Source organism: Thamnophis sirtalis, unplaced genomic scaffold (genome assembly GCF_051295495.1).
Source record: "Thamnophis sirtalis isolate CommonGarterSnake01/CBP01778 unplaced genomic scaffold, rThaSir2_p1.2 scaffold_2, whole genome shotgun sequence".
Taxonomy (NCBI): domain Eukaryota; kingdom Metazoa; phylum Chordata; class Lepidosauria; order Squamata; family Natricidae; genus Thamnophis; species Thamnophis sirtalis.
This window is the reverse complement of record NW_028261382.1, coordinates 82,576,823-82,865,180: the sequence shown is the minus strand read 5'-3', so window position 1 is coordinate 82,865,180 and position 288,358 is coordinate 82,576,823. Positions and strand designations below refer to the sequence as shown.

Below are 288,358 nucleotides of genomic sequence, written 5' to 3'. Positions count from 1 at the left end.
AGAATAAGTGACAGGCTTTCGAAACTGCTGGCAAAAGAAGGACATAATTGTGAGGTTTTCAAGTGTTATTATTGTTTGAGACCCATTACTTATTTAATGGATCTACAGTATAAGAGTAACACTTAAGCAGAGACTAGATTCAATGCATTCTTCCCGGATGGGATTTTCCCTATAAACGTTTGTCATTCCCTTGTAAGACCAATAACATTTTTCTTTAAAGCTGCAAGCTGGCAAAAGCTCTTTTGTGTAAATTCAAATGGTTTTTACAAGTTGAACGTCTGCACTCAGAAATATGCAGCCCAATAAACTTGTTTGACAGATTTTTTTTTTCCCCTCCCTGCTTTGGTAATTATTTGGAATGCTTCTGTGTTATAATGGCATTATTTCACTATTGCATTGAAAACATAAAGAATAGAGAAACAGGAGATGGCAAATATCTATCTGTCCATCTATTTAGCTATTCTTCATTAATTGTGGAGATGACTTTGTTGTTAATGAAGGCTAGTTTGCGATAACAACTCTCAACTTCATCTGTATTTTTTTAAAAGTATTTCCAAAATCTCCAAGAGATTTTGAATGTCATTATTGCAAAAGCAGAATAGTAGTCTAAACTTTTTCAATTGTTTTCCTTCCTTCCTTCCTGATCAAAAATTAGGAATAACCAGGCAGAGGAGAGCTGAAAATGATGGACAAAAGAGCCAGAGGTAATATATTCTGAATTCTTAATAACAATAAAATAAGTTCTAAAAATGATCTGAAGGCATTGAATTCAAAATCATCATGAAAATGAGTTGAACAAATAGAAATGTATTTCATGGGAGGAAAAAAAAGAATCAACTCTGGGAAATTGGAAGGCAGATTTCTGCACAATAATAGCATATTTCTATTTCAAAGTATTACTAATACTTACCATTTTGCAAACAGCCAATACCACAATACCTTCCAAGCCCTTATATAAACATGATCCATTTATTGTATCTGATTTTCCCATGATGGAGCATTTTTCCTCTTGAGAAACTGTTTTTGTGTATATGTACTTCTCTTTGTATGGGGACAACATGTTCTGTTCTTGTCCAGGCTCATTCTAAAGCCTCTGAATTCCATACTCAGCAGTGCTATGGAAGTAAAGATATTTTAAAAACCCAAAAGTCTGCTTTGATTTTGTGATCCTCTTCATGGAAATCACCCTTATGGAGTTCAATGGGAGTTACTTGCAAGTTAAGAGGGAAACATAGAATGGTGGCCTTGGTGATAGTCAAAAACTCTGAAATGTCTCTGTTTATCATTGTGAATAAACTGGGAATGCTGTACATATTTTCCCATACTGTCTGTGAACAGAGTCAGCTGACAAAAGGAAGACGCCTTGCTTAAGCATCAAAGGGGGGGGAAAAGGAGAAATGAAATACTGTAAGGATATTTTTTGGAAAATACATAATGGTATTTGTGCAGCAAACAGATACCTATTTAATCAAATGCATGATGATTATGTTATCCATTCAGATGCATCTGATATTTGGTGATTCTATGGGCCAGGTTTCTGCACATCTTCCCATCTTGCACTACTTCTTTGAGTTGTTTTATCATCTGACCGGTGTCATTCCTTGATGGTGATTAAATATATAACTAGATGTAATCGTATGATTCAAGCAGGGGATGGACCCCTGCAAGGCCATATGGAACCAGGAACCCCGTGCCTCTTTTTTCCAACAGTTCTTTGGACAATTGTGGGAAACGGGTGTTGAATCATCTCTCTTCTTCAGTCTATGTCCTCAGAAATATATTCCCTGCTTCTGTTGCCTTTCTCCTTTAGTTCCCAGAAATCTGAAAATGATGAAGTGTTTCCATCCATACCTGTATCCTCAAAACAGGGATTGGCAATAACAATAGCAATAGCAGTTAGACTTATATACCGCTTCATAGGGCTTTCAGCCCTCTCTAAGCGGTTTACAGAGTCAGCATATCGCCCCCACAGTCTGGGTCCTCATTTCACCCACCTCGGAAGGATGGAAGGCTTAGTCAACCTTGAGCCGGTGAGATTAGAACTGCTGAACTGCAGATAACAGTCAGCTGAAGTAGCCTGCAGTACTGCACCCTAACCACTGCGCCACCTCGGCTCCTTCAAATAGTTGAAGTGTTTCCATCCAGACCTGCATAATTTAGCAAATATTTTGACTTACAAAGAGAACCTGTTGGTTCCTGATTCAAGATGTGGACCTTAAATTTTTTTTCCTGTGACCAAAGAATTCACGTTGTACTATGGAAACCAAATGGGACAGAATGAGGGTTCTAAAATGGCTTTCCCCTAGGAAAAAAAGTGCTTTTACTAACATCCAAAGAGCAATTGCACTTCATCACTCTATTTGCAAGGTATTTACTGAGAATAAATACAGATTAATGGTGGGCTGCTTGGGCTGCTCTTCACTGGATTTCAATCTGAAAGAGAGGCGGGAGGGAAGCAGTGGTGGGATTCAGCCAGTTCGCACCTATTCGGGAGAACTGGTTGGTAACTTTCTAAGTAGTTCGGAGAACCGATTGTTGGAAGAAATCTTCTTTTGTTTTTTTCCACTTTACAGGGCTAATCCTGTAAGGAAGGCAGGAAGGAAACATTCTAGTGTTGCTTCTAGCTTCATCTTTATTGCCCTGCTTACAGAAACTGCCTCTCCAGTTAACCCTTATTACATTGTAACAGCTAAAACGAAGAGCCCATCAATGTGAGTGATGTTGAGTTGGCCATGCCTACCCAGTCACATGACCACTGAGCCACGCCTACCCAGATGGTGATTAGGACAGAGAACCGGTTGTTAAATTATTTGAATCCCACCACTGGAGGGAAGGTTAGAGAAGTTAAATATAGGGGAGATAGGCAGGACAAGGAAGGAAGGAAGGACTGAGAAGAAAGAAGAAGAAAAAAGAAAGGAAGGCAGTAAGGCTGCATAAAGAAAACAGATCTGTAGAATACATAGCAATATACCATTCTCCATGGCTCTTCTCACTCTTAGGGCGGAAGGCAGAGATGACTGGCTGCACCCTGTGAATTGGACTTGTTTGCTTTAGATGGGGTCCTGCCAAGCACAATTTCTCACTTCTTTGATTGCTCTGTTGGTTAATACACGTGTGACACCAGGAGAGCGCAAAACAAAAACAAGACAATGGAGTAGCATTCCTGCTCTGCATATTTCTGTGGCCTACTTCTTCCAAAACAGACCTTTTTAATTTTGCTGGCGCCTCTTGGAGCTTTTTTCTGTATGGTGTCTAATCTCTAGAGCAGTCAATAGTCAGTCTTCCAGGTCCATTACTCTTAGCTTGCACAATTTTCAGCTAGAATGGAATGTCAAGTCAAGTCAAGTCAAGTCAAGTCAAGTCTGCAGGTCAATGTATCCGGAGGATATCATGGGGAAACCAGTTCCACCACAAAACCGCGTTCGACTAAAGGGCGCTCGACGAAATCGCGTAGCTGACGTCATCACAGCGCGACAGCAGCGCGGAGAAAAAAGCACGCTGTAAACACTAAACCTAAAATTAACCCCTAAACCTAAACCTAACCCCCCTAAACCTAAACCTAAACCTAAACCTAACCCTTAACCTAACGCTAAACCTAATCCTAACCCTTAACCTAACCCTAACCCTTAACCTAACCCTAACCCTAACCCTAACCCTAACCCTAACCCTAACCCTAACCCTAACCCTAACCCTAACCCTAACCCTAACCCTAACCCTAACCCTAACCCTTAACCTAACCCTAACCCTAAACCTAACCCTAACCCTAACCCTAACCCTAACCCTAACCCTAACCCTAACCCTAACCCTAACCCTAACCCTAACCCTAACCCTAACCCTAACCCTAACCCTAACCCTTAACCTAACCCTAACCCTAAACCTAACCCTAAACCTAACCCTAACCCTTACCTTAACTTGAATTGACTTGCTTTCAAAGCGCTATTTAAAGCACCCTTCTTTCTCCGCGCTCGCTGTTGTCGCCCTGCTGATGACGTCAGCGACACGGTTTAATTGGGCGCGCTTTAGTCGAGCGCGGTTTTGTCATGCCACGGGGGAAACCATAGCTCCTATTTAGAGCATGAATGTAGTACAGATAGTCACCGACTTATGGCCACAATTGAACCCAAAATTTCTGTTGCTGAGAGATTTGTTAAGTGAATTGTTAAAATCATTTCACGACATTTCTGGCCACAACTGTTCATTGCAGTTGTTAGGTTAGTAACACTGTTGTTGACTGAATCAGGCTTCCCCTTTGGCTTTGCTTGTCAGAAGGTCACCCAATGTGATTGCATGATCCTTTTGACTGCAACTGTCAAAAGTACAAGTCAGTTGCCATGCATCTGAATTTTGATCACATAACCATAGGGATGATGCAACGGTTGTGTATGTAAAAAACAGTCGTAAGTCAGGTTTTTTCAGTGGCATTGTAGCTTCAGATAGTCACTAAACAAACTATTATAAGTCAAGTACTACCTGTACATAAATTTCTTGTTATGCCAAATGCCATAAATAACAAACAAGGAGAAAATATTAAATATTTCAGATACTTTTTGCTTATTGATTTATTTGACTAAGTAGCTAATAGGTAATTCCAAATCCCTCTGCAGTCTGTTTTTACAATTCTGTATTTCTAAATCGCATTTGGGTTAAACAGCTTTTTCAGCCAATTACCTGCTACAAAATAGGACACACAGCTAATGAAATGCTGGTAAATGTTCTGTTATTACATGACATTCAGAGAGTGACAAACAGAGATTTCCATTCCTTTTCAAAACCAGAGGATTCAAAAAGTTGAGAAAATGATTCTGATTTGGGTAATTTTATTTTTTCTGGTGCTGAAGCTAAAAGGTTATTTTTAATGTTTGCATTAAAACCAAATAGAATTTCTAATTGTACACATTCCTTCCAGGTGCAAATCATTTTCTTTTCCAATTTGGAAAGAAAAATGGGAGAAATCCATGATTATTATTAATTTTGGTAAATTGAAAAACCCTTTCCTTTTCACAGCAAGACCTGAAAGTCCTTTAAGATATAATGGTACATATAGAAATGCTGTGAAGAATACTGCAAGTCACTTCTTAGTATCTCTTTCTCCCCTCCACTGCAGTTTAAACTTACTTTTCTATTTCTCCCGCCCCCTCTTACTTGATATTAGTTTGTACTCATTTTTCTCTTTCTCTTTAAATGTTTTAATAAAATAGAAGGTTTTCATTTTCCAAGCTTCTACTTATTACTTTAGCCAAGGTTTCTATCACTGAAAATACTTCAAGAATGCTAACAGGTTATAATTTTTAAAAGAATAAACTGGGGAAAACCAAATTTGGCACAAGAAGACCATCCTGGAGTTTTATTGCCAGGATTGCATCAGCCAATGCTTAGCGTGTTTTGAATTTTTTAGAATTTCTTTTGGTGGAGTTTTTTTTCATGAGTTGATGATCATTTCACTATTTTGGGTGGCTGTTTTTCTGTTCCACATTTCTCCATCACTCTGCACCTTCCCTGGCTGCCCTCACTTCCTGACCTAGAAAAACCCCATGGGAAGAGTTCCTTCAAAAGGTCTTGAGATATTACTGAAGCGTGGGAAACTTCGATAATGCAAACTGGGAAGAGATGACCTTATTGAGAAAACATTATGGGGGTAAGGGGAAAGGCAGGAGACATTTACAGCACAATCCTCGTTTGCATTAAAACGAAAGAAAAGTCTTGTCAAAGTTTGTGAAAATATTCAGATAAAAAGAAAACTTCTGTAAAGATTGAACCACCTCTGAGTGGCCTCGTCACACATTGGACTAAGCAATGATTTGTCCAGACACAATAGCCTGGATTGGACAAGAGTTGAATTTGTATAACAGTCCAAGCCAAAAATCACATTCTAGCTTAAGCACAGGGGCTTGAACCCATCAGTATATGAAGTAAAGGATGAAAGAAGAGAGATGGATTCATGATTTTTCAAAATGATCAAGCATCAATACAGTACTGAAATGGCTTTTTATAGATTAGTATCTTCTTGATGTCCATTTCAACATTTCAATTAATATTGTATAATGCTTGGAACAATCTCCAACATTCCACTTAGGGAAGTTACCCTGAAAAAAGCCTAGGTCACTTACATCTCCTGTTGTGCTTACACAACATGACAATTGAGTGGGTTAAGTACTCCTGCTATATCGAGGATAGAAGAATTCCAAAATTGGATTGCCCGGAGTTTAAAGATCATCTGACCAGGAACTGGATATTTTTAGTTATGGATGCATATAAGCTTACTCCATTCAGATTGGAGTAACTTTTGTGATGAGCTCATTTTGGCCCACTACAAGTCCTGCTTGCAACTTTTCCATTGTTTTAATACGATTAAAGTAAATTGTAAAAAGATAAGTACAAATAGTTGCTGAGTGTTAGATTCAGCATGCAGTCCATCAAGGATGAAAGGCAGCCTGAACAATTAGACGTTTGCAGATTCAGATCTAATTTCTGACTGACATTCATTTAGTCCACATTTGTTTCCTGCAAATGTATCTATTCCAAGGGCATGTAATACACCACCATGGATGGCAAAGGTAGCACAAATTAACTCGTTTTCTCCCCTACTCAAGGCAAGTCAAGGCCACAGAAGTCCAATAGCTTTGAAGCTCTCAATCTCTAACATCATTCCACTGAAATTCATTAGCCAATTTCTGAACTTTAGCAAAATGTTCTTAACATGATTATTTTTTAAGTAAACCATATCAAAGCTGGGTTAATCCTCTTATAGACTTAACAAGCTTATTTATTTTATTTTAGATAAAACAAAATTAGATCTCCATGCCATTCCAAGAGACAGATAGACAGACTTGGGGAGAGGGAGGGAGGGGAGAGTGGGCGGGGAGGGAGAGAGGGAGATATTTTCAATATATCTCCACTAGCTTCAAAAATATTATCTGCTTTTGGCTTACAATCAAATGAAACATTAAGTCTTTGCTTGTTTAAAAATGCAAGTTAACTGAAACAAAAATAATCAAACCAACCAGAGAGAGGGAACATAACCACTTTTTTTCTCTATTATGGTCCTAAAGTCTCCTGAAGTTAATATTTGCTAATAGACAATGTTCTCCTACAGCAAAGTTTAAATTCGAAATAGATTTTCTGTGTCCCCTGAATTGATATAATATCAAAGTAAAACCCCAAAACTGCATCTTTGATGCAAAGATGTATTAAGTGCACAAAAATGTTTCATAGCAGATAATTTGGATCAGAAATATCCTGGGTTCACTGATCTCAAATTCAGAAGAATCGTAGAATTTGTAAAACAAATTACTTTATCAGAGATAGCAATCTGTAGACAAGAGTTTTCTATTTCTCCTCTTATAATGGACATTTATTGACAACTGGCATTATTGCTACCACTACCTTTACTGTATATATTGTATACATACATATTGTACACATACACATTATATACATTATATTTCACTGTAAGCCGCCCGGAGTCCTCCGGGATTGGGCGGCCTATAAATTTAATAAATGATAATGATAAATGATATACATATGAAGAACAGTTGCAGGAATTAGGTATGTCCAATTTAATGAAAAGAAGGATTAGGGGGTGACATGATAGCAGTGTTCCAATGTTTGAGGAGTTGCCACAAAGAAGAAGAGAGGGTCAACCTATTCTCCAAAGAACCCGAAGGACAAGTACTGGGTGGAAACTAATCAAGGAGAGAACCAACCTAAAAGTGGAAATTTTCAATAATTAATCAGTGAAATGACTTGCCTCCAGAAGTTATGAATGCTCTAACACTGGAAGTTTTTAATAAGAGATTAGACAACCATTTGTCTGAAATGGTATAGGGTTTCCTGTTTGAGCAAGGGGTTGGACTAGAAGACATCCAAGGTCCTTGTTATTCTGCATACCATTCCCCCTTCCAAGGGAGCCTACAATGTTTTCCCTTCCTTAAATATAAAGCATTCTTGTGCTATGGTTTAGTTTCTAAAGATTGATTGATTGATCCAATTTCTTAAGACCAACAACTCTGTGAAATGGGTTGCATTGAAAGAGAAGGTAAGACTAGAATTTACAATCTCCTGATTTCTCGCCTGGTGCCTTAATCATTGGATCAAACTGGATCTTTTCTGAAAATTTTAGCTTTTGTCCCACAGTCATGTTTATATCCTCCATTACTTTTACCCCCAAACTTTATTAAGTATAGGTTATTGTAAAATCATGTCTTTTAATGAAGCATTTTTTTAATTTTTAAGCGCTTTTTATGCATGGTTTTTGTTGTATTTGTAATACAGATATTTATAAAACAAACAAATATTTGTATTATAACTATCTTTATGTTTTGTCTTTTGTCTTTTTATGTTTTCTAAAGGAACCAAACCAAACGGCATACTACTCTGTAGTAACATTGTAGACTCTCTGGCTATTAATGTTTGTACACTAAATAAAAAGTAATAAATTAAATCAAAAATAAATAAAAATAATAAGCAAATGCATAAATAAATAAGGGTTAGGGTTAGGGTTAGGGTTAGGGTTAGGGTTAGGGTTAGGGTTAGGGTTAGGGTTAGGGTTAGGGTTAGGGTTAGGGTTAGGGTTAGGGTTAGGGTTAGGGTTAAGTGTGGCTGCCCAGAATCTTACAGTGCAGTGAACTATAGATTTAGGTAAATAAATACATACATATATAGATGTTGGAAACCTAAATATTCTATCACAGCAGTCTCTCTACCACATAATTTATGATCTCTTATTGCTTATATGGTGCCATTAAACTCTTGTCCAAATTTCAATTAAGGTTCAGTATTGCTGTGATGTGAGAGATGATTTAAAAGAAACTTTCTTTGGACTTCCAGTAATAAACTGCTCACATCTGCTTATAAGCCAGAACAAGCAATGGAAAATATTCCTGCTGGGCATCAAAGGTAAGTTCAACACCAACGGAGTGACAAGTGAGTGACAAGTGAGAAGTGATCCTGTGCTATTATGAGTCAGAATGTAAGCAGCCCATTCTGGACTATTGCTCCATATCTCTCATTCTTGCCCAAGATCAGTTTTAGATTCGGTCCTTAAATATCTGTCTCAATCATGCAGTCAGACAAAAGGTTGGCTTCATCAGGCACAGTGAACTACGTCAGATCCCAAATATTGCAGGATTTCCATTTTATATGTACTGCTTAGCTTAGCTAGTTCACTCTGAGGTTGAGGTTGGAGGCTAAATTAGGTGTGATCTAGCTGGGGCATAGAATAAAGCCTATTATGCCAGTCTCTGATCTTGTTTCACTTTGAATGGACTCCTGGGAGATAATAAACGATACCATATAATTATATCTGGAAGAACCACAAAACTGCATCCCACTTATTTTTCCCAAGTCATGCAGGGGAATTCATTGGAGAAAGCCATTATATTTAGAAGAGTTAGCAGTAAAGGGAAGCCAGGTCATCAGAGAACACAATGGCTGGATGCCATCAAAGCTGACACCAGCCAGAGCATAGAACCACTCAAAGAAATAGTGAAAGATCAGAATACATGAAAGCACCCATAGAATCACAAGAAGTCAGATACAAGTGAATGGATAACATAATCATCATCACATCAGGGAAGCATCCCAAACAGAAGACACTACCAAATAAGGTCCATCTCCCTCCAGCTGAAGATATTGGCATGATAGTAAGATAGTAAGATTCTTACTTGCTTTCTAGATTGGTATTCAGCTGGCTTGCACCAGTTTGCATGAAACGCTAGGGGAAATTTGGCCTGGGTCGCTGAACCGGTAGCGACCACTGGCTGGCCCTGCCCACCATCCAGTCGCCACTCGCTTGCCCCGCCCGCCCGCCTGCCCACTCAACAATCACTCGCCCCGCCTGACTGCTCGACACTTGTTCGACACTCGCTTGCCATGCTTGCCCGCTCAATGCTCACCTCACCCATCCCAGTCTTCACTTTGCCACATGGCCCAGCTACGCACCTCGCCAGTTGCCTCTGTGCCTTGCCCACTCTATTCAGCTCACCAAAGGTAAGTAAGCATGCCACCTACTCGCCCTTCATCTTGCGTTGGGGGCTGGGGCCCCTGGGATGCGCCATTCCCCGAGGCTCCAGAGCTGCCACCCACCTCGGCCGGCTCAGGGAATGCACATACACCACATTGCCTGCCGGTGCCACTCGTGGCCAGCCGCTGGACCCAGCCAGGAGAACGGCCTGCTGCACTGGAGGAACAGCATTGCAGTGGAGCTGCTCGGAAGGCAGCTGCCAGCCACAATCTTTAAGGTACTTCAACACAGGGAGGAGAGGAGACCATAAAGGGACAGGCAGCAGCAGGAGCTGCCTTCCAAACAGCTCCGCTGCGAAGGGAGGCAGAAAAGTTTATCTCTGCCGCAGCGTTCAACATGGCTGCTTCTCTCCTCCTTCTCGGGCTCATACACCCAGTGCAAACATGAGAAGGAGGCGAGAAGCAGCCAGGTTGAGTGCTAGAAGACTTGGCCGAACTTTTGTGGGGGTTCTGTAGGTGTGGTTTGGGTGGGCGTGGCTTGGTGGTGGGATGGTGGTGGGATTGTGCTGGCCCACCTTACCATGAGTGACTTCGAGTTGGCCATGCCCACTTCGTCACATGATCCCCCACTCCCACTAAGAACCGGTAGGGGGAACAATTACATCCCACCACTGGACTGGTTTATCTAGTGCTTATAGGAAGGGGAGTAGGAAAATTGTTTAATACACAGTATAGCACTACTGCAAATGGTAAGTAGAGATTAATTCAATGTCGGCCACAACAGGCCAACACAGAAGCTTCTGTAGCTTCTTTAACTCAAGGCCTTCTGCATGTACTGGACTTCGGAAAATACAACCATTTGTGAGTCCTTGTTTCAAAACACTCATTTCCAAATTTAGCTGCAAATCCTCTTGGGCTGTTTGATAAATTATATGGGTGATGAGAGATTAGGTATGCCATGTGGTCTGATGTCAACAGGCTTTAGGCCAACCAAAATCTAGAATTTTGGCACAGATGTTGAGCTTCCACTTTAATGTTTCTGGAGCGAGGGCTGATGATAATTATTCTGGCTTTATGTGTTGGGCCTTAGGAATAGTTTCCATGTTGGCCTCTCTGTATCTCCCTTTGAAGTTGTTTGGAATGATCTGTCAAATTTCCCCATCAGCACATTAAAATTGAAATAACGATTAAAAAAATGAGTGCATAGTTTTAACCCACTGGATACTGAATGTCCCTGGAATGCTGCTACAAGGTGACCTCTTTCAACTGTTGTTTAAAGTACTAAGCTCAGAACTGGGGGCTCATAGACAGTCTCAGCAATGAGACGGACTTAATTCCAGAAGGAAAACCTTGAATAATACTGCATCTGATGAACTGATGAGGCAAGAGCCAGAAACAGCAGCACTTGTCTGTGCTTGCTGGATTTTAACAAAGGCTGGTCCTGGAGATCTGAAAGAACAGGTCAGGGATGGATTATCATGGAGAAAATCTATCGATGTAGTCCCTAGGACCGCAAGGGTGATGGTGAACCTAGGTGCCACAGGTGGCATGCAGCGTCTTCTCTGACGGAACGTGAGCCATTGTCCCAGTTCAGTTGTGCCACGCATGTGTGGCTCCGGCTGGCCAGCTGGTCTTCGGGTCTCTGCTGCACATGTGCATGGGGGGTGCGTTAGGGCCGCATACACATGCAGGAGGGGTGAGGCATGTGCGAAGGGGGTCAGGGGCCATGCATGCATGGGGGTGGGATGCATGCACAGGGGCGTACACACACGCATTTGCACACGGGTGCACAAATGCTTTGGGTACTCGGGAAAAGGTTAGCCATCACTTCCCTAGGAGTTGAAAGCAATTTGATGCCGCATAATCAATCAATCCATTGACAAAATACAAGAAAGAAGAAAGAAAGAAAGAAAGAAAGAAAGAAAAAAGAAAGAAAGAAAGAAAGAAAGAAAAAGAGAGAGAGAGAGAGAGAAAGAAAGGCTGAGTTTTAACTAGATTCTTCCTCTCTGGTAAGTTTCCAATGGAAGAAATTATAAGAATTGAATTCCAAGATGCCTTGGAGCACCAGGTTGAAGAAGATTGTCCCCGCTGTCTCTTGAAGAATGCCTGCTTGTTCCAGCCAGGAGCCAAGAACAGAAGAAACCGGGCAAAGCTATTGTTCCTTCTGGTTACATTCCTTTGTCCCAGCACATTCTCGATGCCAGAAAAAGAATACAATTGCTCCCATACTATAGAACTGGCAGAGAAGGGCGGGGGAAGTTCTTTCTTTGATTTTAAAGCCCCAAAGTGAAGGAAAGGAGAATAACAGGACTTCAGTTGTTTACTTTTTGCTGAAATAATTGTTTATGCAATAGTGGTAGTGGCGGTAGGAGACTTTCCTTGTCCATTGGCTTTCCCATGCCAGGATTATTTTTAACTGTCCACTCCCTATTTGGGATTCTTAGACATAGCAAGTAGAGACATTCATGTCATGAACTGACGTCTATGGATGTACACTGGATGTCACTCTGTTCAACTCTGAAACTCCCTGGATGATTTTATGCCAATTACATTCCCGTAGCAGCTTAACCCACTTCACACAAGTGCTGTGAGATAGAAAAAACATACTCTGTGTTGGAGAACAAGACTTGACCGTCTGTTTGAACTAGCTAACAGAAAAGTGAGGTGTCATGAAATAGAACAATCAACCTTTCATCCACACAGTTTTCGAATGTCTAAGGTACTTGGGTCTCAAATAGACTAATGGGCAGAAATTCAACACAGGAAGTTTTTCGTGTGTTTGAGATATAGCAGTTAGTATTTTGCTATTGTCCTCTATTTCCTCTGGCACTCTATCTATAAAACAAGCTGGATTTCTGCATTCTATTTCTAGGTGGAATGTATCTAGTGAGGCAAGGAATTTCTGCCAAGTGTAAGTCCTGGTGCCATCTGCTGGAACATCCAATCTCCAGTAAGGATGTCTGGCTTCCTTAGATTTTTTGGCAGCTCAGGTGGAGGCTGACTGCATGGGTGGGGGCTTCCCAAGAGCAGGTTCCTATTGTTTATTAGGGCATTTGTTAATCTGTATGCCAAGCACTGGCTGGCTAGCGGAATGGGCCAGCTTGAATGTTATCATGGCTGGCAAGCAGGGAGGAATGTAAACATGGCAGAGGTTTTAAAGTGCCTCATCATGCTGACATCATAAAGAGAAGGCCATTCTATTCTTTGAAAGGCTAGGATAGAGGCTGCCAGGACCTCCAGGATACTTGGATATCATCCACGTCAACTTGTCACCAACAAATGTTTGAATGAAGACGATGCATTTGGAAGTTGGCCAAGAATAGACTTTCCTTCCCCTCCTTTCTCTCTCCCTGTGCAGAAAAAAAGGGACACAACAGCTTTGTTCTCTTCCTCTCCACAACCCGTTTCATGGGTATGAAACGGGTTATGGCACAGTGAACACATCTGAGATGCATTTTTCCCTTCATGTAGCCCAATCTCTCCCAGATTAAAAGAAAACCTGATTCAGACGTAGGCTAGAAGACCTGCCAGTTACTGCAGATTTTTGATGGGTATCAGTTCGCTTTCTTATGGTTAGAGCTAAGGTGCAATAGCCAAGATTTAAAGTATTGTATTGTATTGTATTTGGTTTATTTGTATGCCGCCCTTCTCCAGGAGGGACTCAGGGCGGCGAACAACTCAAGGGGGAAAGGGAACATAAACAACAGTACACATAATTAAAATACACGAAAGTCACACAGCCATACCAGTCAAGAGGGGAGGGGAGCTCATCAACCCCAGGCCTGCCGGCACAGCCAGGTTTTGACGGCTTTCCGGAAGGCCTGGAGAGAGGTGAGGGTCCAGATCTCCACGGGGAGTTCATTCCAAAGGGCCGGAGCTGCTACAGGGAAGGCCCTCCCCCGGGTAGTAGCCAGATGGCATTGGCTGGTGGACGGAACCCGGAGGAGGCCGACCCTGTGAGATCTGACAGGTCTTTGGGAGGTAATTGGCAGCAGGCGGTCTCTCAAGTACCCAGGTCCAATACCATGAAGGGCTTTATAAGTTACGACTAGCACTTTGAAGCGTATCCGGAGACCGATCGGTAGCCAGTGCAGCTCGCGGAGGATAGGTGTAACGTGGGTGTACCGAGGTGCACCCACAATCACTCGCGCGGCTGCATTCTGGATGAGTTGAAGTCTCCGAATACTCTTCAAAGGCTGCCCCATGTAGAGCGCAGGGTAATCCCATTGTGACAAAGGAGCACATCTGTATTCCCTCTCTGAAACATCTAAAGCAACTCTGTGCCAAGTCACAAAGGAGCATCTTGGTACCATCTGATGTTCCTTGGATTAGCAGAAGACTTTGTCACAGGCCAGTGTCAAGAATCAATCAGGGCTGTGGGCACATCAAAAGTTATCGAGAAACAGTGGTCTGGACATTGTACAAGTACAGTACAAGGAGCCCTTGGCTTACAACTTTTCATTTAACGACGGTTCAAAGTCACAATGGCTTCAGGAAAAGAGATTAACAATGTGTCCTCAAAGTTACGACCCTCACATAACACCCATGGCCATATGACTGCCATTTGGGCACTTGACAACCACTTAGCAACTAGCTAGTATTTACATCTTGCAACCACATAATTGCAACTTGTAACCTCACCAGCCAGTTTTTGACAATTGAAAAGCAAAGTCAATTGTGGAAACTGGATTCACTTAACAATCATGGAGATTCACTTAATGACCATGGTGAAATGGTCATAAATTTGGGTCTGGTCACAGGATAATTTATTTAATGACCACTTGGCTCAATGACCTAAATTTAAATCCCAATTGTGGTCATTGGTTCAGGACTACCTGTATTTCTCTAGTGTTAGAGCATGACTTTTTCTAAGCTTCTGTGCCTACTTACAAAGGAATCTACTCAATACAGTGGAAGTGATTCTTAACAACCAAATTAGTATCATTGTTCAAGAAGATTAGTATCAAGCCAAACTATTCAAGTAATGCATAAAGGCAAGAGTGCCTCTTGGACTTTTTATGTTTACACATCTGGAGAGGATAGGCGGGTGGGAACTGAATGTGCTGTAAGTCTACTTTTGATTGGTCTGAGCTTTTCACACAATATAATAGCCGTCCCTGAACCTTAATAAGCACATAGGTCAAATGCAGCTATGTAGTGCCTAATTTTGCTTCAATCGTGCACGCGATGCGTCCCTGAGCGAACCAGAAGTAGTGGCTGCCAGAACCCCCCACTGCTCTACATCATAAATACTTATCTCCAGATGTTTGAGATTTGAGTTCCCATTATCTCCATTTATAAAGCCAGTCCAAAGAACTGTGAGAATTATAGTAGTACCCCAAACTATCAGGTTGGATTTTTATGCTCCACATTGTGCTTTACTGATATAGTTACTGTGCTTAGTGGATTTAATTTATTTATTTTTATTTATTATTTATTTTATTAATAAGATTTATAGGCCGCCCAATCCCGAGGGACTCCGGACGGCTTACAACAAGGAGGAAACAAAAGAAATAATAAAAGAAATAAAAAGATAGATTTAAAATCACCACACATACATTCGTTCTGATCGGGGCTGGACCTCAACAATGAGGTCAACAGCCCCAGGCCTGCCGGAATAGCCAGGTTTTAACAGCTTTTCTGAAGCCCATGAGAGTGGGTAAGGTCCAGATTTCTGGGGGTAGCTCATTCCAAAGGGTCGGAGCAGCCACAGAGAAGGCTCTCCTCCGGGGAGCCGCCAGCCGACATTGTCTGGCTGATGGCATCTGAAGGAGGCCCACCCTGTGGGATCTCACCAGCTGTTGGGAGGTATGTGGATGAGATGGAAGGTGAATCAGATCAAACACAAACGCACCAGCATCCGCACACCCAGAGGAGAAGAACTGTCCCTTGAAACTCAATTGACATCAAATAAACTTTAACTTGTACAATAGCTTAAATTGTTTTATATAAACCAAAGAATTCTACAGCAATAAGCACAGCCAAATGGAATATGGTGATTAAGATAAATGATAACGGTCAAAGTAATGTGTCAAGGAGACTCATGTTCAGGTCCTCACTGGATCATGGAATTTATGGAATGAATTTGGGTCAGTCCTCTTTAGGAAATACCCATTCAAAGGACTGTTGTTATGATGACAATGTCCAGAATGGCTCTTTTTATTTTCTGCACTCTGCTACTAGCCCTTGCACAAGGCTTTCCTTGCACAGTCAAGGAACACAGACAGGGGGACCCGAATGAGTGCAGGGCAGTGGAGGCCATTCGTTGTCTTTGAAGAGATGGCAACAGTTTCATTCCCAAAGGAGCACATTCCAACCACATCACAGATAGAATATATAATCCCTTCCCTCCCTGTCACTATCTCTGCTTGCTGTTTATGGAAGCAAGGATGTTTATCTTTTCCTTACTTTATTTTTTTCCTGTCTCTAGAAAGCTGGCATTTCATTAACAGCCCAGTTAGTATTGGTGGAAGTTCTGAAGATAACTTCATATTGGCAAGCAGGAACTTTCCCCCCTGTTGCCTGTCACTGTCCACCCTGAGTCTCTTTGCACAGAAGAGGACAATCCCGCCCTGAGACTGAAAGGGGTTTGGAGGGGAAGCATCTTCTCACGCCAAGAGGTCCCTCCCCAGCAGTGCCATCAGCCGCCCCTGGCAAACATCAAGGGGATATGTAGCAAAACAGCAGGAAATACCTTGGCAAGGAAACAGATTGGGTATTAGCGAGCTGATCTCCGGTTTGAGATATGAAGGAACAATGCAACTCTGGAGAATGAAGGTTGCCAGGTCTTCCTGCTGGAGAAGGAGGGATAGGGCAAGGCAGATTAGGGGATGGGACCTATAGGGGCAGGGCACGGGGCTAGACTGTTAAGGAGATGGCAGTTCCTGGGCTACACCTTGGTCTCAGCCTAATTACAATGTCCTCTGTAACTGATTCTGATTTCTAAACCAACTATCTTTTCCAGGACTGGTGCCTAGGAAACAGTGCTAGATCCAATGAAAAATTGTTCCACTGTTCTCTATATGATGCCAGATAAATTATCTGTAACGTATAAAGACATTCCAGATGTATGTTGGAAATAGAAACATCAGGAAGGGACATTTTATCATGCTTGCTGAACATGCAAAAAAGCTTTAAAAATGGATTCAAATGCACACATTGATACAGAGGTGTTTAAGGATTATTATTTCACGAAAACAGAGGTTTTCTTTTAGGACTGATGGATTATAGTTAGGAAATAGTCGTGAAAGATTATTCCAATATCTGATTAATGCCGTGAGATTACTATATGTACAAAGATGAAAGATTAAGGATGATCGTTATAATGGACTGTGAGAATGAACCCTGGAAACAGAAGGAGGAGCTGCATTCTAGACAACAGTCTGATAAGATAAAATCAAGTCCAAAACAGGAATGAGATGGAGAAACATTGACGCTCCTTTGTTCTTTGAAAGGGAAAAGAAGAGATGGGGAAAGTTGCATTCTTTGCTGATTCTATTTAGAATAGAATGAGCTGGAAGGAACCTTGGCGGTCTTCTAGTCCAGCCCACTCCTGAAGCACAAGAACCTATACAATTTCAGATGACTATTTAGTCTCTTCTTAAAAACCTCCAGTGATGGAGTGCCCACGATTTCTTCAGGCAAGCTGTTCCACTGGTTAATTGTCCTCACTGTTAGGAAGTTTCTCTCTTCGATGAACTTCCAACCATTGTTTCTTCTCCTACCCTCTGGTGCTTTGGAGAATAATTTGAACCCCTCTTCTTTTTGGCAGACCCTCAAATCCTGTAATACTGCTATCATGTAACCCCTAATTCTTCTTTTCTTTAGACTAAGGTAAAAGTAAAGGTTCCCCTCGCACATATGCGCTTGTCTTTCCCAATTCTAGGGGGTGATGCGCATCTCTGTTTCAAGTTTAAGGCACTGGTTGGATTATTTTCTATTGCTTGTATTTGCATTATATTGAATTCCAGTATGACATAGTCACTTTCACCCAACGTTCCAGCAATTTCAACTCCATCTATCACTTCTCTATTAGTAAGAATTAGGTCCAGTATAGCTTCTAATTCCCTCCTTTACCTTTTGGATGACAATGTTGTAACCTAGGTTGATAAGGAATCTATTTGATATCCCACTCACTGCAGAGTTAGTCTCCCAGTTGGTATCTGGATAATCAAAGCCTCCTATTACTACTGTGGTATGCTTCCTACATACATTTGTTAACTGGTTGGCAAAGACTTCATCTATTTCTTCTGATTGGTTGCCTGGCCTGTAATATACACCTATGGCGATATCCCTTTTTTCCCTTTTATATTGACCCATATACATTCTGGAGGGGTTTTATCTTTGATCCTGTGCATTTCCTATTTTGTTGCTCTGTGTCTTTTGAACAATTTGTATCCATCCATCAGTACATTTCAGTCATGTGTTTTGTCCCACCAGATTTCTGTAATGGCAACTGTCATACCTCTCCTCATGTACTATTGCTTCTCGTTTCTTTTTGCTGGTTCTTTCAAGGATAAAAAAATGTGTTTCTTTCTCTTTTTTTCTATCCTTTTTTCTGTCTTTTGTGCTCATTTTTCTACCTTGTTATTTAACTTACTGTTATGTTAGTTTTAGTGATCCTTTTCTTCCCTATATTTTTAAAAACTTTTTGAGCTTCAACTCCTCTTTACCTTATTATTTAAGACTTGCCTTGTTTATTAGACTGATCTTGTTCTTCCTTGATTTCTAATGTTCCACTCTTGTCCTTATTATTTGCCTCTTTATTTATCTTTTATTTTCTGTCCCCTATTTATTTTTATTTTCTACCAGGGTCTTCCCTCCTTGCCTATTGGGACCTTAGGCTTAAATTGTTTCCTTCACTTTTGTCGTTCACTGTTCTGGCCTCTTGTCCTTTTCTCTGCCAGCTCCATTGCTTCTTTTGGTACTTGGGTCTTTTCAGCCTCGTCTCTGTTCTGGTCAGCTCTCTCAGCCTGCCGTTCAGCTTTCTGGTCATCTCAGCTCCGCTGTCTGGTCTGCTCCATCACTCAGCTCCACCGTCGCTTTCCCCATTGCTCTTTGTACTGCTCTCAGACTCTAGGTCACTGCGCTGCCCCTTGCTGCCGGCTCTCCTTCCCTGCTGCGCTGCCACTGCTTTTTGCTCTGCAGCCATGGGCTCCCATTTGAATGTTTTCAAACTTGCAACATTCTGTTATCTTACAATAAATGTAGCATTAACGTCACCGTTCTGTTTTCCTGTCTATCTGGAAGGGCTGGCAAAAGTGGCCTGTTATTCACAAACAATTTTTTTAAAATAATAATTATATAAGTATGTAAGATTTCACAGGACTTCTGGTTGCATATGTTTCCTCTTCCTTGGAAATAATAATTTAAAATGGTTTCTTCTGAACAGAATGGAAAATTAATCATAGTAATGCCTTCAAATGTTCACTTATGAGTTGGCATTAGCTTATTGAAATGATATACGGATTTGTGACTCTTCCTGCACCTTTGATTGAATCTTTGCATTCTCCAGCAGTGCCCTGCACATCCATTGGCAATGCACAGTTGTAGAGTCTTAGCAAGCAATAGTAGCAATAGTTAGGCTTATATACCGCTTCATAGGGCTTTCAGTCCTCTCTAAGCAGTTTACAGAGTCAGCATATTGCCCCCAACAACAATCCGGGTCCTCATTTTACCCACCTCGGAAGGATGGAAGGCTGAGTCAACCTTGAACCTGGTGGGATTTGAACAGCCAAACTGCTGAACTGCAGTGCTGCATTTAACCACTGCGCCACCTCGGCTCATAAGGTTTTAAGCAATGTTCTTTAAGCTAGGAGAGACGAACCATTAAGCTTCTCCTAGTAGGATCTTCTACCTCAGCACAAGAGGCAATGGATGCAATGCAATCCCAGAATCCCACAGGCTTTAGAAAGCCACAAGTCTTGCATAAGTTTCCACATTTGTATTTGCACCTCTTAGTGTTATCAAGAGTTGTCATTATTTGGCCAAGCAAGTGCTTCATTCCCGGAATCCTAGGCCTAGGCAAGGCTTTTTTCACAAAAAACAAAGCAGCTATGCGGTAACCCCCTCAGATCTTATGCTTTTCTTCTCTGTTCTTCTCAGTAAAAGCAGTTATCTTAAGATGTCAAGAATCCCTGAATTTCCTCGAGAATGTACTTCCACCATAGAGTACTTTCCTGTGGCTGATGCCATGGCAGCAGGCTGTTTTCACACTTGCCAAGAAGTTATTAGTCACTTACTGCTGTTGCCAAGAGGGAAGACTACATAAGGTACTGGAATCATATGGCTATTAATGAGCATTGTAGGTCTGTCTCTGTCTCCCACCCTACCCCACACTTGGGGAAAACTCTTTACTTCCAAGCAGAGTTTTGTGTGCCTAAGATTGCTGTACCAGTATTTCATATATTTTCCCCTTTCTTGCCATTCCCAATTTTATTATGCAGTATTGAAGGAAAGGAAGAGGATATGAAAGTGTTGTGGCCCAGCAGGAGCTGTTGGAGCTGCCGATGGACTCCGATAGCAAGGACCCCTATGAGTCTGCTATGTTGAAGTTGTTTTAACGCAAACCAAAGATGCCTTTTAAAAAACAAGTTTACATCATATTCTTCTGCATGCCAGTGCTGTGTGTGAGGTAATTTAAGGTGGTTCTGACAAGTGTCGTCGGCATCTTCATATCCGGTCACATGGGCGGCAAGCCACTCCCGTCCGGTCACATGGGCGGCAAGCCACTCCCACAAAGGAGGCCACACCCACAGAGTAGGTTCGAACAATTTTTGAAACCCACCACTGGTCTTTTTTATCCCACCTTTTTCCTTTGTGTGCCCTGTGTGATCTAGAATTTACCTCATGATGTTCCTACTGTGTTGATTTACCTGATGATGCTTCTGTTGTAAAATATACTTATTTATTCAAAGGTACAAGTTTGTGTCAACGTCTCTGACTCCATTTGGACACCGGCTGTGCAATTCCCTGATGGTTTTTGACGCCTATACTGATACTGAAGGCTAAGTTCTAAGAAATGTTGGGCCCCTTGACCTCTGACACTTGTTTTCAAGATGCCTGAATTTAATGCATCAGGTGTGAGCAAAGCACTTGACCATGAACATATTGGAAATGTTGAGAGCATGTTGCAGATGTAGAACATAACCATACTGATAAGGCTATTTGCCTCCCATTATTTCAGTTGTTTTTTTACTATCAGACCTTCCCTCCCCTTGTGGATGCACATTGAATGGCATCCATTCACCAGTTTGGGTGCTTTTTGGCCCATTAAGGGACTGACCTCTTATAAGCAAGAAGATAGTTTTAGACCTTACAATCTTTGTTTACTCATATGTAAAACATAGCTTCCCAAAAATGGAATCTTTTAAAAAATTATTAAGAGTGGGACGGCAAAAAGAAGATGCCTATAATGAAATGGAGATTCATATCTCCATTCTCTTGTCCTTCCATCCTTAAAGCCTTGTTTTTTTGCACTTAAGTCCCCAAACGGATCTGAGGATATCTCTAGGCAACAGCCAACTGAAAAGGCTCTTTTTCATAATGGCATATTTGGTGGAGTGGTTAAAAGACCAGGCTCGGAACTTAACTGCCCCAACTGTCTTTATTTAACAATTTCCTCCTATTTCACTGGACATTTTCATGGGAATTGAAGGAGAAGATCATTTAGTTCACATCAAGCAACCAAAGAACCTGGAGTTTCCCTCAGAATTGGGGGAAAAATAGAAAGCATCACTAATTGAAATAGAAAAGTCCCACTTGACTATCTGTAGAATTCATGTGCAGGTTTCTTTTCTCTGTGAGAAATTAAACCTGAGGCTTGCAGATGTTTGTTCTCCTTGCATCTACTTCTGTTTTCCTCTCTGGACACCTAGTTTAGCTCACAGCACAGCCAGGCAGGTACGGGAATGGTACACATCCAACAGTTTGGTTCAGTTCCATCTCTAATTCCCCCCCCCCCCGCGCACTTCTTGGTTCAGGAGACACAGGCTGGGGCATGAACTCATGTGACAGTGGAAATAAGTCACTGCACACAGGGCCTTGGGTAATGCAGAGATGGGGCAAAGTATTCCAAATATTCTCCATTCTGTATATATACAGACAAGTACCGCTTGTCAAAAACATCCTGAAAGAAATTATGCAGAGAAAAATAACTGTAGCCAACAACAACTGAATGTGTTCACAACATTCCAGTTCATAGATTCTTCATTATGGTTTGTCAAACCATGAATGGCAGAGTTCACAGAACGTACTGAATGCCATGCTCCATACCCATGAGGGCTTCATCATTCTTTATGGTCCTTTTTATTAGATTTTTACATGAAATTATCAAAAAGCCAAATACCAGTCAGAAGCATAATTATGAAGGTCCAAGGCTACTTCTGAACCACACATGTACAGCAGAGGTGGGTTCCTATCAGTTCGCACCTATTCGGTAGAACCGGTTCGTCAAATCTACTGAACCGGTTAGAAGAGGTTCCACCAGAGGACCCGGAAAGCAGGCCACACCTACAGAAGAGGTTCCAAATTTTTTTGAAACCCACCACTGGTCCTTGGATATGATTATTTTACACTATCATGCTCATATTTATAAAACTCAGTGCCTCTGTGAAAGGTAAGGATGACTACTGCGTTTGTGGTGCAATCAGAACATTGCGTGTGTTGAAGTTGTTTTAACGCAAACCAAAGATGCCTTTTAAAAACAAGTTTACATCATATTCTTATGCATGCCAGTGCTGTGTGTGAGGTAATTTAAGGTGGTTCTGACAAGTGTCGTCGGCATCTTCATATCCGGTCACATGGGCGGCAAGCCACTCCCATAAAGGAGGCCACACCCACAGAGTAGATTCGAACAATTTTTGAAACCCACCACTGATGTACAAGTAGTCCTTGATTTACAACCATTTGTTTAGGAACCATTTGAAGTTAAAACGGCACTGAAAAAAGTGAGTTATGATTATTTTTTCATATTTACAACCGTTGCAGCATCTCCATGCTCACATGATCAAAATTCAGGCAGTTGGAATCTGGCATGTATTTATGAGAGTTGCACTGTCCCAGGGCCATCTGAGCACCCTTTGTAACCTTCGTAGATGGCTTCCAACAAGTCAATAGGGGAACGGGGAAAACTGGATTTGCTTAATGACCACATGATTCACTTAGTAATTATGGTGATTTGCTTAGAAACTGTGGCGAAAAGGTAATAAAATGGGGCAAAACTCACAGAATAACAACCTTGCTTAGCAACAGAAATTTTGGGCTCAATTGCGTGTCGTAAGTCAAAGATTACCTGTATCCTGGACAAAATGAAAATGAGAGAGAGTAAAACTCATGGCTCTGTTAGGAAGTACTCACTCTTCCAGAAACCTCAGAGGAAGTAGGACTATCCTCTGGTTGAAGGTGGGAAGCTTCCTCTTTAGTCAGTCTTCTGATTAATAGGTCTTACAATCATCATGTTTTGTGTATTTCTTGGGAAAAGTCCATTGTTTCTAAAGTACAAATTTAGACTAAAGGCTATCATGAATGCCATCATACAAAAAAAGGAGTTTTTAAGGAAAGCTGAACCCTTCCAGAATGGCTGGGTTATTCCCCAGAAAACATAAAATAATTGTCTCCATGCCCTTTTACTATGCCCTCTTTTGTAGAACGATCCCAAAGTATATCCCAAATACAAATGTAAACGCAAACCAAATCAACCACGTCAGCTTAGAACAAAAAAAAAATGCAACGATTAAGTTGGATTCAAGTTTGCATATTTGAAGTTTGGAAATCTTGATTTCAAGAGTATTGAGAATTCAATGGGTTTCAAGAGTGCTGAGCAGATCTTTGAAACATTTTGAAACCAGTGGGGCAAACTGATTCAACTGATCCTTGTCTGTCTTCCTGTGGTGTCCTTTGATCCAGTCCTTCCTCTTGCCAGGCTTTGAATTTCGTCCTTTCAAAGAAACTCCTTGACTCCTTTCAATTCTGTAGAAGGAAGTGCCGATAATCCCTGCCTATAACATTCAGGCTCCTCAAAGTGAAGAGATCCATACTAAAGTTATTCTTTGTTGCAGGATGTGTGCATTTCCTCTGCCAGGTCCTCCCTGATAATTGGATCCCCATCTGGGAGCTTGGACAAATGAGTCCCTGTGGCACAGCAACTCTCATTGAGTGGTAGGGGTCGTATCCTCTTGGAAGCTCTCCAAAGCTCTTATCCTTGGAGATAAGAGTCTAAAAACAGATGGATGGTGGCAATTTCTAAGATACCTTGGGCAGGATCTGCCTGCACTGTGGAAGAGGAGTGGGGGATTACAGAGAAGTGTTATCAGTTTATAATATTTATTTGTGCATTCTCGTTTCATGTGCTCAATAACAAGAAGACTTTATGTAAAAACAGCTCAAAAGGAATGAAGGGACAGAAGGAGAAAGGGATAACAAGTAGAATTTGAAGGTGTCTCTTCAGGCCTTTTCACTCCCCAGACCAGGGGTCAGCAACCTTAAACACTGGAAGAGCCAAAGGTCCCAACCAGAAGCCCCCCATTCAATTCTGGAGCCAACTGGAAGTCCAGTTTCCCCACCATAGAATCTCCTCCTAGTGTGCCGTCCTTTTTCCTCTACCTGCCTTAACCAAAAGCCCTATCAATTGTGGAGCTGACCGGAAAACCCATCCCTTGCCATAGAGTCTCTTCCTGGTGCGCCCTGCATCCCCCCTCAACCGGAAGCTCCTACCAAAATTGTGGTCCTGGCTGGTGACAGGCAGAAGAATGATGAAAGAGCCACAAGCAGCTCCAGAGCTGCGGTTTGCTGACTCCTGCCCCAGACCAAAATCCTTAAGGTACAACAGAAAAGTAGAGTATTTTCCATTTCTTCCATTACTGTTATTTATTCAAGATTCTTTATTACATGCCTTCCTTGCTAGGGGTGCAGAGGTGGGTTCCTATTGGTTCAGCCGAACCGGTAATGGAATTCAAGCCTGGGTTGCCGGAACCGGCAGTGACCCAGCCTCACCACACCCCTGAGATGGTTCCATCACTGCCGCTTGGGCACCGCCATTTTGGATTTTAGTGACTGCGCATGCACACTTCACGGGAAATTGTTCTGCGCATGCGCACAGAACAATTTATATTAGACAGAGCATGTGGACGCTGCAGGCGTCTGGCGTGTGCATGCGTGCGCATGTTGCGTGTGGGTTGCGAACCGGCGGAAACACCGGCAGCAATCCACCCCTGTAGTGGTGCATTTTGGATTAACAATATTCTCATGATAAGCGATAGAAATTAGAATTGCTGGGCCATCTTCTTGAGGCTTCAGTGTTGCAGATCCTCTTTATATCTAGCAGGGCAAGGTTGCATATGTTTTGCCACCAAGGTTTATGTGATATCTCAAGGTCTGCACTGTAAAAGAGGTTGAAGTCATGGCCCATTTGGAAAGGCAAGTTTGAAAGGATGAAACTGTGCCTCAACTACCCACCAAACCTCAAACCATCAATTGCTTGGGCACCGTTCTCTCTGGGAAACTTGGGGTTTGTGTGTGTGTTATATAAAGAATGTTGGCAGGCTGTTAGCTACCCTTGGGATTGATTTAAAGGATACACCTAATCAGCCTCTTTCTCCAAGTTTTTTGTAATACATTCCAGCAGAAAGTTATGAGGATTATCTCCTGTTTCTTTAATGGTGTGCTATCTTATCTTTTGCACTTAACTCATTCATCTCTTATCGCAACATTTTTGGTGAGTTTTAGACAAATGCCATCTCTTCCCCTTTGGTTATGTCCATGCATCTTTTTATTCATTTTTATCTTGGTCGTTTTTATTTGCTCTTCTAAGGCCAATTTGATAGTCTCTTGATTTTTACAAACAGCACTTTTGAGATTATTGTATGATTTTTAAACATTTTATTCATAGTTCCTTATGAAACAGTTGCTTTTGATGATTCGTTTCTTTTCTTCATCCCTGTAAATACCTGTAAACAGCTTCACAACAAAATAGTCCATGAAGAAATAAAGCCATACCAATGTGGAATTGTTAGTGTAGCATATGCAAGCTTTTTCTCTTGAGATAAACAGCCAAGCACCACCACCTATTGGCCAAAATGAAAATTTGGAAATGCTGTTTAGTTCTAAAATCGGCTTATAAAATCAGGCAGGACAGAGTAGTAAGCTTTTAAGTGTTTCTATTTGTTTTCTTTTAGTGCTGCTTAATTAAAACAATTTCGTATGCTTCAGCCCTCATTACTGACTTCATCATATTGTCCTTAAGACTAGAATTAGATTTTAAAAGATATGGAGTCGTATCAAATAGCATTGTGGTTGTCTTGTCCACATGCACATAAACAGACATTCACTTTTGTTCTATTGTCATCTCTGCTCAAACAACCTTGAACATTTTAGAAGCACAGTCTGTAAACTCACAGACATAACTAACTACCAGAAAATGAATGAATTTGCATATCTTAGTACAATGAAATTCATCGACAATACTGTATTATTATTATAGGAAAGCAGGGGAATTTTGCCCTGTCATCTCTAATAAAGAGTAATAGAGTTGGAAAGGACCTTGGGGGTCTTTGAATTCAAGACCCTTCCCAAGCAGGAGGCCCTATACTATTTCAGACAAATGTTGTCCAATTTCTTCCTTAAAACCTCCAGTGATTGAGTTCCCACAACCTCTGAAAGCAAACTGTTCTACTGATTAATTTTTCTCACTGTCAGGAAATTTTTCCTTAATACTAGGTTGGATCTCTCTTTAATAACTTTCCACCCATTATTAATTGTTTTGCCCTGACGTTGACTCCCTTTTCTTTGTGACAGCTTTCCAAATATTGGAAGACTACTATCCTGTCACCCCCACCCCCCGTCCAGTCCTTCTTTTTACTAGCCTAGATATCCCAGTTCCTGCAACAGTTCATTATATGTTTTAGTCTCTAGATTACTAGCCATCTATAATAATAATAATCTGCAGACTGAAGAAACTCTTGGAGTAGAGTTTTTACACTCCATACAATGTTCACTGAACAGCCCATGAGACAATATAGAGGTGGGTCTGATTGGAATCTAAAATCTGAAGTTTCTGGCCCCTATTATCCAATTGCTAAGGCGTACTGGACTGAATTCTGATGCAGATTAAGAGATACAGATTAACAGAGTTGGAAGGGACCTTGTAGGTCATCTAGTCCAATTCCTTGCCCAACCAGATCCTATGCCATTTTTGACAGATGGCAGTCCAGTTTCTTCTTGAAAGCTTCCAGTGATGAAGCTCCCACAACTTCCGAAAGCAAGCTGTTTCATTGATTGGTTGTTCTCACTGTCAGAAATATTCTCCTTATTTCCAGATTGAATCTCTCCTTGTTCAGTTTCTGTCCATTATTCCTTGTCTGGCCTTCAGGTGCTTTGAAAACTAGCTTGACCCCCTCCTCTTTGTGGCAGCCCCTCAAATATTGGAACACTGCTATCATGTTTCCCCTGGACTTTCTCTTGACTACACTAGCCATGACCAGTTCCTGCAACCGTTTGTTTGTTTTAGCCTCCAGTCCCCTAATCAACTTGGTTACTCTTCTCTGCACTCTTTCTAGAGTCTCAACATCTTTTTTATAGTGTGGTGACCAAAACTGGATACAGTACTCTACCGTAGATGTGGTCTTACTAAGGCTTTATAGAGTGGTATTAGTACATCACTTGATCTTGATTGTATTCCTCTGTTAATGCAACTTAGTATTGTGTTAGCTTTTTTGGCTGCCTCTGCACACTGTTGGCTCATGTTTAATTAGTTGTCCACTAAGACTCCAAGATCCCTCTGACAGTTACTGCTGTTGAGCCTGTTTTTACCCAGTCTATATGTGTACTTTTGGTTTTTCTTGCCTAAGTGTAAGACTTTACTTTTCTCCACATTGAATTTCATTTTGTTAGATAGGGCCCAATGTTCAAGTCTGTCAAGATCCATCTGGATCTTGAGCCTATCATCAAGGGTGTTGGCTAGTCCTGCCAGTTTAGTATCTGAAAGTTGAAAGCCACAGTTCTTCAGGCTGCTAAGGTTGAGAAATATTGCTCTAGAGACAGTTAACTGTGGAATGATTGGAATGCAGTGGGAACACTGGATGATGGTGATTCCAGTTATGGAGAGGAAAGTTGTAACCACTACAAGCTTCTAATGATTTTTCTTTCAAAGTAAGCTCAATTTAGGAGATGATTTCTCCTGGAATTCCTGGCTACTCAAGAAGTAGAAAATAGTTTATTTTTATAAATGTAAAGACAGTCTGGGATGACCATACAGGTAGCCTTTATAACCAGAGAACCGAGGTGGCGCAGTGGTTAGAGTGCAGTACTGCAGCCACTTCAGCTGACTGTTAGCTGCAGTTCGGCGGTTCAAATCTCACCACCGGCTCAAGGTTGACTCAGCCTTCCATCCTTCCGAGGTGGGTAAAATGAGGACCCAGACTGTGGGGGCAATATGCTGACTCTGTAAACCGCTTAAAGAGGGCTGAAAGCCCTATGAAGCGGTATATAAGTCTAATGGCTATTGCTATTTGTTTAATGACAATTTGAAGTTACAATGATGCTGCTGTTGTATAATTTACAACCAGTTCTCGGACTTTTGATAGTCATAGCATCCCCACAGACACATGATCAAAATCTGGGCACTTGGTAACCAGCATATATTTACAATGTTTGCATCATCCTGAAGTTAGTTAATCGCCATTTGTGACCTTCCCAAGGATTTTCAACAACCAAAATCAATAAGGGAAGCTGGAATCGCTTAATGACTATGTGATTCATTGAATGAACCACAGCAAAAAGGTCATACAATTGTTCACAAGTCACTTAATAGCCACTACAAGGAGAGGAAGATTAGAAGTGAGAGCAGTGTTTTAATTTTATGTCTATATCTTGTTCTTTACTTAATAAAATTAGAATCCTCAACAGCATGCCAAAAATATATTGCTTGATTTGCTTAAAACAACTAAATAATTGCTTGAAGGAAACAGGGAAATTCACCCAGGAGTCTAGAAAGAATGGAACTATATAACCAACCTTCTATTAGTACTCTGTCTACTGGGCTTAAGATAAGTAACTGATGAAAACAAAGGGCCTAGTATTCTTTCCAGATTGAAGAGTTGAAGGAGGAAGTTTTGTAATAATACTGCTGTTTCATAACTTAGGATCATGTGATTTGTTTTTTTAAAAAAGGTTTCCTTCCTGAATTACTAATTGGGAAAAAATTATGCATCTTTACGAAGGAGGTAATCTATCTCAGCCATTGCAACCCTTCACAATAGTTCAAAGAAAATCAGCCTTCCTATGGGAAAGAAAGGCAGCTGTTGCAAAGTATTTTCTCTTCCTTCAAAGAAACTTGAACAAGGTGGTTGAGTGGAAGTGGAATAAAGGTATTGCAGGCAAAAACCTGGACCAGGGAAGGATGCAGGGTTTCTGCAGGCTGCGAGGGAAATGGAACTGCTAGAATAGCATGCGTTGATGAGACAGTGGTGTCAATGGAATGTCTTTAACTTTATATTTCAAATTCTGCATCTTGCAAAGTGAACTCCCTGCAAAATAAACCTATCACTGAGGTCAGTGAAGAAACCAAAAAGGCATGAATATATCTGGCTGTTTAAAAGATTTTATCAGTTTTATTCAAGGACGTCTCAGAATACAATCACACCACTTTTTAACCACATCATCCGGCACAGGGAGCTGGATAGCTCCTAAATCTCACCTAAATCTCATCAGAAGTGCAAGGGTTGTGAGTTCAAGTCCTGATAAATTTGAACTCTATTGAGTAAGACGTGGCTAAGTATCTGAGAGGAGTCCTAGTAAGGATGAAGTGAGTCAAATACTGCCCCAATACTAAATGTAAGTGAAAACAGGTAGACTTCAACTTACAACCATTCATTTAATGATCATTCTAGTTTACAACAGCACTGGGGGGAAAAAGATTCATAACCAGTTTTCACATTTATGACCGTGGCAGCAACCCCATGGTTGATAATCAATCATGGTTACTTGATTAAAATTCAGGTGCTTGGCAACTGGCATATCTTTATGATGATTGCACTGTCCCAGGGCCATCTGATCACCATTTGTAACTGTTAGGAATATAATTCTAATGGTTGGGTTGGCAATATATAAATCATGTAACAATGCTATACCTGTTTCTTTAAATCATACTGTAAAATGTGATTGGTTGCTGTTTCCCTCAATCGGCCATAAGAGGGAGCCAGAACGACTGTTAGCTCTCTATTTGTTAGATGCTGGGCTGATCTGTTTTGGAAGCTGGAAGTGCCGTGAGCTATTGTAAGTTTTGTAACTGTTAGCAAACTTGGAGTTCTGAACTGATTACATGATCCTGGAATCATTTGAATTATCCCTTAACTGAAAGACATTGATGACTGACTGGCTTATCCGTGTATGACTTGGACTGTTTGATGGACTCTGATACTTCTATTTCCACAAAAGTAAAAGCCTGTTTAAACTGCAGTGTCTCTGTATGCTGGTTTGTGTGTTCTCCAACACAACTCTCACAACGCTTCTCTGAATGGGGAGCTTTCCTAACAGTAACCTTCCCAGATCGCTTCCAACAAGCAAAGTCAATGGGGGAAGCTGGATCCATTTAACAACTGCTTAATAGCTAGGGCAAAAAAGATGGTAAAATGAGACAGAACTTTCTCAACAACTGCCTCACTTAGCAACGGAAATTTTGGGCTCAATTGTGGCCATAAGTCAAAGACTACCTTTAACTGGGTAAAGGCTGGAATATGCTCTTTTAAAACCAAACGGATAATTTTAAAACAAATCCGTTCTTTTAAAGTGGAGTTGAATTATTGATTGTCTAGGAAACATCAGGGGAAGAAAAAAAGTTTCCGATTTTTAACTGAAGCCACAACAACCTATCTGGGGGTCTTCTTCCCATAATAAAGCACACAGCTGGTCTCATCTAGGCTGATTTTCAGTGGGCCTTAAAAAGCCATTTATTTCACTTTAATTAGACTTTTTGATGATTGAGTAGTTCAACTACTGTTGTCTTGAAAATGGATTTTAGCAATTAAAAGCATAGCTAAAATTGGTCTTATGTAAGGGTGATTGGCAGCTCATCACCTGTATTTCTTTAAGTCAGCCACTGGAATTTGGCAAAAGAATAATGAATGCTTAGATCTATCTTCAAAGATGTCATATAGATCAATGACATACTCCATGGTAAAAGCTTTCCTACTTGCTCTTGATGCAAACCTTATTTCTGCAACTTGTTGCCTCCTCCCTCCCCGCCTCCTCCTCTTCCTTCTTCTTCTTCCTCATACTCCTCCTTTTCCTGCTTCCTACTTCTTCTCTGTCTTTCTCCTTATTTGTAGAACACTGAGCTAGACTGACTCAAGGACTTCCTGATTGTACTGTATTGCCAAACCTCATTTTCCTCTACCTTTTGAAACAAAGGTAAAACTGTGGCTGAATCCTGATTGTTCTCTTTTTTCAAAATGTATTATTGAACTTTGTCCATCTGAAAAGATACTCAATCTTCAGTCCATCTATGCTGGAGCTTAACTTGTTAGCAAACATATTCAGGAATCCAGGAAAGGAGATTTCCTTAGAGGAGGAGATGAAATGGAAGCATTAAAGTTATTGCAATGTCTCATGGATTGTTGATGGATGAAGCAATACAAAACCTAGAAAACATATTTTCTCTGTCTTGCTTCCTTCTAGACACACACACACACACACACAAATACCAGTTTCAGAGAGATGAAAAACTTCAGATCTCTTTCCATAAATCTCTTCATCTGGTAGGTAGACCAGTAAGTAAGTTCCCTACTTATATTCCCTGTCCCCTTTCTTATAGATTGCAAGAGAACATAAGTTCATTGCAGAACACAGAAGTTGCTACAGGAGGTTAAAAACTCGAAGAAAATGGCTGAAGGTTCCTAGAAATGCACCCATTTATGTGCAGGTGGGACTCATATTCTATTTCCTCATTTTATTTCCCATTTCCATATATTTTAATACATTATATCCACTATTGGCTTTTGCATAGCTATTTCTCTTTTCTTTTCTTTTACCCTTAAGACCCACCAATTTATCAACTGTCAGCAGACCTCAAATATTATCTCCCATATTCTCTCTTCAACAAACACCCAGCAATGTTATCAAATAAATAACGCATCTCTATATTTTTGTTTCCCTTCTCTATTTTGGGGAACTAGGGTATGTGTCAGTGCCATGAGATGAATAATTTTTCTTTTTATCACAATGCTTTTATTTTTGAACTGTTAATATTGCAATTTTTAATGCAATTTTTGCACAATATAAATAATTGCAGACCTCTTCATTACTTCCTTGGTTAGAAAATGGGAATCATTGTGATTTACCCTGGGAAATTTAGGTTTTGGTTTAGGTTTATTAGATTTATATGCCGCCCTTCTCCCAAGGACTCAGGGCGGCATATAACATTAAAAGAAGCACATAATACAAAAGTTTAAAAAAATTAAATAGAATATCCCAAACCCCATTAAAATTGACAATGACATTTTTTAAAAAAAAATCAAATTAAAATTAACAGTGATCAATAATTTATTTTGTTTTGTTCAGGCCAGGCTGGCTTGCTGGAAAAGCCAACTTTTTAGGGCGCGTCGGAAGGACCAGAGGTCGGGGATTATACAAAGCTCCGGGGGCAGCTCATTCCAGAAGGAAGGCGCTCCCACAGAGAAGGCTCTCCCCCTGAGGGTCACTAGCCAACACTGTCTGGCCAACAGCACCCTGAGGAGGCCAACTCTGTGGGATCGCACTGGACGATGGGAGGCTACCGGTGGCAGTAGGTGGTCTCGCAGGTACCCTGGGCCTAAGCCATGGAGCGCTTTAAAGGTCATAATTAGTCCCTTGAATCTCACCCGGAAGACAACTGGCAACCAGTGCAGGCCGCCTAAAAGGAGTGTAACATGGGAGCACCTAGGTGCCCCCATGATAACCCGCGCAGCCGCATTCTGGACCAGTTGAAGCTTCCGGGTGCTCTTCAGGGGCAGCCCCATGTAGAGAGCGTTACAGTAGTCCATATATTCAATGACACAGATATAGACAGGTATATTAAGAGTGTTAATCAAGAGGATTCTCTAGCTAGGTTTGTCTAGTGGTTAAGGCACTAGACAAACCGGGAGTCTGGGACTTCTAGTCCCACCTCAGACATGAAAGCTGTCTGGGTGCCTTTGGGCCAATCACTGTCTCTCAGCCCAATTCACCTTGCAGGGCTGTTGTGGGGGAAACAGAAGGAGGGAGACGCATTGGCTGTGTTCATCACCTTGGGTTATTTATAAAAAATAACAAAGGCAGGATAAAAATAAATAAATAAAATTACTTGAGCAGCAAAATAGATTCAGCAATAACGGTAGGATTGCATATTTCTGCATCTGTCAAATATAATATTGTGAACTAATATGGACAGTGCCCCAATCCAGCAGGTCTATTCTTACATGGTTATGAAATCTTATATAGAAATAAAATGTAAAGTGTATTTGTTCAATTACCTTGCCATCTTCTCTTTGCTTTAACCTTCCACCACATCTGTTCCTAATAGAAATCTTTCACGTTCCCTAGTTTATATTTCTAAGAAACCATCTGTTTGGAACGCCTCCAAACTTTACACAAATACTGCATCAAATTCGAAGCCTCTCAGTATGTATGCCATTGGGAGATATAATATCATTCTAAAATGGAGAATCAAGAATTGGGGGATTTACAAATTGAACTGTTTCAGAGCTCTCCACACCAGGACAGGAGATACTTTCAACTTGGGCTAAATGAAAAGGTGTTAGTACAAGCAGGTTCAAATCAATTACTGCTGCCCCTTTAATTCTTGGCCTCTCTCCAGGGTCCTGAAATGTACAGACGTTCAGAAATCCTGATGTTAATTGACTTGCTTATCATCCTCTCTCTGCTCCAATCCTTGATTTACCAGTTACAGGCACTGCTATACTATGAAAATATGCACTTCTAACCTTAACCTAGAAGATTAAAGCTATTGACGAACTCCACCCTAGATAACCTAATATAAGTTTCCCCAATTTGCCACCCTCTTTTTCTGTTTATCTGGAATATAGTTGGGCCGTCAGAGATGTAATTTACAAACTAGGATTAAATCATGGCATTGACTGGCCAGAAAGACTCACAAAGACTACTATGATTTAGATTTCACTATCCTTGTAAGATTGTTACAATGACAGAATTATTCTTAACAGAGAAAGAGAAAGAGGAGACCTTTCTGGCATATTTTTTAATAGAAAAAACTTTATGGATAAACCACCTTCGGCAATTTGATGGCTTGCCACATGGGGGAGCAGTTGCAGTTTCTAAAGGATACCAGTCCTGAGTCTTGGTATAAAATATTAAACTATTATAACTATAAGCAAAATGAAATCTGATCCACAATCTTTATGAAAAAGGGGGATAGAAATGATAACTTAATCTGACTTATTTACAATTCCAAGTGAGCACAGGTATTACATCAGATACTACTAGTAGTAGTTTAATGCTGGGCTATAGTAGTGCTACAACTTGACTTTAGAAACCCTAATATCTGAAGGTCTGAAAATATTTTGTTTTCTGGTGCTCTTTTCCATCTCTCATCATAGAGATAACTGCATAGTAGAGAGGCAGTTGGGTGAGCAGAGTTAAAATGATTTCCTTGTCCCGTCTGGGTTTATTTTCTCTTCTGTCTCTCTTTTGTTTTGGTGTTTTTGCATTATTCCTTGAGTTTAATGTTTCTAACAATTGTAAGCCATCCCAGTCATTGGGAAGAATTGGAGAGATATGGATTCTTGCTATGCAAAAAAGCCAACCCTACAATTGTTTACAATTACAAGTGAGTACAGATATTACATCTGATCCTGCTACTACTAGTTTAACATTGGACTGTAGCAGCGTTACAACTTGAATATTTTATTTGTGCTTTGAAATGTGCTATTGGCAGAACTCATCCTTCCCAAGTTCAACCCAATATAGGTCATCAAGCAGGACAAGATTCTGAAGTATCACTATAGATCAGAAGGGCCCTGGACCTATCAGGTATATGAGTGTGACAGCAGCTCCTGGAACTCATATTCACCAGGCTGCTGAAATGCATGGCCTATTAGAACAGGGGTCCCCACCTCCCAGTCCGTGGACCAGCATCGGTTGGGAACATGCCAGAAATTGGTCCGTGCAAACAAGCAAAGCCCCATTCATGGAGTAAAGGCAACACATAAACCATACTCCCTACTGTTCACAGAAAAACCTCTCTCCACAAGAAACAGGTTTCAATCTCAGTTTTGCAAACACGAATGAGATCCTATCCACTTGAAGCAACCTTGCCAGCCCCTGAGATTTTCAGACTCCCCTCTCCACTGAAAAGGACGGCTCCAGCCTCAGTTTACATACTGCTAATTTTGCCCCTATAAATCTTGATATACCAATGCTATAAATTATTGGTTGTGTTTGCACATCACATCCAGTCACTCAGTCATCGTCCAAGGAGAATTACTTACCCCTATATGCCAAGATTATATGATTACAAACAACTTAGACAAGGAAAAGCTATTTTTGACATATTTTCCAATATAGATTCTGAACTGGGGGATGCAAAAAAAATTAAAACAGATACATACAAATCAATCAATCAACTGGAGTACAGTCAAAAGTACTGGCACTTCCATTTCCAATAAATTCAGTTTCAAACAAATTCCCAAACTTCCATCATGAAGAGTATAAGAACAAGAATCATCAATATAACCTGTGCACTTTGTTTTTCTAGCCTAAATGTAGAACCTTACTTTTTTCACCAAAATGAAATTCAATGATGAAAAAATAAGATTCTACATTTAGGCAAGAAAAACAAAATGCAGTATAGGTGGTACTTCACTCAGTAGTAGCAACTGTGAGAGGGATCTTTGAGTCCTAGTGGATAATCATTTAAATATGAGCCAGCAGTGTGCTGAAGCTGCTGAAAAAGTCAACACAGTTCTAGGCTTCCTTAACAGAGGGATAGAATCAAGATCACATGAAGTGTTAATACCATTTTATAATGCCATGGTAAGGCCACACATGGAATACTGCATTCAGTTTTGGTCACCACAATATAAAAAAGATGTTGAGAAAGAGTGCAGAGAAAAGCAATAAATATGACTGGGGGATTGGAGGCTAAAACATATAAAAATGGTTGCTGGAATTGAGTATGTCTAGTTTGAAGAAAAGAAGGACTAGGGGTGACATGTTATCTGTATTCCAATATCTCAGGGGCTGCCACAAAGAAGAGGGAGTCAGGTTATTCTCCAAAGCACCTGAAGGCAGGACAAGAAGCAATTGATGGAAATTAATCAAGGAACCAACCTAGAACTAAGAAGAAATTTTCTGATAGTTACCATTAATCAGTAGAACAATTGCCTCCAGTAGTTGTGAATGCTCCAACACTGGAAGTTTTTGAGAAGGGATTGGACAATCCCTTATCTGAAATAGAATAGAGTTTCCTGCCTGAGCAGGAGGTTGGACTAGAAGACCTCCAAAGTACCTTCCAACTCTGTTATTCTGTTATTCTGTTATTCATTTTCCTATTGCAGCTAAGAGTGGTGTTGATTACTTTCTTTTGAATTTATATACCACTTGTTCATCTTCTTCTTCACTTCATATAAAAGGAATTCACCCCAATGGTGTTTCCATCAGGACTCAGCAGGAAAGAAAAGGACAGAATCTAAGGCCAGCTGAGTCACACTAATATAACAGTTCTCTTCAGCTACAACTTGTGGCCATTCTTTTTTTTTTCAGCCACAAAAATGCCAAGGACACAGTGGGGCACACACAAATGGTACAGACCACACCAGATTCAAAGCTGAAAGGAAGAACTTTTGACCATTTGCACATTCAATTCATCTGTTGAGAATTTTTCTTCTCTCCTCCTCCTAAAGATCCTGTAGTTTTTAAACCATAGTTGATGGAATAAAATACCAATTGTAGATTATTCAGTAAAACATAATTTAAAAGTGGTTTAGCATGAGATTCAAGCATGGGAGAACCCTTAGCTTCAATAAGTCTCCTTCATCAGCCCATACTAGAGCTTGAAGCACTAGGTTTATGATGGCGATCTCCCAAATCAACACACTAGGGGGGCATCCTAAGCTCCTCACCTGTCACATCTTGCAAACATTGGTCCTGCTCCTCTTTTACTTTTACTTTACTTTTACCTTTACCTTTATTGACACCCGTAAACTCCTTGACCCATAGTTAAGTTGGAGAAAAAAGATGGGATTGGGTTTAAAAGCTGTTTGGAAGTTCCATTGGTTCATTCTATGAGTCCACCAAGCTATATGGTGGCTTGATTCTGACTCAATAGGTTATGCCCTCTCTTCCAGTGTGATTTGAAAACATTCATTTATGGTTTAAGATAATGTGTGAACTCAACCGTGATTTATCCAATATATGACAGTTAAAGAAACCATGGTTTAGCATGAAGCCCATCGCTTCTCACCAGAACTGTGTGTCCCAAACTGTTCAGTATCTAATTAGCAGTTTAACCTTACATTGTATTTTCTTCTCCTTGATGTTGTCTAAATGAAATACATGGGAAAGACCATCTGGCAGGAGTGATTCTTCCATGCCTTTCTCTGTCACCTCAACAGGTGAACAGTTCACACCAATGCAAGGTCACACCACACTAAAGGCTTCTGTTTCATACCTCCATGGAGGAGAGGAGGAAAAAAGATGCAGCTGTAAAATCTCACACCATATAATTTCACAATTGTTTCTAAAAGCCACCCAAGAAGGCAACCTCTGGGTTAATAATATTACCCATGACCAAGGCTATGCCATAATAAAAATCAGAGAGTAAATTCATTTTTCATGTCAATGAACAGCAATAAGTGAAGAAAAGAAACTATTGACTTTACAAACTACTTCATAAGTCTCTTTGGGAGATTAAATTGGATTTACAGAAACTGGGAAAAGAAGATCATGGTGAAACATGATTCATCCCTTTGGCACATTCTTCAACAGTACTAAGGCAGAACCTGCAGATCTCATTCCAGTTTTGTATCAAATTTAATTTTCTACAATAACTCTTCTGAATGCATATTATTCTATTCCTATTTTTCCAGGACATAAAAGACTGTTTGCCATATCTATTTTCTTACCTAACAGCCTCCTAAAAAAGACCTTAGCTCAAGATTTCCTAAAACGTGGATTTATTTTGAAAGTTGAAGGCACAGTTCCTCTACATCACACATTTTAATTGACAGCCGGGCTATTTTTTAACCTCAATAAATACTCAGGTTATTAATTTCTGTATTATTGCATTATTCTGTGCCTTTTCTTTCTATATCACACCTGATGTTGTGTATTTAAGAATATCAGAATAACCCTGTGCTATCAAGACCAACAGAAGCCAACTAGATGCTCTTATCTTTTCATGTACAAAGGAGTGTAAATAACGTTCTCAGCCAGGAACAGTTTGGCTTACAGTTCCTACAGTTAATTGCAGGATCCGATAACATAGAACAGAACAACGGATCATTTGTTTTAGAAATAAGGAGAGCAAAGGAGAGAAGTGACTTCATCATCTCACTGATATGCTGTGACTGACAATGCAGCTTGCAAGCATGTGACTTTGGCATTGCATTTTTGATTATTGATTGACAATACTGATTTGGATTTTTAGGCAAATTTTCTTCTCTCCCTTCCCCCCTTTCTCAGTGTGCATTTTTATTTTATTTTGTTTGGAGCAATTCAGGAGTAAATATAGTCGACTTATGACTACATTTGACCCCAAAAGTCCTGTGCCTAAGTGAAACATTTATTAAGTGAGTTTTGCCCTATATTATGACCTTTCTTTCCACAGTTGTTAAGTCAATCATTGCAGTTGTTAAGTTAGTAACATGATTGTTAAGTAAATGTTGCTTCCCTGTTGACTTTGCTTGTAAGAAGATCGCAAAAGGTGATCACATGACCCCGGGACACTGCAAGTATCTTAAATAGGGAAATTAAATATTAAATATTGCCAAGCATTTGAATTTTGATCACATGACCACATGGATGCTGCAACGGTCAAAAGTGTGAAAAAAGGTGTCGTACGTTGTAACTCTGAACAGTCATTAAATGAACTGTTATGAGTTAAGGACTACTTGTAAATAAGTTAAGATTGTTTATGAACAAGCTCTAAAGCAGTGTTTCTCAACCTTGGCCACTTGAAGATGTCTGGACTTCAACTCCCAGAATTCCCCAGCCAGCGAATGCGAATGCTGGCTGGGGAATTCTGGGAGTTGAAGTCCAGACATCTTCAAGTGGCCAAGGTTGAGAAACACTGCTCTAAAGCCTTGAGAAGTTCCCCTTCTTACCCCATTAAAAAAAAAAACCTTGCTGATTGATTTTTACTGTTTGCTTCCTCTTTTTCACCAACTACCAACATCCCCTTATATTCCATGAGAGTTAATTTTCTCCAAATATTCGATGAGGCACTTTCTGAAAATCCGACTATGCAACGACAGCATTGACAGGACAATCTCTGGCCACATGTCTGGCTGTCCAATCCTTATCATCTAAAAATGAACATGATCATAACAACCACGATCATTCGATTTATGCCTCAAAGAAGCCCTTGTGTGCGCGTCCCAGAAAGGGATTAAAGGAACAAAGCCGCAGGACAGGAAATAAACGGTACATTAACTTTTGCAGGCGAGAACAATAAAGTCTATTATGATGAAATAAAATTAAAAGGATTAAGAGAGCAGCATCAACAGACAAGTGACCAATCAAGTGTAGCCGACATGACTTAAGTGAAAACAACACAGAAAACCCATGAGTTTACTTTAAAAAAAAATACTTTGCTTCTAGTTTCTTTCAAGGGATGAAATATTATGAGAAATTAGGATTTATATAGAAGTGCATTGACTGATTAACCTATGCCCTGTCGTCGCTCCAGAAGCTCAAGGGCATCAGGTTGTCCTCAACTTATGGGTACAATTGACATCAGAATTTCCATGGATAAGCAAGTGGTTGTTAAGTGAATCACATCCAATTTTAGCACCCCTTTGTTGCCACGGAATTGCATTTAAGCAAATCATGCAATCCTTAAGCAAATTCGGCTTCTCCCATTGACTCTGCTTGTCAAAGGCCAGCTGGGAAGGTTGATTCTGCTTCTCCCATAGACTCTGCTTGTCAAAAGCCAGCTGGAAAGGTTGCAAATGCGGAATCATGTGACATTTTACGTGTTCTAAAGGTAGGCTGGTTGCCAAGTAGCTGCATTTTAATCACGTAACTCTGGTATGCTGCAAAGGTTGTTAAGTGTGAGGACTGGCTAAAAGCCACTTTGTCAGTTGCCCTGGGAATTAAAAGGCTCTCTGGTTTCACCCATCAGCCCCCAAAACCAAGAGTGATGCACCTGCCATTCAAACAAGGAGACCTTTAACCTCCCCCAGGATAGGTATACTGCAAATCAGGTTGTCCAACCTTGGCAACTTGTGGATTTCAACTCCCAGAATTCTAGGAATTGAGGTCCATAAGTTTTGTTGACACCAGTTGGGCACTTTTCTTGATAACCAGTTTATAATTTCCTTCCTGTTCCCCCCCCCCCACTCATTTCCTAATCTTATTCATAGCCTTAGAATCTTGTGTCTCCCATCCAATCCATTTTGAAATCTACCTTGCTTAGTTTTTCCAGATCAGCTGAGTGTTGCCACCTAACTTTGTAAGGGCTAAAAATACATATCAGCATGCTTTCAAGAATTAGTCTTTATTTCTCTCTCTCGTGTTCTGCCTTTTTTGTCTGAGAGCAGGGATGAGTTTCCCCCCCCAGACTGAACTGTTCTGGATTACAGAGGCTGGCCTCTCTCCTGGTTTCTTCAACCACACTTCCTTCCATAGACCACAAAAGCTGAGTTCACACAAATGTGCTAAAGAAACCAAAATGATCACATTGGGCCCTGCGGGAAGAAGGTAGTTATTGTAAAAGAAGCTAAAAGCACAAGCAACTCTCTGAATAAATAGCTAATCTCAGCTGGAGCTGGTTTTATTCAAATTTCAAGACGGTTTTAGAACAATTATTCATGGCTTCTAGGTTTTGTTCCTTCTTGAGGCCAGTCCTTCGGAGTACTGCATCCAAATGGCACAGGCGCTCTTTAATTAGTGGCTTTTTTTTTATCCTGTTGTCGGGCTTCCCACCTTGCGCCAAGCCAAACGGTTGAATACTTTTATCAAGGAGTTGCAAGCTTGCAAAAACTCTGCGCCTGGCTTCGTACCAGCCACGGGGCGGTTTGCTTGTTCAGGGCCGAACTCTGACTGTGGCTTACCATCTTAAAGAAAAAGGGGGGGACGGCTTATTTAGCAAGAGGGGCTGTTAATCATCCAGGGAGGGGGAGGAGACCGCGTCCCGCAACGCAACCCCGTCTCCTTTCCGCAGCTCTAGCTGGTTCGCAGCGAGAGGCGTGCCCGGGGCGGGCTCGAAGACTACACCTCCCAGGGAGCTTTGCGCGGCCCAAACAAGGGGGCGGGGCGGCGGGGGTTCGGCGGAGCTTTGCAGCGCTAGAGGAGTCGGTTGTGGCTCGTAAGGCGATCGCGGCTGCGAGCGGCGTCTCTTCCCGACCATGTCCGCCGCCTGTTGTCGCCCCCACCCGGCTCCGGAGCCCACGCTGGGCAGGGACATCCCCGGCCCTAACAAGCTGCTCGATTTGGTCGAGGGAGTCTCCTTGCCTCCGGGCGACTACGGCACCACGCCTGGCGGCACCCTCTTCGGAACCACGCCTGGCGGTGAGCGGAGCCGCTGGAGGGAGGAGAGACTGGCGTGCCTCTGAGCATGCAAAGAGTGCCCGGAGGGGGATAGGTTTAAGAGACAGGGAGGCAGAGCCACAGGAAGGAGAAGAAGCGGTGTCAAGAGCCCCTCTGAGCATGGAAGGAAGGTCACAGGAGGAGAGGTGGCGTTAAGGCTGCCTCTGAGCATGGAGGGAGCGCACGGAGGGGAGGTGGTGTTAGGAGTGCCTGCCTTCGAGTGGGCAAAGAACAGGCAGAGGTGTTAAGAGTGCCTCTGAGCATGCAGCGAAGGGGGCAGAAAAAGAGACTGGAGTAGGTGGCAAAAGGGGTGCTTCTTCCCTGGAAAGAAGGGCAGCGGGGACGGGGTGAGAAGATTGCAAGAGGGGGGGGGGGCAAGAAAGTGTGCCACTGAGCAGGGAGAAACCGCTGAAGCAGGGTAAACAGTCTTATACAACAATGCTTCTGGGCACGGGTTCAGTCCTGCAGGCTAGAATCAAAGGTAGGGTTATTGTTCTTCTGAGAAGTGAGCGATTTGGGGCTTGGCCTGAAATGGTGCCCAACATTTTAGCTCCTTTGAAGTCGCGCCAAAGTCTTTCCAAGAAGGTCAGGAGGCTCTGTCCTGCTGCCCGGGGCCACCAGTCAGGCTAAACTCATGCTTGCCAGCTTTTCTCCCCTTATCCAGAGTTTTCATTTTATCAATAAACCCTTGAATCCTGTGTGGGTAAGAGAAAGGGGGATTCACCCCAAGAGGGAATACCAGAATGGGGCTAAATCTGAGGCTGACTTCAGACTTCTTCCCCTATTCTTAATGGGAAAGGCTGGAATTCTTCACGCACACACAAATGCACAGTGGAATTAGGGCCCTTAAGAGATAGGCCCTTAAGAGACGGGTCCTAGGCCTGCTTTGTCATGAAATCTCTCCATTTCTTTAGAAAGAGAATGCATAAATGAGTTCAGAGGCCACAATCTTCTTATCTTCTTATTTGTCTGAAAGGAAACAGGGTGGACATGGATCAAGCATGGAGCAGGGATTTTCCAGCTAGGAGCAGCCTTTCCTGGGGAAATGCTCAAAATGGCTAGGGGGATAATATCCCGTCTGAAACATGCTTATGGATATGAGGATCCTGGCTCAGAGAATGTTTATCGCCAACTTGGTGCCTTTCCAAGTTCAGATTAATTAATACTTAGATTCTCAGTGACTCCCTTGAGTGCCTTAACAGTACAAACATTGGCCAGGGATGAAAATATTGTGCTTCGAAGGGAATCGGGAATAGTGGTTGAATCCTAGAAACATTTACAGGAGATTAGCAATGAATCCTGGGTCATTAAGGACCTTTTTTTAAAAAAATCCAACAGAAAACCCACTTTCTCATAAAGTGTGCTGTAAGTTGTGAGTGTGCTGTAAAAACAAGCATTGCACAGAAAGGGGTTTTTTTTGTCCCAGACTTTGGTGTAGGAAACCTGACACAAACCTCTGAATGACAAATTCTGCAGAATAGGCTTGCCTATCTGTAATTTTTAAATGCATTTGGACCGGATGTGTTGTGCAAAAGAGGGCTGAGAGCATAAAGAGTAGGTAAATGTAAGATTGCAACTTTTTGGTGGTGGGCAGACTGGGAACAAGGTATATTTTCTGCCTGAGGTTTATGAAGGATTGCACAAGTAGGAACTCTTTCAAGACATCAATACAGGTAGTCCTCACCTTACAACCACAACTGAGCCCAGAATTTCTGTGGTTAAGTGAAATATTTGCTAAGTGAGTTTTGCACTGTTTTACGACTTTTCTTGCCACGGTTGTTAAGTGAATCACTGCTGTTGGTAAATCAGTAACAGAGTGAAGTGAAATTGGTTTCCCCATTGACTTTGCTTGTCACAAAAGGGGATCCTGGAACACTGCAACCGTCATAAGTATGAATCTGTTACCAATCATCTGAATGTTGATCATGTGACCGTGGAGATGCTGCAATGGTCTTAAGAGTGAAAAACAGTCATCGGTGGCATTGTAACTTTGAACGGTCATTAAATGAACTGTTGTAAGTTGAGGACTGCCTGTATCCAATGTAATAAAATACAGTAGCTTATTAGCTGTCTTAAAAACAACCAAAGCCTGAATTAAAATGTATTTGTTAAAACTGAGGCTCCTTGAAGCCATAGTTTTGCTTCTTTATAAATATTTTATTTATAAACCACCCATGTGTCAGTTGTACATTCAGTGATACATGAGTAAACTTTTGCTGCTTCTATTTATCATGATGCTTGCTCTAAAAGGCAGGCTGATGCATGCAATTTCAAAGTTTAACTCCTAATTACTGATGCAAAGTAGTGAGTGCCTTTTAAGTCTGGGTGCATTTAAGGGAACTTTAGCAGGCAGTCCATACTGGAATGTATTTTGGGAACTGGAGAAGAGACACATGGCAGGTCATAGGAACTGAGGGTCAGTAAATGCAACTTAAATCACAAGGGTGGACTTCCAAACTTGCATATTTTTGTCCAATAAAATATGCAACTTTTTTTAGCTGAGGTCTAGTGTGTTAACAATATGTTCACTAAAAAGAGAATAACTTAAAATTATTCATGACTGCATAACTTAAGACATCATGGCAGGTACCGTGTCGAGACTTTAGCATGAGTTTGAAGAGAAGAATTCTGGTTTGCTTCAGAAAAGAGGAATGCTGGTAATATTTTGTTAAATTTGTATGCTTACCCGACTCTCAGTGGCTCGGTGGCCCATCAGAGAAATTATAATAAAAGGTAAAAATAAAAGACGGCAGGTGTGACAAAGGCGGTCTCAGTCTCTCTGGCCAAAGTCCTGGGTGAAGAGTGAGGACGATGCAGATCTGCAATTGGGGTGGACTATAGTCTTATAGAAAACCTGTGGTGGTTTCTTCTGTGCTTCAACATATTGTATATTGCATCATCTGCCATTCTGAGAAGTTATTTTTGCACGTGGTTTGGATTGCAGTAAGTACAAATCAGAGAAGAATTCAAGCAAGCAGTGCTACAGAGAAGATGCACTTCCAGTTTCCCAATAGACAACATTTTTAAATTGTTGTCCACTTTTCCAGTTTCTCCACTTGCACAGAATAACTTTCCTATCCTCCCCGCTGGCATCGCCCAATGTGATCGAAGCCATCGGTTTTCTCTGTCACTAAGCAAAAGGCTCATAGACACAACTTTAGGATTATTGAATTTGAAAATACAATTTCCATAGTACAGGTGACTTTTGAGTTTCAATCTCTGGTCTCTTCCCTTTGAGTTGTTATTTAATCATCCAGGAGTTTTTATGGCATTGTCAACAACAAGCAAAAAAGAGAAGGAAGGCGGGGAAAAAACATAAGGAATTTATTTTATTTGACAGATAAGCATCAGTGGTTGAATTTTCCTGTTTTCTCAATCAGTTGAAAAGCCTGTTTGCTGTTGCAATCTGAAATGATGGCATTAAAAACTATTGTTGTTGTGTGGAGGAGGGTGAGTTTACAGCTGCTTTTCACCAAATCAAGAAACAAAATCTATGACTAACCTGGAAAAGCCATATGAACAACTTACAGCTGTTTGATTTTCTATGTCCTAATAAGTAGGGGGAATTTGATAGAGCAAACTAACATATCTACAGATAGTCCTCAACTTACAACAGTTCATTTAGTGACTGTTCAAAGTTACAACAGCATTGAGAAAAGTGATTGACTTTTTTTTCACACTTACGACCCTTGCAACATCCCCATGGTCATGTGATCAAAATTCAAATGCTTGGCAACCGACTCGTATTTAGCAATAGCATTTATGTACCACTTGACAGTGCTTTCCACCCCTTCACTAAGCAGTTTACAGAGTCAGCCTATTGCCCCAACAATCTGGCTCCTCATTTTACTGGACCCAGAAGGATGGAAGGCTGAATCAACTTTGAGACTGTGAGATTTGAACTGCCTGACTGCTGACAGATGGCAGCATTAGCCTGCAATACTGCATTCTAACCACTGTGCCACCACTGCTCTTAATTTATGATGGTTGCAATGTCCTGGGGTTGTGTGATCCCCTTTTGTGACCTTTTGCCAAGCAAAGTCAATGGGAAAACCAGACTCACTTAACAACCATGTTACTTGCTTAACAACAGCACTTAACAACTGTGGCAAGGAAGGTTGTAAAATAAGGCAAAATCCATTTAAACGGCAACAGAAATTTTGAGTCCAATTGTGTTCGTAAGTCGAGGACTTATAAGGGAAGGTTGCAAAATTCCTTTGGTTCTTTGAAGTCAATCTTAGGTGGGCTTAAAGGAGTGCATAATGTGGTTTAGAAACACCATCCTCTGAGCATTTTGGCTTGTATACATTTGTGCACACAGCCCGAGGATCAGTGTGAAATTTGCACAGTTACAGCAGAAATCCTCGCGCTGCAGAATTCTGGAGCTGGAAGGAAGCATGTTCAGCTCTGCTTGTTTTCTATTGTGTAATAGTTTTGGGCTGCCGTCCAGGCTGCTCACAAGGTAATGTTATCATTTCTGGTGTCACCTTGATAAACTCTAGCAGGTTGCGAATCATGAGTTATGAACAGGTTCCAAGATGTACAAAGCAATTATTTACTAACGCAAACACTTTCCTGTTGGAGGAGCCTTATGGAAAACCTGTGGGCGCTTCTTCTGGGCTTCAACGTATTGTGCATTGCATCATCTGCCATTCTGAGAAATTATTTGGGCTCGTGGTTTGGATTTCAGAAAATAGACAACAGACTGTTCTGGCAATAGTGTGTTTATTCTGTGATTTGAATGCATAGCCTGAACATTTTCTTTCATAATGATTTTTTTTTTAAAAAAAGTTTGGCCTTGAAGTAGAGACAGGTCTAGGTGAATCCAAATCCTCTAATGATTGCTACAACATCTAACACAGCTTTCCTTCTGTAAATAATACAACTAGGTTATCCCACTTCTGGTCTTTAAAGTGTAGGGAGAGTGAGTGGGTGTTGGATTCTTTTTGTCTCTGACTCTAGAGCAGAAGAATGTCCATAAAAGTTGAAAAATGACTGCCTGCAGACAGTTTTGAATGGTTGCTCATGGTCCCCTCCACTCTTTTGAGAGGTGAAAAAAAGAAAACAATCTGACTGTAATTATGAAAGAATTGATGTTTGCTTCTTTCAAATGTGCTCAGAACCAGCACAGAAGACAAATGATCCTGGGTGTAAACCATACATTTAAAACTCACTTGGCCAAACAGATAAAGTATTATTATTGCAGTCTGTTGCAGAGTTTTTCAACCTTGGCAGCTTGAAGATGTGTGGGCTTCAACTCCCAGAATTCCCTAGCCCAGTGTTTCCCAACCTTGGCAACTTGAAGATGTCCGGACTTCAGCTCCCAGAATTCCCCAGCCAGCGAATGCTGGCTGGGGAATTCTGGGAGTTGAAGTCCAGACATCTTCAAGTTGCCAAGGTTGGGAAACACTGCCCTAGCCAACCACACATCTTCAAGCTGTCACGGTTGAGGAACATTGGTCTATGGACAGAGCAAGTGCATTCCCACATGGAGAGAATCAGGGATAGACAAAAGAGCAAAACAGCTGTGGGGGGGGGGGGGCAAATAAAGCTTAGGGTTAACAAATAAAGCTGAGCTAGAACCCAACGAGGAAAAAGGTGAAGACTGACATACTGCTCTATAGAAAAGTTACAGCAGATAACCAAGAAGAGATGAGGTCATTTTGTGAGCTGAGAAGTAGGAAAGATGACCAATTGCCATAAATCTAATGCCAGCAGTGTTGTGTTGCACATCGGTTGTTGTTTTTTTTCCTAGCCAAATGCAGAAAGCCAATTTGCTGCGCATGTCTCTTGTTCTCCTAAAAATTCAATAAAGATAGTGATTTGTTTACATTTTCCCATACCTTTCCCTTTCAGGAGGCAAACTGCTAACTGGACTAAAACGTATTGTTTTCCTTCTGCTCTAAAGCTGAGCCTGGGAAAAGGGAGGACAAATGTCTGGTTGAAAACCCCTGGTATTTCTGATGGGGAAGTGTGGCTTCGAATAAGATGGTTAAAGTCTCGTGAGACACAACTTTTTCAGTTCCAGCCTTAATTCATTGTAATTGTCTCTCCTTGACCCCCAGGAGGATCCTTCAGTTCTCAGAAGAAGAAACACTTTTTTTTTTGCTGCTGTGCAATAAGATGGATGGCTGGTAGTCCTATTTGTAGTTTGTTTTGAACAGTCTCGGATTGCCCCTGGGAACGTGGCCAGTATGACCAGTGTCACAACATTTATGCTAATGGCATGGATGCATGGACCTGGCTCACAACAAACATTCAGCCTTTGGTAACCTCGGAAAGGTTCATGGGCCTGGTTTTTCTGAAGCCCATTGCAACCACAGCTGAAAAAATTTACAGCCATGCATGATGGTGTTTGGAACAATTGGCTGCTTGGGGGCAATTGAGAGATAAGTTAAAGAAAATAAGATTGACTGTTGGCCTTTCAGACTAGTCCAGACAAGAAGCCAAATTAGGAGTACTAAACTTTGTCCTTATTGTAAAGACACATTAACAGAATCTTGCAAAACTCTTTCCTTTTGCTCTCCAATGAAGTAGAGATGGTCACTTCTCAAATGCCCTCCATATCCCTTTCCTTTCTATGGGTTGAGATCTCTCTTGGATGAAGGTTGCTTAGTCTGCAGTTCTTCCTCCTGTCCCCCAAGGTCTTTTCCACATACCATTACACTGTTCCCTTTCTGTCGGAGGACTGACAGAGCCTGGGGACAGAGTGAAAAGAGGAATCAGCCTAGAATCACTACATAGCCACAAACTGACCAAATCCAACCCCTCTTGAATTTCATTATCTGGCACCAAAATAGTACTACTCATTAGTTGGCTAGATTCCTGTGCATAGGCCTGAGCAATAAATCAGTTTGATCGGAATTTAACATTTAGTCTTGGTTTTTCGTGCTTGACCTTTTCTGACTTACTAATAAGGGGCTGTTGTCCAGGGAGACCTCCCTTCCATGAAGACTTAGGTCAGTCTTTTCCAAGATAGGTTGCGCTCCACCTGCCAGAATATCTACCCAGCATGGTGTTCTTTCGAAAAGATGTGGACATTGCAAGCCAATACACCTGGGAATTTCAGGTTGTTATTAGCAATAGCATTTAAACTTATATACTGCTTCATAGTGCTTTACAGCCATTTCTAAATGGTTTACAGAGAATCATATTTGCCCCAACAATCTGGGTCCTCGTTTTACTGACCTTGGAAGGATGGAAGGCTGAGTCAACCTTGAGCCTGTCAGAATCGAACTCCTGGCTATGAGCAGTGAGTTAGCCTGCGATACTGTGTTCTAACCACTTTGCCACCACGGCTCTCACCATTATTTCTCCTTCCAGATAAGAATGTGTTGAGGTTGTAAAATAAATTGGGAATCTCTTTTGGAATGCCAAGCAAGAAACTTCCATTTGTTTTCAGAAGAGCTTTCTCAAATGCTATTTCCTGTCCTGGAATAAAAAGGAATGGTCCATTGGGAGAACCAGGCTGGCCAACATACCATCCCAATGCAAATCGATGGCCTCATTCATGTATGAGACCAACTGATTTTTGTGGTGCCTATTCAATGCAGGTTAACAAAGAAGACGACAAGAAAAAAAAATAGTCTAAACTGAACAAAATCATACCATTCAAGGGAGAAGTAGCTACTATGCCTTCAGAAGATCTTCGATCCAATATATAGCCTCTTGGCCTCTATGTTACCCTCAAGGAAAAACAGAGGCTGACTAATCCCTTTCAAAAGCTGCATTAGAAACCTAGGACGCTACCCAGGAGTGAAAAACTCTCCTTCTGTAGCTTGCAGAAGACCTTCCGTAAACTGCCTTGTAAGCAAGGAACATCCTTAGAACCTAGAAAGTGTAAATATTGAGAGCGGTGTTAACAAAACAGTGCACCTAGTTTCATAGGTTTAATCCACACTTAGACCTCCTCTGAGTATGTTTCATAAAAGTGAGAACTGCTCTTCCGGGGGGGGGGGAGCAAGGAACCCCTTATGAAAGAATGGTTGGTGATGTTGACAGATTTTGCTGAAATGAACAAATTGTCTTCTTTGATGAGAGAAAATATTTTATTGACTTATTTGTTTGTTGAATTTATATACTGTCCATCCCAACCAGCAAAGTAACTTAGCAATAGCAGTAGCAATAGCAGTTAGACTTATATACCGCTTCATAGGGCTTTCAGCCCTCTCTAAGCGGTTTACAGAGTCAGCATATCGCCCCCACAGTCTGGGTCCTCATTTTATCTACCTCGGAAGGATGGAAGGCTGAGTCAACCTTGAGCCGGTGAGATTTGAACCGCCGAACTGCAGCTAACAGTCAGCTGAAGTAGCTGCAGTACTGCACTCTAACCACTGCACCACCTCGGCTCTCTTGAGTGGCTTACGTTGAAAATCATAAATATAAAAATATTAAGAACATTAGATGCAGAAATAAAAATGAGGGAAAGCCTCTTACTGACAAATGAATTTGTGATTTATGGTTTTGATAACTAGACACAATGATAGAAAGAAGAAAATCATGATATAACTTTAGAGAGACAGAGAGAGGTTAAAATATGCTTGTACTTATAACTGCTGCAAAGTCACTTCTTTATATCTTTTCGGAAGTCACTTCTTTATATCTTTTTCTATTTTTTTCAGCTTTTTTTTCTCTTGCACTTTGCTTCAATTTCTATTTTTCCCCTTCATCACCTTATACTAGCTTGTGTTTGGTTTTATTGTCTTGTTTCAAAGACAGATAGATATACATCAATAAAGGAGAATATTTGTAGCTTAGGGGTTGAAATGAGGGGTCCTTGGTGCTCTCCGAGGTTGCTTGTTTTCTTGCAGATGTTTCGTTACCCTAGTTTGGGTAACGAAACATTGCAACCCAGCACCAAGGACACCCCCCCCCCTCATATGTATGTATCAAATCCCATCCATAGACCCAATTGTTTCCTATTCTTAGGAAACAAGAGAGTAAAGGCCTGAACTACTCAGTGAAGCGGTTGACGTGATGTGCCAGTGCCTTGAGGCTGTTAGGGTCTGGATGGGAGATAACAAGCTTGCACTCAATCCGGATAAGACCGAGTGGCTGGTGTGTTTCCCTCCCACTAAATGGCCAAGTTTTCCATCTCTCAGGCTGGGGGGGTCAAACAGTACGCCCCTCAGACAGGGTTCGCAATTTGGGAGTCCTCCTGGACCGACAGCTGACTCTCGAACACCACTTGTCGGCTGTGACCAGGGGGGCATTTGCCCAGGTTCGCCTGGTGCACCAGTTGCGTCCCTACCTGAACCGGGAGGCCCTCACAACAGTCACTCGTGCCCCTGTGACCTCTAGACTGGACTACTGCAACGTGCTCTACATGGGGCAGCCCTTGAAGAGCATTCAGAGACTTCAGCTTGTCCAGAATGCAGCCGCGCGAGCGATCGTGGGTGCACCTCGGTTCACCCACGTGACACCTATCCTCCGCAAGCTGCACTGGCTGCCTAGTGGTCTTCAGATACGCTTCAAGGCGCTAGTCGTCACTTATAAAGCCCTTCATGGTATTGGACCTGGGTACTTGAGAGACCGCCTGCTGCCAATTACCTCCAATAGACCGATCAGATCCCACAGATTAGGCCTCCTCCGAATTCCATCCGCCAGCCAATGCCGACTGGCGACTACCCGGAGGAGAGCCTTCTCTGTGGCTGCTCCGACCCTCTGGAACGAGCTCCCCGTGGAGATTCGAACCCTCACCACCCTCCAGGCCTTCCGCAAAGCCCTTAAAACCTGGGTGTTCCGACAGGCCTGGGGCTAAAGAGCTTGTGCCCCCCTTCTCGAATGGTATGGTTGTTGTGTGTTTTTAAATTTTGTATTGTTATGTTCGTCTTTTTATCACCCTGTCTGTACTCCCTTCCCTGACTAAATTGTGAGCCGCCCTTAGTCTCCTTCGGGGAAAAGGGCGGCATATAAATGTAATAAATCCAATCCAATCCAACGCCTCCATCTCCCCTCCAGCAACTGAAAATATTTCAAAGCCTCTGTCTTCACCCTGCCTGGCTATGGCATTAAGCAAACAGGAGCCCTGAGCATGTGTCTGAATATAAACTCAGGGATACAGACCTCCAATGAACCCCTTATGAAATGTTCTTGAAATAACTGGTACAGTGACAACATTTCTAGGAAAACGGACTTTGTTCTGCGGGCGTTCCAGCAGCTGGCAGGCATCAGAAGCAGTGAAAACCCGCTTGTCTACAGATCTTGATTCATTGCTGTTTAGTGTCGGGTGGAGCCCTGCGCTGTGGATTCCCAACCGTTGAATCCCTCCCTGCTCCACCCACCTTGTCCCTGGAAACGCACCAAACCTCAGAGGGCTGGAAAACAATTTAGTTCTAATCGCTCCAAACGGGGAAACTAGTTTTTCGTCATGCATTTTTTCACTTAAGCCTTTTTAAAAACAACGTGTTTGAAAGCTTTGATCGAAATATCACCAGGGGAAATAGGGCTTCTTGGCAGCAGAGTTTAGGTACTGAAAAAAAAAAAGCTGACGTGTTCCTTGATGTACATGTAAAAGTGTGGCTCTCCTGAGGAGGAGAAGTGAGGACTCTGAGCTGTATTGCTCATTATTGGATGCTGCTAGACTACAGCTCCCATAATCCTAAACCTGGCCAGTGGGCATGGCAAGAGAAGAGCCACAGGTTCTCATGCAGTGTGCTTTCCTAATTTTTGCAGCCAGCTTTTGAGAAACAGATCCCACAAGCTTTATGCTCTCAATGGAAGTGTGCTCTGGCCAAAAGCTAAATATCATTGCTTTGTATGTAAATATACATACAAAGTTTGAATTAAATTCAAACTGAGTTAATTTGATACCAGTTGTTATAATTATCCCCATATTTTTAATAATATCTAGATACCTTAAAATCCCAATTCAGTAGCAAAAATATTTGCATACTAAAATCTTGGAAGGACCACAATTTCACCTGCCTTTTTTTAATTGCTGGAATTTAATTAAATCTAAGGCCTGCTGAAATTTAAACCCATGCTTTGGCATTGTTCTTGTTACCAGATGTCCAGTTGCTCTCCACATAACGCTCCATCTCATCAAATTTCCTTCTAGATTAAACAGTGTGGCTTGATTCCTCTAAAGGTGGCTATGTTTTGTTTTCTCTTTGTGAAACATGCTTCATTTTTACCTTCTCACTGCTAGAATTAAGTCTTCCTACTGTCTTTACCTGCTATCTCAGAATTTGTGTTGTGTGTGTGTGTGTTTGAACTGGTGAATGACCACAATAAAGTTTACAAATAAGGCAAGTACCCACATTGTGGTTTTGAGGTTGAAATTTGGGGTTGTCGAGTTTAACGTTAAACCCTTAAAAAAACTTTGTATTTTCTTGGCTTGGGTTTTAAAAGATTTGTACTTAAAGCTATATTTGGAAGCTGCTTGGCCAGCTCAATGTTGAATACAAATTCTGAAAAATTTTCCTCCTAATTCTCTGTCATTGCAATCTTGCTGGAGAAAAGTTGCAAAGGCAGAAAGAATCTTGTTTAGAACTCAGTAGGAGCAATAATATTACTGGATATTTATCTGAAAAAGTCTATCATAATGACAAATAATCTTAGTCTTGTTGTTAGTAGGCAGAGAGAGAGACGTAGTATTTCAGGTGCAGTGAAGCTTAACCAAGCATACAAAAATATCAAAACCGAAAAGACTACATAGCCAAAATTAGCTGTAAGGATTACTCTGCTCTTAATGCACAGTCTTTTTTTTTTAAGGAAGACTTGTACATTTTTCTTTTTTCTTGGTTCTATTAAAGTGGCAAAAGGCTCAGTTACAGCTGAAAAATGTAAAAAGTGTGTAGCTTGCTTAATGCATGGATGAAGATCTAGGATTGGTGGCTGTTCAGGACTTGATTGCCTAATGTAGAATATATATTTCAAAACTAGAAGGAGTCAGTTTCTCAGCCCAGCCAGAGGACTTACAAATGTCTTACATAGTGTGTCTGTTCAGAAGCAGAGTAAAAGTACAAGGCTCCTTCTAGTGGTCACCCATAAACCTATCTGTTGCAATAAAGGGACTTTGTTTCCCTCCTGTTCTAATAGCCTCCCATGAGACCTTTCTTGTGGGGGAGAATATCTGGGAAAGGTGACAACACAAGAAAGGCAATTGAGACTCTAATGTTGTGGGACCATCTCTGCCTTCCTTTCTTCTTGGAGGCTGGATAGCAAGTTGCTCTAGAATGGGTTGTGCAGCCATGACAACTTTAAGACCTTCTGGCTGCAGAAGTCTGGAAATTGAAGGGCACAAGTCTTAAAGTTGCCAAGTTTGGGCACTCCTCTAGCCAAAGAAGAACCAGCAATTTTTTTAAAGTTTTTTTTTTTACAAACATACCAATGCTTGAACAGTGTGATACCTGGGTGTGATACATTCTAATACAACTAAAACTAATAGCATTAGTCATAGTTATTACTTTCAACCAATTTATATATTTCTAATAGTAATACATATTTATATTAATTAGCAGTCATTATTCAATTATTCCATGTTTTATCCTATTATTGCTCTTATTTTATTATATAAAAATGTATGCACTAATATTCCCCTTTTTTCTTATTTCTATCTCTTATTCTAACTTTTAATCATGTCACCTTTTATTAAAAAACATTTTCTTTTTATCCTACCTAACTTCTAGTTATGTCACCTACCTACAAAAAAAAAAGAAAGGAGAGAGGAAAATCAAATTAAATAAAAGCAACAACAAAAAAGAGAAATCATCTATCCGTCATCTCTTGCCCACTTCAGTACTTTAATTGCTGTGCTTTTTTTTCTTTTTGACTTGACTCCCATATTCCTGTCTAGGTTCTTTATCTCTTTCTACATCTACTTCTTGGCTGTTCAATGTAGGATTCTTTGGTTACCCAAAGAACCAGCAATTTTTAGTGATAGAATAGACATTGAAATAAGCGGGAGAATCAGATCTGTTCACAGGTTTTATGCAGCCTCAAATGTTGCAAACTTACAAAGATTGCCTATCATCCCTTGTTCTGCTTCTGTTCTTGCCAAAAAAGGGAAAGCAAGGCTAATATGCACTTCTCCTTGTAAAAGTGTCCAGAAAATCAGATATGCCTGCACAAAAGCAATTATGTTATGCTGCTTGCTTCTCAGTTACTATTAATCATCAGTGCTTCAGACCATGTCATGGAGACAGATTTACTGGCCAGCTTTCATTGTTGTAGAAAACCATGGTTTTATGACCATGGGTTATGATGAACCTCAATCTATTTTTCAGGTGTATTGGCTTCTGTGCATTACCCTTCACTTTCCTCAGGAATTTCTGCTTTTTTATGTAAAGCAGCCTGGTTCTATTTTTAAGCAGCAAAGAAGAAAACAAGCCAAAATCCAACCCTGATTGGGGAAGGAAAGAAGTTGTCGGATATTAAAAGTACAGTCTACTTGGATATGGAAAGATTTGACACTACCCACAATGTGGGAATGGTTGGTGAAGTTGAAAATTTTTCCTGAAATTAATAAATTTACTTCTTTGGTTAGAGAAAAAAAACATAATCTACAATAATTGGTGACTGGAATTTTCTTATGGACTTTTCATATATATAAAAAGGGGGGTGAACTTGTTATTTATGGTTTTGATGATTGGATAAGATAGATTATATTAAAAAAAGAGAGCAATATGATATAACTTTGGAAAGAGGTTAAATATATATTTTATTTAAAACTGCTGTGAAGAATATCACAACACACACAAGCACACACACACATATACCTTTTTCCTTCCTTTTCTATTTTTATACAACTTTCCTTGCAACTTTTATTGATTATTTTTTTCTTCTTTACATTAATTTCCATTTGTTTTAACTTCTTGTTTAAAAGTTGAATAGAAATTATATACAAAAGTACAGTATTGATAACACGGTAGGTTAACTGGAATTTCTTTCTGGGCAATATTTGGTTCTTTAACCCTCTGAGAACAGCAGTGAATTGTAGCTATCTCTCTTTTATAGGTACCCGCATTATTTATGACCGCAAATTCTTAATGGCGTGCCGAAATTCTCCAGTTGCCAAAACACCACCTTGCAATCTTCCGGACATTCCAGGTGTGACAAATCCAAGTATGGATGAGCTCCAGACGGAGATGAACTTCATGTCTGCTGACGATGAGAAACCAGGCTTAGGTGTGTGGTCACCTGTACAAATCACAATGCATGGTTGCTGAGTTGGGTTTCAGACATTGCTTTTCTCTGTGCCAACCAAGATAGTCTGGTCAGGTTTGATCTGTCATAAAAGCCATAGATGCTTCACCATGAGTGCTGGGTCTACTCACCGCATGAGATTTCATGGGTATTGTGAATGGGGCAAAATTCACTTAAAACCAGAGCTGCAGTGCCACAATGGTTAGATGCAGTACTGCAGGCTAAGTCACTGCTCACTCCAGGAGTTCAAATCTCACCAGGCTCAAGGTTGACTCAGCCTTCCGTCCTTCTGAGGTGGGTAAAATGAGGACCCAGATTGTTGGGGACAATAGGCTGACTCTGTAAACCACTTAGAGAGGGCTGCAAAGTGGCAAAGAGAAGTGGTATATAAGTTAAGTGCTATTGCTGATGATACTAACAAGCAATAGAAATTTTGGGCTCCTTTGAGGTTGTAAGACGAGGACTTAACCTGTAGTGCAGAAAAAAAGTTTTGAACTGCTTAACTCTCACAGCTTGTTTTCAGAATACAGTAGGATAGCTTTCCGGTCAGAATTGTGACTTAGTCCCAACAATGTTGAGTGTACCTATGACTTTTGTTTTTGTTTGTTAAGAGTCTGTGGTGTGTTTTTTTTGTCAGAACAAAATAAGTCCTGTGATTGTAGATTGTGGTTGCAAATGAACCAACTTGAGATGGGTGAAGTTTCTTGGAATTCCCCAGTTCTTAGCATCTTCGGTGACTGCTTTACCGCAGCAAAACTACTATTGAAACTAGTAACCATGAAGTTTTTTTTTAAGGGCATATTTTGTTCTCTGCTGAGAACATTGAAGTAAATTTTGCAAAGATTATAGGCTTATACTGCCTCTGAATCACCAGCTTTCAAAGCAATAATTCTATTGTCCTTTGCCAGACTGGACTGCTGTCAATTACTATGTATATGTTCCTTTTCCTAAAGTCGCACGCACGCACACATACATACATACATACACACACACACACATACATACATACACACATATACACATACATACATATACATATATACATACATAAATATACATACATACATATGAAATAGTAATGAATTTCCACAGTTAAAACTGGAATGAATTGACTCATCCCTCTTTATGTTAAGGAAAACGTTGAGAAGTAATGCTTTCAAGCATATGTGGCATCCAATGAATACCCATGAAATTGAGATTTTTGTCAATTCCAAAGGTTCTTTTTCAAAAGGCAGCTGGACTTTGTTTTTCCTTGAAGACATTTCGCTTCTCATCCAAGAAACTTCTTCAGTTCTTCTTCAGAACTGAAGAAGCTTTTAGAACAGTGTTTCTCAACCTTGGCAACTTGAAGATGTCCGGACTTCAACTCCCTGAATTCCCCAGCCAGCATTCGCTGGCTGGGGAATTCTGGGAGCTGACGTCCAGACATCTTCAAGTTGCCAAGGTTGAGAAACACTGTTTTAGAAGCTTCTTTGGGACAACCATGACCTGGATGACTGAGAGTTTCCGTAGACATTTTGGTTAATCATTTCTCTCTTTCACAGGTGAAGAAGCCCAGTTCGACCTAGATATCTGAAATTTCTCCTCTGAGGACAGAGGAGTCGTTTTATTCCTGATGAAGATGAGATATCAGTAACGCTTCCCGAAACGAGAGAGGCTTATAGAATAGCCCACGCTATGCAAAGCTTTTCAGGAGAAATGGTTCATCGTATTAAAAGAATAATAATAATAATAATAAAGCTGGGAAAAATAGGACGTTTCTTACTATCTAAAGACTGAAAACATTGGTGGGTATTTTTTGTGTTTAGCTTCCAGGGAGGAAGAATGCTAAAAAGAGAAGGAAGGTTGTTTTTTTTGTTTCTGTGCCTGAAAATCTTAGTGCCTTTGTTTCATAAATGTTGAGTTGAAGCCAGAGGCTGACGCAGGGACATTTAAGTAATCATGTTGGATGTAGACAATTCATGCAGTATCAGTTGTCTTTCATTCATTTAATACAGAAGCGGCTGTCTTCTTATCCCCGTCAATTGTATAGCCTGTAAATCTCCCCCTTCTTGAGAGGGATTGTTTGTGGCCAAATTTTTATTATAGCATCAGCATCCCAGTTGGAGAAATGTAGCAGGAGCACGAGGAACCTGGTGACAAAAAAAGAAAAAAAGTCAGATGCTTGCTCAACTGCTTTGCACTGCAGTTTCTGTAAGAATTTAATGGTCTGATGAAATCAACTCATCCATATCAGCAGATTGTTTGATATCACACCGCTGAAAGAAAACTTCCATTTTCTTTTCAATTGTGATTGTGCTAGGGGAAGCAAATTCTTCTCTCGCTCTCTTTTAAAAAAACAAAATCTAAGAAAAAAATGTCTTTTAAGGTGGGAAAATGTTGTGGACTAGCAGGCAGCCTTGCAAGTCCTTGTTTTTCTTCTTTCTTTCTTTACAGGGCTATGTGTAGATCTGTACACATTCTTCACTGTACCGAAAATTAAATAAACTCTTAAAATTGGCGTATGAGTTTTGGATGAAGCCGATCTGTGTCCTTTCTTTCCACAAGCCTTCCTGTTGTCTATGCCAGTTGTATGTTGCTAGTGATGAGCTCGTGATGATCTGCATTCTATTTAATCTGCAGAAGTGTGGACTTTAATTCCCAGAATTCCCCAGCCAGCACAACCATTTCTGAGAATTCTGGGAGTTAAATTCTAGAAAGAGCTTAGGTTGGAGAATCTAAGAGGTTGGTTGGATGGTTTATTTATTTATTCATTTATATATCTCCTTTATTATTTTTTATAAAAAACTCAAAAAAGTGTTGAACATACATAATAACTCATGAATGAAGGCAAATACACATGTCCCAAGATAACAGCAATAGCGCTTAGACTTATATACTGCTTTACAGTGGTTTAGAGCCATCTCTAAGCGGTTTACAGAGTCAACATATTGCCCCCAACAACTGGCTCCTCATTTTACTGACCTCGGAAGGATAGAAGGCTGAGTCAACCTTGAGCCTAGTGAGATTTGAACTGCAAATTGCAGGCAGCCGGCAGTCAGCAGAAGTAGCTTGCAGTTCTCCACTTTAACCACTGCGCCACCACAGCTCAGACTCATGCTGGAGCCCATCTTTAGGAAATTCCAGAGTATGATAGCTCGGAAGGGCAAATATTTGGTCCCTGTGACTGACCCAAATTCAATCTTGCGTACAAAATACTTTTTCCTACTACTACTACAACAACAACTCTGTGAGCTGTGTTGGGATGAGAGAGAGTGACTGGCCCAAATTCACCCAGTTGGCTTTCCTGTCTAAAGCAGAATGGGAACTCACAGTCACCTGATGATTGGCCCAGAGTCATCCAGGTGTCTTTCATGCGTAAGGCAGGGCTAGAACTCACAGTCCGCTGTTTCTAGCCTGGCGCCTTAACCACTAGGTCAAATAGTTATACTGCAAATGCTCCTGTGGAGAGGAGGTGCTGCCATTATGTGAAAAGAAAATAGGGACATTTTTGTGCAGTGGGCTACCCTCACCTGATCTAATGAATCACAACCACATCAGTCCCTTTGTAAACTAGCATATTGTGTGATTCATGCCCTGTGCTTAGCCTACAGTACTGTGAATCATGTGAACCCAGAAAAAGATTGAACTATGTGATTAGTAATTTTTAACACTGGCTATATCTTGCTACCGTTGCCATCAGAAGCTCAACTTGAGGGTTGGTCCCTTAATTGTCTATATAATTTTTGAAAGATGACTGTTAACAACATGGGCTCCCTTCCAATCCATCACTATGTTTTCTTGGGATAATTTTTTTTTGGTGTGTCTGTTTCTTAGCTATAGTGGTGCTGGATTTCTAGGTTCAGTAAGGAAAATACCATAGTCACATCCATATCAAATTTGTCATATCAAAACCATGTACAAATATACCCGAGAGGCAACGGCCTGGTTGATCCAGCATATTAAGCCACAATGCAACAGTTTGGTTTTGTGAGAGCATCATGTGTTAGGCAGTCCAAGGGAAAATGGTTTGTTAGGTTACTTGTAATTACACGACTTAACACAAGCTGTGACCCCAGTTTCTGATTAGTTTTCCAGCATGTTTCAGCTCTACCCAATCCATGTTTGATCTCACTGTGCAATAAGTTTAAATAGGGGGTTTAGTGCATTCTATGTAGCCTATTCAAGTAAATGTTAGTAGAAATCCCATTTTGCAAACTTGTGCTAAGGATTTGAAGGTAGGGTTTCACTCTGTGGCAATAGACCTGTGTCCCTGGAATCTTGCCACTTGTTTTTCCACCAGTCTTGCCATACATAGCCAGCTCTGCTATTGGACAAGATGACACAGCTGCCTCCAAATGCTTGGTGGGAACCGCAGCAAGATGTCAGAAAACAGAATTCACTAGTTTTCATGGGTTACTTCTTCTCCCTTCCAAGCTAGCTTGCTGCTTTTAGCTGCCATGGAGTTTCCTTCATTAGTGTAAAACTGCCAGTCAACTTCCTATTGGTTCCCGTATGTAGATGCACCATTTTATGTATTCTTTATCTGCTTAGCCACCTAAATACATTGAACCAATTCCATGCCATTTGGGCAAAAACCCAACAGTTCCTGGGATTTAGCGATTACAAAATCACAAAACTGTGTCTCACTCACTTTGGCCAAGTCATGTGGGGGAATTCACTGGAGAAAGCAGTTATGGTCCAAAGAGTTAGCGGTAAAAGGAAACCAGGCCATCAAAGGACACAATGACTGGACACCATCAAAACTGACATCATCCAGAGCCTAAAACAACTCAAAGTAGCAGTGCAAGGTCAGAGGTTGTGCAGAGGCCTGGCCTATAGCATCACCAAGAGTTGGAGACGACTGAATGAGTAACATCATCATCATCATCCTTCACCTGGTCTTATGGAACCATCTTGTTACGTCATAATTACCAGAGATGCAGATGGAAGAGGACACTGCTGTTGTTTTGTACTATCATGCTTTCAATGTTAAACCACCTGAATCCCTCAAACATTTTTTTTCTTCCCATCCATTTGGGATGGAAGAGCCTGGAATTTGTCATGGTTTTGGCCATACAAAAACTAAAGGAGAGAATGGGCCTTATAAATTGTCCATTGACATCAGAGGTGCATCAACTTTTTTGTTGGAAAAAAAAGAGAGATCATAATATTATTTCCTTTTTTTGGTACCTTGTCAGAAATTGAAATTGTACAGGATATTTTGAATGTAGGGAGCTGCCTACATTTCAAAGCTAGAGTTTTTCTTTAAATTTTATAAATGTGTCTATAAGCATTAACACACTTTGCTTTTTGTGTTCTATTTTCTTCTTACCTCACTGCTTATATAATTGCCTTCTGCCCATATTCCCATACTTGTGAAAACAAACATGAACGTACACATAATGTCCATCTATCTATCTCTGTGTCCCACCTTTTAATTGACTCCTAATTATAAATTAATGTAGCTCTTTTTTCTGAGAAGAGTGATGAAGCTTAGAGGGTTGCTGAGAGGTGCAGTCTGGGTAATCTAATAAATGATCTTTGGCAAAAATCCTGCAGTGTAAAATTCTTGGCTAAACTCCCTTTCTTTGTGTATTCCCTTGTTAAAACAATCCATGATGCCTTGAATTTCAAATGCCTGAGGGGTCAGATGAACAACTTCTGGCATGTTAACACTTAAATATCTGCCAGACTGAAGGCAGCGCTCAAGAAATCATTTACAAATGAGTGCCCTCTTGAGGTTAAATCTGCGCCTATGCAAAATGCAAATTTTTGTTAAGGCAGGATGCTAAAAGATACATCCACCAGCACTTAACCTTTCTATTCATGGTTGGGAGGCAAAATCTCTACTGATTGAAATTGGAGGTTTTTTTCCTGCCTTCCTTTATATATTTCTGTCTATTTAGGAAATACACAAGCTACCTATGTTATAAAGAGGTAAATGTTTTAAATAAATAAATGTTAATGTTTTAATTTAATTGGCTGAGTTTTATAGTTTTAATATGGTTTTGTATGTCTTTTAATTTTTGATTTGAAGGCTGACTAATATACTGTTGAAAAATGAGCAGTCGTCTAAATATTTAAATAAATAAACTCAGTTTCCAATCCTGGAACCTGTTAATGGGTGCAACAAATTGAAAAATTGAAACAGAGATGGTACAAGCCCTATAAGTCCCTATAGAGGACTTAGAGGCACTGTTCAATTTCAATTTCTGTTTGCTGAGTGGAGTGAAAAGTAAAGGAATAAACTCAAACTGATGATTAAGAACAACAGAAACTGATGAACTAAAAATAAACTGGGGTTTGTTAGAAAGATCCGATATTTTGTGACAGATTTCAGTTGCCCTATTTTGATTTAAATCTGAATATTCTGGCCTATTCTGAACAATTAAACAGTGGGAAGACTTGCTTCAGAAGTTGTGGATGTTCTAACACTGCAGGTTTTTAAGAAGAGATTGGACAACTGTTTGTCTGAAATGGTAAAGGGTCTCCTCCTTGAGCGGGAGGTTGGACTAGAAGACCTCCAAAATCCTTTCCATCCCTGTTATTGTGTTGTCTGATATTCTATTAATCTTCTGATACAGATTCTTGGTCCATCTAAAATCTGCCATTTTATCCATAGGAAATATCATCTCATCCATAGGGAATAGCTATGATTGAACCAGGTAGAGTTGTTGGGATATGAAATAGACTGTGCTGCTAAATATGGTTTCTTCTGAGTAAGGACTCCAAACCTCTATTTTAGTTGGGTTAGAAGATAAGAATCTTCCTCTCCACCCACTTACCAGTAAATGTGTAACTTCTGACTTGTTCCTGCTGGTTGTAGGAGTGAAAACAAAATTAGAAGGTCATTTCTTCTTACAATAGCCATCTGGCAAAAGATCAGGCAAATTATTTATAGATATCGCTGCAGATAACGCTTAATATTTATGGTTTGCCTGCCCTTAGCCAATATAACTTATTTTAACCATCTCTATTTTGCAATCTCCTCTACACTTGCTGTGTTGGAAATATATTTTTGCTGGTGGCAACCAAATAAAATCCCCAGTGTTTTCCACTCTAGCAGTAATTGTTGATGCATTTTGGGTATCTAAGCCTGACTTGGAGAACCCACAGCTTCGTATGCCTACCAGAATGCTTCCAAACATCATATTATTATCATGTCATATATCACTCAATCAATCAAAAGAATTTTATTATAGTCATAGACTGGAGACCATAACAAATTAAAAAAACCTCAATAAATGTACAATTTAAAATTCTAGAATAAAATAATAAATAACAGATAAAATCTATGATAAAACCCAGTCTGTCAATTTTACATGGTTCAACTATATACTAAAGTCACATATCTCACGCCTTCTTTTACTTTCTTACGACATTTGCATGTCAAATTTGACCATGCTAAATAAGTGTCAGCAAACACCAGTATCTACTACAAGGAAGAGCACAATGGAAGAATTTCCTGGTCTTAACAGTTGTACTTCCACCAGCAAGGTCCAATCATCTGAAGGAGTGGTCATCAGAAGGTCCTTCTTGGCTACTGAAAATGTGAGATATGAGACTGAGATTATTCCATACTTTGGATAATTTTTATCCTATAAGGAATGTGTAAATTGTTATCCCTCTTTTTTTCAGTGGAAACCTGGGTACTAGGCATGGAATATATTAAATACAGTATATTATACCAGATTTTACAATACACACAACTGTATTTCTTTGGAATGATCATCAGCATTCATTTTGTCTATTGGTTAGCAATATTTCATAATTTCATTTCATAAAATTATCAAGAAAATTTTCTGACTTTTTATGGCTGAACCAGCAGACTCATTTTAGATGCTGCTCTTGTTTCCTGTTCTGTCTCCTACATTTATAGTATCTCATCTGAAACCTCAAAAGCTTGCAGACACAATTCTTCTAATCAAGACATTACTCATAATTTTTAGATTCTTTTTAAAAAAATAATCATTTTAAAAAATTGCAATAACAAGAACAGATAGATAGATAGATGATAGATAGATAGATAGATAGATAGATAGATAGATAGATAGATAGATAGATAGATAGATAGATGATAGATGATAGATGATAGATGATAGATGATAGATGATAGATGATAGATGATAGATAGATGATAGATAGATAGATAGATAGATAGATAGATAGATAGATAGATGATAGATGATAGATGATAGATAGATAGATAGATAGATAGATAGATAGATAGATAGATAGATAGATAGATAGATGATAGATAGATAGATAGATAGATAGATAGATAGATAGATAGATAGATAGATAAAATGAAGAATGTTTAATGTAAAGAAAAGAGTTTAGTTCAGATTAGGTCTGCTAGTTTAAAGAAAAAATATCTCATATGTGTACTTATATGAGTGTGTATTTTATGGTTGTGTTAAAAATCTTAGGAGATCTGGGATACTTCACTATTTGTAACATACTTTTTTGCTGTATTGAACTACTAATATTTAAAGATGACAGACAGATGATGATGATGATGATGATGATAGATAGATAGATAGATAGATAGATAGATAGATAGATAGATAGATAGATAGGGATGGAGAGACAGACAGACAGATGATAATATGGGTGCAGAAAGTAAAAAGAAAAAAACCCATTTTCCCTGAATTCCTCACCAATCTTATTTCATTCATTCTATCACCCTATCACCATATGTATATTTATCCAAGCATTGAAAGGAACTGGATTCTTTAGATGCTTCACAATTTTTCAGAAGAGTGAGGCTACACTATTTGAAAGAAACAACAGAGTTGAAAATGCCTCAAGGGAGAAAAGATGCTAACTAGCATTTAATGGTTGGCTGAGCCTTACAGACATTCCTTTCTCTGTTGTTTGATGCAAATTTCTTCCCCTGCTGCATGTGAAAGCAGAGGGGTCCTCTGGCCCTGTAGAGTTAGCAGCCTCTCCTTAGCACAGCCTTCTTTTGAGCCACAAGGAGTGTCCTCATCTCTATTCAGATGCAAAGATCAAACCAGCATTTCAAACGTTTGCTGCGTATTCCATGCAGCAGGGAACACTTTGCACCAAATCTAGCCTTTTGCCCACGGCATAAATTTAGCTCCCTTTTTATTGTTTTGAAAGATTTTCTGCCATTAGTTCATTAGAGATCAAGGTGATAGAAAGATCCACTGTCTGGATTCCTGCTTTTTGTTAAGCATAACAATGGGATGACTTGCCTTGGGTTTGTGGTCAATGTTGGCATAATGACAATAGAGCTCTGCTAGTCTTGATTCAAACACAGAACAAGTTTAAGCTATCCCAATGGGATGTGTGGACCCAGTCAACCAAGCAGGCTAATATTTTATCTCCATGCAAAACATGTTAGTTTCAAAGGTACAAAGGAGCCATGTGTCCTAATAGTTAAATCTATAGAAAACTTTCTTCAAGGGTCCTCAGTATCATTTTTTGTCCTCAATACCATTTTTTTTTCTTTTGGTGAACAACTCTATCACTTATTTTATGTTCAACTGGTTCACAAAGGCAATGTCTGGCAAATGATAAATGCTTATTCCCCTAAAAATAAAATAAAAAAACAGAGCCAGCTTTGAGTAGAGCTTTACTCCTGCTAACATCATGATATGTCCATGTAGTTTTCTTGGTAATCATAAAGATGTGACTTGCTATTTCCTTCTTCCAGAAAGTTTTAGATTTCCATTTTACTTGACAGTCCTGGGATTATCCATCTCTAAGAACTAACCAGCTCTGACTCCTATTAGCTATATAGAGGACTAAGTTCAGTGATTCAGTCATCAAGAAAGGTGTCAAGTCTTCTTGAAAAGTAAAGCTCTGGACTCCAGCTCTTCAGAACACAATTGGTGGAATGTTCCACCATATAATAGTTTTCTCCATTCTGGGAGAGTTAAGAAGTGTGGTAGACATATAGGCTCTGTTCCCATCTTCCAATAAATATATTTAAGGAGGATTACTTCATGAATCACAAGATTAAGATCAGTGAGAATAATTCAGTATTGTCTTATAGGTATTGGTGGTTTAAGTATGTAGGGCATTACTTAGACTCTAGATCAAGTCAAACTATTGATCAGTTTAGTTTGTTATAGTCTATGCTGTTTTCCACAATTTATTTCCTTCCAAACATGTTGCTCTATATTTCCATCACTTTCCCCCATCAGTAAGTAACATCTCAACATTCTAGAGAAGATTCTATCCTGGACTGAGTTGGAGGTGCTATGGATTAAAGCCAGGACTTTCACCTTGCAAAGAATCAGCTTGAACCTCTGAATTATGGTCCTTCAAATCATATGATTGAACCTCCCCACTTGCTCAGAAACACATGTTTGCACCCAATGGAAACCAACTGGAATTGGCCCATGTCAACACCACCACCTTGGAGATAAAAGGGAACATATGGGTTCCTCCAATCACTGTGATCTACTGGTGTGGGTTAGCCTTTTTCCTGAGCTGGCATGGTGGGTGGCATCACAGCCTTCCTTCTTCTTTAAATCACTGTATCACATATATCTTTGCCCTTGGTAGATGACACTTAACATGAGGTGGGAGGAGAAACATTAGGTTCACTCCTCTCTGAGAATCATTTGGGGCAACAGCTTCTGCAAATGAGTCTCTAGTCACACCTTAATTACTTTGGGTCACAGCAGTGTGAAACTTCATCTGCATATGACGACAATGCTATTCCTCCAGGCTTGGAGACTAGCCTCAGGGATGAGACCCAGACACACTTTGTTTATCTACACGGGCAAATGTGGATTGGAAGGCAATGATCTCCACACCACTAGAAAATAAATACCACACACACACAAAATCACATACATATCCTTATGCTCAAAAGATTGCCCTTCCTGCCAAGTATTAATCTCCAGAAACCACGTCAAGATGTTCAGAAGGAACATGCTTCAAGGATGCACCATACAATATTAATTATGTATTACGAGGGGTTGATGAATTAATACATATCGTTAATACATCACAGATGTATTTGTTTGTACATTACCCACTGGTTACATTCATACAACACATTTACTCTGGTTACTGATTCAACCCTAACCCAAGTTTATATAATACATTGAACTATAATAAAATCGGGAGGGTCTGTACAATGTATAAAACCTTAGTGGACATTAAAACTAATCAAACTTTACTTTTAAGTTGAGATTTGATGTTATTATTTTATTCTACTGCACTAAAGGAAGTTGGAAGTCAACACCTTTTTTCTTTTTCCTTCTTTTCCCAGACTTTTCTCTTCCTTTTTCCTTCCCCTACCTTTCCTACTATTTCTTTTGTATTTCTGTATCTTATAGAATTAATACATACATACATGAAAACTTTGGCTAATAAAAACATAGTACATGATTCCTGTTGAGAGGCTTTTACTTGACTTAGTTAAGTGTGACCCAGATTTCCCTCAAACATAGCCAAATAACATTAAGAGATAAAATTGGTCTACATTAGAGAATAAACCACACTGATCTTGTAAGTTCCATCTGATCTATAGCTAGGAAATTCCATGTTGGGTCAAAGCAACTCACCATTAGCTCTCAACTGGCTTTCCCTCTAGCCACAAAAAGGGGATGTATTTGGGCTTACACTACTCCATCCTAATTGATTAATGGTCCAGTTGCCCAGAAGATTCAAAGACAGTCCCTTTCTTCCAATCCTCTGAACATGTCTACATTAGGATATTAGGAATAGAATGAACCAGCTACCTTAAAACTCCAACATGCCTTGAGGGAGCTGTTAGAGTATCCTGTTTGTCACAGGGTATGGTTCTACTTCCTGCTTCCATGTGGCCAAATTAGTAATAGCCCTTTAGCCAAATCAAAACCATTCTGGTAAACAAACATTGCAGATTAGGCAAAATCTTGGCTTAAAAGCCCTTGCAAGTGCTGAAGCAATATTCAACATTTCCTGTCCAAATTGCCTCACCTTTATTTAGAAAAGAGGATGACCAAAGAATCAAGGACTACAGTATTGATTAGCACTCATCTTTCTTTTGAATAAGTGATCTTCAACAAGCAGTTCAATATGTTCCTCCCAGAAGGGGTGTGGAATGTGAGAACACAAGATTAGCATTCTGTGAGTGTCAGAGAAATGTCGTTCCCATGGATTTATAATATTTGCCACATAATATTCTTACAAACATTAAATTAATGTAGTCTGTTCTCCAGCAAAGAAGAGGATGAAAGCTGGTCTAATCAATACTTTTTGATTCTAATGCATGGAAAAGAATGTAAACTCTTCCCACCCATAATTGTTTCCACCTTTTGCACCTGTATTTTAATCAACATGTTTCTGAATATGGCTCCAAACTCAATTTATGGGCCTTATCCACCCCTTTCCATCTATATGTGCCATCCCTATAAACTTGGCTAAATACATTGATCTACAAATTTGGGGAAATTATCAAATTCTGAGATAAAATGTGTTAATTTTACATATTTTGATTAGACGAATTAAAAAACAGATAATAAAGGTGCTGGTTGGCTAAAGTTTTCGAGATGTTTCACAATAAAGATTTATATACAGGCAGGTATATCTGCCTACAAGGGAGTCTAATAATCATGGTGCCTCGTAACTTCTCGACAAAGTAGGGTAGAACAATGAAAATTGTACCACATGGAAGTGTATTAATCTATTTTCACTTTGAGAACAGCAAGGCAGGTGACTATGAAAAACCTATGGAAAATTTGCTTAGGTCCTATAAAGCACAAGTCACAGAAAATTTACTTCTTACACTCACATTTAGACTATTTTCCTTTGAACTGTGGGGCAATGAATGATGAGCATGGAAGAGATTCTTCCAGGATATGGCAGGCATGGAGAAAAGATACCAAGGGAATTGGGGTCCATAGATGCTTGCTGATTTCTACTGGAATCTCCCCAGGGATGATCTTACTGCAGTTCACAAGAGAAAAGCCAAAAAGCGCAGTTTAGATGCCGAATAAAGATGGGAACTTTTCATTTAATCTGATGTTAGGGCTTGTCAGTTTTCATGCAAAAAGCATGAAAATGTTACAAAAATGTTAGGAAAAGCCAGTAAATGAATGGAAAGTTGTGTTGTTGGTATCAATAAAAAGATAAACTTTAATGATTGGTGTGGCACTATTCTCATCATTATATCACATTTTGCAGAAAAGTTATGGAGCATAATTGCACATTCCCCTTGAAAATTCGAATTATTTTGATGAAATGTTGACCTGATGCTGTATCTTGGAAACTGGAGCCAATTAATACCCAAGACTTAATTTTCCTTTATTAGTGACCCAATTCTGATACAATTCAGCTACCTTAATTTCTGAGGCTTTCTTCTTGTAGACCAGTGATGTCAACCAAACCAATGCAAAACAAAAGGTAGAGATGCTAAAGGCATATTTGTATACATGTATATACATATAACCTGTGTGTGTGTGTGTGTGTGTGTGTGTGTGTGTGTGTGTGTGTGTGTGTGTTATGTATATACATATAATGAGGCACAGAAAGAAAATGAGAGAAAGAGAGAGAAAAAGCGAGAGAGGCAACCAGGGATAGATACTGTATATAAATTTTAAAAAATCCCTAGTTAGAGAAAGAAGTTAGAGATTTCATCCTCTTTTGTAATGGAAAAATTTAGGATAGGGGCTTCTAGTACAGCCTTCTCCAGCCTGGTTGGGCCACAATTTCCTGCCTGCCTTCCCCACACCAGCCAATATGGCCAGTGAGAATGGTTTTGCAATGTATTAGGAGGTCTCAAATTGAGGAGGCAAACATGACAGATTCATATGTAAAGATTTAGTGAGACTGTTTCTATTGGTTCATCCCTCTGTATTGCCACAACTCTATGCGGTCTTACTTCTTCTCTCATCCTTTCTTCAGTATTTCTCATGGTTGACAAACATACATTAATGTATGTCTTGGTGAACATTTGTGTATGCTATTTAGAGTGAGTTGACAGTTGCCAATCACCTGGACGTGCAAAGCGCTTCTTTTTGAGGACTGCTAAAGAAGCTGGATCCTGGTTGTTCTCCAAATCTATGCCTATGTTTTGTATCCTCTTGCTCCACAAACTCTGGGCTTGATATTTCCATCCACAAATGGGCATTTTTGTAATGCAAAGCTTTCCTTTTCTTGTTTTTCCCCCAGACAGGAACCAAATTCTAGATGTTGTATGACAAAAATGCAGAGGAGACCCGTAGTTTTGATGCAGGGAACATATTTAGGGGAGCTGCTGCTCAGTTTTTTTGCTCAACCATAGGAATGTGAAGTGACCTTTAATTTACCTTATTTCTTTCCAGGACAATTAGCAGTTTAGAAGCATGAATGATCGTTTTCCTCCTCATAATGCAGATTTGATCCCAGTGTCTGAATCGCCACCTCATATGATGATAAGAAGACTCCCCCAGGATTGGGGGGGGTGTCTTTTTTGGTTAAACAAACATCCATTACACAAAAGAGCCCAGACGTGTGATCAAAGGCCATGTCCCCGAGGGAAGAGAAATATATTTTCTATCTTTCAAAGGAAGACTTGGAGTAGATAGCTGTTTACCATGCTGTTGATAAAAAAGAATAAGATCCAGAGGTCCTGTTGTCTAGAATGGATTTCTGTCGTTTGTTATAAGTTATCCATTAAACAAAAATCCCAAGGATTTTTTTCTAATTTGGAAGGCAGGAAATAGATTTTAAAATTGATTAAGATGTTCCTACTGTTGTCATTGTAGAAAGTTCTGCTGTAGTTTTGGAGAGATTCAATCTCTAAACAGGGCAGTGGGACACGAGGCACCAGGCAGCTCAAGTTCTACCAGAACTGGATCTTGTATATAGGTCTGTTCTGAAGAGTGAGAGGATGTTGCTAGTCTATGGTTTGATTGTTAATTCTTATCCTACCTTTGCAGCAGAAGTTAATGGGGGGAATACGCAATACCCTCCCTTCTAGTTGTAACCCTACAACAATAACTGCATGGTTTGTTGGGCTGAAAGCGATCGCTGATATACTTCTGGGGCTACAAACTGTCCATCCATCCCTTTACCTTTCTGTGAAAATTCAAGTGGAAATTGATTTCTAAAATCCACAAGTGGGTAAGATCTTCAGTAAGATCAAGAAAAATAGCACTAAAGAATCTGCAAGCTTCTGAGTTCTCTAGATTTATTGTACACTGCCCATAGTCCATTTGTGAGGGAGACAGGCAGTTCATAAATGTGATAAATAAGCAAATAAATACAATTCCTTTTCCCAACAAAATGTTACAGAAGACGGTCAAGGGTTGATTGAGCTTTACTTCTTTGTTAGAGAACATAATGCAGCAGAACACTATCATTTTGTCCTTTTTCAAAGACCAGGGATGGAGAGGTTGAAAATCAGCATGTCCCAGTCCTAACCCCAAACAATGCAGGAGTGAAAAATTGTCTTACTCTCAATAGATATCTAATGTGGCTGCAATACTACCATTGCTGGCTGGAGCTCCTAGAAACATTGGAAAAGGAAAATGACAGGCGGCGATAGATGATAGATAGATAGATAGATAGATAGATAGATAGATAGATAGATAGATAGATAGATAGAAAGATATTTAGATATAGATATAGATAGATATAGATATATAGATGATAGATAGATTTATTTATTTATTTATTTATTAGACTTATAGGGCTTTCAGCCCTCTCTAAGCGGTTTACAGATTTTTTAGCAAATTGAGTCAGCAACTTGCCCCCACAGTCTGGGTCCTCATTTCACCCACCTCAGAAGGATGGAAGGCTGAGTTGACCTTGAGCCGGTGAGATTTGAACCGCTTAACTGCAGATAGATAGATAGATGATAGATAGATAGATAGATAGATAGATAGATAGATAGATAGATAGATAGATAGATAGATGGATGATACAGATACAGATACAGATACAGATACAGATACAGATACAGATACAGATACAGATACAGATACAGATACAGATACAGATATAGATAGCAATAGCAATAGCAATAGCAATAGCAGTTAGACTTCATAGGGCTTTCAGCCCTCTCTAAGCGGTTTACAGAGTCAGCATATTGCCCCCAACAACAATCCGGGTCCTCATTTTACCCACCTCGGAAGGATGGAAGGCTGAGTCAACCCTGAGCCAGTGAGATTTGAACAGCTGAACTGCAGAACTGCAGTCGGCTGAAGTAGCCTGCAGTACTGCATTTAACCACTGCGCCACCTCCCCATTTCTCTAATTATAGATAGATGATGATAGATAGATGATAGATAGATAGATAGATAGATAGATAGATAGATAGATAGATAGATAGATGATAGATAGATGGATGATAGATACATTAAATAAAATAAATAAAATAAATAAAATAAATAAAATAAATAAAATAAATAAAATAAATAAAATAAATAAAATAAATAAAATAAATAAAATAAATAAAATAAATAAAATAAATAAAATAAATAAAATAAGATAAACAAAATAAACAAAATAAACAAAATAAACAAAATAAACAAAATAAACAAAATAAACAAAATAAACAAATAAAATAATAAAATAATAAAATAAATAAAATAAATAAAATAAATAAAATAAATAAAATAAATAAAATAAAATATAAAATAAATTAAATAAATTAAATAAAATAAATAAATTAAATAAAATAAATAAAATAAATAAAATAAATAAAATAAATAAAATAAATAAAATAAATAAAATAAATAAAATAAATAAAATAAATAAAATAAATAAAATAAAATAAATAAAATAAATAAAATAAATAAAATAAATAAAATAAATAAAATAAATAAAATAAATAAAATAAATAAAATAAATAAAATAAATAAAATAAAATAAATAAAATAAATAAAATAAAATAAATAAAATAAATAAAATAAATAAAATAAATAAAATAAATAAAATAAATAAAATAAATAAAATAAATAAAATAAATAAAATAAAATAAATAAAATAAAATAAAATAAAATAAAATAAAATAAAATAAAATAAAATAAAATAAATAAAATAAAATAAAATAAAATAAAATAAATAAATAAAATAAATAAAATAAATAAAATAAATAAAATAAATAAAATAAATAAAATAAATAAAATAAATAAAATAAATAAAATAAATAAAATAAATAAAATAAATAAAATAAATAAAATAATAAATAAAACAAATAAAATAATAAATAAAATAAAATAATTAACAGCCTCCCCACTTCTCTAATTATAAGTGTAATCAGCAAAGGGTAGCTAATTGCAGCATAGTTTGAGAGCTCAAGGGTGGCCTGCTTTCAGAATTCTCCATTCACTGAGTATTCTTTTTTTTAACCGAAAGTCAATTTTCTATCATTATTGAACACTTTTACACCGTGTTGAGATGTTTTTGGGAGAAGGAGGAGTGTGTGTGTGTTGTGCTACTCTTAAAAAACTAACCAAAGGAATGTGAAATAATTGTTGGGCAGAGGCAGGGAAATCACCATTTGGAGAAAGGAATGGCATATCCCACAGGAGGGCGCTGAAGACTGGCTGGTGGACAGGAACAGGCAATCTTCAAAATGCAACATTTGGTGTCAAGTTTCTCTTGTTCAGTCCATATACCATTTGTCCCTCTTTCCTCTCACTTGTACTGCCAAAATATATGTACTTTGTTTTAAAATCTTTTTTCTTCAAAATATTTATAAACCCTAGTTTTTATGATCAGATTGGATGCTCTACTACTCTCAATAATAATAATAATAATAATAATAATAATAATAATAATAATAATAATAGTAATAATAATAATAATAGAGGTGTAAAATCTCTCAATGTTTCCTTTAGAGTCTATGGCAATGTATGTGTATTGCCAAATTATCCTTTGCTCACCATTTTCTGGTGGTTGTTGTTTACATTTTATAATTTTTGAACTCATCTATTTATTTGTTTAAAACTAGCTGATAACCCGGCGTGGTTTGGATATTTATTTATAGGGAGGAAATGTCCGGACCAAACGTAATTTCTAATGTTGGATATTCCCCCTTACCAGAGGGAGCCCCCTTGTGGCGTACTGTGAAGCCGTTACCATGGCAACCACTGCGCTGTACAGTAGAAGTCAGTACAGCAGTACAGCACAACAGGCTGTATCTAACAGAACAAACACCCCGAGGGGTGTTAGGGGTGTCTTACCCCCCACAATATTTTTCTCCAGAGGGTAACTTGATATGCTGGAACACACACGCACACACAACACACACACACACACACACACACAAACATGTTTTAATATATATAGATGTTGAGGTCCATTGCTTTGCCAGTTTCTTAAAATACATTGTGATGTCTATATCCCCATTTGTGATGATGACTATTACGTTCTTATGAAAACAAAACAGCCAGCTTTTATTTTTCGACCTTGCATTTATTTTAGAGCAATGATGTCAACAATACAATCAATGATGTTTCATTAATACAAATTCTGTTAACAGCACCAACTATACCCTTGGTTATTCAAAATTATTTAAATATAGCTCATTCAACAATCCTGCCCAAGTACATATGATTGATCTATGACATCCTTAACTGTTTCTTAACTGTTTCTTCAGGAAACTCCCTCTCAAAGCAAGTAAAGTTTTTAATGTGTCCCTTGAAGTGTAAAAAGTTAAAATAAATATATAAACTCATATGAATGCTGTACCAATATCTGCCTCTCATTTCTCTAAATACCTTTTCAGTCGCTTGAAATAGTGATTGCATTGTTAGTATCCTTGTTCCTTGTGACATGCAGCTTCCTTAATTTATAATCTCTCTGGCCACACTTGCTTCCCAAATTTAAAAAGTCCCATATGAATGCTGAGGGCTTTCCTTGCAGTTTAATTAAAGCACATAAAGCTAAAGATTTCTGAAGAGATTATAATTTTTAAAAAAAAACACATTCCCCCAATTCACCCAAAGCAACCTTATAACTAATCAAGTGCAAAAACACCTTATTATATCTCCAAAAGTTATGGAAATTTCCTTTAAGGGAAATTTCAAAAGCACATATTCTCTCTCCTCAGTTGAGGTAAAATAGGCAAAATTTGGGGACATTTCCCTCCCATTCCTTAATTAATGCCAACTTTCTAAAAGGATCACTTACCTAAACTTAAAGTTATATGACTTCTGCTAGATCAAATTGGTTGTTCATGAGGCATACAAAGTTATCCCATTAGATGTTTTTAAAAGCCTCCAAGCAGAACATAAAGCAATAACCTTCTTCCACACTTATTCCCCAGCAAGTGATGTTCAGAACAATATCAGTATGAAGACATCACAATCATTAAAGCTTAGGAATCTTTCACTAAAACAACCCCCCTATTTAGGGACCAACATGGTGGGATGTAGAACAAATGCTATGTTTTGGGGTGGGTTGAGGAGTCACAGTTCCATTCTTTGGCAGAAGTTCCAGGTAATAAGAAGATCCACTAAAATGGACTCTCACTGTACTAATAAAGTCTTACATATTTTCACTGACTATCCTTATTTAATTTGAACAGGCTTTGAATCTAGTTTATCTTGTAAAAATAGAAATTGTTGGTGGAGCTCTCCTGCAGGATGAGTGTTGCATTTATCTTACTTATGAAATGCCTGAGGCAAGCTATCCAGTCCACGTGCCTACTTCACCCCCTGGTCTTCTAAGAATGATATGGCCAAGACTTTAGAAAAACAAACTTGATCTCTGTGTGTTGAGGAATATGCTTCTTGCCTTTCTCCAGCAAAAATTCTTTGGTCCTCTACCATAAAATGTGCAATAATGGGAAGTTACTTGCAGAAGACTCCCATTTTTCAGCCAGCAATAGTCCATAACCATTAGTTGCAGCCACATTCTTCAATTACCATGTCTTCATGATGACGGACTCTTATTCTTCCCTTCTCGTGATACAGCATGGACAATGGACTTAACCTGATTGGTGCACAGGATGGGCAGGGCACTCGGTTAGGCTGGTATACCTTCAGCAAGCTCTATGAAACAGAATAGGAAACCATGAGCATCACCCATAAGAATGGATCTAGAGACAGCAAGAGGATTTACTATAATGAACTGGCAGATCCTGATTTTAATAAAGGAGAATATTTATAGCTCAAGTTTTACAGACATCTCATTACCCAAACTAGGTAACATCATCAGTGCTAGTCTGTGATGATACTTAGTTTGGGTAATGAAAGAAATGGGTAATGTAAGAAAACAACCAAGCTCAGAGAGAACCAAGAATGCTCCGGATCCTGGCTGGACTCTGATTCACATGAGGAATCACCAACACATTTAACAAATTTAACAGATAAACTCTACCAAGTCCAACCCACACTCCCTCATACCTGAACATAAGCATGATTTGTTGGTTTGAAGGTCTCATCGACAGGTGATGGACATTCTCCTTCACATCGATAGGCATTATATTTCTTGGGATGCACTATCCAGCTTCCAAAGCCAGTCTTATCAAAATCTACCATCATATCGACTCTTTTGCATGGAGATTTGCCTTCTTCTGCCCACTTGGAGGATTGGAGAGCATTCGATTTAATTCTTTGTTTTTGTTTTCTGTTCCTACGATGGCGACGTCCTCCAGCTTCTTTGGTTGCATTATCAAACAGAACATGCTTGGACATCTCTACAGTTTTAATGAGACTTGGACCCTGTGAAGGCTCCGAGGGTTCCTTATCTTTGGAGAAGATCACCAAGAGTGCTCTATCAGGCCCATTGTGGACAAAATGCTTCTCATCCTCTCTAGAATTATTATGGGTATCCTTATCCTGGAACGCACCTGCTGTTGGGTTACTATTGTCCTCAAATATATTCCCCTCTTCCCAGTCTTGCTGTGGGACTTCTGGAATCTCAATGCCTGATGGCATCCCTTGGTGGAGCCAAAGATGTAATAAGCTAGTGATGTTGAAGACTTTCCAGGGTGAATGGTTGAGGGAGAGGCTAGTCATAAAGGAACCAAGAAACATCTTATCTGTGCAAGTCTGATTCCCATAACATGTGTAGTTGTGGCTGTGATAAATATGCACAGTGATATTTCTGGATTGAGAGAAAGCCAGTAGATGAACCCGGAGCTGTGCCAGCTTGATATCGTAGCTGGGTGAGATGGAAGTCATGTCAAAGGAGAAGTCCCAGTGGTCCCCAAATTGGAATGAATCTGGAAGACAGCAGAAGGATAGCAATTACACAATAAATTCATGCTTGAAATGTTTCCATAAATTCTAAAACTATTCTAAAAATATCATGTAGTAGGAAGACATTTCAATGAGAAATAAAATTATTGAAGCAAAATGTGTTGTTGGAAGAGTGTTCAGCTATGTTCAAATTTGTAATTGGGACATTATTATAATTGCTCAATATAATTGATCTCCTCTCCTAGATCAAACTTGGGGAATTAATTTTTCTGATTGTTTGCATTCAAAGTACCTCAACCACTGGATCAAACTCATTCGCAAAGCTTCATATCCTTCCAATATTCTCATCACTTAATCTTCATCACTATAGCTCAAGATTTTCAGGGGGAATATGTTAAACTAAATACCTTTTGATTGTTTGCACATTTACACAAAACCATAGTTCCAACCTCTGTTTATTTTGTGATCCTAGAAAGCCATTTTAGCCTAGTGGTTAAAACATCAGGTTAGAAATCTAGAGACCATAAATTCTAGTTCTGCTTCAGGCACAAAGCCAACTTGGGGCAGTCACTTTCACTCAGTCTTAAGAAGGAGGCAATGGCAAATCACTTCTGAAAAACCTTGCCAAGAAAACCACAGGGACTTCTCCAGGCAATCCCCGAAAAGACACACATGATTGAACAGAGGGGGGAGAAAGCTAATTGTAGTTCATTTATAAATCATGCTTAAGCAAGGACCCAGAATCTTCCTTATCTAAACTGAGGCACTGAGATCAAATAGGTTACTGAAGGAACCAAGGGGAATATCTCTCTGCCACCTCCTGCTTCTTAGCTAAACTACAGTCAGGTTAGAAAGTTCAGAGCACGTTAATCCATGCTTTTGCCTCACCAAAGAAGAATGAGACTTAAATACTAAGGTAAGCATATGAATTCCATGGTCATCAATAGCAATCAAGACATTGGTGTGCATTCTCACTTATGTAGGAATTTAAGGACCATTGTACAAAACAATGCATTCTTAATTTGCTAATTAGCTCTTTTGGTTGGCATTTAAGAGAATGGGCTGCAAATTATGCCTCCAGCCTCTGTCTGATACTGGAAAGGTTGCCCTAGTAGCCAAGCCATTAACTTTCAACTCAAGTCTTTGCTGACAGTCAGGTTAAGGTTAAGGCATCAGGCAAGAAATCAGAAGGTTGTGAGTTCTAGTTTTACCTTAGACATAAAACCAGCTGGGTGACCTTGAGACAGTCACCCTCTCTCAGCCCTAGGAAGGAAACAATGGCAAACCATTGTTGAAAATCCTTGCAAGGACTTGTCCAGAGAATTACCAGGAATCACTCTGACTCAAAGACACACACACACACATACACACACACAGAGAGCAGTCTCTGCTCCCCCAAACTGGCGATATGGGGAGAACAGCAACAGCCTATTTATGATGTAACATTTATGAAATACATAAAAGGCAAAATAATGTGTTTAAACTGCTTTGTGAATTACTCTCCTTGTGTTTCACAACTAAAGAAGAAGAGAAATAACAGCGCCTAAAAGAAGCCAGCATGGTGCATCAAGAACTCTCTGACAAATTGAAAGACAAAAAGGACAAGTATAAAAGTGGAAAGAGGAGCAAATAACGAAGGCAGAATATCAGCAAATAGCCTGAGCCTGTAAAGATGAAGTGAGGAAAGCTAAGGCTGACTATGAAGAAAGGCTTGCCACAAAAGTAAAAAATAACAAACAAACAAAAAAGCTTCTTCCAACATGTTAAAAACAAGAAGTCAATGAAACAATTGGTCCAGTGCTGGGAGAAAGTGGCAAGAAGGTGACAAGCAACAGGGAGAAAGCAGAACTACTTAACTCATTTTTTGCATCTGTCTTTACACAAAGGGAAAAAACAGTTCAATCTATCAAAAACAGCACCACAAAAACAGATTAGGAATACAAGTTAAAATAGGGAAGAAAATGGTAAGTGAGCACCTGTCTACCCTAGACAAGTTCAGATCACTAGGACTGGATGGATTACACCCCAAGATTCAGAAAGAACTGGCAGACGAGATCTCAGAACCACTGAACTATCTCTTTCAAAAATCCTGGAGCACCAGGGAACTGACAGAGAACTGGAAAAGAGCTGATGTGGTTCCCATCTTCAGAAAAAAAAAGGGGGGGGGAATAGATCCAGGAAACTATAGACCTATCAGCCTGACCTCAATATCAGGGAAGAGTCTCGAAAAGATAATCAAGCCATGTAAAAAAGATGTGGAGACTCTAGAAAGAGTGCAGAGAAGAGCAACAAAGATGATTAGGGGACTGGAGGCTAAAAGATATGAAGAACGGTTGCAGGAACTGGGTATGTCTAGTTTAATGAAAAGAAGGACTGGGGGAAACATGATAGCAGTCTTCTAATATCTCAGGGGTTGCCACAAAGAAGAGGGAGTCAAGTTATTCTCCAAAGCACCTGAGGGTAGGACAAGAAGCAATGGGTGGAAACTAATCAAGGAGAGAAGCAACCTAGAACTGAGGAGAAATTTCCTGACAGAGCAATCAATCAGTGGAACAACTTGCCTCCAGAAGTTGTGACTGCCCCAACACTGGAAGTTTTAAAGAAAATGTTGGATAACCATTTGTCTGAAGTGGTGGAGGGTTTCCTGGCTAGGCATGGAGTTGGACTAGAAGACCTCCAAGGTGACTTCCAACTCTGTTATTCTACATTCTAAAGACATTGGCAGTCTATACCTAAGACTTACTAGAAGGAAAAGCTTCTGGGGGAAAACTTTTATAAGCAACTAATATTAACCTGGGCTTGTCAATAGCACTCCATATACAGGTATCTCTGCAAATCACCTCAGTGTCTTCCAGCTAATTCTTAATATCTAGTATTGGTTAGCTAATTAATTAATTGGGTTGTGGATGTTCAAAGACCAGAACTTATTAAATACCAATGAAATCTGGATTCCACATCCTGGATTGCTTTGATCGTCCCTTCCCACGCTTTGTAATATTCTTGAAAGGCTGTAATAATTTATTAGGAGTTATTTTAAAAACTTTAAAGTGTAAAAGGGATGGAGGGAAAATTCAATGTTTTATAGCATTATAATGGACTTTGCAGAGCTGAACAGAACAAATAAGAAAGACCAGGAGAAAGTTGTTAGTTTACACATCTGAGAGTTAGAGGCCTGTGTCTGTGTGTGTGTGTTAAGAAATCCCAGGATTAGTGGAGTTACATCTGATCAAAAGGATCAGGTATCTAGGGAGCTGGTCATTACATCTTGAGACTCCCCAACTGGAGAACATTACTACAATAATAATCAGCCCGCATCAATACTCTCTTGTTCATTGAGATTGATGAAGTCACAGTTATTACAATGAATAGATAGAGAAGATAACTTTTATTGTCATTTTTTGTTTACTGTTGGCACACTGGCACACATTAAAAATGAAATTCTGTTGGCTGCTCTCAAAAGAAAGTATGTATCTACCCATACCATACACAGCACACATGTTCACATGCTTTATACATACATATGTGTATGTGCGGGTATAGGTTGATATATACTTTGGAATATATAAGAACCCTGCTCAAGCATGGCTTACATGCTATGCCCTGAATAGAAGGAAGTGAACTACCAATAATCTTTTCTGTCATCCTCACCACTCTCTGCACCGCCTTCCTTTTCTCAAGCAGTAATGCCTCTAAATCAGACAATAATGCAATATGACAGGATGCCCAAGCCTCTAACTCTCAGATGTGTGAACATCTGTAAAGTTTTTAAAATAACTCCTAATACATTATTGCAGTTTTTCAAGGATGTTACAAAGAGTGGGAAGGGATAATCAAAGCAACCCATGACTGTTCCATTAATGGCCATGAAACCCAAATAACACTGATTTATATTTTGTGTTTCTAGACCACTCTTTTTTTAAAAATCAAATTACAAGCCACAGAATCCTCTTTGATCTTGTGAGCAATGAATTCCACCAACTCATACCGCCACATTCTGAGTGGTTCAGGGCTGTGAATATGTGTGTGTGTGTGTGAGAGAGAGAGAGAGAGAGGGGGGGGGAGGGAGGGAGGGAGGGAGGGAGGGAGGGAGGGAGGGAGGGAGAGAGAGAGAGAGAGAGAGAGAGAGAGAGAGAGAGAGAGAGAGAGAGAGAGAGAGAGAGAGAGAGAGAGAGAGAGAGAGAGAGAGTTTCCATATGAGGGTGATGCACATGGAACCTGTTTATGCTATTCTTCTGGGCTTCTATAATACCTTAGGCTAACATGGATTCAGTTGTCAGTGGCCTAGAAACACCCTACTAGTACTACTGTAGCATGAACCAACTTATCAGGGGAAGGAGTTACTTCAAGACAGCCATTCTGCTTTCTGCACCCAAGGTTAGTCTTGAGCATATGTGTTTTGAAGAATAAGTGTAGAGACACATGAGAAGGACCGTCTCTGTGGAATGTGGAAACCCAGTCATGTTTCAGAAGTGGACTTGCCCATGCTAAGAAATGGGTGCTTTTGCAAGCCCATGTTCCCTTCCTTTGAAAGCAGTGAAAGGACCTGCGGATCTGCTCCTTTCACTTTTAGCTGCCAGCAGGTTAGTGTCTCCCACTCCATGCCCACCTTGGCCTCGGGGGGGGGGGGGGGACGGACTTTTACCTGCAACCTTCCAGGGAATCCTTCATGAATCACCTGTATCTATTGGCTCTCCCCAATACACAAAGGTGCAGAGTTTGTCACTTTGGTACCCCATTCCCACCCAGAAATATCTGCAGGATGTCAAAAGAGTGAAGGATGTGGATTGGTCCTCCGCTGCAGACGACTGTGGGGAGGGGGGGGGAAAGCCGGGGTGGGGGGCCGCAATCCACAATGAGGAATAGGGGACGGGGGTCTGGAACCTCACAGTCACTGCTATCACCCCTTTCTAAATACAAGCCCAGCCCAATCCCGTTATCCCTCTTAGATTATTATTACTATTATTTATTATATCAAGAGAACGGCGGAACTTACTTCGAGCCACCAGGCTGAGGATAGAGTCGGATTCTTTCAAAGCCGAGGCTTCGGCAGTGGACTGACCCAGGTGATGGCCGGCAAGCAGGGAACGGTAGAGGTGCAGCATATACACCGCCGGGTACGCGGCTCTGTGGTGCCGGAGGCGGACAGGGGTTGCGGCGGAGGGCTCTTCAGCTCGCTGCGGGGAGAAGCCGGTAACGGCAGGCTGGCAGCTGACCAACAGGTTGAGGAACGCCAGGGTCCAATAAGCCCGCTTCTGGATCGAAGTGAATCTGGTAGGCATCTCCGGAGCGGTCTTGGAAGGAGCGGAAGAATTTCCTTTTCCTTTCCTATCTTCTCTTCGGCAAAGTTTCTCTCTCTCTTTCCGTCTCTCCGGAGCGACTCCGAGCAGCGTCTTCTCCTTCTCTCTCCAGCTTTCGTTCCTTCAATAGCCCGCCGAGAAACTGGGCAGTTTTTATACCTGGACTGCCTAATCTCGCCAACCTTTGATGTCAACAAACTGTCCCAATCTCGACGTCCTCCACACGTTCCCTATTCTCATGCAATTCTCCACGCTGCGCCGCGCCCCCCTCACCACCACGAAGATGGAGTGACGAGAACCAGCAATTAATTATCCCATACATCATCCCAAGCGGGATGCGAGTGATGTGATTCTTTCACAGATGCTTGAAAAGAGCCAGATCTCTGATGGGGGGGCTCTTCAGCCGCCCCGCCTCCTCCACTTCTTTCTGATGATCGGGTGGGTCCTTTCGGTTTTTTTTTTTTTGATCTTTTGTTGCGAGAATCGGAAAACCCAGATCCCAATGGGAACTGAGCCGCGTTCTGATCCTTTTAATCTTAGGGAAGATGAGAGCTGATGCGATGGAAATCCTGCCCAGGGGAAGAGGCCTTTGTTCATTTCATTTTTATCAATTTTGTATTCCAAATGTATGCAGTTATCTAGTTCTGTATGGACTCTTGGTATGGACATTTGTGTGTGTCTCCATTCATTCATTTCGGGAAGGTAACAAACTTAAAAGTTAGGCTTTGAAGCCTTTGTGTTACACTTTTGTAGTAAAAACAACAAAGTGTTTTCTGGTAGTTTAGGAATTAAACGATTTATTATCTCAGATGCCTCCCTTTTATCTGACAAAAGTGACGATTAGCCTTTAAGAATAATCAAGACATTTTCATTCTCTCACCTTCGAGAAGGTGTGGCAACACACTTCTGCTTCCAGAGGCTCCTTCTAATTTATTGCAACATCGAAGAATTCTTTTAAAGCACAAAAAATTATATTTGCTTATCTTGTCATTTATGCCTATGCTTTTGAGACTGAGGAGCTGTAGATAGCAGACTGTTATGCCATTGAATGTTTCTGATTAAATTGCTGGTCTTTGACGTAATGGAAGAATCATTTTGCTCTATTAAACCTGGAAAGTACTACCATTAAACACACACACACAAACACACAAACTTTTTTTTCCTAAATGTTAATATTGTGGAATATTGTCACAAAATATTGTGTCAGGACTCAGACCAAATTGAGTGAATCCGAAACATTTATTTGAGTTCTTTCTCTGAATGCATGTCTGAGACTGTATTTGTTGATTTATTTACCTGCATTTATTCCATTACTTTATATGTTGCTTTCAGTCTGGACATTCCCACATTTTTCCCTGCAAAAGTATCTGGATCTGTGCTAAAATGATCCTGTAAGTTTCTATAGCTCTAAGTGGACTTGAACTTGGGGTTTCCTTCCTTCCTTCCTTCCTTCCTTCCTTCCTTCCTTCCTTCCTTCTTTCCTTCCTCCCTCCCTCCCTCCCTCCCTCCCTTCTTCTCACCTACCTTTTTCCTGGTCCAAATCACATCAGCTCTTTTTTTAAACTGAATGCTGAATAAAGCAATGAAAAAAGATTTTATGATAAAAGTTCATGATACTAATCCAATGCCTTATAACTGAGCATCTGTGCTCTGTGCACATATTAATCTATTTTATTTTTCCTCAAAGTGTAAGCCTGCATTTTCCAAAAAATCTGGCTTTTCAGTTTTGCTTTAAACTAGATTCATTCTAAGGTTTCCTATTTTCTTAGATTTTATTTTTAAACTATTCTTTCAGGTCTCATGATTTGGATAGATTCCATTAATTTCTTATTATCTTGTTAACTTGTAAAAGGGGAAAGTTTATAGATATCCTAATAAAATAAACAAAATGTGACTGCATGGTAAGGGAAAGTTTCTTTTTTTTAATGCAGCTGTAGATAGAGGTAGGCTGTTTTGCTTTTTTTTTCTTGACTGCTTCAATAACTCAAATGTTATAAACTTGACATTTCCATGATTTTATTTACTCATTTATTTAAGAGTGATATTATTTTATTAGTTATTGCTATGGAGAAGACTCTTCAAATAGCTTGATCGTATGCCCATGAAATGTGGACACTGTGGCTTGCTTGCTTCCTTCCTTCCTTCCTTCCTTCCTTCCTTCCTTCCTTCCTTCCTTCCTTCCTTCCTTCCTTCTTTCTTTCTTTCTTTCTTTCTTCCTTTCCTTTCTTCCTTTCTTCCTCCTTTCCTCCTTTTCTTCCTTCCTCTCACTCACCTTTTTTTCTTCTTTCTCTTAATAGAACTATTATTTGTGCATGTGCCCTTTTATTTCACCAAATAGGATGAACCAATAGCGTGACCCGTCAAAAGCGCGGACCACAAAAGCATGATCGACGAAAGCGCGCATTTGACGTCATCACAGCGCGATGAAAAAAATTAAAAATTGAAATAAAATTAAAATTAAAGCAAGACGATTCACGGAAAGGTAAGCGTTAGGTTTAGGGTTAGGGTTAGGGTTAGGTTAAGGGTTAGGGTTAGGTTTAGAGCGTTAGGGTTACGTTTAGCGTTAGGTTAAGGGTTAGCGTTAGGTTTAGCGTTAGGTTAAGGGTTAGTTTAGGTTAGATTTAGGGTTAGGTTAAGGGTTAGGTTTAGGGTTAGGGTTAGGGTTAAGTTTGGGGGGGTTAGGGTAAGGTTTTCGCTTTATTTTTACATTTTTCGATCACAGCGCGATGTTTTCGTCGCGCTGTGATGACGTCATGTACGCGCTTTTGTCGAACGCGATTTTGTCCTCAGCGGTTTTGTGGTGGAACCAAAAATAGCGATTGGGGAATCTCAACCATATTTGTCCTAATGTTCCTCCCCAGATTTTTTTATTTCAACTTTTCTATAATAGGTTTTTACTGCCACCAAGTGGTTTTACAATTTTTCTTCCTTTTCCAACTAAAAATCATTTTCCTGCATATTACTAAATCAACACTTGTAATTAAGATCACATGAAGTGTTCATGCCACTTTATAATGCCTTGGTAAGGCCACATTTGGAATACTGCATCCAGTTTTGGTCACCACAATATAAAAAAGATGTGGAGACTCTAGAAAGAGTTCAGAGAAGAGCAACAAAAATGATTAGGGGACTGCAGGCTAAAACATAAGAAGAACGGTTGCAGGAACTGGGTGTGTCTAGTTTAATGAAAAGAAGGACTAGGGGAGACATGTTATCTGTATTCCAATATCTCAGGGGTTGCCACAAAGAAGAGGGAGCCAAGTTATTCTCCAAAGGACCTGGGGGTAGGACAAGAAGCAATGGGTGGAAACTAATCAAGGAGAGAAGCAACCTAGAACTAAGGAGAAATTTCCTGACAGTTGGAGCAATCAATCAGTGGAACAACTTGCCTCCAGAAGTTGTGAACGCTCCAACACTGGAAGTTTTAAAGATTTTGGATAACCTTTTGTCTGAAGTGGTAGAGGTTATCATGTTTAAGCAGAGGGTTGGACTGGAAGACCTCCAAGGTCCCTTCCAACTCTGTTATTCTGTTAATTAATCTGAGTTGATTCATAACATATTTCTTTACAAATGTTTTGGATTCTATTCTTCCTTAAATTACCATGATCATACAACCTCAAGGTACTGAAGTTTTGTTACATGGTGTTAGACCACAATTGTTACCAATCACACATTGAAGCACTGTTTTATATATATAGGGTTGAGGCCAAGTAAACTATGAACATCTAATGCTAATTAACATAAATATTTCTCATAAATATATTTATTTATTTATTTATTTATTTAAGATTTGTTTATACATTTATTCAATTTATATAGCCATCTATCACATACTGGTAGCTATAATCCTGAGCAGCTAATGAAAAATAAAATTGGATTTTAATATGTTCAGTTCAAGAAACAGACAGAAGGTAAACTGGTGCCTAATGGCAAAACCAGACATTTTACACACATATACAGACATATTTTTAAACAAGAAGATAAAAACTAACACAAACTAATATAAAGAAGAAAAAAGGAGAAATAAATAAAACAAAAAAAACAAAACACAAAGTGAATAACTGAAATTATTTTTTCAGTGATCTGAGCCTATTAACATTTGCACTATTGCTCCAATTTTTATTTGCTCCATAATAGGTTTTCCAATAACAGACCAAGGAAAGTCTGACTAGCCCAGTACCCCGTTACTGTAAGGCAGACGTTTTTCTTTTCTCCAAAATACAAAACAAGCACTTGGGATTTAGTTCAAAACACTTGAGTTGCTTTGCAAGGAAGAAGAGACTGCTGTCCTAAGTGCTGAAAAAGAGAAAATCCAAGTTTGATTTTAACCAATTAGGAAAATTGGAAAATCTGATGAACTCAAGGTCATTTTAATCCACATGAGGGCAGATTGCCATTTTAGCTTTTTACATGACAATTTTTACAGATGTCATCCAACAGCATTCTTTACCAAGAGCTGTATGATCTATGAACCTATGATAGCAGATACTCCGAAGTGCTAAACCTTAGCTACTTCATTTGAGCTGTATATATTTATAAATTATTTTTAAAAAATAGGCAAAAGTTCTTAATTTCTTTGTTTTAGAACTAGCTGTTACATTTTCATGTTTGCTATTACTCAAGTTTTCTTTTGAAGTCTTCCGAAAAAGGTTCTTTGCTTTGAACACAATGTATATACAACTTCAAAGTGAAAAGATCAAATTAAATTAATCCGTACAGATAAAATATAAGACTATTCAGTCTCTTCAAGTTACATAATCTGTTTGAAGGTTTTGCTTCATAAGCATTTCATGTTTCATTCTGAGCACTTCAAGCCTAAAGAACATGTTTTACAATCAATCAACATATCTTGATCATTTGGGTTGTAAAGCAAGCTTGTACTTCAAAAAGTCTTACTATCAAGATTCAAAAGCTGCTGAAAATAATGGGAATTATTTATCAGTAACTTCAAAGAGAAACTTAACACATGAATAATTGGTTTAATTTTCTTAAAAAAGAAATACCTAGAATATTGGGAGGCATTTTTAGAAGCCAGGTTGAATAACTAAGGGGAAAATTAATTTCATGAAATGATGCTTAAGGAAAATGCATTTGTAAAATGTATTTTTTTAGACAGAGAATTTGCCAACAGTATGTTATATCCTGACAGAGTGCACCAGTGGATAATATATAGTTCTAAAACTCTAGAATTGATATAGTTTTTGTAAAAAATAGAACACATGTTCTTAGTAATGTAATACTTTTAAGAATTTGAGCAAATATATAATCTATTTCCATAAGTTCTGGTACAATGTTTGGATTCTCTTGAGGGGCAAGATTTTTAGGAAGGCTGCATTACAAAATAATTCCACAAAATATGTTCCTGTAGCTTGAATTAACACATCTCCCTTTTTCTTTTCCTCATATAATTATATTCTGATTTATAGGCATTTATTTAGACCCCAGTTCCTCTCTATGCACACTTTTCTACCTTCCTTTCTATCATGATTAATCAAATTTTATCTGAATTTTTAAATGTAAGGTTCTTATTTATTGTTTTTAATGTTTTAACATATTGTTTTATATGGTATTTTAATCACATGACTGTAAGCCACCTACAGTCACCTTGGCAAGATGGGCAGCATAGAAGTTTAATAATAAAATAAACAAATAAAATGTATACCTTTGCATTTCTGTAACTATATGTGAGAGTGAAGTTCTCTGAGAGTGGGGATTTTCTGGCCAAATAGAAATAGAATTGTTCTGTACTTTTTAATAAATACACTAAATGGTACACTGTATATGCAAAGAGTTATAAATACGTTTTGAAATCAAAATGGTCACAAGAACGGTGAGCAAAAATTCCAGAACCACACGGGGGGACCTAGTGAATGACCTGCAGAGAGCTGAGACCAACATAACAAAGGCTACCATCAGTAACACACTACGCCGCCAGGGACTCAGATCCTGCAGTGCCAGATGTGTCCCCATGCTTAAGCCAGTACATGTCCAGGCCCATCTGAAGTTTGCTAGGGAGCATTTGGATGATCCAGAAGAGGATTGGGAGAATGTCATATGGTCAGATGAAACCAAAGTAGAACTGTTTGGTAGAAACACAACTCATTGTGTTTGGAGGAGAGGGAATGCTGAGTTGCATCCGAAGAACACTATACCTACTGTGAAGCATGGGGGTGGCAACATCATGCTTTGGGGCTGTTTCTCTGTAAAGGGACCAGGATGACTGATCTGTGTACAGGAAAGAATGAATGGGGCCATGTATCGTGAGATTTTGAGTGCAAACCTCCTTCCATCAGCAAGGGCATTGAAGATGAAACATGGTTGGGTCTTTCAGCATGACAATGATCCCAAACACACCGCCCGGGCAACGAAGGAGTGGCTTCGTAAGAAGCATTTCAAGGTCCTGGAGTGGCCTAGCCAGTCTCCAGGTCTCAACCCCATAGAAAACCTTTGGAGGGAGTTGAAAGTCCATGTTGCCCAGTGACAGCCCCAAAACATCACTGCTCTAGAGGAGATCTGCATGGAGGAATTGGCCAACATACCAGCAACAGTGTGTGCCAACCTTGTGAAGACTTACAGAAAACGTTTGACCTCTGTCATTGCCAACAAAGGATATATAACAAAGTATTGAGATGAGCTTTTGATATTGACCAAATACTTATTTTCCATCATAATTTGCAAAAAAAGCCTTTCCAAATCAGACAATGTGATTGTCTGGATTTGTTTTCTCATTTTGTCTCTCATAGTTGAGGTCTACCTATGATGTCAATTATAGGCCTCTCTCATCTTTTTAAGTAGGAGAACTTGCACAATTGGTGGCTGACTAAATACTTTTTTGCCCCACTGTACGTATACACACACACAAACACACACACACACACACACACACAAACACATTATACATTTGTATTGTGTATGAATGGAGTTGGTTCCAGTATCATTCATATTAATCCAATTCACAATAACAATATTAGTAATCTCTATAACATTACTCAGATTTAAGTAATTATTATATTGTTCAAACATATACGTATATTCAAAAAATGCCTAACTCATTTTTATCTCTACCTTCATTTATGTCTTTCTTATTCTATCTAAACATTTCTCTATTATATATGAAAAAATTTAACTAAGTTTCATTTATATTGATCAAGTTTATGTTAACATTGTTAATCTCTATCACATTTGTCAAGTTTATATAATCCTTATATTATTTATACATCTCCTCTTTAGTACTTCAACTCTTATCCATTTTTCCTTTTAATCCAATTCACAATAACAGTATTGATTATCAAATTATATAGTCTCGTTACATTGTTAAAATATACTGTACATTGAAAGAAAAATACCTAACATCTGTAAATTTCTAATCTATTATTTTTATTCATTCTATAAGGAGTTTATGTTTTGATATTTCCCCTATCTACTTTTTATTTCTGCCTCTCTAATTAATATTTAAAGGGCATTTTTATCCATCATTTCTTCTCTTTTTTAGTGCTTCAATTGTTATCCATTTTTTAATTCTGCTTCCACACTCCTCCTTTTTATTTCTATTTTCAACTATCTCTTTTTTGTTCACTCTTAACATTTCTCACAGTAGAATCTTGTACTACCAATTCTCCCAATTGTCCTAATCTCCTTATCGAAAGTACATTAATACATTTTTTATTTATAGTGTGTTTCTCTCCACCATATCATTCCACACATCAGTGCAACAGATAACTCATAAACAATCCCACCACATACAGAGAATGACAAATAAAAACATTGAGAGACTGAAATGTAGTGAATGGATTCAGCAATAATACATTATAGCATCATAATGGTAAAGCAACAGATCAAAACTATTTTGGATCAAGCCAGAAATAAAACAATGAAATAAAAATAAAGCATTATTATATAAGATACCAATAAAGGAGAATATTTGTAGCTCAGGGTTGACATGAGGTCCTTGCTGCTCTCTGAGTTTGCTTGTTTTCTTGCAGATATTTCATTACCCAAACTAGGTAACATCATTAATGCTAGTCATATAGTCATTAATGTCATTCTATATATGCTAGTCATATATAGAATAGAATAGAATAGAATAGAATTCTTTATTGGGCAAGTGTGATTGGACACACAAGTAATTTGTCTTTGGTGCATATGCTCTCAATGTACATAAAAGAAAAGATATATTTCTCACAATTCATAAGGTACAACACTTAATCATAGTCATAGGGTACAAATAAGCAATCAAATCATACTAGGAAACAATCAATATAAATCATAAGGATACAAACAACAAAGTTACAGTCATACAGTCATAAGTGGGAGGCAAAGGTGGGTTTTTCCCAGTTCGGCCTGCATCGGGCAAACCTGTGGTAGTGGCAGTGGGAGGCTCCGCCCACCCACCCAGGCACTTCTGTGAATGCGCAGAAGTGGCGCATGCACACGGGAATGTGCCTGAACTAGTAGTAAAAAAAAATTGGCAACCCACCTGGTGGGAAGAGATGGGTGATAGGAACAATGAGAAGATTAATAGTAATAGTAATGCAGACTTAGTAAATAGTTTGACAATGTTGAGGGAATTATTTGTTTAGCAGAGTGATGGCATTGGGGAAAAAACTGTTCTTGGGCCTAGTTGTTCTGGTGGGCAATGCTCTATAGCATTGTTATGAGGATAGGAGTTGAATCAATTTATGTCCAAGATATGAGGGGTCTGTAAATATTTTCACAGCCCTTTTTTTGACTCGTGCAGTATGCAGGTCCTCAATGGAAGGCAGCTTGGTATTGTTTTTTCTGCAGTTCTAATTATCCTCCGAAGTCTGTGTCTGTCTTGTTGGGTTGCAGAACCAAACCAGACACTTATAGAGGTGCAGATGACAGACCCAATACTTCCTTTGTAGAACTGTATCAGCAGCTCCTTGGGCAATTTGAGCTTTCTGAGTTGGCGCCGAAAGAACATTCTTTGCTGTGCTTTTTTGATGACATTATTTATGTTAGGTGTCCATTTTAGGTCTTGAGATAGGATAGAACCTAGAAATTTGAAGGTCTCTACAGTTGATACTGTGTTGTCTAGTATTGTAAGAGGTGGTAGTATGGGAGGGTTTCTCCTAAAGTCTACCACCATTTCTATGGTTTTGAGTGTGTTCAGTTCCACATTGTTTTGGTTGCACCATGAGGCTAGTTGTCCAACCTCTCATCTGTATGCAGATTCATCGTTGTCTTGAATGAGACCAATCACTGCTGTATCATCTGCAAACTTCAGTAGTTTAATAGATGGATAATTTGAGATGCAGTCATTGGTATATAGAGAGAGCAGTGGAGAAAGCACACAGCCTTGGGGGGGTGGTGTGCTAATTGTACAGGTATCCGATGTGATTCTGCTTATCTTCACCTGCTGCTTTCTGTCTGTTAGGAACTTATAATCCACTTACAAGTGTGCTCCGGTACCACTAGCTGGTTTAGTTTAGTTAGAAGAATGTCTGGAATGCTGGTATTGAATGCTGAACTAAAGTCTACAAAGAGGACTCTTGTGTAGGTCTTTGGAGATTCAATATGTGTGTGTGTGTGTGTGTGTGTGAGAGAGAGAGAGAGATATCTTGCTTGTGTATTATATGAAAAATAGATAATATATTACAATACAATAAATTTAACAATGTAATAATGCTACAATGCAGTAATATACTATACCAATGTTATGAATATGCTGCTATATTATGATAGGATAGTTAAGGAAATTAAAAGTGATACATTTAAGGTGAACCCAAGTCCTCCCATTAGGTTTAAACTAAGAATAGAAGACATTAAGGGAGCTAAAAGTTTCTGCAATTCTATATAACATTTCCAATGCTATTTTTCCAGTTGCTAATTTCAAGTCAGCAACAAAGTAGCATTGCCCTTTTAAGGAAAAAAAAGAGATAGTGACGTTGCCCCTTTTAAAAAAGGAGTAGGAGAATCGGCGTAACCTCGCGATGAATAGCTATCGCGAGATTACGCACGAATAATCCCACGAGAGGTGTTTTCTAGTGCAAGATGGCGTCCGCTGGAGTTGGGGCCTCAGTGCCTGAGGATGGAGGCGAAGGGGAGGCCACCCCACCGGCTGTTCCGGAGCCGATGGCTGCGGAAGCTGCGGGGCCAACTGAGCAGGGAACAGGGGACTCGGAGACCGGGTGAGACCTGGCGATATGGCGGTGAAAGAGATCGAAATTGGAATCTTCATTTTTATTGGCTAGGAGTCTAAAATCCAGCGGGACACTCCTATTGGCCGGAGGTCTCGGATCCGCTTCTCATTGGTCAGAGCTTTGACTTTCCACCCAATTAACTCCCCCCGGGTTCTTTCTCCCCGCCTGTCGAATCCCGGCTTTGCAGGAAAGCTTTCAATGGCGGGATATAATGAGCCTGTCCCCCTTCCAGATGTTGAGATTACAGTTACCAGAATTCCCAGCCAGTTGCAATTAGTCATGCCACTGTCTCTCTAATTTAATCTTCACAACCTCCATTTGCCCGGTTCCCTGTAGGTTTTTAGCTGGTGGAGATTCCAGATTCCTTTGGGAACATAGAGACCCAAGTTCTCCGTAGGGCAGGCGTTGGCTATAGTCATACAGCTGCATTCGCCTTTTGCTGCCGCCTGAACTCTCATCTCTATTGATTCCAATAATTAGATATGTTAGCTTGTTTGCCTCTTGGCTCAGCTGGCATGCAGCATATACCTCAATTTCTGGCTTAATGCGTTGCATGAGCAGGCATGCAGCATATGAAATATTTAAAGCATGGATAAACAGATTATGGTGTACCTTGTTAAATGTCATCAGCTATTTTCTACTCTGGAATCAGGGTAGATATTTCTCCAGCACTATTACTTCTCTGCTGCTTCTGTTTCTCAATATGTGGCTGGTGTTGATTAGACCGTAACTTAGTTCCCATCTCATGCTGTGCTTCCTCTTCTTATTTAATGGCTACTTTGGTTAGTAACAGTTCACAAACACAGTGAAAATAGAAATTTAATTTCCAACCAATGTGCAAATTTAGGACCAAAATCCATGCACCTGACTACAAGAGTGGGAGAACTTAGTCTGAATGAGACTGCAGCTTGTTTTTGTCAGTCACATACTTGACACTAAACGAGTGATTGTAAAACAGCCCCTGGGTTTGATTCCTGCTCTGACCATGACCAAATCAGGTTCCAACCAAAAAATTCACGCTGATTTCCCCTTCTGTGCCATTTTTTTTTGTAAGTGCCAAATTTCCAAAATTAGGTTCAAGTCATGATCAAATTGGTTTGCAACCAAAGTTATGGAACAAATTATGGTTGTGACCCAGAGGTTCTACTGAGGTGGTTAGTGATAGTGGGAGAGACATTTTTTTCTGCTTAAAACCATTGAGTATTGATTCTGAGAAATTAACTGAGTTAAAAGGAAAAATAGTCTAGGATAAAGACATTCACTCTGCTTCTTTATTGGGAAATATCAGTTCAGGTCTGTTATAGTTACCTGACTGAGAAGTCTTTTTACTGTGGCTTTTGATAGCTGTTTTGGGTTATAGCTTTCCACTGAGTTTAGACATAATGTGGTGCTTGGAGAACAGTTGAGCATAGATCAATTGGAGTATATTGTTCTGAGAACCAAACTTAAAACAGTCCCTCCAAAGCTAATCTGTATGACAAAATTATGATGGGGATAAAATTATAGGAATGGTTACTATATATGCTGTAGTGAGACAAAAAGTGAGTTACACATTTAATGTCACTAAAACATGCATATTTGGCAACAAATTGAAATGTCTGTCACAGTGAGCCCGCCTTAACTGCTTACCTTAAAGGGAAATCTAATGAATAGAAATGCTTGAGATGACTCAAGCCTTCCCTTTTAAGAACCATTGAAAAAAATTATTGCAATTAAGCTGTGGTTTGTACACCTAGATCTACATTTTCCCAAGTCAATGAAATGTTTGTCAAAGCAAATACTTCTGATCAAAAGAATAAGATGATGGCTAAATATGTTAAAAATAGCATCCTATAGTTTTGATTTGCTTTCAAGAAAAAGAAAAGATAGCTTGCTTTGAATCAGCTTCTCTCTCTCTCTTGAATCAGCTTCCTTCTCTCTCTCTCTCTCTCTCTCTCTCTCTCTCTCTCTCTCTCTCTCTCTCTCTCTCTCTCTCTCTCTCTCCTCTCTCTCTCAGCTTTTTAACAATAGCATTTTATTAAACTATGTTATTCCTGCCTGTTAGTAATGGAGGGAGTTGTTTGCTGTAAATATAAAAGTAAACAGCTTTTTGGGATATTGGAGTAAAACAAAAGCACATAAATCTCCAAGTTCTGTTTAATTTTAAAATGCTAAATGCTAGAATCATTTTGTTAAACATTTAAAATTAATAAAACAAGTTATAAACATATAGTAATGACTTTTAATGTCTTTCAGAGGTGATGCCTCTCTAGCTGATGTCACTGCTACCATGGAAACAGAATCATCCAGTGGAAAGGATGCCTTGGTGTGTAAACAAAACCTGCACTGTAGATATAAAGCATGTTTCATGATTGATATGTGTATGTTAAAATCTTCCTAATAAATGTATGTAGATTGGAAGTGATAGCATTTTTATTTCCAGTTTGAAAACCAAATGGCAGTGTTAATTTGCAGTTGAAGCAGATTGGATTTAAAGATTCTGTTGGGAAAAAGTATATAGACATTTATGCAATTCCTTCAACCCTTTAAATTAATTTGAAGGTACTTGATTTGATAAATTTTCTTAGGAACTCAGTTTGAAGAGATATTTCAATCAAATTGAATATTCAGATCAAGGCTCATATAACCAAATAAGACTGATTTGACAAAAAGGTAAAAATCCAAGATACTGAAATCAGAATCAGGAGTTGGCTTGGCAGTTGTGTTTAGTCCCACGATATATGTACTAGATTGTAATAAAAAATGTGAAACGAGATAGTGTAAAGAAATTTAATCCATGAAGTTGAGTAGGGGGGATACAGTCGTTACATAGGGAGACAAACCATTCATGCTTATTGTAAAGAGAATATTTTAACTAATCTTGGTGGCTTTTTGTTACCTTTATGCAAATGTTGTTACAGGAAGGTGTGGGCGATGGTTCAGAAGTCATGGATAATCAAGCTAGTTCTGTGGATGAGGATAATGGAAGACAACTTGGAGAGATTGAACTGCAGTGCGGAATTTGCACCAAGTGGTTCACTGCAGAAACATTTGGCATTGATACCACGTATGTAGTACCAGCATATTAATAGAATCTCTCTCTTGATCAGGGACACATGTTCAGTAGAAGTAATCAAAACATTCTCTCCAGTCTTTCCAAAAGAGGGCAGCAAATGCTTATATCTGAGGTTGGTTTCATATAATTGGTGGGTATCAGTTGAATTCGAAACTTTCCTTGTTACATAAACATGGCTTAGTTTCATTAACACTTTATTTACATAGTTATTTACAAACAAACAAAAACTGAGATTGTTCACTTTATTTGGTGCTTAGCAATAGACTATTTGCAATTACTGTATATATAAAAAAACATATTTTATAGGAATAAAATAATGGCTTCCTATTACATTGCAAGAGACATTTAATAGAAGAAAAATGATAATACCAGAGTTTTTCAGGTAGCATACTTTAATTGTATGAACCAGCATCAAATGGCTATGTACCAGGCTTTCAAAACTTTTTCCAGTTCTTAACATCTGCCACAAGATGTTAGAAGGCCATTTTAAAGTATCAGTTCTGTGATTCAGTTGAATATCTCTAGAATTCATTGTGGCTCTTTTGTGATTCCCATGTGCCTGAATTTAGATATCACCCTAAACCATAATCCAATTTGTAAGGCTTTGGCTTGTTGCATTGTGTGAACCTGGACAGATGGATTATTTGTGGTTATGCAGAGCATGATGTAACACAATATTATAGATGTTTTTAAATACACATATTTTCCTACTAAGCTGTTAGGGGCTGAGGACCTTCTTTTCTTGTCTCTGCTGTATTAAGAACACTAAGACCTGTATATATTAATTAAGGCAGTAGTGCTGTGTAAATTGTAATGCTTAATTCAGGGGACCCCAAAGCCAGGCCATGGCTCATTATTGAGCCTTAAGTCATTCAGAACTGAGCCAAGGAAGTGGTAGGGTTGCTGCCGCTCATACAGAACCATCCCCTCTCTCTTCCCTCCCCTCCACCAGTCAAAGAGATTGGAAAACTCTAGCTTAATTCATTTGTGTTTGAGTATGCCCAGCCATTTTAGTAGAACACGCACATATTTCCAGGCGAAGATTTATATCTTTTACATATTGAGTCTCTCGGGATAGGGCAGCATACAAATGGAATAAACATTTCATTATATATTTCTCCTTACAGTTCCATGAAAATTTGAGGCTGCTTGTTTGCAGCTATTTCTCTGAAATGTTTGACAGCCTTGGCTAAAGCTGAGAGGGGAAATGCTGTTTTGCTGGCTCATTGTGAACAAATAATCCTAAAGCTGTAAACATCTGTGCAGTTAATCAGCAGAGTGATAGGACATTTATCTTAAAAAAGCAACCCCGAGGGTTTTTGTGAGCTGTCATCTACAGGCCGATTCTTAGTCCAGTGCACATAAACTAAACAGACTGATACCATGGTTTATTCTCTACCTACTTCATGATTTGAAACCATTCTAATCCATCTGTATAGAGCACCTCAGACAAAACCGGAGCGAAGCAAGCATTGACTTCAGATTGCAGGCTCTGCTGAAAATCTGAAAATAGTCTGTGCCTTGGTAATCGGATTTATGAGAGTGTTTCTCGCTGCTCCAAATTTGGTAGTTGGCCAGAAGACTTTATGTTCAGAGATCTTGACTTTGGACTCTTGTAATCTGAACATCAAACAAACTTAACTGTTTTGTGTTTATTATCTCTATCTATGTCTATTGATGAGGGAGAGGAGCTGCAGGGTGCTAAATTGCTAAAGTTGAAAGGAGTCAGGTTGTGTGTCTACAATTTTCCTCTAATATTTGAGAGGAGCTTGAGATGTCTTTAAGCATTTAGTAGGCGAGTTAGCTTTTAATGTATCTCTTCAGAATTTTTATTAATATTGCCTCTAGATTTATGCTTGAGGTATGGGTGAGTGGGCAAGAGTCTTGCAAAAATTGTTTTTGGTAACCTGCCCAAGTTTATAAAGTTATTGTACATTTTTCTTCCATCTGACTTATTGAGGACAATCACTGAATTATTGTTTCAGATCCTGCCTTCCTTTTATGACAAACTACAGTTTTCATTGCAACATCTGCCATCACAGTGGGAACACATACTTCTTAAGAAAACAAGCAAGTAAGCTGGTAGAAAAAAAGTTTCTATTCTTGACTTTTCCTCATTCTCTTTCATATTTCCTCATTCTCTTTCATATAAAGGATTAAGAGTACTGGAGATAATGGGATTATCTCCAGTACTCTTAATCCTTTATCTTAGAAGTTATTAAGCCATGAACACTGTATGAGATACCTATGAAACGGGCTGAAAACTGACTGGCAATATTACACCTGTTTTCAGAGGCTTTATAGATGCAGAGGAAGCTGGGTTTTTAAAACCCAAAATCCAGCTTTGTTGGGCGGCAGTGATTATAACATTAGCCCATTTAGATTAGATGGTCTACATGCAAACATATGGTGTCTTACTTGCCTATTCCCTTTCCTGGCTTTATTGGTTGCTCACTTTTGAAAATATTGGCCTTAACAGTCCTTGCTTAACAACAGTAATTGGGACTAGAATTTCCATCACTCAGTGATGTAATGGTAAAATGCACATGATTGCACAGCTTAGCCACAGCAGTTCTGCAGTCCCCCATTACCATTAAATGAATCACCATGAGTCATTAAGCCAGGACCACACATGACTATATCTTTTGATTTCCTTCCAGCATCCAATTTTACTTTGTTTGTTGGAAGCTGGCAGGGAAGGTCACAAATTCTGGTCTTGTTTCTGCAGGATACTGCATTGGTTCAGAAATCCAGGCTGGTTGCAGAACATGCTGATTGCTGAGCACATGGATGGTGATCATTTGACTGTAGGGGCACTGTGATGGCCAGAACTTTGAGGACCAGTCTAAGTAGTCAGTTGTTATCTGGGGATCACCAAAACCAAAAGGAACATAAAATTATTGAATTTATCTGATTTAACATTGTAGCTCTCATGTTAGCTCTATACACAGTCAAGACTCCCAAGATATACAGTATAATCTCTTTCTCTTTTCTTTGCCCATTATTAAACCAATGTTGAAATTCCTTCTATAACGTTTTTTTCACTCACATCTCTCTTAACTCCTGATGTTTATTTCAGACTATAGAATGTTATTGAAGAGGCTGGTCTCCTCTCTGTGTCTCTTTTCTTAAAGATTTGAAAGAAATGTGTCTTAGTGCCTTGGCGAACCTGACTTGGCAATCAAGGACGCAAGACGAACACCCCAAAACCATGTTCTCAAAAGACAAGGTATGGATCAGTTGTTCCTGCTCTTGTTTTGGGTCTCTAGAATGGCTAAATCATGTAGTACATGATTTTGCTAGTGAGTGGTGAAAGAAATCTATTTATCAGAAGAGTAAGATTAAATATTGATTTAATATTAAAAAATATTTATCAGCACTTACCATGGCTAGGCAGCATTCACAGCCATTTAATAGAATAACTAGTGCAATTTAAAAATTTCCATGGAGCCAATGCAGTAAATAGTAAGCCATTTCTGAGATGAGTAAAAGTATTTTCCAAAAGTTTGCAAGAGCTAAAATTCTCAGAACCAGCTTCAAGAACAGTTTCCTGGTATCAAGTATGAAGGGAAGCCTGATTTGATAGCAAGGATTCTTAGGAAGGTTTAAACTTTTTGTCCCCCTGTGAAGTGAGTGTTGTGATTTCAGATTAATGAGAATAAGCTTTGTACATTCTGTTGAATGTTGAGAATCATTTCATACTCCTGATAAGAGGCCATTAGATCAGCCATGCTCTCATGCTACACATCTCCTCATATAGAAAACTTACATTTTCTTGGCAGAAATGTAGGTTAGAAGAGCATTCAGTCATATGCCATGCTGTGTGTATGAATGAATGTGTGATGTAATGGTTAGGAATAAGGAATAATCTCAAAATAACTTTATTCAAAGGGTTCTTATGAAGAAAGAAGAATGGGAGTCACCTTATAGGGGAGACGGGAGGTATAAAAATGTAATAAATATATTAATTGAATTCTACTCTGTGAGGAAAGACAGATTATACATCTATTAAAACCTGGTGAAATTTGTTCCTTCTATGTATTTGTCACCCATTCAGAATTCCAGGCTATCTCAATGAATTACAGAAACTGCCTTTAGCTCTGTTTAATCTGTACCATCCCTTTTGTGTGGGAAAGCAAAATGGTCTTTTAGAGCAAACTAATATCAATTTATCAGAATAACACAGTTGGAAGGGACCTTAGAGGTGTTGTGATGATAAAACCTCCAGGGTTGTATCACCCACAACTTCTGGAAATTTATCCTTTGGTCTAGGTTGGTTCTCTCCTTGAGAGGTTTCCATCCGTTGCTTCTTGTCCTGTCTTCACATACTTTGGAGAATAGGTTGACTCTCTCTTCTTTGTGGCAGCCGTTTAAATATTGGAACACCACTATCAGTCAACTCTACTCATTTTTATTAAACTAGACATACCCAATTCCTGCAACCATTCTTCATATGTTTTAGCTTTCAGCTTGCTTCAGTACATTTAGCTTAACCCTGTTTATATTTATAAATCTCTCTCTTATAATGAAAAGACATATAATAGGCAGTTAGTTAAACTTGGTAAATTGCCTTGGCTGTGAACTTCCCTGTCGTTATTATATTTGATTTTTTTCCCCCAAACAGGATATTATACCATTTATTGATAAGTACTGGGAATGTATGACAACACGACAAAGACCAGGAAAAATGACTTGGCCAAACAATATTGTAAAGACAATGGTAAGTCAAGATGTACAAAACTGCCATTTTTCTTATTGATCAAGTTTGATTACGAATTGGGAGAAAACGCATTAGTGAGTAGATGAGTTAATACATTTTGTTTTGTAATTCAATTTCTCTCTCACTGGTGCAGAAGTTTATATCATTCAATTTTGGACTGTATGAATTGCATCTGATCTCTGCAGGAGGTGTTTGAATCAATCTTGTTTGAATGCTTTATTCTAGTGTAAAGAAAGAGATGTGTTTTTGGTAAAAGAGCATCCAGATCCAGGTAGCAAAGATCCAGAAGAAGATTACCCCAAATTTGGACTCTTAGACCAGGTAATTTCAGTGATATAGAACCTATTCCAGTATGCTGGCAAAATTTCATCACGGGTATTATCTAAATATAGATAATACCGAGTAAGACTTTACATTTGGACTTTTTCTGAGCAATGAAAGGTTCTAGGAAGGTAGAAAAGTTCCAGTTGGGCAAATATAACCCAGAAGATTACAGTTTTGGGGAGAAAGAGAAAACAACCATTTGAGCGGAAGCAACACCTTTCACTGGTAGGTAGTAGGACACAATGTCCTTCCTTGAAACCTGGGGGTAGACATCCGCACATAGACTATTTCTTTCTCGCAGGCCAAAGATGCACATTTCAAAATGTTGCTGGAAAATTATTTTAAAAAGTTTTCCATTTGGTTGTTGTTCAATGATTGACTCACTAGTAGGATGCTAGTTTTTTTTTTTTTTTTGAATGACTGAAATTGCTTGCACTAATTTGTAAAATTTACCTCGGGAAAAAATCCACCACATAGTGGGATTCCTTTCTGAGAGAACAGGAATTGTAAATTATAGGGTGTGTTGACAGCTTTCAAATCTTAACCAATTGAAACAGTTGCGAATTAGAAAAGTGTCTGAAAGTTTTCTTTGCTTGTTTAAAGAAACACACTTTGCTTTCTTTTTAGGACCTTGCTAATATTGGTCCTGCATATGATAACCAAAAACAGAGTACTACTGTATCTACTAGTGGAAATCTAAATGGTGAGTTTGTTTAATTTTTTTCTGAAATGAGGAAACAAGACTTTGAAATTTTCAATCCTCAGATTCTGTAGTTGAACATATTTTCTTTATAAATCCAAATATAATTAAGTTTACATCCATTATTATTTTTTGTTTCTTGTTTAGGTTTTTATTTATTTATTTTTTTTGTATGTTACAGCAGTAAACAAATAAATAGTTAAATTAGATTGCAGTCCTATGCCTGATAGCTTGAAAGTTCCACTGTATTAAATGGGATAAATTCCCAGTTAAAATGTTCATAGGAATACATCTTTATTGAATTGATTTTGAATTATGTAAGATTAGAAGCTATGTTGAAGAATTCTTTCTGGGTTATGTTTACATGAAGAGGCATACCATATGTGTATGTAATAATTGTTGCGTCAACTAGAAAAACAGTCTGGCAAATTTAAAAATGTAATCTTAAATTGGAAAAAAAGTTCATTCAAGCTTGTTACTTTTTACAGCATGAATCTGTGATTGTGCATCTTTCTTACTCTCTAACGTAATCTATAGAGGTTCTCATTCATCCAGATGATGGTTTTCAAAAAAATTCTTTTATTTTAAAGGCTACTGGACTTTCTGGTTTGTTTTTTAAAAAAAAGACATTTCCTTTCTCATCCAAGAACTGAAAAAGCTTCTTCAATGAGAAACAAAATGTCTTAAAGAAAAATCAGAAAGTGCTGTTGCCATTAAAACAAAAGCCCTTTTGCGAACACCCATCTTTCCCAAACTCATCTGGAAGTATGTTTGTACTCCTAAAGATCCCCTTATTGATTTCAGTGGGACTTGTACAAGAACTTTCTCTAAGGATTAAATCTCACCTAATCCTATTCTAAGGGTAATGCAAATTAAAGAGGCTCAATAAAAATTGATTTCTCTTTAATTATTGGATTCAGTTACCATTGTAGATAAGTCCCATGCAGGGAAGAATGAAAAGGTTGGCTGAGAAGTAAAGTCCTTTCCTGCCAATCCATTCGGATTTCATGGTAACCTTGGAAGTTTCATGCTTCCACAGCAGCAAGAATAAAGGCCCAAGCCCCCTGGTTGTTCTGTCCCTCCTTTGCTTAGCCTGTTTTCATGCTGGCAGTAAAAGCCCCTTCCTCCATTTCTGAGAGGAAACCCAAGGAGGAAAGGAACAGAGACATTCTCAGCCTTTTAAGGAGTTATTAAATGAATTTCCAGTGACTTTGATTTCTGAACAGACACACAAGGGTGGGTATTATTGTTTAATCTCCATTTCATGTTATGGTGTTTTGTTTTCATGTTATAACTCGACAACAACATGGTGCAACTTCTGTTCTTACAGGTGGAGCCTCTTTGGGAGGTGAATATTTGCTTTTCAGCTTCCTAAAACTTAAGTATTGTGTGAAAAGCCTCCCCACCCCCACCCCTTTGTTTTGTTTGGCCAAATTGTCGTAGAAACTAAGTTAATTAATTAATCCCAAGCCTACCACATAAATTTGTAAGTGGAATGTTTAAAAATTTAATATGAAGTACTTGCAATGCTTAAAAGCCATATTCTCCATTTCATTGATTATATAAAAAATTGAATTTTAATCCAATTTAATTGATTGATTTGGTTTCTGTGGAAGAGGTTTGGATGCAAGTATGTAGATATATAACCTCGGTTCTTCCTGTGTAAAATAGGAAGAATCTTTGTTGGGGTTTTTGTATAGTGTAAGGTTGTATGAGGTTGTGTAGCTTTATTGTATGCAGGTAATCCTCCACTTATGACTAGTCACTTAGCAACCATTTGAAATTACAACCGCCCTCCCCCCAAGAAACATACGACCAGAGTTTGAAGTTCCAATGGTGGCTTCCTAACCCTAACCCATGATGATCTGCTTACCAACTGCTTGCAGGCCCAGTTATGGTCGTAAATTGAGGACTACCTATAAACTTAAAAATATTGGTGGAAAATGTACTTTAGAAAAAACAAGTTTTGGCTCTTTATCGGAATAGGCTGCTAAAAACTGAAATAAAATCATTCATACAACGCTGCCTTCTGAATGTAGACAATCAGTTTTTACCCCACTTAATTAGTATGTTCTTACTACACAGTCCTAAGAGAAGGCTGGTTCATGGAGTTTGATCTTGGACAAGAGAAAAACTCTATTCAGACACAAAGTTTACTGGTTAGTAAAACACTGGCAAGGTTCAGAGATATGCTGTGTCAAAATGTGATTTGTTTCATTTGATCTAAACCATTGTATTTTACACGTGGTTGGGAGCAAATGACAAAAAGTGTGTCACAACCTTGAAATGTCAGAATGCCAACTCCTGTATCTGTGTCATAACATCACAGACAAATCAGTGGCAGAGCCTGCAATGTGATGTCACAATACATATTTGATTATTTTGAGGACACTGTCTGAGTTGCCCTTAATAAAATAAATCATGTCTGGACAACGTTTGCTTATCTGCCTCAGCTTAGTCTAAGACTGTCTCCAGTCGTAATACTGTTTGGATGATAAAATTCAGTATCCTCGTATTTCCCAGATGTCAGTAGCAAACAGTTCAAGTGTTTATAGTCTACTGAAGCCCTAAATCACTTCTTCCTGATTTTGAAAAACATGCTTAAGCCAGCCTGGAAATAGTCCAACTCCATGTGATAAAGACTCTCTTGCCTGAATTCAGGTAGGAAGTTGACACTCCACTGATGCAAAGAGAAGAAGCCGTTATTTTTTTTTATAAGCAAACCTACCTTGCAATAAAGGTAGGTTTATATGTGCAAATAGTTTTCCACTTAAAACAGCTCATTTGGTGACTGTTCAAAATTACAACGGCACTGAGAAAAGTGACATGAACATTTTTTTTTTGCTGTCACGTGATGGCCATGTAATCAAAATTCAGACGCTTGGCAACTGACTCATATTTATGACGATTGCAGTGTCCCTGGGTCATGTGATCCCCTTTGGGGACCTTCTGACAAACAGAGTCAATGGGAGAACCAGAGTCACTTAACCCATCGGGTTACTAACCAAGCAACCACAGCGATTCATTTAACAACGATGACAAGAAAGGTTGTAAAATGGGTAGAATTCACTTAACACCTGCCTCACTTAGCAGCAGAAATGTCGGGTTCAGGTCGCCAAAATTTGAGTTGTGGTTGTAAGTCGAGGACTTACCTGTATTTCAAATTAATTGGTGGTAGTAGAGAAGATAATATTCCCTTTAAGGGCTGTGTTTCCTTAAACAGGAACTGATTTCATATTTACTGCTTTTGATTTCATATAGGTGGTCCTTGACTTAACCACCACAATTGAGCCCCGGTGACATACATGATGGGGTTGCTTGTGTCTCGCACAAAATACCATTTTTGGTTCCCAAGTTAGAATAGGCCAGGAAGTGAACAAAACATACTGGGTTTCTTTAGAGCAGTGAAATTCTGCTTCCCATTTGGCCTTGTTGTAGTTCAAAGGTACCCAAAGGGAATTAGGGCTGATTCCCCAATCATATCAACAGATGACATACGATTGTGGTGTTTCTCTTTCCAAGGGAGTCTTGTGCCGGGAACTAGTGGGAAAGGAAGAGGGGCCAAACGCAAGCAGCAAGAAGGAGGAACTACAGGAACAGCCAAGAAAACTAGGAGGTAAGTCTCGAGAATTTGTCTTGATACAGAAAACATGGGGAAAAGAGAATAATTAATATCATTCTGTGGGCAGGTAGTCCTGACTTACAACCATTAAACATCGCTGGGGAAAAAAGTGACGTAAGACCATTATTCACACAACCATTGCATCCCCATGGTCATGTGATCAGAATTTGGATGCCTGGCAATTGGTTCATATTTCTGATAGCTGCAGTGTCCTGGGGGCATGTGATCACCCTTTAGGATCTTCTGGCTAGCAAGGTCAATGAGGAAACCACTTAAAACACTGTGTTACTAACAACTGCAGTGGTTCATGTAACAATTATCGCAAGAAAGGTTGCAAAATGGGGCGAAACTCACTTAACAACTGTCTCGCTTAACCACAGAAATGTTGGGCTCAATTGTGGCTGCAAGTCAAAGAGTACCTGTATTGTTATTTATTCATTTATTGCCTTTCTGCACAGTGTTCCTACCAAGAGGGAATCACTTATGTCAGGTTTTTCAAACTTGGCAACTTTCAGATGTGTAGACTTAGCATCTTAAAATTGCCCAGTTCAAAAAACACCGAGTTAGCTCATAGTCTAGAATATCAGTGCAGAAAATCTTGAATCATTTGTACACTATGTTGATGTGGAAAGAACATGACAGTAAAAACATCTGAGGGACTTTCACATGTATATCTGGGCATAAAGACCTTTTATAGCTGCTATCAGAGACTGTTGTTTAAGTTGTCTTTGTGTAGTTTCATGGGTTGGCAGCAAACTATGGAAAGCAATGATTTGTGAGTCACAACCAGCCCTTCTGCTTTTATAAAAAGTATTGATACACTCTTCCTCTTGATCTGTACTACTTTGTTGCTGTTGTATCACATTTACATTACTTATATTTTTCTTTAGGTAATTTGTGGCCACTTTCTGGTATGCCTAGATGGGAAATTAAAATTATGATGGTGATCAACACTGATGAAGCAAAAGGATCTGTTCCTCTCTCTTTCCTTGCTTGGAAGGCTGAGAAAGATTTGCCTTTTACTGGTTCATTTTGTTTCCGCAGTGATCCTTTGTTCTCCGCTCAGCGTCTTCCACCCCATGGCTATCCTTTGGAGCACCCTTTTAATAAGGACGGGTATCGTTACATTTTGGCAGAGCCAGATCCCCATGCTCCTGACCCAGAGAAGTTGGAGCTAGACTGCTGGGCAGGAAAGCCTATCCCTGGAGATCTCTACAGAGCCTGCCTCTACGAACGGGTCCTTCTAGCTCTGCATGACCGAGGTACCAAGCTGCTCGATCTCATTGGATGTTTCCCGCATCTGGTGGCCAGGGATGGTTAAAAAGCAGGGATTGTGCAAAACTGAATTTTTTTTCCCCTTGTGTTTCTTAAGAGTGAGGCTGTTTTGTAAAAAGAAAACCAGCCTTCAAAGTTGTGTGTCACAGATCTTGGCAATGTGATCTTGGGATTTTACCTAAGTCGATCATAGAGCTATCTCAAGGGAGCATAAGAGAAGATGATCTTATTTGTGGAATTGTATGGAAGAGTCATGTGGCGGGGTGGGGAGGAAAAACAGCAAGGATCATCATAGGAATTCAGGAAGCCTGTTTGGCTTTTTTTTAAATTGCAAAGCAACGCATAATTAAAAACATCTTTGCGTGATGGTTGTAATTAATGAGCTTGTTTGTACTTTAAAAATCCATAGTTCAATTCCCGGCATTTTCAGGGAAAGACCTTTTAATATCTTCAATATCTTGAAGAGCCACAGAGTTCTAGAGAGCCGTTGCAATGGCACGAACATTAGTTTGGAAATTTCCTCCAAATCCAGTACATTTCATTTGCATTGCACAAAATAGTTTGCAAAAATACACCTTTCTTCCTTATATCAGAACATTTTCTGACTGACCATACGCTTTCTAAGAATAATTCCTTGGAAAAAATAAATTTTGGAACTGTCAGACTAGCCTAATACATTGTATTTGGAGTCAGGATTTGTCAATAATTGCTAATCAACTTGACAAACTGAAAACATCAGTGCGATAAAAATAAGGATTAGAAGTTCACATCGTATGTTGTTGGCTGCCAATCAAAATACACAGATTGTATTAAACAAACTGTACCAGGAAAGTGTGACACAGCAGAGAGGAGAGTAGTGATACTTCAGAGACTTTCTGTTCCTGGGGTTTGTTTCATTTCTTCATGATTAGCACTTACACATATGTTTATTGTTCTTTGCCTCTCTCCCACCCATCCTGCAGCTCCTCAGCTGAAGATCTCAGATGACAGGCTGACAGTCATTGGAGAAAAAGGGTACTCGATGGTACGAGCTTCCCATGGGGTGCGAAAGGGGGCCTGGTATTTTGAAATATCCGTGGATGAGATGCCACCCGATACAGCTGCCAGACTTGGGTGGTCTCAGCCTTTAGGTAAGCTGCTTCTCCTTCTTTCATTTGTTTGCGACCTGTCACTTTCTTCCATTGAGGACATCGGGGTATGTTGCAGGCATTGGGAAAAGGGGTTTGTCACAGATCTTTTCTCCTTTTCATCTTCCTTATCCATAGAACATAGAATCACAGCACGGTGGCCTAGAAGTGGAGCTCTTGCCTCGCAATCAGGAGGCTGTGAGTTCGATCTCAGGTAGCAGCAGTTATTTCTCTTTCTGAGCACAATGAGTAATTGTCTCCTGCGAACACTGCATAGGTGCCAGGAAGGGCATCTGGCCAGCAAATGCTCGGCTCCATTCAGTCGCCCCGACTCTGTCCCAATGCAAGGGATTACAGGGTCATTAAAAGAAAATAAAAATCCATAGAACATAGAATCATAGGGCTAAAGGGACCTCAGAAGTCTTCTAGTCCAACGCCCTGCTTAAGGCAGGAGACTTTATACCATCCCAGTCAAATAGTTGTCCGGTCTGTTGTTGAAAACCTCCAGGGATGGAGCACCCACAGCTCTGGGAGGCAATCTATTCCAATGAACACTTGTTCCCACTGTCAGAAAATTTCCCCTCCTTCTAGATTGGATTCTCTCTTCAACAGGCTACTCTTCATTGCTTCTTGTCCTTCCCTCTAGCGCTTTGGGAAACAAACCAGTCCCCTCAAGTAATAGCAATAGCAGTTAGACTTATATACCGCTTCATAGGGCTTTCAGCCCTCTCTAAGCGGTTTACAGAGTCAGCATATCGCCCCCACAGTCTGGGTCCTCATTTCACCCACCTCGGAAGGATGAAAGGCTGAGTCAACCTTGAGCCGGTGAGATTTGAACCGCTGAACTGCAGATAACAGTCAGCTGAAGTGGCCTGCAGTACTGCACTCTAACCACTGCGCCACCTCGGCTCTGGAAGACAGTTGTCATGTTTCCCCTTGTCCTTCTCTTTGATGGGCTAGGCTAAACGATTGGTCCACAAATGGGAGCGGATGGCAAGAAGGGGATAGACAATAGGAAGAAAGCAGAATTGCTTAATTCCTTCTTTGCCTCTGTTTCAGGATATGCCCTTCAATTTCTTTTAACATGGCCTGTTTCCTTGGACTAGCAGGTCCTGAGCTTTCCAAACCAGTGCAAATATAACATTTATGACCTGACTCCTTCCCTAATTGTTTTGCTAAACAAGGCTTGTAATCCATACACGCTTGTTGCCTAGGCAAGGATACACATAGAAGCAGCTGTACCATTCAAGGTACCAGGATCGGCTAGCCAGGAACCAAATTCATCATCTTCTACTAAAATAACCACCCCCATAACATTTTGAAGCATTCTGTAGACAAATGCAATCAAGGACTTGACAAATGTAACGTTTTGTTTTCTACAGGAAACCTTCAAGCTCCTCTAGGTTACGACAAATTCAGTTACTCCTGGCGTAGCAAGAAAGGGACAAAGTTCCACCAGTCCATCGGTAAACACTATTCATCAGGTTACGGCCAGGGAGACGTGCTTGGGTTTTTTGTCAGCCTTCCTGAAGACACAGAAACAGCTAAATCCCTGCCAGATACCTATAAAGACAAGGTGGGTCTTCTAATTAAGCCTCATTTTAAGGTTCCACCACAAAAGCGCGTAGGACAAAAGCGCGCTCGACAAAAGCGCGCTGTGACGTCATCACAGCGCGACGAAAAAGTTCGAAAAATGTAAAAATAAAGCGAAAACCTTTCCCTAAGCCCCCCAAACCTAACCCTAAACCTAACCCTAAACCTAACTCTTAACCTAACCCTAAACCTAACCCTAAACCTAACCGTTAAAGTAACGAAAAACCTAACGCTAACCCTTAACCTAACGCTAACGCTCTAAAGCTAACCCTAACCCTTAACCTAACCCTAACCCTAACCCTAAACCTAACCCTTACCTTTATGTGAATCGGCTTGGTTTAATTTAATTTTTATTAATTTTTATTTGAATTTTTCGATCTTTTTCGTCGCGCTGTGATGACGTCAAAGGCGCGATTTTGTCGATCGCGCTTTTGCCGTCCGCGCTTTTGACGGGTCACGCATTTTAATAGAGCTGGCAGGGCATTTCCATAGGATGCCATAAGAGCTCTTGGGTTTGTCACTGAAATTCTAGAATAAACTTGGAGACTAATGGGGCAGCATATCTTAGGATCATATGTGTTATTTATATTTAAAAAACTGGCATAGGTACTTTAAATATGTAAAACTTACTTTGTGCATACATAGACAGCCAAGTATTTGCTTGTTTCTTTAATTCATATCGCACCTTTATTATTTTTATAAATAATTGAAGGTGGTGAACATATCTAAACTCCTTCCTCCTAGTGTCCCCACAACAACTCTGTGAGGTGAGTTGGGCTGAGAGTGACCGGCCTAAAGTGACCCAGCTTGGTTTCATGGATAAGGCCGGTCTTGAACTCACAATCTCCCGTTTTCTAACCTGGTGTCTAGATCAAACTGGTTCTCAAGTAGATGGGTTTCTTCCTGCCTGGTGCAGGAATCAAAACTAAACCATCCCTAACAAATGCCTTCTTGAATACTGAGCTCTCCATTCACACTGCAACAGAAATAATTGAGGGTGTTCTATACTTTTATTAAGCTAGGAAGGAGCTTATCTGTCTTGATCAGAATAATGCATTGCAAGCAAATAACAAGCAGGAATGAAAACGGGCTGCTAATTTTCTTGTTTTATTGAAATAGATTTCTATCTTGACTTTTCAGGATGCAGATCTTTGCAATGTATCTTAAAGTTCAGTTCATATTTGCAGTCCTTGATATTTGATAGTTGCCCATGTGCTCACTACAATCCATGAATGTTTCTACTCTTGCTGAAGGTGGCGAGTTCTGTTGCATAATTGTTGAATTAATCACTTGAAGTCACATTTGTGTCAATAACCAGCAGTTGCATTTCTGTCTCATTGTTTTCCAAATGAATTTCTGGCTTTGATGTCTTCTCCCACATGTCCTCCTTAGGCTTTGATCAAGTTCAAAAGCTATTTGTACTTTGAAGAGAAGGACTTTGTGGATAAAGCTGAGAAAAGTTTAAAGCAAGCTCTGGGAAGCCAAGTAAGTTGGTCTTTAGAAGCAGACTGGGCTGCTGAAAAGAATTGCACGTCGTAGAATTGGAAGAGGCCTTTTACGTCTAATGCACTGCCTCAGTGCAGAAATTCAAAGCAACCCCACACCCCCACCAAAAATAAAAGAACAAAGGTGCTAGCTAGCCTCTGCTCTGGGTTATTCAGTGAGATCTGGTTTGGAGAAGGCAAATGCTAAAATGGGAGAGAGACCTGGACCTCTTCAGAAATGACTGAGTTGCAAATCTTGAGTTTCAGCTAGTGCAGAGGAATGTGGGAAGGACGATGATAATCAGGAGGGCTGCATATTCCTCTCTCTGCCTTAAATCACAGTATAAATTTATGATAGGCCTTGGTAACTAACTCTGAATCAGAATCAATTGTTTGTTGGAGTCGTCCTATAAGATTTTTGCTTTGTCTCTGCGCTCAGCACAATTGTGAAGAGTTTGTATATTTTCAGTCAGGTATCTTCTACAAGAAGAGTAGAAATTTGTGGTTTCTGTGGACGGCTGTCAAAAGCTCTTCCCCTCAGAAATACTATTTGAAAATATACTACTCAACACTTTGCTTGGGTATTTTATATGATATGTAATTCAGTTTTGGAAAGCTGGTGGGTTTTTTTTTCCTCCTAGCCCTCCCTCCCATTTCCCTCCCTTGTGCCTGTTATAAGACTTTAAACGATTCTCTGATTATTGTAAATGAACTTGGGGAGAACTGAGGCTCTTGAATAGTATCCCAACCGCAGAAAGAGCTTCGTCAGCTGCATTTCGAAGATCGCATAAAACTGTACATTGTCCATCTCTAATCTCAGCCAATTCTTAAGAACATTTTCTTAAGAATTCTGTAACACCAAAAATAGTTTTCTATTTTTATAAAATAGGAGAGTCAGATCTTTTGATGTATTTATCTCTTGGATGCTGTACAGAAGCCCTTTCTGCATTTTTAGGAGAACGGAGGGTGCAACCTGAAGGGTCTATGTGCCATGTGCTATTAAGCCACAAATGCAAAAAAGGGCACGTTGCAGGTCAGAGTGAAAATCTCCAAAGATTATAGTTGCACTCTGCTACTTGTGGTGACACATGTTTGTCTCTTTTAGATAATCTTCTATAAGAATGGTGCCAGTCAAGGAGTTGCATACAGAGATATTTTTGAAGGTGTTTATTTCCCTGCAGTATCTCTGTACAAAGGCTGCACGGTATGTAGAAGCTGAGGGGCTCAGTTCTTTCAGATCTGGTTGCTTTGGGGCTTGATACAATGTGGGAAGGCCTGACCCCTGAAAGCAGGCTCATCCAAGCACAAGGGATCAATGACACATCTGTTGATGAGAGATTGGGCCTGCCCCCACTCTCCCCAGTCACCTCTTCCGAGTAACAGCTCCACAGCATCCATCCTTATCTGCTTGCAAAAGGTTAGTGGACGGGAGGCTCATCTCCTCTGCCTTTAGAAAGTCCCGTGGCTGCTCATCATGGGACTGAAAATGCCACAATAGCTGATTTGAACTAAGCAGGGGAGTCAACGCTGAGTGCATTGGGAGAAATATTTGCCTAAGTCAGCCTTGTATTTATCAACATTGGTCTAGGAGCTGTCTGAGGCTAAGAGAGTTTACAATGGCATATAGACTAATGCAGAGGTCTCCAAGCCTCAGTCCGTGAACCGACACCGGACTGTGGCATGCTGGAAACTGGGCATGGTTCACGGACTGAGGCTTGGAGACCTCTGCATTAGTCTATATGCCATTGTAAACTCTCTTAGCCTCAGACAGCTCCTAGACCAATGTTGATAAATACAAGGCTGACTTAGGCAAATATTTCTCCTAATGCACTCAGCGTTGACTCCCCTGCTTAGTTCAAATCAGCTATTGTGGCATTTTCAGTCCCATGATGAGCAGCCACGGGACTTTCTAAAGGCAGAGGAGATGAGCCTCCCGTCCACTAACCTTTTGCAAGCAGATAAGGATGGATGCTGTGGAGCTGTTACTCGGAAGAGGTCTCCAAGCCTCAGTCCGTGAACCGACACCGGACTGTGGCATGCTGGAAACCGGGTCACACAAACAAGCCAAGCCACACCCGGTGGATGCAGGCAGCACGCGAAAGCACGTCCCCTCGGGTCTGCGGAAAAACCTGCCTCCACGAAATGAGTACTGATGCCCAAAAGATTGGGGGCCACTGGACCAGGGAGAGAAAAATAGATAACATTTTAACAACCTGGCTAGTAGGAAAGAGAGAGAGAAAGAGAGAGAGAAATAAATAAGTAAATAAATAAATATATTTTTGGCATGTGCAGAAATGCAGATTTCTGAAGGAAGGCTGTTATCTGGTTTCTCAGCAGAAGCCTTTTCACAGGTCGTCCTCGACTTACAACAGTTCATTTAGTGGCCGCTTGAAGTTACCACGCCACTGAAAAAAGTGACTTATGACCATTTTTCACACTTGTGACCATTGCACCATCCCCATGCTTATGTAACTGGTTCATATTTATGACAGTGGCAGGGTCCCGGGGGGGGGTCATGTGATCCCCTTTTTACGACCTTCTGATGAGCAAAGTCAATGGGGGAGATTCACTTAACAACCACGTTACTAAGTTAACAACTGCAGTGATTCACTTAACAAACGTGGCAATAAAAGTTGTAAAATGGAGCAAAACTCACTCAACAAAGTTCTCATTTAGCAACATAAATTTTAGACATAATTGTGGTTGTAAGTCGAGGACTCCCTGTACTAGTTAAGAAAAAAAGCTTATATTTTATAGGCTGATAACTGAAAAGGGGGTTTGCTGTGCCACAAACATAGAAATAGGAGTGTCTGACTTTTTTTATAGTAGTAGAAAAATTTGCAGCATAGTAACTTCTTTCCTGTAATTATTTACATAAAAACTCCTGTAAATCTATATGAGAAAGTAGGTCTCCCCCCTTTTTTAACTTAACACTTTTTAAAAGAAATTGCTTTATTTGGGATAAAATTGTCGAGCCGAGGTGGCGCAGTGGTTAAATGCAGCACTGCAGGCTACTTCAGCTGACTGCAGTTCTGCAGTTCGGCTGTTCAAATCTCACCGGCTCAGGGTTGACTCAGCCTTCCATCCTTCCGAGGTGGGTAAAATGAGGACCCGGATTGTTGTTGGGGGCAATATGCTGACTCTGTAAACCGCTTAGAGAGGGCTGAAAGCCCTATGAAGCGGTATATAAGTCTAACTGCTATTGCTAACTGCTATTGCTATTTTCCATTATAGTTCTCCAGATGTATCCTTTTTCCCCAATAATACCTGTTGAAATATTGCAGGAACAGGAGGCAGTACTGAGCAATGCAATAAATGAAAATAAACCAAACTAAATTTCCTCTTTCATAGGTTTCTATCAACTTCGGGCCTTACTTCAAATACCCACCAAGAGATATTAGTTATCGCCCGGTAAGTTGATGATCAGAATGATGTGTGCCTTTAAGTCGGGATCCAAGGCTTTTTGTGCAAGTAATCTGTAACATTTTCCATGTAAATGAAAAGCTCAGTTTCATTGCCAAATTAATTTTGTTTCTAGTAGGAATAACGCACGCGCATTATACAGATAAAGAAAGAAATAACTTTGCCAGTCTAGTTATGCACTGACCATGTGTAGCTCCTGAAGGTTGTATTCCGTTGGCTGTGCATTTATCCTGACAGCAAGATTTTCTTCTTTAAAAAAAATCTAAGAATTCACACCAATTGGTGGACTATTTGGCTATGGTCACATTCACAGTACACTGTTTTATCCTTTGACAAAAATATATGTGGATGCGGTTTGATTTCCAAGTTAAAGGAAATCTATTCCACAATCTGACTGTTTTTTTCCCAGAGCTGTAACTGAAGGTAGAAAGACATTCTTCCTCTTCAAGTACTCTGGGTTTCAGTGACTCCTAGCACTTTATATTTATCTATTCATTTGTTTAAAACATTTATTGGGCTGCCTATCTTGGGAGACACAGCTGCGGGTGGCTAACATCAGTAATGAAAACACAAGCATAAAATCATCCAACAAACAGACAAGAAAAAATCCAAGCACATTCATCCAGAGTTGCCTTATAAAGGACATGGCTGGCATAAAAAAATAATAAATTTATACAGGCCATCAAGCTCCAGCTTTGCTACCCCAATGCCTGGGGGAAAGGCCAACTGTCAATGGCTTTCTAGAAAGCTAAGGAGGCAGGATCCTGCCAGATCTCAAGGTGGGCACGAGTATTCCATAGGGCACGAGCCAGTATGCAAAAGGCTCGGCAACATATTACCGGTGTGTTATCACTACTGAGTGCAGAACTCTTTCAAAATGCCTTTGTCCCTCCACCAGGAAATGAGTAATAAAGGAGCTGTTGTGGTGCAGTGGTTAGAATGCAGTATTGCAGGCTAATTCTGCTGACTGCCAACAGTTCAGTTCTCTCTGACTGAAGATTGACTCAGCCTTCCATCCTTCCGAGGTCAGTCAAATGAGAACCCAGATTGTTGGGGGCAATATGTTGACTTAGAGAAGGCTGTAAAGCACTATGAAGTGGTATATAAGTCTAAGTGCTATTGCTGATAACAGGGTCTCTCATCCCTTCGAAATCATGTCAAGAATTGCACTGTTTGATTGACTAATATTCTGTTGCAGACTCTTATTATTCTGTTTTTCAAAGTATGTAGATACAGACTCAAGTCTTAGTGGCTTTTATGTGGACACTAAACCAAAGCAACTCGCTCTTTTCTCTCTCCCTTCTTGTAGGTCAGCGACATGGGCTGGGTCGCTGTAGTAGAGCACACGCTGGCAGATGTCCTGTATCACGTAGAAACAGAAGTTGACGGGAGACGCAGTCCACCTTGGGAACCTTAAAAGATGCGATGTATTTATTTTTTTATTTTTTACAAAATGAAAAAAATGATGGTGGTAGAGGCGGAAAAAGTAATAAATGTCTCTTTTTTTAAGTTTCTAGATTTGTGCAGCTCTTCAGTCTTCCTTTTCCATTTTTTTTTTAAATCTTCCTCCTACAAGCAGAGCAAGCAGTAAGCCAGAGAGTGGCCTCTTTGGGAAGATAGGAAAGAAAGAGATTCTATAGGTCTACTGCAAGATAAGCAGAAGTATTCTTCTTTCCAAAATGTCTCCTTAAAAATTGAGCTTTCTTTTTTTTTAAAAAAGGATAAAATTGACCTTTTTCCAGGTGAAGGTGTAGGGATATCACTGAGGTTGAGAACTGAAAGATGCAAACACTGCTGTTATCTTTCATTCCATCTCTGTCTTTGAAATGCATTAAGGGGAAAAAGTAGACAAGAATACTAAATAACAGAAGTTAAGGAATGATCAATTTAGCCTGTTTCCCATCAAGATAAAAGAAGGACTAGAGACGACATTATACCAGTGTTCTAATATTTGAGGGGCTGGCCCAGAGAAGAGGGAGTCATCTTATTTTCCAAAGCACCAAAGGCAAGATAAGAAATAATCGATGGAAACTAGTCAAGGAGACAAGCAACCTAGAGCCAAGGAGAAATTTCCTAACAATGAGAAGAATTTACCAGTGGAACAGAAGTTGCCTTCAGAAGCTGTAGGTGCTCCATCACTGGAGGCTTTTAAGAAGAGACTGGACAGTCACTTGTCTGGAATGGTATAGGGTTTCCTCCTTGAGCAAGAGGTTGAACTAGAAGACCTCCAAGGGTCCCTTCCAGCTCTTCCATACATATGTATGTAAGAAACAATGTCTTGATGGGACAAATCCTGATTTGTTTATTACTGCACGTTTTTTATCGCAGTACATTTGGTGAGTGCCAGTTTGTAATTTTTAGTTTCAATTTTAGTAAAGAAACAACCCCCTCCCCGCAAATAGATTTTTTAAAAAGAATAAAAGTATGGGATTGTTCATTCACCCATAGACAAAAGTAATTTGGGGGAAGGGGAAAATATTGCTAATTTAGTTAATAAATTGTGTGCAGTTTTGATTATTTTTCTTCGTAGGGTTTTTAAAGTTCTTTAATTGGGCTAATTTTTCAACCAAAGCAATTTCCTATACTTGAAACATGGAGCATATTTAAAAATATGTATTTTAGTTTTCCTACGATTTGCAGGAACAAACCTGGCTGCTAACAACAGGAGTTGAATTAATCTTTTAATTGACACTATTTATGGTTTGGAAATGACAATATTGCCCATTAAAAACCCATTGGGATAGATTGTGAACTGATTTTTTTTTCTAATTTCAAAAACAGCAGAGATAATTAATTGAACACACCAAAAATAGTAATATCAATTTGTTTCCCTACAGACAATCTAGAAAATTTGCAAAATACAATACTGTATGTTGCAGTTTTCAGAGCATGTGCTATCACTTATGGATTGAGTATGGAAATAAGTTTAAAGGGCAACAAGCTTTAAAGCCATTTTATGCCATAAAACATTTCATTGAGATTCAAGTTTAAATCACAAACAGTTATCTCACCAGCTATAAACACTAGTAAATGACCTTTAGGAATGACATTCAGATACTGTAGTACAGTGTTTTTCAACCTTTTTTGTGCAAAGGCACACTTTTTTCATGAAAAAAATCACGAGGCACACCACCATTAGAAAATGTTAAAGAAAAATAACTCTGTGCCTATATTGACTATATATAAAGTGTTTTTCCCACGGCACACCTTACACTATGTCACGGAACACTAGTGTGCCACGGCACAGTGGTTGAAAAACACTGCTGTAGTATACAAAAATGTTTGAATTAACTTATTTGAACCAAGGCGGGCCAATTTGTTTCTCATGGCATTTCAATACACAATTGGAGAAAACAGTTATAGTAACAAAACCAAATTTTATGAAAAAGGAATTGAATAAAAACAGAGGATATTGATCTTGAAGATCATATTGGAATGATGGCAGAAGAAGCATATGTTAAATGGGGAATTGGGGGGGTGGATGGATGGATGGAGAGATCGATACGGCAGGCAGGTATAATTTTATTAAACTTTTAAAATATAAAATACAAATGAAAATAATGAACAGAGAAATGGGTAAAGGGAAAAAGGAAAAAAAGATGTAGAGGAAAAGAAAAAAGTGATTTCCACCTTTTTTGATGGTTGTGTGTGTGTGTGTGTGTGCACGTGCGCGCGTGCATGCCACCATACACTTCAAGCAATTTCAACCAGACTTGGTACATAGATGACTTACCCTCAGCAGAAAAATATTGTAGTTGTAAGACACCCCTAAACCCCTCAGGGTGTGCGTTCTGTTAAGATACAGCCTGTTGTGCCTTAAAATGACTTCTATTGTACTGCCGTAAAATGGCTTCTACTGTGCAGCACAGTGGAGTTGCCATGGTAACAGCTTCACAGTACTCCACAAGGGGGCTCCCTCTGGTAAGGGGGAAAATCCAACATTAGAAAATATGTTTGGCCCAGACATTTCCCCCCCTATAAATAAATACCCGGGCAACACTGGGTTATTGGCTACTAAGTTATATAGTAGAATTATAATCACTACTTTTACATCTGTATAGTTAGTGAGTATTAGCTATTTCTGTAACAGTAACCTATTTGAATCATTGAAATCCAAAGTCAAAGTTTCATTTTCTTCTCTTTTGAACAGGAGGTCTAGAAGCAGTTTCCAAGTGAAAACAAAGCTAGATATATTCTTCTTAATTAAAATAGTTAACTTCGCTATCTCTGTCAGTTCTATCACTTTTTTCTATTTCCTTTGGTTTTTATAGTGAAATGTAATTAGATACAGAGCACGAGATGCTCCTTTGAACAAAGCTCACACAGCATACTTTATTTTATTCATTTTTCTTTTTATTCACACAGTGTAGATTCACAAAATTATAACCACAGAACTGCTAAAGCACTACTTTTAATTTGTAGCTACCCCTTTGCATTGCTCATATCATAGAAGTTACTTTTTCATCTACGTTAAAATGCATGCAGGTAGTCCTTGACTTAGAACAGTCCATTTAGTGACCATTTGAAGTTACAACGGCGCTGAAAAAAGGTGACTTATGACCATTTTCCATACTTACGATCGCTGCAGCATCCTCATGGTCACCCGATCAAAACTTGGATGCTTGACAACTGCTTCATATTTATGACAATTGCAGGGTCCTGGGTTATGTGATTCCCCTTTTGCGCCCTTCTCACAAGCGAAGCCAATGGGGAAACTAGATTCACTTAATACCCGTTACTAACTTAACAATTGCAACTGTGTGAACAACTGTGGCAAGAAAGGTCTTAAAATGGGGCAAAACCCCTGTAACAAATGTCTTGGTTAGAACAGAAATTATGGGGTCAATTGTTGTAGGACTACCTGTACTATGGTGTTAGTACACCAGATTCTCCATACATCTCAAGATAGGTTGGTTGGTTGAAGTCATGAAGACTATGAATCTGAAACACTTCACAAATCTTAATTAGAATAAATAATTAAATAAAATGCCTTTGCAAACAAGGGGGAAGGAAAATAAATAGTGACAGACTGGATTTTATAGATGAAAGTCTTCCTGGTTTGCTTTAACCTTGCGAGTGACTCCTGGGGGTTAAAGGCCAAATGAAGTGGCATTAGATCAGGGCTGTTCAAACTAGCCTCACAGGCAGGCCACCTCACCCCTGCTCTGCAAATGGGGGGAATGTTGCAAAACTTCACGTGACAGCAATGCCACAAGGCAAGTTTGATACCCGTGCATTAGATGCTTTTTAGCACTTAAAACACAGATTTTTGACATTTTGACTAGCATTCATCTTTTTCTTCCCTCCACCAAGCTGAGTAAAGACCAATCTCTGCTGTAGATATTTGTTGTGGGTTCAGATTTCCCACCCATGATAATTTAGTGGGGAGAAGGGCAACATATGGAGGGAATTAGAATAAAGTTACAATTTTGTCTGCTACAGATGCTGAATTAGACACTTGAATTGTTGGTAATAAACAATAGCACAATTATGGTTTTCTAGTAACACCCCAAAAAAACTTTTTTTGCTATTAAAATAGTGCAGAACAGACTTTGCCAGATTCGTTGCAAGCAGAGGCAAAGTTTCTGCAATATACAATAAGGACAGAATAAGCAGAATTACTTAGCAAGTAAACAGCTGTGTTGCAAATCCTTGAAACTGACCGCTTTTTATTGTGAACTTTTGGAGGGCATAATTGTTATGTGGCTTTTAAAACTTAAGCTACCATCAGCTCTCATGTTTAGTGATGTTATCATACAAGGACTATCTACCAGTTTTGGTTGATCTGGAGAAAAAACAAGTAACTTTTCACCCTTCCTTTTAGACTAAAGTTCAGACAGAATCGGGTAGCATGTTTGAAAAACCTAGGACAGAGTTGACATCAAGAGTTAGCAACAATGTCTATCTATCCCAGTATTTTTCAAACTGTATACTGGCTGACAGATTCTAGGAGTTGAAGTCCACATAGCTTGCCAAGTTTAAAAAATACTGATCTATCTTACTTGCCAAGGATGGGTGGATTGTCTTCATTGCTAATCTTTGGAGCTTCCCATTTTATCCATCTTCAAAGAAGAAAATAGGTACAGGTGGAAAACTATTAACTGATTGGTTTTTGGGGCCTTCAAAGGGCAGCAAACAAATCAGGCAGAAGATGGATGTGATGGCACAGGTCTACATTCCAACAATAATTAGGCATTGACCATAACTTGATATTCTGCATAGTCTCCGTTCCCATTTCACACTTAAATTGAATCCATGAAGGCTTAGTGTTCCATGAAAACATCAAAAGAATATTAATTGATCAGATCAACAAATGGAGTTAGGTTTAAACCTAGCTTTTAATAAAGACAATATTGCAGAGTTCAGTTAACTCCACTTACTGTAAGTGTATCATGGGAACTAGTGACCCTTGAATTATTCCTTAACATTTCCCAAGATTTAGGAGCCACATCATAGAAAGGAAAAAAAGAGGCAGGTGGGAGGGACTCCATTGGTAGTGTCATCCTGGCTTGGAAAAAGGAGGTTGTAAATGATGGGGAAGGACATGACAGCTATCTTTGTAACCCCTACGGGTGTGTGTGTATGTAAAAATAGCTGTTGTGATACAACCCCAGCTGATTATCTGCTGCCTAACTGGGATGAGTTGTGACTAAGAGAAGGTGATGGACAGCATCTTTTAATTAAGGTACGACTCTGGACATGACACTTATTTCTGTAAAAGTATTTTGGAGCACCTAACACCACTTATTGGCATAATTTTCCAAATACTTTTGCAAAGCTCCTTCTCATCTCTTGGGTCTTGTCAGTTGCTTTGAAATAAAGAGGTTAGAGATCAAACCTGGCACATTATCAAGAAGTAGCCAAGATAGGTTAACCAATTCCAAGCACACTGAATACTAATAAGACCAGGTATAGAGAGTCAGTGCAGTATTGTCCAGGTGAAACTATCTGTTCATCAAAGATGCTGGTTCTTTCCTCTCTTAGCCTTGAACTCTAGTTGTGTCCTACTGTCACCTAGGCTCAGGCTGCCTTCTCGATACAGTTTATCTTGCCTTTTGCATTTCAGAATTTAGACATTGGTAAGAAATAAGATGCAATGCATTGCCCATCAAGCAATTGTTAGCCTTTTGAGTCCCAACAAACTGCATGGTTGATGCCACCATTGATATCACTTAGTATCACCTTCAATGCCTGCTATACCTAAGCCAGATAACTTATTCTTCCAGAGTCCTGAACACAAGCTTTGTGCGCCTCTCTCTAAAGGGAGGCTCTTAAACATAAGGATGCAACATAAGGGAAAGAAGCCTGCCTCTTAACAGGAGAGATTGTAAGCATCAATACTCTGGGACGGAATCTTCAGTCAGTGATTCATGAGCGGCTGGAGTCAGAGCATCATCCAGGAAAAATGGCCAGGAGGGAACATTTCTTTTTAGCATCTGAGGGCTTGTGCAGATGTAGATTTGGTCAAACGATTCCGGAGGTGGTTAGCAAAATCCATTTGGGTTTGAGAAAGAACTTGGTTGATCAATGTCTTTGGAAGCCATCCCTGGAATTAAAAAAAAAAATAGTGGGGGATGTTAAACCAGGTTGCTATGCAGTTAGAAGTAGACTTTAAGTTCCATGTCAAGAAAAAGAAACTTAGTAGTTCAGCAGTTATTTTGGAGAACTACAATTTGGGGACTTTAATTTCGTAAATTTATTAAGCCTGCATTAAGGAGTTTTATGTTTCTGGTTTCAAATTTGCTACTGATACGTTTCAACTATGAAAACAGAAGGGGAGTGGGTTTCCAATTCTCCATGAACACATTTAACATGAAAGTGTTTTTGTAAAAGTAACATTCACCATAATTTAACCTAGTTTGCCATATATCTTTACCTTTAAATCAATGCTGAGAAGCCAGGTTAACTTGGTTTGTGAGGGATTTCCTAGAACTGGATGAAGAATCATGCATGTGGGACCATTTTCCGCTCTGTAGGAAAGAAAGAAAACAGTTAAGCAGAGGCCCAGGAACAACATGGAACAACTCAGCTAAAGTTAAGTTCTTTATATGTAGGTCTTTTTATGTAAGATACATAAGATATCTCTTTATGTAAGATTCAACAGACAGAACCTTACAGCCTAACAGATGTATCCTGGGAGAGTCTAGAGGGAATGGCTATCCTTTCTCTCTCTCTTTGATCCAGCTCTGGGCTGTGTTGCCTATTGTTTTGCCCCTCCCTCCTTCAATGAGCTTCCTTCCTGGGAAATTACCATGTTATTGTCCATCGCACCATCTCCCTCTACATTGACACCACCCCTCACATCAACATGTCATAGCTTATTTCAACCCATTGGCTAAGAGAAGATGTCAGATATCTCACTAGTAAGTACCATATATTGAGTCTTAGGCAGTGGTGGGATTCAGCCAGTTCACACATATTCGGGAGAACCGGTTGTTAAATTTTTAAGCATTTCAGAGAACCGGTTGTTGGAAAAAATCTCCCTTTGTTTCTTTCCACTTTACAGGGCTAATCCTGAAAGGAAGGCAGGAAGGAAACATTCTGGTTTCATTTCTAGCCTAATCTTTATTTCCCTGCTTACAGAAACTGCCTCTCCCGTTAACCCTTATTACATTGTAACTGCTAAGGCAAAGCCCCCATTGACGTGAGTGACGTTGAGTTGGCCACGGCCACTCAGTCACATGACCACTGAGCCACTCCCACCCAGCTGTTCTTAGGGTAGAGAAGCGGTTGTTAAATTATTTGAATCCCACCACTGGTCTTAGGATAGCGTTTCTCACCTTGGTGCTCTACACATGTGTTGGATTATAACTAATTTTCCAGGATTGCTGAGGAGAGTTTTGCTACAACTTAGCTGGAAGGACCTAGATTTGGGCATCTGTTCCGTAATTGAACTATGTAATTTAAGTAAAGGGAAGAGATACCTGATAACTCCTTTTTGTTCTGGCATGGGGGCATAGGTGGTTGACATGCCAGCTAAGAGGCATGTAGAGCCACGCCGTTTGGAACACCGGACGCTGACAAAGTCTCGTGGGCCAATTACGTTGCCAGGAGTTGCTGCTGAGGTTTCATGAGTGATCACGGTATCTTTGCCAATCTTCTGGAGAATCTAGGAAAAGATTACCATAAATAATAATCTATCCCAGGTTGTTGGGAAGGACTGAATCGGGTGGGTTCCTGCCAGTTCTAACCTCTATAGAAGAGGTTCCACAAATCTACCGTGCCGTTTAGAACTGGTTCCAGGTCCCTCCCCCGGCCCGTCTGCACATCATCAAGATGAAGAGCGAGAGGAGGAATTCTGGGAGTTGAAGTCCACAAGTCTGAAAGCTGTCAAGTCTGAACATCTCTGGGTTTTTTTTTCTAAAGGGTTAGGGGTGCAAGGGTCTTGTAACTTGACAGCTTTAAGACTTGCGTGCTTCAAATGCCAGAGTTTCTGAGCCAACATTTTGGTTGCTAAGCAAGAGCGTTGTTAAGTGAGTTTCACCACATTTTACAAGTTTACATGCCCACCCAGTCACATGGCTGGCAAGCCACTCCCACCCGATCACATGGCATTTTACATGCCCACCCAGTCACATGGCTGGCAAGCCACTCCCACCCGATCACATGGCTGGCAAGCCACTCCCACAAAGCAGGCCACACCTACAGAAGAGGTTCTAAAAAAATTTGAAACCCACCACTGGACTGAATAGATTGGATAAAAATGCTGAATCCAATCTGAACATGTGGCTGATTGTGCAACAGATCATTAAAAAGACAAAGCAATTTTTTTATGGAGAAAGAAAGTTGGAGCATTTCAAAACGGTAGAATGAATTCAACTTTGGATCACATGTTAAAGAGTCAACACTATGAAAGATGCAATAAATGTATTCCCTCACCTGTAGGGAAGGAGACACTAGAAGTGAGTGTCTGGTCTACATTTGGGAGTTGTTAGCTTGTAATTGCCCCAACACTAACTCAGAAGCTGGGGCATCTCTGACTATACACAGCCAATATATTGGATGAACCTTCCCCCAAAATAGTGAGAAGCAGAACATATTGAAAGAGTGAGCAGCTGGTGGAGAAACTAATGCTCAGCTCAACCCTTAGCCCTCCAAATTTTATTTTTTGCACTTTCACTTGCTCAGTTTATTGTACATCAGGGTTTTGTACTTGAGATTCTCCAAATGTTGCTGAACTATAGACTCCTGCAATCCAAGCCACTAAAGAATGAAGGATGCCTAGAATTATGATTCAACATCTGGGGAACAAATTCCATTGAATATTCTCCACCAATTTAACTTTAGGTATCACTTTATTACTATTCTTACTGAACAATAGTTTTGCTTCTAAAAGTTTTGAAAGGCCAACTAGCAAAGCAGGTGTAACCTTGCATTTTTTTTTCATTTCCAAAAAGGGCCTCTACCTGCAAGAGGCTTACCTTGATCTCTTTAATATTTGGATTCCAGTCTCCCATCTGCTCCATCTTTACCACCAGCTCATCATAGACACAATCCAGGGGTTGATCAACCACTACCTCAAGCTGGAAAACCTTACCCACATCAGGCAACACTTTGCTCAAGACTTTGTCACCATTACCCTGTAGAAATAAACAAGAGACATTGATTTAACTGGTAGATATTAATGGGATACATAGGGATTTCGAGACAGCCCCAGCTGCACAACTGTCATGTATTGTACACAGGACTATCCTTGAAGCTCCAGGTTCCTCTGCCTGAGCTTAGAGACCTGATTAAATTCTACTTAAATGAGTGGATTTCTGCTGTGGCTTATAGTGTTACTGTTAGCTCCTCTCCATTAGTTAATTAGGAAAGAAAGACCATGAGACTCCATGCGTAGAAATCAAATGTACTTTTACTAATTAAAAATGGTTAAAGGCAATGCATAGCGAAGTCTGATTAATTAGGCGCGAAAGCAGTTGATATATAGAATAGCCCATTCCCCACCCCTTGGCATCACAGTCCCAGCCCAATCATAAGTCTTCCAAATGTCAGGTGCAAGATAACTTCAAAAGGCATCATGAAGATGGAATGTCAGTGCCGTTAGACCTGGCGGGAAACACCCACGCATGCGCAGTCCGATCAGTCGGTGAACTCCAGAACCTTCCACCAGCACAATGAGTAACCCCTCCCAAATATCATGCCCTCCCTCCCCGTTTCATGGCAGCTGAAGCGATAGCAAAGCAGAAGCTGACAGCTACAACCAACCATTTCTTACTGCTTTTTAACCATTTCTACTCCACAGCAGCCTGAATTTTGTCACTGTCATTATAATAGATATAGACCAGTGGTTCCCAAACTTGTAAGACTTGTGGAATTCAACTCCTAGAATTCTCCAGCCAGCAGAGCTGGCTGGAGAATTCTAGGAGTTGAATTCCACAAGTCTTAAAGTTGCCAAGTTTGGGAACCACTGATATAGACTCCTCTTGGAAAACTGTTAAGCGTACCATCACTGCCTCTGTTTTCCAGCCGCTTTTTTCTCCAAGAATATTCAGAGACTTCTGGATAGCCTCCTCTCCTTGCTTGATGTAGGACATCTCCATATCACTGAAAGGGTTCTCTTCCAGCCTCGAACCTGCACAGTTGAATTAGATTTAAGAAATAGAAATCAAACAACCCCCAATATTCTGTCATTACCACCAGCACACTCAAACAGGGAGGTTCTTTCTGGGAAGAAAAGGAGAATCCCATCCTACTTGCCTAGAAGAGAACTCCTTCTGTGTACGTTGTTGATCCATTGGGTAGGGCCAGGCCTGGAAAATGCAACTTTCTTCAGTTCCTGTACAATGGCTACAGCTGCTTGTCTCTTCAAACCTAAGAGGAAGAAGTCCCAACATTATCGAGGAGGAAAGAAAAGGAATTCTGCACTGGTTGTATCTTCACTCTCTTCTAGAACACCATTTGTCAGCTGTGACCAGGGGGGCATTTGCCCAGGTTCGCCTGGTGCACCAGTTGCGCCCCTACCTGAATCGGGAGGCTCTCACAACAGTCACTCGTGCCCTTGTGACCTCTAGGCTGGAGTACTGCAATGTGCTCTACATGGGGCTGCCCTTGAGGAGTATTCGGCGACTTCAGCTAGTCCAGAATGCGGCCGCGCGAGCGATTGTGGGTGCACCAAGCTTCACCCACGTAACACCTATCCTCCGCGAGCTGCACTGGCTACCTGTCGATCTCCGGATACGCTTCAAGGTGCTACTTGCCACCCATAAAGCCCTCCATGGTAGTGGATCTGGGTACTTGAGAGACCGCCTACTGCCAATCACCTCCATTCGACCAATTAGATCTCACCGATTAGGCCTCCTCCGAGTTCCATCCGCCGGTCAATGTCAACTGGCGACCACGCGGAGGAGAGCCTTCTCGGTGGCAGCTCCGACCCTATGGAACGATCTCCCCATGGAGATCCGTACCCTCACCACCCTCCAGACCTTCCGCACAGCCCTTAAAAACTGGCTTTCCTGTCAGGCCTGGGGCTAAAGATTGCAACCCGCCCGAATGGTATGAATGTTGTGTTTTAATGATGTTTGTTCTATATGTTAAAAGTTTGTGTCCCCCCCCTTTTTTTTAAGTTGTAAGCCGCCCTGAGTCCCCCCAGGGAAAAGGGCGGCATATAAATAAACTTAAATACCCACACACACAAAAAAAATACACAAAAGAACAATGTCTTGGTGTCCTGTAAATATGTTGAGACTACAATACCTACATCCCCAGCCTACCATCAGTTTCTTCCTGCTTCAAAGAACATCTGCACTTTAATCGTTCCCACATTTATTTGGATAAAAGTTCATCAACAATTTGATATTATACTCCCTATTTAATTTTTAAATAATTCAGTGTAAGGAGACGTCCATACAGTTTTTCTGTCTTCTGTGTTTGCACAATTGTCTTAAATTGATTATTAAATTAATCTTTAGCCTGGTGGGATTGTTGTTCAATACACAACTAAACAAGCTAAATTCCAAAATTAGGCCCTAACAGACCATCCCTCACCCCTGATTTTGATTATATATACAGTATATATATATACTTGAGTTACTGAAAAAGGTATGGCAGAACATGATTCAGATAAAACAATCTCTTTGCTTACATTTACCAAATCTGAGTCTGGTCAGTGCCCAGATGGGAGTCTGCTTGCAAACCCCATTTTTGCTGTCTTGAGATCCAGGATGAATGAAAAGTAGAATATAAACATTCCGGATGAATATATCAACTAACACAATTCGACTAATATAATTGCCTTAAGTACAGTATTTATCACTCCTGCTTTTGAGTCATTCTTTGGCTCCTGATAGTTCTTACTTGCCATATTTGTCCAATTGTAGGGAAAGAAGGAAGACATTTTTCTAAAATGCAAATCAATGGTAATTGCAAAGGAGAGAGAGTTGGTTTATCACTGTCCTCAATGGTCGTACAATATTTTCCCTTCCAAGCTGCTGATAACCTCAGAAGGAGATACTACCTCTGACACTACAATCAATATAAGAACTGGTACCCATCAACACATGACTTTGGAAAAGCCTTAAGATGCTAACCACTAAATCTGCTGATAGTGAAAGCAGAGCTGGTCTAATAGGGGTTATTGTAAGGGTGGAGGAAGAAGAAAGAGAAATAAACTGTCAATGCATAAATCTTAGGCTATCAATAGGCAGGAAGAATTTGCCCTCAACAACATTCATGCAAGGCAGATTCCCTATCACCTTCATTCTCTCTTATTCTCTCTCCTTGCACTCCAGTTCTCCTCCAACTGGATCCTAACAAACTCCCAAACTAATTTGAAAAAAGAAATAGCATGCATGCTTCTGCCTTCATTGTACCTATGCTGCTTGATAAAACAATGTAACACAAAGTTAATCCCAAAATTTAACAGATTAGCATTTCAATTCCGTCAGGAAATCTTTGCTGGCTGCAATAACGGGGGGAAAATCTATCCTGCCGATCTGGAAGAAAATTAACCTTCCATCAATCTTCCACCTTCAGATTTTATCTGTTAACTGCTCGTAAACACCCATAGATTTGGCTTGATCCGTATTGATTTCCAAAGGGGAAAAAAAAAAAGAACGTAGGTGCTTCATTATGGCTGAGGAAGAAAGCATTACTTTTGGTTGCAGAAAGGATCAGGGTCAATCTTCTCAGCCTAACCCGTCTTTCAAAGAGCTAAACATGAACAGCCATTCTGAACCATTCAAAAGATTTGTCCTGAATTCGGCTACTCTGACTCAACCAACCCTGAAATATTGTCTCCAGTTTTCTCTTGCTGTTCGAGAGTTACGTTATTCATCTTTACCTGTCATGTTGGGCAAGTGTCTGTAGGAAATTCCGGCACAAAGCTTGAATGTTGCTGGCAGCATCGCAAGAGTCTTTTTCAAAGGATTCCCGACTTGCGTTGATACACCTCTTTTGCCTTTGAGCTGCAGGAGCTATAGTTGTCACTGGAGGCTCTGCTGGTCTCTGCCTTTAAATACAGCTGATGAAGGATGCTGTTTTGTCAGCTGGGAGATAAGGAAAGACATCACTTACAGCAAGCTGGCTGACACCAAGGCCAATCTCGTCTCTCTGGAGTTGGGGGGGGGGGTGAGGGAGGAGATTGGGACAAGTGGGAAACATTGAAATTGCAAGGGAAGCTCCACCCAAGGGCAGGCTGCACAATCCCCAAAGGGTTTCAGCCAGTTTATCTCTTCTTGAGCTTGCCAGATGTTCTCCGGGCAGAGTCACTGTGCTTTGGAATCAGTCCTACTAACCAAAGCTTTTCTCTCTTTCTTTATCAGCAAAAATCCACTTTGGATGCTTCTATTAAGGCATAACTGGTTGAGAAAGGGAGTACAGTAATTGGTAACTAATTCAGGACCAGAATAAACAGAGGCAATGAATTGAATCCCTGAGCTAAATGCAGTTCACCATCTAGAGGTCTGAGTCCAGTTATAGTTCAGATTTGGTAAATTGCAAGTTTCTATCCATAGGAATAATACGATTCTGTTATTCCATGCATCAATATGCTTCCATGGTTTAAAAACAGTGTACCCCAAGTTTATAAAGTGACCCAGGAAAAATAAAGCATAGTCAGAAAAACAAGTATGACCGTGATGGGGGAAAAAAAATGTAATAATGATGCAGAGACACATCAAAGAGTTGGCTGGACCTTGTAGATCGTTACGTTCCATTCCTTGCTTGGTGCAAGATTTGCAGAAAAAAAAATTAAAAGGAACCAAACACGGATCATTAATGATTAAAAATCAGGAATGAAAACTCTGAGAACACGCTGATATTGAACAGCAATTATTCCTAAGTATTTAGAGGCCTTTGTCTGAGAGCAATGTATAAACGTCTCAAATCCTTATCATTATTTACAAAACAGAAACGCAACCAGAATACAATCCTGATGCAACAGAGAGTGATTCCCTCAAACATTAGGAATGTTTTTAATTAGTTTCCCTTAGTCACTAGATGTGGCTTTCAGGAGAAAGTCAGTGTCGTCCAAAACCCTTTCCGTGATGTAATTTGAAAAGGCAGCCTTCTTAAAAAATAAATAATATAACACCCTTAGTGGGACAAAACTTTTTCTTGTGTTTACAATGCACTTCCTGATTTACTCTGTGTCATCTGCTATAAAGATCATATGCTCATTTAATAAGAGAAACAGGAACGATTAAGCCAAGATCCTTCACTTTTCTATGACTGTTCTATGAGTTACTCTGCCACAGAAGGGGACAGTTCCTGTTAGGCCTTAGAAGATATAAAATGCTAAGGAGACTCAGACCTGGTTACAGTCTCAGACCAAAAGAAAACGAAAAAAGATATTGCAGAAGAAGTCAGTTACGGAAATTGCACCCAGTTTTATGACATCATCAGGAATTGAACTCAATTTAAGGGAGCCTTTATTTTATTCTATTTAAAATCATCAAATAAACTTGTGGTTTCATCAACTTTCAGTCTTAGGAAGAAGACAAAAACATTTCTGCAAATGGAGATTCTCAGTCATCCAAGTCATGGTTGTCCCAAAGGTACTTTTTTCGAAAGGCAAATGGACTTTGGTTTTCCTTGAAGACATTTTGCTTCTCATCCAAGAACAAATCATCTTGAAGGAAAAAAATAATTCCAATTGCCTTTCAGAAAAGCACCTTTGAGACATTTCTGCAAATGTTGTCAAGAAAACTGCATGAAGGTTGTCCATGTCAAGACTGAGTCAAATCTTCAAGGAGTCAAGATGGACTCAAAGGCACAAATATTTTCTGTAATCCTGTAATCTTCAGATTCAAAAGAATATTGTATGAAATTTTGTTTGTCAGTGGAGATTGGGATGTCAGTCATTGTTCCTTTAGCAATTTAAGTTGTGATTTGATTCACTTTTTATCCTTGCAACAGCCAGGACTCCAAGTAATCCTCAATTTACAACCACAATCAGTCCAAACTTTCTGTTGCTAAGCAAGACAGTTGTTAAGTGAGTTTTGCCCATTTACAACCTTTCTAGGACACAGTTGTTAAGTGAATCACTGCAGTTGTTAAGTCAGGAACACAGTTGTTAAATAAATCTGACTTCTCCATTGATTTCTTTGGCAGAAGATCATAAAAAGTGATCGCATGACACCCGGACACTGCAACCATCACAGATACTGAGTCAGTTGCTAAGCGACTGAATTTTGATCACATGACCATGGAGGTACTGCAGTAGTCGTAAGTGTGCAAAAGGATCATACATCAAATAGTCAATGAACTGTTGTAAGTCAAGGGCCACCTGTATTGTTTTGAAGTCAACTTCCACATCAGCTTCAGAGTGGAATTGAAATGTGAACCCCGGTCCACAAAGCCAGCCTTTAATATTATAACCATCATCCCAACTGGCAGTTGAGCTGATTCTTTAAAAATACATACAAAGGTTTTCTTAATATAGAATACAATGTAGAGCAATCTTGAAGCCAAGATTGCCAAACAGGCTGTTATACTTTGGTCACGTTATATGAGAACTGACTCGCTTGAAAAGACAATCATTCTAAGAGTGATCAACAGAAAATGGAGAAGAGACCACCCTAGTATCCACTGGCTGGACACTAGAAAGGATGAAACCAGCATAACCATGGCAGACTTGAAGGAGGCGGTGCAAGACGGAGGGACATGGAGAGAGCTGATCCATATTAAGGGTCAAACATGACTGAATAGGTGACAAAGATAACTTAGAGCAGTGGTTAAGAGGTTGGATTGAGACCAGGAAGTCAAATTCAGGAGTCTCTTGACCACGACTTCATGGTACCAGTCACTAGCTTCATCTGAACTACTTCATAGAGATTGTTCTTGGGAAGATAAATGAGAGAAACTCCAGTGAGACCATCTTGAGTTTTCAAGAGAAAAGGCAGCACATTTATGTGATAAAAAATACTGACAAAGTTTTTTTTTTAATAACACGATGGCTATGAGTCTTTCATGAGGCCTTTGAGGGAAGTGCTCTGACCATATCACCACTCAAGTGCCTGAGACAAATGAATTGCAAGCAGACATGGAAAAAAAGTCTCTCGGGGCAGGTTTATTGCAAACTTTCTCTGGCTGGTATGTCCAGTTCTGCAATGGCTTTGTTTTAGTTCCCTCTTAAACCTCTGTATGCAAAGAAGATAGTGTGGTAAATGTGTCATGCACATTGTGTCCCTTTATTATACTGTTCCTGATTTTGTTTAGATAAATATGAAACTGGGGCAATTGTGCAATCTGTACTTTTATAATGTTTGTCTTTAGTTGCATTGTATTCCTTCTCTAACACGCTGGATCTTCAGGGGTGGCTATGCTAGTAAGCCATAATGGCTTTCAATGAAAATGGAGAGAAATGCAGGGCAACTAAGCCAGGAGGTGTTGACTTCAAACCTTAGGGAGTAGACTACTTCTGCCAAAATTATATTAAACATTTAAAAATGGTCCTTCAAAACAATGTATGTTTGAGTTCAATATGGATTTTCTTTGTGAAGAATGTAAAAGCCACTGCCTTAAGTCTTTCCCCGCTACGACGTACATATCGACTCCCAAACCACAAAGCTGTTAACATGCTTTAGCCTAGCTTGTTTAAATAACTCGGTCTGTATTGTTAGCTATGATTCAGACTATCCTACAAATTCCAGAATATTTCATTAGTATGATGAGTGCAGGAAGACACAGTCCTTGGAAGGAAGGGAAGGTCCTCCAACATGGATGCAAATCTCAAATATTAGGTAATGGGATAGAATCCCTATCCCAGCTCTGAACAGATTCATTTTCTGAAAATAACAACCTGTGCTGCTTTGTGCCAGCAAGTCCACAGTGGTAACCATCCATTCCATAATGTCACGATATTGGTGGGACTGAAGAGAGAATCACATTTTCCAAAAGTGCAGATATCTGATAAAATAGGATTTCCCAGCAAGGGAGAGCCTGTCTGGATCCGCCTTAAGCTTCACTTTATTTAAGCGAAAATAAAATTAATAAGACATTATGAAATCGAGAGTGATGTTTAATTATGAAAAATATTACATCTGAGAGGCACGGTGTTTCAAATGAAGATGATGTGACTTGTCCTGCAGAACACCTGACCTTGTCTAGGCAGGTGATAACTTCCATGAAAAATGTTAGATGGTCCAACAAAGTGGTGGGAGGCAAAGGAAGGATGCAGGTGTTAAAGAAATCAATTTTAGAGGAAAGACTTCCTAAATGAAAGAAGGACATCAGCCATCTCCTAAAACTCTCCCTCTCTTCTATCTGTGAAACCAGCTGCATTATCTTTCCCAAGAGGGGAGGGGAGATGCCATGCAGAAGATGATAACAGTCAAGGATAAGCTGACATTTCCTAGTGAGTTACAGCTGTAGGGATGCTATTTCCCAAAAGCCAGTCGATCGGCAGTTACTTCCTTTGACGTCAGCTTGCGTGCTCACTTGCTGGGATGCTGACCTTCCAGGTTAGTGTCGCAAGAAGGCAAGAAAATGGGGCTGTCTGTCGAAGGCTGACAGCTTTGCCATTTCTACTAGGCAGAGCTGTGCCCAGCAGCAAAGCCATCATCCAGTGGCTAAAGAGCCAACCTGTGCCTCTTCCTCGCTGTTTCCATCCATGTTATATGTACTTAATAATGAATGGGAGTACTCTTCTTCTTCCTCCTCCTCCTCCTCCTCCTCCTCTTCCTCCTCCTCCTCCTCCTCCTCCTCCTCCTCCTCCTCCTCCTCTTCTTCTTCTTCTTCTTCTTCTTCTTCTTCTTCTTCTTTCTTTTTCTTCTTCTTTCTCCTCCTCCTCCTCCTCTTTTCTTTTTCTCCTTCTCCTCCTCCCCTCCACCTTCTTTATGTATTTCATTTTACATACACACTTCTGTAATAAAGGAAATATAGATGCATTTCCATTGATTTCTTATGTCATAGATACTTTTATATATGATATAGATCCACTATAGAGCCTGTTGCCATCAGATCTGGGAAAGGCATCAGTTTCTAGGCTGATCCAATCCCTGAACCAAGTGTTGGATTCAGTAAGCCATTGGTTCTATCAGGCTGGACTCTTCTGACAGCCAGTTCTTGGGTTGAGATGAATGCAGAGCAAGTCAAGCTTACAGTTATTTTGTATTTATTTGAAAATAATTGTCACAGTATAAATAAGGGGGCCTTAAAGATCATTTAATCTAGTATGCCTGGTTCATACATACAATCCACTATTTTACCTTCCTTTGTAAATAGCCTTACAGCATCTATTTTTAAAAAAAATGTAGATTTTTTTAAAAATTATAAACTCCTTTAAGGCATTTTCTTTCTCTTCTAGGTAATTGACAGGTGCCCTTTCAATGTTTTAGACTGTAATACCCTCATCCTGAACGTTGGCCAAGCTAATTGAGTTCTAGTCCCATATTCACTGAAAGAGATCCAGGCTGTCGAGTGCTTTATTTGTGGGGCCAGGAAATATTTACTTCACTGCTAGGAACTTTAGAACTTTACTAAAGATGTAAAGGCTAAACCCCTCAGATAGAAACTATTATTCAGCACAAATCAGGATTTCTTCTAATCAAAGGCAACAAAATGAATCAGTTTAAGAGCATTCTCAATGGTTAGGTCAACATTTTGGGTCTCCTCTGTATATTCCTGGTTATTGAGTCATTGACCTCAGCGTGGCCCAAAATGGAAAAAGAAAAAAAATAAATCAGCATAAAATGTAATGGGAGTGCAAAGGGCCCAAGGACAGAATGATATTTTATTCTTGCACTATGTCTCAAAACAGGGAAATCAGTGGGGAGAAGGGAGAGGGGAAGGAAGGAAGGAAAGAAGGATGGAAGGAAGGAAGGAAGGAAGGAAGGAAGGAAGGAAGGAAGGAAGGAAGGAAGGAAGAAAGACAGACTCTTATAACAAAGGAATGAAGGAAAGAGCCCTGGATAAAAATCATGATGCTACACTCACATGTTTGAGCTGGGCCATTTAATACATCATTACTCAGTGTCAGTTATTGCTTTCTTGCTTCCCTTCTTTTGACCTGCTCTTCCTTTTGACTCAAGGAGTTAATCATTTTCAAACTTGCACTATTTGTCAATAAAAGAGAAGTCCTTGATATGCAACCAATGGAATTTTCCCATACCCAACTGTTAAAAGTCTATGCTGGTTGTGATATCTTTTGTTGCAATGTACCCTACTTGAGTAACAAATGTTTTGAGATGGGATTGATATGAGTGGACTGGGTAGAACATGTTACTGGAACAAAGAAACATTTGTCCTGTTCCCATCTTGCTGATTTTTTGATGTGTGGACAGCTTATAATTAATTTTAATAATTAGAACAATCATGAGCATCAAACACAAGATTTACTTATTTGATTATGTTGATTTGGAAAAGAATCTGATTTGCCACAAATTTCAAATTTCTTGATTTGAATGTATATATTTTTTTATTTTATTAACAAACATGTAAAATACACACACACAAAATTTAGACGTACAACACATTTACACGATACAATATGAACAGGAGCTTCCTGTTCTTTATAACAGCAATTGGCAATCGATACCGCTCACCTTATATTATTTCCCCTTCCATTGTATTTCATTTGGATTTCACCATTCTTAACCCTCTTATTTTACCCATAACTATTATTTTTTGAGTTTTGTTATATTCCTTCATTGATTTTTGTTTCTTTCCTCCATCCACTTATACCATTTATCCCATGTCTGGTAGAATTATGATTCTTTATTTTCCCCGGATTTCTTTAGTTAGTTTGTCCATTTCAGCACAATCCATAACCTTTCTTATTATTTCATCTTCGCTTGGAATTAATTTGTTTTTCCATTTCTGGGCAAAGGCAATCCTTGCCACCGTAATTATATGTAGTATTAAATACTGGATTTCTTTTTTGTATTTCGCAGACATTATTCCTAATAAAAAAACTTCAGGTTTCCATTCTATTTTAACCCCTGCTATTGCCTCCAGCCAATTTTTGATCCTTTTCCAAAAATTTTTAGCCTCCTCACAGGTCCACCATAAATGGTAATATGTTCCGTGTATTGATTCGCATTTCCAACATTTTGGGGAGGTATTTGATAAGATTTTAGCTAACCTTGTTGGTGCCAGGTGCCATCTGTAAAACAGTTTGTACTGGTTTTCCTTGTATGAACTGGTACATATATATATATATACACACATATATACACATGTGTGTGTGTGTGTGTGTGTGTGTGTGTGTGTATTTATATGTGTATAAATATATATATTTATAATTGAAAAAAGAGAATGCCCTGGGATTACAGAGTTGGTTACAAAGGGTTTGTCTTGTACAAAGACTCCATCTGTTAGGAAAAGCTGTGAATAAAATCAGAGGTAAGTTTTAAAATGGATTTTTAAAAGAGGATTTTAATAAAGTTTTTTATTTATTTTTAAAAAGAGAAACCGACAGACAATAATGCTACCTTCCTAGCAAGGAAAGCAAAATGAATAGTTTTATACAGCTCCATAAATCTGTAACCAACTTTATTTGTCCATCTTAAACTATGTAAAACTCTTTCTATAGTTCAGTTTTACTCCAATGCCAAATAAAGTTTCCCCAGGGTTGGAGACAGACTTGTTAACTGAAGATGCAGGAAATTTCCCCTGCAACCTTTTGCTACCTTCCACATGCAGTGCATGGGCCAATCAATGCCATTCTTCCTTTGCACCTTTCTCAAAATTGAGTCTGCCTGATGAATAATATTCTCTGTTTTAATGTTGAGCATCCTGGCTTCTCCACCACCAGAAATCATTTGACCAACTTCTCTTGCCTTTTGCAACCTTCTGCACTAAGGACTCCATATCAAAAGCAAACCTCATTGGCCAGGCCTTTAAGGGAGTCAGAAAAAGAAAAGAATCAGCACTTGCTCAGGTAGGTGGAGAGAGATCAAACTTTGGAGCTGGCTGATAAAAGTCATTTCCCCCCACTATCTATGAAAAGCAAATTGCAAGGACAGATCACAGCTGCTGAAGCTTCTTGCTTGAGCTGATAGCAGTTTGATAGCAAGATCTGTTAAGATGAACTCCAGCTTTTGGCAGGAATAAGAGAATGTAGAAATCCAGCTGTGCAGCTGAGGAAAGATGAAAATGTTGCTCAAGGCCTGCGTATTCCTTGACCCATCATGCATGTAATCAGGAATGGATCAAGGCCATAATGTGACCAGAGCTTGAACGTTGCAATGGATCCCCTACTGACTCAGAACTGATAGGCTTAATATTTGTACGCACTAAAACAAAATGATAGCAAAGGAAAATGGAGAACTTTGTTGTGTGCAACAAGGAACTTTAAAGCCACAGTGTCAGCACCTCTCCATTTAATAATCAGGAAAGAAGACCACGAGACTCCATTTGTGGAAAGTCAAATGTACATTTACTAATTAAAAATGGTTAAAGAGCGGTTGCATAGCGAAGTCTGGTTAATTAGGCGCGAAAACAGTTGATATATAGAATAGCCCATTCCACACCCCCTGGCATCATAGGCCTAGTCCAATCATAAGTCCTTCAAGTGTCAGGTGTGAGATAACTTCAAAAGGCATCACGAAGATGGAATGTCGGTGCCGTTAGTCCAGGCGGGAAACACCCACGCATGCGTAGTCTATCCATCCAAAGACCTCCAGAACATTCCTCCAGCACAACGAGTAACCCCACCCAAAATACCAAGCCCTCCCTCCCCGTTTCATGGTAGCTGAAGCAACAGCAAAGCAGAAGCTGACACACAGCTATACATTAGGATTAGATAAACACATCACATGAAAATATGGTTATTTAATCATGGTTTGAAAAAGCTACAGTGGCAGAGTTCCCACTTGTTGCTAAGCCATTATGGGATTTGGAGGAGGTTCATTCAATATATTTCATAAATCTAATTTTAGAGCTCAAGAAGCAACAGAATGTTTAACTCATTCATTCTTTCCAAGTGTGGTTCTGAACAAGTTCCCCCCAAAAAAGCAACATTAACTACCAAAAACTGAAATCAGCTAAAACGATGGAAGGTGGCAACACATACTTAGTAAGCGATTTTAAAACGCCAAGGGAAACACAATAAATACTAACTTGGGCCAGAACATTTGTAATGCTAATGGAAGAAATAGTTCTAAAGTTGCCTTCTTCCATCTTAGAGCCCTTGAAATGTTTTGGATTTCAACTCTCATAATTCCCCGCTAGCATGTTTACCATGGACTATATGGGCTTTGAAGCCCATAAGGTCCGGATGGCACCAGAAGGAACAAGATTAATTTACTCTTTATTATTCCATAACAACATGTAAAGGAAGGACTTCCCTTGTAGAATGGATGGACCATTCCAAGATTTCCTTTCTTCCTTTTCCTTGGCTGAGAATATGTTGCTTTATGTGTGCTATAATTCTTATAGAACTTCCTCTCTGACTCCCCAGTAGCCCTCTAGGTTGATGCCTCTAGGCAAGAAGCCATAAAACTGTGGCCTTATAAGAGCTGAGGTGGCGCAGTGGTTAAATGCAGCACTGCAGGCTACTTCAGCTAACTGCAGTTCTGCAGTTCGGCTGTTCAAATCTCACCGGCTCAGGGTTGACTCAGCCTTCCATCCTTCCGAGGTGGGTAAAATGAGGACCCGGATTGTTGTTGGGGGCAATATGCTGACTCTGTAAACCACTTAGAGAGGGCTGAAAGCCCTATGAAGTGGTATATAAATCTAACTGCTATTGCTATTGAAACTAAATGCTGTATCTGAAAGATGACAAATTTTGATCTGGCCTAGTGGAAGTTGATCAGACTTCCAAGAAAGCAGCATTTGATGGCTTTCCTCTCTTGTTTTATAGTGTCTCTTGAACAGTTGGAGAAAGGAGGGAAGGAATTGAAACCAATTACTGTATATCCCATTTAAAAGCTGTTTTTGTTCTGATTTCCTCTAGATCAAAAGAATGTAATACTTTATTAGAATCATTGACCAGTGAAAGACAACTATGAGACAGAAAATAAACATTAAAACCCCAAAATTATAAAACCAGTTTGGTGAAAATATATTTTCCAAATAGTAAACCAAATATAGCTACTTTAAGAAGTAGAGAATTGAATTGCTCTGGTTGGATAGTAAATAAGTAAATTTTACTGTAAATAAAATGGATCTGGGTGACCAGAAAATCTGACTAGATGGGGGAGTTAATAAGTGCAGCTAGGCATCTTTATGAAAAGAGTAACATAACAAATGTGGGTTATTGTCTCAAGAACTCTCTCTCCCCATTATTTCTACCTGTCCTGCCTGGTCCAATAGGAGTGTCAGCTGGTGGGTCCCAAGAGGAAAACTTTTTTTGCCTTGATATCAGCCCTGGGGAGCAACATTCCACCTTAGATTAAGTTAGCTGCAATCTTGCTGGCCTTGTACAAGGTCTGAAAAACTTGTTTTTTTTGCCCAGTGCAATATAGCCTATCTCTTGGCTTTGTTGAGTTGGACAGCTATTTGAAGGAAATAAATCAATATAAAATCCTTCACGGAAACAAAGTAGGCACCCTCAAAAACAGCTTTTGGAGGGCAGTAAATCTTGCCAAGGTTAGGCTTCTTCTAAATTTGGGAATTGTTGTTTGGCTTAGCTATCTAGTTATCTTGAAGAAATGTGAGTGAATGGACATGCATTTGTACATGTAGGCCCAGGTGAATATTAAGGTGCCTCTTAATATCTTCCTTTCTCCTCTCCCATGAAGAGCAGAATTCCAGAGGATTCCCTTTTCCAGTTTTCTAATGGGGAAGGTTGAAGGAGGAAGAAAGGAGAAGGGAAGGTATTGGTGGTGTAAGGATTATGGAAGCTGTGGCTCCTCATTTAGAGAACAGCAGGTTGGCAAAAGCTATGCCAGAGGCCTCAGCATATTGTGCTCGCTGTGCCAATGACCTTCAAAACCATCACAGCAGCACTGAAGGAAAATTTAGCATGTCCCAATGGACCAGTCAAGGCCATTCACCTTGATTGAGCAGCCCAAGGCTGTGTTACTTTAATAAACGAACAAACAAATAAAACTGTGACCGAGCAATAACAGCCCCTCCTGCTTCACAGCCACACCTATATCTATAAAGCTTCCTTGTTTACAAAGAAGTAAACTGTATAAGAGTTGGATGGGAAGCAACACAACTCTGGATGTACTTGCTTGGGAAAAAGACACATTTCTTCTGCTCTTTTGTAATCATAACTCATTAATGATCTATATAGTTTCATGTATATCGTTTCAATAAATAGAGCTAAAGCATAGCTTTATTCTTGTACAGTTGCAAGAAAAAGTATGTGAACCCCTTGGGATTACGTGGAGTTTTGCATGAATTGGTCATAAAATGCACTGTCTGATGTGAACCATGCCTCGCAGAAAAGAGCTCTCAGAAGACCTACGATCAAGAATTGTTGACTTGCATGAAGCTGGAAAGGGTTACAAAAGTATCTCCGAAAGCCTTGATGTTCATGTGTCCACGGTAAGACAGACTGTCTACAAATGGAGAAAGTTTAGCACTGTTGCTACTCTCCCTAGGCGTGGTCGTCCTGTAAAAATGACTGCAAGAGCACAGTGCAGAATGCTTCATGAGGTAAAGAAGAATCCTAGAGTGTCAGCTAAAGACCTACAGAAATCTCTGGCACATGCTAACATTTTTGTTGACACATCTACAATAAGGAAAACATTAAACAAGAATGAAGTACATGGGAGGACACCATGGAGGAAGCCATTGCTGTCCAAAAAAAATATTGCAGCACATTTGAAGTTTGCAAAAGAGCACCTGGATGTTCCACAGCACTACTGGCAAAATATACTGTGGACAGATGAAACCAAGATTGAGTTGTTTGGGAAAAACACAAAACACTATGTGTGGAGAAAAAAAGGCACAGCACACCAACATCCAAACCTCATTCCCACTGTAAAACTTGGCGGAGGGAGCATCATGGTTTGGGGCTGCTTTGCTGCCTCAGGGCCTGGACGGATTGTTGTCATTGATGGGACAATGAATTCCAGGGTTTATCAAGACATTTTGCAGGAAAACGTACGACCATCTGTGCGCCAACTGAAGCTCCGCAGAGGATGGGTGATGCAACAGGACAATGACCCAAAGCATACAAGTAATTTTACCAAAAAGTGGCTTCAACAGCACAGAATACGCCTTCTGGAGTGGCCCAGTCAGAGTCCTGACCTCAACCCGATTGAAATGTTGTGGCATGACCTTAGGAGAGCGATTCACACCAGACATCCCAAGAATATTGCTATACTGAAACAGTTTTGTGAAGAGGAGTGGTCCAAAATTACTCCAGATCGTTGTGCAGGTCTGATCTGCAACTACAGGAAACGTTTGGTTGAGCTTATTGCTGCCAAAGGAGGGTCAACCAATGGTTCACATACTTTTTCCTCCCTGCACTGCGAATGTTTACATGTTATGTTCAATTAAACCATGGCAACATCTAATGTCTGTGTAGTATTATGTTCAGCAGACTGTGTTTTTCTATTGTTGTGACTTAGATGACGTTCAGAGCACATTTTATTACCAATTCATGCAAAATTCTACGTAATCCTAAGGGGTTCACATACTTTTTCTTGCAACTGTATACCTTTTATTGCAATGTTTCTATCTGCTGCTAAATTGTCCCCATAGGAAGAAACGTACCCCAATGGAGCTAGCATTTGCCGTAGAGGATGTTGCATCCTATTAAAGATTTAATCAGTTCAGAATTACTCATAGTTGTTCTTGCTTTCCACCCAGAATTGAGACTTGCTAGTGGAGTTGATGAGTTAGCTGTATCTTATAAAGGTGCACTCTCCAAACTTGACAACTTTAAAACTTGTGGACTTCAACTTGCAGAATTCATTAGCCAGCATAGCATAAGAATTCTGGGAGCTGAAGTCCTTAAGTCTCAAAGTTGCCAAATCTGGAAACCCTGTGACATAAAAGCAATGTACAAATATTCTCTGAAATCTGAGTACTTGATGGCCATGATGGATTTTGATGAGTGTTTCTGCAAACTAGCTCTGGGATAGACAGGAAATTGTGGAACTTCTCCATGTTAGACGCTCTATATTAGAAACTCTGCAGAGTAAAATCCAAATCCTCCAAGAAGGTTAAAGAACAAGGACAGTGGGTCCCCCCCCCCCATTTTATCTCCAATTTACTTCTGACAGAAAAAATGGAGTTGATTACAAAACTAATCTCTGGTCTCATGATGGCCTATGGCATCTGGCTGAACATAAAGCATTTTCTATTTGAGTGCAAGGGCAATGATGGAACTGACATTAGACAGATGGAAAGGCATGAGGGAGAAATAAATTCTGTGCATTGATTGAAAAATTGTCAGAAAAAGAAAGCTCTCCTAACAAAGTTAAGATGTTTGTAAAAAGTCCGGTTGCCTTTTGGATAACACCTTTGGATAAGGATTTTCATTTCACTTTTTCCATCATATATACCAACACTCTCATTTCTTTGTACGTGTATGTTTTATTTTAAAAGTTTTTGTTTTATTGGATCCTATTTTAATAAATCTTCCATTATTTTAAAAGTCTTTTGCAGATGAGGATGATTCAAAAGTCCATTTTTTTTTTCCATTTGAGCACTGGACAAACAGCAACCAATAAATCTTGGTCTTCTAGACAATTTGGCCTTGGTGAAGATCTGCCCACTATTGAGAAGAAATGCTTGATCAAAACATTGGGAAATCCAAAAGCAAGATAAGTCACTTTTAGGTCCTTGAGAAGACAGGGCTAGGTTGTGGAAGGCTGGTTTATCAATAAAATCTCTCATTCCAAAATATGTTGACTAGCCACATCCATGCTAAATGCAAGCATACATACATACTTATGTGTTCTGACCCCCCTCCTCCGTCCAATAACGAAAGCCGAGACAAACGTAAATGAGAATGTTTTTAATAAGTCCAGACTCTCGGTGGCTGAAAGCCAAGTACATGAACAGATACGCACTTTGGCAGCAAGTCCTACAAACCTTGGCAGCAATGCAAACAAACTCTGGCAGCAATCCAGCCTGCCAGGTTAGTTTCTCGTTAGTCCCTAACGTTGACTTCTACAAGAAGGACGTGGCACAAGCAGTCCCTTTTATAATCTGGAGAGGAGCTTAATGAGCATCAGCTGAGCGTAATTACCTCCTGTAATTACGTAGTTGTTCTTGATGCCGAGTAGCCCTTCGACGGCGTGCATCCCGGAACAACTCACAGGTGGTTTCTGGATCACTCTCTCTTGTCTCCTCCCCACTGATCCAAGGCTCAGGCGCCACTTAGTGGCCAACCAGTCTCTCTGTGCCCTGCTCGGAGTCAGAACCCTGCCAGGGTCCTCCACATCCTCCAGGGCTGACTCATAAGGCCCCTCGCTGTCGGAGTCTGGTGGCAGCTCCAACGGCTCCTGCCGGGCCACAACACTTATGTATTAATGAAATAAAAAGGTAAAATTCAAACAGTCAAGTGAAAATTTAAAAAAGGTCTCCACCTGGCACCAATGAGAATTTAAAGGGGGCATCAGGAAAACCTTCTGAGAAGAATATTCTACCACTGGCTCTGCTGCTCTGTTGGTTCTTTGGTCCTTTCTCTTACCTCAGGCTATGAATTTAGGGAGAGAACTCAGATAAAAGTTTTTGGATATGTAAAGATATCCAGTCTGATTCTGGAACCCAAAACAGGCAGAGTGTTTCAGCTGTGTGGCAAAGGGAATCCAAGGATAGGAGTTTCTCTTCACCCAGGAGAAGACACTGTGGCCCACAGGAATCTCTGCTGGAAACCTTGGGGTTGCTGCTGCAGATAAAATGTCTTGAAGAACGAAAATACACATTGCTTTCAAGATTGCAGAAATGTAGGTTGCATCAGGTCACGGTCTTAAAGGAGGCATTTCCAGAGTTCCTTTAAACATTTCACGGTTATTTCAATCCATCTTACCTAGCTCGTTTTACTGCACAGGTCTATGACTGCAGTGAACCTACAGCAGGGGTGTCCAAACATTTTGCGAGGAGAACCAGATTTGGTGAGGTGAAAATGTGTGGGGCCGACCATTCAGCCTCATATTCTTCAAACCATTAACATTAAATGCAAATGAACTATTTTATGAAAGACTAAACGAATGATTCCGGGGAGACGATGCTGCGGGCAGCTTGAAATTTGAAAACGGGATGCAATTGCCCCCCCCCCCCCAGGGCTGGACTTTGTACATCCCTGATCTACAGTATCAATTTGTGTCTCGTCTATTATCTTTCACTCTGAGTCTCTGAAACACTAAAGAAATCAACTTCATTAAGAGAGGCCATCATCTTTAGATGAGTTTGACCGTCAATGACTTCACACAGACAAATCAACAAATTCTTAATGTGGTTTGCCATGGCCTTCTTCCAAGATTTATTATTTTTTGTTCCCAGTAGAGTTTACACTACTGATATCCCTTGGAGGTGTCTCATCCCATTATTCATTATTCCTGACCCTGTTTGACTCCAAGCTCAGATAAACTCAGTCAAATGCTGCCATCTGCCGTTCCAGTCTTCATAGAGGTCCAATCAAAGAAGGCATTGAAATAATTAAGCATATAATAATTTTCATTATCTCTTCAACCAAGCTAAATTTATTTTTCTAAAGTAGCAAAATTTTGCTACATTGGCCCACCGATGGTTGCCAATAGTTATTGTTGTTAGGAGTTAATTTTGTTTTCTCCATTCTGTTGAGTGTATTGATATTGTCATGACTATAAAGTTTCTTTTTATTTAAAAAATAGTATGTTTTTGTCAGCGTATTTATCTTGGGCTAGAACATCTCCTCTGGCCAATGGGATCAAAATAAAGAGAATGAAGTTCCTTCCAAAGGCATTTCTATATTAAGCCATAATAGCTTTCTCATGTGTATCTGCACATCATCTTAAAAGGCTGCTCCTTGACATCTCTGCTTGAACTGAATCTTATTAAATTCAATGCCATTCATCCCATACATAGAATAATAAACTAGTCACACGTTTTATGTATTTCTTTTCTTCTGATCGGGCAATCTTTGGAAACATTTGTTCCCGTAGAATTTTTAGATAAAAGCGCTGATGGGTACTCATTCAAATGTCCAAATAACTTCAGTAAACTTATCCCTTAGCTTATTAACCCCAAATATCTTAAACAGAATTGAATACAGGCAGAAGGAGACCGGAATGATAGCTCTTGCAACTTTGCTATAGTTTCTGAAAAAAGAATCTTCATATTTTCTGATTCCTTATTCTAATTTCCTAACCTTACTTTCTAAGATGTAAGCAAGTACAACATCAGGCAATCCTTTTCATGCTTCATATTGCATATTTTAGAAACTTTATCAAGGATAAGTTCATTCATCTATCTTGACTCTGCTCCTAGCCTTAAAGTAAATAATAAATTCTTGAGGTCATTTAGGGAATGCCATAAATTGCAGATAATTAGCTAAGATTTATCATTTATCCTTTCCATTACTGTCAGGCTGACCTTGTCCTTAAATCACAGTAGCAGTGGTAATTTTAGGCTGTAGTCTTAAATGTTCTATGGCAAACTCCTTGCAGCTTAATAATCTTGCACAGATACCCTTCTTTACTTGTTTGCTTATTTTAAAATGTAGTAGATCCATTATGCTGGGTTTGGAGTTTCTCGATTTGACCAGTGGTTCTTGTCTGAAAATCCTTCATTGATGGCATCACTATCTCGAGCTATTTCCCCAAGCACAAGCAGTTAATGTTTACCACTATAAACTGGACTCTGGTCTGATCAACTGCATTGTGTGATCAAGGCCTGCAGATGCTTGGATGTTCAAGTATTGTCTTACAGGGCAAGGAGATACCAACCATGCATGTTGATTGTCTCTTGAGATCTTGAATCTCAAGATCTTGAATCTTGAGTCACAAAGGAGAAGTCACTACCTGAACTAATGAAATTGGGAGCATAGAAGATGCTTCTGTTGGGTGTAGGGTCTGCCATAATTCTGAATGTACAGTATTTTTAGAATGGTATATTCAATCCACCTTCCATTTCTTAAGCTCCCAAGAGGGATATACAGATGCTAGTGTGTTTCATGCCCTTATGTACACTTTTTTTTTGCACAGTATATATATATATACTCTGTAGTGTTTTTACTCATATGGACTTTAAGGTTGATTTTCTCCTGTTTTGGTCTCATCAAACATATAACTTCATACATAAGGACGTAATGTAGCAACCATACATCTCTCTGGTTTGAAAGCGTAGGAAAGGAAGGTGGTCTTATATACCATTCTAAAGACAGATTGTGTATATCCTTTCCTGAAACATTGCTGAGGACAATACTATAACATCCTCTCAAGTTCAGTGGCCTATGAGTTCAATCCCTACTAGGAGAATTCAAGTTCATTAAAGGATCTGAGACTATGTACAGGGCGGGGCATAACCTTTTCCTAGGGGGTCACAGCAAGATCGACAGCAGTTTACAACTTCCGCGACACCTCATTTTAAAGCCCATAAAAAACTGAATTGAATGAGCTATTAAATGTTAAATTTGTTTCGGTTGAAACTTTGAGAATGAATTTGGAAACTGTGTTGAAAAATCTGGAAAATCGAACGGAACTGTTTGAAGATTTGTTGTGTTCTTATCCACCTCGTTTGAATGCTGTTCGAAGGGCTAATGGTGGTCATACTGACTATTAAATCGTGTCAATAAACTCAGTTTTTGATGGGCTTTCGAATGGTGTATGAATTATTTGTGTTGTTATTACAAGTGTTGCTGTGACCCCCTAGGAAAAGGTTATGCCCCGCCCTGTACATTTAATACGTTTTAAGTAGGTTGAAACTAGTGATGTACTGCCTCCTAGTGTTTCATGTAAGTAAACATGTGGTGTTTCTCGGTAACCAGATACAGAACTTTCATTGGCTGCTGCATATATCAATGTTTTTAAAAAAACAAAACAATGTTTAACCCTTAAAACATTAGTTTAAATATCCGAAGTAATGAATATGGATATCACCCCTTTTGTATGTGTGTAAGTCATTTTTGATTCCTGGTAATTGCTTGGAAAATCCTTTCAGTTTTCTTGGCAAGATTTGCCATTACCTTCCTGACCCAAAATTACCTAGCTGATTTTCATGGCTAAGGCAGGACTAGAGTTCACAGTCTCCTGGTGATTGGCTAAAGGTCACCCAGCCATCTTTCATGTCTAAAGCAGGGCTAGAACTCAGTCTCCTAGTTTTTAGCCTGGTGCCTTAACAAATAGATCAAACTGGCTTTCTCAGGTAATTCAGAGAATGCAACTCTTTTTGGTGGAGATTTGGTGCATATGTTTATTCAGTGCAGATTACACACAGCCCTGGGAATAAGTAACAAGAAAAAACAGCAACCATAGTACATATATACTGTATGAAATTTTAAAATCGGGAGGAACAGTTGACTCACTGAGATAATTTCCCCCCACTCTGCTCTGGCTTCCTTTGACTGGAATAGGGACTTTATATTATCATAAGTTTTGATTCATTTCTCTCCTCCCACCTCCCTCCGTATTCCCAATTTTTTTTAAAAATACCCCCAATGCATTAGGGGCACCTTTCCAAACATGGCTTGGCTTGCAGCTTTTTCAAGTTTAAAAATGTACATCCAAACATTCAACATACAAATATTTACAAATGTACAAAATAAAAACCCAAGAAGTCAGCCCAAATGCTCCAGAATCAGAAACGAGCAGTGTAAAAAAAGAGAGAGAAAGAAATAAAAAGCCAGCATTAGACCAACCCCAACAACACTGATGTACAAAGAAAAGGGAAATGCAAAAAAAAAAAGTGGGAAGGCCTGAAGTCAAGAGGATCACTAGACCCACAGAATATTCCTCCTTTTGTTCTTCTCAGACTGAGAAGGCAACAGTTCCTTCATATTCTGCTCATAGTCCATTCGAGTTGCTTCCTATTTGGTTCATTTGGAGGTTCTCACCTAGGTGAGCTTCACCATCCCACCAGGCCATTGTACAGCCACAACTTATTCAATAAGCTCTACCTGCCTGCAGATGCACATTACACTAAACTCCAAGCCAGCCAGCCATTTTATGGGTGAGCGTGATGTGCAAATCACAAATTCACATATTTTCCTCTTTCCCTCTCCTCCTGATTTCCGCTGAAAGTTGTATTTTTTTCCACCCATGCCTTGTCTGTAGGTAGGTGTACGTGAGAAAGAGGTCTGCAATAAAGTATGTGATGGGGATTGAGCCAAGAGAGGTCCTATTTTGGACCAAGCCCCGCTCAGCCTGTAATTCATTTTATTGATTGAATTAACATGAAATGGTATAAACACTGTTCATTTGTTGACCCATCTATAGAATCAATTCCCTTTCTAGAAGTTACATTTTTGGAGGAATACTAAAAATCAATATGTCAAGAGAGGCTACTATTGAAATAGTAGCCTCAGGATCTCCAAAATCTTGCACAATGGGTCAGGTTGGCATTAATGGGGTTGGCACAAAGAAGAGGGGGGGTCAAGCTGTTCTCCAAAGCACCTGAAGGTAGGACAAGAAGCAATGCATGGAAACTAATCAAGGAGAGAACCAACCTAGAACCAAGGACAAATTTCCTGGCAGTGAGAATGATTAATTAGTGGAACAATTTTCCTCCAGAAGTTGTGGATGCTCCAACATTGGAGATTTTAAGAAGAAATTGGACAACCATTTGTCTGAAATAGTATAGAGTTTCCCGCCTGAGCAGGGGGTTGGATTAGAAGACCTCCAAGGTCCCTTCCAATTCTGTTACTCCTGAGATAGCCTTTCCTTCTATTAGAGGGCAGTGGAAATCCTACAGGTAGTCCTCTACTTATATCCATTTAGCAACTGTTCAAAGTTACAACAGCACTGAAAAAAGTAACATACAACTGGTCCTCATACTTGGCAACATCCCATGGTCACCTGATCAAAATTCAGGCGCTCGGCAACCAGCCTATATTTATGACAGTTTGTAGCATCCTAGAGTCGTGTGACTGCCCCTTGGGACCTTCCCAGCCAAATTCCAATGACTAAACTCAATAGGGGAAGCTGGATTTGCTTAAGAATGGGGCACAGAAGCCTATACAATTGGGCAATGACTCATTCAACAACTACCTTGCTTAGCACTGGAAATTCTGGTCCCAGCTTGGTCATAGGTTGAGGACTGCTTGTACAAAGCCATTTGGGCAATGGCATCTTTTGCGTCTTTAGGAAGGGGAGCAGGCATGGATGAGGTCATTATTGGACCCCATCATGTCTGCTCAAAGATGCTGGATTTGGACTGGTCTTCCTTCATGGTGGAAAAGCTACTGTACATGCATGCCTTCTAGTATGAAAACCACGCCCTCTGCCTCAAGTATAGTGTGAACACATGGCAGAGAGGATAAGCTATTTAATCAGAGCAGAAGGAAAGATCAAAGATATCTAGTCTAATCTTTCCCATTATGATAGACCTTCCTGCTTTAGATTGCTGATAAAGACTCAACAAAGGAATTAATTGAATAGATCCAAGTTTCCACTTGGGATGCTCCATTTTTCCATCAAATTCATGCCCAATCTGTTTAAGTTGTTCAGTTGTTTACCTTGGACATTAAGAGTAGTCTCTATTTTCTTGACCATGATCCATATTTGTGCAGTTTTTTAAACAATCAAACCCAGAGACAAAGATTGCAATTTCTTCCTGGTTCCGCTAGTGGATCCTTTGCCTACCATACAGTTATTAAAAGTCAGCCATCCATCCAAAATATCAGCAGGGTGTCATTTGCAAAAGAGGAAATCCCCAAGTTCTCACCTCTCTGTTTAGCCTCCGAGACAGCCTCTGTTCTTTAGTCTTCCTTACGGAGTTGAGCCTCCAGGAATCAAACTTTCTGCCAAAACTTGGGTTTTAATGAACAGACAAGCTTCACTGCTTGGGTCAAGCTGCTCATTGGGGCTCAGCTCGTCAAGGACGAGCCCACATTTTCACACCTGCCGTTGGAGGATCAGAGGGCAATTCCCACTCTGACTGCTGAGAAACCAGCTCAAGAGTTTCCCTGATGTTTCACCCAGAAAATCCTTCCTACTCCAAGGACATCTCTGCCTTTTTAAAAAAGAAAGCACCAGGCCGAGAGCAAGCCCTTCCGTCATCAGGTCACGCAACAGCCAAGCGATAAGATAGAGAAGGAATTCTGAGTAAAAATAGATCTATCTTCCCTTGGCCTTTGCAACGTGTGATTTGCCTTGGCGATTTAGAGCCAACCCATTGCAAATTATTTGGGAAGGGAGAACCTCAGAATTTGGGAAGCTCCCTATAGTTATCTGAGACTGGATGCATTGTTTCAGTCTCAGCCTGAGTCACAGAAATCAGCGAAAGAGCATCACACACTGGCAGCCTGAAGGGAACGCAGCAGCTTTGTCCATAGGTCTATTATCCTATCCTTTAGAGCAGTGTTTCTCAACCTTGGCAACTTGAAGATGTCTGGACTTCAACTCCCAGAATTCCCCAGCCAGCGAATGCTGGCTGGGGAATTCTGGGAGTTGAAGTCCAGACATCTTCAAATGGCCAAGGTTGAGAAACACTGCTTTAGAGCAGTGGTAGTCAACCTGGTCCCTACCGCCCACTAGAGGGCGCTCCAGCTTTCATGGTGGGCGGTAGGGGTTTGCTGTAACTCTGCTTTATAAATTTTATAAAGTAAAGCTACTTCCCTACTTTACAAATCACCATTACTGTGGAACCGGTGGGCGGTTAGAAATTTTTTACTACTAACAGAGATACAAAAGTGGGCGGTAGGTATTCAAAAGGTTGACTACCCCTGATTTAGAGCTTCCTATGATCATAAAAACAAATGGCAGAGAAGTGAAGATACGTAGGAAGCAGGGTTAAACTGGAGCACTAAAGTAGGTATATTATAAGCTAAAGACAACCTAACCCTGTTTAGAACTAGAAAATCTATAGCTTGTCCAGAGGTTGTTAAATGACAATTTCCACCTAGGAAGGGCTAAGGTAAGAGATGCTGAGAGTTGTGCCCCACCCAGCCTCTGGAGAGCTATAAGCAGGGGTGGGTTTCAACCGGTTCACGGCGGTCCCCGCGATCCGGTTGGTCGCCGAACCCGGAAGTAAGTAACTTCCGGGAACGGCGAAGGCCCCCCCCCGCGCCCGCGCGCCCGCTCCTTACCCAGTTTTGCCGAATTCTGCGCTTCCACGCCTGCGCAGGACGCGTACAGCGCCTGCGCAATCCTCCAGGAGCAGCTGGAGCATCACACAGACGCTAGTACACATGCGCGCGCCACGCGCATGCGCGAGGACGCCGCCGGCCTCGTTCCAACCGAACCGGTTGGAACGGGGCGAGAAACCCACCCCTGGCTATAAGTCTCTAACTTCCACACTGTTCCTCAGCACAGCTCCAGGGCCCTGTTTCCTGATTGGGTTTGGAGAAATTTGGGGACAAAGTTTCCTATGGTGGGACTTCCCTGCCCTCTCCGCCCTTCTCTTACTTAGAGAGAAATGCTCCCCTCGTGCATTTCTCTCCGCATCATCATTGCTATCACTTTCAAAGAAAAGAAGCAACAGGGATTTCCAATTATTTAGTAATAGCAGCAACAAAATGATCCTTTTCCCCCCTAAAATGAAGTACATTAGGGTAGGCGTCCCCAACCCTCGGTCCATGGACCCACACTGGGTGGTGGCATGCCAGAAACCAGGCCCGCAAACAAGCGAAGCCCCAGGTTCCATCGTACTTGAGCATATCATCACAATCAGGGTAGACCTTGCATACAACAGGAACCAACTAGGCTGGTTGGCATAGAGAGAAAAAGGAAAGGTCATGTGAGAATGGGGGAAATGTCGAGACAGAAAGGAAATGAAATAAAATAAATGAGCAGGCAGGCCTACAGAAACAATTGTAATAAAAATTAAAATATGTAGGATTAAAAAATATATATCTTCAACACTGCAGGTTGAGGTTAAAGCCAGGGTTTGAGAACACTGAAGCCTTTATGCAGACTGAGGTGTCATCCATCTCACCTCTCTGTCTTTTCCTGTTGAGTGCCTGTAAAGCAGCGTTCTGTATCTGAAGATTTCCACGTGTCCTGGATTCCAGTTGACTCTGCCCAACAATCAGGTCTAAAGGCTGTATTGTTTAGGGATTAGAGAGGCTGGACAGTCCAGCAGAGCTGGAGGATGACCAGCCAAGAAATGATGTCCTAAAAGACAACCAATTGCTCTTCAACTTTGTCTTCCGTATTCTGGCTTTGCAATGGACCCAGGCTGTAGAATTGATGGTGTGGGTGGGAGAGATCCCTGGAAAAACCCTGAACGAACTCCAAGGAGCTAAACTTTCAATACACATCCACACACAAACCAACACACACGTATCCACCAGTCTCTGGAAATGCCAATGCAAGAGCGGGGGGAAGTCTTTATCATCCCCATTGCAATTTTGTCCAAGCTGTGCATTCTCTTTTTGTCTCTAGTTTAAGACTCCAGCCCTCATCTCTGCCATCTCCAGGTGTCATTGGTAGTTCTTTCTGTTTTAAAATCCTTCCTTCTCAGGTACATCTCCCCAGTTGATCTCCCATGAAAGTTGGGTCAGGAGGTGACGAGACAAAGAAAATGGGGGAGAGCCATGGATACTCCCTGTGCAGTCAAAGATGAAGGAAGACCCTGTCAACAAGCAGCAGCCAAGGTTCTGGACAAGAAGAGTCTCCATGCCCCCAATCTACATCAGCACCAGAAGGTGGCAAAGGTCTTCTGGACCATTGCTGCCCTGCCAATTGGAAGGCTGTGTTCCTTTGGCTCCCAGCAGTAACAGAGCCTCGCCCAAGACAGGAACTTCCATATATCAGCCTAAGGCAACCCTGAGAAGGCAAAGGATGAGTGCTAGTTCCAGAGGTCAGGAGGGAGCCTGTGCCATGGGCCAAGCTGGTGAGGGGGCTGCCGACAGGTTGGAATGTACGTTGGTGCTGATGGTGAAGTCACTTGGCTATAGGAAAAAAATGAAGAGAGGGAAAATGGTGAGTGCAGGAGGAAAAAAAATCTGCTCTCTAGCATGACTAGCAGGCAAGATCTCTCGTTGTTCTGTTCTTGGAGATGTCATCAATAAACCCAAGAACTTATTTGCCTCATGCAGTTGCTAAACCACTGAACTGCTGTTCTTCAAACAGAAGAATCCAAAGACTCGGGAACCCAAGAAACTGCCTTATTCGGATTTGGACCATTGTTCCAGAATTCCCCTACCACAGCAACTTCTGGAATGTATGGACTTCAACTCCAGAAATTCCTCATTCAGCATGCAATTGCCGAAGACTGATGGAGTTACTGCATACATCTGGAAGATGCCATGGTTGGAAAAAACTGACCTAGACTAATATTGTGCATACTGACCGGCAGCAGCCTTCCAAAGTTTCAGGAAGGATGTAATAGGCGCCAGAGATTTATCTTGGGAACTCCTGCAGTGCTTCATCATTGAGCCACTTAACATTCCTCCAATCTGAAGTCTCTGGCAGAGGTCCTATAAACCAAGCTTCTCCAACCTGGGTGACTTCCAGATGTGGGACTTCATTTCCCAGAATTCTTCATCCAGCATGGCCATTTCTGAATGTTCCAGGAACTGAGATCTTGGCCAGTTTGGAGAAGACCCATATGCATGTTTACTTGGAAGTAAGTCCATTCAAACATAAACTTCTTATATACAAACTACCTAAAATATATCTTGAAGCTGAAGGCACAATTCCTGCTAATTGCTTAATCAGGCTAAGCAGTATTGAAGATTGCAAGTATGGGATTGGCAGCTGCAAAGATACATAGCAAAAAAGGAACAAAATTGGATCTTACGTTACGCCGGAAGAGCCTCTGCAAGAGGGTACGCTTGGGTGGGTCAGGGAGCTGCTTCCAGTCCAGATCCGGGGATCGGGTGCCATTTGGTCCAAAGATGTTGAGATCCTTAAAGCATTCTGTCTCGATCATCTAGATAAGAGGAAGAAGAAAATGCAATCAGTAAGAATGGCGAGGGAACAGGGTGCTATATAATAAAAAACTGCTGGACAGAATGGACATTTGGGAGAACCTTTCTCTATGTGCTTCCTTAGATCGAGGCTTTGCCAATAATCTTCTCTTAGACCGTCGTGAGACAGGTTAGTTTTACCCTCCTGATGATGTGTGGTTGCCCATGGAATACCCTGTTGCCCATGGAATACCCAGCCTGGGAACTGGCAGCTGCCGAACTGCCTGGGACCGGACAATTGCAATGCAGAACTCCGGCGGTAGCCGAGGACGAGGCGAGGAGGGCAGAAGGCGAGAGGACTCTCCTCACTGGAGCCAGCGAGCGGAGCAGCATTGTCGAGGAAGCTTAGAGGTAGTGCACAACTACAATACACTATTCTCTTCCCTGATTTGCAGAGACCCTCTGTGAGGAAGATAGATGGTTTCTAAATTTGATAGATAAATAAATATTTGTAAATGTCCCTTCCTTACCTCGTTCTGCCAGGGGATTGAGACACAGCCTGTGGCAAATTTGACATAGAAATCATTGTCGGTTTGGTCTAAGTTGACACCCTTCACAGTGGAGAATTGTTCAATGTCCAGTACGTCCTTACAATACACAGCCCGAGGCTAAAGGAAAGACAAGGATTCCAGTAAGTTTGTCATCTCCAGGACTTACATATCCAGATGTGCAAGAAGAGATGGATTTGTTCCCTTTGAAAGCCAAAGGAAGGACTGGGACTAAGAAGTTTAAATTAAAAGACAGAAGATTCCAGAATGAACATCGGGGAGGGCTTCACGAAGATAACAATAATTAAGCAGTGCCACCATCCAGCCAGAATAGTGGAGGACGACGTCTCCTTTGAAAGGAGAGAGGGAGGCTGGATGGTTGGGGATGGTTTTGTAAATTCATGGCCTCAACTGTGAGTTGAACTAGGAAAATCTGTAATGCCCTTTCTAGTTCAGTTTATGATACTAAATCTAACCAAAAAAAAGCAAAGAGTGGATACTCAGGAACCCCATAAAATAATTTTATTTAGCTTCTTTTGGGACAGATTTGGAATTGGAGGCAGGGAAAAAACCCAGTGAGGATGATGGATAGAATATGGGGTCACTAATACTACTTCAAAAAACAGAAGAAACCAGACATGATCAGGATGAGGAAGGGGGCTATGATAGCACTTTTTCAAGATCTGAAAGACTTCCACAAAGTTGATAGGCAAGAGGAGAAGCCTATTACTGCGGAGAAAAAGATTTCTTTTTTAAAAGTCTGAAATATCACAGGTTGGACAGTTCATGACCTAAAATTAAAAGAAACTTCCTGCCTCCTTTTCATTCTGAAGTTCCTAGAATTCCCTACATTTGGGCCCTAAATTGTGCATTCACGATTGCTAAAAACCAGGAAATTCTCCTCTGCTGAAGCAGGAAACTCAAAAACAATCTTGCATGCCTAAAATAGATTTAAGACAATAATACACAAAAAATACAAAAAATGACAAAAAATATCCCAACACAAAATAATAACGATGATGACGATGACAACAACAACGAAAGAAAGAGGGAAAGTTTCGTGACCCGACAAAAGGGCGAACGTCAAAACCGCGCCTGACTAAACTGCGTCACTAAAACCGCGACGTCATCAACGCGGTGACAACAGCACAGCGACAACAACGCGGAGACAGAAGGGTGCTTTACAATAGCGCGGAGACAGAAAGCCAATTTAATTTAAGGTAAGGGTTAGGTTTAGGGTTAGGTTTAGCGTTATGTTTAGCGTTACGTTTAACATTAGGGATTAGGTTTAGGTTTAGTTTTACAGCGCGCTTCTGTCTCCGCGCTGTTGTGGCCGCGATTCAGCGCTCATTTGTCAGAGCGCTTTAGAACACATGGTTTTATCACCGCAGTTTAGTCGGGCGCGGTTTTGTTGTTCACCCTTTTGTTGGTGAACCGGAAAGTTTGGCATTGGCTTAACACCTCACTCCTCCAGATAAAACATTTGCCCATCTATTTGTCTTCTTATCGCTCTCCTTGAGTTCCTCACTCTTACTTGTAAGAACTTACATCTGGCACAAATGAGGGCTTCAAAATCCCAGCTTCCAATCGCTTGAAATTGATTGTCCTGAAGAATGGGTGCTGCTTCACCTGGACAGCCCCCTCACTTTTGTTTCCAAGCCGCTGCTTAGGGTCTTTAGTTAGGAGCTGAAAGGGGGGGGAAAAGAGAACATCTTGTAAGTAAATCCTTCAAGACAACATTGAACTCAGAACTTTTTAAAGTAGACTTCGTAAACCAAGGCCAAGTTGGTTTTTTCTGCCATGGAACATAAACTGAATTGGTCCTCAAACCCACCTAAGTCCAGAATAGTTCACCAAGGTTTGTCCTGTAAGTACAGCTTCTTATAATGGGAAAGAAAGTGTCCATGATGAAGAGAAAGGACTAGTCCACCTCGTCAGAGGCATTTAAAAAAACTATATGATCAATCTCAATCGATTTTAAAAATTAAACCGATGGAAATGAAATAATAGGGAGTCCATTAAGGGATCAACATGCATTCCAAAAGTAGCATGACATGGCTGTGATCAGAAGCACCACTCTCTGCTTCTCTTAATGTAAAAGAAATATTTATATTATTGCTTTTGAAATCCCCTGCAAAGTGGAAATCTGGTAAGCTTATGTGAATAACATGTGGGGCTGCTTGACTAAATACACACTATCCAAACCAGCCCACACATATAAACATGTATATACACACATGGCAGTAGTGGGATTCAGCCAGTTCGCACCTATTCGGGAGAACCGGTTGGTAACTTTCTAAGTAGTTCAGAGAACTGATTGTCGGAAGAAATCTCCTTTTGTTTTTTTCCACTTCACAGGGCTAATCCTGTAAGGAAGGCAGGAAGGAAACATTCTGGTGTGGTTTCTAGCTTAATCTTTATTTCCCTGCTTACAGAAACTGCCTCTCCGGTTAACCCTTGCTACATTGTAACAGATAAGGCGAAGCGCCCATCGACCTGAGTGACCTTGAGTTGGCCAAGCCCACCCAGTCACATGACCACCAAGCCACACCTACCCAGATGGTCATGAGGGCAGAGAACTGGTTGTTAAATTATTTGAATCCCACCACTGACATGGGCACAATTTAATTATGCCCGGCGAAGCAGATTAGCCTGGCCGATCTTGGCTGATCCTTGCTTGACAAACCAAAGGGAAGTTCAGTTGAGAAGCTGAAACAATATCCCAGCAGAAGACAATGGCGAACTACTTCTTGATAGTGCCAAAAGAGGTTCATGTTGTCGACCCCGAGTTGTCCTCAACTCGGGGAATGTAGGAATTGTCATCTGATACTACAGACTTATGGCAAAGATTCCTCCTTATCTTCTGGCTTTCTCCTCTTTCCCATCACTCACCAACTTGCAGATAGCTTGGGCATCTTCAGAGAACTTGTCTGAATACTTTTCGTGGTCCTCCTGAACCCTCTTTTCTACCTCTTCCCTCTTCACTCGTTCCTTGCGGGCCCGGAATGGTGACTGGCCCTCGATCATCTCATAGATGAGGCAGCCAAGCCCCCACCAGTCTGGGCTGAAGGAGTAGCGCTCATTGTTAATTACTTCAGGAGCTGGGGAGAGGTGAAGAAAGGTGGAAAAAGCAGAGTTAGAGAAAACAATTTCATGTAAAGCACTCGATCGGGTGGCAAATTATGAGAAAGATTCTTCTCTTGTTTTGCATCTTGGAGAACCATTACTTATCATAGGATCATGCAAATCCAATGGGTAAGGACTTCTCCCCCTTATAAGGTGAAAGAAATGTGTTGCTTTTTAGCAAGTAGCAGCACTTCTGACTAGTTGAAAAAGTGATAAAAGGTTGGACCTGGTTAGTTCCTGGATGAGAATGTCTAGGTTTGTAGTCTACCTTGGAAAAGTGATAAAAGGAGGCAGTAACGAACCATTTCTGGATTGATATTTTTTTTTTGTTGGACTCCTTATTTTACTTACAAATGGGCTATACATGCATAACAACAGAATCAGCAATGACAATACAGGCAGTCCTTGACTTACAACCATTCATTTAGCAACCACTCAAATAGCAGTAGCACTTACACTTATGTATCACTTCACAGTACTTTCCAGTCCCTCTCTAAGCAGTTTACAGAGTCAGCCTATTGCCCAACAATCTGGGTCCTCATTTTACTGACCTAGGAAGGTTGGAAGGCTGAGTCAACCTTGAGCCGGTGAAAACTGAACTGCTGGCAGTCAGCAGAATTAGCCTGCAATGCTGCATTCTAACCACTGCACCATCATGGCTCAGAGTTAGAACAGCACTGAAAAAGGTGACTTACCACCGGTCCTCACAGTTATAATTGTTGTAGCATCCTCAGAATCACATGATCAAAATTTGGACACTTGGTAACCTTCCCAGACAGCTTCGGACAAGCAAAGTTAATGGGAGAAGCTGGATTTGCTTAACGGCCACAAAATTCGCTCACCAACCGCAGGGATTTGCTTAATAGCCATGGCAAAAAAGTTTACAAAATTGGGCATGATGAGCTTAATAACTGCCTTATTTAGCAACAGAAATTCTGGTCCCGATTGTGGCTGCAGTTGAAGGACTAACTGTAATGGTAGAAATTTGATTTTCAGTCTAAAATAGCTTCTCTGCCCCTGTTTCAAAGTATCATGCCCTCTCAGCTTGTGTGGTCAGATAAATCCAAAAAGAAGATCCATGGATGGAGCCAGTTTTCTCTTGAGTCAGCAATCAAACAAGATCTGGAGCAGTTCTCCAACACATACCCATATAGCCCACAGTTCCTACACGGCCACGGATGGTGTCACCTTCGGGGATCTTGATGGCCAGCCCCAGATCTGAGATCCGAATGTGCCCTAGACAGAAGAAGGGAGAAGGTGATTATAGAGGATATGAAATTACGATGGTGATCCTGTGATCTTTCACGATGAACATAACTTTAAGTTAAGACAGAAGTGGCCCAAGTTCTAATCTGCACAAAAATGTGCTTGTGTTGTTCAGCGGTGGAAGATGATTTGAATGAAGCATGATCTGGCTGTGATCTCAGACATTTGTAGGTAAAAGTGATTCTGAAAGTGTACAACAGGAACAAATCAGACATGTGACACATGGCACTCACCATCATCATCCAGGAGAATGTTCTCGGGCTTTAAGTCCCTGCAGGGGAGATAGACACACAACCCAGAATAAGAACCAGGTAACCAGTTTGAGAGTCAGTTTGGTCTAGTGGTTAAGGCACCAACCTAGAAACCTTGAGACTGTTCAAGTCCGGCCTTAGTCATGAAAACAAGCCAGGTAACTTCGGGCCAATCATTAGGAGATTGTGAGTTTTAGTCCCACCTGAGGCATGAAAGCCGCCTGGATGACTTCGGGCCAGTCACCCTCTCTCAGCCCAACTCACATTAAAGAGTTGTGTGGGGAAAATAGGAGGAGGAAGAAGCACTAAATATGTTTACTGCCTTGGGTTGTTTATAAAAAAATAACAAAGGTGGGATACAAATAAAATAAAGAAATAAGCCAAGGGGGCTTCCAGAACTCTTGAAACTTACATATGTAACAGAGGATTTGATTTTTGACTAGGCACAGTACAATTATTTCCAAATATCCCTCTCTCTCATCTTAAGCCCAGAGGACCACTTTTTAATTGAGCCGAGGTGGCACAGTGGGTAGAGTGCAGTACTGCAGGCCACTTCAGCTGAACTGCTAGCTGCAGTTCGGCAGTTCAAATCTCACATGCTCAGGGTTGACTCAGCCTTCCATCCTTCCGAGGTGGGTAAAATGAGGACCCAGATTGTGGGGGCGATATGCTGACTCTGTAAACCGCTTAGAGAGGGCTGAAAGCCCTATGAAGCGGTATATAAGTCTAAGTCTAACTGCTAATTGGGACAGTCTTTTCCTTTTTCCAGTTGTTTTAGTAGCCTTCCCTGCCACATTTTCTGGTGGTTTGCTCACTTTGTTGTTACGCTTATCTTGAACAGAGCTTTTCCCATGCTAGTGTTCTTGAGAGGTGTTTGATTACAACCCCTTCAACTCTCCTGCAAGCATGTTCATGTTGATTCAAACTTCACTTAAGCCACAGTGCGGTTAGTCTGATGACGTATTGTTGAATAAACATGGTTAAGAAACCATGGCATAATACAATGGCTAAATCCATGAAGGAATGCTTGCACATGTGCAGGCATGTAGCTGAAGAATCACTCACACACACCCTTTCCCCCCTCTTCCTCTTTTACATGAGTAGGAAAAAAAAAAACACCCAAAATTTACAACTTCACTTGCCTGGTTGACAACTAAGTGCAAATCTGAAATAATTCTTTAAAATAGATTCCTGTCAATTATTAGATAGGTCAATCACATATATTGACTGATTTTATTGGTTCATTTAACAAGACAGAATGTAGTTTAAGCTAGAATGATCTTGCCTTACAATACTCATGAATTCCCCCAATTCTTTGCCAGGCATTACATGTAATTGAGACTCATTAGTTTCCCATGTGTATTCATCTATATTTAGTTTTGCATTCGTACTATAATTCAACATACATTACTGTATGCATTGCAGTATAATACTTTTCTAATTCTATTGTTTTATTGCAGTAAAGTGCTGTGGGACTTTTAAGGAAGTGAATATGTTTTAATAAGGGAATATAAATAATGCTATGCAATTTTTCCCATTTGCTAAACACCTTTTGGTTATTTTCATTCAACTTGGAACCAGCTATGTTGTGCACATTATTGAAGATAATTTTAGGCAAATCATTTCTTTATTATGGTGCTATTTGCCTACTCTAAAATAAAGCAAATTTATCATGTTAAAAATGGGGGACGGTGTTCTACTATACTACGTTTTTTTATTGAATGTATATGTATACATATTATGTTGCCAATGACAATCACTATGTGGGTGTTTCATGGCTGGAGGTCTTTGAGAAGAGACTGGAAAACCTCCTGTCTGAAATGGTAGAAGGTCTCAGGCTTGAGGAAGGGGTTGGAGTGGGAGACCGCCAAGGTCTCTTCTAGCTCTATTCTAATTGAGTGACTAGGAGACTGAGTTCTAGTGCCACCTTAGAGGGACTCACAAGAGAAGATCTTGTTGTAGATCAAATATAGAGCAATACATAATAATACAACATTTCTAGATAGTATGTTTGTACTTCCACTTTACAAGGAAGATGAAAAGGCTAGGGAACACTCCCAGTGCTTAACTGTGCAGGCATGACTCCTGTGACTTGGCACTGTTGACACACAAGAGGGAGCTAGTAGTAAACTTGGGAGAATCCCAATTTATGTAGAAATAGAAAATATACTTAGAGAGAAAGGTTAATACAGTGTGTTTCTCCCAAGCAGACCAATTAGAATGCAGAACACTCATGCGTGTGGAATGCTGGCTGCTTGCGAGGGAGGGGGTTATGAAGAAAAGGAAGGGGGAGTAGAAATAGAATGATTTTGGGGGGGAAGAGGATGTCACTCTACTACGCTTGGTGATCAGGAGTACCAAACTCTGCAGCAGTCTGTTGCAGTTTTCACTGATGAATGTTACCCAGCACTAAGTCTGAGGGCTACAAAGCGATTTGGAAAAGCTTTGAATCTCAAAGAGAGAAATGACCACCATGAGGTACCCTGTTTCCCCCCAAATAAGACCTCCCTGGATAATAAGCCCACTCGGGCTTTTGAGCGCATGTGCTAAAATAAGCCCATCCCCAAAAATAAGCCCTTCCTGAAAATATTGCAACACAGCAGCCGCCATGAGGTGACCATGCTCATTGCCTCCTGCACCTCAAAAATAATAAAACCTCCCCCAAAATAAGGCCAAGCATTTATTTCGGGGGTCAAAAGCAAATAATACCCTGTCTTATTTTTGGGGAAGCACGGTAGGTGTTTTCAAAGGTCTACAGATGGATAGTTGATTTCAAGCTTAGGTCTATTATGATTCATTTGGTCAGTGACATCAAATGACAGGTAGGTGACTGTTATCCAGTGAGTGCTACTTTAAATCTCAGAGAGATACAGGACCACGCTAGGTTTGGCATTCGAAAGGGTTATAGAGACAACTGGATCCTTTTGTATAATCTATTATGGTTCAGTACGTCTCTCCGTCTGAAATTGTTGGTCACAACTCCTAAAGAATCCACATGGAGTGTGCCAGGCAGAGTGACGTTGGCTTAGCAATTGATTCCCTCTGCCATTCAGATAACGCAACACTTAATTAGATGAAGGATGATGATCACTTCTCCATCATGCCAACTATGTAACAAGGGAGACTTTGCCTTAGCCCTTTCTCTACCTTCTTGGAACCAGGAAATAACTCCATCCCCACTCACCTGTATACAATGCCCTCCCGGTGCAAATGTTCAAGGCCACAGCAAATCTCTGCAGCGTAGAAGATGACCCGCTCATTGTCAAAACCCGAGTTGCCCATGTTGTAGATGTGAAACTTCAGGTCACCTCCATTCATGATTGTGAGGACCAGGCACAGAGCATCCTTGGTTTCATATGCATAAGCTAAACTGACCTGTTGGTACAGATGAAAAGAAGGAGGGCTTGACTCCAAGTATATTCCAGAATTCTGCTTCTACAATGTCCAAGTACCCAGAAACACATAAATAATAATCATCTTCCTTCTGTTGTTCCCATTCCACAAACATGTGACATTCAATAGTTTAGGAATGCAGGGAGCTGCCTTGTTTTCTTATTTGACAGAGCTACGCATGCTTTGAAAATGAATCTGTTGAAGTCTTCCAGAATGCAAGTCTAGCTGCTACTAATTAAAACAGCCACAATTTTTTTTCAGGTGAGTGAAGCCTGAAAAATGACAGGGCTACTTTAAAAGTCACACGGGTCAAGTGATTTCTAGGAATTGGAAGTGTATTTTGGTACAACATTATTTGCCCAGTTATATCTGGAGAAGACAGATATTAAAACTGGGCTGCGCTGTCCCTAAAAGACACTTGGCCATTGCTTTTGAATGCAAGAAGCTTCATTTAATTATCAAGGGCAATAACTACAGCTAAATCAACCAGGCTGAATCGGATACTGTGAAATTCCCCTCAGAATGCCGAGCCAAATAGCATTAGCAAATGCTAGAGAAGCTGGTTTGCTCACCACAAATCGGCTATTGACCTTCTCCAAGATCTGCTTCTCGTTCAGAGCCATTGCTTCCCCTTTCCGCTTCTTGATGCGCTTCTTCTCCAGCTTTTTGCAAGCGTACATCTTCCCTGTAGCACGTACCTGGCATGCGCAAACCTAAAGGCAAAACAAGATGGGATTGTCAGGGGCCACATTTAATTGTTGCTAGTGTCACTGCAGTAGCATTACTGATGGAAGCCCTATTAAAGCAAGGATTCAGCATTTAAGGTAGCCCCATTCTGTTCTTGCATTTTGACACTTCTTTTTACCCAAAGTTATGGAGTATAGAATAAAGCTGTTCCTCGTTGCTAAGTGAAAAATCCAAATCTTCCTTAAAGGCATAACAAGGACTTTTGAATTTGGCTTATATTCCAGAGGTTCTCTAAGCATCAGATCAGAATCAGCAGAGATCTCCTTTTCCCCTATTGAAACTCCCGTTGAGCCAAACTACTTATTACACATAACATGGGATGGTTATTCGCCTTATATAAAAATACAAGAAATATATATTTTTATGAAAACAGGTCTGGAGAAGCAAGAAGGCAGAATATGAAAAGTCAACTCTCTTTGATATAGATGACTCCTCAAATCTTGAAGGCATCTTTTGACAAGTGGGCAACCACTGAGGGGTGAAGACTGCAACTTAGCTTCCCAAACCTCTGAAGAGGAGCCACACAACACTGTATTTATTTCAGAGATACCACTGGAAGGGGAAGGGGGCTGAAATTGCTCAGCTTGTTTTTTCCCCTCTTTTATTGGAAGGATATGCAGAAGGCAGGTAAGAGTGGCAGGGCTCCTAAAGCCATACAGCACTTTTTTCCACTCCAAACCCCAAATGGTCTAAGATTGTCCTGCTAAATTATTTAGATGCCCAACTTCAGCAGGGCAAAAACAGGAAGTTGTGGGTTGCTGGGTATAAATTGCTATGAAGAGGGAGATGATTAGGAGGAAGAGGGATGGAGAGAATGGAAAGATCATCAGCTCTCGCTTGCAACATCACACAGTTCCCTTTCAAAGCAGCTTTTTAAAATGTCAGAAACATCTCTGGCTGCAGTTATGTGTCTTTGCAGGGACTAAATGTAGGTAAGGTGTCTCCCTTCCTAAATAAGTGACCCTTTGGAGCAGTGGTTCTCAAACATGGCAACTTTAAGACATCTGGACTTCAACTTCCAGAATTTCCCAGACAGCCAGAATTCTGGGACTTGAAACCCATGTCTCTTTAAAGTTGAGAAGGTTGAGAAATAATATCATAGAGGGCCCAGCTGCTTGCTGTGCTTTCTCTTCCCATGATCTGCATGGATTCTGGATCATCTTATACAGGTAACCACATTCTACATTAGGCTTTTAGGAGGAGCAGGAGGCAGATTGTCTCCTTATTTCTCTAATATTTTGTACTTCTGTAAGCCTTGAGGGTCCACTAAACACAGCAATAGTGTCCTTTATTCCACAGCTGGGCTCAGCTTGGCCTGTTGGAATTAAACATCTTGAAACTCCTATTCAAATGTTCCGTTAAACCAATCTAACTATTTATAGCAGGTACAGGCCACCTGTGGCCCAAATTCTATTTGAAGACCAAAACAGGAATGTCATCTTCAAGACCATCTTGCAGAAATCAAGAGGCAAGATGACATGTATGGTGGGTTCCCAAACAGGGAAAATGGGATCCCGCTGCTTTTTACTGTTAGAGATAATCCTTGACTTATCGCCATTCATTTCACAACTGTTTGAACTTACGATGACTCCGAAAAAAGTAGTTTACTCACACTTACGACCGTTGCAGTGTCCTTGTGGTGATGTGATCAAGATTTGGGCGCTTAGGAACCAGCATGTATTTGCAGCATCCCCAAGGTCATGTGATCACCATTTGCAACCTTCTAAGGATTCTGACAAGCAAAATCAGCGGGGGAAGCTGGATTTGCTTAATGCCTACGTGATTTGCTTAATGTCCATGATGATCACTTAAGGACCCAATTGAAAAGGTTGTAAAATTGGGCCCAACTCACTTAACAGTTGCATCACTTAGCAAGCAAAGTTCTGGTTCAAATTGTGATTGTACGCCAAGGACCACCTCTGCTTAGTTCAAAACAGCGAGAACTATATTGCCATCAAATTACACCGATTTGTAGTCATTTTGTCCCCACATTTCAGCAGTGCAGTGTGGAGGAGACTGGGAGGAGGGTGGCTCTTTCCAAAGAAGGACATGAGAATGGTTTTCTTTCCAGTGATTTTTCTTCCTGTGTGTCCATTCTTGAACTTTCCAACCCCAAACCAAAAATTGGACAAACTGAATTGTCCCAGCCTCAGCATATGAAGTCATCACCTTTATTTTTCAGTCTGACTTTTGGCTATGAAATGAAGCCTCGATTCCCTCTCACTCAACTAATAACAAGGATTTAGGTGGAATAACCAGGAAATGAGTCATGCCTATTTTTTAATATAATCTAAATGCAGCTTCTGTGTCGAGATACTAACTTGGGACTGCATCCTTTCCGAACAAACCTCTTCTGGCTCTCAGCAAACAGCTTCATGGAGTCAGATTGTAGTAAATTTTCCCCGTTCCCCTGCTTGACCTGGGTTGATTAAAAAAACTGTAGAAACTGTGTATAAACATTTTTAATGGAATATGTTGCAATTCTCCAGGAAACTGGAACTGAGCTTGTTGGGCGCAGTTTTAGCCCTTATGGGAAGTTGTGGTCAAATCTTCCTGCAGACCTTCCCCATCAAAACAGCAATGATAGAGAAGAAGAAAGTAATGCTGGATCTTTAGTACCCATCCTTCTTCATACCTCTTTTCTTAGAGGGTTCTAGATTTATTTCAATTTCATTTCAGGGCTTCCAGGAAGTGTTATAAGTAGGCACAGCAGCAAAATTAATTTGATTCATTTTGATGAAAACTTTGCACTCCATAAACCTAGACCCAAACTGCAACCCACTCAAATAACAAAATTTCTACTTTCCAGAATGTCTTGATCTGTTCATAATTCAAACAATGCCGCCCCTTCCAAAATCAAGACATATTTGGAAAAGTGTTAATTATGTTTGAGGAAGTTTGTGGACAGATGCAGAAGAAAGCTAAATTTGGGTTTGTTTGTTCTTTGAAAATTGAGCAAATATAACTTTGGCAAATTCACCCATCCCTAATTAGAACTGAGGCCAAAGAGACAGTCATGATGAATTTGAGATTATAGGAATCCAAAGCTACTCCTGATCCCTAATGGGGAACAAGTTCAAGCTGTCACCATTTCCTACCTCTCCAAAGCCGCCTTTGCCTAGGATCCGGTATTGCCTGAAGGTGTCTTTGGTCACGGATTGCCTGAAGATATTAAGAAGATCACACTGCATTACTGAACACCCATTTCTTATCAGCATCAGCTCAGTAAATGAGTGGGGCTTCTTGCATTCCAGCCACTCAGGATTATTCTCTTACCTCTCCAGGTATTTCCACTGGAGGAATCTGTCAAAATACATGCTGTCCTGGTAATTTGCGAAAGGGGCACCAGCCAGGTATTCATGCAGCCGCCTAGGAGATAAGAGGAATTGAAAGCAGGCATTATTTTCCTATGAATTTGGAAGGCAGGTTCTTTGTGGGCTCCCAAAGTGGTTCATATTAGATACTCTCCGCAGCAGTGCTTCTCAACCTTGATAATTTTAATATGTGCGGACTTCAACTCCCAGAATTCTCCAGCCAGCATGCCAGCTGACAAATTCTGGGCATTGAAGTCCATACATTTTAAAGTTACCAAGGTTGAGAAACACTGCTATATAGTGATATAAACCCAGTGCCTTTTCTTGGCTTTAAAGCTGCTTCTGCCCATTATAGTCCACCTTGGCAAAAAATACAATTCAGCCTTGATTGGTCATGATTTTCTTACAAAATGCAAGATGTATCACTTAGTTGGGTTCATTCAACCCTAAGCCAAAATAAGGTTTGTTTGAGACTGATAGCAGGATTATGGACTCAACTGTCATGGTTTATAAATCATGATTTATTCCTTAGTTCAGGGGTGTCAAACTCGATTTCATTGAGGGCCATATCAGGGTTGTGTTTGACCTTGGGAGGCCGGGGAGGGCATGGTCCGGTAGGCATAGCCAGCTTGGCATCACTCATGTTGGGGGTGCCTGTGGTGGTCCAAGCATTCTGTCAGTGAAAATGAGCTGCATTTTCAGTTATGACGGTCTCAGGCAGCCCTCCTGAGCTCCATTTTCACTGACAGAGGCACCACGGGCCGGTCCTTTGCTGTTTCCAGGATAACCCTGTGGGCTCGATCTAAGCACCTTGCGGGCTGGATCTGGCCCCCGGGCCTTGAATTTGACATCCCTGCCTTAGTGTGACATGGATTCAATAAGCTATGGTTTATGCGTGGTTAAATAGATTTTAATTTAATGTAATATGTAAATGCCATTTAGAAAATTATTGGATTAATTATCTGCAAATTGGTTAACACACAAAAAATAAGCTTTCTTCAGTCTCATGCCTTCATGTCTCTGAAGAATAGGTACACTGAGTAATTTTCATTGAGTTCACTCTAAAAGGAATGAATTCAGCCCCCCCCCCACCCCCATTCAGCTCATATACACATTTCCTTCTCCGGGGGGTACATTAAAAAAAAAAGAGTTTGGGAGTTATTGGCTGTTTTATATGGCACACTAAGCCCCAAATCATTTCAATATAGCATTTGTGCAAACTCAGCCTGTGTGGTTATGAATTATTGTAGTGTATGAACCCAGAAAACTGGACAGAGTTCAGTATGGTTAACTATGAGTAAGAGTGTCACATGAGTGTATTAGCCACATCTAGCCACATTATTTGAGCCCAACAAATTGCGGTTATTTTAATTACCCTTTGAATTTAAAACAAGCCAACGTCAACCATGATTTATGCATTTATCTTCTTTATAGCAAATTGTGGATAAGGTAACCATGTTTTATCCCAATGTTCTACAACAGGGCAGCCTCCACCCATACATTTCAACTCCCATAGTTCTCAGCAATGATCATTTGGGTTGGGGAACTCTGTGGTTGGTCTAAACATCTGGAAGGATTCCTAGATTGGAAAAGGTTGGTTTATTATACAAAAAAAAAATGGGACTTCTATGCAAGTTTGCCCTGACAAGATACTGAATCCACCCGCTTACCCTTCTGGCTTCCAGATCTATAGGATGTAGTACTCACTGTACACAGCAGCCAAAGAGCTCCTTGCAAGGGATTCTCTGTACGTCTTCTATGCACTGGTTCATAAGAAGTTCACAAATCTCTGCCATATAGCCCAGGGACTAAACACATACACATAAAAAGAAGGAAACCAGCCATAAACACATGCTTTGTAATTCTTAAAGCCAGTGAACCATCTTGCACTCTAGATTTCAATTCTGTGGGGTTCTTGGTGGTGCACTGATGATGTTACCTAGTTTAGAAGCACTGAGGCGCTTCCAGGAAAGAATTAGCCAGTGACATCACCATTGCCCAAGGGACGCACAGTTGATGGCTTCTTTCAATGCAAACTTGCTAACCTAGAAACCAGAGTCCTAACTATGTGAGCTATCATGCTTCTTTAGCGATGAAATGTCTGCAGGAAAACCACTAAGCTCAGAGAGCAGGAAGGACTCTACAGTTGAGTAACAAATATTCTCCTCTATTGGTAGATTTCAATTCATATTCTGCTCTGCCTTCCCTCCCTACTTTGAATCCTCACTGTAAAATAAAAATGTGCTCTATGCTTCTGTAGTCTCTGCTCTCAGTTCATACAGCAGCCTTCCCAGAAGTGATCTTCTGTTTGCTAGAATAAGGTTCTCATGACCAATCATTTATGATGTCCAGGAGAAGAGCAGCTAGAGTCTAGCTCCTCTGGAAAGCCAAGTAATTGGGAAAAGTTCTTCTGGATTACTCAGTGTTTGGACTCTAAAATCAGGAATACTCTAAAAGCCAACACCCAAGATCACATCCTTTGAAACGATCTTGGCACTTTTACCCAAACTAAAACATCTCACACAATGGCTGGAAGAAGAAAAATGGGGCAATCCCAGAGAAAGGAAACATAGGTTCCTGCAGACGATTCTAGCAATTCTTAATTATACTTTTGGACTTCTGCATATCGAACCACCTTTTTACAAGGACCCTAAAAATCTCCTTTACCTTTATCTTATGAAGGTGCAATACTGACCTCCTTGTTGAAAAACTGCTGAATGACTTCTTCTCCCATTTCCTTGCGTTTCTCATCTGGAGAAAGCTCATATTCTGCCTGGGGAAGAAGAAAAAAGGATCAACAAAACAGAAGCTCCACCTGAAAATGACATTATCCTGGAGGCCAAAGAGGACATCTATCCCACACATATAGAAGGAAATTTATTGGGGTTTTTCCCCCCAAGACTTTATATTTCTCCTCATTCTCTTCTGATTCACAGACATTTTGGAGATGGCAGGGAGAACTAGCTAACATATAAAGAATGGTTGCTGGAACTGGGTATGTCTGATGAAAAGAAGGACTAGGGATGACATGATAGCAGAGTTCCAATATCTCAGGGGCTGCCACAAAGAAGAGGGAGTCAAGCTATTCTCCAAAGGACCTGAGAGTAGGACAGAAGCAATGGGTGGAAACAAATCAAGGAGAGAAGCAACTTAGAACCAAGGAGAAATTTCCTGACAGTTAGAACAATTAATCAGGGGAACAACTTGCCTCCAGAAGTTGTGAATGCCCCAACACTGAAAGTTTTTAAGAAGAGTTTGGATAACCATTTGTCTGAACTGGTGTAGGGTTTCCTGCCTAAGCAGGAAGTTGGACTAGAAGGTCTCCAAGGTCCCTTGGAGTAACTCTGTTATTCTATGCTAGCTCAAAACTAGATCATCCTATGAGTTTCCCAAACCCCAGATTCGGCCCTTGAGAACTTTCAGTTTTTTCCTTTCATTTTTAAAAGCTCCAATGCTCTTCTTGAAGAAGAACCTGGAGTGACCTCTGTCCTGATATAAAGTTGTGAGCTACGGATGAAACATTGATGGCTGCTCTGCCTTTCCTTTTTGCTTGTTGCTAGAATTGCCACATTTCCTGAATTGCAACAGTGATATTTCAGGTGCATTTCTGGAGAAATGTTATTTCTGCTTTGTATTTAATAGCCAGCTTGTTGGCCAGCTGCAGTTGTCAAAAAATTCCACACCCACAGATGCGTATTATTGCATCAGCTATGTGAAAGGGTTTCTCTATTTCTTCCCCTTGCCCTCTTGTTGCAATGCTCTTGCAGACAAAGGAAATAGACTGTTTCTTGATTAACTGGAGAAGAAGCCAGCGTCTCTCCTTTTCTCTGATGTCAAAAAGAAGTATTAACTGCTTAGAGAACTAGTAAAAAACAAAACGTGACTCAAGTTACTGTTGTGAATTTAAGGTTGCTTTATACTGACTCTGTTCACATTGTGCCAATTGAGGAGTTGCTTATTCAAGGTTAACTCAAGTGCTTAGCGTGTTATGAGAATCAACATTTCTCAGACCTCTGGTGGTCCATCATCTACTGTACTCTTAGCAATGATTTTTAGTCACTGATGGACAATTTACCAATACTCTCATTTTACCAAATGCAAGAATGGATTAGTGTGTGTGTGTGTGTGTGTATATATATATATATATATATATATATATGTATGTATGTATGTATGTATGTATGTATGTATGTATGTTTTTTATTTGTGCTGATAAATAAATAAATGTGCTGATAAATAAATAAATAAAAAAAAATAAAAAAATAAAAAAAACACAAATATAACAAAGGCAACAGTAAAAATATTGGGTTTCTGTCTGGATGGACTCTTGTGACGAGCCTAATGACAGAGAGTGGAAGTGTGACCTTCCTCCCACACTTGGGCATACCAGGGGTTGTGACTTTAAGTATATATATATATATATATATATATATATATATATATATATATATATATATATATATATATATATATATATATATATATATATATATATATATATATATATATATATATATATATACATACATACATACATACATACATACATACATACATACATACATACATACATACATACATACACTTAAAGTCACAACCCCTGGTATGCCCAAGTATGGGAGGAAGGTCACACTTCCACTCTCTGTCATTAGGCTCGTCACAAGAGACCATCCAGACAGAAACCCAATATTTTTTACTGTTGCCTTTTTGTTATATTTGCTATATTTATGCTGATAAATAAATAAAGGGAGACTAGTATAGATCTATTTCAAGCTATTTAGCTCTCATCAGCTAGCCATACCCAAGTTGGGAATCGAATCTGTGCTCTATTGCCTCCCAGGCAGGGAGTTAACCATTTGAGCTACAGAGAACGACTCCTTATCAGCCAGCCAGGGTGGGAGGTATATAGCTGTGACTTTAAGTATATACCTCCCACCCTGGCTGGCTGATAAGGAGTCGTTCTCTGTAGCTCAAATGGTTAACTCCCTGCCTGGGAGGCAATAGAGCACAGGTTCGATTCCCAACTTGGGTATGGCTAGCTGATGAGAGCTAAATAGCTTGAAATAGATCTATACTGGTCTCCCTTTATTTATTTATCAGCATAAATATAGCAAATATAGCAAATATATATATATATATAGATAGATAGATAGATAGATAGATAGATAGATAGATAGATAGATAGATAGATAGATAGATATAGATATAGATATATAGATATGGAACAGGAGAAAAATGCATACATAATTTTCTCCATCTTTGCAAACGTTTGTTTTGTATACCATCTGGAATGTGTCAAACTGTAAGCATTTTTTTTTTCAATAGTAAAAAATAGTTCTAGGTATCAGCCAAAAAAGCTAATATAATCATTGGTTGTATAAACTGAGGCATAGAATCAAAATCACGTGAAGTATTAGTACTGCTTTATAAATTCTTAGAAAGACACACCTGGAATACTGCATCCAATTTTGGTCACCACATTACAAAAAGGATGTTGGGACTGGAAAAAGTGCAAAGAAGAGCAACTAAGATGATTAAGGGCCTGGAAACAAAAACATATGAAGAATGGTTGCAGGAACTAGGGATGGCCAGCCTAGAGGAAAGAAGGACTAGGGTTAACATGATAGCCATATTCCAGTATTTGAGAGGCTTCCACAAAGAAGAGGAGGTCAACTTATTTTCCAAAGCACCAGAAGGCAAGATAAGAAACAATGGCTGAGAAATAATAAAGGAGAGAAGCAACTTGGAATTAAGGAGAAACTTCTTAACAATGAGAACGATTAATCAGTGGAACAGTTTGCCTTCAGAAGTTGTAGGTGCTTCATCACTGGACTTTTTTTTAAAGAAAAGACTGGACAGCCACTTATCTGAAATAGTACAGGGTCTACTGCTTAAGAAGGGTGTTGGACTGGAAGATCTCCAAGGTCCCGCCCAAATCTATTCTTAAGATTTGCTTTTCTCTAGAATCACATTGTTTCAGTATCTTTTCCCTTAACACATTCACCTAAGTGCATATACATGGGAAATGATAAAATGGACTGAAAACAGCTCTCTTTTGGCATGCGTGCGCTTCAGGTCATCCTACATCAAGGATATAGGTAAACTTGTGGATGTTACGCACCAGAGGCCAGATGAGATTTTCACAGCTCCGCTTGAGTTCAGGGTATGAGCTAGTAACAGATGGGAAAGCATAAATACTAGAGATTTTTCCTGGGGGAAAGGGGATGTTTATAGCTCACTAATCAGCCAGATGCCTGGGACTAGGGATGAAACACATTTTGTCAACTGGTTCACAATGACAACTGTGATGAAACATATGCGGATGTTGCTAAATTGGTTTACTTGTATAAATACAAGTAAATAGAAATTGGTGACTTGAATGTCACCAGTTTTCCATACTTATTTGTACTAGACTCTCAGGGGAGGATGCAGCCTGGTCTAAAATAAACAAAAAAGACAAAAATATAAAGGAGCTGGATCAAGCTTCTTCTAGGATGTTCTACTGACTACTAAGACTAGCCTATGGCCTTGATCTCTTCCATCCAAATGCTAACCAGATCTCATCCTGCTTGGTTTTTCAAGCCCAGCAAAGATGGGCTAGGTCCTTGAGCTTTCTAGGCATCTGAAGATGCTAAGGAATGAACAACCAATGTCCTCCAAGACCGAGCATGGCCTCAAGAACTAACCTTTACCATTTCCTTAGTCTGAGACTGAAAGAATCTATTGCAAATGCCTGGGAATTGCAAGATACACTTCCTCATATAGCTCAAAGCTGATCCAGGACAAGACTGAAGAGTGACCAGGACATGTGGACATCGTAGCAGGTTCACATCCCACTCAAAACAGCAGGCTTTGTTAGGCTGGATTGTGGGAAAAATAAGGAACTTGAGCTTCTCATATTAGAATGGTAAAGTATTAGAATCTGTGCACTGATGCTACTGTATGAATGAAGAAATGCTTTGTACTCAAGCCTACCAAGAACTAAGCAAAGATTTCTGCATCTCCCAGTGTGGACTCCTAAAGGGAACTCCTGGAACTGAAACCTGAAGACACAAGTGTGGTCCTGCATTCAACTCGGCTTCTGGATTCAAGCTTAAAGTCCCTGTCTGTGATGCCCCGTACCCCCTCCTCCCCCCCCCAACATTCTTTTTGTCTCTAGTATCCCTCCCTTCCTTTCCTGGCTTACTTCCACAGGACCACAAGCTGTTTGCCTGACAGTGGAGAAGAGCACATTGCTGCTATTAAAAAGTCTGACCCACAAATTCCCTCCCCATTGTTTTGGAACAGGGCTTGCTGCTAAGCAACCAAAGAGAAACAAGACATGGACTCCTCATCTCATCCCAATAGTGGTGGTAGTGGGGGAGAGGCAGGTAAATTGGCCAAGCGTGCAGCAGACGGAACCCATTTCAGGAGACCATGGCGATAACACCAAGTATGAAAGTTCTTCGTGCTACATGTCAACTGTAGGAGAAAGGTGGTGGACCTCAAGTGGCCAATCAATGCAGATGGACACAGGTGGATTCCACCCCCTCTGCCTTCAATAAATTGTGTTAACCTCCCTCCAACATTCTTAAAAACAGGAAGATCCAAATTAGAAGGTCCATGTCACTGGGATGACTTGAAGGTCATCGTTACTCTCAAGGCTCAAGTGACATCTGTGTTTTTGTTGCTGGAAAGGCTGCTGGGCCACGGCCATGAGAAACGAATGGGAAAGCATGTACAGCAATTCCCCAGGGAAGTAAGATGGATGACCATTAGCTACAGGGGTGCTTGATGAACGGTTCTCCATATTGCTCCTGTACAAGACTATCAGCTGCTGAAGAGGCAGGAGAATAAACCTGGGTCTGGGAAGACTTTCAGGAAGGGAGAAAAATGGGAAAAGCAACAGATTGGATGGTAAAACACCCTGCACTGCTGAGTAACAAATTAATCACGGGATAATGATTTACTAGAAGACCCCCAAATCTGCCACAGGATTGGGAACCTGTATGCATACACAAGTTATCTTGATGATGGATGAAGCCGGGCTAGAGAATGAACACACACACACACACACACACACACACACACACACACACACACACACACACACCAGCAGGAAGTACAAGGAGAAGGATCTATCAGCCCACCCACCAAACCAAATTAATTATTTTTATCCTGCCACCCTGCCCTAAGGGCAAATGAAGCAGCACACAAATTAAAAAGAGCACACTTCTGATATAAAATAGCAGTCCGTCATGATAAAAGAAAGGAATAGGAAACAGCAGTAGATAAAAGCTAAAATCTGATGAAAAGATAAACACCTTATCATGGGAGAAAATTTATTAACTAAGACCATACTGAAACTGCCTTCAGGAAGACTATAAAAGAAGGAGCACCAGAGATTTCTGTGTAAGCTATAAACAGCGTCACTGCCTCTGTCTCTAGCATCCTGTTACAGGCGTGAATGGATACAGACTGGGGCCTCCATTGCTAGTGACACGTGTAAAAATTTTCATCTAGCAGCATCCAGATATTACAACCAGTTTTTATTTTCCTAGCTGCTATGGGTTCAGACTTCTAAGTCCAGTGCATTATCGGTTAAATGCAAAAATACAATGGCAGGTGTCAAAATAAACAGAGCAACCACTGGTAACATGAGTGACATCTGCATTGCTGGATGTTCAGATAGAAGGCATCTAAGATGACATTCTATTAAATCCCTGCCTGAACTTCGGCCCTAACACTGTTCTCTATAAATATGGTGAGTTCATACAGTGTGATTTATTTGGTTTGAGATTAGCAGGTGATGTGAGCCTAAAAATAACGTATTTAGCCTATGATCTATGGCTGTCCAATATATGTAAATTCAGCCAGTTGTGGCTTATTCAAGAAACAATGACTAAGGACAACGGGTAAGCCCAGACATTGATTTCCAGATGTGAGATGCACTTTTTTAAAAAAAAAATGTTACAACTGGAAGGCTTTTTTCCGAAGCCATTCTAAACCCAGTAAAACCAACTCTGCAATACTCAACTATTATATTTAATTAGGCTGAAGAAATTTGGGTCTTATTTAGACTGGTCAACTATTGAAAGAGCCGAGGTGGCGCAGTGGTTAGGGTGCAGTACTGCAGGCCACTTCAGCTGACTGTTATCTGCAGTTCGGCGGTTCAAATCTCACCGGCTCAAGGTTGACTCAGCCTTCCATCCTTCCGAGGTGGGTGAAATGAGGACCCAGACTGTGGGGGCGATATGCTGACTCTGTAAACCGCTTAGAGAGGGCTGAAAGCCCTATGAAGCGGTATATAAGTCTAACTGCTATTGCTAACTGCTATTGGATAAGAATCTAACCTTGCACCTAGAAGCTTCTTGGATGAGAAGTGAAACTTCTTTTTCTTCCTCAAAAAAACAAAAAAACAAAAAAACAACAACCCATCTCTTTGGAAAAGGCACCTTTGAGACAACTATAACCTGGATGACTGAGCACTGCATAGACATTTAAGTCTTGCACTAATACACACCAGGTGATTCCCTGTAACATTTGTTGAAAAAACCCAACAAAACAAATTGAATAATCCTATTTTGTACTTCTAGCTAGTGAAAATGCTGGTAGGAAATGGTAAAGCTGACTGCAGAATGCCATGCTGAAAAGACTGGATTACTGTAACGCACTCTACATGGGGCTGCCCTTGAAGAGGGTTCGAAGTTAGTCCAGAATGCAGTGGCGCGAGCTATAGTGGGTGTACCTAGGTACACCCACGTTACACCTAACCTCCGCGAGCTGCACTGGCTTCCCATTGGTCTCCGGACACGCTTCAAGGTGGTAGTCGTTACTTTTAAAGCCCTACATGGTATCGGACCTGGCTACCTGAGAGACCGCCTCCTGCCAGTTACCTCCCTGAGGCCTATAAGATCGCACAGACTAGGCCTCCTCCGGATTCCATCTGCCGGTCAATTTTGACTGGCGACTCCCCTGGAGAGGGCCTTCTCTGTTGCAGCTCCGGCCCTATGGAACGATCTCCCCGTTGAGATCCGGACCCTTACTACCCTTCCGGCCTTCCGCAAAGCGACCAAGACCTGGCTGTTCCGGCAGGCCTGGGGCTGTTGATTTTGTCCAGCCCCATCCTAGGTTGTGAATGTTGTGAATCTTTTAATGTTGTCCTGTTTTTGTATGTCCTCCCCTTTCCCTTTTTTTACTTGTAAGCCGCCCTGAGTCTCTTTGAGAGTGGGCGGCATACAAACTAATTAAACAAACAAACAAACAAACAAACAAACAAATAAAGTTTTCTTAGACCATAAATTTAGTCTTGGTTGGACCACTGAAAAAGTTACTTTGGTGTAAAGGTTAAGGCAACAGGCTAGAAACCAAGAAACCGTGAGTCCTACTTTTAGGCATGAAGCCAGCTGAGTGAGCTTAGACCAGTCACTCACTTTCAACTCAAGGAAGGAGGCAATGGCGAATCCCTTCTGAAATCTTGCCGGGAAAACTACAGGGACATGTCCAGGTGGTCACCAGGAATCAACTCTGACTCAAAGGTGTTGAAAGAAAAAGGCCACTGAGAATCTAGGGGGCAAAGAAAAATTTCCATCTGCTGTAAACCATGTTAAGGCTGCTGGTCTGAAGTGCTAAAGCAACCTCATTGTGCAGTTTGGAGACAACGGTGCCACTTGGAATATTTAAAAGCAGCCCAATTCCATTATAGTGACCATATCATTTTAACATTTAGTACCTGGCTGTTCTTATTTTCCCCTGCCTCTGTGTGGAGGGTTTTTAAGACCACAATTCCGAGAGCTTTCCAACTTTTCTTCTTATGTAATCTATTCTGGGAGCTTTTCATGCTGCAAAGGTTGGTTTAAAAATCACAAAACCAGGGACAAATTTCTTGGCATTGCAGCTCTATCCATTTCTATTAACTTGGAAACAAGAATGGGAAAACAGGGTGCTGAACTCTGAAAAATGAAAAGCATAAATCCTTCCAGATCCTTCAACACCCTTCTTAAAGCATTTGATGCTCCCCAGTTTTAATTTCCTTGAGAAAAGAACCCCTGGCCTGGTCAAGTTCCTGAACCAAATTTAAATAAACAATGACTTTTTATCACTCAGCCTTTCGCTGGCTGAAAGAGTCCAAACCTTACAGAGAATTGGTTTCCAAGCATGTGTTTCCCATTTTGCAGCCAGCTGACCGGATCGGCATTCCTGTCACTCACGTCCAACAAGCTTATGAAAATAAGAAAAAGGCCTAAGGTTCAACAAGCTCCCTCCCATTGAGAGGAAAAGAGAGAGAACAATGTTGAATTGCATAAACAGTTTGGTAATGAGAAACACAGGGTGTTTTACGAGGTTGATGTAAGGCCTCCTGGCCATCTGAAAAGGCCTCCTGGCCCAGGAGCAAAAACAGATCAATTTTCTGATTGTAAATTTGCCTTAGTTCAGAAGATGCGGAAGAAGGAACTTGGAGAGGAAAAGGAGTTGAAGAAACCCTAAGCTATGATTTGTTCTGCTTGAGGTTAAGATGCTTTCAGGCTGAGCAAAATTTTCAAAAGAAAGACATGAGTGGGGGTTGCAACCCACAAAAACACTAGGATAGTATTTCAGATGAAGGGCTGACTTTTAAATTACACGTCATCCCAATGGAATTTTTGCACCGTTGACTTTAGAGTGGGTTGAAAAACACACCCGCCTTTCTGATCTTCTCCCAGAGGTCACGCTGCAAGAATTTGGGGTTTTTCCCTCCCCCCCACCGTTCCCCTCTTTTATTTTTTTAAAGTTGTCTTCCCTCTACAAGAAAATCAAAAAGGCAGTACTGACAGGAAGAAGGTTTGTAAAAGACAGAGAAGATAAAAATGTTGCCATCAGAATTTTGGTGAGCAGAATATCTCAAAAGAGTGACTGGTTCTGTATTTTCTCTGTAAGTTCCAAAACTGGATACTTGGAATTAAAATGTTACTAGGAAGGGATTTCCCACAGCGCAGTGAATAGCACAGCAGTTGTGTGAATAGAGTCATGAAAGTTTCTAACTTGCATCCAATGTTTACTAGCCAGTTGGGAGAAGATGGATGGGAAATTCCAAGCCCCCCATAAGAGACCACCTCCTGTCTATGATGGGCAGAGATGAGATATATCTTTTTCTTTGAGATTCCTTAAATATAAGACCTTATGTTTCAGATATAAGAAGCTTGGGATAGTAAGTTAAAGATTTAAGAATAAACAAGGCTGGGGAATATTTTGTATGTATATCAGAGTGTGCATTGTGTGGTTTACCTCAAAGTGTGTGTGTGCTGGTGGAAGGGTAGTGTAGATGTGCGTGTTTTTGGAGTGTCACTACCATGGCTTCTGGGAAACAGATATTCTGAAGTCTTGTGGGAGTGCCAATACATGCTTTGGCACCTCAGTTCCATCCCAGCTTTCTTACTAAGCTATTTCTTTTTAAAAAAATCATCATTTTGCCTGGTGATAAACAACCACATTGGCTTATGCAGGCCTGGACATGAGCAGCTTCTTAGGTGACAGCCATTTTATGATGAGAAACACCCATGATGGAGTCTCCAAATTCCAGCTGGTTACAAAGGATGAAGGATCAAGCTGAAGCACCTCTCAAGAGTGCTTGGCAAATGACCTTTCTCCTCACACATGCCACCCGATCCCACTTGTTTTCAGTGGGAGATTCCTGAGACCACCAAACCCATGACCAATTGCATGTAAGGCAGGTATTTTGCACCCAGCTAAACCATTCCTGATTGGAGGAGGAAAGCAAATGGATTTATTATTTATTTAATTAGATAACAGGTCCATGTAGCTCAATATGGCATATGCTGTAAAAGGTTTTTTTTTCTTTTCACTCTTCTAGACTTGAAGTATCAAGGATTCCATCAACTTTGCTGCTGACGTATGACACTTCATCATCAATCTCGTGCTATCCAAAGTTTTGGCATACTTTAAATGGGAGTTGCCAAAGGGAATCTGGTAGTCCCTTAAGGACTGGCTGAGCAAAGCCACAGACACTCTAGAAACTGTGCTTGCCTTACCACAGCATCCAGGAAGTGGATACACCGTAGGAGTTCCATCTGGGTCTCACAAAACTGTCGAAATAGCAGTCGGCCGATGGGTTGCTTGTCACACAAACTGTTGTAATCTCGTTCTACAAAGGAAGATATGGAGAAGGAATTATTGTCACTTGTAAGCAGACAGTTTTCAACCATGGGGCTTTCAAGGGTGGCCTTCTTAGTAGAAGAGCTTCAAATGCAACAAGTTGGAATGCCATTTTTAAAGCTGGGGTGTCCAACCTTGGCACCTTTAAGACTTGTGGACTTCATCTCCCAGAATTTCCCAGCCAGCATGGCTGTAAATATTTATAGCTAAAGATGCACACAATTCCCCAAAGAAGAGGGCTACGTTTAAATTTCAGATCATAGTTCATGAGATCTGGATTTTAATTTGCTTTGCTCTGTAGCCAGAATTATCTGAATGGCGCACAAAAAATGAAACCAAGTCTTGTTATGAATGTATGCTAATTCAAACATTGTTTTAAACCACAATGTGCTTAACATTGGTTTTTAAAATAAGCAATAATTTTAACTCATTTATTATGATTTCAAAAGGACAATGGCTGGACTCATTATATAAGCACGTAACAAACAAGCCGCATTAATGTTTAGTGTAATGTGTGAATACGGATGATACTGGGGATTATCATTACACATCTGAATTCTGAGCACATGAAAGTAGAAAAAAATTCTAAATCATAATTCATCTTTTTAGCTACAAAACTGTTCAGCTTTGAGATGATGTTTTAGCTGATCTCGAAACACAAATTTTTCAAACAAAGATGACCTTTGGGTGCAGGGGGGGGGGGAAACCCTGGATTCTCAAAACTTGCTTTTCAGATACTGAGAAGGCCAGATCTTTTTTGCACATAGGTGCTCATGGCACTTTCCATGTCTGCAACTTCTGGTTGTCACAATCATATCCTGCTGAGCCCACCCAGGAGCCCATCTGCCTTTGCCTAACTCCTTCGCATTCCCCATTTCACAAACCTTCCTTTAAACTCTTTTGTAAACATACTTTCAAGCAGAAGGAACATGTTCTCATTTGCATCTCAGCATGCTCCTTCTGGGAACAAACTGACTTATGAGAAGATGGGGGCAGATGCAAGAATCTCTAATAGTCTACAAGGGCCTGGGAGAACAGCAAGCTTACTTAAAGTCAGAGACCAGGCTGCACAATCACCAAGGATATTAATTTACTCTTTGCGTTGATTCACTTGAAAAAAAAGGCACACAAAACTTCTTCCAACGAGATGACTTGAAGATGATTCGATGCATGAAAATCACGCATTAGGCATGATGGAAGTCACTTCCAACTACCCCGTGATAATCAGTATAATACAGTAGTTATGTGCTGCATTAGGAGTGGGAAGGCTCTCCCATTTCAATCACTAAGTCACAGTGACTTCAGACCTTTATTCCCCTCCGTCTACCCCCACCCCAATACTTGTAAGGATTTTAGGAATTAAATGGATCTACTAAGCCTTGTAAAATCTGAGGAATCACACAGTCATATTTTAACAGGTCATCAAATTTCAGCAGTGCAATTCTGGAAAACTTGGGAATCACTCTTGGAAGTGGGTAATGGACAAGAGTGTACAGGGCCCATGATGATCAAAATGGGATGGATGAAATTATAGCAAATCTTTATCCAGCAGTTTATTTAGTATTAGACATTTAGAGAGCTGGAAGGGATCTTGTAGGTCATCTAGTCCAACCCCCCCCAACCGAGCAGAAGACCCTAAACAATTTCTGACAAATGGCAGTCTCTTCTTGAAAGCCTCCAATGATGAAGCTCCTACAACTTCCGAAGGCAACTTCTGTTCCATTGGTTGATTGTTCTCACTGTCAGAAAAAGGGCACTGGTCTTATCTGACATGCTCCTTCTCAGAGCTGACAAGCTCCTTCTCGGAGTTTCTTGGCTTAGCACACTGGAGAATGTCTCCTTATTTCTAGATTGAATCTCTCCTTGGTCAGTTTCCATCCATTATTCCTTGTCTGGCCTTCAGCTGCCTTGGAAAATAGCTTGACCCCCTTCCTCTCTGAGGCAGCCCCTCAAATATTGGAACACTGCTATCATGTCTGCCCTGGTCCTTCTCTTCACTAGACTAGCCATGCCCAGTTCCTGTAACCGTTCTTCATATGTTTTAATCTCCAGTCCCCTTGGCTGCTTTTCTCTGCACTTTTTGTAGAGTCTCAACTTTCTTTCAGTGGCCAACCAGATGTGTCCAAGATGCTCACAAGAGAGATGGAGACACTTCTCTCCCATCATAATTTTCTTACAGCTGGCATTTGGAAATGTGCAACTCCAAACTGTATAGAAGTTCAAGACTAATCACCTGCAACAGATCAATCCTCTCTAATTGATTCAGTCCTGACTTGGTTAGATTCTGCATTGATTCAACCCATTTATTAAGTAAATTAAGTTAAGTAAATTGCCATTGGTGATGAATTCCACAGATAATTATTACTTCTCCTCCAACAAATGCACAGTCTAAAATTTAAGAGAGTAGTAAGGAAGAGATCTAAGAACAAAAGTTGTTGAACAATTGATTATTCATACTTAGTTTTGCTCTCGGACCCTTTCCACATTTCTCTGTTGAATTTATTCATTGGAGGAGAAATATCACCTCTAATACCTTTCCCACGGTTTGACATATGACCCCACAGTCTCGCTGAGGGGAGGTTACTATGCTCCATTTATACATTGAGTCCTGGCAGGCACCATGTCAGGTGGTTGTTCACAGCCAGGCACCTTTTGCGTGGTCATTTATATGTCAACCTATGTCTGGATGTTCAGCAACCCATTTGGCTTTCCATTGGGAAGTGATGATATATGAAATCCTACTCTGATGAGCCAAGAGTAACTCTGCTGATCACAAGGAAGTAAGCTGGCATCATTTTGTGGTGCTTTTGGCTACCAGTTCTTGCATTTTCTTGAGTATAGGGAGGAGGGGTCTGTCTCTTGTTGCACTTACCCAACCCTTTCCGGAGCTCATCACATTGGCTGATGTGTGGGAACTTGAGGATCTCTCTCCATTTCTTGCTCCTTCCTTTCCGTTTCCCTCCACCTCCTACAAATCAGAGAGAGGAGAGGGAAGAGGAGAATGATGAACGTGAATAATACCAAGACTTGTAATGGGTTTATTTTCTGACTCTTGTTTTATCTTCCTTCTAGAATGGCCAGGACGATGTTGGTTCCCATGTAGCACATACAGAGCAGCACAATACCAACCATAGCAGTCAATCCGATCCATCATAAATGAGAAGAACATCCTGGTGCAATTTTTATTAGGTAGAGTGCTTGTATTTAACCTAGTTATAATTTGATCAAATATTATTTCTTACTATTGTATTTTGGATTATGCAATCATGTCTTTAGAATTTGCAACCTCCTTTATATCCCATGCATCAATTAACCCCCCCCCAAAAAAAAATTTGTACAAAAATAACTTAAAGGTGAAGTAAAACAATAAAAACATCTTTCTCAATGGAAGAAAAATTTTAGAAGACTGAAACTTGATGGTTAAATGCAAAGCAAAAACTGATGAACAGCGTCCCAGAGAATTCAAAGAAGCAATTACATTATCTGACACATTTCAACAAATCTCTTTGTCAGGTGCAAGAACCACAGTCTTCTTTAAAGTATTTTTACTGACACATACAAGGCAGTCTGGACAGACTAAACAGACTTGGCATCCTCCAGGTTCTTTAAAAGAAAAAAAACCTGGCATGAGGCTGGTTTGTAGAAACATCCAGCTCTCTTTAATTTACAGCTCTTTGTAAGTCTTCTTTCAAGCAAGGGGCAGTAAGTCTGTGTCTTCTTCCCAGATTTTATCTATCCAAATAGGCTAATACAGTGTTTCTCAACCGTGACAGCTTTAAGATGGGTTGACTTCAATTCACAAAATTCCCCAGCCAGTGAACCCAATTCTGGACATTGAAGTTCATCCATCATAAGGCTGCCAAGGTTGAGGAACACTGGGCTAATAGCATAAATATGCCCTTAGCTTAAATATGGTCACACTTGACCACTAGCCATAGAAATTTGCATGACTGAGATTTGGAGGGCAACAGGCATCAAGTATATGCAACTATCTGAATCATGGAAAGCACCATGCAGAAAAAGTACAGAGAAGCCGAAAGCTTATTGATTGAAGGGGAAGATTTCCCCTTCAGGTCTTCTCCCAAAGGGCACTGGAATTGGATAATGGTCATTTCAAGCAGAGGCGACATGCTGATTCTTACAACTTTGCAATATGTTATTTCTCGTTGGTTTAAAATAATGCCCAAATCAAGCTTATGATTTGGCATAATCTCAAAATGATGAACTATAGTTGAGTTTATTGCTCAACCTCCGGAGGCTGCTTCCCATGGAAACAGGAGTGCACTTATGATTCTGAGTGCTTGAATGAGAACATAAGTGCTTTGCTGGATGAGATCAAGGTCTTCGTGGTCCAGCATTCTTGGTCAGAATCCCAGGAATCAGAAAATATTAGGCCAGCCATCCCCAATTGGTACCCTCCTTGTGGATAGTTCCAACATATTTAGAAGGCACCAAATAGTCATTAGATGATTTATAAGAACAAAGTCCCAGGGGTCCATCTTGAACCTATTGCTTGCTAATACAACCTACCGCACTCTTCACCTCTAAACCACTGCTTGTCAACATTCCTCTCCACCTCTGTAACAAGTTAAAGCTATTATATTTTTGTCCTTCCGTATCAGCAGACTTCCAGCCTGTTGTGAATAGCTAAGAAACACTCTGCGCAATACAGAAATAGAAGATTGTATCTCGCTTCATAGGTGGTCCTGACAGATTCTACATGAGATGACATTTCCCATTGTTCAGATATGGTTCCATGTGGAAGAGAAGTTAAAACAAGCATGGACTTTGAGATAATCCTTCAAGGAGTGTCTTAATCAAGTAAACCCCAAATAATGAACACAAGGAGGAGGAGTTTAGATATTCCAAGCATTTCATGCATGTTATCTTGATCTACTTATAATAACTAAGGCTATGCAAGGCATTTGAAAAGGGTGCTTGCAGTGAGTGTTGGCATGAGTGAAACAATCTACCCCAAAATATTCAAGTAGCCATATTTTTAGGAAAGCTCAACAAGGCTTCCCTGATAAGTGCAGGTCCCTGCACAGATGACTTCTTTTGGGACTGCTAGCAAAACCAAAGCAACAATTCCTGTAAAGGTAGATAACCAACGAAATCCTTTGAAACTTCTAGGATGTAGCTACTTTAATAAATTGAATAAGGGTACTTTTATTTTCCCTAGTACACTTAGGAAAGTAACCTCATATTTTACAAGGCAGATTCCTCCTTGTAGTGATGGCTGAGGTTGCCAAATTGAGTACATTTGGCCCACAAGTATGATGTGAATTATGAATCTACATTAGCTTCCTGCCTGAGCAGGGGTTGGACTAGCAAACTTCAAGGTACCTTCCAACTCTGTTATTCTGTTATACTAACATAAATCTAACAAAACAAATATGGATTGCAAAGCTCATTTCCCTGCTCTCACTGGGATCTTCTTTGTTTCTGCTTCTTATATTTTAAAACAACTTCAGGGACCAAAATGCTTTTTTGGTTCAGCTCATCATCTAAGCATCTAATATGCTGTTAGCCTTCAATAAGATCAGATAAAAATTGGGAGAGAAATATTGGTAGACTTTCCTTGCCTAAATATGCCTTTGTTTGAGGCTAGAAGATCGTGCTGGATCCTTACATATTCATAAATGATGGTCTGTTGAGTAAATCACCCTGAATGAATCCACAAATTGCACTATACCACACTCATCATCTGTGTCCTTGCAGATCATGGCCACAATTCCCAGCAGCCTTAGAAGAAGAAGTGGAGCACTTCAATGACATCTGGAGGGCCATTGGCTGTCAACCGTCTGCTGAAGCCCCACCAAACAGCTCATATCATGACTTAGTACAATGGGTATAAACAGTGATGGGTTTCAATTTTTTTAGAATCTCTTCTGTAGGTGTGGCCTGCTTTGTGGGAGTGGCTTTCTGGCCATGTGACTGGGTGGGAGTGGCTTGCCAGCCACCTGACTGGGTAGGCATGGCCAACTTGTAAAATGTGGTGAAACTCACTTAACAACACTCTTGCTTAGCAACCAAACTGTTGGCTCAGAAACTCTGGCATTTGAAGCATGCAAGTCTTAAAGCTGTCAAGTTACAAGACCCTTGCACCCCTAACCCTTTAGAAAAAAAAAACAGGGGTGTTCGAACTTGACAGCTTTAAGACTTGTGGACTTCAGCTCCCAGAATTCCTCTTCTCTCTCTTCATCTTGATGATGTGCGGATGGGCGGGGGGAGGGAGCTGGAACTGGTTCTAAACGGCACTGTAGATTTGTGGAACCTCTTCTATAGAAGAGATTAGAATTGGCAGGAACCCAGCCCTGGGTATAAGAGGCAGAAATAGGGTATGGTGGAAAACAAAATAGCCCTGTTCCCAGTGCAGCTACAAGGTGCACTAGGACAAATCCTTATCTCTCAGCATCACCTATACGAGCCGAGGTGGCGCAGTGGTTAGGGTGCAGTACTGCAGGCCACTTCAGCTTACTGTTATCTGCAGTTCGGCGGTTCTAATCTCACTGGCTCAAGGTTGACTCAGCCTTCCATCCTTCTGAGGTGGGTGAAATGAGGACCCAGACTGTGAAGGCGATATGCTGACTCTGTAAACCGCTTAGAGAGGGCTGAAAGCCCTATGAAGCGGTATATAAGTCTAACTGCTATTGCTATTGCTATTGCTAGTCCTCAACTTACAACAGTTCACTTAGTGACCGTTCAAAGTTACTGAAAAAGTGACTTATGACCGTTTTCACTCTTATGACCATTGCAGCATCGCCATTGTCACATGATCAAAATTCATACACCAGGGAACTGACTCGTATCTGTGACGGTTGCAGCATCCTGGGGGTGGGGAGTGGGATTGTCAAGTGATCACCTTTTACAACCTTCTGACAAGCAAAGTCAATGGGGAAGCCAGCTTCACTTAACAACCATGTTACTAACTTAACAACTGCAATGGTTCACTTAATAATTGTGGCAAGAAAGAGCTTAAAATGGGGCAAAATTCACTTAACTGTCTCGCTTAGCAACATAAATTTTGGGCTCAATTTTGGTCATAATTTGAGGACTATCTTCTTCTGTTACAGCTGTGATGAGAAAAAGGCAATAGGAAACTACATATATTACCATGAGACTCATAGACAAAAGGAAAGAGACAAATGAAATAAATAAGAGGAAGGAAACAGAAAGCACTTAAGTACTTGTTCTTCTAACTACAGGAACTACCTTCTAAACTTTTCTCAGGGTTTTCTAGGCTCCAGGAGGGGTTGCTCCATTCCTGCTCTTGTAATTAATCTTTTCCCTTTCATAAAGGTTGTCCCTTCAGTAACCTTGTTGAACCAATTCCAAGAGTTGAGGAACTTCACTTTCAGAGACGATTCTTGGAGCTGAAGACTAAAGGTGGTTCCCACTTCCGCCATGGACAATGCGCCCATCCTCTGGTCTCACCCATTAATGGCCAACTAGCTTCCTTATCTCACTGGCTGCCATCAGGAGACTCCGTCTTGTCCAAGACAATGGCCTTCCGTGCACAATGCAGACGCCTTAAGTTGAGGAAACTCCCCAGAATGATAATCCACCCATAGTAGGAAGCTATCGCTTGCTCTTTCTCAGATGCACTCACATACTGCACATCAGGGGTGTCAAACACAAGGCCCAAGGGCCGAATCCGGCCCAAGGGGTGCTTAGATGTGGCCCTGGAAACAGCGAAGGACTGGCCCGCAGTGCCTCTACCAGTGAAAATAGGCTCCCGAGTTCCGTTTTCAGTTGTGTCAGCCTCCTGCAACCCTCTGCCAGTAAAAATGGAGCTCGGAAGGGCCGCATGCCCACCCTGTCCACACCCACCCTGGCCCCCTGAGGTCAAACATGATCCTGATGTGGCCCTCAATGACATCGAGTTTGACACCCTCATACAGATAGCCCTCAATATACGACCATAGGAACAGTTGTTAAGTGAATCCTCCTGTCATTAAGCGAATCAGGCTTCCCCTATAGACTTTGCTTGTTGGAAGCTGGGTGGGAAGGATACAAATGGTGATCACATGACCCTGGGACAGCGATATGTTACAAATACATGCCAGTTGCCAAGTGCCCGGATTTCAAATATAAAATTAATTAAATGCAAATAATATGATTGTTCCTTGTGTATTTAGTAATGTTGCCTTCTGTCACGATAAACGTTGCACTAAGCTAGCACATTTTGGAATAGTTTCACATCCAACATTTTTGGCAACTGCATGTGGAACTTTTCCTTTATGGATTAGAGTTGATTATACATCTGATCTGTCAGGGTATGTGAAAGTTCAGCCAACAGTTTGCTATTTACTCTCACTATTGTCGTGACTTATGAATCCAATTGTTGTTGTTCCTCGATTTGCAAAAGAAATTAGCTCAACTTTATGTAATTTTATCCAGTGGAATTCAGGCACCCCTAGTTAATTTCAACACACTGTTTGCTTGGCTGCAATACAAGAATAGAATAGAACACCCCACCCCAAGTTTTTATAGGTAGTGAAAATAATGTTATTGTTAGTCCCCTCCTTCTGCTCTTGTGAAAATTAGAGAGTTCTTTATAAAATACATCATAGGTACAAAACTACAAATCAACTATCAAACCTTTTGTACATCCAGTCATTTTAAAAACTTGGCTCTGCCTCAACGTTGGACAGCGTGTTGGAAGCCCTGTAACAATGTCCTCCCATCTGCTCTGCTAGACGGCAAATTCAATAATAGACCATGCATTGCTAGTCAAGTAATCATTGAAACTATTAGATGTGTCCTTTCATTTGTTTGGAACATATTTCATCACTATTATTCTTGGGCAAAGATGCTTGTCCGATTTCTTTGTTTAGCAGAAAAACAACTTGAGACTTTGGGCTTATAGAATCCATTGTTAACATTTTTTTGTTGTAAACAGATATTTTAGAGTTCTTAAAAATAAGAACGTGAAGCTGAAGAGAAATGACAAAATCAAAAAAATAATAATATTCACCTTTGTTTTGGGAATGGAAAGGGTTTTAAACGACGTTAGGGAAACTGAGGTCCTCCAGATGTTGCTAAAAACAGATATTCGTATCCGTCCAAGGAGGGATAAATTTCCCATGCTATGGCAAACATCTGGAGTGACAGGTTCCTTGCTCCTTTTAGTCATCTGAAATATTTTGCATCAATGCTGATATCTGTAACTATGGATCAGCTAGCCAGACTGTTATCTTTGAGGAGCTACACTCAAACATATTTTAAAAGCCTACTTCTAAGCAACCCTTAGAATTCAATTCCAGTTTCAGATGATTAAAAGAGAGAGAGTGAGAAAAGGGCAAGAAAAGTAGCCATCCAATCCACATGGTGAGACTTTCTTAAATCAGGGGCCTCCAACCTTGGCAACTTTAAGACTTGTGGACTTCAATTCTGGAAGTTGAAGTCCACAGGTCTTAAAGTTGCCAAGGTTGGAGACCCCTGTCTTAAAACGCTCATATCTGTTTCCATGAGAGAATCAACAGCATGCTGACAAGGTCTTCCCCTCCTGATTTTATTACAACTCCAAAACCCCTCAGTCACAAGAAGGCACAGAAGACAGATATTTTGGTTGCCAAATGTGAAAGACAAGATATCACCTTCCTTATGTTTGGGGACTATTGTATTAAGAGTACCAGAATAGAACAGAAGATAGCAATCTGCCTGCATTGAAAAAATCACGAAAGCTTCCTCCAAAGCAACGTTGGGAATGATGAGCCTGGAATCTCTGCCAGAATCACCTGGTTTATTTTGCCAAGAAGGGATATTCTATGCAGAGGATTCAGTAGCCCTGCTGAGGGACATCTCAAACTGGAAATGCCTGAAATACTGGATATATTTTTTTGTACCAGGCTGCTTGGCAATTTCTATGCTTAGGAGCAGGGTTATATGTTATGGGGTGTGGTTGTGTGTGTGTGTATGTTTGTGCGTGTTTAATCATTGTATGCCATCCAGAAACACACTTCTGTGAGGGGAAAAAGGAAAGGAATCCCTGAAGATTTTACTCAGCTTGTCAAGGTTCCGACTGAGGCATGATTGAGAGGGTCCTATCTTTTTATCTAAAACTTTATTGAGTATATCATTTTGGCAAATGATATAGAGCTTCCCCATGCTAACCCCTATAGATAAAGTTCAAATTCCAACCCACCCCCCCCCCCACTAGCTCAGGTCACATTGTCCAATATGGTCTCTGGATATTGTTGTGGGAAAGTCTTTTTTGGCTTCCATAAACACCTGCTGAAATGCCATTGGTTATCACATTGACATCTTGATGTCTGGGTCATTTCCTATCTTCCTCTTCCTCCCCTCATAGCTTGTTGGCAAGTTGAGATGCGATAATAGTTGCAACAGCTTGCCACCACTAGTCATTGCTGACTATAGGGGGCGCCGCTCACCTCTGTTTCAAGGCCCCTGAGCAGGGACTGTCCGAAGACATTCCTGTGGTCATGTGGCCAGCATAACATCACGAACCACTGTTCCCTTTCCACAGAAGTGGTACCTCTTTATCTACTTGCATTTGCCTGCTTTCAAACTGCTAGGCTGGCAGGACAGGGGGCAAGGACGAGAGCTTATCCTGTCATGTGGTGCACAGGTTTTGAACCTGGGCTGTTGGCTTTCCAACCGACAAACCCATCATTTAACTGCTGAGCCACCATGCCACCCACCTATGTGAGAGGTGACCAATTTGTTTGGGTGGCTGAACAAATAGCTAAATAAATAAAACTGTGACTGTTCAGAAATTTTGGAACCCACTGTTGCCCAGTTAGCAACAGTGTGATGGCCAACAATCAGGACTTATAGAAAGTCATTACACTTGATATCCTGTTCACAGTCATCCACCTTCCTACTTCATCTTCTTCTTCCTCCTCCTCCTCCTCCTCCTCCATCATTTTCTTCTTCTACTTTGCCTACATGGCTTCTAGCTTAGTGTCTTGATATAGTAAGATATACAATATATGTATTTAAACTGCCAGGGCTGGATTTTCAAAATGTTGCAAAAAAAACAAAACAAAAACAAATCAACCAACCCCTCAAGTATAATAATCAGGATTAGGTGTGAGAGAAGTGAAGGAAATTCTCGGATCTTTTAAACTTAAAATAATTCAAAAGTATTAGGCTCTGGTTACCACTTATGCCTGAAACAGCTCTATACAAGGGCTCCCTCCCACTTTTTTTTTTTTAAAGGAGACTGCTGGGGAGTGTGTGTGTGTGTGTGTGTAGATGGGAGATGTATGGATTTGATTTTCTTCCCTTGCTCCCCCTCCTGCCCCCCTCCCTTCACAGCCTAAATGCTTCACTTATGAAGTAATCCCTGCGGAGATATGACATCAGCACTCTTCTGGACAGCTCAGGGCTGATGGCTGGCCAGGCATAACTTCTTCCGTTGAACGTTTCCCATCCAAGGGAAAGTGCCTTATGATGTCAAGGTAAGCCAAACCGGAAATGCCCACCCCACGAAATACACATGGCTCCATCACCCCACCAACAAGGTCTGAGAGTGGCACAGCCCTTCACAAAACTTGTGGAGAGTCCTTGTAATTCGGAGCCCTCCAGGGAATAGGCTGGGCAAAGGCTTCCTGTTGGAATCGATTCACTTCCTCTTCTATGAATAGGCTGAGCGTCAAGAGCTGGAACGGGCTCCTGTCAGTAAATAACAGGAGAGCCCTACGCACTTTGTTTCTTCCACTGGTTTCAGCGCCTCTGCCTCTTCTGTCTTGCTAAAGGCTACTGCATCTCACACCAATGCAGAGTATCTGCTGGAATGCTGGATTCAGAAGGAATGCATTGGTCTTGGGCAGGGGTCTCCAAATTTGGCAACTTTGTGAATCCACTTTACTTAGTACAGGGGTCCCCAACCCCTGGTGTAGGGACCAGCATCGCAGAGGTGGGTTCCTACAAGTTCGCACCTATTCGGTAGAACCGGTTCATCAAATCTACCGAACCAGTTAGAAGAGGTTCCACCAGTGGACCCGGAAAGCAGGCCACACCTACAGAAGAGGTTCCAAATTTTTTTGAAACCCACCACTGGTCCTTGAATATGATTATTCTACGCTATCATGCTCATATTTATAAAACTCAGTGCCTCTGTGAAAAGTAAGGATGACTACTGCATTTGTGGTGCAATCAGAACATTGCGTGTGTTGAAGTGGTTTTAATGCAAACCAAAGATGCCTTTTAAAAAACAAGTTTACATCATATTCTTATGCATGCCAGTGCTGTGTGTGAGCTAATTTAAAGTGGTTCTGACAAGTGTCGTCGGCATCTTCATATCCGGTCACATGGGCGGTAAGCCACTCCCATCCAGTCACATGGGCAGCAAGCCACTCCCACAAAGGAGGCCACACCCACAGAGTAGGTTCGAACAATTTTTGAAACCCACCACTGCAGCACCGGGTCGTGGCATGTCAGAAACCGGGCCACACAAAACAAGTGAAGCCCCATCCACTGGATGCAGGCATTACACCAAACCACGCACCCTCCAGTCTACGGAAATACCTCTCTCCATGGAACCGGTCCCTGGTGCCCAAAAGCTTGGGGGCTGCTGCCTTAGCATACTCCCCAAACCTAGCTAATTAGGGCTTGCAAATCATGGTGCTGTACCCAGATACCATGCATTCCTTACTGGGCTGCCTGGATTGGGTAAAAGCAGCTATCATTTCGCTTTTTTTTTTTGGAAGCAAAACATGTCCAGGAACCTCATTCTCTTTTGATTCTGATCCTCTCTCTCTCTCTCTCAAAAAAAGCTGATTAGTCATCAGTGTAAATGGGGTAAAGATTTCCAGCTGCAGTTTGGGTTAAACCCAGCATCCTTTGCCAGATGAAATTGAAAACAACCAACTACGTCAGCTTTGCAGTGATGAAAAAGAGAAGAAAAGGCTAAGTCCAGCCAAAAGCACATGGAAACCTCCCATCACTGTCTTTTCCAACCTGCAAAGGAGTAACGCGAGCTAAAAAGATTTGGCTGGAAAATCCCAGTCGTTGGCTTTCTTGGCTTTACTTACGCACGGTGAGGTTGTTCAATGGACGTTTGGATTTCCTCTTCCTAGCTCACAACAATAGCTGGGCTCAGCCTTGCCAACTTTCAAAGAGCTCTTCTCCTCCCCAAAGTCTTGCCACCCTCCCCTCTCCATCTTCTCAAGAAGCCCGATAACGATCTTATTAAAGGGCTATTCTTACCTCATGTCTGCCGTCAGCAAGAATTCTTGATAAGACCATAGACGTCTGGACATTCTTTTACATGTTACAAATTGAGTTTTTTTTTAAAGGGGGAAAAGAAGGGACAGGGTGATCTCTGCCAGGTCCACTTCTTCTCTCTGAGCCTTGTATTGTTGTTGTTTTTTGGAGGAGGAGGAGACACAATTTCAGAGTAACACAGGTCTAACCCAGAGGAGGACACAACCATCAATTGGTTCATCAACAGATACTAGTGGTAGGGATCAATATGTTCATTGCACTGACAATTGTGTAAGCGGAAATAAACAGTATGGGGCTTAGCAGACTCTAAGGACTGAGCTACTGCTGCTTCTGACTGAGCATGCTCGGTGAATCTATAGGGCTTTTTTCAACCAACCACAGCTAAGCAAATTGCAGAGAAAACTTTTCCATATCTCAAATGTTTATAAGGATATAAAATAATACAAATACAAATGATGGGAAACTAGGGGAGGAAAAAGGGAAGAGGAGAAAGTGTAGGGGAAAAGAGGGGGAAAAGCGAAAAGCATTGACATTGGACTCTTTTTGGCATAGTAGAATAAGATAATAACATTACAGCAGTGTTTCTCAACCTTGGCAACTTGAAGATGTCCGGACTTCAACTCCCAGAATTCCCCAGCCAGCATTCGGAGATGAAATCCAGACATCTTCAAGTTGCCAAAGTTGAGAAACACTGCATTACAGCCTCAACTTTTTTACTTTTACACAGTAATATACACTTGCCATTTCTATAAGAACAAAAACTTTTCTTTGCAAGTAATCCTTGACTTGCAACTTGTTAAGTGAATTTTGCTCCATTTTACAACTTTTTTTGCCACGTTGTTAAGTGAATCAGAGCAGTTGTTAAGTGACTAACACGACTGCTAACTGAATCTGGCTTCCTCATTGCCTCTGCTTGTCCGAAGGTCACAAAAGGGAATTATATGATCCAGAAAACGATTAAATATGAGTCAGTTGTCAAGCATCTGAATTTTGATCCTGTGATCATGGGGATACTGTAGCGGTCGTAAGTGTGAAAAACAGTCGTAAATCGCTTTTTTTCCAGTGCCATTATAACTTTGAGTGGTCACTAAGTGAACTGTACCAAGTCAGAATATCTGTACATCCACTCAGTCCTGCCTACTGCAAATTGAATGTTTTCCAACATCTCTAGTAGGAAGAGCTCTTTCCGTCACTATGATTTGATGATAATACAGTTTTTCCACCTCTAGTGCGTTGCATCTTTTCCCAATTTTACATCTTCCTGATGTGTACATGTACACACTTCCAATGCCCTTAGCTACAGGATTCTAAGAAAGGTAGCGGGGAAATCTGTTCCTTTGCTTTAAGCATCCAGAAAATAGTATCAAGCTGCCCAATACATCATTTGACTTTGGCTAACAGGATTAGGAAGCAACTGATGGAAAAGACATTTTTGGTTTGAGAGGCTGGAAACTGAGATCATCCAGAAGGCCTCATATGAGCCATCCTTGACTTACGACCACAATTGAGTACAAAATAACTGTGGCTAAGTGAATTTTGTTTTTGTTTTTACCTTTCTTGCCACAGTTAAGTGAGACACTGCAGTTGTTAAATTAGGAACATGATGTTTAAATGAATCTGGATTGACTTTGCCTTTCAGAAGGTCACCAAAGGTGATCGCATGACCTGGGACACTCAACCGTAAATATGAATCAGTTGCCAAGCACATGAATTTTGATCATGGGGAAGCTGTAACAGGTATAAAAGTAAAAAACGGTCATAAGTCACTTTTTTTCAGTGCTGTTGCAATTTCAAACAATCATTAAACGAACTATTGAAAATGGAATCTTACCTGTACCGGATTGAGAATTTAAATATGCTAGACTAATCTGGGTTTTAAACCATTAAAGTTGGGAGATCACTCTGGAGAGAAAGTGGTCCTTGGGTTTCGCACTTTGTCTATAACTATTACTGCAGATTAACTTTCTTATCTCTACTCAAACTGTCAAAAGCAGCTAATAGAAGCAAAGGCCTCTATTAATTATGATCAATGTAACAATTAAACCAAATGGATGAAGGGGCTCTCACATGGACCAATGCAGTTAATTTTAATCCCCGTTTCTTCTACATCAATTCTTCATTTACCACTATATTGTTTCCTGGGAGTCTTGGAGTTCCTGCTTGACCAACTGCAGAAAGGGTGAACACAACAGCAATGCCAGGATACACCAACCACAGATGTCCCACACCATTGAGAATCTCCATAGACATTGATGTGTCCTACAGTGTTACGTAGGTTGGAGTAATAACAACAGAACACTTGGTAAAGAGCTACAGACTTCAAGCTATTCAACAGCCAACTTTACAGCACTGTTGTTGTTTCTGACAAAGAAGTTAAAAACGGAATGATAACAAGCAAAAGGGATCCGTGTATGACTCTTTACGTTTCTCCCCATGCCTTGCAGCAAAGCAGGTTAATGGTCTGTGTCTACGGCCTGCTAGGGACGTCAATGCTAACACCCACATTTACTTCTTGGCACAAGAAAAGTTGTGGAAATTCCTTGGCTCCCTTATCAGCGATAAAGCAGCATTATCAGTGATCAATGCCGCAGTTAATTTGGCAAACGTAGTAGGTAGGCAGGCAGGCAGGCAGGCAGGCAGGAAGGAAGGATTTCCACTCACCTTTTGAGCAAGGGCTGCTCAAACAAATGGAAAGGCAGAACTACTATATAGAAATTTCCTCCTAATATTTCATTAAGTTGGAAGGAATAAAAAGCTGGTCTGCTGCCAGCCTTTTGGCCTTCCTTGAAGACATGGCTACATTAACTAGCCCAATGGTGATGTGGCACATTGGAGGTGACTAATGGAATAGCAAGCACCTCACTTCATCCCTGTGTGCACTTTACTCCCTCCAGCTACATCCTGCTTAATTTTTGTTTTATTTTAATTCTTAAATTTAAGATGTTTATCTCCCGACCTTGTTGATGTGAAAGCTTTCAGGTTGGGAAGAACAGGGATTGTACATTCCTACTTCCAAGTGCCACCAATATCTCCGGCCTACGAGGAGGCTAAAATCAAAACCCAGAGAGAACGAACCACAAAGGCCACATTACTCATTTCCCTCCCACTCAGGTCCCCTTGCTATTACTCTCCTTCTCTGGGATGCCAAGAAGGTCAGGAGTGGGCTCCACAGATGGCAACTCCGAGGTGAACAGCAGCCAAACTGCGCTGGCCTAGCACATCTCTCAAAGCTGCCCTAGCAAACTCCTTCGAGGGTGAGTCAGCTCTCCAACCAACCGAGTGCGTAATCCATCTCTCTCTCTCTCTGTGGCTTTTTCTTTTCTTTTTCGTAGTTCCATGTGAGCCCATTCAGGAAGGAAGAGCGGGAGCTGTTTTCTAGCACGATCACAAGCCATGAGCTTTCCCTTTCAGGACAAAGGCAGTCACAGAAAAGAAAAGAAGAAGAAGAAGAAGAAGAAGGCAGAAGGGAGGATTACTCTACGGATCTCAATTCTGAAAAGGAGATTTGGGATGGGAAGGGCAAAGGGTCATCAGCCTGAGGAGTGTAGTGGCTAAGAAGGTGTTTCCAGCAGGCCTTCCGCTTGGAATCATCCCACAGGTACGCATGGAAACATGCTTGGGTCCAGAGCAACAATATACGAGGGCTGGAAATTGTGGAATCAACATTTATATGAGCCAAGGTGGCGCAGTGGTTAAATGCAGCACTGCAGGCTACTGCTAGATCAGCAGTTCAGCGGTTCAAATCTCACCGGCTCAGGGTTGACTCAGCCTTCCATCCTTCTGAGGTGGGTAAAATGAGGACCCAGATTGTTGGGGGCAATATGCTGACTCTCTGTAAACCGCTTAGAGAGGGCTGAAAGCCCTATGAAGCGGTATATAAGTCTACTGCTATTGCTATTGCTATTCCATTGCATGTCAGGTTCTAAGTTTTCTTCTGTTTTAAAAGTGCAAATTTACCAAAGGAAACCTTGGGATCCAAGGCTCCGATGACTTGATAGCATTCTATTAATATATATCTATATCAGTTAAACACAGCTCTCCTTCACTCTCCACCCTTTGGTGCAAGCTAATTCATTGTCAAGATCATCAACAGATCACTATAAAGGTACATTTTACAAATCATTTGTTTTCTAAGCTGTTGCCCTCAAGATGTGTTTGGCCCAAGCTGCTTGAAATATCTGGAAATAGTATCATATTATATCTGAAGGAAACTAGATTTGGATTAGATTAGATTAAACTAGATTAATCTAGTTTGACTAGAAGAGGCTTTCGAGACTGTTGAAGAAATGATTTTGCCCATCCAGTGTTCCTGTTCCATTTAACATGAGGTGACCGGGAATGTTTTATACCCCAAAAATATGCTATTTTTAAGCTTTTTAAAGCTTATTTTAAACCAGTTCAGCATCAAACCCAACACTTTTTCTTGAAAATGTCTATGGAGATTCTCAGTCATTCATTCATGGTTGTCTCAAAAGTGCTTTTTTTTTCCAAAAGGTAAAAGAGAAACTGAAGAAGCTTTTTGGATCAGAAGAAAAATGTCTTCAAGAAAAAACAAAGAACATCCAGTTGCTTTTGGGAAAAAACCCAACCTTTTGATTTTCCTTGAAAAGGCTCCATTACAGAGATATATGATCATAGGATGCTACCTAGAGTTTAAGTTTAAACCAAGTTCCATAAGCTGGTCAACTTTAAGAGGTATGGACGTCAACTCCCAGAATTCCCCAGCCAGTCATGCGTGCCAAAGTTGCCCAGCTTGAGTTTAATCTATTCTGCAGTCACTATTGTCCTAGTCCAGAATATACATTTGTCAATAAATTCTGTGTTGTATGTAAACTCAGCCAGGAGACTTGTTCAATAAACTACACCAACCTTATGGGTTTATAAGCTCATTTGGAATTTTAAAAGACTGTTGTTGGCACTCCCATAAAGTGATTGCCATGGAGGATGTGGCTAATTAAAAAAAAAGATTCATATGATAGAAAGTGAACAAAGCAACGGGCTTCATCCCCACCATTTTATTTTCAAATAATGCCCATTTGGCTAGTCGAACTGTCTCAGGATACCTGTCAGGCATACCTCCTTCAATATCTAAGAAAGGAAAACCTCAACTCCATTTTAATAGAGTTAAAGTACTTTTACTAGATATGAAGTGAAAACAGCAAAAGGAAAGCAAGATCTGAGTCAGAAAGGCGGGAACATATACATATCAAACGTTTACCCAGCATCCTCCCCCCCCCCAATTCCCCAACCCATTGTCCAATCTGCAACTCCCTAAGGTGTCATGTGGGGTGCATCTTCAAACAGCCTCATCAAGTTGATATGCGAAACGGTTGGCCTTGACCAAGTCCAAACATCAGCCACCAGCATGGGCAGAAGATGGTGAGAACAAGACTCCTCCAGCACAATATAATTGCCTTCCCTAATACTATGCACACCCACCCCACCCACCCGTTCCTATGGCAGCCAATAGCAAACAAGCATAGCAAGCAAAACAGAGGCTGACATCACCGTTTCTCACGCTAACTCTCCATTCATTTTTCTAAAGTGAATGAGACTACCGGTAAATAAAAATATTGGGCAAAGATTTTGGTAGATGGCAAGAATTGTGTCAAAGGGCAAATTGTCACGTTGGGGTGCCATGCTGTTAAATGAGAGAGAGTGGGAGAGGGGGGGCAGGGAGGGAGGGAGAGAGAGAGAGAGAGAGAGGGGGAGGGAGGGAGGGAGAGAGAGAGAGAGAGAGAGAAATTCAAATTTCAATAAGCTCTTGGACCTTTTATTCATGGCTGTGTTCCCACAATGCATTCAAGACTGCTTGGCATACCCTTGCTGAATTATTATCTCAGTACTGTTATCATGCTGTGCTATAAAACAGCACTTAGAAATCATGGTGGTTCAACCCAACATTACATCTTTCCGCAATGCATCTATCCAGAGCTCAAACAAGTGCACACCAAATTAAATATTTGTAGCATAGCGGGACACTCACACAGAAAGGTTAATGGCTATATCTTTACCACCAGTCATTAATTAAAAGGAAAGAACACAGGTTATAAACTACTGAAAAGGAAGAAAGGTTAAATATGTTTGTCCTGCACAGCCTGCACCTCTGTGACAAAGTTTCACATGATTATTTCCATGCTGTTAGGAGTACAGCCCCATCATCTCGAAGCACAGGAGAAACCATCCTCCCTGTTCAAGAACTCAGCTTGAATGTTCTATGCTTCAACCGTGATCAATGGGTTTCTTCTAGAGAGGTACCTGCTGTACATTCCGTTTTTGCACTTTGGTTTAAGGATTAATCTTTAAACCTTTCCTGAATAGACACTTCAATAGCAGCTTCATAGATCCCCCCCCCACATATACAGCAAGTGTATTATTTGCACAATTAGAACAAATAAAATAAATCCATCGCATTAGTACTAATGAGCCTCAGTATTAGTAATAATGAGCTGTAAGCCTATACAACACATTAAAAAAAAATCACCGAGTGCTACTATTTAACCATGTCTCCAGTTTACAATTCTGTTTTTCCTATGCTGAATTTGAGTTGTTACTCTAGAAGAAGAAAAAACAAGAAAAAAATGTCTATGTGTCCCTATCTCTCTGTTTCCCACTGTAGATCTGGCTTCACCACATCTTTTAAAGCAGTGGTCTCCAACCTTGGCAACTTTAAGACCTGTGGACTTCAACTCCCAGAGTTCCTCAGCCAGCTTTGCTGGCTGAGGAACTCTGGGAGTTGAAGTCCACAGGTCTTAAAGTTGCCAAGGTTGGAGACCACTGTTTTAAAGTACTCAAATAATATTTGAAAATGCATAAGAAACCTATTTCTACCTTAAGAACTCTATATTGTGCAAACCCAGCATAGCTTATAGAATAACAGGGTTGGGAGGACCTTGGAGTTCTTCTACTTCGACCCTCCTCCCCCCCCCCCCCATTTGAACAGGAACCCTATACCATTTTGGACAGATAGTTGTCCAAACTCTTCTTGAAAACCTCCAGAGCATCCACAACCTCTGGAGCCAAGCCATTCCACAAATTAATTGTTCTCACCAAGAGGAAATTTCTTCTTAGTTCTAGGTTGGATCTCTCTTTGATGATCTTCCACCTTCTACTTCTTATCCTGTCTTCAGGTGCTTTGGAGAATAGGTCGACCTCCTCTTCTTTGTGACAGTTCCTCAAATATTGGAAGACTGCTACCATGTTACATGTAAAGCACTAGGTTTTATTCCACAAAACATGCTTGAATTCATCATGTCTTCGCACAAGGTATGAGCACAACTACAATTTTAACTACTGTATGATTCTTGGAGTATACTAGTAGTTTTGGGGATTTTCTTGAAAAACCAGTCAGGTGGATTTAATTTTTTTTCCAAAAGGAGTATGCTAAACATCTAGGATTTGAAAGGGCATTGCATCTCAGCATTCAAGTGAATTCGAACCTGTTGTGCTGGCTGTGTAGAAAGAGCTGCATTGTTAGCTATATGGAACACCCAAGGAAATGACCCTGGGCTATTTCCTGTCTCTGCCACATACTGTACCTAATCACACTCCTTCAATGAATACTCATTTTGACATTCAACCAGGAAAGACTCATCCGCTTGTCATGTTTTTGCTTCATTTGAGCCATAGATTGATAGGAAACTTTGCCTAATATCACACACACAATCTTGCACTCTAAGCTTCCAATCAACAATTGATCTTTCAGAGATCAATTTCACTACCTCACACAGGGTGGTAGAAGGACAGCAGATAGAAACCCGATTGGTCCAAAAGTCTTCTGAGGCAGGTACATAGAATGGTGCCACCTAAAAGTATCTCTCTGGAGGAGCATCCCTCTAGGCACTTGGTTATTTATTCTCTCAGAAAACCTATGAAATTGATATTCTTCAATCGCTTAGTAAAGGACCCCCCCCCCATTATCACTCCCTCTGGTTGTGCAAGGGAAAATATTGGCCTATACAGGTTGTTGACACATCTTCCTGTGATTGTAAACAGCACAAGCTCTTGATTTTGTCTATGTTGGACGTGGCTGATGGTAGTTGGAGCCTAAAATACCAAGAGGGTGTTGCCTTGCCTGTCTGTGGAACTTCTAAATCTGGGTCCATGTATCACCCTAACTAATGTTTTGTTTAATTGCTCTTTCTTAGTTAAATACAATTTGTTGGACTGATGCAACATACTGAGCGATTAAACATGCTTTAGAAATTTCACTGGCTGAATTCACATAAAACACTAAAATCAAAACGAGCTGAATCAATTATATTTTATTATATGGAGCCCATATTCAACTCATTGAGCAAATGGCCTGACCTATTGATATTTTTTTATGTTCCTGGTCCATGGCAGAGGGATTCAGATCCTGCATTTTTGAGGTACAAGATGGGAGCAAAATGATACGGAAAATCTAACTTTGTGGTTGAACATGTTCTCCTATTCATGACGCCTTGCCAAGTTATGTGACAAGTCCTACCAATTTAGCCTTACAATCTAATAGGACCCTCTCTTCTAAATGTTGAATGTGTCCCTTGTCTACCATTGTAGTAGATGGACCAAACAGGTTAACAGGAATAACATCAAATGGCTACTTGTTAGTAGCATATTCTATTGTTAATGGAAATTCTTTAGTCATTCTTGAAAAAATATAAGGCCACCCAAAAGAGGGGAATGGTATGATGCTCTGGTAGAGTGAAAATTGGAAATTTTGAAAATCGGAAGCCTTGCCAGCTGCAGACCATGATAAGGCAGTGCAGCTGGCACCTATGCCAGGCTTCCAAGCTGCCACAACTGATAAGATTCAGAAAAGGCATTCAGGCTATCCTACCAGGCAGTGGGCATTCTTAAAAATGGATGGTCTGCATTGTCAGGAACAACTGAATGGTATTTGTGATATTTGCTCCTTTTCTCATTCTGCACTCAAACCTGAAACTTCCCAGCCATGGACAGAATTCTACCTCTCATTTACCGGATATATTCATTATTTTATTAAACAAGTGGATATGGATGTCCATCTAACCAGTGGAATGTTTGCGTGATCATATGAGCACACCTGAATGCACTTTCCTCCTCTTGTGCCAGACCAAGTTTCTACCCCAACAGCAACGACATATTCTAAGTGACGATGATAAACAATATAAAGAGTGGCGGACAGCTCAGAGAACTGGGGGTTTTTATGGTGACTTTGGCTGGGCTGAGGACTTATCATCAGTGGTTGGAGTTGGGAAATACGAACGGGGGCTTTGTCCGGCTTAGGCAAAGCGGGCGGCTGACTGGATACGCCGTGGCTGGAGCCTTTTCCGGATGCCCCTCCCCTCCATATTTAACTCGGCTTTACAGCGACACCATTGTTTTTAACAACATTACTTCCCTCACCAATGCTGTCCCCTTTTATCAATACTGCTGCTGGTACTGTTACCATTTCTTCCAGCAATATAGTCCCCCGTTCCAGCACTGTCTCTTTTACCAACGCTGCCTTGGTTACCAACACTACTCACTCTATCAACGCTGCCTATTTTACCAACATTGGTTCCCTGCCGCTTGGGACTTCGCCTACCAGATTTTCCTCACCCATAGACCTAGGGCTTGTGATCCTGTTTGTCTTAGCCCTGACTATTACCATCACCACTACTGGTTTCTATTCCCAGAAGGACACTTTGGTCTGGGCAACAGATGGACAGTTGATAGCAACGAACCGAACTCGCACCTAAAAACTTTTAATTAATTGCGCAACTATTTTAACTTCTATTCTTTCTTTTCTATCTTCTTCTCTTCTCTCTTTGTATGGGCTATGCATGAGGTATGTATGAGATGAATGAATGTCCCACTTTTTATGATTATATTGTTGTATATTTTTGTGTTTTTAACGATTACGTGGGGACTGTTTGGGGGAGTGTATGAGTATGTGTGATTCGGAGGACCTGCCGGGAGTTGCAGGGGCTGGAGGGGTGGTTGGGGGGACCAGAGACACGGGAGAGGGCCGGGGTATTGCGGTCGTAACAGGGAGGGGCAGATACGGCGGGGACTTCAGGGCAGGCCATTACCGGGGAAGGAGGGTTCGCTACATTACAGAGATCCCTCCTTCCGGCCCTGGGAGTCCCACTCCAAGACCAGATGGCGGGAGTAGTCAGGACCCTGGTCTCAGGCTGTTGTCGCTAAATGCCAGGTCTGTTGTTCACAAAGCTCCTCTCGTCCGGGACTTAATTATAGACGAGAGGGCAGACCTGGCATGTATTACTGAAACCTGGCTGGGCCCAGAGGGAGGAGTCCCCCTTGTAGAGCTGTGCCCAGAGGGATTTCAGGTGCTGCATCAGCCGAGAGCCCAGGGAAGGGGTGGGGGTGTGGCCGCTGTTATCCGGGAGTCGTTAGTTCCTCGCAGGGTCCCTGCTCCGGAGATTGTCGGGTGTGAGTCTTTGCTGCTAAAGTTGGACCTCAAGGGTCAAGTGGGTTTGCTGCTAACGTACCTGCCTCCCAACAGCGTTGCAGCAGCCCTCCCCTCGCTCCTCGAGTCGGTAGCCAAGCTGGCGATTGAGTTCCCTAGGCTGATGGTCCTGGGGGACTTTAATTTGCCATCGCTCGGTGAAAACTCTGATGGGACGAGGGAGTTCATGGCTTCCATGACAGCCATGGGCTTGACCCAAGTAATTCGAGGCCCAACCCATACAGCGGGACACATGCTTGACCTTGTATTTCTCTCGGAGCAGTGGATTTATGATCTTGGTCTGAGGGGGAGGGACATCATACCCCTGTCGTGGTCAGACCATTGCCTGCTGAGGCTCGACTTCCGGAGGCCAAACCCCCACTGTAGGGAGGAGGAACCGACCAGGTGGTTCCGCCCCAGGCGTCTTATGGAGCCATCAAGGTTCCAGACAGAGCTTGGGGTTATTCCTGACACTTTCGCCCACAGTCCGGTGGAGACTCTGGCTGCTGCGTGGCACTCGGCAGCGTCAGAGGCCCTCGACCGGATTGCGCCACTGCGGCTCCTCCGAGGCGGCGGATCCCGGAGGCCTCCTTGGTTCACCGAGGAGCTCCGGGAAATGAAGCGCCGGAGGAGATGCCTAGAGCACCGTTGGAGGTCCGATAAGTCCGAATCGAACCGAGCAATGGTAACCACCTGCACCAGGGAATATACTAGGGCTCTTAGGGCAGCTAAAAGATCACACATAGCCTCCCTGGTTGCATCCGCTGAGTCCCGTCCAGCCGCCCTGTTCAGGATAACCCGCTCCCTATTAAACAAAAGGGAGACGGGGGAACCCCTGCAGGGCAGAGCGGAAGAATATGCCCAATTCTTAGCGGACAAAATTGCTCGGTTTCGGTCGGACTTGGACTCCACACCCGCAGTTCCAGCCGAGGCACAGGGGGACCAAGTAGAACAGCTCTGGGTTGAGTTTCAGGACGTTATCCCCGGGGATGTGGACAAGGCCATGAGAGCTGTAAGTTCCTCCACCTGTGTTCTGGATCCGTGTCCCTCATGGCTGGTTGCTAACTGCAGTGAGGTGACACGAGGCTGGATCCAGGCGGTTGTAACCGCCTCCCTTCGGGAGGGGAACTCCCCGCCTCATTGAAAGAGGCGGTGGTGAGACCCCTCCTGAAGAAACCATCCTTGGATCCAGCTGTTCTTAACAGCTATCGCCCGGTCTCCAACCTCCCCTTTTTGGGGAAGGTTGTTGAGAAGGTGGTGGCCTTTCAGCTCCAACGGTCCTTGGAGGAAGCAAACTATCTAGACCCCTTCCAGTCTGGCTTCAGACCCGGTTACAGCACAGAAACCGCGTTGGTCGCATTGATGGATGATCTTTGGAGAGCCAGAGATGAAGGACATCCCTCCATCCTGGTCCTCCTTGACCTCTCAGCGGCTTTCGATACCATCGACCATGGTATCCTTCTGCGACGACTGCGGGAGGTGGGAGTGGGAGGCACCGTGCTACGGTGGTTCTCCTCCTACCTCTCGGACAGGTCGCAGTCGGTGTTAGTGGGAGGGCAGAGATCGTCCCCAAGGCCCCTAAACTATGGGGTGCCGCAGGGTTCGGTCTTATCCCCCCTGCTATTCAACATCTACATGAAACCGCTGGGAGAGATCATCCGCAGGCACGGGATTAGATACCATCAATATGCGGACGATACTCAATTGTATCTGTCCGCCCCGTGCCAAATCAATGAAGCGGTTGACGTGATGGGCCGGGGTCTTGAGGCCGTTATGGACTGGATGAGGATTAACAAGCTTGTGCTCAACCCAGAAAAGACCGAGTGGCTGTTGTGTTTCCCTCCCAAAGATTTGGCCAACATTCCAACACTCAGGCTGGGGGGTCAAATTCTACACCCCTCAGAGAGGGTTCGCAATCTGGGAGTCCTCCTGGATCCACAGCTGTCACTCGACCACCATTTAGCGGCTGTGACCAGGGGGGCATTCGCCCAGGTACGCCTGGTGCGCCAGTTGCGACCCTACCTGAACCGGGAGGCACTCACAACAGTCACTCGGGCCCTTGTGACCTCTAGGCTGGAATACTGCAATGTGCTCTACATGGGGCTGCCCTTGAGGAGCATCCGGCGACTTCAGTTAGTGCAGAACGCGGCCGCGCGAGTGATCGCGGGTGCACCCCGGTTCACCCGCATAACACCTATCCTCCGCGAGCTGCGCTGGCTACCTGTCGATCTCCGGATGCGCTTCAAGGTGCTTCTACTCACCCATAAAGCCCTACATGGCAGTGGATCTGGATACTTGAGAGACCGCCTTCTGCCGATTACCTCCCTACGACCTATAAGATCGCATAGACTGGGCCTCCTCCGCATTCCATCGGCCAGCCAGTGTCGGCTGGCAACTACAAGGAGGAGGGCCTTTTCAGCAGTCGCCCCGACCCTTTGGAACGAGCTCCCCGTGGAGATTCGTACCCTCTCCACCGTCCAAGCCTTCCGCATAGCCTTGAAGAACTGGCTCGCCCGTCAGGCCTGGGGATAAGGACCGTTACCCCGCCCGAATATTGAATGTATGGTGTTGATTTTATTATATGTTGTCGTCTTAATGTCGTATTCCCCCTCCCTTGGTTTTCTGTGAGCCGCCCTGAGTCCCCTCAGGGAAAAGGGCGGCCTACAAATTTCAATAAAACCAAACCAAACCAAAGAAGCAACCTTATCTTGAATGGGGGGTAACCATGCCAAGTCTTTAAAAGAGAAATGGTGAAACGATAAAATCTCACCACTTGGTTTCCTGCCAATTTAAGTCTATATTTTATGCAAGTTGTTTTGCACGCAGTTTGAGGAAACTGCCTCAAAGAGCTGTGTGATCTAGTTGTTTTCTCTCCTGTTTTCAAACTTTTATTTCAGCTATTAACCCAGAGGTGTGCAACATGTAGCCCTTCAAGTATTGGAATATTGGGGGGGGGGGAAGTCTCTTGAACTTTCCCCAATAGCCGTGATGACTAAGGCCATTCATTGCTCCTCATGTTCTATTACCCAACATCCTCAATATGTGACACCAGAATAGCATGTCAAATAGATAGGTTGAATTGAATGTTAGTTATAAATCAATTTCCTTCCGTACTCTGATGGGTTCTGTGCATATGCAGACATACTTTGTGGATTCACAAATACAAATTGATTGGATTTTTAAAAAATCCATATCAAACTGATGATCCAAATTGATTCAAAAGTCCAAATTAATCAATCTTTTGAATTGTTTAAAAATCTAGTTCTGACTATCAGTGAGAATTTGTGGTGAACTAGATACTTCCAAAAGAGTTGAGATAGCATTGTGATGAGATCAGCAGCCACACAGTGAATTCTGGGCAATGAAACCTCTCTAGAAAAAGGGGAGATTGTGAGATTGCCCATTTGTATTCTGGAGAGCTGCTTCTCATGAATAAACTGGAGGAACTGAGGTGTTTGTGGTCAACTTGAGTCGAGCGGCTGAGAGTTGAGGGGTTCCAACCAAGCTCACAGCTGCAATGTAGTCTTTATGGGCATAAGGTTCATCAAACCTCATTTATAATTTTTTTCAGAAACTTTTTTTAACTATTAGAAAATTTCACAATGGCAAGTTTTAGAAGACAGGGTTCCTTCAATCCTTAGTGAAACAAGCTTTACATGCAAGTTTAACTAAGGGGTCTGATGGACTTGAAATAAGATTTTTTAAAAAAAATATAAGAATCTTTCTCACAGGAAAATGCTTTTGTTTTCAAATTTTTCAGAAAATGATAGGATTTTGAAGATTAGATACTAGAGGGAACCATAAGGCACTAAATATTACAATTAAAAGAAAACAATTACATTTGACCAACTAATATAGAATTGAGCAAAATACTTTAACATTGGTTGTATTGAAGGATATTGGTGAATAATGGACCCAGCAGTTAATTTTAAGAGTGTCTTCTATTAAAGATAAAAGGTAAAGGTTTCCCCGCACATGTGTGCTAGTCATTTCTGCCTCTAGGGGCAGGACTCATCTCCGTTTCTAAGCCGAAGAGCCAGCGCTGTCCGAAGACGTCCCTGTGGTCATGTGGCCAGCATGAGTGAATGTCAAAGGCGCACAGAGCACTGTTACCTTCCCACCAAAGTGGTCCCTATTTTTCTACTTGCATTATGCTAGGTTGGCAAAAGCGGGGACAAGTAATGGGAACTTACTCCGTTATGCGACGTAGGGATTCGAACCGCTGAACTGCTGACCTTTCTGATCGACAAGATCAGTGTCTTAGCCACTGAGCCATCGTATTTCACAGTCTATTAAAGATAAACCTATTCCATAACACCTTTTAAGCACAGTCTATTAAACATAAACCTATTCCATAACACCTTTTAAGCACAGTCTATTAAAGATAGACTGTGCTTAAAAGATGTTATTGAACAGGTTTAACAAGACAAGGCTGGAACTGACTCAAAAGTGGTTTTAAAAATGATAGGCTACAAGAATGATAGGGAAAAAGATGCTCCACTGGATACACAAAGAAAGCTGGTTGATGTCAGAATAATTAAAAGGATAGATACAAATAACTCTCATTAAATATAAAATATCTGTTTCATTGAGGATTAAGGATTGCAGGAACATTGAAGTTTAAATCTGGGGCAAATATATATCAAGTCACACAATGTGATAAAACTACAAACGGTTAGGGAGGCTATAGCCCAGTTGCCAATTGACAACACTGTCAAACATGTCCTTTGCCTTACCTTTGACATCAGCATAAAGACAAAGTTGTTGTGAAATATTACAGGTCAAGTTATCTGTCCTTCATATAACATAAATCACATGATAATACATCTTTTTATCTTTTCTATAACTTTAAGCCGCCCTCACCTGGTACAAACATCTCCCAGGCCTGTGATTGCCAGCCTCTTGACAACTCAAGAGGAAGAGAGGATTCAACTAGTCAATCCTGACTTCAATTCCTACAACCCAACTGGTTGCTCCAATAATTAAAGTAAATTAAAGAGGAATGTCAGGCAGGCAGTTGGCCATGTTTGCATCAAAGGAGCAGATGGAACCCATCTTCCTTCATCTGTCACTTTGCTTGAGCAGTGTTCTTTTAGACCAGTCATTCAGTTGCTCTAATTCTAAAAGGTATGACTAATATACAGTCAAAACTCTAGTCCTTCAGTTTCCATTAAGGGATTTTGACCTGTGAAAGATATCTGTTTGTCAACCTCATTCTCAGGGTGCTTTCAAACTACTTCCGACTTGTTCAGCTTTCCTTATTGTTAAAAGGTGGAGGACACCAGTATTACTGTTATTTCCTGTTGCACATCTCTTTAACAATCTGCAGCCTCCCTGGTTTACCATACTTCCTGATTTAAAAAAAGGCCCATTGAAAGAATTCCCCTAAAAGGTTTCGCTTTGGGATATACCTTTTCCCTCGTGAGGTTTTCCTTTGGGATAGCAATAGCTCTGGCGCTTAGACTTATATACTGCTTTACAGTGCTTTACAGTCCCTCTCTAAGCAGTTTACAGAGTCAGCCTATTGCCCATAACAATTTTGATCTTCATTTAACCAACCCTGGAAGGATGAGTCAACCTTGAGCCTGGTGAGATTTGAACTGCCAAATTGCAGGTAGCTGGCAGTCAGCAGAAGAAGCCTGCAGTACTGCACTCTAACCACTGCGCCACCATGGATTTAACTGAAGCATGGAAAGACTGCATTGTTACATACCATTAGAGAATGGTAGGCAGGACACCCCTGAGAATCTTATCATATGAAATAGAAGTCAGAGTGATGTAATGGTTAAAGAGCTGTAGACTAGGACCAGAAGAACCAGGTTCAGGTTCATCTGTGCCCTAAAACCCATTGGATGTTCTGGGATTAGTCGCTTGTTCTCAATCCAACCAATCTCACAATGTTGTTGTCAGTGGCAGATGGCAGTACTAAAGTGGTTGTCTCATCTTCAAGCGGAAAGCCAAGATATAAAGCCAATGAATAAACATTGTGGGGAGTTAACATCGTTATGGAAGAGTAAGGTAAGAGTAAGCAAAAGTAAGGTAAAGGTAAAGGTTCCCCTTGCACATATGTGCTAGTCGTTTCTGACTCTAGTGGGCGGTACACATCTTCGTTTCAAAGCCGAAGAGCCAGCGCTGTCCGAAGACGTCTCCGTGGTCATGTGGTGGGTATGATTAAACTCCGAAGGCACACGGAACACTGTTACCTTCCCACCAAAGGTGGTTTCTATTTTTCTACTTGCATTTTTACATGCTTTCGAACTGCTAGGTTGGCAGAAGCTGGGACAAGTCACGGGAGCTCACCCCGTTCCGCGGCGCTAGGGATTTGAACCGTTGAACTTTCTGATCGACAAGCTCAGCGTCTTAGTTACTGAGTCACCACGTCCCTAAGAGTAAAGTAAGAGTAAGCAAAAAAGATTAAAGGCACGATATAGTAAGAAGAAAACAAAACCTAGCTAAAACTACTTCTCATCAACAGCACTGTTTACTATGCACATTTCCTTCCTTGTTAACCATCCTTGTATCCATCAGAGGCCTCTTCACTCTTTGCCTTTTGTTCTTCAAGAATGGAGAATGTTCTTCAAGAATGTCGTTAATTAACAACATTTAGTTTCAACCAATTAAGATATCCTGGAGGAAAAAATTGAGAGGAAGGTTTTGGGGAAGGGACAATTATCATGTTATTGACAAAGACAAGGAAAGGCTACAAAGGGCTTGGCTGCACCTTCTGTGCCATCATAAGAAGGGAGCAGGAGTTGTTCAGTCATGACCTGTCCTCTCTGTGCCAGCTCATTGCTTGAGTCTCTGCATCATTTAAGCAGCTTTTTCGAAAGAAGGAGGAGGAATGCATTATATCCCTTTCTTTCCACCACAGGTGACTCATGAAAGCAGACAGGCTGCAGAATACAACATAAAACTCTTTCATCCGGGGAGGTGCAGCAAAACCAACCTAACTCTCATGTACGAAATGACAAGACTGAAGCCTTCTTAGGTGGCTCAGTGGCTAAGACACTGAGCTTGTCGATCAGAAAGCTCAGCAGTTCAGCAGTTTGAATCCCTAGCACCGCGTCATGGAGTGAGCTCTCGTTATTTGCCCCAGCCTCAGCAGTTCGAAAGCACATGAAAAATGCAAGTAGAAAAATAGGGACCACCTTTGGTGGGAAGGTAACAGCGTTCTGTACACCTTCGGCATTTAGTCAAGCCAGCCACATGACCAAAGAGACATCTTCGAACAGCGCTGGCTCTTCGGCTTTGAAACGGAGATGAGCACCGCCCCCCAGAGTCGGGAATGACTAGCACGTATGTGTAAGGGGAACCTTTACCTTTAAGTCTTCTTTTATTTGTTTCATCTTCAAAACATCTACCAGCAGAAGGAGAACTATCTGCTTGTGCAGAGCACAGCACATCTGTACATTCAGGACTGGCTTGGGTGAAAATATCCAGAAGGCAAGAAATGCTACAAGAAGACCAGCCCTTTCTGCATTGCCATCTTCCCATTCTCACACTCCTCCACCCAAGCCTCAAACGTTTCAATCCTTATGGTGTAACTCCTGGAAGATATGTTAAACATTTAGAGTACAACAGGGTTGGCAACAGGCAGCCGTTCTTCCAAAAATAGGTAGAAGCCATTTTGGCTAGAGGAATTGGATTCATGGGGTGATGGCTGGAAAGAGAGAGTGAAATCTATATTTTCTCTTGGCCCTGACTGTGGTCCATGCTGCTATATGTTCCCTTTAAAGATTAGAACCTTCTAATTGGGGAAAACAAACCCTAGTTTAATAAATTGAGAATTCTTCCTTGTTCAGTCCCCCTGAGAATGGCAGTCTGTAATATTTGAACATCGCCCATTATTGAGTAATGGTTTTCATGCTGTCTGAAGAGAAGCTGTCCTATGTCTCGAGAACGAGCATCAGTCTTTCCATGTATTGCTCTGATCTTTCAGGACAATGCTTTGGCAGGGGCAATCAAGCAGTGATGCCTGAAAGAAGGATGCTTGACCCTAAAAGATGCATTGTTTAATGTCAAGGTAGGCCATAGAAAACCTAGGAGTTGTATGCAGCAATGAACCCTGTTTTTCTAATCCATGAATCTCCCTTGAACATTCTTGGCCAAATACAAGGGTAAGGTCTCCTAACATTTGCATGCATGAAACATAAAAAATGTCTAATGACCTCTAGGCTGGAATACTGCAATGTGCTCTACATGGGGCTGCCCTTGAAGAGCATCCGGCGTCTTCAGTTGGTACAGAACGCAGCCGCGCGAGCGATTGTGGGTGCACCGCGGTTCACCCACATTACACCTATCCTCCGCGAGCTGCGCTGGCTACCTGTCGATTTCCGGATGCGCTTCAAGGTGCTGCTAATCACCCATAAAGCCCTACATGGTAGTGGATCTGGATACTTGAGAGACCGCCTTCTGCCAATCACCTCCCTGCGACCAATAAGATCACACAGATTGGGCCTCCTCCGTATTCCATCGGCCAGCCAGTGTCGGCTGGCAACTACAAGGAGGAGGGCCTTCTCAGTAGTCGCCCCAACCCTTTGGAACGAACTCCCCGTGGAGATTCGTGCCCTCACCACCGTCCAGGCCTTCCGCACAGCCTTGAAGAACTGGCTAGCCCGTCAGGCCTGGGGATGAAGATAGTTGCCCCTCCCGAATGATGAATGCATGTTGGTTACTGTTTTTATTATATGTGTCTTTGTTATTGTCTGCATTTCCCCTTCCCTGATTTTATGTGAGCCGCCCTGAGTCCCCTCAGGGAAAAGGGCGGCCTACAAATGTCAATCAAATCAAATCAAATCAAATCTAATATAATACTGAAGAAGCTATAAACAGAACAGATTAACTAAGTTGGAAGGGACCGTGGAGGTCTTCTAGTCCAACTTCTGGCACAAACAGGAGACCCTATGCATTCCAGATGGGTGGTGTCCAGTCCCTTGTAAAAAAATCATCCAATGTTGGAGCACCCACAACTTCTGAAGACAAGTCCTATAATCACAATGAATAAACAGGATCTATCTATCATTTGGAGCAGATCCTGGTCTCATGAATAAGCTCCCTTTCTTAAAATCCCTTCAAAGCAGCTTCTGTTTTCCTTTCTTCTATTTACGTTTTAAAAATAAATAAGTTGATTAAAAGCAGATCAGCTAAAAGAGGAATGAGAAGTACTAAAATTAATTTTTAAAAAATCCTGCTGCTTTCAACCTTCCTGGGAAGTTTTTGCACAACTCTGATAAATAGTTTGCATTGTCCTTTAAAAAAAACAACCTTAAATCTTCAGATAAGAATTGACAGAAAACTCAGGTTAAAAACCCAATGAGGCCATTCCAGATTGCACATCATCACCTAAACAACCACACAGCAGGTTTTCTAAGAGTGTTCCCAGGTAAGTAAACGTTAGTTTTTAAAAGAAAAAGAAAGCAGGATTTCTGTCTATGTGCTAAAGGATGTTACTTCCTCTTGGGGAAGTACATAATCTAAATGCAGATGGGAAAGAAGACAGAACTGGACTTTGAACTGGGAGACAGAGAGAGAGGGAGGGAGAGGAAGAGAGGGCTAGGGCTAGGGAGATAGAGGGGGGAGGGAGGCAGGGGGAGAGGACGCACGCTATACTGGTAGTGCCAGTCTGTGTCTAAATTCTCCACATCTTTGATTGAAGGAAAAACAGAGTTAAGATAGATTGATATCTCCCAGTTTTTCTTTCTTTCTTTCTAACATAAAGGAACATATTTTAAGTAATACGTCATTGTTTGGCCCCTAGTAAAACTATATATTTCACCATTTCAAAAGTCTATCATCTTGTTCCTTATGTATGTAATACATGGGCTAATATCCAAGCAAGATAAAATGACCTTCCATGGCAACGTTGCCCAGCACATTGGAACTTGAAGTTGTCATCCATATTTTACATACGGTATTGAGTTCTTTTAACAGTCTACGTGGTTAGTTTATAGTTCAGCATCTCGTGTAACCCCAGACAATTGGCTCACATTAACATGGATAATAGGTTTGTGTGATATACTTGTCCTCTTAAGGTGGGGTAATACAATGACTAGAAAGTCAAACTAGAGCCACTCATTAGGGATTTATAAACAGTACTTGGCAGGCTGAGGTATCAGGCAAGCTTATATTGTCACAAGAATAATTGGGAGACACTATAGCATACAGAATATAGAATAGCAGAGTTAGAAGGGACTTTGGAGGTCTTCTAGTCCAACTCTCTGCTCAAGCAGGTGACCCTATACTATTCTGGACAAATGGTAGTCCAGACTCTTTAATAATTTTCAGCGATGGAGCACCACCAACTTCTGGAAATAAATCATATTCCAATGAATCACTAATGAGGAAGAGACATAAAATTTGGTAGCCTGTTCAAATTCCAACATACCTCTTGGTGACTTGGAGCTAATTTTTAAGCAGTCCTCCAGGTTTGTTATGAGTGTAAAATAAGCATATGAAAGAAGGAGGAACACTGAATTACTGTACAGTCCTACATGGTTGGCAAGCCCAGGTCAGAGAAATCTACATAAAACCACCATGTAAAACATTATTATTCTCAATGGCCTGTGTGACGATGCATTATCTTGAGCTAAAATGGAGTTGGCAGCATTGCGATTCAACATATTGTAGGGTTGAGACTGATAACAATACTTCTAAATAAACCAACAAATTCACCAATTCTGTTTGTTTGTTTGGTTGATTTATATAACATGCAATCACATATAATCATAGTTAGGGTTGTCCATGTTTGATCATTTGTTACTTGATTGACTCAGTTTTAAGGTTTGGCACGCTTGTTTGAACCCAGCCATAGTCTAGGCATTTACATGGGGATAGTGAAAAGATTGTAAGGGCTGCACTTCTAAAGTGGACTCCTAAATTTGTGGTCCAGGTGAGGTCCAAGCCAGAAGTGATTTGGATTTTGTACTTTTGAGGTCTTTCTTGTTTCATTCTGGTTTTACAATCCATTTTCACAATAGTGTCTTTTCATCTCACATCAATTGATTTCCCCTCTTCTACCCTATGCTACCCAACATCACCCCTTATGATTGCTAGCAAATGCAGAAGCACTGGTAAGATGTATCAGATTCTATCATGCATAATTTACCTTTAAACATGATTGTTCTACAGTGTTTAGCCATCATGAATGTTGAACACCACACTGTTGTTCTACATTCCCAATCAGGCACCCAGCTATAGGTGGCAGGTCACATGAGAACAGTCTCTGTACAGAAATACTCAATAAATACTCAATAAAATATAGTTCTTGTGATCTGTTGACACACAATCTCCCGATCAATTATTTCCAAATGTTCTGATCTCACATAATTTTGGGTGCTGGCATTGTGCCAGGACAGTGTTCCCTCTCCGTTCATTGAAAACAGACACACACACTCACACAGATTTTCACAGGCCGTCACAAGAGAATAGCTGAAGATACTCCTGCAGGCAGAATACATTTATGAAGACAAATAAAATGACAGTGCTAATTAACTAACAAAATTAAATCTGGAACATCAGAGACTATTCGTTCCCTTTAATTACACTGGACAGAATGTTTGAAAGAATACAAATTCTTCATGCTGACTTGAGTAGCACCTCACTGTTGAAGACATGTGGGGGAGTGGAGAAGGCAGGATATGGGGAATAAAGATCAGATTAGGGATGGATCCGTGTACAGAAAATCTATGAGTTGCTAGTGGGAGTCCAAAACAATTTGACAGCAGATAATCACTCAAGAGGATGTAGTAAGAAGACATTAGACACAGAGGACACTTACTTCCAATTATCTCGGCAGATTAATTTTATGGGGTTAGATTCCTCGTTATATATCTGTTTATTTGCTCATCTGGATCAGTCAAACAGAAGCAGATTTCTAGAAGCTCAGGCAAAGTTCTGTCTAACAGCTACTATAGGATGCATTCTATAGGGATAGGGAACATGTTGCTGAGCTACAACTCCAAATATCTCCAACCAGCACTCAGCATTCAGAGTGCTTGAATAACAAGGTAAAAAGCCTAAGAGCTGAGGTGGCACAGTGGTTAGCTACTTCTGCTGCCTGCCGGCTGCCGGCAGTTCGAATCTCACCTGAGTCAAGGTTGACTCAGCCTTACCTCCCTCCAAGGTGGTTAAAATGAGGACCCAGATTGTTGGGGGCAAGATGCTGACTCTGTAAACCGCTTAGAGAGGGCTGTAAAAGCACTGTGAAGCGGTATATAAGTCTAAGTGCTATTGTTATTGCTTAATTCTTCCCATTCATAGAAGTGAATGGGAAACAATTGACATCCTAACTGAACTGTAAACTTTGGCTTCCAAAGCATAGGTTTCACGTCTGAGCCATATTTCCTCCTATCTGTTGATGGGTGCGCTCTCTGGATGTTCTGGGAATGAACCCCATTCATTCCCCAGGAAATACGATAGTACTTGTGGGCTTCGTCAGCTGTTCCTCCCTACTCCAGAGCTCATCTCATTTTCCTGTGTCAACCTGTACTAAGCACCACATTCCTGCTCTGCTGGCACTCCGCCATCCTCATTACCTCTATGCTCTGCCCTGCAGCTAAAGCAGCAGGTTTGACTAGATGGAGAAGGGGGGAGGACTAGCAAGGCTTCAGGAAATGAGAACATACAGGATGAAGAAGGAAGCATTATGATTAAGCTGTAAGGAGCAGTACCAGGTTCATAATATGTGGGGAGCTTTCCCACTGAAAGCAGCCCCATACCCCCAGAAGCTAGAATGAGAGACAGGGCTCCATTGGCTACTCTGGAAGTCAGGACTTAAAAAATAAAAGGCTGTACCCAAGAAATAATACAAAGCTTGAGTGATATAATTATTTTCATGATTATACAGAAAGTGTTCTCCAAGCCATGATTACACTATTGCTTCTACCATGTTATTTTATAGCTTACAAAAGGTTCCCTCCCTCCACCCCTATTTTTGGACCCAGTTTGATTAATTTAATCTATTTAATTCGAGGGGAGCAGTCTCAGCTCAGGATAACTTGGTTGTGGGGAAGGGAAACCGTTTTTTTAAAAAAAGGAAATAGGTGTGACTGGCAAGGTGGTTTCAGACAGCATCTGCATGGGGAACGGAGGAAACATTGATCTTCTGAAATCAACCAACTAAAATAAGCCAAAATAACTTCTCAAGACTGGAAATGTTACATTTAAAATGGGGATGCGATTTTTATCAGAGCTGGGGGGCAACTACCGTAGCTTAAATGGCTTAGAGATTCTAGCAACTGTTGACTCAATAGATTTAAATGGTTCTGAATCATTGTTTCAATGGCTTATGATTAGTACAGGGATCGACTTACAACAGTTCATTTAGTGACAGTTTGAATTTACGACGAGACTGAAAAAAGTGACTTATGATCATTTTTCACACTTATGACCATTGCGGCATTGCGATTTACATTCGGATGCTTGACAACTGGTTGATATTTATGATGGTTGCAGTGTTCTGGGGGGGGGGGGTGTCAGGCGATCCCCTTTTGTGATCTTCTGACAAGGAAAGTCAATGAGGAAGCCAGATTCATTTAACAACGGTGTTACTCATTTAACAACTGCACTAATTGATTTAACAAACGTGGCAAGAAAGGTCATAAAGCGGGCAAAAGTCACTTAACAAATTTCTCAGTTAGCAACATAAATTTTGGGTTCAAATGTGTTTGTAAGTCAAGGACCACCTGTATAGACATTGCACTAAAAGCCTCAGCATGTTGTGCAAACCTATTCCCTGCAGTTTGTAGCAGGGGTGGGTTTCAGGCGGTTCGCGGCGGTCCCCGTGAACCGGTTGGTCGGCAAACCCGGAAGTAAGTAACTTCCGGGAACGCCGAAGGATCCACCCGCCCACCCGCGTTTCTTACCCGGTTTTGATGAGTTCTGCGCTTCCACGCATGCGCAGAACGCATACAGCGCCTGCGCGATCCTCCAGGAGCAGCTGGAGCATCGCACAGGCGCTAGTACGCATGCGTGCACTGCGCGCGTGCACGAGGACGCCACTGGCCCCGTTCCAACCAAACCGGTTGGAACGGGGCGAGAAACCCACCCCTGGTTTGTAGAGAATATTTTAGTTCAACATGGAGTAGACAGGCAACCTGTACTTTTCCAGATGTTGCTGAATTGCAATTTCCAGCTTCCAAGAAATCAGGGTCACTAATGAGAGCCTGGAAATTGTTGTTCAGCAACATCTGAGCACCACAGGTTGCCTGGCCTTATCAGGCTTGCTGAAAAGAGCTTGGCAGAATTTCCTAAATAATACCCAGCATGGCTTTGTGATTTAAGGCTGTCTGCGTGTTGCACATAGCTAGGTAACCCATTTATATTTTTCTTCTTCAAACAATTGACAGCCTTCTGTCAACAGGAAGGAACAATTCCTTGTTTGTATTTGCTGTATTATAAATTGACTTTTTCCTCCCGCCCTTTAATGGACTCTTTGCCCCGGACTTTCTCAGCCTCAAAGCTGTTCGATGGTTTTTTTTGTTGACACAACTTAGATGACTGTCCTGCGAAAATTTGGTTCTCAAGGTAACTCCCCCACCCTGGCTGTGCATACAACTCATAATCAATCCTGGCTTAATCAACAAGCCACGGCTTCATGCAGAGGGTGAGCTAGATTATAAAACTGTTCAATTGCCTTGAGAACTTGCTCTTCCAACCAAGTTGCAGCCTATGTTGTCCACTTTAGTTAACCAATGTTTGTATTCTGACAGAAACCAAATTTCTCAGTTTCATTCTTGCAATCAAACAACAGGAGGGAGGGATAAAAATATTAACCTGCCCAGATTAGCTTTACGAAACAATAGACCATACATCACAGTCATTCTTCCATATGTTTCAGAACACAAGTCCTACTGATTCACTCAGATCAGAGGTGGGTTCCTACCAGTTCGCACCTATTCGGTAGAACCGGTTCGTCAAATCTACCAAACCGGTTAGAAGAGGTTCCACCAGTGGACCCGGAAAGCAGGCCACACCTACAGAAGAGGTTCCAAATTTTTTTGAAACCCACCACTGACTCAGATAGACAGTGACTGGGAATGCTGGTCAATGGGAGTTGCCCCAAATATCTGAGAGATGCTAGATTCTTACTAGATTCTGGTTTAGCATCATGTCTGAATAACATCTACTTTTTAAACCAGGAATGAGCAGTAGTTTTCAGACAATGGCATGCTTTAAAAATATAAAGGCTGTGAGGGTCATACAGAGTATAATTGATGATAATCATGTCCAAATCCAAATAACTGATAAGAATTGGAAGGACTGGGAGTGGGGTAAAGGGTTAATATATCTCTTTGGGCCTCCACGTCAGGAAGAAAATGTGAGCAATGATCATTTTATGTTTACACATGCACTCTGGATGTAGCTTAAATAGTCTTGTCTTAAACCAGGGGTGTCAAACTCACGGCCCATGGGCCAGATATCTCATGTGCTGGCCACGGCCACCGTTTTAACAAAGGGAGGGGGGAAAGCCACGATACATCATGTGACAACAATGTGACACTGTGAGTTTGACAGCCCTGCCTTAAACCCTGCTTTTTTGTAATGTATTGTTATTATTCGAACCAACTGAGAACTGAAGAGAAACTTCCTGACAGTCAGAAATCAATGAAACAACTTGCCTCCAGAAGTTGTGGGTGCTCCAATACTGGAGATTTTTAAGACAATGGACAACCATTTGTCTGAAATGTTACAGGGTTCCCTGCTTGAGCAGGGGGTTGGACTAGAAGACCTCTGAGGTCACTTCCAACTCTGTTAGTCTGTTATTATTTTAAAAATTGCTGCCTTGAAGAGCTCAAGGTATGTTACACAGGCTGATTCAGTTTAATTCTATCCCATGTGATATTCACACCAACAGAAGCTTCCTTCTTGAGGGGGGAGGGGAAGCATCTTTGCGGACATGATCTGGTTTTTTTAATCAGCTTCACAGCAGGAAACATAAATCTTCTTTTTCGCACGATGCTGATAATCCCATAGTGCATAGACATATTTTTAAGAGAACATGTAGTCCACTCCATAACTGATAGGAAGATTCACAAAAGGAAGTTCTATCTGTTAAGACAGACCAATCCATCCTCCCATTTTAATATCATTAAATTTAGAGCCTTTAAAAAAAAAAAGGAGAAATGGACAAGATATTTTTCAGTCAAACATAAAAAAACCTTTATTCTCTCAAAGTCATGAAGCTTGACTTACAAAACATCAGAGTTGTGAAAGGCCCCAGCAGGAAGTTGATACACAATCTCTCTCACTTAACAAACTGTATAATTACAGTAAATCATTTGGGCTAGAAAACTTTGATGTGCAGAATGGAAAGGAAATTGGTTTCAACTGTTTTATCGCTTTAGAACTGTGAGCTGCCGAGAGTCATTTGATTGAGATGGGTGACCAGAGAAATTAAATAAATCCCGAAGGCTCTGAGGAGTCTTTGTTTAGACCCAAACCCAGTGATGTCTGCATGTACAGTTGAATTGAATTGAATTTATTATATTTCTATGCCGCCCTTTTCCCCAAGGGGACTCAGGGCGGCTCACAACCCAAGTCGGGGGGGGGGGGGGGGGGGGGATAGGGGATACAAATAGGGAAGAAAAAAGACATGGACAAACAATACCACAATTTAAAAGCAACTCAACAGGCACACCATTCGAGCGGGGACAGGAACTCATCAGCCCCAGGCCTGTCGGAACAGCCAGGTTTTGAGGGCTTTGCGGAAGGCCTGGAGGGTGGTGAGGGTCCGAATCTCCATGGGGAGCTCGTTCCAGAGGGCCGGAGCAGCCACAGAGAAGGCCCTCCTCCGGGTGGTCGCCAGTCGGCATTGGCCAGTGGATGGAATTCAGAGGAGGCCTAATCTGTGGGATCTAATCGGTCTATTGGAGGTAATTGGCAGTTGAGATCCTTGACATACTGTATATATCAGTGATGGCGAACCTTTTAGGGACCAAGTGCCAAACTGCAACCCAAAACTCACTTATTTATCACAAAGTGCCAACATGGCAATTTAACCTGAATAATGAGGTTTTGTGAGGAATTTCAATCACTCTTTCACAATTTGACTTCTCTCTGGTGGCACTGGATTTCTTTGTGCTCAGTGCTTGGCCGGGGGAGTAGAGCACTTCCCCATGCTGCCCCCTTCTTTCTTTTGTCCTGCTGACGAGGGAGGACGAAGGCCAGTTTCGGGGGATGGCCCCCACCCCAAAAGATCTGCCCCTGCCGTCCTCTCCCAGCCCTCTTTGCTGGCGGCAACAGCAAATGTACCGTGGTGAAGGCGGAATGCTGTTGCCGCCAGCAAAGATAAGTGCTTCGCTCCCTCACTAAGCCTCCATACATCGCCACCACTGCGACGGGGTGACAGGCGGCTGCAGCAGAGGGGTGAAAGAGCCGCATGAGTCGCATTGTAGCTCCGTGTCATAATGGGCTTCAGGAGGAGGAGGAGGAGGAGGGGACCCCATCTCCCTCACTGTGAAGTGCGAGTGAAAAAGTTCACTCAATCCATTCCAACTTCGCGAGATCTTTTTCTTTTGCAAGAAGTTGGAATGGATTGAGTGAAACGCAATGGAAAAACGTGATTGGAGCTGGGATGGGGCAATGGCTTGTGTGCCCACAGAGAGGGCTCTGCGTGCCACATTTGGCCATTGGTTCTCTCTTGTGGCCCAGCAGGAGCCGTTGGAGCTGCAAGCAGACTCCGATTGTGAGGGGCCCTATGACTCGGCTCTGGAAGATGTGGAGGACCCTGGATAGGGTTCAGACTCCGAACAGGGACCAGAGAAGCTGGTTGGCCACCAGGAGGCGCCTGAAGCATGGAGCAGCGGTGAAAGCCAAAGGGAGTTGGTCCCTGATGTCAGGCCCTGGAGCAGTGGGGAGGAGCTAAGGGAGGTGGTCCCGGATACCAGGCAAAGACAGGCAGATAAGCGCCGACAGCAACTATGGAGATATAGAAGATAATTGGGGCCAGGTGGTTGTGATTGGGCTCCTCCCAAGAGAATATATAAGAAGAGACTTTGGGAGGAGGCTTTTTGCAGGACTCAACTATTATACTAAAGATGGAAAAGCTCTTGTATGTATTTCTTACCTGTGGAAGTCTGGGTTGCTGCCAAAGTCTTGTCGGTGTGTTAATTTACTGTGAATAAATTGTCTAGCAGTAATCTTGTGTCGGTGTGACTCACCATACAGAGGGGGGTCAGAACAGTTCCCCATCATGGGTATATATCCACTTTTGCAATCTAGGTGTCTCTACTTCTGTTGACTTCAATTCCAAGAATTCTTAGCAATGTCTGGACTGGCTGCAAAATCTAGAACTTGACACCTGCACATCTGAAGGGAAGGCTGATAGATAGATCTTTATGTTTGAACCTATTCTGTGAGTCACTATAATTCCATTTGCCTAAAATGAACCAACTATATAAACAATGTTTTGTAGAAAACTCGTTTCAACCAACTACTGCAGAAAAACCTTTGAATGTTGCCTTAACTCTCTTCAGAAACTATTCTTCTGAACTGAGGCTAGATTATGCCTAGGCTAGACAGAGGTGTAGAAAAACCCATTCAAACTTTAGGATTCACTCATGCTGATCATTCATTTTATCTTTGCTGATTCCACGAACATGAAATTAAGGGAAGAAAAATCAGGAATGGCAAAAGAAAGAAAGAAAGAAAGAAAGAAAGAAAGAAAGAAAGAAAGAAGGAAGGAAGGAAGGAAGGAAGGAAGGAAGGAAGGAAGGAAGGAAGGAAGGAAGGAAGGAAGGAAGGAAGACTATTCTATTATTTCACCCAAGAGCAAGGAGTCTGTGAACTGAGGAAGTGTATGTGCTGTTATCTCTGTTCAGTTTTCCTGACATCAGTTAAATTCCATGGAAGACACATGATGAACTTTTCCTGTGGGACTATTTAAACCCTAATCTGGCAACAAATGTATTTACATTAATTTTACCAAAGAAGTTATTCTGAGAAATCAGGTCGCCCGCTTTCTGCTTATCAAAAATATACTTTCCAGACAAGTCTAATTCTTCCATTGGCATTAAAAATAAAATCGCACACTTTCCCCCTTTCGTCATTGGTCAATCTAGAAAGTACGAAAAGCAAGCGTCCATGGGGAAATCTCTCTGATACCATTTTGCAATTTGAAATTAAATGGGGTTTTGGGGGTCAGAAAAAGCTGAAGATGACCTGATTACAGATGGGCAGATGCTAAATCGGGATCTTCTGGGAAAGAACAGGAATATTCCAAGGCAGATGGGTCAGAGTTTCTGACGTTCCGTAGCTGGAGAACAATTTTCCCCAAAACACAATTTTGTTTCTTTTAAGAAAGCTTGTGAGAGAGAAAAAGAGAAGCAAAATCTTGAGCATACAGGGGCAGAATTACTGAGCAATTTTAAATCTGCGAGGGTCAGAAGGGCCAAGACCAGTTGTAAGTCAGCTTTTTCAGTGCCACTGTAATTCTGAATGGTTACTAAATAAATAGTTGTAAGTCAAGGACTACCTGTAATTTGTTGCCAAGTCTAGGTAGTGGACTTCCTGGTTTTAGTGAAAAACACAATTTATCCAGCCTAGTGTAGCTACGGCTCTGTAAGTGGGTTTCTAAATCCTTCACTTCCAAAGTGAACTAACTTTAGTTTACTGATCTATAATTTGGTTTTTGATGTTTCTGTTGTTTTAGCAGCAACTAGCCCATCTTGGCTGATCTTGATCTATTAAGCAGGATTAGTTCAGTCAGGGTTGGATAATACTCAGATAACCTGAGAATCATAGGGATGTTAGCTAGGTGAAGGGATTGAAAAAAAAATCTTGAAAAAGGGTATAGCAAATCACTTCCACAACTCCGACAGAGGCAGTTACTAAGAGTTAACCAAGAACTGATGACATCTTTACCTTCCTGTTACATTGCAAAATTATCCCCTTTTTATTAATCTGGATATTTAGCATCCTGCACAGTTTCCCCCAAATAAGGAAAGAGAGGGAGACTGGAGTTTTAAAATGGGCATCCCAGCTGCACATTTTACATTTCATTAAAAAGAAACCTCACTCCTGAAAATCAGCTACTGTTCCAGTCAGGAAAATTATATTCAGGCCTTTGATCAATTAATTGACCAATTAACTGATTAATGGAACATTGCAAGAGGACAATCCAGGCTACATTGGTGCAACAAGCAAAAAGCAAATCTGAAAAACTGCCTTAGAAAAAGGATCACACTGACAAATAGCTTGAAAGAAAATGTGGAACTTAGTTGCTATATATATTGACAGCAGTGAGAATCTTAAATACACAAAGATGGAAAGACACATTTATTCCCACAGTGGAAGCCTGAATGATAAAAATGATGGAATTAGCAGAGATCAATTAAATAATTTATCTAGTTTTGTTTCTACCTGGAAATTTTTGGACTTTTTGCTTGAATGAAAAAAATGAAAATGTTTTTAGATTTTGATGGTTCAAATGATTCTGTTATTACAGAAGTGATTAAAATGCTATGAAACGTAAAGCAAAAGGTTGAGGTTGCAATATTTTTTTTTGTATTCCACTGCACTGGAAAAAAAAACAGAGGTCCTTGCTCTCTCCCTTTTCCTTTACACTTTTCTCATTCTTTCTCACAGTTTTCTTATTTTCATTTCTTTTTTCTTATAATCTAACTTAATAAATGTAGTATGCACTGTTTTAAATCAAGCAAACAAAATTCAATTCCTTTCAGGATACAGCCAACAAGCTCTAAAATGCCCCAGATTGTAGGGCTGCCCAAAAGAGCTTTGGCATGCAGAAGAGACAAAAGGAAAGCAACCGAGGAATATGCAAAGAGGCTGGAAAGAATCACAGAGAAGATACTTTTTAGGAGATTTTAAAGCAACTTCAGACTGCGGTAGAAAAACTGTTTTCTTGTGAGAAAAGAAAACTTGCTGGAAATTGAAAAGATTAAGAAAGAAATGCCTTTTGTGCTTAGAATTGTAATGGAAACTTCAACCTAAAATAATTCACTAAATTCCCCAATAGTTTTAAAAGCCATCTAGAAAAAGCTTTCAAAGAATTCCATGTTCAGTTCCAGCCGTGCATGGTTTTCATTAGGAACGCTTATACCTTCTAGATTTTTTTGGGGAAAAAAAATTAGTTTCCATTTGCTTAGGCAATTTTCACTGTGTCAAAAAATGCTGTCTTAAAGCCAGACTTTTAATAAAGCCCCCCCCCCCAAATTATTTGACTGCATCTACTCATGAAAACAATCGTAAGCATTTGTTTTCATATTTCCCTCCACCATTGAGGTGATTAGGAAGTTATACAAGGTCTGGTATATCTGCACTCCTCAATTATTCTTGCAAGATGCCTCTGAAGCAAGATAACTTGAGAGATAGTTTAGTGTCATCCAGATATAGTCATTATTCAGTGGTAATCTGATGAATGAAGATATGTGCCCTTGGACAGGGGTCTCCAATCTTGGCAACTTTAAGACTTGTGGACTTCAATTCCCAGAGTTCCTTAGCCAGCTTTGCTAAGTCCACAAGTCTTAAAGTTGCCAAGGTTGGAGACCCCTGCACTACGATAATGTTGCAGCATCCAATTTGGGTCGGTTACTGGGACCAGAGGTTTTTTTTTTTGTCTTCTGAGATTTTGGATTCGTGCTGGAGCCCATCCTCAGGGAATTCTCTGTGTCACAGAAAGAGGTTGCCTGAGGATGGGCTCAAGCACGAGTCTAAAAGCTCGGAAGACAAAAAAACCTCTGGTCCTGGTGACCGACCCAGATTGCATCCTGCACTGGTAATCTGAATTTGATTTTTCCTGGACAAAGTCCAACATTATCCACTACACTACAACAATTTTTTAAAGTTACATAACATCTGAACTTAGGTTAGGACCAAACCAGATGAAACCACCATTCCTGAGGCAACATAGCTCTTAAACTTGGATTACGAGCATAGAATTATATTAGGAAAAGTCTACATACAGCAAAGTCGTTTCTCTCCCTGATGACTTGGGTTATAACTTTTATTGTTAATGGTCATGTTTGGAGCTAGTGGAAATACTAATCTGAAAATCTAGAAGACATCACACTGGAGAATTTTGGTCTAGACCATTGGTCACCCAATGGTTAGTGGATCTACGGTGAAAATTTTGGTGCTCCGCAGAAAAATTATTTTATTTTTTATATTGCACTAAATACTATTTATCTTTTTCTGAAAAAAAATCTCATATTAGTGGTCCACGGGATTTAAAATTATGAATTTAGTGATCCTTGAGGTCTGAAAGGTTGTTGACCCCTGGTCTAGAGTAGAACAACATGGACATCTTCCAAATATCCTGACTTCAACTTGTAGAATTCCCTAGTCAACAATGGCTATCAGAAACAACAGCTTAGATTCCCTAACTTAGAAGTTTTCTTGCCTTTTTGAGGGAGGCTGGTTTCATCCAGACAAAGCTAATCATGTCCTTCATTGACATCACACTAAACTAGAGTTTGTTTTGTCTAATTAGGGTTCATTGAAACTTTTAGGCCACAAGCCACAATTTAAACCTATGGATTGAAGATCATGGCTTGATTTAGCCTGTCCTATTCATACAGCTGTATTAGAAATGATGATTTACAATTTGCTTCTGTGTTCTGCCCAAGCCCCTGCCAATTTATAGAAGTGCATAACAGCGGCTAAAATAGGTGAAAAACCAATCCACATCAATCCCAAAACTTTGCTAATTTGTCTTGTTAAAATAAATAAAATGGAAAAATCCTGACTTTCTCCCCATGTATATCTGGTAAATATAATAGAGATTCTTCCTTTCTAGCCTATCTAAAAATTGCTGAGAAAATTGAGGATGATTGTAACCAGCTAGGATTTTAAGTTATGGAATTGCACATTTTGTAATCGTTGTTCTCTTCATCCATTTTATTCCGAGGCATTTTAAAGTGTACACAGTGTGCTCTCAGCTAATGCATATTCATACAAATAGCCTCATTGTTTGAAATGCTAACAGACATGCTGGAAAGAGCATGCATCCTGCAGACAAGTAGCGTGAATGCTGTTTTAAGCACGGAGATTTCTGCTTTAAAAATTTCCACCAAGCCTTGAAACATCCACAAAACAATAGAATCCACTTGACTGATTAAGGAACATTCTGGAACACACCTTAGTGCCACAAAATGAAGCACGGGTGCAAAAAGGACCACTTACATCACTTATATGAAGAAAACGTCAGCTTTAAATTCTAAGTGCAGGGCAATTTCCATCTGAAAATCTGCCAGGGTTGAAGAAGAAGAGAGGTAAGCAACCTGAAGCCCAAGATCAAATATGCCTCCAGGGATTCTTCTATTTGGAGGCAAGAATCATGCGAATATTCCTAAAAGAAGCTTAACATATTTAAGAAGAACAGTCACAAAGTCCAGGGGGGATGGGAGTGAAACAAACAATCAAATCTGCAACAGCATCACTTCTCTGTCCCCAATGTGGCTCCTGACGCTGGTATTAAAGTTGTTCACCACTGAAATAAATCAGAGGAAATGTGCTTTTCTAACAAGATCTTGGGTTTTTTTTTTCCTTGTCAAAATTGCTTTGATGTCGTTTCACTTTTCAATCATATTTTGGAAATAGAATTACAGTAGTCCTTGACTCGTGACTTTTGAAGCTAACAAAAGTTGTGAAAAAGAGTGAGGTATACCCAATCCCTCCACTTAGAATTGTTGTGGCATGTCCACCTTCAAAATTTGGCTGATTGGCAAAGGCCATATATTTATGACAATTTCAGCATCCTGGCTTCATATGATCACCATTTGCGACTACTCAGCCTTGTGCCAAACCAAGTCAATGGGGGAAGCCGGAATCAGTTCATAATGGCAGTGATTCATTTAACAACCATTGCAAAAAAAAGTTATAAAGTCAGGTGTGACTCACTGAAAAATTGCCTTGCTTAGCAACAGGAATTCTGGTTTCAACTGTGGCCATAGGACCGACTACCTGTATACAGCTTAGTGACAAGAAGGTTAAAAAGTAAGTACTCCACTCCTCTGCCCACAATACAATCTCTAAAGCCACCAGGCTCCAAATTTTGGGCTTGGACAACCTGGAACTACACCGCATATTGGTCTGACCTTGGCATAGTACACAAAATTGTCTGCTACAACGTCCTACCTGCCAACGACTACCTCAGCTTCAACCTCAATAATAAATGAGTAAACAATCGATACGAACTCAAGGTAAACCGCTCCAAACTCGATTGCAGAAAATACGACTTCAGCCGTGGCACGACAAAACCGCGCTCGACTAAAGCGCGCCCGATTAAACCGTGTCGCTGACGTCATCAACAGGGCTACAACAGCGAGCGCGGAGAAAGAACGGCGCTTTAAATAGCGCTTTGAAAGCAAGCCGATTCAAGTTAAGGTAAGGGTTAGGTTTAGGGTTAGGTTTAGATTAAGGGTTAGGGTTAGGGTTAGGTTAAGGGTTAGGGTTAGGGTTAGGATTAGGTTTAGGGGGTTAGGTTTAGGGGTTAATTTTAGGTTTAGCGTTTACAGCGTGCTTTTTTCTCCGCACTGTTGTCGCGCTGTGATGACGTCAGCTACGCGGTTTCGTCGAGCGCCCTTTAATCGAACGCGGTTTTGTGGTGGAACCGACTTCAGCAACAGAGTGGTCAATGCCTGGAATGCTCTACCTGACTCCATTGTGACAGCCTCAAACCCTCACAGCTTCAACCTTAAACTGTCTACTGTGGACCTCACCCCATTCCTAAGAGGTCTGTAAAGGGGGCATACATAAGCACACCAGCGTGCCTACCGTCCCTGTCCTACTGTCCCCATTTATTCATACCCATTTCCTTTGTTCATGTCCATGTTTATTCTTATATCTGTTATCTTGTAAATGTTTGACAAAGTATATAAATAAAAAATAAAATGAAAAAAACATGCTTTTTCTCTCTGGAGCCTTAAATTCCGGGGTCAGCTAGAACTTTTTCTTTCTTCTATCTTTCTAAACAGAGCTAGAGAATCAGAATCACGTATTAGGGCCTCTTTATAAAGCCTTAGTAAGACCACATCTGGAATACTGCATCCAGTTTTGGTCATCATGTTACAAAAAAGGTGATGAGACTTTGGAAAAAAGTGCAAAGGAGAGAAACTAAGATGATCAAAGGCCTGGAGGCTAAAACATATGAAGAACGGTTGGAGGATTTGGGCTGGAGGATTTGGGTTTCGCTAGTTTAGAGAAAAGAGGGACAGACGGACATGATAGCAGTATTCCAGTATTTGAGAGGTTGCCACAAAGAAGAGTGGGTCAATTTATTTTCCAAAGCAAGAGAAGACAAAAACAATGGATGGAAACTAATCAAGGAGAGAAGCAACCTGGAATTAAGGAGAAACTTCCTAATAGTGAAGACAATTAGCCAGTGGAACAGCTTGCATTCATTGGGGGTGCTTCGTCATTGGAAGTTTCTAAGGAGACTGGACAGTCACTGGTCTGAAATGGTATAGGATCGCCTGCTTGAGCAGGGGGCTTGACTAGAAAACCTCCAAGTTTCCCTTCCAGCTCTATTCTGATTCTGATCAACATATGGATGACATTATGGCTCTCTAAGGAAAGGAGTGGGGAAAACATCTCTAGTTCTGAAGGGCTGTAACCACTCAACAAAACTCATCATTCCCAGGCTGACATACAACACTTATACAATTACAAAGGGCTTAGGAATTCAGCAACTGTGTATGTGCATTTTTTTAACAAAAGAAAAGGGCATGTGAGGACAACAGCTTTTCGTCACTCAATTGTGTCTTCCTGTGCTGTTCATTCAAACCTCTCAAGAAACATTTTCTTATCCTTTTTGAGCTCAGGAGTTCCTAATTTCTCTTGAGAAGGCCTAACTGCCCCATCCACTCATCCACCAGGGCAACTTTTACAGCAAATTATGGTCAAGCAGCTCCCAATTATTGGCAGTCCTTAACTTACAACCATTCACTTACTGACTGTTCAAATGGCACTGAAAAAAAGTGACTTATGACTGTTTTTCACACTTACAACCATTGTTAGCATCCCCATGGTCATGTGATCAACATTCAGAGGCTCAACCACTAGTTCATACTTAAGATGGTTGAAGCATGATCCCCTTTGTGACCTGCTGACAAGCAAAGTCAATGGGGAAGCCAGATTTACCTAGCAACCATGTTAGTAACTTAACTGCAGTGATTCATTTCACAACTGGGAGAAGAAAGATTGTAAAATGGGGCAAAACTCATTTAACTGTCTCACTTAGCAAAAGAAATTTTGGGCTCAATTTTGGTCATCAGTCCAGAACGGTTCCACCACAAATGCGCGAACGACAAAAGCGCACCTCACTAAACCGCGGTGACAAAACCGCGCGACGAAGGAGCACCGAATGAGCCCTGAAGCGCGTCGACAACAGTGCGTCGACAGAAGCACGATCTAACCTAACCCAAAACCTAACCCTAACCCTAACCCTAAACTTAACCCTAAACCTTACCTTAACTTAAATCGCGCTTCTGTCAGCGCGCTGTTGTCGACACGCTTTTGACATCGCGGTTTTAGCGCCGCGGTTTTGTCGGCGCGCTTATGACGTTCGCGCTTTTGTCGGGTCACGGCCCAGAACTACCTTTACATCTGTCTTTGTAGCATCTTGCCAGAGCACCTCTGAATGGCATCTTGTAAATGATAAGCCCTATATTGGGGTGTCCAATTTTGGCAACTTTAAGACCTGCAGACTTCAAACTCTCAGAATTCCCCAGGCAGCCATGCTGGAATTCTGGGAATTGAAGCTGGAATTCTGGGAGTTGAAGCTGGAATTCTGGGAGTTGAAGCTGGAATTCTGGGAGTTGAAGCTGGAATTCTGGGTGTTGAAGCTGGAATTCTGGGTGTTGAAGCTGGAATTCTGGGAGTTGAAGCTGGAATTCTGGGTGTTGAAGCTGAAATTCTGGGTGTTGAAGCTGAAATTCTGGGTGTTGAAGCTGGAATTCTGGGTGTTGAAGCTGGAATTCTGGGTGTTGAAGCTGGAATTCTGGGAGTTGAAGCTGGAATTCTGGGAGTTGAAGCTGGAATTCTGGGTGTTGAAGCTGGAATTCTGGGAGTTGAAGCTGGAATTCTGGGAGTTGAAGCTGGAATTCTGGGAGTTGAAGCTGGAATTCTGGGTGTTGAAGCTGAAATTCTGGGTGTTGAAGCTGAAATTCTGGGTGTTGAAGCTGGAATTCTGGGTGTTGAAGCTGGAATTCTGGGTGTTGAAGCTGGAATTCTGGGAGTTGAAGCTGGAATTCTGGGAGTTGAAGCTGGAATTCTGGGTGTTGAAGCTGGAATTCTGGGAGTTGAAGTCCACAGGTCTTAAAAGTTGCCAAAACTGGACACCCCTGCCCTATGCCACGTATTTTTCTGTAGTCTCTCCATTTTTTTCCTGCCCCCATCAATAAAGGCCTGCTCTCCTTGCCCTAAAGCAGTGATGGTGAACATTTTAGGCACCGAGCATCCAAACTGCGGGCATGTGCATGCCCAAACTGAAAGGTGCACAGACATGGGTGTGGGTGCATAGCAGAGACCCGAAGACCAGCTGGGCAGCGGGAGGCGGGGCATCCCAACTCTGGTAGCGCGGCAAGAGGTAAGATCTTTTTCTTTTGTGAAGATTCTTGTTTTGTCGTTTGCAGGGAAACAGAAGCTCACGAAAGAAACGCCACTGAGATCTGACCTAGGGTGATTCATTGCATGGCAGCAGAGAGGCCCCTGCATGCCACATCTGGCACGAGTGCCATAGGTTCGCCATCATGACCCTAAAGTTTCATGACCTTGCCGAAAAACAACTGCAGGAGCCTTGAAGATGCAGGCCTGGGCTTTCCCTTCTAAAGGCCACCCTGTGGTTTACTAATTCACATAAGCGGCAATGCAGTCTTGACACGTAATGGCACCCGAGATTCCCACCCCCTAATAACCACCGTTGAAGATACACACAGAGTATTTTTGTCTCTAATGAACTGAAGCGTGCCGCTGTTTATTTGGCATTTTCAGACTCTTTCAGAAAGAGTTGAACATAACTCTACCGATCTGCGTAAAGCAGAGATATCTCAACACACCATGGAAATGTAACACATGTGACATCTCAATCTTGGCCATACACAGGAACTGAATTCAGCCCCGAACAAGATACTGTAGGCTTCTTTATTCTAACTGACTTAACCGAGATAAAAGCATAAAATTGATATTTAGAGTGAAAAATACATTTTAGAACACTAACTATTTTGTGGTGCTCTCCAAGCTTGGTGGTTTTGCTTGCAAATGCTTCATTATCTGATTGGGCAACATCCGTGCACTGATGATGTTAGCAAGTCATGTAATGAAATGTGTGCGAGACAATAACTAAACTCAGAGACTACCAAGGATTCCACAGGTCAACCCTGAGCCACATACTGTATATTCTCTCCTGTTGGAACGATTAATTTTGTAGCCTTTAATTTGCTGATCTTTGGCACTATTCCAAAAAGGCAATTCACTTTCCCATTGGTAAAATAAAGGCTAAGCATTTTGTGCATAAATAAATGAACTGGGATTTAGACCCACAGGCAAATTCAACATTTTATCCAACATTCTTAATGTTTAACTGTTCTTAAAACAGTTTTTTTTTAAAAAAAACAACAACAACAAAGGAAGGACCCTAGGAGTTAGAAGTCTTGGTCTTTGATTTTATGGCTCATAAAAAGGCTACAACATCATCACTGCTATCGTTAAAATAACACTCTTACATATTCTATTGCATTTTATTGTTGCCCATCTCGCCACACAGCCACTTTTTTGTGGCATCTTACAAGGGCATTTCTGACAAGTAAGCTGCAAATCTAAAGATATTGTGCGTATGTTTAAGAACCTGTTAGTCAATTGAAATTTCACTTATAGAACACCTATAGAACATAACTACCTTTAAGATTTTTAACATACCGTACATCCATTTGGGATTTTAAAAAAATATGCACTGCATACATCCCCTTAGATTTAACTCTCAAAGTAACTTTATAAGGTATCCAGGATTCCTCTTTGCTCCCAGTTCTAGATTTAAACTATGGTACCCCACCACCAGCCCACATCTCTGGATCTATCCCTTTGGCTGTTCTTTTATGAGATGTACAGTGAGAATCATGGTTGTTTATGCAAGTCATCAGTCTTACTAGGTGACATGGACCAGTCTTTACCTCTAAGAGCAGCCAACCCTGCAGGAGAGTTGTGAAAATAAAACTCAGGGGGAGATGACTGAGAAGAGTTGTGAAAGATTCCAGGGCAGCCACACAAGGCTTTCTTTTTTTAAACATGCAAAAATTCCGTAAATTATTCGTTTCCCTTAACACGTTTGCAGGATGCCGCTCCATTCGGAGACTCTGCCGGCCAGAAGTCGGTGCGCTGGCTCAACTCCCCCCTCGCCCTCAAATTGCGCGATGCTCTTCGGAAACCGCCACCGGCTCTCTCCCCGCCCTCCCCCCCCCCAACAACTCATGCCGCTGCCTCGCCTCGGCTGCCCGACTCTCTTACCTTCTCTGGCTTTCAGTAAAACTGTATTGGCTACAATGTTCTCCAGCTCCATGGTGCTCCAGCTTGGAAGATGCTGCGGCGCCACACAACCCCGAAGGACAAAAACAGAAGGGCGAGGAGGGAAGGGGGGAAAAGCGGAGGCGAAAATCGAGGCTCTCGAGGGGAGAACCGGCTGTTTCCTCGCAGTCGTCTTCGAAAGGCCGGTGTCCACTCCAGCTTTTTTTAAAAAGAGGCCGCCAGCATCCTAGACCTCAAGGTATCCCTTCCCTCCAGCCCAGCGCTGGATCTCCGGTTGCTCGCAGGAGGATCGAAGGAAGATCCGGCAGGGCGTGAGGGGGAAGCAGGATCCTCTCTTCCCCCACCTTTGCAACAACCGCCGCAATGCAATCCAGGCAGAGAGAAATCCTCTTAGCCGCGCTCCTTCGTTCCCCCCTCCGCCAGCGTACCCACGGCTTTCCGGCGCCGGCGAAGCTCTTCGCCTGGGGCGGGCGGAGGGGGTCAGCAGCGCTGAGGAAAAAAGCCCCCCCTTAGCCTCCTGCCCAGCAAAGCATGCCCGGGGAGGGGGCAGTGGAAACAAGAACTCTAAAGCTCAGCCCCGGGGAGATGTGCAGGCGGAATTGAGGGGCGCGATCCTTCTTCTCGCCCGCCGCCCAAGCAGTGCCGATCGGGGGGTCCTTCCAAAAGGGGAAAGCGAGTTAAAAGGGAAATTCTTCCCGCCGACGCAGAGCGGAGAGAGCGCGAGGAGGGGGAAAGCCAAGGCGAGACCGCTGGAATCTTTCTGTCCCAGCAGGAAATAGCAGGGATACTAGAAAGAGCCCGTAGCGATCAAACTGGCTACAAAACGTTCCAAGAGGGCGGGGCTCCGAGCTGGTGACGTCGACACCCACGGGGGAGGGCTCCGATGTGTCAACGTTCGAAAGAGTTATGTAATCGCCTCGGTCCCACCTTTAAAAAAAACATTCCCGAGTGCATGCTGGGAAATGTAGTTTGGCAAGGAAAGAGCTTGAAAGTTTGGCCAAGGAAAGGTTGGCTCCAACCTTGACAACTTTAAGCCTGGCGGACTTCAACTCCCAGATTTCCCCAGCCAGTAAAACTATTCGTTTTTATTGTTCAGTGAGACATTTATTAAAAATGAGTCCCCCGTCCCCCATTTTACATACCTTTCTGCCACAGTTGTTAAGCGAATCATTGCACTTGATAAAATCGATTGTTAAGTGAATGTGGCCTCCCCATTGACTTTGCTTCTCAGGTTGCAAAAGGTGATCACATGACCTTGGGACACAGCAACAGTCATAAGTATGAAACACTTGCCAAGCAGCTGAATTTTGATCACATGATCATGGAGAGCTGCAAAGGTCGTTACTGTGAAAAAACGATCATGTCACTTTTTTCAATGCCTTTGTAACTTTGAACAATCACAAAATGAACTATTGTCAGTCAAGGAGTACCAGTATGAAGTCTAGCCAAGAATGAGCATTCTCTGGTTCCTTAGAAAACCTGAGGATACATCTCCAGAGGCTGGACAGCTGAACTAGACATACAGTTATGAGGCCACTGCCATATATTCCCGTACAGTTTTGTACCGTATTTCCCCACAAATAAGACGGTCTTATTTTCTTTTGACCCCCAAAATAAGCGTTTGGCCTTATTTTCGGGGAATTCTTATTATTTTTGAGGTGCAGGAGGCCACGAATGTGGTCACCTCGTGGTGGCTGCTGCTGTGTTGCAATATTTTCAGGGAGCGCTTATTTTTTGGGGAGAGGGCTTATTTTAACGCATGCGCTCAAAAGCCCCATTAGGCTTATTATCTGGGAAGGTCTTATTTTCAGGGAAACAGGGTATATAGTTAGATGGATTGTGTGTCTATGTTTACTTCTCTTCATGATGTTCTCATCATATGCTAAAGACCACGTCTAGCCAATCTATGCATCTGAGGAACTGAGCTGCAACTCAGGAAGGCAGATGCTTGTTAACAAAATTTGCTAAATCGGAAAAAGCGCCACCAGGCTCTTCCTGATTTTTCACCACCATGGATCAGTGTTTCTCAACGTAGGCAACCTCAAGCTGTGTGGACTTGAATTCCCAGAATTCCAAAACCAGCTTGCCATAACACACCTCTACTACAATGTTGTCAAGGTATTATCGTTAAGATACCAGTGAGCCCTTGAACAACAGGCCAATTTGTAAGGAATGAGTTGAGGCTAATTTACTAGATATGCGCTCAATCAAGATTCTATTTGCTGGTTTAGAAGTAGATGGTTCAATGGGTCCTTACAGATTCAATGGGCAAACCATGGTTAATGAGTTAGCAGCTTTTTCAGTCCGAAGTAGGATCTTTTTAAGTTGAATCCCTTAAATAAAATGATAGTCATACAAACGGAACACTCCTCTTTTTTCTCTCTACCAATTTGAAATGACAGGAGGGAAAATTAATGCATTACACTCTTGAGAAGCAGAGAAGTAAACAAAGCTAGTGAAGAAGCGCACAATTTGCAAAACAAAAGCCAGGATTTGGGGAAATTGATGCATTTGGCCCCATGGCACGCAGAATTCTGTTGTTTTAGCGTATCTGATTTTTGGTTGGGCACAGCCAACCTATAGCTACCATATAGCCTAAAAGAGTAGCCTGTGGTTTATGGGTACAGGGAACCTCTTCAATATACCCCAAATCAGAATGAGAGGTTTCCAGGCTGCTTGACTTCCCCCTGTGGACTTTCTTTTTTTAAACTTGTGAGTGTATGTTTATAATTATCACATGCAAAAGTAGGCAGGACTCCACACTGGCAGCTTATATATTATTCATTTATCTTTTCCCGTTCCATTCAGAGGGCATTCAAGGCTATTAGGCATCAGCTAAATTAAACTGAGATGCAGAGAAAACCACAAGCTCGCTGCTTGGCTGTAAAAACCTATAAAAAGAAATTTTCCTCCTATCTCAACCCCAAAAGATCCTTTGCCATCAATATTGCCCTGTGGGTCACATCTTGGTCACTGCTTAAGGAAAACAACGCATTTTACTTCCTAAAGACCTTATTCTCAGGCTACTTCTGCAAATTAATTAGGACTGGTCTTCAGAAACCAAAAACCACAACTCAATGAGTAGACACTCATTGTTCGCTGCACCAAGTAACGGACTGCAATGGGAAGTGTCCATTTTCTCACGTAAAATGAGTTTTTGGCTTTGCTGAAGTCTCTGCCCCACCTGGCTTTTAATTTTACTGTTTAAAACATTCGTGACCCGTCAAAACCGCGGAGGACAAAATCGCGCTCGATGAAAGCGCGCATTTGACGTCATCACAGCGCGACGAAAAAAATTAAACATTGAAATAAAATTAAAATTAAAGCAAGCCGATTCACATAAAGGTAAGGGTTAGGTTTAGGTTTAGGGTTAGGTTAAGGGTTAGGGTTAGGTTTAGAGCGTTAGGGTTACGTTTAGCGTTAGGTTAAGGGTTAGCGTTAGGTTTAGTGTTACGTTAACGGTTAGGTTTAGGGTTAGATTTAGGGTTAGGTTTAGGGTTAGATTTAGGGTTAGGTTTAGGCTTAGGTTTGTGGGGGTTAGGGTAAGGTTTTCGCTTTATTTTTAAATTTTTCGATCACAGCGCGATGTTTTCGTCGCGCTGTGATGACATCAAATGCGCGCTTTCGGCGAGCGCGATTTTGTCCTCCCCGGTTTTGTGGTGGAACCAAAACATTTCTTAAAGCAAGTGAGAAACTGATCTGCTGGGACATGCCAATTCTAGTATTTACTTTTGGGTTTTTTTTTTAAGTGCTCCTGGGTCTTCTCAAGATACGGTAAGGGAAACAACGGAAACCTGCCTTTGTTTGAAAGCCAGCTCAATTGCCGAAAAAATAAGACTAAATTGAATGAATGAAGGGATCATTCTTGGGGACTAGAAGAAATGACAGGAACAATCATACTTCCTGCTTTCTGGTAAATGGCCGTTTACACGATTGCATTTAGTTTTGGTTGCCCCAATACAAGAGAGATGTTGAGACTCTAGAAAGAGTGCAGAGAAGAGCCACAAAGATGATTAAAGGATCTGGAGGCTAAACCTTCTGAACAATGGTTGCAGGAATTGGGTACATAACAGTCTAATGAAGGATAAGGGTGACGTGATGGCAGTCTTCCGATATTTGAAGGGCTGTCACAGAGAAGAGGGGATGATGACAAGAAGTAACAGATGGAAGTTTATCAGGAAGAGATCCAACCTAGAACTAAGGAGTAATTTCCTGACGGTGAGAACAATTAATCAGTGGAATGGTTCACTTCCAGAAGTTGTGGATGCTCCATCACTGGAGGCTTTTAAGATGACACCGGACAACCAATTTGTCTGAAATAGTGTAGTGATGGCTAACCTTTTTCTGATCACATGCCAAATGTGGGGGGAGTGCAGGGGGGGTCGTGCATGGGTGTGCCCATACCCATAATGCTATGTGCATGACCCCGCGTGGATGCACACACAACCCGTCCTCCTCCCTGCTTTTGGCCTGTGAGGGACCCCTTTTTCATCCTCCCCAGGCTCCAGAGGCTTTCTAGGAGCCTGGGGACGGTGAAACCAGCCTCCCCCGCCCCCCAGGCAGCTTCCCTGAAGGCTCCGGAGGGCAAAAAACAGCTCTATGGACAAACCGGAAATCCGGGTTGCCTGTATGGCTGTTTTTCGCCCTCCAGAGCCTTCAGTAGGCTTCCCACAGCCTCAGGAGGGCGAAAAACGGCCCTATGGGCAAGCTGGAAATGACTTCCGGTTTGTCCGTATGGCTGTCTTTTGCCCTCCGGAGCCTTCAGGCTTCCCTGAAGGCTATGGAGCGCGAAAAACAGCCCATCACGCAAACCAGAAGTCTGTTCCTGAACTTGGGGTTTGCACGTTGGGTGTTTTTTCGCCCTCAGGCAGCTTTAGGGAAGCCTACGGAGGACGAAAAACGGCCGAAAAAGAAGGCTGAAGTTACGTACTGCAGCTGACATGGCAACGCCTCACGTGTCCTAATAAATGGCTCCCCGTGCCACCTGTGGCACGCGTGCCATACGTTCACCATCACGGGTATAGAGCTTTCTGCCTGAGCAGAGATTGGACTAGAAGATCTCCAAGGTCCCTTCCAATTTCGTTATTCTGCTATTTTACAGATAAGACTAACAGAAGATAATATTTGTAGCTCAGGGTCAACTATAGAATTATTGGTGCTACCCAAGCGTAGCACTGATAATTGTTTGCAGATGTTACATCTTCACCAATGATGGATGTTACCTGGGTTCAATACTGAAACATCTGCCAGCAAACAAGCAAGCTCAGAGGCCATCAAAAACTTTTCACAAACAAGAACTCAAGATGTTTCTGTCAAACTTTCTCCCTCCTATTTGTGGGTTTTAAAGTTTCCATCAGTCCAGTTCAGAAGACAAAAGTGTTTTCCTGTCATTTCTCTAGAAAAATGCCCTGGTGACTAAGAAAAAAGACAAATTCTCAGTAGTGCTTCCACTTTGGCTTATGGCAGTGTTTAGAATAACCTTTTATTTACAGGTTAGAGAGGGTTACTTCCCCACTTCTTCCAGAAGTCATCCCTGTAATAAAAAAATAAAAAATAAACAAAATGTCCTAAACCAACCTTCTCTTTTACAATTGTGTCGTCATGCTGGATTATATTTAATCTTCAAAAATGATTTTTCATGAAATGGGAAGAACTACAGTTTATGTCATGGTGATCCAACTGTTTTCTGCACTGGGGGGGGGGGGGAATCTGAAATAATAATAATAAAAAAATAGTTGTCCACCACTTGGGCACTTCAGTGCACAGTCTCCTCAATCTTTGGGAGACAGTTCAGGTAAATACTTAGTATTCGTCTAATGTATCAGCCTTTGGAATGGAGAGGCCCCGCTCCTTCAGCGCTTGCATTTTCAACTTGTCTGATTCTTGCTTCGTTTGCTGCTCTACCCGTTGAACTTCCAAGATTTCCTCTATCGAGACTTGCTGCAAAGGGGTGTCACTTTCCTTTTCCAGGTCCTGCAGTAGAAAAAGCATCAATACTTCAGGGCTTGAAATTGGGAAGAAAGAGCAATTTCCTCCCTCTGAGACACAACACACATATGCTGTGGATTTGCACAGGCATGTTTAGTGCCTCTGTTCTATTCCACATTATCAAACAATTCTCAATTTAAAAAAAGCACCAAAAGAAACCATTTATCATACAATAAAGAATAAAATAAAGCAAAACGGAGGGTGAGGGGTTACTCAGTTGTTAAAGATGTTGAGCTGGAGAGCTGACAGTCCAAGTTTGCGACCCACCCAAGCTCCGGGCAACAGGGAAAACCCCCGTCCACCTAGAAGTTTGAAAACATGCAAATTCAAGAAGACAGGTACCACTCCAGTATTCTGTGCTCCTTTGGCATTTAGCCATTCTGGACAATGGACCACTGAAAATGTCTTTGGGACAATGTTGCCTCCCTCAGTCAAGAAACAGAGAAGGGCACCGTGCTTTAGATTCGGACACAACGGGACAGGGAAACCTTTACCTTTTAAAGAATAAAAAACTCCTAAAGAAAAATCAAAATCCTTCCCCAACCTTGTGGCCTCCAGACAGATCAACCTACGTGCCTGTAATCCCGACTTAGGTCAGCTAATATCAATTCAGAATTAAGTTGTAGCAGTGTTTCTCAAACCATTGCAACTTTAAGCTGTAAGAATTTCAACTCTCAGAATTCTGCTCCAAGAGGCCTGTAATTCACTAAAAAAAAGGAAAAACCAGTTGCTGACTTACAATTTCTCCCAGGAGGACAACATTCTCGCCTCTGACTACGAAGATGCCACGAGGGATGTCACCATACTTTTTGCCCACATGAATGCGCTCCACTGTTTGGTGCAAAACCAGATTTGCTGAAAGTTCAGGGAGAAGGAAACAAAGATGGAAAGAGTGATGAAATGTGTGGCTGCAACACACGTGTAAAAGGAACAAGCTGCAACGTTCCACCTTTGTGTTTCTGTGCAACTGTGTTCTAAAGAGGTAAGCAAATAGTACTAATTAGCAAATATTTCTTCTTTGTAGTCTGGCATTGGAAGCATTATTTCTGCTTAGCACGTATGAGACCTCTGTTTTTCCTCCAACATGTAAGAAGTGAATCTTCATCTTATTTTATTCATCCAACAGCTCAATGAGATGTCTTTACATGGCCTAAATGTCCTTCATAGGTTTTTTTTGGAAACATAATGGTGTTTCATTTTTCTTTTGGTATGTCCCTAAAAAACACACCATTGTCATATTTGTAACTTATATTGCCAATAAAGGAGAATATTTGTAGCTCAGGGTTGAAATTAGGGGGCCATTTTGGTCTCTGAGCTTGTTTGTTTTCTTCTAAACAACTTATTCTGAATTACTCAAGAGTCTTCAACATCCAAATTCAAGAACAGATCACAGGCACTGCAGGCAGAAAGGACCACCTCAAGATTTCACCTCTCCAGTAACAAGGCTAAAAATTATCCCTACCTTTGGGGTAAACAGTTGTAGACCGGAAAAATTGTACTTATATTCTAGGTACTGAAAACAAAGAAATGAAAGTAAGCAGCTTAGGAAAGACTAGCTAGTGTCTGTGTTTGCACATTGCTTGAAATCATAGTTCCCTTAACTACCATTTGTTAAATAATCCACAGTTCACACAATACTCTTAAGTCATAAACAAAATAGCTGAAGTGACATTCCACGTTAAGTCAGAATTAAATATGCTTGTGAATCCAAGAGTACATACCTCCAGCATTCAATTTTGGTGATCTGAGAACAATCCATCATTTTTTAAAGGTGTTAACAAGCCCATTTATAAAAGCTTCTCGGCTTGGTAACCAGGAGATTATAGGATCACAAAAGTAAATGTGGCTATTTACAAATAAGGTCTTAGCAAAGAATGGTTCCTTTGGAGAGATGTGCTATGAGGAAGTACATATCATAGGTAGTCATTGCTTAGTTACTGCATCGTTTAGCAACTGCTTATGTTTAAGATGCAAAAGTAACTTTACTACCAGCCTCTGGTTTAAGGACCTTTTCGGGTCTGTAAAGGAAAGGACAGCTGAAGGAAGATAAGCATTTGCAGTTTCACTTAGTGATTGTTTCACTGAATGTTGCCGATCCCAACTGTCTATTTCTCTGCTTTCTCACTGAGTAGTTGCCCTTCTTCAGAATTTCATATGCATAGCAAAATCAAAAGCAGCTCACATCCCTCATTTTTCCAACAGGAAGTCTACTCTGCACAGAGGTATGCAAATCCAAACTCAGTCTGGCATCAACACAAATTTATCCTCTAACTCATCTGCTAGCCAACGATGTGCAGGATTTCCATACATGTAAATAAACATCCTGATGACAGAACACTGTTTTCCATTCTTTCAGCCCAAAATGGACTAACCTACAAACAAATTAGCAACACCAGCTTCCAGGTTGAATGTAGGGCAATGGGCTTGCTGTCCTATATGGCCAGCATGAAATTGTAGAATGCTAGGCATTGTTCGGGGGTGGGGTGGGGTTGGGGGTGGAGTTGTATTGTACATATTGGATCTGAAGTAAAAAAAGTTTATGCAAAATGGAATGGAGATGCATTCCAGATCAGTTGGCAGTTAAGCAGTTGCATCTTTCTCTGGGCTCGTACAATATAATGCCATGAAAAATGCATTTGAGCTATGAAGACAGTAAAAGAATGGACAAGGTACTAAGTATACATGTCAGTGTTCGTGGTGTGATTTTCCTGGGTTTGCACAACTAGTGTGTAAGCCCCAGAAAACAAAACCCATAGCTTCTATAAGGAGATTCCAACAGATGTACCATGTGTGCTTATCCCAAAACATTTTTTCAGTGTTAAATCCAAACCACAGCATGTCAGTACAGGCTTGCTTGCAGTTATTTGTAGGTTTACTTGTAAGGATGTGGTCAAATGCAACAATAAGTATGCCTACCCAACCACTAGTGGGATTTGATTATTTGCAGACAAGCATTATTTAATAATTCCACATCTGGAGAGAAATGAACATTTCAGACTTCTGCTCCATGACCATACACCAAATATTAAAATCAGCCATCAAAATATTACAAACACCACTGCTTATTCTCATTCCAGAAAATGGGCACAATATACTATTTCAGTCCTGTTCCTCTGATATAACCCCATAAAGATTACAAACCATTAAAAATTAAATAATAAATTATGGAAACCATACAGAACATGGCTTCCAAAATTCTTTCCAAGCCCTTTGCTAATAATGTCCATAGGAGGTATCCACATTTTCTTCTGTTAATTTACACATATGTTGAATCTCCATGTAGGTTTTTGCTTTCCATCTGTGTTGCATTTGTGTGCTTGCTTACCAGCGGTGGGTTCCGGATCCCGTCGCAACCAGTACGTTGCGTCAAGGCCAGGCATCCGCTCATGATGCTTCAGTTGCTTGACGGAGCGTCGCGCAGTCGCTGTACGCTCCCTGTGCATGCGCAAATGGCTCGGTTGGGTTAAATACAGGTAAGGAGGGTGGGCCCTCCAGAACACCATACCGGAACAGTACCTGGTGCTCCCAGCAGGCACCAGTACAATTGTACTGGGGCCTCTCGGCCGTATCCCACCATTGATGCTTACATAAACACAGGAAGAAACTTAAGTCCTAGGTTCCACCACAAAACCGCGCTCGACGAAACCGCGCTCGACGAAACCGCGTAGCTGACATCATCAACAGCGCGACAACAGCACGGAGACAGAAGCACGCTGTAAACGCTAAACCTAAAATTAACTCCTAAACCTAAACCTAACCCCCCTAAACCTAATCCTAAACCTAACCCTAAACCTTAACCTAACCCTAAACCTACCCCTTAACCTAACCCTAAACCTAACCCTTAACCTAACCCTAAACTTAATCCTAACCCTTAACCTAACCCTAAACTTAATCCTAACCCTTAACCTAACCCTAAACCTAAACCTAACTCTAACCCTTAACCTAACCCTAAACCTAACCCTAACCCTTAACCTAACCCTAAACCTAACCCTAACCCTAAAGCTAACCCTAAACCTAACCCTAAACCTAACCCTTACCTTAAGTTGAATCGGCTTGCTTTCAAAGCGCTATTTAAAGCGCCCTTCTTTCTCCGCGCTCGCTGTTGTCGCCCTGTTGATGACGTCAGCGACGCGGTTTAATCGGCTTAGTCGAGCGCGGTTTTTCTCGTGCCACAAAGTCCTATGCCCACAGCAGCTTAGAATGGTCCAGTAGAAAACATTTCAACCATTGACCAATATCACAGAGATACACAGGAAGTCCTTTTCTTCTGCAGTCCCCTTTGTTCTAATCCATTTTCAAACTCAATATTTCTTTTAGCAGTTTCTCATCCTGCACCCAATTTTGTCACATTTTATTCAGCTGCCAGACAATTACACTGCTTATAGATATACAAATAGATTCCCATGGCTCTTTATATAAACTTCATTCCAACTTTCTCCATTACAGAAAAGAAAAAATTAAAAATAGAGAAAAAGGACAAGGACCTATTGGGCCTCTGCCAAAGAATACAGACTTCTGAATTAAATCTGAGAGTTGGGTCTATTCTGGCTCTTTGTTATTTTTGTTCAATTCTTAGTATACCGGAACTAGCCTAAGCTCTAAAATAGTTGTATACAATACTAGGGATTATATGTCGTTCAGAGTTGAGTTCTTGGTATTCTGAGCCCGTTTTTCTTTTTACAGCTGTTTCCCATCTGCACAAAGAAAAACAAGCTTGATAAACAGCCCCATAGCAATGCACTTCTAATCTAAGAACAGAAATTACTTCTATGATTATTATAATCAGATTGTCCAAGTTCAAGTGAAGCTCTCTAAAACTCAATTAAAAGCATGCCTAAGTCTTGATCTTCTGTAGCATTTGCTACCCTCTAGTGGTAGTGGTACAGCAGAGTTCAGCAGCAAACTGGACTTTTTATGTATTCCTGTACAGTATTTAAAACCTGAATTAACAGCTAATCGCTGAAAATCAAATTCCATGGCAAAGCAGTTGAATTTCAGTACCACAATGTCAGGCCAGGTACAGATTTTAAAGGGGAAAAGACTGCCTCTCAAAAGCCACTCTTGCTTTCGAAAATGCTGCTGAGTATCCAGTGATATGATTTTTGGGGATGTTCACACCTTCGGTCAAAAATGGGTATTGGAAGACAGTTCTCTTCCCCCATTTCCCACTAATCCAGTGCTGTATTAATCAATGTTGTATACTCAGATTTCTGACCGATCTTTCTGATCACCTGATAGTTTAGAACTTTAGAACAATACATACTGCATGAAAACTAAGCTTGGGATGACTTCTGCACCCTAGCATTTCCCCAGAGGCTATGAAGCAAAATTCTCCAGGGTTATTGCAGAGGGGAAAAATAAATGAGGAATGAATTCTATGTACATTGCTTTGAACTCCTGCAGCAAAGGCAGAATAAAGATTTATTTACTGGCAAACTTGTTTTGAAGGTACCCCAAGAACCCAATCATTTATTTTGATTCTAATCCAGGAAAGTCCTTGATATTTTCTGCTTTGACTCAGTTTCGATGCCTGGTGTCTGCATTGACAAATCCTTGCAGTTTTTTCTTAGCAAATTTTTTGCAAGTGGTTTGCTAAATGCCTCCTTCCTAGGGCTAAAAGAAACCCCAACTGGCTTTGCGTCTAAGGGTTAGGACTAAAACACAGTGTCTCCTGATGTCTTCACCATTACACCAAACTGATTCAGCAATGTGCTATTAAGTACATTCAAAACAAAATGTCACATTTTTCTTTTTTTTCTCTCCCCCCCCTTTTTTTTCCTCAATCCATTTTTCCCTTTGAACTCCTGGCTTTGGCAAAATATTAGCTGCACAAAGAACTATGAAAAGCTACATAAATGAAAGGATAATGGTTCGGCATACCAAACTGATCAATGCTGCGCAAATATCCAATCAGGGTTCTGCCATCTCTAAGGAGGACCAAGTGTTTCTCTGGAAAGGGGAGAAAACAAAGATAAAGTTCACATTAATTTGCAAAAATCAAGCCTTCTGGAGAGTTCAATCAGCTTTTCTACAGTTCTCAAAGTCTATAAGCTTTCCAAAATATATTATTATTTGTCTTTGCGTGATTTCTACCAAAATACTTTTTGCTTAAGGCTTGCTATTTGAAATTATAAAGAATGATCAGATTCACTGTAAAAGCAGAGAGGTGCAGGGATCCAATTAGCCTTATTGTTTGGATTTGATTTTCATTGCTTGAATTTAGAGCCGAGGTGGCGCAGTGGTTAAATGCAGCACTGCAGGCTACTTCAGCTGACTGCAGTTCGGCTGTTCAAATCCCACTGGCTCAAGGTTGACTCAGCCTTCCATCCTTCTGAGGTGGGTAGAATGAGGACCCGGATTGTTGCGGGCAATATGCTGACTCTGTAAACCGCTTAGAGAGGGCTGAAAGCCCTATGAAGCGGTATATAAGTCTAACTGCTATTGCTATTTGCTTTTTTGTTCCTCAGTCGCTCTAAGCCAACTGAAAACTCTCCAGTTCACACCATTTTAAAATGTTGGGTTTTACAGTGTTAACAGTCTGTCGCATCTTATGCTTATAACACACCATAAACCATGGTTTTACTCAGTTCAGTGTTCAGGGGTTCTTTTGCAGTGCAGCATAAACTTACTATATGGATCACACATATACAACATACTAGTCTAAAAATATAGCCTGCTATTTTGTGGTTCAGGTTATCTTTTGACCAGCACTAGAGGGATGTTTGCCTTTAAAAGCCATTAAAATGTATCACTGAAGGAAACTATCATGTAAATTATCAGACTAATGTAAAACAGGATTGACTGATATTTCAATGTCTCCTGTAGGTAGGTAGGTAGGTAGGTAGGTAGGTAGGTAGGTAGGTAGGTAGGTAGGTAGGTAGGTAGGTAAGGAAGGCAGGGAGGGAGGAAGCCCTTCCACCTTTGTAAAAATTCACCATGGCTTTAAAACTATGGGATACAACTTAAGGGCATTGTGCAAAACTCCCCAACTGTAGCTTACCCCATTAACAATGATTTCAATTAGCTTGCTCAAAGCCCACAGCAAGTCAAGTTAAAGCCTTCACAAGCCACTTCCAAGGCAGAAAACAAGAGAAGAAAAACCAGGAAGATAGTGCCAAGGGATCTGCCACACACCCTCCAAAACAGAGAGAGGAGTCCTGCCATTATACGGAACACTCGCCAGCCGCAAATCCTTCAAACCGAAATCGGCCACAACGCAGCGCTCTGTGCCTCTCTTTTTGGGGGGGGGGAAAGAGGGGGGTTCCTCTCCCCTTTTTTCACGCCCTTAGCATTCGTGGCCCGACCCCAGCCTCCTGCTGCCATGCAGAACAGCGGCGCTTAAAGGAGTGCAATGCCATTCCCTAAAGCAAAGGCATTTATTGAGAGGAGAGGAGAAGTGGAAAGAAAGCTGGTTCAAAACCCGAGAAGGAGGATGAGAAGACCGGCTCGCTTGCAAGGAACCACCCGCCAGGCCAAAGGCGGGGCGCCCCGCAAGCAACTCACTGTCGATATCTTGGATGAGGCTGGCCGTGCCCGGCATGTAATTCATTTTTCCCCCGGACGCAGCGGAAGCTCCGCCGCCCGCATCGGCCCTGGGAGAAGCGGAACCTGCTCTTGGCCTCTCCCCGCCCGGTCCGGAAGCACAAGCTCCGGCGGGGCGGGGAGACAAAAGAGGACCCGTGCCCGGCGGCGAGTTGGTGCGCATGGGAGTTCCCAGGAGGGAGTCTGGCGCCGTCGGCCTCTCGACCCTTAAATAGGCGGCCAGGGAAGGGCGGAGGGGTCGGAGGCGGCCGCGCCCGGTTGGCTGGAGCGCAATCAAAGACGGGATCGGCTGTGCTCGCCAGTCAACGAGAACTTGGACCATCCGTTTTGGATCCATGGGCTCCGTAGCATCAGACCCATGTTCGCTTAGGGTACCTGGTTCATGAGCTCCTAACCCCCCCGGGATTTGGGCTGCAGCGGGTCCAACAAACCACGTGCAAACCTGCTTTGCTTTGGGAAGCCTGCTACATTCTGGTCTGCATTACGTGGGAGTCCAACTAATGCGTTTTATTCAATAAACCATCATTTAGGGTGCTAAGTGATGAGCCCTAGTTCCAAAATTATATATGTAAGCTTGGAGGATCCTAACTCAGCTTGAAAATCACTGGGTGACTTTGGATTATTATTGCACAATAATTTTGTCCTTTTGCTCTTATTCTACTCCAAGTGGCTACCTGGACTAGTCCCTTCAGTTTTCTTGGCATGGTTTCTCACAAGGAGTTTGCCATTGTCTCCTTCCTAGGGCTGAGAGAAAGGGACTGGCCCAAGGTCATCTAACTGGCTTTGGGTGGGACCTGAACTTATAAACTCCCTAGTGTCTTAACACTACATCAAACAGGCTCTATTTTGTTTTATATTCTTAGTTTTTCAACTGTATTACGAATGCTAAGAATTCTTATTTAAAATAGTATTTTATATTACATTCTTACAATTCTAAGTTTGAGGTATTATTTGTATCATATATTTTATTATTGCTAAATGCTTGTAATTTTTATTTACACTGGTCTATCACTGATGTAAAGATATGAACAGTATCTGTATGCTACTCATTTTAAGGATAAAATAGGTGAAAAACATTTAAATATTTGTATGTCATTTGTCCTATTGTGTTAAGACTAAGAAAATCTTGGCTGTAAATGCAACTTTCCTAACCTATACCCTCCAGATATATATGTAACGGTCAAAATGGCTTCAAATACCACTGCAAACTCGGGTAACTGAATGCATGCTGACTTTCCTTAACATGTACAGTAGAGACAATTTATATTTTAAACCTATTTAAAAGAAAGTAATATAAAAATAACCTTTTTAAAGTGCTCTTTCAAGTACCTGGACAATTACTAGCCTGTACAATATTATTTAATTTCTGTTTTGTCCCCAATCTTGTTTTGATAGGGACTCTCCATTGGCCTTCCAAATTTGTTATTCAATTTGTGGAATAGACTATGCTCCCACCCATGACAATATTCAGCTTTGGAAATAAAGTTTGAACCAAATGCAAATACAAACAAGATATGAAAAAGATGTTAAAAGAGTATGGTTTTAATATGGAAGATTCAGAACTAGATAGGATACTCATGGGAACGGATGAAAAAATGATTAAAAAACTGTATAGGTATTTACTAAATTTAGAAGAAGAGGTTAAAGAAACAATGATAAGATTGGCAAAAAACTTTGGATATACAATAGAACTAGAAAAATGGCAACAACTATGGGAAAGGAACTATAAATTGATAATGGCGACAGCATATGAAGAGAATTTATATAAAATGTTTTATAAATGGCACATGACACCGGAAAGATTAGCAAAAATGTTTAAGGATAAATCAGCTAAATGTTGGAAATGTCACCAATTACCAGGAACATATTATCATATGGGGTGGACGTGTAGGGATGCAAAAAGCTATTGGGTTAAAATACAAACATGGTTAGAGAAAATGATACATCAGCCTGTAGAGTTTAAGACAGAGGTATTTTTATTGGGTATTCTGCCAGAGAAATATAGTAAAGATTCATATTTGATTGCACAAATAATAAGAGCAGCTACAATTGTATTTGCACAAAATAGGAAAGCAGAGAAAATCCTATTGGAAGGGGAGGTAATAAAGAAGATATTAGATTGTGCAGAAATGAACAGGTTGACATTGAGAATAACGGATAAAGAGGAATCAGTGTATTTACAGGACATGGGGGCAATTTTATGATTGGCTTGAAAAAAGATACAAATAGAGAAAGGAACAAAGCACAAAACAAATAACAGATGACACATTATTAAATCAGGGGGAGGGGAAATAAAGTATGAAAATGTAAATATACAGGCGGGAAAATGATATGAATCGACAAATGTTAAGTAGCAATTATAAGAATGTATATTTAAGAATGAATTTGAAAGGAAAAATAAACTTTTTTACTGGAAATAAAGTTTGAAGGCAAATTCTGCTATGTAAAATAAATTACAATTGACAAGCGGGGGGGGATTTCTCATCTGGGCCCTAAACATCCGAATTCCTCTTTTTTCTGGCGCTTTAACAGTTAATTGAAAGTTTCTTCTAAATCAGACTTGCTGTTTCCCGGTGACGTTGGAGAGCGGTCCCCGCTTATTGACGTCAGCAGCAGCATTTATTTCTTTAGAGCAAAACCCTACCGCTCGCCCCACATACCGGAATATCGTAAACAGCCAATCGAAGCCGAAGAGGTGTGTTGATCATTGTGATTGGTCGCTTGGTGAGCAGGCGCACTGGTTTATAAGGGGGGGGGCGGAAATAAATACTAATTGAGGGTCCGTAATGGCGGCGGCGCTGAGGAGGTTACGCGGAGCAGAAGTGGAACGAGTTCGACCTGAGCCGGAGCCTCCACCACCACTGTGGGGCATGGCACCATTTAGGTGTGCCCAGAACCGCGGCAGCGGGCAGAGAGCGGTTCAGGGCGGCTCCCAGGTAACGGCCCCAGTTCCTATATTTTTTCCTCTCCCGGTTATTAGCGTTATGTTATGTAATTGACCCCCTCAGGCCACCGTCTGCGCCTCCTTTGCGCTTCCCCCTCCCCGCGAAGTGCTACCACGTGCTCTGGTGTGTTGCGTCTACTCTGAGGAGGAAGTGAAACGAAGCCAGTTCTGTTTTGTCTCCTCTTTATTCCTCCCCCTCCTTATTTGTTTTAATGATTAAATTAATGAGCTCACTCTGGCTGATGCATTCCTCCAAGTGCACGCATGCCGGAGCTGAGCCATAACCAAACCTTCCTTTGGCTCGGCTAAGGAGAAGAGGGAAACCCTTGGATTGGTTAGAAGTTAAGAAAATGGTAAGTCCTGGACGAAATGTCATCTTCTTGTTCCTATCTAAAAATTTTCATCCTTGTCTGTCCCCAGGAAAATCGTATAGACTTTAATTCTTGAAAAATGGAGCCCAGAGACTAAGGAAATGTTATTGGTGGGTGCTATTTCCTATATTGGAAAAAGACTTGCTGGCTAACAGATTCAATTAGGTTTTTTTTTTTAAAAAAAGGGTGCATAATGGAAGTGTGATAATATTGTGTAAAAAATGCTGTTTTGAAGCAGCTATTTTTAGTTTATTCTACCCTAGCTTTTTCTCAGCTTAAACATTGGGATTGTAACAAAAGGATTTAAAAAAGAGTGATAAAGATTCTGAATGAACAACAAAGAAATCCTAAATCTAAACTGTGACCACTCATCTAATATAATTTAACACTTAGAAAATTCTTAAAGAGCATGTATACGGGTATGTTCCGAATTTCTATTTCTTGTGGAGATTAGTTTTAGTGCAAATAACTGGCATTGTGAAGAGGAGGCTTGTTCTACAAAATTTAGACTATTAGAGATGAGATAGCCTTAAGCATCAGTTAGTGAAACTAGTGAAACTAGAGCAATACAATGTTATTACTATAATTCTTGACATCTTATTTTAATGTTGGAATAGAAATAAATGTGTTTTAAAACTCACATTATATTTTGTTTTATTATTCACTTTCAGTTCTTGAAAAACATTTTAGTCTTTGGAATTTTAAGAAATAACTACAGTAAAATTGTATGCCTCCAGTTAAACCATATTGAGGACAGATGACAAACTATTTATACTTGCATTCTATACATTCTTGGATAGTTTGATGGGCTATGAATAAGAGTATCAGGCACATTTTTTAATTAGTTTGCTGAAGAGAGATTTAAGATTAAGCCTGCTTTTTATTAGTCACTCCTGGCAGCCCTTCAGTAAATGGTAAGTCTGTAAGTGTAAAAGGAAAGGTGTTGCCCAGGCGATTATTAAATTAAACATACATAGGCTTACTAATAATGTTATTTTAGTGCATCACAAATACCAGCAGATATTAAAAATGTAAAAACAATTATTTCAAATTGTGTTTTGTCACCACTTAAATTAATAGCTCAATCAGTGAAATAGGTCCTGAAAGACAGATATTTACTACTGATGGTTAAAGATTAGCAGTCCAAAATATCTAAGTTTAAACAATTCATTAAGAAATCTCATAAAATATAAGGTGGAAATTGTATTGGTTTAAGAAAAATGGATAGTACCTGAGACAGTTTTCCTTGAGGAAAGGAGGATGGTATTTTTATAATCTTTCTGTATGTACTTATAATTCTTGATATTTCGAGCAGCATATTAACTCTTCCATTTCAAAAAATATACAGCTCAATCTCAACATCTATAAGAGTAAATGGAGATCCACAAGAGTTTATGCAGTGGTAATTTGGTTGGTCTTTCAGATGCCAGAAAGATTTTTTTTAGAGGATTTAGTATTATCTGACTCACTGTTATATAATTGAAATAAAATCAAAGATATAGTATGAGAGAGTTATTTGAATCTTAAATTTTAGATTACTGTACTTTGGGGTATGCCTAAACACTTTAAGCTTGTGTTTAGGTATTGTTGGGATACATATTGGTTATTCTGATGTGTTCATTATTCATAGCTTTTATCACTTGAAGATTACACATTTTCTAATCATTGCTTGGAAGAAACCATTGCTATATAGCCACAATTTCCATATCATTCCTATCAGATTATTATAATATCCTTCCATGAATGTGGTATCTAGCCAATTCTTTGTGTATTGTAATGATCACCGAACAAATGAGCTAAGCTTTAAGGCGTTGTAAAGCATTTCAGAAATGTAATACTGGAAGTACTGTTGAGGAAAATACTTCATTCACCTGCTCTTTGATTCTCTTATCCACCCCCCTCCCAGGATTTGATTTTTGCAGGTAAGATTTGTTGTTAATCATAGCTGTGTGGTCATATAAATATAAATGATGTTGCATTATGAAAAAGGAAGGTCCTGCTCTTTCCATTTCCTGATATGACCTTGAAAAGACTGGAAGTTTTCTACAAAGTGCTCATCCTATTTTTGCGAGTGGTTATGAGTCTTAATGTATCATCAATAAAACAAGACTCTTGACTGTTTGCCAGTCATCACTTGAAACACACACACACACACACACACACACACACCACCCACTGTTTCCCTGAAAATAAGCCCCAATCTGTTTTTTACAAATGTGCCTAATATAAACCCTATCCCAAAAATAAGCCCTAGTGAGGGGGTGGGCATGGCCAGCATAAGAGGTGGTGAGTGTGTGCAGGCCGAAAGTAACTGATAGTAGCCTCAGCCCGCATAGCACAGCTGAGTTGAGTACCTGTGCAAGCAGCAGGTGGAAGCAGAGGTGGGAAGGCAGGGGATACAGACAAGCTAGATGGGCCACAGGAAAGCCAAGTGGCGCTGGACTGGGGTAGCCAAGGAAGGCTCATCTTTGCATCTCTTGGCTTGCCCACACAGCACATTGGGATCGCCTGCCTTTTGCTCTGTGCCTTCTCTGCGCAGCCCCAGAGTGTGGGTGGCAGAGTGTGGGTGGCGTGCCCAGCTGGGCTGATCACCCTGATTATCTTGTTTCCCTGAAAATAAGCTCTAATGCATCTTTGGGAGCAAAAAATTACATAAGAAAGGTCTTATCTTTGGAAAACAAGTGTGTGTGTGTATTAAACTGTTTTATGTTTACTCAAATGAAGTCATACTTAAGTTATGCATTTATTAGCATTGCTAAAGCACATAGTAGCACCTAGTGGATTGTGTTGGAGCTCAGTTTTGTGTCTCATTCAATTTGGCTGGAACTCTGGAATTCAATGGTTGAAAACTACCCTATGAAGTTGAAAAACATATTGGATGAAACTAGAGGCAAACCTTTTCTATACTGTAGCCAAGAAAGCTGTACCAGTACTCCCACACAGTCACCAAGAGTCAAGCCATTATTTTTTAGAGCAGTGTTTCTCAACCTTGGTGACTTTAAGTCCTGTGGACTTCAACTCCCAGAATTCCCCAGCCAACTGGGGGATTCTGAGAGTTGAAGTCCACAGGACTTAAAGTTGTCAAGGTTGAGAAACACTGTTTTAGAGGCTTCTCTGCTATAAGGATCTTCTTACAACTGAAGTCACACTTGTTGCTATAAGCAGACTGCTGAATTTAGCTTGGTAGCCATGGATTAACAAGATTTTCCAGCAACATTCTGTTGAACTTCCTACTGATGGTCTGACATTCAGTTTTAATGCAAAAGTTAGCTATATACTATTCTATAAATATTCCAGGTGTGAATCTAATTGCTTGCAGAAATTAAATGTATTGTTTCTTCCTATAGGAACAGCCTCCTTATCCCGGGTATGCCCCCAATTACTGGAATTCATCTCCAAGAGCTTCCTATTCAAATCCATATCCTGTTGGAACAGAGCTTCAAGGCCAGGTAAAGTAATAGGAATAATGTACTGTATTTTGTCTGGACATGGCTTCTTATAGAATAATTAAGCTTCTGGTTTGAGAGTTGATATCATTTTGGGAAAAAAATTAGGTGTCACCTGGGTGAAAAACTTAAGACCTGAAATTTTGCCCTAAATGATGGTTTGTAAAATCTGTCTCAAATTGTTTATTAGCCTGTCATCACTGTTCACAAGACTTCTAGTTCTATGCAAATAGTTTCTTTTATATAGAAGTATCAGTGATTTTAGTATCTTCTCAGCTGGGTCAGTTTGTTTTATTGTTACCAGAAACAATCAAACTGTAATGACAGTAATAAATAGAACTGCGGCTTTTGCTACTGTGTTCTTGGTACTTTCTGAGCTTGGTTGCTTGCTTGCAAACATTTCATTACCTAAATAGTAACATCAGTGCAGGATTTGCTCTGTTTATATATAATAGCTTCTCTTCTTGCAAAGTGGGGGTGTGGTTTTCTCCTTGATAATTTTTTGATTAGGGTATTGTTTTCTGCTTGATTGTTTGTCTGATGTTAATCTCTGCTTATCTAGGTGTTGGTTGCTGGCGTGGATATGTTCTGGTCTTTTTGTTTACTTCTTAGCATTTTTACAAGCAATATTCTATATTGTCCGTAACTAAAAGTTGTAAGATCCAAAAAATCTTAATAGATGTCATTCTGTTTACTGGGGCTGCTTAAGCAAATAATTCTGGAACTGTCTTTGAATAAGGCACTGATAGCCTAATTAATTATTGTCTTTAAGCTAGGCAAGTTGTTTCAAATAGCTTTTCTTTTTGTCCTCTAGGGAATTGATTCTTCCTACACAAATGGTGTCTATGGACCTTCATACCCAGCTCCTGGGGCAGGACCGCCATATCCCAGTCTCCCACAGTCAAACACATACTATTCTTCAGAGCACCCTCCTGCCACTTACTCCACAGAGTCTTCTAGCATATATAGAACTCCATCATCAGCATCAAACTGGAATTACCCCCCTCCAGACTGTCCAGCCGAAGGTTCCATGATGAGGAGGCAGGTAGCAGGTTACACCCCTCCACAAGTAAATATCTGATATGAATCATCATTGTGTGTGTCTACATATTTGGTCATCTTAAGACAACAAACGTACCTAATTGTCCTGCCTCCTAGTCTCACCCTAGCAACAAACCTATATGGTGGGCTGGGCTGTAAAGAGCGACTGGCACCATGTCACCCATCTGGCTTACATGCCTAAGGGAGGCCTGGCACTTGTCTCCTGGTTTCTAAGCCATATTATTTTGTCTGTTTCAATTGCTGCCCTTCTTTCTTCAGATGTAGAGACAATAAATGAAAAGGAGCATTCAAATACTGAAAGAAGGAGAAAGCACCCAGGATATTGTGGAGCATCTACTCTAAAGTGCCAGCATGTGTCCTGATTATGAGAATAAGGAAATGGGGGAGGGCAAACCATTGCTTACTCAGCTGTATTACATCCCGCATGGATGGACCATAATCAGATGTGCCCATCAGAAAAGGGCCCAGCCTTTTGAAGCATGAACAGATAACGGGAATGTTGTTTTTGTATTAAAGTATTAATTAGTGTCATGGAAACACTGCTACTAGAAATGACTTTTAATGTTATTTAAGTGATGAGTTTTCCTGGGTGATTAAAGAAATGTATATCTGTATCCCCCTTTTCTTGCAGGGCCCAGCCTTTCCACTTCCACCCTATCCGTATGGAGATTGCAGTCCTAACATTCCACAGCAGAGGCCGCCCCCTCCTCAACCAGGTCTCCGGGATGCCACTTGGCAAACACCTGGCGTTTATGGAATGCAGTCTCCCTATGGTTGGCCCCCTCCCCCAGCAGGGCAAGGGAATCAGTATGTTGCAGGATCTTGGCCTAGCAGTGATGCGTCTACTCTACATCCCCCAAATAACAATCCAAAGGTATGTCTTTGAAATGCACAAGGAGTTCACTTATCCTTTAATGCAAAATATTAAAGAATATGCTGACAATCTAGGGTTGTGTCTTCAAATACCATAGTTTCTATTATTTTAAATTGTGCTGTCCTTGCTTATAATTGTGCTTCTAGTTTTGCTAATGCTAATTTGTAAAGAGCTAAACAAATGAGAACATACAATTTGCAGTACTACGTGGGATAGTGGACAACACAAACTCTGTCTCCCCCCCCCCCCCCTGCCTCTCCCTCCTTTGGGCTTTTAAAAAGGAAAGTCTGATACAATTGAAACTGGTTGAAAACACTAACAATGAGCCAAAATAAATTATTTAGTAATTTAATTTAAAATAAACTTGTCAAAGTGTCTCTAACTTGCAATGAAAAAGCCCAGCCGAGAAAAATTAAGACAAACAGATACAAAAAGTGATATAAACCTTTTCAAATACATACTGTGAGTCTTTCTATACTAACAAACTCACTAATGTAAGGTAGGAAATTAATATAAAAATATCTGAAAGTATTTGGAGTGTAAAGGACTAGATAGAGTTAAGGCAAAACTTATTAAAAATAAAAATCTATGCTGATTTATTTTCAGCTCTCATCTGAGAAACAAAGTATGGATTTATATTACTTGTACTATGTGAAATCTGATTTAATAAGAAATGTGCAGATCCAGGCTTTAAATGTTTTAAAAAATGGAGTAGTATTATAGTGCATCTAGAGGAGATTTGTATAAATGCAAAATTGCAGAGGCAAATAACTATTTAAAAAAACAAGGTGATTAATATTCAATAAGTATTGATATAGAAACATTTTGCCAAGAGCATTTTGGTAGAATACTGGAGAAATCTTCTTCGGTCATAGTTGAAATGCTTTGATATTGCAGAAATTGGTAACAATAAAATAATAAAGTTTTAAAAAGAAACCTAATAGGAAAAGTAATTGCTGATGTTCATCGTTGATAGATTTAAAACTTATAAGTCTTCAATGTAGTAGCTGTCATCTACAGTTTCGTTGCTATTTCCAGTTGACAGTTTTTTATGTATGTGAGGGAGGAAGCACTTAGTCTGGTGAGCTCTTACATTCTTGTTTTTGGGGAAACTGCTTACTATGCTATTGAACCCATGAGAAGGTCACCTAGGTTTTAGGTTATTGGATCATGGCACATTGTGATGTCATTCTGACAGGTTCAAAGTTCAGGTCCTATCCATAGTGGCCTTCAGTACTACAGCCTTTTTGCACTGAGATCTTGAGAATGCAGATGTTACAAATATGCAGAGAGGCAGGCTGGCAATATTGGCCACCTAGGGATCCTTTTCGAAACAGGATGGGGGGAAATGGAATTGATAGAGTTGTTGAAATTGCTTTTTTTCTGCTTTAGGACTCCTTTAGCCAAATGGATCAAGGGATTAACCAACATGGTTATCTTCCTGAAGACAATAGTTTGCCTTCTGGGACCACGAATGACTGCAATCCAGCACAGCTTGATGTTAAGCCATCTGCTTCCAACCCCAAAGTGCAGTATAGTGCACAGCCCCAGCTGTATGATAATGTACATAAGAAACCATCTGTGATTAGCAGTGGATCGGCTACTAAAATAAACGTACAGTCTCCAACTAATGTGCAGCCTGAAATACAGAAGATCGCACAGGTTATGGAGGGAATTGAACTGTTGGAAGAAGAAGTTGATGAATTTGTAGGTAAAAAGACAGACAAGGACTACTGGTTGCTGGAAGAAATGCTGACCAAGAAGTTATTGGAACTGGACTCTGTAGAGACAGGTGGTCAGGACAATGTTCGCCAGGCAAGGAAAGAGGCAGTTCATAGAGTCCAAGCTGTACTGGAAGAACTGGAAAGGAAGGGCCTTTAATGTGAATGACAGTCTGAAATTATTACAGGTCTCTGGCTTTTCTCTTGACCTCCAAAGCAATAAGTGGAGATGTGCATTTTGACTTTAGAAAAACAAGCATGGTAAGTTTGATCTGATTTAACAAATGGGTCAGATTTAGAATTTAGTATGGTGATCATCCCACTCAATGAGTAAGAAGGGACGAAATACTAGCCCTTGTTGTTTTAAGGGTTTTGTTGCATAGTTTTACCAGCTACAAGAGAGAAATCATTTGAGAAAAAGAGACTGGGATTTACATCTCAGAAAATCTCCTGGACCATCAAGGATTTCAGCAAGTTACTTGTCGTATTTGAAACATAGAAAAAGAAATCTTTAAGTTGCAATGCAGCATCAGTAAAGCCATGACTTAAGGCTCTTTAGCTACTTTTTCTGTGCATTATTTATAGATTCTTCCTGTTTGTCATATAAATTGTGTAATATCTTTTGGGATATAATATGTTCAAGTGCAACCATGCTGATAAGCCATGTATCACTAGGGCAACCAAAACCCAGGCATTTTTCATGTTATTTCTCCCTCATCCCTTATGCAAATATAATCCACATTTGTTTTTGTTTTTTTTAAAAACCGATAGGATAAGAAGGATCCTAGATGATGCATGAATTGCTGGAACTTTCAACTAATGAACTGATTATGAGGATTTGGGCCAGGAGAATTTGGTGATAAATGCTTAGTTGTGATATAGACTTTATATTTTACAATTGCTTATGTTTTGGTTTAATCTGTTATAGCTGATTTGAAATAATCAGTTCCCATACCTGTGGAGGTCAGGTAAGGCTACAACCTTGTATCATCAGCTCTTCACCATGGGTCCCTGGTTCAAAAAGGCAAGAAATACATATTTTATTGTTTTAAAAACAGGTATTTATTGTAAGAGTTTTTAAAGAAGAACACTAATAGCTAAAATAATAAAATAAATATTAGAAGTATTTTAGTGAGAACTTCATACAATATATAAAAGACTTGTATAACACTTTGGAAGTCTTTCTGGTTGAAAAGCAGTGTCAGTGTTCCAAATATCATGCAGAATTAAATCAGAGTCCAAGGCACAGCTATCCTTAAAGTTCCAATTTAATAAGACAGACATGTTGGCAACAAACACTGAAATCCCAAATCTAAAAGCTTCCTGGGATTCCACCCAGTTGAAAGTTCATGATCTTATCCCCACACCCATAAATCCATCACATGGTCCAATCTTCTTCGCCCACGCTGGCATTTCCACCCGGTCAGATGCAGAGGTGCGGAGACAAAAGATGACCTTGAAAGGAATGATAACACATTCCACAATTCTACTCCTTTCTATTCCCCCTCCCAATACTACTCTAATGAAACAGCATAATGAAATAGAGTGTGTGGCAGACCAAAGATCCTAAAAAGGAATATAACTGCAGGCCTGACAAGCAGGGTGTGGCTACTTTAAATAAAAGACAGTTGTACATAATGATACAGAAAAACACATCTTAAATATGGTATTGTAGTTCCTAGTTTCTTGTGCCCAAGTGCTCTCAATATCAATAGCAAGAAAAATATATGACTTGGCTGTAACATTAGCTATTGACTTTCCTTCCTTAAATTTTAAAAGCCCAGTTGATACTGTTTGTTGCCATATGTGTCCAATGAACGCAAACTCCCAAACATTATATTAGCTGATAGTTTAAAAAAAAATTGCATGGCCTTTTTCTGCTATAAATCTGAAGCCTTTATAAACTATAAAACCAGGATAGGAATACACCATAAAGATAATATAATTTGGCAACGAATAAAAGAACAGATCAGCCAAATTAAATCTATTTGTGTAACAATTCTTTTGTTAAAGTATTGGATAAGAAAGCCACATGTTCTCGGTATCTTAAGAATACAGCATAGTTTCTCCACATAAGAAAGAAACATTCACAGAAAAATCATGTTCAGTTTTCACATTTTTACTTTTTTTAAAGAAAAACTATTATTTACTGACTGTGGAAAGCCTTTCTGTTGCATAAGGAGAACAAAAAGCACACCTCACTTAATTCAAGTGATAGTTGCAGTTAGGTTTCTTCTTGTTCTCAACTTATCAAAGAAATTCCAGTTAAATTTTGTTCTGTAATTATTTGCATCATTTCTAGAGCCAAGCGCAGGCTTTCATGTGAAACTAAAAGACAAGTGGGAAAACAATATAAAATAAGAGATGGGAGAACTGTGATTGATTTAAGGTTACAATGTTACTTCGTTTGCATATTTTACTAAAGAAATCCCACAATGTGGGACCAGGAAGAAGAATAATCTCACCAAGTAGTTTGGAACCTGGTATTTTCTTTCAGCTTGAATCTGCCTAATAACATTGTTGGGATAAATTAGGGAAGTGTGGTTGAATGTAGTCTGGAGTCTCAGGAGGGAGAGGCTGCTTCATAGAGGGCAGGAAGACAGCAGAATGTGTGACAGGCAGGAAAAGAGCAAGGACAGACCTCCTAAACAGTTCAGGGTATATCTATAGCTATGCAGATAGTAGCATTCGTCTGGCAAGATTGATGTCAGGTCGCACAAAACAAGAATGACATGGACTTATTTCTGAGCAGCTTCTTTATTGTTGTTTGCCTAAAGACAGAAACTTGCCAGACTACAATGACTATTTGCATAACTATAGATATATTCTGTGAATACCTTCCTACCAGTTATTCCAAGCTCCACTGCCTTCTTGCCCACTGAGATAGCCCTTCCCTCCTGGACTTCAATGACAGAAACAGTAGAGATGATAAATAAGTACTGTATGTTTCATATCTTGCATCACTTTGCTGTTGCATACTGTCTGAAGGAAATTGAACTTTTATCTTCCTACTACAATAATGAACTGTCTTGAATAAACTTGTAAACTTGTAAAGTTTAATCATATCTGTTTTTAAACAATGTCAAATGCTCAGAAATGAAACTAAAGAAGGCCAAGGTAGACTTCCTGATCTCTTTCCCTTCTTTGTGTTTGGTAGAGTTAAGTGGAACACATATCTTATACCTTCCATTTTTAAGACAATGTATTCTCATTTACTGCCATTCTTAATCCCTATCAAAGAGTCCATGTAATGCTACCAAATTATCGTTTATTTGTGCAGTGTTTTAGCTAGCAAAATGTGTCTTATCATATGGAATTTGCTCAATGACGTGATTACCTTGATTACAAACATCTTGTTTTATTGTTTTCGGTGATCTCCCTCTGGCACAAGGATCAATCCATACAAATGTCCTTTGCCAGTTGGCAGTTTAACCAATATAATTTTTAAGAGTGGCTTGTTGTGTTTGGGGAGGTAGTGGAGACATCTAAGAATTTATAGTACAATCTATTTGGAAGAAAGTATCATCTGATATGTATGTACAACATTAATTGGGCTGTGCAGTTTAGTTTTCTGTTAATAACAGCTTCAGGATATTTCAATAGCTTCCCAGGTAATGTTTGCATACAGCTATTACACAGTATTGAGAAATGTAGTAAAAAATGTGATTAAATTGTCATATGAAAGGACCATCTATAATTGCTGAAGTTTGGTTCTCTGATTAGCTTTTTCTTCCTCTCACTAACAAGACAATGCAAAAACCTGGTTTGTAATTGATGTGCTTTAGCATATTTAATACAGATAGCTCTCGACTTGCAATTATTCATTTAACAACTGTTCAAATTTACGACTGCACTGATAAAAAGTGACTTATGACCAGTCTTTGCACTTTAGACCATTTCAGTGTTGCATGGCCACGTAATAAAAATTCGGAGGCTGGGCAATTCAGAGGCTTTGGCAGGTATTTATCACCGTTGCAGTGTCCTAGGGTGACATAATCGGCATTTGCAACCTTCTTAGCATGCTTCTGACAAGTAGTCAGTGGAGGAAGCTGAATTTGCTTAAGGACTGTGGGATCAACCACAACAAAAATGGTCATACAATTGGGCACAGCTTATTTAATGTATATATTAATGGACGTTCCTGTTCCATTATGGTACAGTAGTAAACTAAGACTTTTCTATACCTGTAAGGGAATGGCTGCACTTTGGATTACGTTATAAGATTAGCATTTATTTACTAGTTACGTTATAGTGGATGTATCGGCCCAAGGCTAGGCTGGTTCATTGGAATGGAAATTGCCACAGAATACCAATACAGCAGGGTAATTTGGGATGTCAAACCATTTCCATACTGCTTCCTGAATAAATGTATTATATGAAACAGAGTTTTGTTTTAGGAGTCATAACTTTATAGAGATGGTCCTCGACTTACAACAGTTCATTTAGTGACCGTTCAAACTTACAGCAACACTGAAAAAAGCAACTTATGACTGTTTTTCAAACCTATGACCGCTGCAACATCATGGTCACATGATCAAAATTTGGATGCTTCGCAACCGATTCATATGACAGTTGCAGTGTCCTGGGATCATGTGATCATCTTTTGCGGCCTTTTAAGCAAAGTCAGTGGGGGAACCAAATTGATTTAACAACTGTGTTACTAACTTAAACAACTGCAGTGATTCGATGTGGCAAGAAAGGTTGAAGCATGGGGCAAGTTCACTTAACAAATGATTCACTTAGCCACAGAAATGTTGGTGTCTATTGTGGTCGTAGGTCGAGGACTATCCGTATATATAACATCCTAACAGTAATGCAATGTGGTAGTGTAGTGAAAAGGCCATCTATTCATTCATTGGTTGCTGATCTTTAGCTTTATAAAGCCTGAAGGGCACTTACTGCATCAAATCTAAGCCCATGAATTTACACCCATCTTATGAAGGTGTAGCTATATGTCTCCAGGCTGCAGCAAGTGGAAGCTGCTGTTTCTACTTCATACACCATGCCTTATCTGGAGGTGTGAGGAGAATTGACACAAGGTGTTTTCCCTAACACCATTGCTCACTGTTCTTGCCATTCAATTAACCTGCATAAGAAGTGAACATATTCTTGGTTAAAAGCCATGCTGTGAATCCTTTGGACACTAATGCTGTTGAATGACAAAATGTGGCATTGCACGCGGAGCCTAGCACCCTGGGGATGTTTCCATAGAATTGTGGTCCAGAAATATATATTTGTATAACCTGAATGGGGAATCTGACCTAGATGCTGTAGAACTGCAGTTCCTGGCAGGCACCATCATTGCATAATTTTGAAAAGGGCGCTGGGGCAATGATGCTCATGCCTTTGAAGGACATTTGAAGGACACCAGATGAAAGAAGGCTGCCTTCAATTATAATTCCCCTTTAGAGATTGGTAAACATGACGCAGTAATTATGGTGCTGGACAAGAAGGGCTCAACTCTACACCTAGACGCAAAAACTCACTAGGTGATGTTGATCTAGTTGATACTTCTCATTCAGACCTATCTCACAAGGTCATGTCTGAAAAATATAGAGCAACATAAAGTATACATTGGATTAAGAATAAAACCAACTACTATTGTCCTTATGAAATGATTCCACCTGGAATTAGCACTGAAGATGTTGACTGCTTTGAAAATGGGATAGTGGTTAAAATTTCAAAAAGGTGGCTGGAATATTAGTTCTTCACTTTTAATATTTGTTTGCAGTCTGTTGGCAATTTTTTCTTCAATAAATATGATCAACATCTATATTTTTTGTGTTATTTACTGCTTTTAACTTTTAAGGTGTATAAGTCTGTATCTTCATCTTAGAGATGTACCTATGCAGGCTCAGCAGAGAAGACCAGGGAAGATAGTACTGTTTATTCACAGTCACAAAAAATGATAACCCATCCCTGGGGCGTGTGGCTTAGATTTCTGTCTCAATGTCCTTACCTTAATGTCAGAAGTGTTAGAAAAATTACGGAGGGGTTAAGTTAAACTGCTGAAGGCTATTAAAATGGCTGGCAAATTTTGGGTTTTTCATCCTTTATAACCCTTACCTAAAAGTTATGGATGGTAAAGAAAGATCAGCTCAGTAATCTACCATTACAGTTAATTCTGCTTTCTGATCTAAGGGCCTCCACTTCTCTTTATGTTGCCAAATTCTGTTATGCTGCCAGTAAGACGTTCAAATTGCCTAATCCCATCCCTCAATATTACTGTACAGTTACTATACCTAATGTAAACAATATTGAATAAGGATGGGTAGATATCGGTTTGTTTATTTTCTGTATTTTCTGAATTTTTTTAGTTCTATGCGTAGCTTTCAGTGATATGAATAGAATAATATTCTGTGTTATTCTGCTAGCTTGTGTTTTGTTTGGTACATTCCTTTTTACTTTTAAACAGTTTGTTAATTGTTTTGTTCTATACTTGTCTTTGACTGAAATAAACTTTGACTTACTGGCAAAGGTTTATCTTGGAGGACCATCTTCAACACTTTGCTTATACCCACAAGGGGATCCTCTCAATATTTCCACATATTAGACATGTTATAAATATGATTAACTTCTACATTTTTCTGTTATTTACTACTTTTAACTTTAAGATATATAAATGCCAAAGATGCACATCAGCTACAACCATCTGCCTGCAGTAATAAGCTGATTACAAGTGTGTGTCAAGCTGTCATCTAGAAATTAATTCTTCTGTCATCTAGACTTCATTCTCCATTCTCCCCAACCAACATGGGCAAAATAAGCATTGTAGTCAAGAGCCCCAAGCTACATTCTCCTGCTCTAAGCAACCCATAATTCAGATTAGCCCTTCGTTATCTGCTTAAGGCAGCACAACCAATGTTTTTGGATCCTGGGTTGGGAGAAACAATTCCTATTTTTAGAAATGTTGCTCTTACAGCCAATTATGTTCTATACAACTGTCTCATGCTTATCCATGTGGTGGGTGACTGCATCAGTCACAAAACATTTTTTTCTAAAATGGGTTGTAAGCATTTGGGGGAAAAGCAACCCATTGTGCAAAGCTCTTACCCAACAGTTTTATGGTATGTGAAAGGTCAGCGTAGCAGGCTTCTGAATACAATCACTTCTTAAACGGACAGGCCTATTCTTAGGATCTTTACTCTTCCAGCCAAACTGCGGAGAGTTCCCCATGCTATGAACTATAGAATTATCGCCATGATGCTCGGTCTTGGCAATTTTCTCAGGAGTGGTCCCGGGCTTTCTCTGGAACTCTCATGGCAATCCATGTCGGTGAAATTCCTATTTCTGCTGCCTTCCACCCGTGTTAAAACCACTCATTACAGACTCTTCCCTGACACTAAAAAAACAAAACAAAAAAATCACCACAAAGGAAAGGTGAATTTCTATGGAGATTCTCAAATCATCCGTCATGGTTGTCCCTAAGGTGCTTTTTCAAAAGGCAACTGAACTTCCTTGGTTTTTTTTTTTTTTAAACTTTTTGCTTCTCATCCAAGATGTTTTTCCAGAACTGAAAAAAGCTGCTTCTCATCCAAGATGTTTTTCCAGAACTGAAAAAAGCTGCTTCTCATCCAAGATGTTTTTCCAGAACTGAAAAAAGCTGCTTCTCATCCAAGATGTTTTTCCAGAACTGAAAAAGCTGTTTGGATGACTAGTCAAACTCTTCAAGGAAGTCCCAAGTCCAGTTTTCTTTTGAAAAAGCACCTTTGGAACAAAAGGAAAGCTGAGCTAATAAAGAGGGAGCCTTCTGCTTACTTTCATGCTGTGCCTTGAAGGGGGTGAAAGTGGAGTCTATAACCAGGATGGAACCCTAGGAGTGGCTTTGACCACCCCGTTAAGCGCTCTGTTCTGAGGACTACCCGAAAAAACGTGTTGACAACCCTCCCTCCCCAACCTGCTCTACCCCCGCCAGGGGAGGGTGCCCAGGAGCCTCCAGGGGGCGGAGCTTCGGGGCCCGGCTGGCATCGCCCAGCACAAATCCGCACGCCGAGGCTCCGCCCCCTCCTCTCGGCCCCGCCTTGTGGGCGGGCCCTTTGCCCGCCGTTCGCCCGCCCACCCTCAACCGCCGCCGTGTCTGTCAGTAGCCGCGGCGGCCGTGGCGGTGAGGAGACGTCGAGGCCTGCTGCTCGGGCTCTCGCCACCCGGGTGAGCCGGGGAGAAAGCGCTTTTAACCGGGGGGCGGGAGGCTAGTCTGGCGCCGGAGGGGGGCGGGGAGAAAGAGCTGTGGGCTTGGGGATGGGGGGGGGGAGAAGGCGGTAGAAGAGGGAGAAATTATACCCTCTCCCGGTTGGCGCTTTCAGACGTTCAAGGGATGCGTGTTGGAAGGGATGCGGCTCTCCTCCGCCTAGCCGCGGAAGGACGAGGCAGGTCATGCGGGGTAGCGACCTTGGAGGATGGGATGGAGGTCCCGGGAGAGGCTTGTCAGGGGCAAAATGAGGTTTGTATGTGCGTGTGTTTGTGTGTGTGTGTGCGCGCGCGTGTGTTTGTGTGTATGTTTGTACAAAGCCACCCGGCTCTTCCGTGGCGCCATTCCACGGATTCCTTTGGGTTTTCCTTGTGGTTTCCTTCCTTTCTTTATGAATGCCTGTCAAGGCTGCCCTGGCATAAAGGAGAAATGCCTCTGGGTTTACTCAGCGTTGTAATTGGCATTTAACATTTTACCTCTTGCCTTTTTTTGGGGAGGGGGATGGAACTCAGGTGCTCCCACCTGGGGACCCCACCCCTTTCATAGGCCCTGAGAGGTAGGTTGTGGGCAGAGGACCGGAACCCAGGTCTTTTCCAAATCTGCCCAGGTTTGGATTTCCAAGGCTGGCTATCTAGAAGGGGAGGAGATAAATGGGGATGGGGGGGCAGGGAGACCCCTGGAGAGAAGGGGCTCTGGCTGGCAGCCCAAGGGTGTCATTTCTTTATTGAAAAGTCATGGGTCATCCACTAGGCAAAGGCTTGGTTGTAGGCGTGTCCTCTGGAGAAACTCCTCAGAAGCTGATGGATCAGGTGCAGGAGAGAAAGTGGAACCGTATTTAGCAAAGATGGCCAATGAGACCTTGAATGGGGCTTTGGTACCATCAACAATGGCTGGGACTGGGCACATGCCAACGTGACAGAAGGACGTTTCTTCCAGCTCCTTCTCCAGTCTGAATTCAACACATTGTGTGCGGAGCACAATGTCTTTGATGCAGCTGGGAGCAAGAATTGTAAATGTCCACATTTTCCATATTTATCCAGATTTGTCATTGGGCTGTTGCCAGTGAAAGCCTACCCTTGAATGGGACTGGGAAATTGATACTTCACTTATGTTGCAAACTGTAAATTTGTCGATTATATGAATGATCCACAAGGTTAGCATAGTGTGTGTAAATCACATCCTGATTTTTCATAAAGACCTGGAGTTTCTCAGATATTTGGGTACCGAATTCGCTCTGTATCTTATAGCAAAGTGATATGGGAGAGGTAGTCCAAAATATCTGGAGGATCCTGCAGAAATAACAATTGTGATTTAATTTAAGCATAATCCGTAGTGGCAAAAAATAAATTGAATTAGTGAGACAGTTACACAGTTAGAAATGTAACATTTCCAGAAATGAGATGCAATGAGTACTTTCTCCTCCCCTTTAAGAAAGAATATACATTTGGGGAGGAAAAAATGAGATCTATCCACTCCTGAATTTTTAACTGCTTTACAGGGTTAGCTACTTCGTTACTTTATAAAATATGTGATTTGTAATTGAGTTGCTTCCCAAAGTTGTTTGTAATGTGAACTTTGAACTCTGAAAGTTTGAGTTATTTCTACATTGTTTTTTGTTACAAATGAAGTTATAAGTTTCTAAACTCTGAACCACATGGTATCTTTTAATTTTGTTTCTTCAGGAGAAGAAGCAGGCAAAAAATTGAACAGAAAACAAGATGATTAACACTAATTAATTTTTAGAAAAAGAGCAGACAAAAATTATGAAAGATATTTTTGGCACACGAACCATTGTTTAATCAGATCAGTCTTGCTTGACTCCAAATAAACTGAGTGGTACCAAAATTCAATTCAATCAATGGATGTTCTTTGTTCACCTTTTTTTTAAAATGGGCACTGGGGTAATTGTGGAGCCCTTAGTTATTAAATTTTAAAATGTTCCTTGTTGAGGGAAATATATTATAAAATGTATAATCCACATGTATGAGAAATATATAGAGTTGAGTATCAAAGTCATTTTTGATTGAATGGTTGCTAAGCATAAAGTGTTCTTCTATGTTCTTATAAAACACAATTTACATGCTGATTCTGTGCATATTTGAAAGTACAATCTAGTGAACTCAGGAGCAACTATTTTTGTGTAGGATTGCCTTGTTAGCTTAGTTTCAACAAAGGTATGTGAATTAGACACAGGGGTGCAACCAGTTGGGCTAAAATTACATATGTTTGCTCATTCCAGCCTTGCTTGGTAATAAGGTTGCTGAGGTGGTCCATATCTATATACTTGTAGATGGTTCCAGGGGCTTTTTAAAAAGTGAGTCATCTGCAGTTGCTGTTGGTTCATTTGTGGCTTTTTAGCATTATTTCTTTCTCATTTTTGACAAAAAGCACTATTACCCTTTTCACAAAAAATAAATCATAACTTTTTACTGAGTGAAATCTGAATGAAGTTCTTAACATATTTTCTTGGCTTGTTTGCTTCATTTTCATATTTGTACCAGGCAGTACAATGTCCACAACAGAGCAACAATCAACAGAGGCCTCTCCATCTTCAAATTCAAATTCATCCACTTACTACGAAGCTGTAGAAGCAGAAGCAGCCAATAAATATGAACCTGTTTCTCCTCACTGGTCTTACTGCAGGACAGTAGATTCCAGAGACAAATGGATTCCCTTCAGTGAACAAGATTCAGAGAAGTTGGAAACAGCTTATCAGTCTAGTAAGTAGAAATGTGATGCCCCCAAAAGAAGTTCTAATTTTTATGCAGTTAATTCTGCATTTTATTTGTGTCTATTGCAAAATGATGTGATTTAATTCTCAGTTCCATTCTGTTGGGGGGAAATATCTAAAGCAAAAGTGTAGCACCCTCTACATCTTGTTGGATTCTAGTTCTTTTCTTTTGAGAAACTCTTGTCTAGGCAAGAAGAAGGGGGTCAAGTGGGATACTAACCTTGAATCTTTGTGCAGCCACAAAAGGCATAAGCCTGACCCTTCCCAAATGCCATGAACCGTTATGTGGTTGTTCCCAGGGGAAGCCAAGTAGGACACAATAAAGTTGTTGATTTGGACCTTTTAGAAATGGATCTGGTTGCACTTTAGCTTTACCTAGTGTGGCCAGTGATCATGAGTGATGGCGACTAAAGTCCATCAATAACTGGTAACTGTATCTTCTCTACCCTGTGCAGAGTCCATGTTTTTCCTATATCACAAATGGATGAAAATAAATGGAGATACAGGAGATACAGATATTCTCAGGCTAGATCAGCCATCATTTAAACTGGAAATCTACAGTATATTGTATATAAAATTAAGGTTTCCAGGACATAAGGAAAAGACTAACCCAACTATGAGCCACAACAGAGGGACAAGATATTTGCCACTTGCCTTCTGATGTATTTTTTGTAAATATTATCCAGTGTATTTTCCTGGACATTTTGCCATCTAGGTAATGTGTCTTCTAAAAAATAATAATATGGTTGTCAGTTATATGAATTTTGACTTATAGGTTCTTCACACCCAACAACTTTGTGTTCAGTTTCAGCCTTTTCCTTTTAACAAAGCCTTATTGATAGGAAGCATCTAGTTTCATGATAACCCTTGTGTTCTGTAGGCAAGCATTGCAAGGAGGTGATTGTGCCTACCGAAGGGGGCCGGTATGACGTCCACTTAAAGAAGAGGGTGCGCTATGCTGTTTACTGGGAAGAAGAAGAATCAGAAGTAAGACGATGTACTTGGTTTTATAAAGGCGATAAAGACAACAGATACATTCCATATCCTGAAAACTTCAGTGAACAGCTAGAGGTAACGTTGATTAAGAACATGAGTCTTATTCTTTATTGCATCACTTTTATTTCTGGCAAATATTTCTGATTTTCTTGGGAATGCCCTTCACATTATCCGGGAGCTGATCGTGGGGGACAATGTGACCGGGATCTCTTATATAATTTGGAAATATAAATATCAGTCAAGCTATTTCCATTAGACACATAGTGCTGTGTGGATTAGTTCTCTCTGTGATACTTTCCCAGTTTAAATTTATCCTGCCATATGTTCTCACTTCCCTAGAAAGAAAATATTTCTTCCACAGAACAAGTGGTAAGAGCTGTCATATTTATTTTGTTAACAGGGTAGTAATACCAATACCACTTAGATTTATATCTTCATAGTGCTTCACAGTCCTCTAAGTGGTTTACAGAGTCAGCACATTGCCCCCAACAATCTGGGTCCTCCTTTTCCCAACCTGAGAAGGATGGAAGGCTGAGTCAACCTTGAGCTGGTGAGGGTCGAACTCCTGGCAGTGAGCAGAGTTAGCCTGCAATACTGCATTCTAACCACGGCACCAACATGGCGCTCTAGTTGGTAAATAACTGGGCATCACTAAAACAACAAAAGCACTACCCTGAGCCAAATCAGGATCCCTCCAAGGACTGTTCTTTTAAATTCTAAAATATTTTGCTAACTTTTTGGTTTTGGAGGCCACATTCATGAATCAGCTGTTATGAATCTAATCTAGTCCTTGGCCATTCAGCTCTTTCTGATCCAAAGGGGACGGAGGAGGCCCTTTGAAATAGAAATATTTAGATTGTATGAGAGCTGCCTCCTCAGCAGTCTTCTCCATCACCTTAGAACAGTTGGACCCTCTTCCTTAGTTATTAGTAGCTTCCCTTCTTTCTGTTTTATGACCAAGTTGACTTGGTATCATCTGCAAATGCCAATTTTTTTTAAAAAATCAGTCTTGACTTTGCAAGATACCTTGCCTTTCTACTTTGCTTTTTAGAACCTAGCATCTGCTGACCATCGCACTGCAAGGAACAATGTGTGGCTTACTTGATAGGCCTATCTACCCGAGAGTGGCTCATATTCCAATTCCTTGCTGCATTATGTTCTTTGAGTCCATTTTTCCTTACAAATATCTGCTTCATTCTGGATATTTGTTTGGAAGTGAGGATAAGTCTACCCAAGTTCTTTGAGAGGCAAATGACATTTTAGGACAAATTCATTGTGGTGAATTTAGTTGATAACTGTAGGTAACAGTAAGAGATACAAATTTTCTCTGTTAACCCCTCACCTAGTTGTATATTATTCCTAGACAGTAATTTGTTTATGTTCTGGATGAGTATCATAGTTTCAGAAATGCTTAGATTACCTCCATCAGCTGAGTTTGAACAGAAACATTTTTGATTATAGGCAGTACATTTTGTAGTATGTTCCAGTTGGAAATTGAAAGCATGTAAATCTAACTAGTGGATTCTGATATCTAATGATATGAAGCTGAACCAAAAATCTTAAGTGTTATATTTTGGGACTCAAAATATAAATTGCTTCCAAAGTAATTAAAGTGGAATCAAGCCATTTGAAATAATAATCCATACAAACAAAAAAGAAGCAATAATTTCTCTACAGAGAATTCTCACGATTAGTGAAGAAGAATATCTTGTTATATCTAACCATGCATATGGTGGGAAACATGCAGCAATTTGTTCTCTTGGTTTTTCTAAACTGTAATCTTATTGAAACAAATACCATATTAGAGAGCACTGCAGTGGAAAAGAAGGCTTAATTTCCTTTCCCTTTCCCCTTTCCCCTTTCCCCTTTCCCCTTTCCCCTTTCCCCTTTCCCCTTTCCCCTTTCCCCTTTCCCCTTTCCCCTTTCCCCTTTCCCCTTTCCCTTTCCTTTCCACTGTCTCTGCAGACATCTTCTGTTTGACCTGCAAATGTAGAGAGAATGATACTGACAGATTTGCAACACTTTTGGCTTTATGTAATTATTTAGAGTAGTCAACTTTGAGTAAAATTTATATAGAGTTAGATTTCTATAATGTAAAAATAAAAAAATATGTTGACTCTCAAAGTATTCTATTTTGGTTTCCTTTGAAGGACACTTATATGATTTGTGTGACCTTAGATGAATGGAAGAAGAAATTGGAATCTCCAAACAGAGAAGTAATCATATTACATAATCCAAAGGTATGGTAAAGTTGATAGTTTTCTCTTCCCAAGAAAAATGTTGCTTGTTCTTAATAATTTCAGCTGCATTAAGAAAACTTCTGAAAGTTTACATAATAAAACACAAGCTTTTGTGTGTCCAAGGAATAGGTCTGGGAGAGGAGAATTTTCCTGCTCATTGACCAATATATATTTATTTCCTTTAGGAAACATCTCCTAACGGTCTGTGATATTGCCCAAGGTCATACGCTTTCCAGTTGCGGTTAACAAGCTTAGAAATTCATGTTAGAATTACATCTGTTGGTTTATAGATGTGTTGTAAGAAAAGTAGAAGGAAAGAGCTCTATGTATGCATCCTTGAGCACTTGAATGAGGTTTTGCATGACCTCTTGTACATTCTACATTAAATTCAAATTAAATTAAATGACATTAAAAATAATTATATTAAAATGTGTGATAAATTAGAGTGAGATGATACCTTGCTTAGCATAGGCACAGTATATTTTCCTTAGCCTGTATTAAGGATATTGAGCAGGGAGAGCAATTATATGGGGCATGTTAGGAGAGGATAAGTATGCTCCATTTTTAGAGGTTAACTCAGTTATCAAAGTGTCTTGCAAAATTCTAGGAAAAGAGTTGGCAACCTATGATATTCAAATGTGCTGCCTGAGCTATACAGGCAGTCCTCAACTTACAACAGTTCTTTTAGTGAGTGTTCAAAGTTACAGCAGCACTGAAAAAAGTGAGTTATGTGCATTTTTCACACTTACAACCATTGCAGGATCCCAATGATTATGTCATCAAAATTCAGACACTTGGCAACTGGCACCTATTTATGATGGTTGCTATTTCCTGGAGTCAACCCCTTTTGTGACCCTCTGACAAGCAAAATGAATGGGGCAATCCAGAGTTATTTAGCAACTATGTTACTAACTTAACAACAGTAACGATTCACTTTCCAAGTGCGGCAAGAAAGGTCATATCATGGGGCAAAGTTCAAAGTTAACAAATGTCTCACTTAGCAACATAAATTTTGGCCTTAATTGTGGTCATAAGTCGAGGAATACTTGTACTCCTGACAGCTATAATTGCTCCCATTCCCAGGGATATGATCAATTTGGTTGGATGCTAGGAAGTATAGTTCAGCAACATCTGGATTGCTATAAGTTGCCTAATAGGGCAAGAGCAAAGAGGATGCTTTTTCTCCTAAGGATCCTCAGGTCAGCTGAGGTTGCTTTCTTTCCAAGAGTCGAGGTTGGTTTCTATTAACTTTGAGCTTTTTTGATTGTGACTCAAGAAGTGTGGAATGATGTGGCTCTCTCAAGTGGTTTCTTTCCATTGCCCTTTGGTCTCATTTTGGAGACCAGCAAAATTTTGTATTTTTAGCTCTGCCAGACTTTGGAAAATGACTGGGAGGCAGAAATTCTGTTTACTGTTTTTAAATGGATTTAAGAAATATTTGCATAAATGTAGCTGTTTCATAACCTGCCCTTGGAACACTCTCAATTGCCTCTCTCTGGTGCTATATAATTCAAAGCACAACATAATCAGTAGCAGGGGGCTGAAAACTGTTTCATGGTTGGTGTCTGTGTGGCCATTAGGATTTTCTTTAGTTTCTTTGCTTAGTTGCAGTGACTTTTATTAATGCTTGTCTCCATTTGGTTATCAGATTATCTGACCTGATTTACTTGTCTTTCTTTCCTTCAAGTTAATGGTACATTACCAGCCAGTAGCAATCACAGACGACTGGGGTGTGAGTCCTGCAGAACAAGGCCGGCCAAGGACTGTGAAGAGAGGAGTGGACAGTATATCTGTTGAAATCCCTCATGGTGGATAATTATTTTCATCTTTGTTTGGAACACACTTTCATTGTTTAATATGTTTTGCTCAAGGAGTGCTCAGAGATTATTTTTTAACACAAATTAGAAGCATAAAACTAAAACATTAAGAAAGTACTATATATTTTTAGAAAATTATTCTAAGCAAGATTTTTAAGAGTAAAGAGAAGAGAACAGAGGAAAGGAACAGAAACAGCAGAATCTGCATAACTGTTTTAGACTTGTCTTATGTCAAAGTATATTTACACATGAAGAAAGTGTAAAGTGTACACATGAACCAAAGTACAGATTAGGTGAAACCTGGCTTAAAAACAGTAACTGTGGGTGGGACCTTGGAGTCCTGGTGAATGATCATTTAAACATGAGCCAGCAGTATGCAGCAGCAGCCAAAAAAGCTAATGCAATCCTTGGTTGTATAAACAGAAGCATAGAACATTATGGGAAGTATTAGTACCACTTTATAAAGCCTTAGTAAGACCACATCTGGAATATTGCATCTAGTTTTGTTCACCACAAAACTGATGTTGAGACTTTGGAAAAAGTATAAAGAAGAGCAACTAAGATAATTAAAGGCCTGGAGATTAAAACACGGAGAACGGTAGCAGGATTTGGGTTTGGCTAGTCTAGAGAAAAGTAGGACTGGGGGGATATGATAGGAATATTCCAGTATTTAAGAGGCTGCCACAAAGAAGAGCAGGTCAATTTATTTTCAAAGCACCACAGGGCAGGATAAGCAACAATGGATGGAAACTAATCAAGGAGAAAAGCAACCTGGAATTAAAGGAGAAACCTCCTAACAATGAGGACATTTAACCAATGGAACAGCTTGCCTTCAGAAGTTGTGGGTGCTTCATCACTGGAGGTTTTTAAGAAGATCCTGGACAACCTCTTGTCTGACATGGTATAGGGTCTCCTGCTTGAGTAGGGGGCTGGAGTAGAAGACCCGTAAGGTCCCTTCCAGCTCTAGTGTAATTGATTGATTTTTCTGTTGTTTTGCATGTAAACAGAAGAGATTCTGCACTGGATACAGATTCCTTATGTGTGCAATTATACTTGGCCAAATGAAACTGTTCTGTTCCATTCCGTTCCATTCTGTTCTGTCCCATCCCCATCCCTATCCCCATCCCCTTCTGTTCCATTCAGCTTCATTGTAAAAATCATATCAACTGGAATAAGCTTGAATGTTATCAAATGCTTAATCTAGCTCCAGCATTTTTAATTTGCAAAAAAAAAAACCCAAGACATTCCAGATATAATAATATTTGATACCTTTTGGGAACAGCACCCTGAGTAGTTTCTTGATCATTTGTTTCAGGGGAACCAACGCAAATTGATCATTTAGTTTTTGTTGTTCATGGAATTGGACCAGCTTGTGATATTCGATTCCGGAGTATCGTTCAATGTGGTAAGTGCAAAGAAGAAAAGTTGCTGGTTCTGCATCCCCAAAAAGAATTTGAGTGTGTTGAATGGACACATATTATCACCATGACCATATAAAGCCAGGTATAAAGCCCCAAATTTGTTCTCTTCTACAAGTGGATATAGATGACGCTCGGCTTAATACCATGACTAGGATCAGGATTTCTGTTGCTAAGCAACGTGTTTGTTAAGGGAGTTGTACTCGATTTTGGTTTTAAATCAAATTGCTGCAGTTGTTAAGTGAATCAAATCGCTGCAGTTGTGTAGTCGCCCCCTCCCGATTTTGCTTGTTGGAAGCCAACTAAGAAGGTGAAGATCACGTTACCCCATCATAAATATATGCCAGTTGTCAAGCATCTGAATTTTGATCACATGGCAATGAGGATGCTGCAATGCTCATAAATGCGAGGGCTTTTCCTAAGCTATTTTTTCCATGGTGTTATCACTTTGAACAATCACCAAATTAAGTTGAGGACTACCTGTATATTTCTACTAATTTATACCAATGCTTTTTAATTGCTTTTATTCCACAATAATTATAGGTTTAGCATTGTAATCATCATCATAATCAACTTGGTAACAGACTGATGTTGGGAAATCATTTATTTCTAGCTACTGTTGCAATTACCTGGAGATGAGCCAGATTCCAAAGAAAGATGTGCCCAACAATAATGGTTCCTTCATATTAGGAAGCCTTCAGTTACATAGGATTATTTGTTTGGAAATTATTTGGGAATTAATTTTACAACACCTTTAAAACACATTTTACTATGACATAAAGATTGTGTTAGTGTTGACTGTGATCCATGAAAGCTTATGACTCAAGATTTGTGAAAAGATAAATTACATTGTGTTAAGTCAAGCATCAATAAATCTTGACTAATATTGTAGGAGGCGAGACTTGAGCAATGTCATCCTTTGCAGTGCCAGGTTCTCCAAAGTAATGTTTACATAATGCTGTTATCATTTAAATTTTAAATGAGGAAGCAGTTGAAGCAGTTGCTTGGACATTTCCCTTTTTCACAATGAATGTAGCATTTTAAGGTTAATCTTGTCCTATTGGATAAAATTATCCCACTGCATAGATTGCATAAAATGGATTGCATCAATATGGTTTGGAGGTTGAACTACATTAGTGAAGTAACCTTGTTATAGAAGCTACCTGTACAGTAACGTGTCAATAATGAGGCTTCTAAGGGGAACTTCTTAAAAATCTTCTGAAAAAATGTATCTGTGGAAATGCTAAATTTCCAGAATCATAACTGGACAGAAGAACAAGAATCTGGCAATTGCTGCTACTGCTAGGACTAACAACTTCTCTTTTTAATAAATATATGAGAGTTACAAACTACTTGCAGAGCCAGTTTGATGTAGTGGTTTACAGGAACCAGAAAGGAATTGTTGAATTCTAGTCCCACCTTAGGCACAAGCCAGCTGGGGGACTTGAGGCCAGTTCTTATCTGTCAGCCCAAGAACCAGACAAGAGCTAACTATGAGCCAAAATTGATTTGAAGTTTTACAAACACTTTAGAACTACAGTAGATGGAAGTCTTGTCTCTGCATTTATTTAACAATCTGGTATAGAAACCAGGAGACTTTGACTTCTAGGTCCCCCTTAGGCAGGAAAGCTAGCTGGGTGACAGGGCTCCGACTCAATCCAACACACCTTTCGTGGTTACTTGTAATGAGGTGGAATAAAAATCTAATAAATAGTGTTGAGAAAGAGGAACACCTTCTTCCTGTTCTGGTTTCCCATTTGAGTCTACTTCCGGTCTTGAGTCTACTTGCCAGTACCATTTTCCTTCCCCATTGTTAAGTGTGCAGTAATAGCTACCTTGATTCCAAATATTGTTTGCATCTTCTTCTTCAGTCAACGACTTCCGGAGCGTTTCCTTGAACATGCTCTCAGCCCATTTCAAGAAAGCTCAGGAACAGCAACAGATTGGTCGAGTTGAATTTATTCCAGTGAACTGGCACAGTACTTTACATACAGGAGTAGATGTGTAAGTGCATTTTGCAATGCTTCTGTATGGTTTGATGATAGCCTGAGATCTACAAAGATATTTTTCATTTCATAAAATGCTAAAATTGTAACTCGCAAGAGAAGGCAATAAAGTTAGATTCTCTGCATTTTAGATGGACTCTATACAATGTATATAAAACAGATAAAATAATCTGATTTCCTTAGTCTCAGAGGTTGATACCTCACTCTTCCAGACCTCCTGTGATCTCACCCAAGCCAAGCTAAGCCAACCCACAAATCGTTCTTTCCTTGATAAGGACTGTATGGTAGATGTATAAACAATTAATTTGCAGGTCAATTCTCATTATACTGGTTTGGAAGTTCATTGAATCCAATTGCGCTTATGGGTTAATAAAACCAATCACAAGAGGACTTTAGTATTTTTATTAGTGTGTTTTATTTTGATCTAGCTTTTGTAGTGAAGCCTCCTTACTATAACATAAACTTCAGTGGCAGAATATAGAGGATGGTATACTAAGAGGGAAAATGCCTGGTTTAAATGTCGTCCTCTGCTTTGCTCACAGAAATTTGGAGAGAATCACCTTGCCAAGCATCAACCGCTTACGTCACTTCATCAATGATACCATTCTGGATGTGTTTTTCTACAACAGCTCTACTTACTGTCAAACCATTGTGGATACGGTTGCATCAGAAATGAACCGGATCTACCTGCTCTTTTTGGAGAGAAATCCTGATTTCAAAGGAGGCGTCTCCATAGCTGGCCACAGCTTAGGTATAATTATTTTTCTGACTTTGATGCAAAGCCTATCAGCATACAGTATGTTATTTACAATATACAAATGTTTTGGACTCTTCGATCAACATAGAAAAAAAATTCCAGAGAGAAAACAATATATGCATGATTATCTTAAATTAATTTACAGCTGAAACATATGCAAATCACTGGAAAAAGAATTAAAACCAAATACATTGTTTTAATCAAGTATTAATGATCTTGAGCAAGTCGGTCCACGGGGTGCAGAAACGACATACCACTTGCATGAACAGCGGGCAAGCTTGCACACACATCCATTTGTGTGAGTGGTGGGCACAAATGGAGCTGCGCATGTACGAGCTTGCCAGCTGCTCGCGCAGAACCATTCTTTCCCTCTTTTGCCTGGTCCTCAAAGCTGGAAAGGTTGGAAAATGCTGCTCTAGTCAATAGTGGTCTTATTTGGTGTAAGTGTAAATAAAAAATTTGCAGGGCTGGGAGATTTGTTCCTCTCCTTGCATTTTTATGTCTAGTGGGTGATATACTGATGATACATTTCGGTATAGCAAAAAATAATAATAATTAGAACATAAACTTTTGAAGTGGATTTGTCTTCTTTTTTTGTACAAAGTTAAAAAAAACTTGATAAGATTACTAGGTTATAGATTTAAAAAAATACTAGTTTCTTCCATTTGTTCCACTTTTCAAATTGTAAAATCAGTAATTTCTCCATTTTTTTAAAAAACTAACAAGAATTATGGATCTATATTTTGTTTGAGAAGGTTGAAACCTTTTAGCAAATTCTGACATCCCCTATTTGTGATTTTCTCCGAGACATTCATACCTGCTCATGATGTTCCTTTCTTAGGGTCTCTGATATTATTCGATCTTCTCACAAATCAGAAATGGACATCTGATGAGCAAGAAAAAAAAGAGGTACATGTTTGCATTTATTCTGTTGTTTCAATTTGCGATAAGCCCAGGTTCACTGATATTTTCACAGTGTGCTTTCTTTTAGCCAAGATAACTTTCTAATCTTCAGAAATACTGTCAGGTAGTCCTAGGAGAAGAATGGTCTATGGCAATTCTCAGTCATCCAGATCATGGTTATCCCAAAGGTGTTTTTTTCAAGAGGCAACTGGACTTTCTGTTTTTTCTTAGAAGTTTTGCTTCTCATCCAAGAAGCTTCTTCATAGCTGCCTGAGTAATTGGTCCAAAATCACACACCTGGTTTTCTACCTAAGGAGGTGGGAGGGAGTAGAATTCAGAAGTCTCCTGGTTTCTAGTCTGATGCCTTAACCACTACACTAAACAGGTTCTACAACTCAGTATTAGGAGAATCATTTGTAAATTTCTACAATTTGATGATTTATTTCAGTGATAACATTTGTGTACATCCTAAACTGAAGGAAACTAGGAGCCTTAAAAGCTTCCCAATTAACTTTTCACAGGGATTACAAAGACTGGTAATGCATCAGGAAGTCAACAAATCTATGAAGGACATCTTAGCAGAACTTGATCTTTCTGAATATTATGCTGTGTTTGAGAAGGAAAAAATGGACCATCAAGCATTGGTAAATGAAACTGGGATTGCTTCTGTTACCTAGAACATGGATGCTGATAGCTTTTATATACCTGTCTTCAGCATGGCCTCTTGAGGCAAATAAACTTTAGGTCAATAATTACCAAAGGGTGGTAGATATGGATAGTATTTTTTTCCATTGAATTTTTGTATCCCACTATGTGGGATAGTTCATGTTCAGAATTAGATATTTCTTTGGCAAGGAATAACATTCTATCTTTCCTATTTATTTATATTACTTCTGTCTTGCTTTAGAACACCAACTGCCTATACAAGAATGTCCTAATCTTATAGTTAAGGACAGTGTTATTTAAATCTCTCTCTCTCTCTCTCTCTCTCTCCCTCCCTCCCTCCCTCCCTCCCTCCCTCTTTCCCCTGCACTCTCTCTCTGTGCTAGAATCTTTGGGGAAGCATGTTGTTATTCTCATTCTTACTCTTTTGTAGTGTGGCATTTCAAAGTCATTGCTTATGGAAAAGCTTATGGACTTAGGTGTCACCTTTTCTGCATTTCCCCCCAATTCTGGGCTTTGCAAACTCTTTGTTTTATTTGGGATTAGTATGTTGGTTTTACAAAGCTGAGCTGCCTCTTAAAATTGCCATGTAGAAGGGCAGCCTAAGCCCCGCCCCTTTCCCTCTTCCTTTCTGTATTCTGTTTATAGTAGAACTGTGTTTCTGAATGTGGAATTCTTATGTGCAGGCCTTGTGCACAGACAAGGAACTTAAAGAGATGGGGATCCCCTTGGGACCCAGAATCAAGATCCTGCACTATTTAAGGAAGAGGAGCAACTCTCAGGTATGCCTTGTGTAAGACGTTGAGCCACTGAGATGTGCATCTCCGAGGATATAGCAATAAGGTTATGCTTTGGGACATAGGACATGTTGTGTTAATTTCATCACCTAAGTCAAAAGGAACACTTTGTCACTGTTTTGTCACTCTCATTTTTGCTTTCTTGTCTTTACCTTGGAATTACAATTCTGTGTTTTCTATTAGTTACAGTAGTCCTTGACTTATGACTGGTCACTTAATGACCATTTGATGCTACAATAGACCTCCCTCGGGATACTTACAATCTGGTTCTGAAGTTCTGACTGTCACATGACCCTGTGGTCATGTGACTGCATGTTGAGCACTTGACAACTAGCCTACTATTCATGGCTAATTGCAGTGTTCCACAATCATATGACCCCATTTTACAACAATTTTCCCCCAAACCAGCAATAACTTCAAATTTTCAGCAAAAAGTGGCCCATGGCAAGCCATTGATTTACTTAACTGGAGCAAAGAAAATAATAAAATCAAATTGATCATATGGTGACCGATTTTATGACTATCATGACATAATCTTATGATCAGGCTCCATTATGGTCATAACCCAAGGGTTATCTGTATATTTGCAGTTATGAGGCCACTACCATATCCCCACAGAGGTATAAAAGTACATGGATTGTATGTATAAACTTACTTCTGTCGTGTTCATGATACGCTAAAGAAATAAAACTCCCCATTGGATAGCCATTGCTGTTAAGGATATGATCCTCCATAGACTTTCTAAAGTGCCTGTCAATGCTACCTAATTGAGAGCCATCACCACCAGTGAATTCCATAGTTGAAAAATGTGCTCTTTATGATGAAGGTTTTCCATGCTTCTTGGGTTCGTGCTTAGACCCTTTTCACTCCTTTAAAAAAAATTTTTTTTTTCAAAACAAACACAACACATAAAATCTTCCTTCTTTACATACTGTAAAAAGTGTATCAGTTGGTTACGAAAGGTTTTCGTGCATCTCTTCCATAGTCTTCAAGCATAATTAATATTAACTCAAGTATTTTAACTCAAATATTTATACATGTTACCCTTAAACCCCCATTTATATTTGACTATAATTATTTAAACGTCCTTTATCATAAAATATACCAAAATTTAATACATAACCACATACTGGCATTTCATTTAATATTTCTAAAATCCTCCAATAACACTGAATCCTTATGTCCTATTCTAGCTAAACATTCATAATATTTAATAACAGATTTTTCTAATCCTCCTTTCCAAATCGCTGTTGGCAATTTTCATTTAGTTTTCTTATATTATACTCATATATATGTGTATAGGTTGTCGTCATTATCCCTCCTTTATTTGACTATATCCTTTCTCATAGCCCTTGCATCAGTTTCTCCTTTTGCTTATTCCTTTTGGTTTTTCTCAGATCATTCAATAATGAGGTTGTGGGAAAATATAAACTTCTGAAGCCTTTAATATGTTCTAGGCAGAAGAATCAATAACATAATACAAATAATTGAATCCTCCTGTTGTTGAGGTAGAAGGAAATTTGAAAGCAACTGCAGATTTTTTTTTTTTAAAGTTAAAATTATTTTCTTTGTAGACTTTGAGGCTAACCTCTGGAGCTGCTGAGGAAGGGGGAGATGCCAATCAGGAAACATCTGCACCGCCCACATGTGCAGAAGCCAGTTGCAGACATTCGGGTGTTGTAACAGGGCAGGTAACTTTAATAGACAACAGCCTCCCATTAACTGCATCATAGATATAAAAGTAAAAGTAGAATTTGGCTGAGGTGTTCAGAAGGTTTAGCTAAACCAAGATAATGACCAGGATGCAAAATATATAGGATCTGAATTCACACTTCATGCAAATACTGATTGGAGTAATAATTCTCTGTTCAATAAACCATGATAGCTGAATTAACACATAACTCTAATCTGGGTACCAGACAACCAAGATCACATAGCACAGTGCAATTACTGAATTCTTGAATGCTGTAGAGATGCAGAGTATTATGCTCTTGTGATGTTTTTTTGCTTTACATTTTATTTAAATCCAGTTATCCGTTGGCTTATAAACCATTCGTATAGCGACCGTTCAAAGTTACAGCAGCACTGAAAAAAGTGACTTACGACTGGTCCTTGTACTTGCAGCTGTCATAGCATCAACATGGCCAGGTGATCAAAATTCAGGTGCTTAGCAACTGGCATGTATTCACGATGGTTGCAGCATCCCAGGGTCATGTGATCACCATTGGCAACCTTCTCAGTTGGTTTCCAGCAAGCAAAGTCAGTGGGGGAAGCTGGATTCGCTAAACAACTGTGTGATTCATTTAACAACTGCATGGCAAATACAAGTTTGTAAAATTAGTGCTACTCACTTAACAACTGTCTTCCTCGGCAATGGAAGTTCTGGTCCCAATTGTGGTTGTAAGTCGAAGACTACCGGTAATACGTCAAAAAATAATAAAGAAAAATTCTATAACTTTTTCAAAAAGTCATACAGGCAAAAATATTCCATTTATATAGATTATGTGAAGTATTTTTTTCTGACCCTGCTGATTGGGCCAGGACCTGAGCCCAGACCATATTATCTCATATCAGATCCTTCATTGGGGTGGAGGCAAAAGTATCACACTAAATGCCCATCTTTTTTATCCTTTGCTATCTTTGTTTACATTCTTTCATCCTTGCTTGTTGACTCTCTCCAGCCTTTATGAGCTGCTGAATTCCACAACTCATTATGCCAATGCCCAAGCTACAAAATATTTTCCTGTTTCAGAAAATGCTGTATGTAGCTTGGAGGACTGTCTTGAAAATTTTGAAGCTTTTAGGTAGGTTTTAAAGGGAAGGTGCCCTGGAAAGATAAGTTGTTTGCTTTTTTTTTTAACAGCATGTTTCTGTTTGGATTTTACATTATGGACGTTTGTAATTTTTGTAAGTGAGTTCCACAGATCAGTAATGATATAAAGAAGAAGTAAATTATTATAGGTGTTAATTGAATTGATATATGCCAGTACTTTGGATTGATGGATGGGCAGATAGACAGACAGAACATAATTGCTTGTTCCTTGCAAACTGTCAATTCAATTTCTTATTCCACCAGGTCTCTGCAAACTACCCTCAACTTATCTACAATCCAGAGATTTTTTTTGCTTTTGGCTCACCCATTGGTATGTTTCTCACTGTTCGAGGTGTGAATAGGATTGATCCAACCTACACTCTGCCTACCTGCAAAGGCTTCTTCAATATCTTTCATCCCGTAAGTCTGAGTATCTTTTCTTGTTCCTTTGTCCAAGGAGTACAAAGAGAAAATTACAATGGGCTGCATTGCTGTTCAAATGGATCATGGCTAATTTGATTCAAGTCCTATTGAAATTGATGAGACTCAGATATGGCTAAGCTACACTGGCTCCAGTCCTTCGTATTGTTCACTGGATGGCAGATATCTGCATAGTATGGAATAAGATTTTGGTTATCATGTAACTGATGAGAAATTAACAAGTCTGCCAGCCTAAGAAAAAAAGATAAAACAAAAACCAAGAATCATAACAAAGAGATGGAATGTATATACACCAAGATTATGTGGCACTTTGCTTATAGATACATCTCCATCCACATTCTGGACTGTTCAAAACTATGTAACATTTGAAAACAATAAAAATCTTGAATCCACTTTGTAAATTATGCAGCTTCTAAATTAGACAAACCTTAATGTGCCCTTTCTGGAGATAATCTCATCCTCTATTAGTGCTTAAGTTAACCATTCAGTGATAGAATTAGGATAGAGCAGTTTGGAAAAGAAAGTTTACCTCTCCTAATCATTTGCTACTTTTCAGTGATGGGTGGAAGTATTGATTTCTGAAGATTTATTGTTAATTGACAATGCTTAAGCCCTACTGTTGGCTCAAAAGGTCCTCTGGGCAGCTTAATGAAAAGTGCAGCTCATTTTTTTTTAAAAAAATTATTAACAAACATGTAAAATACACACACACAAAACCTAGATGTACACCACATTTACACAATACAATACGAACAGGAGCCTCCTGTTTTTTTCTAATAGCAATTATCAATCGTTACCGCTCACCTTATATTATTTCCCCTTCTATTGTATTTCATTCGGATTTCACCATTCTTAACCCTCTTATTTTACTCATAACTATTATTTTTGAGTTTTGTTATATTCCTTCATTGATTCTTGTTTCTTTCCTCCATCCACCTATACCATTTATCCCATATCTGGTAGAATTCTGATTCTTTTTTTCCCCTGGATTTCTTTGGTTAGTTTGTCCATTTCAACACAATCCATAACCTTTCTTATTATTTCATCTTCGCTTGGAATTAATTTGTTTTTCCATTTCTGGGCAAAGGCAATCCTTGCTGCCGTAATTATATGTAGTATTAAATACTGGATTTCTTTTTTGTATTTCGCAGACATTATTCCTAATAAAAAAAACCTTCAGGTTTCCATTCTATTTTAACCCCTGTTATTGCCTCCAGCCAATTTTTGATGAAAAAGAAAAAAGGAAAAAAAAAGTGCAGCTCAATATAAAACAAAAATGGCACCATAATAATACGCAGGTATAAAAACCCAAACAGTAGAGTTTATACAAATCAAACAGAAAAAAGATGTGCAATTTAAATCAATGACCTCATTTTCCCCATTTTCATTAAAAAAAGTCAGTGTAGAAGACAAAACGTTAAACTTCTTTTGGTAGGGATGGTTATTATCCTGGTGTCAAGATAATACAGGTAGTCCTCATTTAGTGACTGCTTTCTATAGTGACTGTTCATAATTATGATGGTGGTAAAAAAATAACTTTGCAACCAATGCTCACATTTGCAGCCTTTGCAGTCTGTAAAACAAAAGAAAACTGAAGTATGATAATTAGCACAGTCGTGGTTTCACTTTGGTTAATGAAAAGTTGCCAATTATAGTTGCTAAATGAGGACTACCTTCAAGATTGTGTGATGGAAAGTTTTCTTCTTGTAACAATGTGAAATCAACTCTGGGAAGATGAATGAGAGATGATCAGGAAAAAAAATGGAAATGTGCTGAAGCATCTTGACAATAATCTCTTTTAAGTTTTTCAAATGAAAGAAAGTAAGGGGGAAAAAGTCAAAGACAAGGAAAAGAAACAAATTTAGAACAAATTAAAACAAACACAATTGCTCTTAAAATGTGGGTTCTTCAGCACTGAATTTCAGAAGCAAATTATGCATCAGAATTTGATATCAATCTGTAAAGAGGATCCACAAAGCCCCATGTGATCTGCAGGTTTCCCACTCCTTCAAAAAAAAATGTATTTTTTTAAATTTAATCCTGGCATTAATTTCTTTTTCTTTTTAATAGTTTACATGCTTCCTTTGGGATTAAAGGTAGCATAGAAAATGGACAGATTGTAATATTCTGCAAACTTTTCTTTTGTAGTTTGACCCAGTGGCATACAGGATTGAGCCCATGATTGTTCCTGATATGGAATTTGAACCCATGCTGCTTCCCCACCACAAGGGCCGGAAGAGGATGCACTTAGGTAAAAAAAAAAGTGTTGTTCCTTCTTAACCTTACATACCTAAATATTTCATGAGTGATATTTCTAGTTTAATGAAAAGAAGGACTAGGGGAGACACGATAGCAGTGTTCCAATATCTCAGGGATTGCCACAAAGAAGAGGCAGTCAAAGTATTCTCCAAAGCACCTGAGGGCAGGACAAGAAGCAATGGGTGGAAACTAATGAAGGAGAGAAACAACTTAGAACTGAGGAGAAATTTCCTGACAGTTAGAACAATTAATCAGTGGAACAGCTTGCCTCCAGAAGTTGTGAATGCCCCAACACTGGAAGTCTTTAAGAATATGTTGGATAGCCATTTGTCTGAAATGGTATGGGGTTTCCTGCCTAGGCAGGGGGTTGGACTAGAAGACCTCCAAGGTCCCTTCCAACTCTGCTATTGTATTGTATTGTATTGTATTGTATTGTATAATTAGGGATACAGTTGAATCAGGATGGCTGGCAGGTAAATTATCGCATCCATCCTAGGATGCTTCTTCAGGTGTCCCATGGGCGCATATGTATGAAGTCACTTATTCAGAATTTTCCCTTTAATGTATGAAGGAATACTTGCAAAAATATTCATGCTGGCTGGGGAATTCTGGGAATTGAAGTCCATCCATCTTAAAGTTGCTAGGGTTGAGAAACACTGATTTAGAATGACAGTTTTTTCCAATAACAAACATTCTAGAACCAGGCCCAACTGCCTGAATGCAAAAGCCTATAAATCCTTTTCATTCTCCACCAGTTAGTTAGAACTGAAGAGGTTTCTTGGATGAGAAGCAAATCAGTTCAGTTGCCTTTAAAATAAAAGCACCTTTGGGACAACCACTACCTGGGTGAATGAGAACTTCCATAGACATTAGTCTCAAACTTGCATTTAGAGTTGCACATCTATGCAATCTTGTCTTTTTTCTGGTTTTGAATTTTTTTTCTTTATTTTTCCAGAATTGAAGGAAGGCCTCACTCGGATGAGCATGGACCTGAAAAATAACTTGCTGGGTTCCTTGAGGACCGCTTGGCAGTCTTTCACCAGAACATCATTGCCAGCTGTGGAGGCAGGAGCCACCGGAGATGTGGAACATGAATCGGAAGCTGAAACGAGCACAGAGAAGCAACCCGGTTGGTTTAAAGCCTAGGTTTAAGATGTGGTTTGCACACTCAGAGAGTTTGGTCACCTTTGGTGTATGCAAAGCAACACATTTTGTGTTGCTTTTCAGCTATTTTTGGCTCAGGCTTCCCATTTACAAAACTCCCACTGCAAATAAAGGCTTGGGGTAAATAGTGCAGAAGGAATACGTTGATACAGTGGGTTATATTTGAGAGATTCTGAGTTGCCCAAGGGCCTCCTTGGCACCAGGTATAAGGGCTCTTTCTGCTCTATTGAGTGAAGAGAGATCTAGTGGCCTCTGGATTGAGCTGGGCAGTTTCCAGGGCTGGGCACGGAACACTGTAACTCTTCAACTGGAATTGGCATCTAAGTACTTGTGGGCAAGAGTCACCATTTCTTTTTAGTATTGTCTGAAGAAAGCTCTTTTGAGAATATTCAGGGGGCACCAAACCTGGCAGCTTTAAGACTTGTGGATTTCAGCTCCCAGGATTCTGGCTGAGGAGTTCAACTCCCATGGCTGATGAGAAATTCTGGGATTTGAAGTCCACGAGTCTTAAAACCTGCAAGGTTTGGAGATGCCTATAAGACTGAGCTGCCACCATTGCCTTAGACAGGAAAATTAAGGCTGGTCTTAGCTTAACTGGCCTGTTCACTGACTGCAACTGTGTTGATTCAGTTTTCTTCCATATGAATACAGAGGAGAAACCAGAGGAGAAACCAGAGGAACCAACCACATCAGCAAAAGAGGATCCGCCTCCAGTTAATGTGGGCCTGCTGAATGGGGGCCACCGCATTGACTATGTGCTTCAAGAGAAACCCATTGAAAGCTTTAACGAATATTTATTTGCACTGCAAGGCCATTTATGCTACTGGTAAGCTCTGCCTACGGGGCTAATCCTGATCTGGTGCCCAATAGCCTTGCTGGATGGGGGCTGTCACCAAATGCCCTTGACCAAGGTTATTGGTCTGGTCTTCCACTAAGCATGCAGGTTTGGGAAGGACACACACAAAGCCTGGAAGGAAGGAGAGGATACCAGTCTAGAAATCTAAATCAGCCAACTCAACCCTTCCAGCCACATTGCCCTCTCATCTGAATTATCATGCAGTATGGCAATTGAAGATGACTATGGGCCTTAATCTTCTCTATCATTCCTGTTCTTCTCCGAGAGGCTCATGACTATTTATGTATCTCCCTCCTTTGTATTGTATTGTTTTAACTGCTGAGGTAAAAGATAGGCTTACGCCCAGTCTTCATGCTTTCACATTTAGTTTCTAATTGTATAAAGCTGGGATAAGCATGATGTCCTGAATTGAATTTAGCTAATTACATGCATTACAGCTAGGATTCTAAGTATGTGAAATATATATGCATCAGAAATTTGCCAGCGTATGTAATCAATCATGAATAGCTTTATTTCTTTTTCCTTTTTTCCATCCCTTCTCCTAGGGAGTCAGAAGACACAGTATTATTATTGTTGAAAGAGATTTATCAAACAAAGGGCATCAGCATGGATCAGCCCCCTTTGTAGAGACAAACTGATCAGCTGCACAACTCTGGATACCAAATATGTAAGTCTATTTGTTTTTCTGATTTGGGGCCAGTTGGCTTTGGCTACCATTTGAGAAAAAGACAAAAAGCAACTGAAGATTTAGAAATCATCTTGCTGTGTATATTGTATCCCTTCTATAATATTTCCCTTGAATTAGATCCCCTTCAAGATCAGCTACCTTCAATGAAAAGCTAACCTAACATGGCTAATATACCATGTTTTTTCTTTGTTTTACAGATGTCCCGTGTCACCTTCCTCCTCTTTTGTCTGATGTGAGCAGCATGCTTCCTCCTCACAGTCTGGAACTCTATTCAGGGATGGTAGTGAGCATTGAGATCCTGTCAGATTCCTGGTATATTCAGGCCCTTGTCAATTAACGATCTACATTTTCTGTCTACAGCCAGTGTGTCTTTAGATCCGGTGCAATACCAGTTGTGTCACCTTCAGTTTATGCACTAGTCAAGACTTGAAATTGGTGCTAGAATTTCACATCTTGTCTCCATTAGAAAAACCTCAAGATGAGTGATGGGCAATGAAGGATTTTGACTTTTAGAAGCACTTCTGAGGCCGTTCCGAGTGTTCAGCATTACATGTCAGATTATTTGTGGGGAGTTCATTTTTGTTTTGTGTTATCTTATTGCTGATTTACTCAATACAGGGCTCAAGGTCAAAGTGAAAAGCTGGGCAAGCCAAGTCCCATTCTTCTCTGAAATAAGTATAATGGTGACGACGACGATGCCAGCAATAGCAGTCCTATAAGTCTACTTTTCTAAAGCAGGGAAAGTGTATACCTACTTACCTGGGAAGGAACTGGCAAAGCTTGTAGATTTGATCTTGTTTACAGCGATCAGGATATGGATGAATTACTCCTCTCCCTGTGTTATTGTAAACATTTGTAGAAGCTGTGTGCTTATGTTCTGATGTGAGAGGTGCCAAACTTCATATAAGCAGCAGTTTGATACACCCTTTTCAGTGCATGCAATTGGGTTCTTGAAAGCATCTGAAGAACGAGGTCACATCCTAGAAACCTTGACCCACGTAGTCATTGGACAGATGATTGTTTCTTCAAGCACCAGATGAGGGCAGCTCTATACCAGCAGTTTTACTTGGGAGCTCTCAGGGTGATTGGCTGACCATTTGGACAGACAATTCACATTGTTGGTTTAGTCTGCCAGAGTGTAAATTCAATGCATGGCTCAACATCTTGACTGGCTAGTTATGGAACCCATCTGTGATTTCATGGTGTATGTATGTTGGATGACTTTTTCTTTTGTCACAAAGTGGTCAATTGCTTTTCACTTACCTGACATTCTACAAAATTTCTCTTTTCAAGAAAGTCTTGACCAAGGGAGCAGCAAGCAGCATGTTTACAAGTAGGATGTGATCACGCTGTCGCTACACTCTGTTCACCTTGTGCATTCCAATTCTGCACCGGATACTTAGTTGTTCTCGTTGTTTGCACTGTTATTGCATCATTGAATTTCCCAGCCTCTCATGCTACACTTGTGGCTGAACAGAATGCCATTTGATATGACCAAATTCTCAATTGGAGTATCAATAGGAAAAGTCAAGCAGTTGGAAGTTAATGCACTTTGTAAAATATTACCTTTAAAAAAAAAAGTTATTTAACTTTTTTCCAGCAGCTGTCTGCCTTGGTGAATTTATTGATCTTTGCAAGGAGAACCCTGATTGACTGTTAGGCTTCTTTATCTCTCACTCTAATAAGCAGTTGTTAAATCATTAGGATTGACTACTTATACAGTAATCTCAGGTGGGTTCATCTTGTTAAGGTACTAAGATCATCATCCATAGATTGGCTGTTCAAATGAGATTTAAGGATGTGTAGGATTAGTCACAATGC

At 40.5% G+C, this 288,358-nt stretch overlaps 8 protein-coding genes across 13 annotated transcripts; 4 read left to right on the top strand and 4 right to left on the bottom strand.

The window, feature by feature from the left end:
- Positions 1–41,431: 41,431 nt before the first annotated feature.
- On the top strand, positions 41,432–58,342 carry EIF4EBP1 (eukaryotic translation initiation factor 4E binding protein 1). The gene is made up of 3 exons (XM_087706229.1): positions 41,432–41,676; positions 55,654–55,824; positions 57,387–58,342. Exons 1-3 carry the CDS (start codon positions 41,514–41,516, stop codon positions 57,416–57,418), a joined length of 366 nt encoding a protein of 121 aa, XP_087562355.1. The 5' UTR covers positions 41,432–41,513; the 3' UTR covers positions 57,419–58,342.
- A 17,115-nt stretch (positions 58,343–75,457) lies between these two features.
- Positions 75,458–82,346, bottom strand: LOC106547497 (nodal homolog 2-A). The gene is made up of 3 exons (XM_087703770.1): positions 81,922–82,346; positions 76,131–76,951; positions 75,458–75,776 (listed from the first exon to the last, which is right to left on the bottom strand). Exons 1-3 carry the CDS (start codon positions 82,205–82,207, stop codon positions 75,624–75,626), a joined length of 1,260 nt encoding a protein of 419 aa, XP_087559896.1. The 5' UTR covers positions 82,208–82,346; the 3' UTR covers positions 75,458–75,623.
- Positions 82,347–92,228: 9,882 nt separating this feature from the next.
- Positions 92,229–124,246, top strand: ASH2L (ASH2 like, histone lysine methyltransferase complex subunit). Of its 2 annotated transcripts, XR_015695562.1 has the most exons (19): positions 92,229–92,376; positions 94,624–94,693; positions 95,289–95,434; positions 97,429–97,517; positions 98,578–98,672; positions 100,068–100,163; positions 100,389–100,484; positions 101,115–101,190; positions 102,518–102,535; positions 104,710–104,803; positions 105,854–106,071; positions 107,047–107,214; positions 108,594–108,787; positions 110,197–110,289; positions 111,394–111,492; positions 113,640–113,699; positions 115,021–115,138; positions 121,609–121,745; positions 124,109–124,246. XR_015695562.1 is itself a non-coding variant. In XM_087706225.1 (17 exons), the coding sequence occupies exons 1-17, from the start codon at positions 92,240–92,242 to the stop codon at positions 115,126–115,128; spliced, it is 1,857 nt and encodes a 618-aa protein (XP_087562351.1). In that variant the 5' UTR covers positions 92,229–92,239; the 3' UTR covers positions 115,129–115,227. The 2 variants fall into 2 exon arrangements, 1 of the variants encoding a protein (XP_087562351.1); XM_087706225.1 differs by lacking the exons at positions 121,609–121,745; positions 124,109–124,246 and having other exon boundaries at positions 115,021–115,227.
- Positions 118,064–149,069, bottom strand: STAR (steroidogenic acute regulatory protein). Its single transcript, XM_087706227.1, has 8 exons — positions 148,863–149,069; positions 127,993–128,197; positions 125,412–125,525; positions 125,159–125,286; positions 124,133–124,291; positions 122,636–122,820; positions 121,588–121,681; positions 118,064–121,257 (listed from the first exon to the last, which is right to left on the bottom strand). The coding sequence occupies exons 2-8, from the start codon at positions 128,054–128,056 to the stop codon at positions 121,141–121,143; spliced, it is 861 nt and encodes a 286-aa protein (XP_087562353.1). The 5' UTR covers positions 128,057–128,197; positions 148,863–149,069; the 3' UTR covers positions 118,064–121,140.
- On the bottom strand, positions 141,632–232,646 carry LOC106547508 (G protein-coupled receptor kinase 5). 2 transcript variants are annotated; one of them, XM_087706226.1, is made up of 16 exons: positions 231,836–232,646; positions 181,640–181,735; positions 178,644–178,756; positions 168,332–168,409; positions 167,344–167,444; positions 165,599–165,691; positions 165,421–165,484; positions 162,148–162,288; positions 161,367–161,557; positions 158,165–158,202; positions 157,812–157,901; positions 156,432–156,640; positions 155,088–155,225; positions 153,522–153,659; positions 152,883–153,014; positions 141,632–141,771 (listed from the first exon to the last, which is right to left on the bottom strand). In XM_087706226.1, the coding sequence occupies exons 1-16, from the start codon at positions 231,885–231,887 to the stop codon at positions 141,739–141,741; spliced, it is 1,707 nt and encodes a 568-aa protein (XP_087562352.1). In that variant the 5' UTR covers positions 231,888–232,646; the 3' UTR covers positions 141,632–141,738. The 2 variants fall into 2 exon arrangements, with proteins under 2 accessions (XP_087562352.1, XP_013920188.1); XM_014064713.2 differs by lacking the exon at positions 141,632–141,771 and adding an exon at positions 150,303–152,031.
- A 4,649-nt stretch (positions 232,647–237,295) lies between these two features.
- Positions 237,296–245,675, bottom strand: LSM1 (LSM1 homolog, mRNA degradation associated). Its single transcript, XM_087706224.1, has 4 exons — positions 245,345–245,675; positions 243,722–243,790; positions 238,581–238,696; positions 237,296–237,826 (listed from the first exon to the last, which is right to left on the bottom strand). Exons 1-4 carry the CDS (start codon positions 245,544–245,546, stop codon positions 237,656–237,658), a joined length of 558 nt encoding a protein of 185 aa, XP_087562350.1. The 5' UTR covers positions 245,547–245,675; the 3' UTR covers positions 237,296–237,655.
- A 2,445-nt stretch (positions 245,676–248,120) lies between these two features.
- Positions 248,121–262,282, top strand: BAG4 (BAG cochaperone 4). Of its 2 annotated transcripts, none has more exons than XM_014064714.2 (5): positions 248,121–248,319; positions 252,046–252,147; positions 252,959–253,213; positions 253,838–254,080; positions 255,473–262,282. In XM_014064714.2, exons 1-5 carry the CDS (start codon positions 248,170–248,172, stop codon positions 255,959–255,961), a joined length of 1,239 nt encoding a protein of 412 aa, XP_013920189.2. In that variant the 5' UTR covers positions 248,121–248,169; the 3' UTR covers positions 255,962–262,282. The 2 variants fall into 2 exon arrangements, with proteins under 2 accessions (XP_013920189.2, XP_013920190.2); XM_014064715.2 differs by lacking the exon at positions 248,121–248,319 and adding an exon at positions 248,439–248,680.
- A 1,579-nt stretch (positions 262,283–263,861) lies between these two features.
- On the top strand, positions 263,862–288,139 carry DDHD2 (DDHD domain containing 2). 3 transcript variants are annotated; one of them, XM_087706218.1, is made up of 18 exons: positions 263,862–263,949; positions 266,491–266,709; positions 267,601–267,791; positions 269,867–269,956; positions 271,644–271,764; positions 273,089–273,178; positions 275,063–275,195; positions 275,740–275,948; positions 276,796–276,863; positions 277,379–277,501; positions 278,207–278,302; positions 279,892–280,008; positions 281,394–281,549; positions 283,719–283,821; positions 284,785–284,958; positions 285,645–285,819; positions 286,395–286,516; positions 286,735–288,139. In XM_087706218.1, the coding sequence occupies exons 2-17, from the start codon at positions 266,499–266,501 to the stop codon at positions 286,474–286,476; spliced, it is 2,139 nt and encodes a 712-aa protein (XP_087562344.1). In that variant the 5' UTR covers positions 263,862–263,949; positions 266,491–266,498; the 3' UTR covers positions 286,477–286,516; positions 286,735–288,139. The 3 variants fall into 3 exon arrangements, with proteins under 3 accessions (XP_087562344.1, XP_087562343.1, XP_087562345.1); XM_087706217.1 differs by having other exon boundaries at positions 285,624–285,819; XM_087706219.1 differs by lacking the exon at positions 279,892–280,008 and having other exon boundaries at positions 285,624–285,819.
- Positions 288,140–288,358: the final 219 nt, after the last annotated feature.

What these genes read in the sequence shown, in the direction of transcription:
- EIF4EBP1 (XM_087706229.1), top strand. Translation starts at nt 41,514, where the DNA reads ATGTCCGCCGCCTGTTGTCGCCCCCACCCGGCTCCGGAGCCCACGCTG. An exon ending in CTTCGGAACCACGCCTGGCG is followed by an intron (nt 41,677 to 55,653) that starts GTGAGCGGAGCC and finishes TCTCTTTTATAG; the next exon opens with GTACCCGCATTATTTATGAC. An exon ending in CGATGAGAAACCAGGCTTAG is followed by an intron (nt 55,825 to 57,386) that starts GTGTGTGGTCAC and finishes TCTCTTTCACAG; the next exon opens with GTGAAGAAGCCCAGTTCGAC.
- LOC106547497 (XM_087703770.1), bottom strand. Translation starts at nt 82,207, where the DNA reads ATGCCTACCAGATTCACTTCGATCCAGAAGCGGGCTTATTGGACCCTG. An exon ending in CCTCAGCCTGGTGGCTCGAA is followed by an intron (nt 76,952 to 81,921) that starts GTAAGTTCCGCC and finishes GCTGTCTTCCAG; the next exon opens with ATTCATTCCAATTTGGGGAC. An exon ending in CAAATCATGCTTATGTTCAG is followed by an intron (nt 75,777 to 76,130) that starts GTATGAGGGAGT and finishes TCTGTTTCATAG; the next exon opens with AGCTTGCTGAAGGTATACCA.
- ASH2L (XM_087706225.1), top strand. Translation starts at nt 92,240, where the DNA reads ATGGCGTCCGCTGGAGTTGGGGCCTCAGTGCCTGAGGATGGAGGCGAA. An exon ending in CTTCTTAAGAAAACAAGCAA is followed by an intron (nt 97,518 to 98,577) that starts GTAAGCTGGTAG and finishes CTTTTCTTAAAG; the next exon opens with ATTTGAAAGAAATGTGTCTT. An exon ending in ACAATATTGTAAAGACAATG is followed by an intron (nt 100,164 to 100,388) that starts GTAAGTCAAGAT and finishes GCTTTATTCTAG; the next exon opens with TGTAAAGAAAGAGATGTGTT.
- STAR (XM_087706227.1), bottom strand. Translation starts at nt 128,056, where the DNA reads ATGCTGCCAGCAACATTCAAGCTTTGTGCCGGAATTTCCTACAGACAC. An exon ending in GGAAAACAGAGGCAGTGATG is followed by an intron (nt 124,292 to 125,158) that starts GTACGCTTAACA and finishes TTATTTCTACAG; the next exon opens with GGTAATGGTGACAAAGTCTT. An exon ending in GAACAAAAAGGAGTTATCAG is followed by an intron (nt 121,682 to 122,635) that starts GTATCTCTTCCC and finishes TCTTTCCTACAG; the next exon opens with AGCGGAAAATGGTCCCACAT.
- LOC106547508 (XM_014064713.2), bottom strand. Translation starts at nt 231,887, where the DNA reads ATGGAGCTGGAGAACATTGTAGCCAATACAGTTTTACTGAAAGCCAGA. An exon ending in TGAGCTCCGGAAAGGGTTGG is followed by an intron (nt 178,757 to 181,639) that starts GTAAGTGCAACA and finishes CTTCCTTTGTAG; the next exon opens with AACGAGATTACAACAGTTTG. An exon ending in CGGGAGGGCATTGTATACAG is followed by an intron (nt 158,203 to 161,366) that starts GTGAGTGGGGAT and finishes TCTCCCCTGCAG; the next exon opens with GGACTTAAAGCCCGAGAACA.
- LSM1 (XM_087706224.1), bottom strand. Translation starts at nt 245,546, where the DNA reads ATGCGCACCAACTCGCCGCCGGGCACGGGTCCTCTTTTGTCTCCCCGC. An exon ending in CCTCATCCAAGATATCGACA is followed by an intron (nt 243,791 to 245,344) that starts GTGAGTTGCTTG and finishes TCCCCTTTCCAG; the next exon opens with AGAAACACTTGGTCCTCCTT. An exon ending in GCGCAGCATTGATCAGTTTG is followed by an intron (nt 238,697 to 243,721) that starts GTATGCCGAACC and finishes CTGAACTTTCAG; the next exon opens with CAAATCTGGTTTTGCACCAA.
- BAG4 (XM_014064714.2), top strand. Translation starts at nt 248,170, where the DNA reads ATGGCGGCGGCGCTGAGGAGGTTACGCGGAGCAGAAGTGGAACGAGTT. An exon ending in GAACAGAGCTTCAAGGCCAG is followed by an intron (nt 252,148 to 252,958) that starts GTAAAGTAATAG and finishes TTTGTCCTCTAG; the next exon opens with GGAATTGATTCTTCCTACAC. An exon ending in CAGGTTACACCCCTCCACAA is followed by an intron (nt 253,214 to 253,837) that starts GTAAATATCTGA and finishes CTTTTCTTGCAG; the next exon opens with GGCCCAGCCTTTCCACTTCC.
- DDHD2 (XM_087706217.1), top strand. Translation starts at nt 266,499, where the DNA reads ATGTCCACAACAGAGCAACAATCAACAGAGGCCTCTCCATCTTCAAAT. An exon ending in ATGAGCAAGAAAAAAAAGAG is followed by an intron (nt 276,864 to 277,378) that starts GTACATGTTTGC and finishes AACTTTTCACAG; the next exon opens with GGATTACAAAGACTGGTAAT. An exon ending in CCGGAAGAGGATGCACTTAG is followed by an intron (nt 283,822 to 284,784) that starts GTAAAAAAAAAA and finishes TTATTTTTCCAG; the next exon opens with AATTGAAGGAAGGCCTCACT.